This window comes from Amphibalanus amphitrite, unplaced genomic scaffold, assembly GCF_019059575.1.
Source record: "Amphibalanus amphitrite isolate SeventyFive unplaced genomic scaffold, NRLGWU_Aamphi_draft 000509F_arrow, whole genome shotgun sequence".
NCBI classification, from domain to species: Eukaryota; Metazoa; Arthropoda; class Thecostraca; order Balanomorpha; family Balanidae; genus Amphibalanus; species Amphibalanus amphitrite.
The window spans coordinates 1-243369 of NW_024882003.1; the positions used below are offsets into that span (position 1 = coordinate 1).

At 52.0% G+C, this 243369-nt stretch overlaps 10 protein-coding genes across 19 annotated transcripts; 6 read left to right on the plus strand and 4 right to left on the minus strand.

The window, feature by feature from the left end:
* Positions 1-10357: 10357 nt before the first annotated feature.
* On the plus strand, positions 10358-14324 carry LOC122392977 (putative protein kinase C delta type homolog). The gene has a single exon (XM_043388384.1). The coding sequence runs from the start codon at positions 10827-10829 to the stop codon at positions 13680-13682; it is 2856 nt and encodes a 951-aa protein (XP_043244319.1). The 5' UTR covers positions 10358-10826; the 3' UTR covers positions 13683-14324.
* A 1260-nt stretch (positions 14325-15584) lies between these two features.
* Positions 15585-19213, minus strand: LOC122392976 (putative protein kinase C delta type homolog). Its single transcript, XM_043388382.1, has one exon. It carries the CDS (start codon positions 19174-19176, stop codon positions 16198-16200), a length of 2979 nt encoding a protein of 992 aa, XP_043244317.1. The 5' UTR covers positions 19177-19213; the 3' UTR covers positions 15585-16197.
* A 6754-nt stretch (positions 19214-25967) lies between these two features.
* On the plus strand, positions 25968-51334 carry LOC122392975 (ras-related protein Rab-3). 2 transcript variants are annotated; one of them, XM_043388381.1, is made up of 5 exons: positions 25968-26192; positions 42581-42802; positions 47380-47498; positions 49046-49217; positions 49432-51334. In XM_043388381.1, exons 2-5 carry the CDS (start codon positions 42581-42583, stop codon positions 49570-49572), a joined length of 654 nt encoding a protein of 217 aa, XP_043244316.1. In that variant the 5' UTR covers positions 25968-26192; the 3' UTR covers positions 49573-51334. The 2 variants fall into 2 exon arrangements, with proteins under 2 accessions (XP_043244316.1, XP_043244315.1); XM_043388380.1 differs by lacking the exon at positions 25968-26192 and adding an exon at positions 40334-40779.
* Positions 51335-51450: 116 nt separating this feature from the next.
* Positions 51451-135414, minus strand: LOC122392957 (rabankyrin-5-like). Its single transcript, XM_043388346.1, has 23 exons — positions 135152-135414; positions 132962-133157; positions 131868-131977; positions 127988-128132; positions 126370-126493; positions 124182-124331; positions 60985-61150; positions 60560-60746; positions 60068-60254; positions 59699-59812; positions 59143-59344; positions 58747-58856; positions 58259-58401; positions 57835-58005; positions 57220-57333; positions 56534-56690; positions 56087-56287; positions 55589-55758; positions 55024-55198; positions 54397-54592; positions 53944-54082; positions 53630-53728; positions 51451-53341 (listed from the first exon to the last, which is right to left on the minus strand). The coding sequence occupies exons 1-23, from the start codon at positions 135162-135164 to the stop codon at positions 53203-53205; spliced, it is 3408 nt and encodes a 1135-aa protein (XP_043244281.1). The 5' UTR covers positions 135165-135414; the 3' UTR covers positions 51451-53202.
* LOC122392958 lies at positions 104581-123133 on the plus strand. The gene is made up of 3 exons (XM_043388347.1): positions 104581-104742; positions 119470-119643; positions 121973-123133. Exons 1-3 carry the CDS (start codon positions 104652-104654, stop codon positions 122266-122268), a joined length of 561 nt encoding a protein of 186 aa, XP_043244282.1. The 5' UTR covers positions 104581-104651; the 3' UTR covers positions 122269-123133.
* A 12283-nt stretch (positions 135415-147697) lies between the features above and the next one.
* Positions 147698-193286, plus strand: LOC122392960 (C-terminal-binding protein-like). Of its 7 annotated transcripts, none has more exons than XR_006258605.1 (11): positions 147698-147893; positions 151355-151575; positions 165072-165200; positions 176343-176501; positions 181463-181651; positions 183845-183944; positions 185008-185139; positions 186228-186487; positions 187278-187367; positions 191173-191247; positions 192414-193286. XR_006258605.1 is itself a non-coding variant. In XM_043388353.1 (10 exons), the coding sequence occupies exons 2-10, from the start codon at positions 151381-151383 to the stop codon at positions 192442-192444; spliced, it is 1284 nt and encodes a 427-aa protein (XP_043244288.1). In that variant the 5' UTR covers positions 147698-147893; positions 151355-151380; the 3' UTR covers positions 192445-193286. The 7 variants fall into 7 exon arrangements, 3 of the variants coding, with proteins under 3 accessions (XP_043244288.1, XP_043244287.1, XP_043244289.1); XR_006258606.1 differs by having other exon boundaries at positions 191173-191248; positions 192419-192671; XR_006258607.1 differs by lacking the exon at positions 187278-187367 and having other exon boundaries at positions 191173-191248; positions 192419-192671.
* A 147-nt stretch (positions 193287-193433) lies between these two features.
* Positions 193434-214266, minus strand: LOC122392959 (putative aminopeptidase W07G4.4). 2 transcript variants are annotated; one of them, XM_043388350.1, is made up of 14 exons: positions 214038-214266; positions 204716-204887; positions 202187-202253; positions 201232-201513; positions 200730-200838; positions 200193-200332; positions 199659-199843; positions 199186-199290; positions 198842-198927; positions 196681-196808; positions 196091-196145; positions 195362-195584; positions 195024-195136; positions 193434-193693 (listed from the first exon to the last, which is right to left on the minus strand). In XM_043388350.1, the coding sequence occupies exons 3-14, from the start codon at positions 202219-202221 to the stop codon at positions 193559-193561; spliced, it is 1596 nt and encodes a 531-aa protein (XP_043244285.1). In that variant the 5' UTR covers positions 202222-202253; positions 204716-204887; positions 214038-214266; the 3' UTR covers positions 193434-193558. The 2 variants fall into 2 exon arrangements, with proteins under 2 accessions (XP_043244285.1, XP_043244286.1); XM_043388351.1 differs by lacking the exon at positions 204716-204887 and having other exon boundaries at positions 214038-214261.
* Positions 205250-207963, minus strand: LOC122392961 (osteopetrosis-associated transmembrane protein 1-like). Of its 2 annotated transcripts, none has more exons than XM_043388357.1 (2): positions 207853-207963; positions 205250-207387 (listed from the first exon to the last, which is right to left on the minus strand). In XM_043388357.1, the coding sequence occupies exon 2, from the start codon at positions 207294-207296 to the stop codon at positions 206130-206132; it is 1167 nt and encodes a 388-aa protein (XP_043244292.1). In that variant the 5' UTR covers positions 207297-207387; positions 207853-207963; the 3' UTR covers positions 205250-206129. The 2 variants fall into 2 exon arrangements, with proteins under 2 accessions (XP_043244292.1, XP_043244290.1); XM_043388355.1 differs by lacking the exon at positions 207853-207963 and adding an exon at positions 207605-207770.
* A 9914-nt stretch (positions 214267-224180) lies between the features above and the next one.
* On the plus strand, positions 224181-231774 carry LOC122392953 (ras-related protein Rab-28-like). The gene is made up of 5 exons (XM_043388342.1): positions 224181-224258; positions 226358-226543; positions 229386-229515; positions 229797-229900; positions 230474-231774. The coding sequence occupies exons 1-5, from the start codon at positions 224181-224183 to the stop codon at positions 230663-230665; spliced, it is 690 nt and encodes a 229-aa protein (XP_043244277.1). The 3' UTR covers positions 230666-231774.
* Positions 231775-232065: 291 nt separating this feature from the next.
* On the plus strand, positions 232066-236120 carry LOC122392962 (RING finger protein 11-like). Its single transcript, XM_043388358.1, has 3 exons — positions 232066-232634; positions 233751-233938; positions 234180-236120. Exons 1-3 carry the CDS (start codon positions 232515-232517, stop codon positions 234349-234351), a joined length of 480 nt encoding a protein of 159 aa, XP_043244293.1. The 5' UTR covers positions 232066-232514; the 3' UTR covers positions 234352-236120.
* Positions 236121-243369: the final 7249 nt, after the last annotated feature.

Consider the following 243369-nt stretch of genomic DNA (forward strand, 5'->3'; position numbering starts at 1 on the left):
CTTGAGGACGGCTCAACTCAATCAATGTATTCATCTATCTATTTTAAGGGTAGGGTACTATGGTTTTCCCATCAAGTGCGTCTATTTTCATTCGCCATGAACAAGATAAATGGCACTGCTTGGTTGTATTGAATCATCAGCATTCAACAACTATCCATTGGCGTCCTGAAGACCGTACCAGGTCACCAACCATCCCTATACATACTGTTTACGTCGGTGCGTGCTCTGCGGTCTCGAAGATAGGTAGCACGACCGTGACCTCAAGCTGCTACCGGGTGGGGTGGGAAGCAGCCGACTGTTCTTCTCATGAAATACCGGCAGCAGCAGCGATCTGCCCCGAACTCTGAGACAACGGGGGAGTCGAGGGCGGGCAGGGATGGGCGGTGTACTTGGACTGGAGTTACACAGGGGATTCGGCCCGGCGTTGGTCGCCTTTCTTCCGCGGATGGTGGAACGCGGCCGCTATAGATCGCTGTTTCACATGAGGGTGAACATTGAACCAGATTGGGATATTGTGGCCGTCGGACGAGCTCTGAGCACCAGCACCGAGACTGGTCCAATCAGCCTCCATGTTGGCCGTCTTTGTCCCGCCCCTCACTCCCACCCACGCACCCGCCCTGCCCCTCCCCTCCCTCCCGGCACCCACGTACCGGCTCCCCGCTCCGCAAACAGCCAGTTCAATCGATGTAGCTCGCCGGAAATGGGTGGCGGCACTGGCGGAGCGGCGGCGACGACCGAGGCTGGTCGGTGTCAGACACCATACAGCGCCCGGGATGGCGGCAGGGAGCGGCGCTTTCAGCTGGGACACTGCGTACTGCGTAGTGCATTGTCCTTTCGGTCATGAATTGTCATGGGGCTGGATTGTCATGGAATCTACATACATTGACGTATAAACATCAAACCATGATGTGCATGGGACGTAGAAATTCAAAATGCACGGGACCTCGGACATGGTGTTCCCGTGATAGTTGTTGGTACTTGAATGGAATCCGAACTGGGGCACCGGCGAGCATGCTTTTGAAGCGCATCAAAACGTATTCATCTTACTTTTACATATAAAACAGATTGATAATTTTGCACTCGCCCATCAGTCAGCTATGGGAAGAACCGTCCATTCCCCCTCCGCCTCCCCCTCGCTGTCGCTGAAGTTCATCCACCATCATCGGCAAATGGATGGCGAGCTGGGCTTACAGACTAATATAGCCGTGAGTTTGATCTCCCGGATTGGCGAACTTTGCCACTTGACAAACATTGCCATAAACATGTCAGCGGTTGATATAGCGGCACGGCCAGACTCCAATAGACGGATCATCAGTAGGATGCATGTTGTCAAGCGGTTTGTTGGTATTGAATCGTGGCATGACGGCTCACATATAATTTACTGGCGGATGTAAGCCACATGGTACTGATGATGCCATTAATCGCGGAGATATTGATCGCCCTTATTTTGACAAACGTTCAGCCATAACATGATTTCAAATGATATAATTGAGTGAATACCGCGGAATGTTTGCTTTTAATCAGCGTCCGTTTTACGCGACTAAATCTAGCTAGTTGATTACGTGTGGTAGCTGTTCGCCCACCGGAGAGGCTGGAGAGACCGGTGGGTATGGCTTTAGGGGCTGGTTCCTAGGAGATGTAGCGGTGGTGGCATCGACCGTCTCCGGCCCTGACACATGTGACAGGACTGCAGACGGTCACGGAAAACTGGACCAGACGGGTCGGACGACGGGGCAGTGGGACGGACATGGTACTGGGACGGCTGGGGAAGGGTACCGGGTAGCTAACTTGCGATCGTATTATGAGAATATTAGTCTGGACTGGGCAGCAACAACGGGCTGCATTTAAACATCCGTACTCCCTCTATGCGAAAATAACCGGACGGTAAATTGCAACTTGACCTGACACATCTAAGTTTATGATTAAATGATAATCAAGCCGTTCTATTTAATTATCAAATTCTTTCTCTAGCGACCCTGGAGCCGCCAAGGCCCAGTCAATCATGTGGCCTAGTTCATTACTGGCCTGCACTCATAATCGCGCTATTGTTGATGCAGCATTTTCTCGGCGTGTCCTCTCAGTATGTGGTGCCTTGAAGGTGACCGGTGTGGTATGCAGAATGTAGGCACATACGGCGGTGGAGCTGAGAGAGCATCACTGGCTAGAGGTTGCCCTCTGTTTGTAGTTCGCCGCACACTAGGTATGTTATTAGGCGTCTCTATCTATTAGGCCTCTACACGAATTGAAAGCGATGTCTGCATGCATTTCATGCAGAGGACAATGATTGATTGCCCTAACGAATGCTGATAGTATCGGTATAATTAGGTGAGTGTGTAAATATTTGACCTGGCTCTCTGTGAGCGTGGTATTGGTTCCACTGTTTCGCCCAAGGACGCACTGCCGCCCTCCCGGTACGCCCGTCTCAGTAATGCGGAAAGATCACCGTCCCGTCACGAGGTTTTGTGGTGTGATCTATTCGCCCGTATCGGCCGACTTGAGATGAAGGTGACGATGGTTTTCTACTCCTGAAGAGCGTGATTATCTTGTTGTTTCGGTATACATGGGAGCGGACTTATGATAATTGATACGGTCTATGTAGTAGCACGCCGAACGCATCCGGCTTTTTTACATTTGTGCGTCACTTCCCCCGATGTCACATTGGTTCCAAATTAGCTCCGACTGTGTGCGACATGCGGATCATTAAGGAGCACCATCCGCACAGCGTAGCCACTTATCGATTGGTCTGTTCTCCGTATACGCTGGTTCAGTCGGCGTGATCTGACCTCGTCCAACCTTCTAAAATGCATCATTGCTTGATAGTTACTTATTAAGTAGCCAGCCCCTAGCTAGGGAGTGTGTTATTTCAAGACTTTCCTCTTAGAAAGCATGTTTCATTGTTTACTCGTGTTTGCTCCACTGCTAGGAGATGTTGAGTTTTCATTATTTGACCCTGCACCTATCAGGCAAACCTCCTCTCCGCCGCCGTAATTATTCGCATATGTACATCTGAAGTTCTTAAGTTATTGTGAAGAGATTCATTGCTGCGTATTTTGCTCCAGATGCAACCTGTTTCGAGCTCAAGATGCTTCCTTGTTTTGTTTAAAAAACGGCTGATTACAAAACTACATATTCACGACGAAAAAACTCGACAAAACAATGAAACTTGGCGCATGAAGTGCGAGTGTTTCTTACGTTGTGTCAGATGCGGTGCATCCCGTTCCTTGGCACTGGCTCTGGTATTTTACCCTCCAGAAAGTTCACTTCAACTTTTAGACGAAAACACTATCCACAACACTTCAACATACCCACAATGCTTAATTAGTACACACCGCTCGGCGCTCATAAGTTGCAACTTGTTGGCATGTCTACTGTGGCCGGTTGCAAACCCCAGGTCTCTAGTGTCGGACGCGGCACGCCGCCATCGATCTCTGTTTCTGCAGACATCAGTGCAGACCACTGTTGATCAGCGTTGAAGGCGAACGGGGCGGCACTCCAGCCGACTATATTTGGCCCGCTCATTGACCGTCGCTGGGTCCGGGTGTCTGGTCTGGTGGCTAGTTTCGGTCACTGCTCTGAATGAGACCACCGCTCATTGTCCGCATTGGTCGTGCCATCGGTACCTAACGTTGATCGGACATGTGTGGAAGAGATCTTCAAAGCTTTTAGCCGATGAAAATATAGATGATGAGGTAAAGATGTTCGAGCTGTGTCAAATTTACAAAATTGTTCTCCTTTGTAAATCTTATTTTTACACATCCGTCTTCTCTTTTTTTTCTTTTCAAGCTCTTGTTTCATTGCTTTCTTTACTGGTTATTCTTCTGTGCTTTCTAGCCTGATGGTGCTTATGTTATTTCTTTTATTCTTTTTCTACTGTCCTTCCCCTGTTATCCCTCCCTCTCTCTCTCTCTCTCTCTCTCTCTCTCTCTCTCTCTCTCTCTCTCTCTCTCTCTCTCTCTCTCTCTCTTTCTTTCTCTCTCTCTCTCTCTCCCTCTCTCTCTCTCTCTCTCTCTCTCTCTCTCTCTCTCTCTCCCTGGCCTTCCCTGTCTCGCCGTCTCTTCCTCTTCCTCCGGCCGATCGACCTCTGCCTGTCGGCCAGCCGTGGCAGTGCAGTGCAGCGGGGTAGCCATCAGCCGCCTCTGTTTGCCGCCCCCGCCAGCCGTGTTTGCCGCCCGCTCTGGGCCGCTGGCCGCCTTCTGCCTGCGTCCCCACTACACCCAGCCATCGCTGTGTGCCGGAGACGGCAGCAGCCACCGCTGTGTGTCAAAGACGACACCAGCCATCACTGTCCCTGCCATCGCGACTGGGTCCCACATCCAGGCCCAGCCCATTGTACGCATCCGCACACATACTTATGTTTCATGGGTCTGGGTGACTGCATATGCGCATTGCAGATTATTCCCGGTCCGTTTACGTTGCGAACATCGCAACTTCCCTTTCGAAACGTTGCAACTGGTGCTGCAGCCGAAATAAACCACTGGCTTTTGGCATTTTGTTGTCAACTTATGCCCTGCCCTGCTCTGTCATGCTCCTGTCTTCTCTTCTTGCCTCTTCTCTTTATATATCCATCTCTTTTTCTTTCACATCCCCCGACCTTCCATAGCAACAGGAGACGTGACCTCTCCCCTCCGGCGGACTCCATGGCACCTCCCCGTGAAGCAATGGTCAAATGACAGTCCCCGGTGATATGATATGCTCCTCTAGCTCCGTGACCCTGCGCCTGGCAATATTGACGTCCGCCCTGAAAGGAGGCCCCCATTACCGGTCACCTCACGTTCCAATATGGCGCCGATATCGCCGCACCCGGTCGCCGCCGGACGGCTCATTGAAGGTGTGCTGTTTGGGGTCTTGCATTAATTAAACCGAAATGAAATGGAGATGGTGTTATTTTGGGACAGCAATAAGCTCCAATGACTGCAGAATAGATGATTTCCGGGTCAGGAATGTTTCTCATTCTGAGAAAATGAATATGCTAAATGTACGGGGTGGTAAATGTCGGGTACATTGGTCTCATCAAATGCATCAGTTTCACTTCGAGTTGAATTGCTCATTATAAAAGCCTACTCGTTCAGTCGATTAAATAATTATCTGTCGAGAAGGATTCTGACCGTATTCTGCCCTAGTTAAAAGACTGATGTTCTTCTTAGGATTTAAGCTCCTTTCTGATTTCGCAGAGGGTGGAGTGACCACTGGCCAGTTACCACTTATTGGGTTTGATTTGCGGGGCGCGCGTGCGGACGACGGAGAGCGTCCACCGTCTGTTTTGGGCTTAGCTCAGCTGTTTTACCGACCGTCCGTCTGTTTTCTGCTCGATCTCCCCTCTCGGCCGTCCATTCAGTGAAGGTTCTCTGCTGTTCCGCTAATAATGTTCTATTGTATTTCAATCTTTAGTCCAGAAATTCGGTTATTTGCCTCGCTTTCCAGCTTGTTTGGGGTTCGTTTTAGAATTAGACAGACACTAGCTGGTAATGGTCGCGCTCCCATGTAGGTAATTATCCTATGTAATTCAGAAATCAAGCCGGCTACGTCGACCAATGACCACTGCACATTTTATTCCCGCTGTTTATGTCCAATTTTCTGACTGCTAACGGTGAACAATTTCCTCAGTTCGGACGCAGACCCGTTACAATTATCTCCGAAATCCCCAGCGGTGTCCCTGCAGCATGCCTCCAGCTCGTCCGTTTGAGTTTGGAGTTTGAACAGAGTTGGACGGCGGCAGCGGCGGCCGGCGCTCGCGGCCCGCTCCCAACTTGTTACACCGGGCCCGGTGCAGCTGCGACCGGCACCTATCGAACGGAGACTCGGGCTGACGCCGCGCGGTGACCCTCGTTACTCGCCGGAAGTCGGTCGGTTCCGGTGCGCCCGGCGCGTGGGAGGATCACGGGAGACGAGGACGGGGGTCGGCGGAGAGCCGGACGGAGATTAGATCGGTGGGGTGTTCGTATCAGCTTCAAAAGGAATTTATTGATGAATGTATTCTGTAAAGGTGGGAGACTGTACGTGTGGTGGCCTGGGATAGAGCTCGTCGAATCACAGATGCTGCTCGTTTACCATGCAAATACCATACCATACCATGCTCGTTTACCATGCTCGTTTACCTGCTGTCATCAATTTTTTGAAATTGGCTTGCCTCGTCTTATATTTAGTGGGTGACTTACGCTAATTACTGTAAGCAGAATACACCAATGAAAGGGCCTCTGCGTGTTTAAGTAGGAAGCCTTTGTTTTTGATTAATTGAGCAGAAGCAACGTATGTATGTGTGTTCTCTATTGCGTTACATCAGGATCTGAATAAAACTCTTTGGTGTTGCGTTCTTATAAAAATAGAAGATCGTCTGACGACATTTTTGGCATATTTAATTTCTTCCGTTTAGCGACATATAATTTTGCAAGGAAGTTTATTGCCACAATGCCATGGAAGTGCTTGCTCACCTACACTGCATGCCAAGCAGCACTGGCGACATTCTGCAATGGCCAATTTCTCCGTAAGGTCATGGCGGAGCGGAGAGACAGGCCGACTTTTGTCCCTGAGGGCGCGGGGTGAACGATGGCCCCGCACCACGGACTTCGTTGAGCAGGTCTGGCGGTTCCAGGGGAGTCAGGCACATCCTACTCAGCATGGCGCGTGTCTCGGACACAGGCAGCCGGGTCGGAGACCGCCTCTCGGTTAGATTAGCCGGACTCCGATCGATGCTTCAGGGAGAGCGACGTCGGGAGGCGGCGCGCCGCGCCAAATAATGCATGGAGTTATGGAGGCGCTGCCTGTGACACGGCAGTGCGCCAAAGGTCAGCGAAACTCGGCCGGCGACCCGCTCGCCGACCCCGCAGCGACACGCCGGCGATCGGCCCGCTGGAGGTGCCTACAGCTGGCAGACGAGCGATAGAAATAGAAACGGTCTTAGTGTTATGCATCCCGGAGATGCATACCAACATGCAAGCCTGGTTTTAAATGCGTTTATTGGTTGCATTTGTGAGATTGGCGTGCCCATGTGGCACAAATACGGCATGGCGGCCAGTTGATCTGGCGGGCGTTTTGCCCATCCTGCCAGGAGTGTTCGGATCAGCGTCAGTTGCCGAGGCGTCGGCTCCAGGACCTCACCTCACACCACCCCTACAACGCTGGACCACCATGCTATCACCGGCATGGCACTCCGCTGGGACCCATCTGCCGTGGGCTATTTTCAGACCACGAACGACCACAGAACATCGTGAACCATATTGTCCGGCGGCGTCTTAGATCCGCCGACATCCGCGGTAGTTGAAAATCTGTCACCGTTCCGCGGCCTGTCTCCGTCCCAGAGAGTAATGGCGTGGCTGATGACAGTACGGTCGCGGATCCATTTCGGTCTGTTGAAATATCGCCCCTATTGCGGCGGCGGCCCGTGTCCGGTTCTAAGAACTGTGTGACGTCACGACGATGACCCCGTGTCGTCGTCTCGGCTGGCCACGGCTGTCGTGTCTGCATTGCGCATCCGCCGCCGGACCGGTTTGGGGTGACTCAGAAATCTGACGGACCTCCGGCCTTCCGACCGCTGAGCTCGAATGTCGTAATATGAAAATATCTGGGAATCGCCAAAGTCCTACCCATCCGATTTAACAGCGAGTCTTGGTCGGCAATACCTTGGCATTGCCCGCCTGTCACTCGTGTGCCTGCCTGCTTGTCTGCTTCGCTGCAGTACGGGCAGTGGACCGTGAAGTAGAGCCAGTTCAGACTGGTGAAGTCCAGCCGGTAAGCCTATGATGAGCTTACCTTACCATTCGGCAACCTAAGTATTAGTTACGCTGAATTCCGGGATTGCATAATGCAAAGGACGAAAAATCCTCGACCCTTCACTTGGTTATTGAAATGCTCTCGACTTCGCGTCCGGATTCGGGAACGAGGGATGGGGACGGAGACCGACATCAGGAGTATCTGACACTTGGGTGACATCCCGACTGGAATACATACTCAAAACGGATTGATTAGGCAGACTGATAGACGACGAGTCATTTGACATGTTGTATGCGAGTATGGTGGTAAGTTGGGTTCGATTCTCGCAGCAATGGAGAAATGTGATGTTGAGGTCGAAGTAAAGAGTTAGAGATCATTTGATAACGTTTGATGTTTGATTTAGATAATTTGATAACCTCTGACCTTTGAGGTGCTGGACGTTTGATGTTAACTTGCATGACATGAAATCCCGTTATGTTTATGGATGATGTGATCAGTCCTGGTATTTCCTTAGCTTCATGATCCTTCATGATTCCTTCGCCGCTCATGCCAATGTGATTTTTAGATCAGTCGTGAATGAACTCATTTTCAACGTAATCGTAACAGTGTCATTTGTGGGAATTCATTGATTCCACAAATAGATCTTTAGCAAACTTATGCATGCAAGCCTCGCTGCCTTTTTTCTGGACTGGTTTTTAGATTCTCCGCAGAGCTGTTCATCAAATAATTCATGCACCGATGCTCTTTGGGTGTGTGAAATATCCATGGCTCGCGATGGACGACTGTTATCTCTCCTAGTCTCCCTCCACGTCCATGTAAGTGGTGGCTACGTTGAACGTTCCTTGAGTACGCTGAAGAGTGATTCGATGCCGATTATAAAACCAAGGACGTGCTCTTACTGCTGATGTGGCATTGTTTCCGTTAAATTGCCCTCATTTGTTTAGCTACCACGTCTCTGTTCTTCCCGGCATAATAAGCACCTCTATAGCTCGTCGCATTGTGAGCACATAAGCATGGTTCGAGACAACGGCACCTTGTGTCGCAACAGCTCCGTGTCGTGTCACAGATCGATCACGCTCTCCGCGGGGGATATTAACAGATGCCTGGGAAGTGTGGTGGCCTGTCAGAAGCCACCGACGCGTCAGAAGCTTATACGAGTACACACGCACCCGCAGGTAAACACGAGCACACGTACCGCGGGCATGCCAAACTCCAGAAGTGACAAACCCTAGACAAACTTTTGTCCGGGACGTGATTAGGTCTCATATCCATTATCCAAGGATGTTGTGCCTAAAAGCAAAGCAATGTTCTGCGATGTTTTATCAATGTTTGTGCTCACTGTGCAACTTTGCGCAGATTGCACAACCTTTAAAGCTACGACATTGACTTCAACCGTACCGGGCAGCCCACGTATGTGACTGGTCCTCGGCTACAATTCCTCAGCTCTCCCAGCCGCACCCAGCTGGCACGCCTATATCCTACTGCAGAGGTCCCGTCCTTGTCTGCTCTGACCTTGCCGTCCTTCCCCCTCCCCGCACCAGCCCGTGAGTCGGCTGATTACCTCAGGTTTGGTTCGGTGACTGAGTTACCTCTCCGTGAATCACCCGATAAACGTTCAGTCGCGGGCGGGTTGTGAGCGTCATCACACGACCGTCTTCACGGCAGTGACCAGCTCAGCAGGCATGTCACCGTTGATTGATATACCAGATGTTTAAGAGATGACTCAACATATTCTACATTCTATATGGACAGATGGTATTGCCGATACATGTTCCTCGAGCCGAATTTCCGCATGGGTGTTTTCCTTCATTTTACGAAACGATTGTTGCAAATGGCGCACAGCACAAACGAAACGTTTTCGGCTGTTTTGTGCTGAAAAAAACATTGGCATTAGTTACCACAACTTTATGGATAAGTATAAAATTAAAAGTAGCAGTAAATTATGCTGCATTTCCATTATTGCAAAGCAACTTGTCGCGTAATGAGCACTGCTGACTCTCATACCAGGCTGAATTCTCACGGATTCACAGATTCTTACAATTTCGCGCCACGTCACACTCTGCACACCGTAGTGATGGAAATGACAGACCGGTGGGGCTGTGTGTTCCATGCAGGGACCACCGATATGTGATGAGATAATCTATCAGACGGCGTGACCCACGCTCCGTACTTCTAGATTTGACCTTGTCGAGCCATATGTTAATTACGACGGTCACAGCAGGTCACTTTGTGTCGTAGATACCTACTTGACCTAGACTCGACTCCAGGTAGTGTATAGTGAAACTGGCTCACAGCTGTGCATCGCAAATGGCCCTCCTCCCGTGGCACGGCGCTGCCAGTGTGCGTGTCCCCGCCCCACTCCCCGGGGTGAAGCAGTGTCACGCAGTCACTGTGACCCTCGCGTCACGCGCCTGTCGCGTGCTGCGTCACGGTGCAGGTTGTCGCCATGCATTGGTCACATCGCCGCCGCTGCGGCTAAGCTACCGTTACCTGCCACACACCGGCCAACAGCCCGCGTACCACGGCCGCTCCAGCACGCTCCCTTTCATCCAGCAGTGCGCGGCGCGGGCCAGTCCACGGTGACGTCACGCGAAAGGTCACGGCGCGGGGCTGGCGGCCGGCGGTGCCGCGCGCCACTCCGTGTCCCGTCCTCCGCGCGGCCGCCGCGCCGCTCGAGCGCCCGATTAGATTGCGCTAATCGTCGCACTGAGAGGTTTTGTCTTGGGATATCTGGGGATCGTAAACAGGACGGCCCGGCGGCGGCTCAGGTGGACACAGACGGTGGGCGGCGCAGGATAAAACGGTCGCCGGCTGACAGCCAGCCGGGTGGTGATTTGTGGCCGCAGAGAGCGTTCGTGGTGTGTTGTGACGTATTTGTGCCGGAACTTGTCGATAGTGAAACAGCGAGTGCAGCGGCCTAACGTGAGCTGGTTTGGTGTGTCCATAAGAAGTTTTATGAGTGAAGGTCGGTGCGATATTTCGCAATGGCCAGCTGATAAACAGTGAAAGAACATCGGTGCTTTCCAATGAGGTCTTCACTGTGAGAAATGTGGTAGTGAACTCGTCTCCCTGAGGCTAAAACTGTGTGTTTGTGCTGGACGTTCATCATCATCAACAAGATGGCGCCAGTCTTTACGCTGGCTCTGCGGAGTATGGACTTTGGGGACGGGCCGATAGAGATCGTCGACATCCAAGGACTGGAGGCGCAGCTGGAACGCAAGGAAGCTGTCAAGGGTGAGGACGGCAAGACCACGCTCGTGCATCAGCACACGTTCACCGTTCACTCCTTGCGAAACGCGTTCGTCGTACCAGTCAAAGACAAGTCGTTCTTCGAGATCACGCTCAGCTTCAAGTCTGGCAGCAAACTGCGCACACTTGTAGCTGCCACCACTCTATTGCAGAAGTGCGAGGATACTAAACAAAACCATGCGCAGGTGATGCTCAAGCTCAAGCCCTCCGGCAAGCTGAACATACGTGTAAAAGTAACAGATGACGGTGAAGGCGACGACACACCCGAGGGCACGGAGATCGAAACTCAGACAGCCGCTCCCGCCAGGCGCGGGGCGGTCAAACACCTCAAGGTTTACGAGGTGCGCGGCCACAAGTTCGTCGCGAAGTTCTTCCGCCAGTTCACCTTCTGTGCCTTCTGCCACAAGTTCATGTGGGGCTTCAAGAAGCAGGGCTACCAGTGCCAGCAGTGCCAGTGCTCAGTTCACCGCGACTGCCACGGCAAAATCCTGTCACGTTGTCCGGGCTCTGCCGCCGAGAGTGAGCAAAGCGTCATCCTGCGAGAACGCTTCAATATCAACATTCCGCACCGTATGAAGGTGCACAGCTACCGCACGCCGACGTTCTGCGATCAGTGTGGCACGCTACTCTACGGACTGTTTCGGCAGGGCGTGCAGTGCGAGTCGTGTGGTATCAACTGCCACAAAAAGTGCCAGAGCTTGTTGCCGAACCTGTGTGGGGTCGATCAAAAGCAACTGCAGGAAATGCTAAAACAAGTCCAAGACTCGAAGCGCCCGAAGAAAGTCCCGGGCGAGCTCTCCCTGCAGCCGATCACAGAGGGTGAAGGAACGGGTGCCAGCGATGCACCCTCTTCACTGCAACACGATGACACCTACTATGCCACGTCCACCGAATCTGAGGCCAGCGAGCAGGGCTACTGTGTCGATGACTTCAAAATGCTGAAGGTACTCGGCAAGGGAAGCTTCGGAAAGGTCATGCTGGCAGAAATGAAGAATGTGCCGAACCAATCATTTGCCATCAAATGTCTCAAGAAAGACGTTGTCCTCGACGACGATGATGTTGACTGCACGCTGATCGAGCGTAACGTGATGGCGATGGGCACTCGTCACCCGTTCATTTGCCACCTCTTCTGCACTTTCCAGTCGCCGTCCCATCTCTTCTTCGTCATGGAGTTCCTCAATGGTGGAGACCTCATGTTCCACATCCAGCTGGCGGGACGCTTCGAGCAGGACCGTGCTCGCTTCTATGCCGCTGAAGTGCTCTGTGGTCTTCAGTTTCTCCATTCGCACAATATTGTCTACCGTGACATCAAGCTGGACAATATCGTGCTGGACTCGGATGGTCACGCGCGCATCGTGGACATGGGTCTATGTCGAATGAACGTGTCTGACCAGAACCGCTGCGCCACGTTCTGTGGCACACCCGACTACCTGGCGCCCGAGATCGTGAAGGGCAAGCGCTACGACCAGGCCGTCGACTGGTGGTCGTTCGGAATCCTCCTTTACGAGATGCTGATCGGACGGTCGCCGTTCTCGGGAACGGACGAGGACGAGCTGTTCTGGTCCATCTGCAACGAGGACGTCTACTATCCACGCTACCTCTCAGTTCAGGCGAAAGAGCTGCTGGGATTGCTGCTACTCCGAGACCCGGAGAAGCGACTGGGTATGCCCGGATGTCTGGCGGGCAGAATCCGCGATCAGGTCTTCTTCAAGTCGATCAACTGGGAGAAACTGGAAAAGAAGAAGCTGCCACCGCCGGTGAAACCGAGATTGAAGAACTCGCGCGACTGGTCATGCTTTGACAAGACGTTCCTGCGAGAGACGCCAGCGCTCACTGTGATGGACAAGGAAATCATGAAGACCATCGACCACAACATCTTCCGTGACTTCGCTTACGTAAACGAGGTCATGTTCCAAGATGTAAAGATGGATGGCAGGAAGATGTCGAAGGGTGATCCACCGAGCCGTAAGACATCAAAACAGGCGGATAGCGAGAAAGCGCTCATGTTGAAGCTTCTCAATGACAAGCGCAACCTAACGGGAAGCAAGGCCCCTCACCGAAAGATGTCTGCGCCTACACCCCATGGTCTTTTCCCTCCACCAGGTAGCAAGTCTTCCAGCTGCCCCGGTCGAAAGATATCTGTCCCGACAGACATATCTGCGCAATCTATCGACTCTGAAGCTACAGCGACCCAGGCAAGAAACAGGAAGATCTCAGCTCCTGTTAGTGGTGTGATGCGCAAGATCTCCAACGTCCTCGGCCGAGGAACCGACTCTACAGATGGCTCTGGTGGAAGAGCCAAGAGCCCGTCACCGCCAAGTCGTAGCTCGAGCCCTGCTCGCTCGCCGAGTCCCCAAGCGCGAAACCGATCTCGCAGTCCCACGCCGACGGACGCCCACGCAGACAGCGTGCGGTCCCACGAGAGCCGCTCTCGCTCTGGGAGTCCATTGATGCGTGGAGCGGACTCCGGATACCGCTCCGATCTTAGTGCCAGCTCGCCGCGCCGCCGCTCCCCCTCGCCGAATTCCAAGGCGAAGGACCCCTCGGCCACCAGAGGTCGGTCGAAGAGTCCGTCTCCGACGCTGGCTGACCTTCGTTCCCCCAACACACTGACAGTGAACGGACACGACGCCAGCAAGGGCTGGACGCCTGGTCGCCGCAGCCCGGAGGGGCGACAGAGGTCTCCGGCGCAGCAGGAGCCCTCCCTACGGCCACCTTCGCGGTGATAAAATGCATTGTTGTGGCATGCTAGACCTGGCCACTGGTTGTAAAGTGCTCCCGAGAAAGGCAGCACCCGAGATGATGCTGATGATGCCGGGTTTCTTCTCTCTTGCTCTCTGGCTAAACCTCGATGTGACTGACGCGATGTGACGATGTGAAACGATGGAGGGTGATACGGCAGGGATCAAGCTCACTATGACTCTGCCCTGGTTGGTGGAATGGCTGGTCCATTTTGTGTTTACTCTCCGTTGTCCAGTTATCACGGGCAGTGAAATGTCCGATGTGAATCAACGTATGTTGCAATGCCAATGCGGCAAACTCAGGTGTGAGCTGGTAGGGTTCCTTGTGTATGATACCTACCGCGCTGCGAATGCAGAGACGGCGAGCGAACATCGTCACAGATTTAAATGAATCGTTCACCATGGGGAACTTCATTATGTGCTGTATGCCACTTGTGCAACGGACAAGACGTACTTATAACATATCATTGATTGCCGAATCATGTTTTACTTTTGATATTATTGTGATGAGTGCCTGTTTGATTCGTGTTAATAAATGTCCGCAGCAGATTAAGAATGGTAAATCAGTTCTTGCATGGTGTTCATACCTTGCGAGTGTGTTTTCGAAAATACATGACTTGCACAAAGCTTTGTTTTCGTCTCACGCGGCTGTATCTCACCGTGACTTCACGCTTCCCCGCCATGAGGGTCGCGGATTACTTCTGTTGCTGTCAACCTTCATTTAGTCTGTTTTCTCTCCGCATCGCACGCCACATACTCGGAATATAGTGGTAAGGTGCCACGATACAATCATATTCATTGTCCGTTGCTCACGTTTTTACATTTGACATTTCACGAAAGGCAAACAATTTTTGAGTTGCTGCACCATAACCGTACCATAACTACTCGCGCGTTGTCTGATAGCCCAGTCCTCTTTTGTTTCACAACTTTACGTAAATGTTATCATAATAATGCTTGAATGCCTAAGCTATAAGTATTAAGTAGTGACTAGTGGTTCGGCTTTTTCCATCTGTGTAGTGTTGGTAAAGACAGTAAGCGGTCGCTGCCCCTCCCCCCTCTCCTCCGTGAATCAGCCCAGCCGTGTGTGACGTCACTGCCACGATAGGTGGAGTATGACGTCACCAGTGCGGAATGTCGGCAGTGACGCCGGGAGCGGGGTGGCTGGCGGACTTTCCCAGCGTCGCCAGGTGCTGTGTCTGCGCTGATGACACTGTCCTCTCCGCGCTGGAAACGGCACAACCGTGCCTGGTGCAAAGGGTTGATCGGAGTTCGGACTCACATGTACCTAAAAAGTTGGAATGTTTCGATCAACTAACGCGATTAATAGCGTTCGGTCTGTGCAAAGACTGCAAAGCATCAAGCGTAGTTCATAGTTTATTGAAAATCTGACGCTAGCTAACTTTTATTTATGATCAGGAAGGAGCTGTGTCTCATTCATGTGTCCGTTTATTAATCTCGGCAAAGTCTGGAATCTTTTCAATATAGCTACAACGTGTACGGTGACAGTCACGTTCCATTCACGTTGACGGTCACGTTCCATTGCAGTGTTGACTATGCAACAGGCAGCGACGGCGCTCTAGGCGGCAGCTGTCGCACGTCAGGTCAGCTGCTCTTTTAGTTGACGGCGGATGTGAAATGGACCAACACGTGCTGTGAAGTGCAGGCTTGTTTTAGATAATGGTCTGGGTCAAGGAAAGCTCTGGCCAACGGGCTGCCCGTTGCAAGTCTGCCGTTAATTCTGATTAGGCGGAAGCACTTAAAGCTCGGAACCTTTTGTCGCGGAGGTAGGTAAAACTATCGGAATTCGAGGAATATCAGAGTTCAGACACGTCATCAATACTCCTGACAATCAGCATGCATCAACAATTATTCAGTTCGGTCAAGGAGCGGAAACATGCCGGAATGAAAAAGGGATTATAAGTGTTATTTATTTCAACGTTATCAAGCAACATGCTGCCTCAAAACAGAGGTGTTTTTTTAAATGCATTTTTGGAAAGGAAAGCACAAGTTAAGGCAACTCGGACAGCAAAACATGAATCGAATCAATTAGTCACCTATTTTGTGGCAGATTTAGTCAAGTTTACACATGTATATATACAGTGATCAATCCTACGGCACTGCTCCACAGCTATGGTGTCGAGCCGAATTCTACGGTCGTTGCATGGCAGTCAGTTCTGAAACTATTCGTGCACATTGCATATTTTGAACCTTTTGCATCACAAACAGTATGTTCATCAGTTCAGTATGTTCATTGCGTTGCTGTCAGTGAACTAGAACACAAGGTTCCTGCATTTTAAGGTGCTGGTATCAACCCTTCGACGACTTCAGTCCACTCACAGAACTCGCAAGCCTCGGCCCGGACGTGTGCTGTTAATACTTTCTGGTTCGTCATTAGCGTAACACATTTGTCCAGCAAATGGCAAACAGCTTATAACACGTTCGCCCTACGCGACAAACGCATCACCAAAGTCTCCTGTTCGCAGTTATGTGTCATATCGCATCACCTTGACGGCGGTCGAAGTCTGTTGGAGCTCTGCCGGCCCGGTTTTCCTTGGCCTGCATCATGTCCGTTCACTCCCAGAGTGTTGGCTGACTTGGTGTGACGCAGTCGCGAGCTCCCACCAGACGCTGCCTTCCTCCCCGGCGCCGGACTCGGCGAACGAGCGCCGGACGCACGCGGAGACGGACTCTTGGAGCGGCCTCTCCGCGCGGAGGCGTCCTTCGTTCGGGGGTTAGGCGACGGTGAGCGGCCCCGTGCTGAGGCTGCCTTTCTGACGTCGGGACTGCGCGAGCGGGGCCGCGGCGAGCGCGCGCTGCGGTCCGAGCGGTATCCTGAGTCGGCACCGCGCGGCGCCGGACTTCTGGAGCGAGATCGGCCGTCGCCTGGCCGCAGACTGCGCGAGTGTCCATCAGCTGGCCTGGGACTGCGTGACCTGTCACGCGGCTTTGGGCTCGGCGAGCTGTCATGCTTCGGTCGTGGACTGGGAGGACACTCGTCCCGGGATTTTCCGTATTTGCCCTGCGGACTGCTGGCGGCGCCGTCCGTAGAGTCAGAACTCCGGCCGAGTGCCTTGGAAATCTTGCGCACCATGCCGCCGACTGGAGCAGAGATTTTCCTGTTTCTGGCTTGGAGGGGAGAGTCGTTTTGAACACCGGCTGGTGCAGAGACCGGCGTTGGAACTGATATTTTGCGGTTGGGCGAGCCGGTCGGTGTCTTGCCTGGCGGTGGCAGAAGCCCTGTTGGGGTTGGCGCAGAGATCTTACGGTGAGAGGCCTTGTTGCCCGTTAGACTGCGGTTGTCGTTGAGAAGCTTTAGCATGAGTGCCTTCTCACCTTCTTGCTGCTTTGAGATTTTTCGGTTTGGCGCCTCGGCCTTCGACATCTTCCTGGCATCTGTCGTGACGTCGTGGAACATGGCTTCGTTGACGTAGGCGAAGTCGCTGAATATGTCGTGGTCGATAGTTTTCATGATTTCCTTGTCCATCACAGTAAGCGCCGGTGTCTCTCGCAGGAACGTCTTGTCGAAGCATGACCAGTCACGCGAGTTCTTTACCCTTGGTTTTACCGGTGGCTGCACCCTCTTCTTTTCCAGTTTCTCCCAGTTGATCGACTTGAAAAAGACCTGATCGCGGATGCTGCCTGCCGGACATCCGGGCATGCCCAGTCGTTTCTCTGGTTCTCGGACAAGGAGCAGCCCTAGAACCTCCTTCGCCTGAACTGTGAGGTAGCGCGGATAGTAGACGTCCTCGTTGCAGATGGACCAGAACAGCTCGTCCTCGTCCGTTCCCGAGAACGGCGACCGTCCGATCAGCATCTCGTAAAGGAGGATTCCGAACGACCACCAGTCGACGGCCTGGTCGTAGCGCTTGCCCTTCACGATCTCGGGCGCCAGGTAGTCGGGTGTGCCACAGAACGTGGCGCAGCGGTTCTGGTCAGACACGTTCATTCGACATAGACCCATGTCCACGATGCGCGCGTGACCATCCGAGTCCAGCACGATATTGTCAAGCTTGATGTCACGGTAGACAATATTGTGCGAATGGAGAAACTGAAGACCACAGAGCACTTCAGCGGCATAGAAGCGAGCGCGGTCCTGCTCGAAGCGTCCCGCTTGCTGGATGTGGAACATGAGGTCTCCACCATTGAGGAACTCCATGACGAAGAAGAGATGAGACGGCGACTGGAACGTACAGAAGAGACTGCAAAGGAATGGGTGCTGCGTGCCCATCGCCAGCACATTTCGCTCGATCAGCGTGCAGTCAACATCATCGTCGTCGAGGACCACATCTTTCTTGAGACACTTGATGGCGAATGATCGGTTAGGCACAATCTTCATCTCTGCGAGCATGACCTTCCCGAAGCTGCCCTTGCCGAGAACCTTCAGCATGTTGAAGTCGTTGACGGTGAAGCTGGGTACGCTCGGCTCTGGTGGTGGCTCGATGAGCGCCAGGGAGTCCTTTCTGTCGGGTTTCTCTTCACGCGGAGGCAGTTGTACCGCCTCGTCACTAATCTGTACCGGACCGTCAGTCTCCTTGATTGGCTCCAGTCGGTTGTCTGTGCTTCCTTTCTTCGGGCGCGTTGATTCTTCGCGGACAATTTTGAGCATGTCTTGCAACTTCTCCTGGTTGATGCCGCAGAGGTTTGGCAGCATGGCTTCGCATTTCTTGTGGCAATTGAGTTCGCACACTTCGCACTGTAGACCCTGTCGGATCAGGCCGTACAGCAGTGTACCGCAATGATCGCAGAACGTCGGTGTGCGGTAACTGTGCACCTTCATACGGTGCGGGATGTTGATGTTGAAGCGTTCTCGCAGAATGACGCTCTGCTCACTCTCGGCGGCAGAGCCCGGACAACGTGACAGGATTTTGCCGTGGCAGTCGCGATGAACTGAGCACTGACACTGCTGGCACTGGTAGCCCTGCTTCTTGAAGCCCCACATGAACTTGTGGCAAAAGGCACAGAAGGTGAACTGGCGGAAGAACTTGGCGACGAATTTGTGGCCGCGCACCTCATGAACCTTGAGGTGTTTGACTGCCCCGCGCCTTGCGGGAGTGGCTGTCTGAGTTTCAATCTCCATGCCTTCGGGTGTTTCGTCGCTCTCGCCATCATCAGCCAGCTTCACTCGGAGGTTCAGCTTACCGGAGGGCTTGAGCTTGAGCACCACTTGCGCATGGTTCTGTTTGTTGTCCTCGCACTTTTGCAACAAGGTGTTGGCAGCCACTAGCGTCTGCAGCTTGCTGCCAGACTTGAAACTGAGCGTGATCTCGAAGAACGACTTGTCCTTGACTGGAACGACGAACGCGTTTCGCAAGGAGTGAACGGTGAACGTGTGCTGATGCACGAGCGTGGTCTTGCCGTCCTCACCCTTGACAGCTTCCTTGCGCTCCAGCTGCGCCTCCAGTCCTTGGATGTCGACGATTTCCATCGGCCCGTCCCCAAAGTCTACACTCCGCAGAGCCAGCGTAAATACGGGCGCCATCTTAAAGCTAGCTGTCCTGTAGCACGGCTTCGATCAACCCCCGCAGTTTCGTGTCCCTTACACCGTTGCCACTTTTACGCACTCTCTACTAACCACCCTTCTGTTGTTCGTTGGCACACATGTTAAGAAATTTTGCTCCGAAGACGTATTTCACACTGCCACAGCTCTGTTCAGGATCACAGCACCGCGGTGTATTGTCGCGCAGCGCGGAGAGTAGTGGCGACCTGCGCCGTTCACCGCGATCTGATTGCCGGGGCCGGCAGAGCCCCTGCCAGCCACCGGCGTCCGCCGTGGTTTATGGCACGCTGATAATGTAAGACAGGTCTCAGTGGCGACAGCACTTCTTGATTGTCGGTAGGTCGAGAGGATCCGCAGATCGGCGCCGGCTGAGATCGGTGCTCTTGCACCTTCTCTACGGGGGCTCAACAGTACATTGGTCTCATCTGGCCCTCCACATAATTTCCTCCAATATCACTGTGTCGGCAACGATGCCAGTGCCATCTTATTTATCATTCTTCTCGTCACTTAGTTGAAATTTTCATTAGCTTTTTCATTTACTCACCGCAAAACATAAAAAACTGTTCTTCTGAAGGGTCTTCAGATGGCATGTATGTAAGTGCCGCTATCAAAATGTTGGTAGCTCTTCAATAGTAAGTGGCAGATATTAAATGACAAAGAAAAGCACTGTCCTCCCCCATTACGCTGTATGTAGTTACGCCCCTGACTAGATCGCCCAACTTTTCGAAGTGTGACATTCTTATCTTTCTAATCTGAATGCACGGAATGTCGTTCTGCTCCTTGATCTGATAGTGTCACAATAGAGTCGATGCTAGAGTGCGTGAGGTTTATATGCTTGAGCTAAATGACTTGCGATCTCGCTTCTTATGCACAAGTACAACTAAACGTGAAACAACTGTTCCTGGGGAAACTTTTCGGGATTTGAATGATCTGTCCCTGAATAGCTTCATTCTAGCCAACATGCTCATTCGTCTTGTTTTCTTCAAATCCATATGATCCATTCATTTCCCAGCACATATGCTGGTCAGCATATCTTGACATAATGTGCGGTGTTATAGCTGGATCTCTAAATCTCAATATAATGGCATGGGCGACTCCGGCGACCGGATATTGAAATATTTGGACGGGAGGCCCCCTACTAACTTTGAACTGCTTAGAAATTAAACGCCGTCACTGATCTATGAGAAGTGTCAGGTCCACGCGGTTTATTAGAAACCCGGCAGTCGGTCTGAAAATTATTTCACGCCGGATGCCCCTGCTCTCCCGAAAGTTCAAATTGCTTGAGTTTCGAACCATCCACATGCTGCATTGACTTTGGTTGCTCTTCCATGGCCTATCTGCATAGATTAACCTTCTTCGCAAATCATTGTTACGTGAATGAATGCATCCTTCTAAGTTGTATCTGACCTGAGTGTCCGATCTCTTGCGCTGATCACTGATCAGTGTTCTCAGACACAACCTGCTTACTGAGATATTCCTTAAACCAGATACGCATTCTGACATACACGAGATCTAATGAAAACATGCCACCCCGGCCCCAGCACGCCGGGCGGTACGGGTCATTCAAACTCCTTATTCTGGCTAAGCTCCGCTCAGCAGTAGCTGTTCCTGTCCTTGACATCTGACCGGTACGAATCCCGCTGGCGGCTCCTCACGCTCTCGGGGCGTGTGCGCGCCGATAGGTTATCAGTCGCCCTCCGGCGGCTCCTGGGCGGCCGGACTCGCGGCGCTATCTGTGCTCGGCGCTGTTTGCACGCCCCGCCGGCCGCCGGCACCTCCTCCTCCGGCGGCTATCGGACCGCCACCGCCTCCGCCTCCGCCTCCGCCTCCGCCTGGGCGGTGGGCGGTGGGGTGGGCGGTCGGTCGATAGCCGCCGGCTGTTAAACTGTCAGTCGAGGTCGCACCGGTGGCCCGACGCCGCTAATCTCGACCACACCGCAGCTCTCTCCTCTCAGTCGCGCTCTCTTCTTTCTTCTGTATGTCTTTCTTCTTTCAATCCCTCCTCTATCTTTATCTTTCTTCTTTCTATCTTCATTCTGTTTACATTCTGTCTTTATCTCCTCCGTCACTCTCTTTCTCTCTCTCTCTCCCCTCTTTCCTCTCTCTTCTCTATCGTATTTGTTCTCCCACGTTTTTCTTCCGTCCTTCCTTTAAACTGTCATGCATTTTTTACTTTTTCGCGGTTGAAGGAAAAAATAAAATAAGTTAAGTAGTAGCTAAGCTGTTGTGCTAATCTGAATAAGTCGTTTTCTCTTTTTATCTCCGTTTTTAGCGTCCCCTGGGACTTAACACATCTTTTGAACAATATTTTAGTTTGCGGTGCCTTTAACAAGAAAGTATTCACTCTTTACTGGGCAGTGGGTGTCTGTCAAGCTCGCCACGCCTTTTTCCTCAATCGTCTCTTTTGCCCACATTGCTTAAAGCCATCCCATTTGGCACCTCTCCCCGACATATTGCCCCCTATCTCAGCCCCGATCTTCTCAGAGGGATTACTGGAAGACGGATGCGGCCGTGCCAATATTACATGTATGAGCCCAGTTTAAAACTTTCCAGTAAAGCTGGGTTATAATCCTGCGTGGGACGCTCGGGCTACTTTGATTAAACGCGTCATATACGTCTCCCAAGTTGTACTGGTGGTGGTGTCGAGCGAGCTGCCAGCGCGGCGGCGCGGTGGGCGGGTGGAGAGCAGAGAGTAGGATGGGATGAAGAGCGGAGGGTGGGCGGGGTGGAGAGCGGAGGGTGGGCGGGGTGGAGAGGGGTAGTGGGCGGTTGGAGAGCGACAGAGGTGCCCAGCGGGCAAAGGGAGAGTGGGGGAGCAGCAGGAGAGTCTGGTGTGCTGCACGCTTTCGTAGGGCGACCTTCTGTCAAGTACTGCGATATACTTGCAGAATACTGCGACGAAGCATGTCCGTTCAGTGCAGGATGAGTGGTCATTCTGTTCGGTCCCATGTGCGCATTCGACCTTGTTGGGGAGATAATGGGGCGCCGTTGTCCTTGACCTTTGGCCGTCGCTGGCCGCCGTCCGGGTGCGTCCATTGTCTTTCCTGCGCGTCTGGCGAGGGCTCCTGGCCGTCACATAGGGCGCCGGTCGCACGGGCCGGCCGCCAGCCGGGGCCAATCTCTCTAATGAGTCGTTTTTACCGTCCCATCGGCGCGCAGATTAGACGGCGCGGCTGACGGAGACGCCAGACGGGCGACACTGTGTCCGGGGTAGCGGCTGATTGCCGACTGTCTGCGCAGACAGGTGGACGGAGTTGGTGGAGAGGGGCCGGGGCGCCCCTCCCCGGCTGATTGCTAAACGGACAGTGCAGACAGGTGTGCTGAGTCGGCCGCACTGGTAGAGAGGTAGCCGGGGCGCCCCTCCGCGGGCTGATTGCTGAGCGGAGAGTGCAGACAGGTGTGCTGAGAGTCGGCCGCGCTGGTCGAGAAGCGGCCGGGGCTCCCCTCCTCTGCTGACTCAGAGGCGGCGGTGAGAGGTCCGCCGAGTGCTCTCGGCTGATATCGAACTGATGGTCGGTAGCCGGAGGTCGAACCATACAGACCGTCTCTGTTCATGGGGTGGGTGCAGTCAGCCGTTACGAAACCTGTACGGGCGGAGCTTTTATGAGTCTGGCTGCAGCGATTTTACGGGCTGTGATCTGTGGTTATCTCTACTTGACCAACTGCAATGTGGTTCATGCTTGGGCCTGTGTTTCAGGGTCTGTGATTTTGTTGAAAACGGGTATTGTTTGCAGGACAGTAACTCCAAAGCCGCTACCGATCCGGTTGGTGATTTCGAAGTCAGACGATTGATTCTGCAGTACCTACGCTCTCAGATTATGGCTGTGATGCATAAATAAAGGAATAATATATTGGATAGGGACTGCCTTTGTTCTGATCTGTAGGTCAGTGTATTCTCAGCAGATATACGAGGCCGTGCCGGATGTGCTACACGATTGAATGATATCACTGTACGGGTATTCACAGTGATCAATGCTTTGTTTAAAGTGTACGTATCTATCATAGCGTTTCAGCTCGCTGTTAGCGTGTTGCCACAGAAATTGCAATCGGTCCCCGAGGTATGCGCGCTGCACAGAGACTAGGTATATGTATCGCACGCAATGCGCTGTCGGCGGTCAGTGCTAAAATGGCTCGTTTTCGACGCAGCTGGGTTCCGTGACAAAAATTTCGGAGAAGCAGAGCAGCATTTCGTGTGTTGTTTCCGAAGAAAAATACGATGATGCGTATTGTTGAATGAACAATGCACAGCAAAGTCTCCGTCAAGAAAATACTATATTAATGTTTTGAGAGATGATGAATGATAATCCTAAACTCAATGCTGAATGCTGATATACTCTATCATTTACTCCTCGATATAGGTATAGCACAGACGATCCAAAGATCTGCGCCGTGACGCTGTAACTCTCTCCCACCTCTAGTTACCGACTGAGAAGGTAAACTAGAGAAATCAGACGGCGTTACGGCGTGTCACGCCGTCTGATTTCTGTGTTTAGGTATATGTGATCACTGTATTTATGTGCGTATTATATACCGTGAATGAGATAATTTACGCTTCATTGCTTCATTCATATTCATTCCAGTGGTGTATCTGCAGGCCAATTTGTGGCCTTATGCTTCACCTATGTATCTCCATTCATAGACTAGATTTGTGTTTATTGAATATAACCTAGCTAGTGAAAGGGTATTGGTATGTATATCTACTGATCTGACGGTGCCTCGGTGCGCTGTCTCCACATTACGTCGTGTCTCAGAGTCTCCATGTTACTGTGAATCGATGAAAGCTGAACTTTGAGGGATGACTGACGACCCCCCGACCCTGACCCATCGCTGATCGTCGATCAAGACAAATGACCTATGATCCGATGGGCATTGACCACTGGCGGCCACCCCCGACATCTGACCACTGTCCACAGCCGCTGACTTCCGACCGTTGACCGCCAAACGCTGACTGCTGACCGGCTCCCATCTGACCACTGACCTCCCCCTCCCCTCTGTGTCTCCAGGTGTGCGGCGTCTGTGATATCTGACCCCTGACCTCCCCTCCCTCCTGCGTCTCCAGGTGCGCTGTGCCTCTGACCTCTCCCTCCCTTGTGTCTTCAGTTTCGTCTGACCCCTTTTCTCTCCCCAGGTGCGCGGCGCCTCCGATCACGTGCCGGCCGACCTGGTGGTGTCAGCGCCGGCCGCGCGCTGGGCCGGCCGGCTCACCGGCTGGGCGCTGGTCTCCGCCGTGCTGGGCTACCTGGCGGCGCGCCGCTGGCCCCAGCTCGGCGCCAGGCTGCTGGCCTCACTCTCTGCCAAACGGGTCGGCTCGGCGGTGACACTGGTCTGAGGTGGTAGGGCTGTCCCCCTGGGGGAATAGCGGTGTGTGAGCGCACAGATGGTTGTGACTGACTGACAGAGCAGTAGTGAGCTGCAGAGGTGATAGGACGATGCGCTGTCTTTGGCGTGTTGGTAGGATCTGCCCGGGCCCAGCGTTGATAGGAATATCTCCTAGACGTAGACGGGTGTTTCTGTTGCAGTGTCAGCGAGATAGCTGGTTCCTAGAGTTCCGGAAGAAGTAAAACAGTATTGTTCACTGCCCCCGATAGTCACCTCTCAGGAGAGCCAGGTGAATTGTATCAGCTGACAGCCGCCAGTCTGTCAGACAGGTCTGGTGGAGAAATCTGTGCCATTCTCTGGCTGCAGGACACTGCTGTGTGGTACCCAAACCCTGCTTCAGCCGCCGCTCAGCTAATTGCTGCTTAGTGCCTTTACGTGTCGATGTTGCGAGCTGGTGAGGTTTTAGCGCGCCGACCTTCTCTCCAGTTTTTCCGTGGTCATCTCGAGATTCGGTCGATCGAGTGAATCTCGATCTGCCTCCTTTTTCGGCAGTGAGTGTGTGGATTGCCAACGAGGGCGGGGGCCGTTCGGAGAGAGGAGAGAGGGAGGAGGAGGGGTGGGGCTCTGCCGCCGTCGGTACCGTTACGACCCGTCGGAGAGCGGCCCGAGGCGCCGGAGGAGCCAGCTGCGCGCTATCGCCGCCCCCGCCAGCCCAGTCCGGCGAGAACAGATGGGTACAGCAGCGACCGGAGCGCTCAGAGACACTGAAGGAAATGAAACGACATCGACGCTCGACTGAACGCGACTGAAATGAACCGACAGCGACTTTGGCCGAGTTAAACTAACTAAAACTATAATGAGGCCGCGGCTCGGCGCCCCTAGAGGCTCAGTTTCAGCTCGATCTGACGGAATGAGAATCCCTGTAAAGTGTGGGACGGCAGATGTGTTTCGCGTCCGGTGCTCCCGTGTGAACCCGACTGTAGCGTTGACGCTGCTTAGGACCAGAATAGTCGTGTTGCTCGCGCTTAGCTCCAGTACAAAGAAACGGGTGGACGCTGCGAGTCGCGGACTGTTGGTCGCGTTGGCTGTTTCTCGCTTTCAAGGAGATGTGACCCATTATTGTTGATGCCGTGCCGTTGCGAGCTTTTTCTAGTGTTAGTTTGTGACATGTCTGGCAGCCAAGAATAAACGTTATTACATTATATAAGGAGGACGTTTATTCGCGCCGGGAGTCTCGTATTTACTCAGTCTGTGGCGAAAGGTCCGTCCCAAGGGGTCCGCCGTCCCGCTTCCTGACAGTAATTGGCGGCAGGATGTCCGTCTCACCAACGCTTCTCAGTTTCCCAGCTGGGCCGGTAGGCGGCGCGCTGGTCGGCGGCCGCAGCTTCGCCCTTCGTCCGCCGCGCGGCGCCAGCGTCGACCGGCCGCGCGCCGTCGCAGCGCTCATTGATTTTCTTATCAGAACATCCGGGACTCTGGGTGGCCGACGGCGCCGAGCGGCGGCAGCAACAGTAAGGCCAGGTGTCGGAGCGTGTGGTGTGCCGTCCGACCGCCGACCGCCGGCGTCGCCCTGACCCAGCCCGACCTCGGCCGCCTCCTCCGCGCCGCCCGCCGGCCCAGCCAGCCCGCCGCCCGCCGGCACCGGTGGAGCAGAGAACGCCCGACCAGCGGCACTCACGGTGAGTCTCGGCCCGTGTCGCGCCCAGCGCCGTGCCTTGCCGCCGCGCGAACGATCGATAAAGGCGCAATCACGGCCGACAGATGCCCCGGGGGTGTGCCCCGCGGCCGTCACCCGAGCACCGCGTCCCGAGACCCATCGGCAAACCCCTGTAAAGAGGACAACGAGCGGATCGGATAGTCTGGGTAGCGTAGAGTAACGTCCATCCTATCCTCCGGTTCGCCTCGTCTGAGCCGCCACTTCAAAGCAGTAGGCTTCTTTCGTCGTGGTTATGATTCTCGTTCCTTGCCGTGTCCCTTGTTTCATCGAGCGGAAACCAGTGCTCTCGAGCTACCAACAGTTCCCATCAACTGGAGAACATCCAGCGATGATTCGACATTGTGGACCATCTCCGCAGCGAGCGGGACGGAGTTTGAGTTTCCGATCGATGTGGTGAGCGCCGTTTAATGGGTGACCGGCGGGTCCGGCGTCGCAGGTCGAGCGGTCATTTGGTGGTGAATCGCCGCTTGTCAGAGGACAGTGACGTCAGCCGGGCCCGCCTCTGTTTGGGGTGACGTCAGCACCCCCCCCCCCCCCTCCTGAGGGAGGGGGTGGGACAGTTTGGGGACCGATCCGGCGAAAGAACACCTGTTGCGGGGGTAATGAGAGGCTGAACGACGTATGGTGTTGCTTAATCAAGTGATGTGAGGATAAGTGAGATGAGGTGAGATAAGGAGATATAGGACGGCTTTCAACCCTAGTGGGCGAGATCCGTGGAATGCTCCTGATAAGGCTATTTGCACCACTCGACATAGTTTACACTACGTCCTCGGCTCCTTGCTCGCGCTTGATTCGAGCCCGTGGCCACGTCACCCAATTGCGGCTGCCTCCGAACTTCCAGATGAGGAAGAGCATCCTACTATAGATTTCGATTACACTAGACAGGTACCATTGCCTCTCATTCAGCACGCACTTATCACATTAAGCATCTAGCCTTGATGATTGAACAGGGTATTGATGTGACCCTCACCGCGTCATGGGCCGGGTCGAGCGCACCCCTTATCACCATCGACCTACCTCTCGGTGTCCTATCGCAATGATCATGAGACGGCTCCTCCGCCAAAGCTACGGCTCCCAGGGGAATCATGACCTGTCTCCTCCTAAATAAGCGGCTGTTCTGGAAACACGGGACACATAGCTTCGTCCGCCTGCCGACCGAGTCCTTTGACAGCGGAGGGAACCGGCCGAACTGCTAGCCCTGTTAGATCGGAGGATGACCGGCCGAGCTGCCACCGAGCCCGTTTACAGCCATGGTGACCCGTGCCAGGAGTGACGGCGAAGCTCCGGCCGACCCCGCCGCACACAAGTGTCAGTCTTGTGCGACTCACAGTTCCGCAAGTGTCGCGCCTGACCTGGGGGCGGGGCGGGGAGGGAGAAACAGCTGCGTCTACGGAGGTCACCGGGCGGGGGTCACCGTGGAGCGACCTCTCTCAGACAGGGCCTGTCACCGCCCGAGTCCCTGCAATAGACCCATCACAGCCGGGGGACGGGTCCGAGTGACGCGTCCCACGCGGCTCGCGACTCACGTGTCCCTAATGACAGAAGAAGCCGGGGCGAATAAGAAACACGGGTATCGTTCCAAGAAAGCTCAGAGTTGAGCCATGTCACGGCGGTGTGATCCTGCCATGTTTCGCTCGGAAGACTCGATGAGAAGTTTTGTCCGAAATGTGTGTGGCTGTGCGGACTGACGCCTCCTGCTTCATCCATCTAACCCTATATCAACAGCCATGTGATGACAGCCGCGGAACAAAACGCTATTGAGGACGATGGAACAGTGAGCTGCCCGGTTTGCGAAACCTTATCGTGTCGGCATACATGACATCCGATATGGTGTGTCTCTGTGATGATGAAATCACAGCCAATTGTGCTCGGGACGGTGGGATGTGGTGGCTTTGTGGTGCTATTTCGGGGAAGGTCGGGCTCTCTGTCAGCTGATTATTATGCGGTCGGGGTCACCTTAGGCCGGCTGTGTTTGAGGTAATTATTGCCTCTGTCATCTTCAATGATCGGGATGGCATTTAGCTCAGAGCTGCTACGAACGGCTCAGCTCGAATCCTGTTTACCTGGTACAATAACCGTACACAACCGCATATCAGGTTGTAGCCAATGTACAAAACGCACACAATAGATTCGTATTGCTTTTGCTTCTTACTCGACTTACTGCCAGCTATCTTTGGTTCTCATGTGATCGATAATCGTTTTTTCGAAAAAGTACCGCTGAATCTCCGTGTCTCTGTCTGCCCTAACTGGTGATGTTATTTGTCGTCGGTAGTAGGTAGCATGTTCACTTGTTTTGTTTTTAATAACGGTTTTATGAGAATTCGTTTAAGTTTCTTATACTTTGATGTCGAGCACTTCTAAGTCGTATTGATAAAAGAGGATCAGTTGCCTCTTTGTGGGATAGGTTCGCATATAGACCTCTATACCGGTTTGCAGAGGTCTATGGCTCGCATATTCTGATTGTATATCCCAGCGCATTTCTGTTTGCTGGTCGCACATATCTATATCTGTTCGATCTGAACTGTACGTGTTATTCGTAACTCTATCTCATAAAGCATACGCATTACGCTGTGTCGACAAGATTCAATTTTCCCTGCATTCTGGGAAATATCACCAGATGTTTGTAACAGGCGCGCCCTATTCTGCTTTCCGCCCGCGTCGTGAGCCTGTTATCTGAACGGAGCACAACAGGTACCCTGTCATACACAGGCGGCGGCGACATTCTTGGCGCACACTGCGTCACCTCCACCGCATACGTGCCGTGCTGGCATAATGCGGAATACTGCGCAAAGGATAAGCGAAAAGGCAGCGGGACAGTGTTACGTTCAGTAGCGTGTTAGAAATATCGCACTGTGATTCTGTAAGCACTATGGTGGGAAATCATCAGAGGACATTGCCTGTGGCTGGCGGCTGCTATTCCAGAACATAGCCAAACGAGCATGCCTCTGAACGCCAGCTTCCCTGCCGGGGCCGTTAGGAGAATGAAGCGGTCCCAACTACCAAGTCTGTCGCACTACCGGCCACCTCAGCCGCTCCTGCGCCGCCTATCACGGCGCTCAATGGCCTCTTGTCGCCAGTGGCTCGCTGCCTATGACGGCCTTTATGGCCGTTCTCGAGCAGCTCACGCCCACGCTGCGCAAAATCACCAGACGCCCGACGACCAGATTCTCGGAGACACTTCGCAGAGTGTGGGCTGACGAAATCCGACAGGCGAGACGGCCTCTCTGAAGGTGTGCGTCACCTTTATCGGAATTGGGCACCGTTTGCCGCTAACTCGTTTATATCGTTTTCGTGCTAAGCTCCTGTTTGCTTGTGGGTCGTTGCACCAAAATTACCGCTGGTACCGCTGAGTGCCGTTGACCTTTACGGTCTCCAAGGTGTTGAATTTTTCATCGATTGGTAAAGGTCGCGTCTGCTGCAAGTGGCGGCACTGTTAGAGACAAGGTGTGTCATGTACAGTGTCGGTTCGTGGGTCGTCTCAGGCTGCGTGGGTGCAGTTCGCAGCAATGAAGATTGCTGCATGCAGCAAAACACTGGACAGCTAGCTGATTCACACGGGGATAGCGTGAAGCAAACGCAGCGTCTGCCCGAGCTGCCTGTCTCCTGCTCTGCGCCGGGCGACGAGAGGCCAGGCTGCCTGGAAGGTAGGCTGTGCCGCCTGGTTATGTTCCAGTCCATAGATGTCGCTAGTGGTAGGCGCCTGAAACCATGCTGTGCCGCATGACTCTCCAGGCGTGATTCAACGTTTCGCGCGGCAAAGGCAAGTATAGTCGACTACAGAATGATGTTACACTCCTCAGAAGCTATCAGTTGACCGGAGCGCTGAGTTGTGCCGTTTATCACGCAATTAAACGTGTCGATTGTGAGCATTGGGACAAAGCTATAACTTGTGAACTCAGCCCGTGTGATGCGGCACAGCCTACCACTCCAGGCAAATAATTGCCTGTGAAAAGTGGAACATCATTCTGTAGTCGACTATACAGTTGAATGAATTGCGTTTTGAGTGACGTTGGACTTTTCTGAATGTTTCAACGTTTGCCGATATCACCGTGGGTGACGGATGGTTGCGTGGGTGTTGTACGTATGTCAGAAGTTCGGAATAACTCAATTTAACATTCCGCACTCTGGATTCGACATAACATGAAGGTTATTTTTGATGCACTTATATAGTGTAGTTTGATAAAACATGCAGAGCTGCTTCATTCATAATGAGAGCTCCGAGATAAAGGCGTCATAGAGTCATGTCCGCCATTCAGCTGTAATGGCACCTCACACCATTGGTGGTCGTTCCTCACTGCGTCCCGGTGGTAGGTGTTTGTTCCTTTGTTGGCCGTGTTGATCGTGGGTGGCGTGCCGGCTGGACCCGCCACCGGTCACTGTGATCGATCTACATACGCCCCTTCGGCCGGCCATTACGTTCACGGTAACGGTGCGGTGTGGTGTGAGCTTTTGGACCTGCGCGGTGTGGTGTCGGCCTTAGGACCGGCGTGGTGTGGACCGAGGACCGGTGTGTACGGTGTCGGCCGCACAACGCCGTGTCAGGTCGACAGTGACCCCGTCACCCCGCGGCTGCCGTGTCACTCCGGCCACTGTCGGCCGTGTTAGGTACCGTGTATCGAGGTCCTTGGTGCTCGCCAGAAGGGGCGGTACAGTCATGGTACAGCCTTGGTATATCGCTGCCAAGTTGCAACAAATGGGTGCAGCGTGATAGGTTCATTGACCAAGTTATTCCAGTTTCGTGAGTTCGTCCTCATTTTTGTCATTTCAAGTTGCCTGGTCTCAAGTCTTTGCGGCATTTTATTATAAGCTATGCTGCTATTTGCCCTGGCTTATTTTTACTCGCTTCATTCATTTCAATTCTGTTGAAGATTACGACGGGATTAGGTTTAGAGCCCCTTGATGGCTAACTTTATCGCGATTTGACGCTCGGCGTTACTCACGTCCGGACTGATACGCCTAATGCAGCTTCAAACGCCGTAATATATTGCCGGCGTGGATGTTGAATGCAATCTACTGCTTGTGACTTATAGGGCTTTCTGGGAAGGGCATCATAACGCATGTGCTGAATCAAGTTTTCCTGATAAGAGTCATAGCTAACATGCCACGGTTATGTTGCCATGGTAGTTCATTTTATCTAACTATATGCCAAGAATGTGTCTCTTTAACAGAAATCGAATAGAACACTTGTGTCAACTAAGTATTTACGTGCTACTTCGAGAAAACAAACTAACAAACAAACAAATAAACAAACAAAAAACAAAGGCGGAGCTGAAAAGGGATGCCATTTAGGGCAAAGGGCAGAGGAGAATCTTATTTAGAGAACATTGCTATGTGATACAAACCTTTTACTAGCAATACTAAAAGGCGTAGGCCTTAGCTCAGTTTTAAACGTAATGTGTGTGCAATAACGCTCTTCAGGCCGGGTCTACATCTGTGGATCCCAGTCAGTGAAGGCCATACATCACCATAAAGATAGGCCGTGGGAGAAGATACGCCCGCTGTGGTCTGATGGCCGACCTTCGCCGTCCCATCATCGCTGCTCCTCGGCCGGGAGGCCTCAGAGGTCAGACCGGCCATTGGAATAGCGCTGGTCGGACGGAAGTGAACATGACTAGTGGACGCTGACTGTACAAAAATGTGTGATCTTTAAAAGGTGTGATACTGTATACGTGAGAGAAGCTTACATACAGACAGCATAGATTGAGCATAGGTGCATTTGGTCTCAAGCTTTTGTGATAAGACGCATACCATACCTGTCAGCGAATAGCGTAGTTCTGATAGCTTGTCGGCACACACATTCGCTCAAACAATCAGAGGCATGCACACAAAGCTCAAGGAGGTTTTATGTATCTGCTTACTTCTATGGCAACTAAGTTAGCCATTGGTGATCTTTTAATTTAAAAGCCTCCTGTTTCATCTGACCCGTTTCGCCTTTTGTCTTCGTTGCTTTCTTCATTTGATCATCAAAGATCACGTTAATGTGAATTACGGTCGTGCATCGAGCTTCCTTGTCTTTCCATAATTTCTCTTGATGTTTGCAGCCTCTTTTTTAGAAGAGGTGAGAAAATGTTGGTAATCACCTACAGGTGGTACCCAACATTTTAAAGATCATTTTTCTTTTAATAATAATGTTTCAATGGCATTGCTCTCAGGTTTTGTGACCTTGTTCGCTGTCCTAATGCAGCGGACTGATCATTGATCAAAACAAGTCAAGGGAAGATATGCTGGGAACTGCTGCAGGTCCCTGTGCAGTTCTATTGCAGAAGCATGTACCAGTGAACGGTGATGGTAGTTGTCTGGTGATACCATCCATCATCTGAAACCTGTCATCTGTTGGCCAACTTAATTGATTGTAGCTAGTTCCCAATCTTCGAAGTTCCGTATCGATGAGACCATCGGCTGGTTTGTTTCACACCTTTGTACTTATAGGTACAGAGGTGTACCTAAAAAATATGTGGCCTTTATCTGATTTGAGTAGTCATCGCTTTTTCTGTCTTGGCTCGCTTTATATCGATGTCACAGAGGTGTTGAAAACGACTTAAGTCAGGACCATTGAAGGACTGATATCGGCATTTAGCACCTCCGCTTGCGGTATGAAACAGATAGCGCTACTAGGTCGTTGCAGGTCCTTATCTACCGCGGAACTGCGGTGGAGTGGCCCGATTACGAACCGCTGTGACAGGACATGAGTCCGCCTGTCGCCATTCAAGAGGCAGCGCGGGCAGACGGTGCAAGAGGCAGTGCAAGAGGCAGACGGAGGCATCGCGAAGCGTGGTTTACGTAGAGTGGCAATGCCATAGCATTACCAGACCAAAGGTTTCAATGAATGAGCACAAGCAAAAGAATGAAAAACGCCTACCTCGTCCACCGCATGCCCGCAGCCCACCGCAAACAACGCCACCGCAAATGCCGCAATATAAGAGAAGAAAAGAAACGCCCGTAACGTCTCGCCACCTAAGATGTCAGCGCGAACGCCGCAAAGATTAAAATAATCAAAAATAAATAATAAAAACGACCGTCCCACCCGCCGCAAACATCGGCTTGCATTACCAGCTGCTTTAATGGCCTGCTTTGGCGATGCTGGGTAGTCCGAAAACTCGTTTGCTTATTTCTTTATTTGTTTATTTGATAACATTGCCAACAGGCAATGCCCTTTAATAGCCGAAGTTTGTGCGGAGATCGTTTGACATGCCATGCAACAGCCTTCCATCATTCCTCAATGAAAGGCTGTGACAAGTGTAGCCTGAGGCCGTCATCGATCGGCTGTTCAAGTTTTGTCCTCGGCCGTTTAAATAGCTAGCTGTATATAAAACTTTCCAAAAAGATCTCCGGATGCCCAGACCTCCGGCAGCCTAAACCTTCGGGTACCACAGCTTAGACTCATGCTCAAACTCGGACTTCAACCCGTGATAGGGTTCAGAGTCATACTCGGACCCAGTCCCGGAGTCACACTCTGACTTGATCTCAGACTCGGCCGCTGTCTCTGTGACGTCCCCACCCACCGGTCACCCCGCCACTCGTACCGGCGCCAGCCCCCAGTGGTCTCCTCTCGTGCTCTCCGGCGACTGGCTGACGCCGCCAACGCGTTATCGATTATCGATTGTCGCTGCTGACTCAGTGCCGGCCGTCTCGGTCAGATTCAGACGCACTTGGAACGGACCATGCGGTGGGTGCTGGACAACGCGCACGGTCGGGTAAAACGATGGCTAGGTATAAAGAGTTAAATGTATCTACCATATGCGGTCGATTTTTAATCTCATTGTGTTTTGTTTCATCATTAATAAGCTAGGTGTCCAAGAACATGTGAAGTCGACACGTACGTACAACGAAATTGTCAGTCGGTAGACATGGCTTTGTACCTCATATATACGGCCAGAGTTTTTTCACCTGATGATGGTCTAATTTGCATGACAAAACAGGCTTGTCAAGTGGCACAGATCCATAGGCGGCTTTAGCACTTTATCCTCCTTGTGCGCTCGGGTCGTCGAAAATCTGTCTCTCTCCCAACCCTTGTCCATCCGTTCCTGACACGGCGCCGCGGTGCCGCCCATCGGTAGTCGGCCCCGCTGGTCGTGTCCGGAACCTAACGATCTGTACTTCCGAGACGTGGCGCGAGCGCCGCGCGACAGAGCCGACGGAGCCAGCGGGTCGAGACGGCGGCGACGGCCGGCCGTGTCGGGCTGATCCGGGGGCCGCGGAACGGGGCACGGGACGGGATATGGGTAGTCGATGAGGAAACGGAAATGGGGGAGTGAAGGAAATGAAATGATATGGATTTTAGCCACGGACACAGACAAAGGGAGTGGAGGACGCGTATGGATAATAGACACATAAGAACACGATCTCGACACCTTGCATAACGTAAATGGACATCAAGCATGGACCCTGATCGATGAAGAAAATAGCCTAGAGCAGCACTCGTTGAGACATATCTTGGCCGAAAAACAGACGGACAGATATGACGAAGGGTCATGGAGGACATGTGATGTGGTCTTCAAACAGAGGGGCGAGTACAATGCACGACAGGGTGCTCGTTTCAAATACACGATGCATGGCACTATGTATACGTACCACGAGTTTGCGTCTTTTGACGCAATTGATTGGTACTTGACATTTGAGGTGAATAATGAAGGCATGTTTTTTTAATGAAGGGCACAATAGGACTAATTGCAGGCAGAAGTAGAGCTTTGTGAATAAAATGATGGGCTATTGGTTAGGTTCAGAGGTTTACATTATTTATTACGTCGGTGGCCTGAGTGGCTATTCACTATCCGTGACCTGTATGAAAAAAGTTGACCCTGACCAGCCCATTAAAACATCTAAAGTACAAATATTTTTAGTACAAATAGGTATTTTTACTTTGGGGATATAATTAAACCCATCTTGAGACATGTGCTCACTGCTGGATGCAATCAAACCACGATGACGCTCAGTGAATAAGCAGAGTAGGTATGCTCGTTATCCCAAATGAGGCCTCGCTATCCATAAAAATATGTCAGGCAAATGACTACAGCAGCACGCTTCCATAACGTTGCCACGTCGATCACATGCTGACGGAACATTACTGCTCGCTCGCGCTGTCTGAATTCCATTCACTCGTGTGTGAACGATCTCATTCAATCGATGAGTGCAACGATCGACAAATCGATATGCTTTGTGCGCTGTGCTATTTGTCGTCCTTGACACGATTGCATTGTTCTTTCGTGTGAACAGCATTAGCTGAGAGCGGATTGTGACTGCTGAACTGCGTTTGGTGCTCCATGAGTGACGTCAGCGTTGGTCTTTAGGAGCCAGCCATTCACAGTAGGTATCGCAAATATGTAAGAATGACGAGGGTATGCTCTAAGAGTAGGTACGAGTAAAGCGCGAGATGCTGGTTTGACCTTAGGGATTTTACAGTTTCTTGGCTCTGAACCAAGGGGTCTGGCTTCTGATCCAGGTAAGCATTATCCATGACAAGCCATCATGTTCTGAGCGCCACCACTAGCCTGGCTCCACCTATACCGGCAGACTGCACCTCGGGGCTCCACAGGGGTCGACCTCAGGCCACGGTACCGGGCGCTGGCGCCCTCTAGGTACCGTCACCCCGTAGAGGGCGCTGCAGCCGTGTGAGGTCTGTCAGCTGAGGGAAAACGTCGATAGAGGTCGAATGGTACGCCTACCTGGGTCTGTTTTAGCTTAGCGTGATGATTATCCTTTCAAACTGGCCTTCGAAAAAGTGAAGCTTGACCCTCTGAGCAGGGGATGGATATCTCAATCCTCAGGTCTCGAAATTCATTTCTCTTACATAAAGACACCCTAAGCACAATGACATGACCTACGGTGTTTCACTTCTTAATGACAGAATCAATACTCCGATTGAAGGTCGAGTATTATATAACTTACCATGACATTCGTTCCCTTCGGAGTGCATAGAGCGTCATAATCTACAACCGTGATCGTAGCCTCGTGATCTAGAAGAGTTAGTGCGTAGTATTCGTGAGCGTTTGGTTCGCCGAACGTTTTTTAAGTTTACATACTCGTATGACAAGTACTAGGTTAAGGTACATATTTTCGCCTATGAACAGGGTTGTATACCAATCAAGTCGATTGAATTGATTGATTTGATTCAACGCGTATTTTGAGTTGATTGGATTGAGTCGATTGATTTTTCGAGATGACTGGTTGACTGACTCGTTTGACTTTAGCGACTGGTTGACTGATTTGATTCCCGAAAATTAGAGTGACTCGTATGATTGAGTCGATTGAATGGAAAGTTCAAATAAGTTTTAGTTGACGAAAAATGATGACACCAATTGATGACATCAAAGATCACAAAACTACACTGAAAACTGCTTGTCATCACAACTGCAATATGGGGTAGATGGCCAAATAAAGAACAGGGCCTAAACATGAACAGCCAACTTTGACTTTCAACTGCAATAACTGCTCCAATCCTGGTGATAGAACCTGGCGATGCACCTACCTACCTTTCTGCACTCAGCAGGAAACGTTTTTTTTTTAATCCAGATGATAAAGTGCAAGACCCTATATACTAATAAAGTGTGATTAATTAATAATTCACATCTCCACATCTCCTCAGAAACAACCCACTGAACTCTATACCTAAATATCTGAAACCCCTACAAAAATAACTGAAACAAAAGGTCCGTTTTCGTCTCGCTAAATTTGCTGCATTGTTTAATTTGCAGCAGAACGTTTGTTGATCCTTTTCTCCTGAGAGCCTAAGCATAACATATTTAATATATTTCATTTTCCTTAAAATATTTTACCGAATATTATAAAGTGGTTTTATTTCGAATGAAATAATAATTAAAACGAAATTGGTGTTGTACAACCGATTTATTTTATGATAATCTACCATACTACATGATTATCAATGACGGCATCTTACCAAAAAATCCAAGACGTAGGATAAGCATTTATAAAAGCTTAGCATACTTGTTGGCAAAACGTTTTCTTTGTTTTTTCGCAGTCGCACCGTGCCGTTTTCTGTTCCTATCCTACTTCCTTTGTCCTTAGCTTATCCTGTGGTTCCAGAGTCCCTGTCCTCTCCATTTCCTTTTAAATATATTTTTAATCCTCATCCCTATCCCCCAGTCCTAACAGTTTCAAATTGTATTGCAATAAAAATGTTTTGAATTCTTCACATATAGCCTATCTACCTTCGTTGGTACTGTTGGTAGCCAGTGACACATCTAGGCAGGCAGTGGCGTACGCACATACAGGACATTCCGTGCATGCCCTGTCCCTTTGGCTCATCGTCCCCGGCCCCTCAGTTTGAGTCGTTTGATTGAGTTGATTGATTCCTTTCATTGTCGCGTTTGAGTCGATTGAATCAATTCCCGAAAACTGCTCTGACTTGATTGATTTGATTGGTTTCCCAAATTTGTCGTGATTGAATTGATTGCTATTGATTGAGTCGTATACAACCCTGCCTATGAAATACATCCGTCTTTACAGGCGACATTTTCCGTGTCACTTTAAGAATTCCCGATAAGCATTTCAATTGCGAAGAATGTTTTATCTTCCTTAACATTCGATATATAGTTGCTTTTAATTGACGTATTTTCTAAAAGCTTGGTAAAAAGACCAAGTTTCGACGAATTTACAATGAAGTTGAACAATGAACAACGAACATGTCATGGGGCGGCCCGGACCGCCGCTCCGGGCAGGAGCCATGACCGCTCCCTCCCCCTCTCCTTCCTCCCACCCCCACATACCGAGAACGGTAGCGGTGTAGGGCACCCGCTGAAGCCCTGTATGTATATCGCGCGACTGACGTGTATCGTCGGGCTATTTCTGCCGCTCCGGCGCGAACCGACACGCGATCAGGCGGTGCTCGGTCCCCAGCCCGTCCCACATCATCGGGAATTCCGGATAGTGCGGCGGCGCTGGGGTAAATCGGTGCAGTTATTCGATTCAGATATTACACAGCTCTGACGTTGCTTTCATTAGGCCCGGACATTACCTTATCCCAAGACAGTGCCCCAGCCCCAGACCAGCCCCAGACCAGACATAGGCAGAAAAGTGCGACAGTCTCACTCTCAGACAGTCCAGCATTCCCATCCCATCCGCATCAATATTAGCCCCGTCTTCCACCATCGCCGCCTCCGGCGGACCAGGCACGGCGGGAGCCGCCGGCGCGCTCGTCTCAGTTCCATTATTCACCGACAATCAATGGCCGACCACTGACGGCCGACCGCCCACCGCGCCCGGCGTGCTTCCGCCGTGTTCCGGGCACGCCAGCGGCGTTCTCGGACGTGCTCGGTAGTGCTGGATGTTTAGTGGGTGTGAGGTGGTTCAGCTCCAGTGAAGTAAAAACTATGTGGCCTGCAGTGTGCGGTTGCCGGTTTGGTGCAGCGAACTGCGCCGCAGTCGCCATAGCCCATAAGTATTGCGGAACTGGTACGTTGACCAAGTCCGGTCGTTTTACTGAGCAGTTGTGTAGCGGTCAGTGTCACAGTGCAGCCATGGCACGGTGACTACCGAGTCGCAGCTCGCTGGTACCGCGGCCCTGTCTCTGCGGGGGTTCGCGGCAGGGGGAGCGGTGTCGTGCAGAGAGGGTGTGAACACCGCCTGGTGTGTCCGCCCGGCCGGCGGCCAGCCCCCATGGCGTCAGCCGACCGTCCCAGCGCCGCCGACAGACCGACCGACCGACCATCGACACCATCGGCAGTGTGAGGTGTGCGGGCGGCGCGGCCGGGCGAACGGCCGGAGTGAGCGCGGGGAGAGGGGAGAGACGCGGTGACACGAGAGTGACGTGACGGGGAGAGAGTGAGAGAGGCGGAGGGAAGGTCACGTCACCCCGTCCATACAGGGTTGGGCAGATAAATTGGGACAAATTTCAACTTCCTCTAAAACGACTATTTTTTGAGTGATAAAGATAATGTTTGAACATAAATATAGGCTAATGAATACGTTTCCATGTTATGCAGGTTGTGTTGTAATTTTGAGTCGGCTGGTCACAGAACGTGGGCTTAAGCAGGCCACTATCAACTTAGTCCGCGCCCACATGCGTGCCAATACTCTAATTATGCTCCATCAAATGGCGGAAAGTAGTGTTTATCGAACAGACGTAAACGTTGGAGGAAGAGATGATATTGACTCATCCTTACATACCTATTGCATTGACACCGGCCGCTCCCCCGGTTTTCCAGGGGGGCTAAAAGGCAAAATTCAGTTAAATCAGAGGATCCTCGCGAAAACAGTGGCGCGAGCTTACAACGAAGGTAGCCGCGCCATGAGAAAGCGATATACCAGCACCTCAAACATGCACTCTTATGCATTGATGCTTATCAACCTGTCAACATAGATGTTGAAGCAGCTGTGACGTTAAAAAGATTGTTTCCTCTTTAAAGGGCTTGGAGAAGCGAGCAAGCACGTGCAGGTCTTTTTCGACGATGGTATCCCCATAACCGAACATATGAACAACCGCAAACACCATGTAACATCGCAACCAGTCCAGAAGACGTGATCTTAGTTCCAAAAAGCATGCAGCAGACATCGGTGCTGGCATTCCACCCGGTGACTTCTGACGGTCACGTGGGGCCCCCTTATTTTACGGAATCGGGAGGGGGTTCGTCATTACAGGGTACCTAACCATTATTCCGGCAGTTCGAATCAACAAGATGAAAGAAGGCAACATCCTGCATGGAGTGATGCTCTTCGAGGAGTCAGCTCCCCGGCATAGAGTAAATTAAATACAAAATCTCCTGAAACGGAGGATCCCGCAAACTGTACCCAAGGGAAAATGCCCCCTTCCTCAGTAAACCTCAGCCCACACAAGTTCTGGTTCCTGGGGCGTTTTTGCGGGTGAGTCTAACGAACGTCCCCATGTGACTGTGGTGAGCCTCAGCAGTGCCAGTTGGCTACAATTACGAGCCATTTCAGACGGAAGATCTCGCCGCGCGTGCGGCCAGTCCAGGCACCGATAAGGACTGATGCATGTGGACCACGGTGACCATATTTGGTGAAAATGTGTAAAATTGGTGTGACAATATGTGATCCAAATTTGAAATGCCTATGTTTACAAATTTCTAAGCTACGGCGTTCTAAATGCAAATATGTATTTTGTCCCAATTTATCTGCCCAACCCTGTAAGGTCCAGTGAGGATATCGACGCGGCGAGAGCGCCGAGCACTGCCGGTCTCGGCTGTGACGACCCCCGCGTGGGAGGTTAAACGGGAGCGAATCGGGCAGTTACCACCGCCATTCCGTCTCGCTGAGCCGAGCCCGTGAATATCTCATGGCGCAGTTTCAGGTGGTGCCCTATCGCGCCGGCAACTGAATAAATCCACCTGAACGGAGCGCTGAATGCCCTGGCGAAGAGCGCGGTCAAGTGAGCACTGAATGTTCCGGGAACGGGAGCTGAGCGGATAATGCTCCGGTGATCGGTGCAGTGAAGTGAATGCGGAACTCTGCGAGGCGGACCGCAGTGACGGTGGCTGACCCACTCAGCTCAGTGGGAGCACAGAGCCATGGGGGACGCCGTGTACATGCCGCAGCGCAGCGGAACCGGAAAACACTTCGCCGCTCTGTCAGAAATGGTACGAAATATGCAACATCACACTTTTATTTTATTACTTGCCATAAATGGAGGGATTTGTAAATGATATCAGGGAACAAAGCGATTTTATTGGTTTTGGTTTATTGATAACCGTCTTCACCACCACTCATTTCCTTTCATTTATTGCGGATATTTATTACCTAAATTACAATGAACGTCTGACTACCTAAACCGGCATGGCATATTTTTTGTTCCTGTGGTACTTACAGCTGTTTTCACGTGAGAGGTTAGGTACGTGTTCGACAGAGCACTAGCATCGAAGTCTTGTCTGGTGTCTTAATGCCTTGCGTTGCAGTTATGTGTACTTGTGCTGCGACAGTCATTCGCGAGCGTCTGGCAGCGTCCGTGAAAGCTGATTACTTCGTCGCTAGGTGGCATCACCAGTAGTTACCTGGATAGGTAGACTGTGCCGCACGACATGAATCCAGTCCCTGCAGAGCAGAACGGCTAAATATGAAATGTGGTGTCGCATCCCAGAAAGGGATTCGTAGCAACCTCGCAAATGGCTCAGACTGGGAAATGGCTAAGAAGAGCGGAAAAACATTTCACGGCTACGTGTGGAATTGTATCATTCGATATTTATGGAAGGTTAACATCGTAAGTACATAAGCCCTCGCCGAATCTCGTGCTTGGGGCGAGTAATGCGCGTGCGGGCATGCCGTTTTTAAGCCGTGGCGTCTTCGGCAAATAAGCGCAGGTAAAAATGTGGCCCTGGCACGAATTGCGTATCGATTTATCCGCTGTCAGAAGCCGTCCACCGGATACGTTACGGTTGACCAACCATGACCTCTCGCTTAAAGGTGAAATGTCATGACCGATTCACAGACGGTTATTATACATTGGTGGGTATACTGGGTAGCCGCAATCTATGTTTCATCCCATCCCCTAAGTAGCTCGATTAGAGTATCTGTCTCGTCTCGTGGTGCCGTGGATGGTTCGGGGGGGGGGATGGAGTCACGATAATTTAGATTTTAGTTAGCTTACAGTACGAAAACTCCGTCCCTCACCGTGCCGGCATAGTATCTCCAGTTCCCCGCTAGATTTGTTACTCCTTTGGCTGAAACTGAGGTTGTCGCTGTGCCTTTACTACCGCTGCACCTTTGGCTGAGGTTGCGGCTGTACCTAGGGGACAATTTCGACGGCCTGTTACCTGGAGTGCCGCGGCCGCTGTCGGCGGGTCAGCCTCGGCTTCTGTTTTCTGAAGTGTTACGTCCGAGGGACAGTCTCGGTGTCTATTCCGGATAGCGGGCAAGTGTCGTGCGCCTGGCCGTGGAACGAGCTCGTTGGCCTGTTCCCTGGACAAGTGTCGCGGCTCTGGAGCGTCACCTCCGCTGTCGCCGCCAGCCGGCTGTCGGTGACGTAGCGGCTGCTGACGCCGCCGGTGGACCGGGCCAGAGCCCCAGACCGGGGTACTGTCCCCGGCCGGTCAGCCGTGGTCCGACCACCGATCCCGGGGACAGACACTGAACTCGGACTTGGCAACTCCGCTCGGATGAGATTGGCTGGTTCATTTTGTTACAAATGAGTGGTTGATGACAATAACTGTTATAGCACAGGTTTACCAAAACATAAATGAGATCCAATATAATCATATGATAGCGTTATGTTTGAGTGATCAAACTGCAGTTGTGATCGTAATCGAACCACACAACCGCACAGTAAATATTTACATTGATATGTTTTGGGAAGAATGTTTTTCATTTCTTCCTTTGTACAGTAAAGAAGCGAGATACCTTGCATTTTCGACGCGAACTAACAATCTAATTTTGTCTTCCTTGCAGATGGCCGGCCAAGATCCACGATGGCAGAAGGACGCGGCAGACCAGAACTTCGACTACATGTTCAAGTTGTTGATAATTGGTAACTCGTCAGTGGGAAAGACGTCGTTTTTGTTCCGCTACGCCGACGATTCGTTCACATCTGCCTTCGTGTCAACAGTCGGAATCGACTTCAAAGTGAAAACCGTGTTCCGGCAAGACAAGCGAGTCAAACTTCAAATATGGGTAAGTAGTGTACCGGAAGAGAGAGAGAGAGAGAGAGAGAGAGAGAGAGAGAGAGAGAGAGAGAGAGAGAGAGAGAGAGAGAGAGAAGAGAGAGAGAGAGAGAGAGAGAGAGAGAGAGAGAGAGAGAGAGAGAGAGAGAGAGAGAGAGAGAGAGAGAGAGAGAGAGAGAGAGAGAGAGAGAGAGAGAGAGAGAGAGAGAGAGAGAGAGAGAGAGAGACGTATTCTCTGCCTGAACATCCAATTCATTAACGAAATAAATATCCACCGTTCATCAGTTCCCCAAATAGCACAGACGATACTCCTCACCTGGACAAATGCGCCCAAATTACACGCTCCGTTCGTCTCTCAGTACGCTCGCCATCGTTTCATGTCATCCGTAAGAACAATACCATCTGTTCTCGTGGGCACGGCCCGGGTAGACAGCGGACCACCCACCCCCTTCCCTCAGCCGGGACGCGACCGCCCGCTCCCAGTAGGTATAGGGACTCTCATTGGGTCTGACTGACATTCGCTGTCTGCCTAGGTGGAGCCACTCGGATGGATGGCACAGGAGGACTAGCGGGAACGTCAAATGGGTGCATTGGTGTGGTCTGGGAACGAATACTTAAGAGGTTGGGAAGGTGGGATACATTTACTTTGTAGTGACGCTGACATTCTTGCTGCTAAGCAATGTCGTACGATAGGGTAAACATGCAGAAATATTTAATATTTGTAAGCACTTTAGGTCTCTACATTACAAATAATCGTTACCTTCACAAACGATTGTGAAGCAAAATCATTGTTATTAAAAATGCGTATTCATAATGGAACATATGTACATACACAAGCAAAATGCAGCTTATCTAGTCGAATCTCCGTTCACCACAACCGATCGTTGATCATTGTGTTGAAACAATCACACCTGCCCTCACAATATGAGGAAACACCACCGCCATTCAGCGCTGTCACGGTCCACCGTTATTACGACAAGCTCTACGAACCTATACCTGTCAGCTGCCAGCACCGTTATCGCGCAATCATGGCTCAACTGTCAAATGAGCCGTGACGGCTTCCGGGCGAAATGGGACTCACGGCAGACGCTGGTCAAAGTTCGGTGCCCTGTGGCTTTATTTAGCTGATGACTTTTCTTGTTTACTACGAGCGGTCTTCAAAGGGAAGCGTCCTATTTTGGCCGAGCATATTCATTTTTATCATCAAGGCACTATCCATTAACCCTCGCCCATGTAGGGGGGGGGGGTGCAACCCCCCCTGAGGTTTTTCTTAGCTACACGCCGAACCGTTTCAGATAGCCTGCTCAAATTTTCAGTACCCTTTGGGGCATCCTTTGCGCAACTTTTGGTAAAAAAATTTGTCAAGGTCATGTCAGGTCACGGAGTTATGACGTCATAAAGGGAACAACCTCCGGCCAGATTTACGTTAAATTGGAGATTGCTTCACAATGGTATAAATGCCGACTGACCTGACACACTGATGGATTGTTTTAGAATCATAACTGGCTGATTTGACATTGGCACAATGTCCGTTGACCTTTTCAAGGTTACTAAAGGTCAAGGTCAGGTCAGTGACCTCGGTTGACCTGTAATGACTTCTTGCACTTGTATGCCTTTTCGGGGTATTTTGATGCCCTGAATTCGAATTTGCTATCCATTTCAGGCATCGTCAGTTGTTGCTTGTAGTTCATTTTGGGTCAGGGTCAGGTCAGTGACGTCACACGCCTGACGTGACCCAATGCACAAATGACCTTGCAGACTTCCGATGCTCCCAACGCATCATTTTTAGAGTTATGACATCGATATACACACCAAATGATAGAGAATTGATCAAGGATCACGATAGTGAAGGTTTCAAGTCGATATCTCTTACCGTTTTGCCGCAATCGGCGCGGAAATCTGAAAAAGTTAGATTTTTCCGAAAATTTGACCTTTGACCGGTCATAAGTAGGTCAAATGTTGACCTAGGACCAAAAAATATACCACCAATCGCGAGATCTCGTTGAGAGCAATCCGTTGGTCTTTTCCGCTAAGCTCTACGACGCTCCGTTTTCAAACGCCAGGGGGGGTCGCACCAACCCCCCCCCCCCTGCATGGGCGAAGGTGGCAAAACACCGTTTACGGCCGAGGGTTAACGTGCACGAAGTGAAAAACTGCATCAATACAGAAGTACGTGCTACATGTATAGGAACATGGTCTATATCCGTTTGTTTCTGATTTCTCAACAAATAACATCACTGACATCATCGAGCATCATTACTTTACAAATGTTTTATGGTAATGTATTTCATTTTAAAGCACCAAGCCCAAAGGCAGCTGGAAATACCTCATGGTCTTCTCGAGCTATGCCGTTTTCCACATGTATCTTGACAAAATCAGCGTCTGATCAAAGGGAAGCACACAGCGTCACGCATGACAAGTGTAGCGGCCCAGAGTCAGTTGTCTCCGCGCCTGTGACACTGAAAACAGATGTGCCGGACCAAATCAGATGACATTTGGTGGCCCACCTGTAGCCGGCTACCATTACAAGTCATACACATGTGCTAATCCAGGGAGCGGTTTTATTGTCAAGGCACAGAGCAGAATGACCAGGCAAGGTGCAGTTAGAATGCTGATGGAGCACGACCAAAGGTCAGCAATTCATGCTGAACTTTAACATTACGCATGACGGACAAAACGGAATTGCCGTATTTGAGTCATTGAATACACGGCGATTTTACTTTTACATTAGTTGGACGGAAAGGTCACCAGCAGGAGCCAGTTAGCATTACTTATACCCTAGAATAGCAGCATTGTAACACTTTAATATCACCTGACAAACATAACTCAATAGCATGGTCAACACTGTCCTTGCAAACACCATTCAGTCCTCCACTGATCCATAGCCATCAGCCGGACTGCCGCACCGTTTAACCCCGGCTGACCCGCCGGCCGCCGACGCGGCGCCGTGTCGGTGTCGACGGGCCGGCTCGGTGCGGCGGTGACGCCGGCTCCGGGTCGATATCAGGCCGTGTGCACCCCCCACTCCCCCCGCTCGGTCCGGACTGGCTCTTGGCCACGGCGCGCCTCCTTCGGCGGTGTCCGAGCTCGTTATCACCTGGCCTGAGGAGCAGCCGACCAGACGTCCGGCTGAATGGGGCCGGCCACCGGACTCAGTGACGCCAGCAGCAGCGCAGACCGACACTGGCCTCTGGTCTGCCGCCCCCGCCCCCCGCCCCCGCCCCCGCCGCCAGGGCGGCTGGGCGGCTGGCCCCGTCTGGTCTGACCGCAGGGTCAGCCCCGCCCTCACCCTGTGACCGGGGTGATATATTTCTGAGCGATACTCTTTGGCTTAAATAAATAACATTGCACATAAAAATGAATCAAATAAAACTGCATAACTGTCCGCGAAGGAATCCGTAAACTTTAATATAGGGTTAGAGAAGACACCCTAGAGTGAGCGCCGGCGTCCCTGCAGGGTATTAGGGAAAGTTCTGCTGCGGGAGGAGACACGGACTTCAGGTAAAGTTATCGAGTTTCCTACCTCAGTCACCGGAGGAGCGGTGATAGAACTTACCGAGGACTCAGAGGAGTGATGGAAGGACTCACCAGAGGATTCAGAGGAACGGTGAAAGGACTCACCAGAGGACTCAGGGAAACAGAAGTACTCACTGAGAAGCCCGAGAAACGGTGCAATGGTGGCGAAGATGCGATAGCTCGGACTAACGAATGACGTAGACCTTACTATGGTAGACGTTGAACAGTTGTCAGTGGCTCGCAGCGAGCGGTGGACAGTGGACCGACCGCAGTGGACGGTTGACAGATGGACGGAGGACGGTAGATACTAGACAGCGTATAGTGGACAGTAGTAGACGGTAGACGGCGGTCAGCAGACGTAGGCCAATCGACAGACTGTCACGGACACCAGACGGTAGACAGTGGACAGTAAATAGTAGACACTGAGTAGGCAATGTCCGGCGGAGAGTGGCTGGCAAATGAACGGACAGGGCACCAGCAGAGCGCAGCAGCCGTGGCGGTATCGGCGGCACGGTCCGGCAGAACTCCATTAAGCGGATCGCCCGGCGGCCGCGCCGACTGTCTGTCCATGCTGGACGCGGCACGGCACAGTGCGCAGTGCGGCAAGACATCTCCGCGCTCTCTCTCCTTCCCTCTCCCATCCTCTCCCCGCCCTCGGCGGGGAGACGCCAGACGGAGCAGGGCGGGGCGGCGCCAACCGTCTGCATTCGCCACCGATGATGACGTATCGGTGTCAGCAGTGGAAGCAAAAAATAGATACATTTAAAATGTTTCATAATGCATATTATATTCAATCATGTGGTGGGTATAATGTTTTGTTATAACCTTACATTTTAACGCTTCTGTATTTTTTACATTCATAAGCTTATTAAGTTGTGAATAAATAAGAAGTGCTGGGCAGGGGCATGATGTTGCGTGTGCACCTATGGAGAGAAAAAAAATGATGTAAAATAGTTCTCGTTCGCATTCTCCTTATGCCTAGTTTGAAAAATAGTTCTCGTTCGCATTTCTCCTTATGCCTAATTTCACGCATTGCTAACCTATGACCCATCAATTGTGACCTTTCGGCAGGACACGGCGGGTCAGGAGAGGTACAGGACGATCACGACGGCCTACTACCGCGGCGCCATGGGCTTCATCCTGATGTACGACATCACCAACGAAGAGTCTTTCAATAGCGTCCAGGACTGGTGAGTGCGGCTGAGGCCATGCTGGCGTCTGCTGAAATGACCACGGTATAACGAAAGATATTGCGTCGTTGCAGGTGTTCCCACTTCCCTTGATGCCGTCTTCTCGACTCTATAGGAAAGGTCACTTGAAGACAATAGACATGCTATGATTACGGGCTATGATTGCCGGTGACGCTTACTACGGGCAAGAGAGTGAACAATTAAGGTGAAGACTGTAACTAGAGAACAATGTCAGCTATACGGAGGATGCGAGTCCCGTCCAGTGTCCTGACCGGTTACTAGCGATTTAATGTGAGAGAGAAAGAGAAAGAGAAAGAGAAAGAGAAAGAAAAAGAGAGAGAGAGAGAGAGGGGGGGGAGAGAGACAGATTGAGATATGGCGGTTTCATGAAGTTTCATAAAATGTTGATGGAATATTTCGCATTCGATCTGTTTTACCAGCCCGTCTGTCGATTTAATAACGATGCGTAAAGGACAGTGATCAAAACAAGCGCAGCTATCGAATGCATTATCTAATGTTAACTACCAGATGCATGGTATACAACAGGCAGGCAAGAGCTGAGTAGGTATTTGTAGCTCAGCGTGCTGATTCATGCCCACATGTTGAGCGTTTGTCACACTAATGGGGTACCTGTGATGTTCATCATTTCACTCCAGCGCTGAACAGTTCAATCACGGGCCGCGGGCGGCCCCGCTGACCTTGTGACCCACATAGATCGACCCTGGCTCACAGTCGACTGGGCCACGTATCCCGGCTGTGGCCGACTAACGTGTGTGCGGCCCTGATAGAGCGTGTCCGATCGATATCAATAATGTAGCGCTATTTATGACGTCGGTCGGCGCTCGATACTGACACAATGGTGGCGCGTGAGCCACGAACGGGACAGGCGACAAAAGCGACAGGAACTGATCGACGCAGCTCGGCCACAGAAGCTGTTACGTGTCGCTCAACGATTGGATCGATTGATCGAGTCCTGATCATGCTAAGCTAAGAAGAGCTATGAAAAATGAGGCTTAGCCCCGTTGCCGCCGGTGCCGTGCAGCGGTGCCAGGTGTTGTGCGGTGCAGCCTATCCCAGAGTCTGCAGGCGCTACAACTAACGCCATCTATTGACAGCGCGGCGAAACTCCGAACGCTAGTAGCAGAGCGCTGATCACTTCCCTTCGCGACAATCCATGCCCATTATCAAACGGCACGAGCTTGTCAGTAGAGCTAAGGCTTTCTTCCGTGAGCATAAATTGACCGGTCAGGGGAAAGAAGACCGCTGAACTGGGCGTTTTCTCCGTGGCAGAGTGCTACCTACTAAGGCAAAGTGCCGCGGCTTGAAGCATTGGCAGACACTGCTACAGGATGGTGGTCATTTAGGAAATCGTCTTATGTCTTTATCAGTCTTGACATGACACATGAGGCACTCAACACAAAAACGTATGTTGTTTTTTTTCGCTTTCGGCAAACAAGGTCGATGGAACGGACTAAACGGGTTGACATGACATCCCAGGCAGCATGGTTTGGCACGATAGGTACTAACTGTCTTCCTTCCAACCACAGGTGCACCCAGATCAAGACGTATTCATGGGACAACGCCCAGGTGATCCTGGTCGGGAACAAATGCGACATGGAGGACGAGCGAGTCATCAGCTACGAGCGCGGAAAGCAGCTGGCCGACCAGCTCGGTCTCGAGTTCTTCGAGACCTCCGCGAAGGAGAACATTAACGTCAAGGTAAGTACGGGGTGGCGCTAGAGGGGGACGCTGCAACTAGTAGTAGTGGGGGAGCAGGGGAGTGCCTGCTGTCCTGGGAGGGGGGGGGGTTAAGGATGTGAGCGATGCCTTTAGTTCGTCTCAGATTGCGTGATTCCACTAGTCAGACTCAGGAGTCAGGACAGAACATTATATGTAGTGTTCGCATTTTCACCGCCTCCGTCTCTGTCGCCAGGCCGTGTTCGAGCGACTGGTGGACATCATCTGCGACAAAATGTCCGAGAGCTTAGACTCGGACCCCAACATGATGAACGCCAGCAAAGGCACGCGGCTCACCGACCAGCAGCCCCCGAGCTCCGCGCCGTGCAACTGCTAACACCAGCGCCGCCCTAGCGGCGACCCCGGCAACTGCCGGCGGCCGCCTCTCGGACGGGGCACGCGGGTCCTGTCCGATAGACACGGACCAGGGCGGCTGGGCGGCTCAGAGGGCTCAGTCGAGGCCAAGTGGAGTAATCTGATCTCAGTTGGGGTCATCTGATGTCAGATGGTGTCAACTGAGGTCACGATATACCTATCAGCTGATGTCGGACTGAGGTCGTTTGGTTTAAACTGCGCGCGAGGATCGGTTGACATCAGCTTGGCCCGTCTGAAATCTGAAGCCAGGGACCTCGTCTCGGGTCGCTCCAAGGCAGCTGGCGTCAGCTGAAACCGGCTGAGGTCAGTTGAGCTCGCGGCGCGGCGCTCGGTCAGCCTCAGTCGCTGTTGGGCCCTCTTCCAATGGCCCCGCGCACAGCCCAGCCCGGTACTCCGGGGAGGGCTCCCCAGAGGGGGTCAGCGGTGGCCGGTGGCGGCCCTGGCGGCGCGCCCTGACGAAAGCCGCGTCAGACCCCTCAGACAGACGCGCTGTTCGGCCGGTGGGCGGGGAGGGTCGGATCGGGCCGGGCAGTGACCCTCGCTGTGCCTCTCGGTCCCCGAGGTCTCCGTGTTGTCTCGTGCTGGCAGCGGGCTGGCCCTGGTCGAACGGACAGCTGTGTGAGCGGGCCGCAAGCAGACGCTCGGCGCGCTCTCTCCGGCTCTCTCCTCTCTTTCTCCTCGTTCCTGTCTGTCTCTGTGTTCCGCCGCGGCCTGCCGCAGGCGGAGACCGCCGACGCTCCGGTGAATGTCCCTCGCGAGTTAAACAGACTTCCTCCTCCTCTTCGAGACAGGAATCTCCCCACACGTGATCGGAACGCTCACTCCTCCGATTTGGTCAGACGGGTCTCCAATAAACTAGCGTTCTTCCTCCTCCACCTTTACTCTCGAGTCTCGATATTCGGCATCTAAAAACAATCAAATCGGCGCGGTGACACGAACGCCACCTATACCGCTCACCGTGCGTGTAGCCCGCCACCTAGCGAGTGCCAGTGGAGTCTGCCCGTGATGGACCCGCCGCGCAACAGCCCCAATGTCGCGTTTCCCCTATATAGACTGTGAGTTTGTACGTGTACCTGTGAGCTGCATGCGATGTATCGGTGCTGTCGCCTCTTTTTCGCTCTCTCTTTCTCTCCTCCCTCTGTCCCCGCGGGGACAGGTGGTCGCCTTGTTACGTGTTCCAGTTTCGTTACGCTGTGGTGTGCCCGCTTTCGTTTCGTTTCTGTTTGGTTTGTTATGGTGAAAAGGCTCTGTGTGCGACCGAGTGGAGGCAACACATGTAGCGAAATGACAGGAGTGCCGCCACCAGCCCGCCAGTAGACATGTTCTTTGCGTTGTTTCGAGGCGGCGTGTTTCTGTTATTCCCGGAGCAGCGCGGCCGCTCTGTCGAACAGGGCACGCGCAGTGAAGTCTGTTAGACAATGCGCCTGGAGCGCTCCGCGACTCCTCTGCAGGCGGTGCAGCGGCAACTGATAATGCGCCGTGAGCGCGGCGCTGTGCCCGCTCGTCAGTTACATTCCGTTCCGCCGCTCTGGAACCGCGCAGTGCGCGCCCCGTTCCGCGGTGTCGTTCCGTTCCTCTGCCGGTGCGCCCCGTTGCGTTGGACGTCTGTACACACCGGAGCGGAACCCGTGCTTCCGCGCGCGCTGATCCGTTTATGATTGTACATATATATCGTAGGGACCGAGTTGCGTTGCCATCCAGTACGAATACACATGTTAAATGTCCATCCGAGTTGTCTCAACAGCCGTATGAATGCAGCTTTCATGACAAAATGAGCGCGGAAAGGATGCAGAGCAAACAGGGTCTTACATAATCGTAACAGAACTCAAAAGTGCCGACGCTGAGTCAGAGCAGTGTGTATTTTTCGGTAGAAATCTCGGGACATGAGTCACTGTTCATGCGACATTTACAAATCAGTGGGTGTACCGATAAAGCGTCTGGCAGACGGCACAGAAGGCAAATACACACAAGAAACGAACCCGAACGTGATATCCTCATAATACCGTTAGATAAGCCAACTGTCGTGAGTGAATTACATCGACTTTGTAAACGGTTACGAATCTAATAGACGGCACATAACAGCCTAGTATAGAAGCTATTTACTGTAACATAACGGAAGCTAAGGCATGCGTCGCTACACGGTACACAATATTACTGAATTATCACCACTTGGTTACAACATATTCGGAGCCATATTGCAGCTCACAGCAATCGAGTACGAATAATGCATCACCAAAGCTCCACATGCACATGATACATAAGTGTCTTCCTGTACAACAGCCAACCAAAACTAAAACTAATAGCATGTGTCGAAGGCAGATCACACAAAATAAATCTTCTACACACATGGATACAAAACAAAGATTCAAGATATGTCGTCAGTATGGATCACCGCAGTTTAGTCAGCCAACAATCGATTGTTTTCGCAGCACCGATTCAATAATCCATAGCTCTGCAGTTTGAAGCTGACCTTATTGACGTCAGGGTCCCAGAGGAGGGTGAACATACCACACTCTGCACGTATAAACGTCCGATTGTACCACCACCACGCGGGCCAGCCATCAGCGGTTATGGCAAGATTTGCATCAGTCGCCGAGCAGTCGCCACACTGGGTGTTACCAGAGTAACTACCGTGTAACCACGGTGAAGCCTTCGAGCTAGTTACAGCCTCACATGGTCTGATTTCTGTGACGCCCCCGTGAGCGCTATCCTACGATACCGAACAATTAACTACCTGTCTGTCACTGTCAAACAGACAGTTTTCTCGTGAGCTTCAGCCCAAGTACAGAATACAGAGTACACGCAGCTAGCGGAGATACAAACATCAGTACGGCATCAGCGCTACATCACAGCGACATCAGACTGACGTCACCCGCAGCTCGCCACACGCAGTCAGTGACGTCACTCCTTACGTCACTCTGACGCCATCACAGCAGCCTACGGTTGGCGGTGGCGGCAGTCTTTGGCCCGCTAGGTAATAAGTGACGTTAGCAATGCACTCTAACTAGGTCTAGTTGTCATGGCAAAGGTTGGCTTCAGCTACATTCCATCAAATCACCGAGGCAGTGTTTGGAAAAGGCGGCGACTGGTTATTGGTTATGTGTCTTCTCAACGTTATATCGCTGACAGGAAAGTCTGGCATCGACTCCCACAAATCAGGAGAGAGTGGGTCCCTGACAAGTAATCTCCTGCTCCTGAAAACTGCCCTGTCTGGCTCCTGCTATGTCCGAAAGTACTCCCCACGCAACCTCTGATTCCCTGACCTAAATATTACAGTCGAGATTCCAGCCACATCTCATCACATGATATCTTCCGTGAGCTATGATCTCAATAACACTGCCCCAGCCGGCGTCAGCGCAGTGGTCCACAATCCACAGTGGTCCACAAACTCACAGTCGAGTTACTGCAGGTGCCAACTTCAACCCTCACTATCCATGTATATGGCGGAGTATCCGGCTACTAAACCATCGTACATACACGATTCAATACAAGCGTTCCATTTCGACGCCGCAGCCTCCAGTCTGCCTATTCTTCTCGTCTCTACACAGCAGTGGCACTGAAGGAGCCCGTGCCAGTCGCGCGCGGTGGTGACCTACCCGAACATGGCGGCGCCCAGGGTCAGCACGTCGTAGCACGTGTCACACACCCGGATGGGCTTGTTGATGTTGTACTTGACGATGGGCAGCTGCTTGTCCGAGCACTTATTGCACAGCAGGCGACCGCAGTGGCGGCTGGAACGACGGAAAAAAGTTTGTTACACAAGGCGTTAAACAAACGGAAAACTCGAAGCAAAAAAAAAAAAGCAATTTACATACGTTAGCAAGCCGATATTATTCAATGACGTCAGGGTGTGCCACGTCATGCAGTTCGATCTCACTCCCCTGAATTTTGACTATTCTCTGGGACAAGTTGACATATACTTTGCCTGCCTGATGCCTGTGTATTTAAAGGATGACCACTGCGACTATGTGATTGAAATGAGAGCATTCAAAGTTAATCACCGAGTCTGTCGTACTGACCAGTGGTGTTTTCTGGTGGCGATGCCGAACTTGGTACCGCACTCCATACAGTGGTCACCGTCGTTCCAGCCCGGCTCCTGCGAGAGCGCGTCCAACAATCTGGAGAGGAGCGGAGTGAAAATGTCAATCGGCAGACGCAGGGACATAAACACACGGAGGGAAAGGCTGTAAATCCGGCTCCACTTTTAGGGACTAGAAGTCCTGAAACAAAACCCCATTCACTTCATAATGTTCTGTGCAATTGTTACATTATAAATTAGCACGTGCCACCTAGCATGTTCGCGTCCCAGCCGCTCGTCGTTCGCAGCCCGTACCTGAAGAGGAGCTGCTTGGTGGCCACCTGAAAGTTGAAGATGGAGACGCCCTGGTTGTTCATGATGCCCAGCGAGGCGCCCGCCTTCACCAGTGTCATACACAGGTTGACGTTACCCTTCATGTAGGCTAGAAGCAGCGCTGCAAATAAAGGGTGGGGAAGGAGAAAGGTAGTCAGTCGACCAGACTACACACAAAAGACGTCTGAAAGGAATGGTTTAGTTCCTAGACATATGTCGCTTAAGTACCTACTGAGCGACGGAGCCGATGCATTCGATAACATTTGCATACTCAAGCCTTCCGCCTTCGCCTTCCATACCATACACAAGCCCTATGCTCCCCTCCCTTACCCCTCTCCCGACCCCTACGATGCCCATTTGACACGGCTCTCTTTCCTCTCATCTCCGTCCTTCTTCCTCTTTCCCTCCTGCCCTTCCTCCTTCCCGTCTCCTCACCGGTGTTTCCCTCGGCATCCTGTTTGTCCAGCGGGTATTTGGGCATGGACTCGAGGAACAGCTGGCAGATGGCGGCCGCGTTCTCCCGTCCCAGCGCGGCCACCATGTGCAGCGGGGTGCGGCCGCGCAGGTTGGTCGACTCGGCGTCAATCTGTGACTCGGTCAGCAGCACGCGGACCGTGGACAGGTGGCCCTCCTAGGGGGGGGAGGGGGAGGGGGCAACATCGTCAGCACGCGGACCGAGGACAGGTGGCCCTCCTGCGGGGAGAGCGGGGCAACATCGTTAGCACCTTCTCCTGTGGGAAGCAGGGTAACATTAGAGATAGTGACCAGGTGACCCTCCTGGGGAGAAAGGGGTAAGATCGTCAGGGCATGGACCGTGGCCACGTGACTCTCCTGGGTAGTGAGGTCAGGGCAGGGACCGTAGGTAGGTGAACACCCTGGGGAGAACGAGGAAACATCATCACGAGAGGACCTGGGAAGAGCAGGGTGGCGAGACCAGGTCCTAAGACGCTGGAAAGATGGCCCTTCTGGGAGGGAAGAGTTGCGAAATCAGCCAGATCTCACCATTCCTCCCCTTCCCAGCGATGGAGCTCATCACTTCCATCCGCCTTTCCTACAGCTCACCTTACAGGCCACATGCAGAGCGTTATCCAGGTTATTGTCCACGGCGTTGAAGTCGACTTCCTTGTCGATCAGCACGGAGACACACTGGTGGCAGTCGCGCTCTGCGGCCAGGTGCAGGGCCGTCTGTTTGAGAGGAGTGCGCTCCTCCAGACGGGCGCCAGCCAGCATCAGGTTCCTGCAGAGAGACGGACGGACGGAGTACTAGTTAGAGTAACGGGGGCGCGTAAGATATGAGTGTAGTTCATATGGACAAGGGCGAGTACCGAGCCGCTATCTGTTTCCATGGTAGGTTATCTGTAAATTTCCACTATCGAGTAACTGCCAAACTATCAGCTACAATTTACTGTTCAAGGTCCTTATAAAGTACAAAACCTGTTTACACGAAGTTACAGTAGACTCTCACCCGAATAATAAGTCTGCAGCCGAAAACGATATCACCAGCGTATAATTTCACCCAAAAAGACTTTACCTGAGCATGCCTCTCGCTGGATCCTCACCTGAGTATTCAGATCTAGGAATCACCGGACTACGATCTCACATTGGCATGCCTCTCATTTTATCTCACCTGAGTATGATTTCGGAGTCGGCCTGGGCGGCCAGGTGCAGCGGAGTCAGGCTCAGTGAGTCGCGAGTCCGGGAGTGCACGTTGACGTGAATCGACAACAGAAACATGACTGACTCGATGTCCTTCTTCTCGATCGCCACGTGAAGGAAGTTCCGCCCGCGACTGTCGTACTACGGGAGCGGGCGGGGTGTTGGTAAGAGGGCTAGTGAACAGGTAGGGATAGGGAGAAAGCTCCCTGACTCGGTGAAGCCATAGCTGAAGACGCAAACAGATCATTGTCTAACTGAAGTCATTTGTGTCATCTCGGGTAAGTACCAGCAGAGACAGCGCATGACGACAGTGCATGACATGACCTAAGCGTAAACGTCCAATAATAACATCCTTACGTCAAAGATATTGATTGATTGGCAGGTAGCAACTTTTGACTGAGCACAGAGATGCTTGACCGCAAAGCACAACAAACTCGTTCTGCCTTCGAATCACGAATTATATGCCTACCTGTTCGGCCACTCCTGGCTCCCTGCCGAGGATGGCCTGGGCCGCCTTGTTGTTCTTCATGGTCATGGCCAGGGTGAAGGGCGCCCGGCCCAGCCGGTCGCGCGCCGTGAGATCTGTCTCGGGGGCCGACAGAAGCAGGGTGATGATGCCCGTGTGGCCGTTCTCTATGGCGTGGTGCAGAGGAGTCTTCTGGTCACAGTCCTGGACGGAAGGAGAGGCAGAAGGGATGGTAAGAAGTACGCAGCTGAAAAATAAGTCCTGATATCAGATCATCAGTAGAAACTGTCAGTGTGTGACGCTCATCAACATTATAGAAGACGGTTGATGACGAATTTGAAGCATTCTCTGCGTAGCTGTTCATATGGTTACCTTTACTCTCCCCTCTCCTCACGGATTTCCAAATTCCCTGACACGAGTGCCATCTGTATCGATCGCCACGTCACTGACCCTGGCGTTGGCGTTGGCTCCGTGCTCCAGCAGTGCCTGGACCGTCTCCTGCAGTCCCCACTGGGCGCACAGGTGGAGCGGTGTCATCTGATCGCGCGCCTCGTCCCCGCCACGGCCGTCCGGGCCCGGCCGGCGCGCGCTGCTGACGTCACAGCCGCTGGGAAGGGAAGGGAGGGTCAGAGGTCAGAGCACAGTACAGAGGTCGGGTCACCGTCCGGGCCCGGCCGGCGCGCGCTGCTCACGTCACAGCCGCTGGCGAGGGAAGGGAGTCGGTCAGAGGTCAGGTCAGAGGTCCGGGCCCGGCCGGTGCGCGCTGCTCAGTGCTCACGTCACAGCCGCTGAGGGAGGGCAGGGTTAGATAGAGGTCAAGTCAGAGGTCAGGGTACAGGTCAGGATACGCGCGGGGCATAGGTTAGGACAGGACACAGGTCGAATCACAGGCCATACGAACATAAAGCTATCACATGTGAAGACAGAATAATATGAGCATAAAACATCGGTATTGCTCTCTACACGAGAGAGACGCACGGCACCAACCAACGCCCGATGGTTGGCATTTATTTGCTCATGCTAAAAACACATGCTAGTGCCGTCTCAACTCGATCAGTACGAGTTTTGTAAAGAAACACGTAATACTCGCACTGGCTGTTCCCAGCCTATGAGGAATGCGTTGTGCTGGCTGTTACCTGCGTATCAGGAACCCGGTGATGTGCTCGTTGTTCTCGTCTATGGCGCGGTGCAGCAGCGTCTGGTAGCAGCCGTCCGGTCCCTCGCCCCAACAGTCCGTGTCAATTCCGAACCTGGGAACGGGGATGAACGGTCAGCGACGTAAGACACTACGCGCCACGGTACTGCGGTATCTGCCGGCAGCAGCACTGATTAACATTGGCAGTTACAATCTATAGAAAGAAGATAAATTTGTGATTCCTTGCACGATATGAAGCATATTCAACGAATACCCTCTTTCGCCCTCCTTCCCGCCCTCTCTCCCTCCCTTCAACCACTTTCTCTTCCTCTCTGCTCACCTGACCAGTACAGACGCAGCGTCTGTATGTCCACTCGCCAAGGCCTGCCAGAGCGGCGGGTCCCTCCCTCCCCGGTCCTCACCTGACCAGCACGGAAGCGGCGTCTGTATGCCCACCAGTCAGCGCCTGCCAGAGCGGCGGGCACCTCCCCCTCCTTCCCTCCCTTCCTCTCTCCTCACCTGACCAGCACGGAAGCTGCGTCTGTATGCCCACCAGTCAGCGCCTGCCAGAGCGGCGGGCACCTCCCCCTCCTTCCCTCCCTCCCTCTCTCCTCACCTGACCAGTACAGAAGCTGCGTCTGTATGTCCACCAGCCAGCGCCTGCCAGAGCGGAGGGTCGTGTCCGGGGGAGGAGGACAGGTCCGCCCCCGACTCACACAGCAGTTCGATCACAGACAGCAGGCCGCGCTCGATACTCAGCTGCAGCGGCGACAGGCCGTCTCGCGTCCTGCGGGGTCGGGAAATGTCGGGTTAGATCAGCTGCTGAAAGACAGTGGTAACTAAAGCGACCGGACACCGAGTGATGAACAACTAAGGCACGCCAAGAGCTTGATGAGACTGGGGTCTCCAGGGTTTGTGACACTCGCTGAACACCCGATCCACAAATATGATTTGCTACAAAAAGCGACATGTCTGTTTCATATCTCTTTAGGCTAAAAGCGCCAATACATGTCATATAACGAGAGGCCAGCTCCACTCACCTGCAGTTGATGTCTGCGCCGTTCTTGAGCAGGAAGGTGGCCGAGCGTCCATTGTCGGTGCGTATGGCGCGGTGGAGCAGTGTGTCGCCCTCCAGGTCCGGGATGTCCACAGACGCGCCGCCGCGGATCAGCTCCAGAGCCACCTGTCCACGAGGAGCGAGAGGTGAGGAAGGGGGTAAACGGGGAATAGTTGACCTACGTGGGAGAGTACGAGTATAACGCGTCCGAAACGACGGATACAGAGCGAGAAGTTCCTGTGATCAAAATTAAAACGTTGCATTTTGAAACAATAACAAAGACGCGTTATCATTGGGCTAGACGTGTAAATAACGAGAGCGCCCCAGGCGGCGTCGGTGTCAGCTATTGATCCGACATATTCCGATCCGATCCAATCCGACAGTTAGTCATATTCAGCAAGAGCTCAAGAATCTTTCAGGAGGCATATATGCAGTACCACATAAACTCCCATCGATATGCCGTATACAGACCTCGTTCATGTTCATGTCTAGTGCTAGTGCCAGCGGCGTTCTGTCGTTGGAGTCCTTCAGGTTCAGGTCCGGTATTATGGTGTTGGCGTCCGGGGAGCTCTCAGCCATACCTGCGGCGGTACAAAAACGGATATACGTGTTAAACATGATAACGAATAAATGAAAAGCATTTCAGCATGTCGGAACTGAATAGTGTATGAAGTCACAATATCTTAGTCTAGGATTAAAAGAATAAAGGCACTGTGCAGGTCACAACCACTCTGCCTGCGGAACTAGGCGTAGCACAGCTCTGGGCCGTTCACACTGTGCCGCTCACGGTTCCCATAAGAGCCCCTGTGACTGAAGTCTGAGCTCTCCCCCGTGACTCACGCCTGTACTCTATCCCCGCCCACTCACGCCTGTGCTCCAGTATGGCTGCGACCACGTCCCGGTGTCGGTACTGGACAGCCAGGTGGGCGGCCGTCTGCCGGTGCGGCTCCCCCACCCCGCCGGCCTCGCCGCGGGCCGTGGCCGCGTTAGCGTTGGCGCCGCGGCGGAGCAGCTCTGCCACCAGCCGGGACAGGCCGTGTGCGGCCGCCACGTGCAGAACAGTCTCACCCTGTGAGAGGGGAGGGGGGCGGGGTCAGGGAAAACGTGTGGGTTAGCGGACATCGTTAGAGACCGTCCGCTACGCATCCTTGGTGTGGACATTTTCAACGATAGCTTATTTAGTCAGAAGACAGAGTTATGACAAGGTAAGGAAAAAGACATCGCTGATTATAGATCCGGCTTAAAAACGATGAAAAAAACCAACTGAAAAAAACGTATACCTCAGTTTCTAAAGAGATGTCCATATGACAAAATCCTGGCTCCGAGCATGAACAACAAGTACGAGGTTCGCCGAAGACCCGCATCATAGGTTCATCAATAAACACCATGACCAACCCTTGTTTCGCCAGGACCCTCCACTTACCTGTTTGTTGAAGGCACCCGTCTTGGCCTTGGCCTTCACCAGGAAGATGGCTTCCTCCTCGAGGTCGTTGAGCGCCGCCTGATGTAGCAGTGTGTCCTGGGTAGCCTGGTTTACCTGACAGACACACAGACATATATCAACACTATTATTGGCGGGACAGCGTCACCTGGTGCAGCTGGTGTGTCCTGGTTAGCCTGGTTCACCTAAAAGGCAACGCATCAACAGTTCTTACACTTCCATGATCACACTTAACACACAAGCAGCCGTCCCATCCACATAAGCTCTCTTGTCCCTTCCTCTCACAATTCGTTCACTCAATTATCTGCCCTCTGTCTTCCCTGCCCTCTGTCTTCCCTGCCCTCCACTCACGGCATCCACACTCGCTCCGGCGGTGACCAGTCTCTGCGCCATGCTGTTCTGCTGTACGCCGGCCAGCAGGGCGTGCCAGAGCACGGTGTGGCCGCGCCGGTCGCGCCGCTCCAGGTCACACGGACGGGTGATGAGCACGTCAAACACGGGCGTGCAGCCGGACGAGACGCACACGTGGAGAGGCGTGCTGCAATAAGGGTAATGGTGGGGTTAACGGAGTGAGAGAGTGCTGTTGGCCAATCGCTTAGTTAGAGAAAGAGAGAACTGTGACTTTTTTTGCATATGTATGCTCCGGAATCCGGATGCTCCGGATAAGTTTTGCATTATTGTCGGATCTGATAGACCAGTATCTCATTCAAGCTCTCTCCCGCCTCACCAAAACTGTTATCTCCCTCCTTATCCCAGCTCTCTGTTCCATCTGCCCATTCCCCACTTCTCCGCTCTTCCTCTCCCCTTTGTACACCTCCGCTCCATATCTCCCACTCTCCCCACCTGAGCTCTGAGTTCTGGGCGTTGGTATCAGCGCCCGCATCCAGCAGCCTCCTGGCCAGCCGTCCCCTCCACTCGTCCTGAGGTCCGCCGGTGGCCAGTAGGTGGAGCGGCGTGTCGCCAGAGACGGGCACCGCGCCGTCCACCGCCGCGCCGTGGTCCACCAGAAACAGCGCCGAGCTCTCGTCATCTGACGGCGAGAAACAACGTCATCGTCATTATCAGTATTGATAAGAATTGCGGGCCAAGCAAATCTGACTGACTATCAAATTAGAGAACTCCTTGTCTATCAACACCCAAAATCATCGCTGAAAGTGAACAATAGCATATGGTAACAAAAAGAACAAAAAGATAAATCCATGACAAATTAATTGAAATACAATATGCATCAATATCGACTATACAGCCAATTCGGTGGTCGCGCCCACCTCTGAGTATGGCCTTGTGCAGCAGGCAGCGCCCCTGTCCGTCGGCGGCGTTGACGTCCACTCTGTGTTTGAGCAGCGTCTCACAGATGGCAGCCTGGTCGAGCCGCAGCGCCAGGTCCAGAGGCAGGTTGTCGCGGTCGTCCGGCTCGTTCAGACGCGCCGGCAGCTGAGGGCAGAGGGGAAAAAAATGTTACACGGATGAAAGTACGTTGTGCTTTTTAAACACGGCATTCAAAGGTCCTGACAAGGTGACATCCGACACCAGAAAGAGAAGAGATCATGCATTTTGAAAAGCAGGAAAATAAAATTCCGTGACCGGTAACCATTTCATGGACAACATTCCAAGAAGTAGCGGCATCAGGGCTTATGACGCCCCATAGTTACTCTGCGTTATGACACAGGTCATCAGTTGCTCAACTGTTCCGCCCTCGCCCGACCCAACCCAGCCAGTCGAGCTGTCGCGTTGAACCGCCGATAGCCGCAACCGTGACGTCATTCTGAGCCTTGTCACATGACTGTAAATGGCAGTCCGACAAGCGGTAAACAGGCACACTTGAAATTACACAGCCGATCGCGTCACTGTGCGCGATACCGTAAAATGCCGGCCCAGCTCACACTAAAAACAGAAGGACAAAAATGCAGAAACATTCTTGTTCCACGATACTGGTAACAATGGCTAATGCTTACACAATGCAGTGCGCCACAAAAAGGACACTGCATGTGATCAGTTTAAAAGAAGCCTCACCAAACACCACTCACAAAGAGTCTGCAGGACGGCTGGCAACTCAGTCATGCGATGACCATGTAGACATGCCCATCGCGTCATCACCTGGCCGATCATTTACCTCTGACGGAGGTAGGCAGACACGCAAACCCACCCGGTTACGAAATCGGAGCAACATCAAACGCCCACAGTTGCCGGATCCGTACCAAATTTGAGCGGACCGTCTGCATTGGACAGATACGGGGACGGGGTGGGCTGCATGTTTCCTACAGGGGCACGCAGAGTTGCGAGGCCTAGTTCCGGGTGCTGAGCGAATCGCCGAACCAGGACGGAGCAAAGGACCGCCGGACAGCGTCGGAGAATATCTTACAGTATCTGTCGGCGACAGCTCGGTGCAGCCGGCCAGAAAAGCCGCCAGGTGGTCGACCAGCCCTGTCGCCAGGTGGTCGGTCCGACGACAATGCAGCATTGTCGCCCGCGACGGCCGTGCAACTGTCTCGGTTGATAGCAAAGTGCAGACCGCGCAGCCGGCGGGGACAGGAAGCGACGGGAAACGGCGCTGACCCGTGACCGGTGACCGGTGATTAACGACCGGTGACCGCTGAAAGGTGACCGTTGACCACTGAACGAACAGTGACCAGTGACCTCTCACCTCTGACCAGTGCCTCACTGACTTTTATACACTGAGAGGTAAGTAAAAAATTGGTGAAGCCGACGACCACCGAATGCTTACCACTCAATAGCATAGGTCAACTTGAACATGATCACTATAATCATTGAAAGTCGACAACGGCACAAGATGACTGACGGCACGACCACATAACGACACATCCGGAACCATTAATAAACCAATGAGCTGATGAATCACGGAGTAGCCGTTCGTCGACACCGAAAAGTTAAGTGACCTCTCAACACTAAACAAAGTCTAGAACAAAGACATAACAGCAAAGTAACGGCAGACGTCCAAATAAACTACGCAAACCCATCCAAAGACAATGGACGTGTTAACACATCGATAGCATCATTCCAGCAGGCTTAATAGCACGCACACATTGTTACCAATCGAGTGAAGAAGTGGAACACCGCACTCACCGCTGCCACAAAGAAGAACCGAACACTTCACGGGCCTTGATAAGCCCATTGACGAATTTCGCCTGAATCCATAACACGCGGGCCGACCAGCTGCAGATAATCAGGTTCAAACGGTCGCCGGTGGTGGGCCAAGAACAGCAGAAGCAGCCCATCAATTTCCGTCACATCACCATCGCCTTTCGGACGATTGGATCAGCCTTTCCGGTGCCCGAGTCGACTGATCAGAGCGCTCATCGCAACAGGGGTACCGATCATTTCGCTAATGAAGCGCAGCCAATAGACTGGGAGGCAGCAACGGACTGGGGCGATAGGAAAGGTGATGTCCTTCGGGCGCCCTTTGGCATCATTCGGGCTTCTTTTGGGCGTCCTTTGGGCATCCTCACGGCGTCTCGGAGTCGGGACACACCACGACACCGATATATGATCAACGGCCACTCCTTTCAGACACTGTTGACCGGTGTCATAAACGTCTCGTCAGACATGTTGGCGACATGTTGGCGAGGCGTCAACATGGCCCGCTGGCGTCACCTGCCCCGATTCGGCCGGGGGACACGACCCCGATCAAGATGCAGAGGTGGGATTCCTCACTGCATGAGACGGCGGCGCATTTAGAACGCCTCCCTCCGCCTCCCTTGGGTCCGGCGAAGAGCGGAGAGGGGTCAATTTATGCTCCTTGGTGACAGCATATGACATGTATCACCAGAGGTCATACAGCCCTGTCCGCTGGACTGACCAGACCTCAGACGTGTACCACTAAGTATGGCACGGCAGGGCGTGGGAGCGTATCAGGAATGGCCCCGGCTGCTCGGTGACACCGATTGAGGTTTGAGGACAAATACCCAGAGCTCAAATCGGCGTACCGGACGCCAGACACAATGTCGGGATTTGGCAATTATAGTCGGCCTGATTCATGATAAGATAGGCATAAATTGGAATTAAAGCAAAGGTTTAGCATACGATGAGTCAGGCTATCAAGTCGGGTCAAATATTCCTTCCCGGCATGGCGATTTGACTAAGGAATAACACCTAGTGATGATTAGAAGTTTCCAGGAAGGTATATTTCGTAGCTTGATAGGCACCAAAACAGGTTCAATATAAGCGTCACGGGTAAAAATAATAAAAATCGCTAACCAAGGATAGATACACGAACCTAAACGAATACTAATATATGGTCTATGACTCAGCCTGCAAAGGACAAAAAAAGTTCCATGTCAATCACTCGTCTAACAAAGCCGCTTTATGCTTCCACGGCTTCACAGCCAAAATAGCACGCAGAGGCAACGTGTAACTTTTTGTCACTTAATCTCATCCCGGCTTCGGTAATGGTCTCTTTCTCCAACTCATGCCAGAATAGTTCGCTGGTCTCCTCGTCCTGTCATAACCCCTCCTGTCAGGGTTCAGGTCAGTCACCTATCGGCCCCATTCACCATACTGAACATCACGTTAATTCTCTCTGCAATCGACAGAACACCCCACGCACCCGACTGCCACCTTCGATTCCTTTCACCAGTTCAGTCTCATTGAAGCTGCGAAAAGGACAGGACAAAGGAAGGACAGAAAGACGGAAGGGCGGAAGGAAGGACGCGCGGTTGCCGCGGATGACCTCACACCACGGCGCGGCCGGCTCGTGATTCACGGCCCGATTACCTCAGCGCGCCGGCCGTTCCTCACGGTGCCGTGTTGATCTCGGCTCCAAACAGATGTCGAGCGGCGGCCGTGACATCAGGCCGACTTACGGCTCCATCAGAGGGCACAAATCACCCGAGCGGCCGGAGCCGATAGACGGAGAGCCGCTCCAGAGGAATTCAATAACAAAACTCGGACTGAGCGACATTAGTTAACACAGATGAGCTCCGCATGAACATTTGGACCCTAGACGCTTGCAAAACAAATCACGGCACATAAATTCAGCAAGTTTTGAGAGTTACGCTTAATATCAGGAACATTTCTGTCATGTTTACACAAAAGCTGTTAGATTTCTTCTCACCAAAAAAAAGACAACAGCACAACTGTGTTGCACTCTCCATCTCCTCTCCCAGCCATTACCTAGCACCAGCGCCCGGACAGGATATACAGCGCTCCCCGTCGGGCCCCTGATCCACCTGACGAATGGCGAGGTATGGCGGCACACAGCGACTCCTGGCAGCCGATGTAGGAATGGACCGGAGACAGGCGGCCACTGCTCGTGCCGCTCATACGTGAGGTGAGAAATGGCACCAGCGGGCCCATCTACCGAATTAATGCACCCATCGGCCACCCACCGAGGTGAACCAAAACAAAGACGGCAGCATCATCGCGTAATTATAACACACATCAAACGGAAATGCCAGTGATTCTCTTCTATCCAACAGAGATCATGCAAGTCTACAAATTCGATATGGTGCAGATGTTTCTGATCCAGTCAATAAAGAGATTAATCATGAATCGTTGCTGGCCTTCATTTCAGATGTGTGGCATCCCGTCAATAAATTAGACACTGCGGTCGTTTGCAGCTAATGCCACAGTCAGATATTGACCAACACGGCATAAGGAACCCATCGATCACATCTATTCGGAGGCGGGGAACAGCGGTGATTGACGTTGCTTCACCGAGTCGACCGATGGCGAAATGGTCACCAGGTTTTCCTACAGTTTTTGCACATACATGTACATGTTAGACATTTTGCGCTGGAGAGTGGGTAGATGAAAGCCACGGAATGTTGTCACTCGTCGCTAGCTCAGCACGTACTACCCAACCAACAGTCGGCTGCCCTCTCAGACTCGGTCAGCACATTCCAGCACACTCGGCTCTAAAGGCCGCCCCACACTGGAACTCGCATGCGGGTTGCGAGTTTGCGGGTTTTGAGTTTTCGGACATAATACTAATTCATAGAGTGATTAGACCGTTCTCTTATGAGCCCTGTTCGGGCAGCGCATCCTACTGCAAAATTTTGCACCACGCATGCGCAGTAGGGGTCTCCAGGGTGCCAAGCTCCGCCCTTCGGCGTATGACGTCACATGTGTGACGTCGGCACGCGCAAAATCTTTCAGTTTTGCGCAACAAGAAAATAGGAGCTGCAGGAGGCGAAAGTGGCGCGAATTAAAGTTTACTGTCCTATATTTCTTATTGTAAGCGGTTTGAATGCTGCTTTTTGGGTATCATTATCACTTTTTTCAGTGGCACATTGCTATTAACCACATTTGAACGCATTTTATTCAGTTTTTGAACGAAAACCACCAGTCCATCCGCGCCACGGTTCGTCACGCGTCGAATAATGGCTGCCGCGGCCGCCGCGGCCCTCGGCTCTGGCGGCCCGGCGGAGAGTGGGCGGAGCCAGTGGCTGACGTCATTCCAAGTGTGCAGTCACACGCTGCAAAATATTTTGCGCGGACCCGAACAGGGCTATGGTAACTTCATGAATGCAGTGAAGCATATTTACGTCTGGACAACGAGTTGCGTTGGAGAGGCCGGAAATAGTGGCGATTTCAGGATCGCAAGAATGGACCGTCATTGGACTGATTCTTTTTTAAACCGTGCACTGTTTTCGGCCGGAATTTAAGAGTTACTACAAAATATTTTGTAATTACCTTTCCACCAAGAATGAATGCCATCAAGGCTAAATTTTTAATACTATTGCATTTTGTCAAGAAGCATATAGTGCTGTTGTATTGCAGTTTTAGCGCGTTTGTTACAAAATATGAAGCGAATAAGCGTCAGTGCCAATGTCAGTGTACAGAAGTTAACTTGAGGGAAAGCTATGCTAATTCAAATTGCTCTTGTCCATCCACTAAAATTTATTAAATATTTTGCTTTGTGTATTCCAAAAGGAGAGGGAACTATTTCATTTGTGCCTTCATGTCAGAATTGAAGGTGGATCATTAAATTTTCAACGCAGTTTACAAACAAGCATTTGGTCTTTCTCGTTTATAAGCAGTGGCTAAGAAAAGGTTGATCAATCCTGAAGCTCAGTCATCGCAAGGCAGTCATCGTACCTCAACTTGGCAGCAAGATCCCCCAAGGACAGAGGATATATTGTATACATCAACATGCCCTGTAAATCAAAACAAACAAGCATTTGGTCTTTCTCGTATATAAGCAGTAGCTAAGAAAAGGTTGATCTATCCTGAAGTTCAGTCATCATACCTCAACTTGGCAGCAAGATCCCCTAAGGACAGAGGATATATTGTAAACCTGTCTTGTTAATCAAAACATTTTTGTGCCTTCAAAGGCTTAAGTTATCTGTGGTGTGTTCAGAGTTAGGCTGTATGGCCGTTTTTGTTGTATGTTTATGTGGAGATTGAATATAACTGTGACCCTGTGCTTGTTTGTATACTTACGGTCAAACAGGGAACAGCACATTCACATAACATACTCACCTAGCGGCTAGCACCTAACTCATAGCTGTACCAGGGTTGGCAAATTTATGCCAGCAGCCGGTTTAAACCGGTTTAATCCATGGATTAAACCGGCTGGCATAAACTAATTTAAGCCACCCCGGTTTAAACCAGTGTGCACCAACATAATAAATGCCACTTACGTTAACTTGTCGTAACATCATTTAGGTTAAACTGCTTCTTCTCTTCACATTTTCTATACACACCTTTCAATTTTACATGCTAACTTGTAATGTTTTTTCCTGGGGGTTAACTTTATGTCATTCATTATTGATCTGTATCATCCTGTATCAAATGGTTATTTTGATTTGCAGTGTTTTACACAACTAGCTGTTTACATGGGTGGTTCATGGAATGAAAAGTCTTGGAGACAGCTTCAATAAAGAAACCAATTTCGATTCTATGAGAAGCTGTAGCAAACATGACCTTATGCCAAATGCATGGTGCAAGGATCAGTGAATGGTAAGGCCTAAGAACTATCATACAGAACATTGCCTATTTACTAGGGAACTGTCTTTTGCTTAAGCAGTCAGTGACACTAAACAAAGGAATTGACAGCACTGAGCACGGCCACCATTATAGGCTCCAAAGTTCATGTAAAAAACAATAATAAGTGTGATTAGTTAGGGACACTGTTATACCAAGAAAACAACATGCACTACCAGATTAAACGCAAGCCATAGGAACCAAATAGGAACATTCCAGAAGATTTATAAATGATGAGTTGTTGCAATTATTTCCTGTGCCATTAAAAAAATCACCGAATGGGTGATGCCATTATAATTTTTTCTAGTGTTACTGGCCCAGTCCCCAGACGCTTGGTCAGAATACATTTTACATGTAAAATAAAGTAAGACTTTCAACTGGTAAACCGAATGTTAAGATTAAAATGTGCTTATGCCTTATACCTACTTTGTTTCTTAGCTTAGTTACCTACTGACCAGATTGACAACATAATCACATGCCAAAATGTTGACATAATACCAAATGACACGGTATTGAATTCCTGCACTCTGCACCGTCACCAACGAGTACACTGACCCACAAGATAGGTTATAGTAGATGTTTTGACTGAAGGTCGTTTTTATTAATTTAAGCCGGTTTAAACCGGTTTAAACCGGTTAAAACCACTGGCTGGCATAAATTCAATTTAAGCCGGCTTTTATCCAACCCTGAGCTGTACCCTGCAGGATCTGTACTTGTTCATGTCTCGAGCATTAACAAAGCACTAAAGTAGCTTAGTAATCATTTCCCACATTTTCTGAGCATCTAACATGACATACAGCAGTGCAGAGCAGCTTCAGAGAAGAAACACTTTAAATGCACAGACTCACACCAGCCACCCAATGAGCCAGTTCCTCAGTTGACTGTTTCCCTGGACACAGCTTGGCAATGTGAGCTAACTTTTGGCAAGTTGAAGGTTAGCAGGTAAGAGAGTTACTTAGTACCTACCCATAACTGGGTGCTGCTGCCATGCAGGTCTTGGGTAGCAAATATGCAAATATGTGTGATGATTGAGGTTAGGCCAGCTGTCAGGTTAGTCAGGTTCAGGTATGCTCATTGCTCAGGTCACATTTTTATGGACATTTGGCAAATTAAAAAACAAACAATCTGATCTAAGCTCACCCGACTAAACATACACAACTACTGACTATAGGAACTGAGCACCTACCTACTTGTGCCTACACCTCATACCATGTCAAAGTAGAGTTCCTTGGTGGAAGATTACCCTCAGTACTTTTTATCCCAGCCCTGTGAAGAAAACTTCTAAGCTCTGAGTCACTGCTGGCCATCCACAGGACTAGAAACGCTGAGACTGAGAGCTTTGCCATTGTATATTGGACCAATAATGACTATCACGAATGACTATGAACACATAATATGATCACATTGTTGCACGGATTGTCACGTTGACAATTTTACTACAACCCTTTTTTCAAGAAATACAGTGATGATGATTAACATCAAAATCAACATAAAGTGGATTTAGTGATCCAAGCTTTCTCCTCCAGTAGCAATGGAATGATCACATGTTTCCTTTGCCAGACACTGAGTACCTGATGCACATTACAATCTGCATAGCATCTAAGCATAGTAAAACTGCCCAAGTCCATTCATTCTAGATTTTAACTTGATAGTTAGCACTAATTTATCTTGCTGTTGTAAGTTATCATTCAATATTCATACCAATACATCAATATGCACTCATCAGTCAACATTTTCTGGCATGATCCTGCTCAGCGTGCTCTTCAGTATTGCTCCAAGGTCTGCAATATTATAGCTTGTTTTTGGACAATAAGCTCTTTTAATTTTACTTTTTCTTGCTGATATATGAGCCCGATCAACTTGCGTTTATCAACCAAAATTTCATAACTTGTTCAACTTGATATTGATATTGCTCAGTAGTCAGGACCTCTGTCAGCCTCCTGGATACTTCAGATTGTTCAGTCAACATGCTTCTTAAATATGATATAAGTCAATCTTAAGGGATTCAAAACATCCAACAAAACGACGTACAAGAGCAAGAAAACCACCAGATAAACTAAGAAATGGCCTTGGAACAGAGCCAAGTGGTGCTCCATTTGTTTGTTTACAATGATTGTAGTGCTGATGTATTTTTAGGACTCTGAACGTCGGCTTATAAAAAAATGAAACGTTTTTAGAAAAGTTGTAAGGCAAGTAATATTTATCTGAAAGAACTAAAATATTCAAAAGCCAAACACTATGAAATACATGAATCGGAACGAAAAAGTAACCCAAAAATCCAGCCTAATCACCGGCTCCTAAAACTGCAACACAATCAGCACTTTTCCCCGCAACTCGTTGTCCAGACGTAAATATGCTGCAGTGAAGCCGGTTCACCTTCAGAAGCTTACACATAGTCGCAATACCAGCGCAACGAACCAAAATTCGACTCCAACGAAAAACCCGCAAATCTCGCAGAACTCGCAGACCTCGCAGCGAGGAAAATCGAAAGTTGCCTCAAAATCAACTTTTGGAATGCGATGCAAGGTCGCTTTCAAGCTAAAAACATGCAGAGTCGCTTGTTAGATGGTAGTGTGGGTCACTCAGCTTAGATTGTATTATTTATCACGAATTGTATTATTTATCACGAATCATTGATTTTGAAGAAACCCGAAAACCCAAAAACTCGCAACCCGCATGCGAGGTCCAGTGTGGGGCGGCCAGGTCAACCAGCGCAATGCGAGCACATAAGTCAGTGACCGTCGCGGTACGGTGCTCACTGCTCCTCACCCCAGACCTTTGCTCAGTGGGGCCCTGTTGGCTATCATTGCGTCCTGTGTTCTGACAACACCTGTGTACGACAGCGCAGTCCATTCAGAGCGGCCCGGCCTATTCAGACCCGCCGATACCGGCAGGTGCCCCGGGTCCGCGCCCCCAAGCCCGCCGGCTTACCCGTGTCGGCGGGTGATAATGGCATTCGTGATCGCGCTGGAAATGAGCCGAAACATGATGAAGTTAAGCCACTACTTAGTGGTAAGCTACAAGTTCCGGTGAGAAATTCATTCATTCAAGGCGAGGGAAAATCCAGACAAGGAATGCACGATAAAGTGATACGCACGCTAACACCACCAAACGACATGCCTCAGCAATAAATTCATAAGCATCTACACCACCCATCTGTGTTGCATGGTTTTCTTTAGACAGCCTTTGGCAGAGTTCTACAAAGATGACCGAAGTGCTGCAGTTGTTGCTCGACAAAAGGTTGACCAGTGGTTGGTTAACCCTCGCATGTGTGCGGCGTTTGCCAGCTTCTAATGTGTAGGGGGGGGGGGGCGGGTTGGACCCCCCCCCCTTGCCGTTTGGCCCCTGATCGAGCTAGAGCTTCGCGGAAAAAACGAGCGTGTTGCCCGTGACGAGAGGAAGCCGATGATACCCAATTTTAAGGTCCTAGGTCATTGGTTGACCTTCCAGGTCAGGTCAATGACCCGAAGTCGGGAAAATCGGGACCTGTTAGAAAGTCGTAAAGTGTGGCTGCTAAGGGGTTTTTCGGGGTGCTGATCACGAATATCGTGTTAGTTTTGATCACAGATGATGTCTTGAAGCATTTAGACCAGGTCGGGTCAGGTCAGGTCAGGTCAACCAGTAGGCGTCGTGACGGGTATTCGTAGTACGTGTCAACCGCCTCTGACAGCTTCGTAACATGTTACGAAGTCACCAAAACTACTTCGTAAATGTTCAAATGGTTGCTAAATTCGAATTCAGCTCCAAAACCTAGCCTAGAAACAAGTAAAACTCGAAAAAGTGACCCGAGGTCACTTGAGGTCACCAAAGGTCAATGACCTGACCTGACCTTCAGGTGACCTTGACACACACGGGAGTAACATCAAATCACATGTTTGAACGTTTGAAACCACGAAAAGCTTGCAAACACGCGGCTAGTGCGAGCCGACATACGCGAAATCGCGATTCCGGCCAAACATGGTCTCGGAAAAGAGGTCACAGGTCAAAGGTCATTTGGGTCAGGGTCATGAAATTTTCAGAGTAGGTGTAAAATTGATCAATGCGAGGGTACTGAAAGTTTCGTCGCGATCGGCCGCTTTTTACGCGAGTTATTCGCGAAAAACCATGGGGGGGTCCATCCGACCCCCCCCCCCCCCCTACACATGCGAGGGTTAAGCTATAGCTACAACTGCACGTACGAGCAAACAGTCGGTGTTCAGCGCACGAAATAAGCTCTTCGCTTTACCTAAATATTATTCCACGCACGACCGACAGGACGGTTCTATAGTCTCAGACAGGACCACCCAGGAGTGCGCCGTTCCACGTCTCACGCGTTGCGAACGTCGCCAAACGACCCGTGCCCCGGCCGCGACCAAAGAGCGCCGTCACAGAACATTGGGAGCTCTAAACGTCCGTGGCGCCGCCGCCTCTGTGAGGCTAAATAGCTACAGACGAGACTGGTTGTCCGCCAAAACTGAGCTAATTGAAGAGTTCGACCGAAGAACCGAGCTATCAGATGCGACAACTATGACAGACATGACGCTAGTTCCGATAGCGATTCAGCCCACCAATTCGCCGAGAGGGCAGCGCCGGAGTATTATCGCGTGTCTCCGTAGTGTCGCCACTGAGGACACGTGTTTCGCCACTTGGTCGTTCTAAATGTCTCTCACCATTCACTGGGTGTCACTAATGTCACCTGTGTCACCTGTGTCACATGTGTCACTCGGTGACGTCAATGGGTCAGGTGTGGGCCTCCGAGGTCGTCTGAGGAGGCCGATGGAGACCGGCAGACAGCAGGCACTGGCAGCCTTCTGTTTAGTTTACCAGTATCTTAGCTCGCCTCGCCACTATTCTGTTCCACCTAGCCACTTCGGCTTATCTCGTCTCCTCCCGTCTTATCCCGTCCCAACCCGTCTCCTCTCCTTCCCGTCTCCGTCAGACCCGTCTCGCCCGCCACCTGCTGCGTTTCGGCGGCATACCGCGCGGCTGTCACTCCGACAGGGCCCGGTAAGATCAAAGAAGCCCACAACCACCACTGACCAGTCCGCCTGCCACTGCGCGGCCGCCAGCTGCATAGAGGCACGCACAACGCGTGATAAAGTGCAGAGACACCGCAGTCAAAACACGCCCGCACTGCTGCGCGTGTGTGCCACTGTCTGGTTACCATGCCAACCAGCTGTTAGCCGTCGCCGGAATTACAAGGAGGGCTTTTATGTAAAGGCTGCGGGCGCCGGGAAGCACTTTGAAGGTTGTTTTGCAAGTGGAACACCACTTGCATTGTAATGGAAACTACAAGGAACGCAGCGTTTTATAAGTATCGTAAAAGAAACATAAATAAGTCTCAACAACCAGTTACGAAAATGGAACGCAGAAATTATGCTGGATGCTTAATGATCTGTCAAAAAAAGCGATTTCATAATCGTAGTAAATGTGAAATAAAAGATACATCTTTGGACGTAATAAGCAGACCGAGAGAAAAACACAAAACCCTTAATCAGTTTGCAAATGTGTTATGCTACTTCATCATTGCCATTAAATCCAAAACACTTTAGTGAGGCAATGCTTCATTAGAGGTTTAGCTTGTTACCGTCCCGTTTAGGTAGGTACAAGCCTTAGCGAAATGTTGACAGAAAAAAAGTAAGGGGTTCTGCCGTACGCGATGGAACTATACTGCTTAGAAATTCGTGCCCCACAACTCAAATATCATTCTTGACGTTATGAGGCAGCTTTTTCTCACATACATTGTCATAGAATGATCAAGCCTACCGATGCAAGAGCGCTCCCCTGAATACATCATCTTCACCAACTTTCTCAGTCGAAGAGTTCGAAGCATAAAAGTTGTAGGGCTGGGTCAAACCACCAATTACGATCCCTTCCCAGCCCTTCAATTCACACCAAATTCGCTACTCGCTAATGTCATTAGAGTCATTTCCTGTCGAGTTACGACAGGAATAATATCCCCAATATCCGGGGCAGGGACGCCACATATTTTAGACAGACGACGCCTTCCCCACCAGAGCTACCGATCCCCGTGAGGCAGTCGACATAAGTTCATCCGCTGCACTGGAGCCGCCCCAGCCACCAAATCAATAACGCACGCCGCGCGTGTAATAGGTCCCGACAGCCCGGCCCAGAGCCAAGACACACACGCACGCCATGAGCTCGATTTGACAGCCATGCACTCAGAGACGTCAGGGTGATATTCACCATCATAGTGACGTCACAGTGGACTGACGTAGGACAAATGATGGACAGCAGCATCATGATATTTCCCGGGTACCGTAGTAATATCCAGACACGCCATCCTGAGGCCATCTTATGTGACTTCTCCTACTCCTCTGACAAGTGACAATGATTTTCTTTTCTCTTTCACAAATGAGGATTATAAGTCAGAATCTAACTTCGAAAGACACTTTGTCTGATGTGACGCCCGTGTCACCTCACATCATCGTTATTGTCCCCGCCGCCAATGGGGACGCCCAGTGACCCGATGACGTTCCACCCGTTCTACCCGACGGCATCGTCAGGTGATGACGGCACGGACAAAAGTGGCGGCGGCGGCGGCGGAGCGGCGGACTGGCGGCAGAGTGGCGCCTCCGTCACCGCAGAGCGCCGCAGTGCGCCAATTTCGGCACCGCAGCCCCCCCCCCTGGCCACACCCCGGATGGACTGTCCCCGGTGGTGAGGGGACGGGGGGCGGGACCATCTGGCCAGGACAGAGCGGCGCCTCTTCCCACAATACATTACACAGTACATACATAGACCAGTCAGTCAGAGTAACTACCGCGGCAAATACAGAGTGGAGGTGGGGATAGGACGAGCCTTCAAAGGGACTCCAGCACCCCATAACTATGTACCCGGTGACAACAGCTGGGAAGAAGTTTAAAAAAGCCGGATGTGTGTAAACATGCTTCGAAACTGTCGCTTATTTTAGAAAAGGTACAGCATCCATGTAGTTATATAATGAGCGATGCCTATATTCGTACCGTTGTCATGTTGTAGCCTGTATGTCAGATTGTACCAACCGACAAGAACACCCAACCCTCGCACTTTTTCTTCCTAATTCATCATCCTTCACAGGCGTGTGAAAACGCCACATAAAAAATAGTAGATTTAAAGGGACCCTCCCACCTTCAAAAAAGTTAATGAATTGGCATAAAAGTGATGTAGCGTGAATCACAAAGAGCGAAAATGAACATCTACCAAATTTTACCGGAAAATATTCACCCGTTTTCGAGATATAAGACTTTTATTTTTGTTTACTTTTTGGGAACTCCGCTGTTTCTGTGACGTCACATAAAGGTTTTCTTTACGTCGGCATTTGGAAGCAATAGTTTGGTATCAAAGTGCGACAAATATTGCGCGAATGATGCGTTTATCTTATCAAGGTCAATATATGATGACCAATAAAGGATTCCAGGACAATTCTTCTTATGGCATTTCTTCGTATCGCAATTCTTCGTCTGCAAATCTTCGTCAGGGCATTTATTCGTATCGCATTACTTTGTCTCGCATCAGGGTATATGAAAATCGGCTCGCATTTCTTCTTCAACGCAAATATATGCAAGAGTAAGCATTGAGGGACAAATAAATGCACCGACGAAGATTTGTAGACGAAGAAATGCGGACGAAAAATTGTGCTACGAAGAAATGTCATGCGAGAATTCGTTCGGGTACCATGACATTTATGTGATTTCAAAGTCAAGGTTCGCAGCTGATCTGCTAAATCAAGCCAAGAATCCAAACTATCAAAAAACTATAAATATTAGTTTGTCTGTCACAGAGGTCTCAAGCAATATAAGGTTGACATATGTTGAATCAAAAATCTACTGCCACAGCTCACATCTCCTGCCTTAGTTTATCATTGTTGTTTTAAATTGCTTTCAAGAGAAACAGAAGGCGCCAGTATCTGATATCACTTCAGATGATTGTTTCAAGATCTGAGTTCAAATGGAAATAAAAGCAAGATCAAGATGAAACAGGGATTATTGCTGTTAAAGTAGTTTGGCCATGATACAACAAGCACATAAATCATTAGCCAAATCAAAAACTGGTTGGTTTGTCAAGATGTTTGTTGTCTGTCGTCAGTTGAGCTGCTATGAACACTGAACGCTCTCACTCTTACTTTAAAGAGAGCAGTTTAAGTTGAATGGTAGTGAGCTGTAATTAGACAAAGCAGCTATTCAGTGCTCACATCAAGCCAGGCTAGGAAATGGCATCAACTGTGGTGGGAGGAAGCAGGCTCGGCAGCCCTATGTTGTAAACTTCTGTTGTGTCTTGTGTTTGATCAACTGATGTTTTCTGCAGTGATAGTAGCAGGTAACTGCATGCTTGTCAAATTATGTGAATAAACGAATTCATAACATTGCATTTTTCTCTCCATGCAAGGAACAAGTAAGATGTTGTAGAAAATGTATTAGAGGGCTGCATTGCTGATTTTGCACTTTATCAGAGCTTTATTTAGAATTGCTTTCCTGAAAGCTACACACAGGCCACAGCACTGAAATTCACAATGTCATAGCTTTTGGCAGAAAAAAAAGAAAAGACTTACCTAGGTAAAATTGGCTGAAAGTATGGCAGAGCAGGTCTTGATGCGTATGCCCATCCGTGTGCTTGCCGAAGCCGAACTGACTGCAACACATTAACTCTGACCCACCATGGTGGCTGGCATATCCTGAACTTTCACCACCCTAAACAAGACAACTTTCAGCCCTCAGCATTGTATTAAAATAAAACACTGTACATGACACTCAAAATTTGTTTCAGTGCCATCCACAGACAACATCAGTCGCCATTCACCTTCACCAGGCCAGTAAAAACAGAATAGATAATAGCTTCAAACCCATGTAGTCAGAGTTACTAGGTCTGCACCTCAAAACAAAATCCAGGTGACATTCACCACGCCAGTAAAAAACAGGTACTTAGGTAACGTAACAGCTTCAAATCTGGTAACATGTTGGTCGGACTTTACACTACCATATTTACATGGAATAATATGATACCAAACAATAGTGCAACCATTCTGGACAACAAAAGTGTATGACAAAATTAATTTAGAATACTTTGGCAGCATGATTTATGAGCACAGGCAGATGTTACCTACCAGCCTTCTCAATGCTCGTAAAACCAACATTGTAGTTTTGATTTTACCTTACATGATAACACACTTGGCTGCAATGACACATTTAATTTAATACTGTGAAAAGACCAGTTATAACCACTTCACAAGCACAATTGCACCTCATGCCGACATCCTTTTCCAAAGACAGTCAGCAGCGTCTTTCGTCAAAACTGGAAGATCAATCCCCTTTCAACTGTTAACATCAAAAATATTTCTCCATGGTGTGATCTCCATATGAAAGCCTTGCAGGAAAAGAATTAATGTCAATTGTCAGCTCTTCAAATTTCTTTGGACTTTAACTTGCAGTACCATATCCAGTTTGCTTTGATATTTTGTTTTTTATTCCATGTTTAAGTTCAACACCAAGCTCCAGATATAGCAGGCAGCTTGATCATCTTCGGCCTTGGTATAATATATATGGCCTTGGGTATAATATCAGTCCAAGTTCCAGTGGTGGGTATCTTCTAATATTCAAATTAAAATGAAAAGCAACAGGCTTTCTCAGCGCCCACGGTCATAGAATACTATCAGCGCCGACGACGGATTTCACGTTGATAAAGAAGGGAGCTCAAGGTCAGCAAATTTCGGGTTCAAGGAATGGCGGGCGTTGAAATGACTGCTGACGTCATCAAAAAACCGCTAATGGTTAAGAGATAGGGACTAAGCTGGTCCCACCCTGCAAGTAAAGGGAAGAAATTTCTTGAACACCATAAAGCTGCGGGGTTTGCGACCAGGATAAATGGTGGTTTCTGAGCCTGGCCGCAAACTTGGCTATCTCAACTCAAAACTAATGTTAAGGTGGGATGGTCCCTTTAACAAAAGGCCAGGCAGTTTCCTTCCCGATTCCAAAAGGATTCCTCACAACGGAAGCGCACAGACTGAGATAAGTAATTTCCTTTCTGAGTTCACACAAACCAGACGGCTGAGCTAATCGGTCCGGTAAGCTGACCAGTGACCAGCCCCGGCATGGCTTAGTCATTAGAGCGGAACCGTGTGAAGTATATATCGGGCAACCGTGTGAAGTATATATCGGGCGTCACTGCGGGCCTGGTGCCGTGGCCTCGGGTGAATCACGTACTGAGGTCACTACTCTGATATGGGTATATTGGCATAAACGTAACTGATCTGAATCAGACCCTGAATAAAAAAATAGTCCTCCAACTCACCCAATCCACCCTGCCACCAAAGTCAAACAAAGGTGTTATATGAAGTGTAGCAACATGAAGATAAAAACCATAGCCTCATAGAAATTGGTGTACTGTCGTAATACAAAGCATAAAGAGCACCATGTAGCAATACCAATTAAATAAGATTTAATTTTAATACCGGTTACTAATTGTTCACGTTTCCGGCTTAACCCAGAAACACGAAAAGATTTGAACGACTTAGGCTTTAGTCCCTTGATAAGGAGAATTAAGCTACCCGTCAATTCGCCAAAAGAAGGTGACTGTTATTCTATTCTTGAAGGAGAAAATGTCATTTTTGATGGACCACGAATGCCGAGATGCCACTGATTGCCAAATATGTTACCGATCCGTTATGCCAATCCATATAATCCGACCCATAACCGAGTAAATGTCGAACAATGGCTGCAGCCATGGCCGACGGCGGCGGGACGGGTTACCGCCTTCCCCTCGGGGACCACTAATGGACGGAGGACATAAGACATTGGACGCTGGACAGTCCACCCTCCCTCCATCCTGAGACCTCCAGTCACAATGACGAATGCGATGAATGCTGTCAGGCCCACTGCCCAGCTCGGCGTCATGTCCAAGTCTGTGCACTGACCAGTGACCAGTATGCATTCAGGTGCAGTCTCAGTAGAGTCTGGTTAGTTTTGAGTGATGTCCGCTGTCCAGTCTGGCGTTATGCCCAGTCTCGAGTCTGTTCAGTCTGCAGTCATGTCCATTGTCCTGTCCGGTATTATGCCCAGTCGGTAAATCACCATATGTAATTATGTTGCAGAATGAAATACCTACTGCACCGCTGACAGACTAGCAAACCGACCAGTTTAGCGACTAGTGAATGGGTGCAACTGGTAAATACAATATCATTGGCATGACCCAAGAACCAGTCTCGTTCGCCGCCCCGGTGTAGAGCGTGCAGACTGTATCTCCCCCAGGTTGGTTCGATAGGTTTGCATGCTGTATGCTAGAGTGCAGAGGGTAGGGAGAGGGAAGAGAGCAGCCGAGGCAGAGGGGTGGCGGAGTGCAGCCCTTTACGACAGGGAGGTGCCGGTACGGTGGAAATGTTAACGGTCTACTAAGGAAGACGTAACCGGGGGAAGACGAAGTTGTGCATAACTCACGAAGTGCCTGGCATACCAAATGTAGGAAGAGGCGTAACAAAAAATTAGGAGGGCGCTACGAGACGTGAAAGGTGAACAGCATGCATAGAACTACAATAACATCCTATAGAAATTCTGCAAGATTTGGCTGAAAAGAATGAGTATATGGGGTTTGAAAACGGCCAGTCATCACCAATTGATTGCAAAACACATCAATATATATTCCGTCCTCTTCTGACTCTACATAACCGCCATGTGCACCATTCGTTCCCTGCGTCTCTCTACCCGCTCCACCCCAATAGCCTTGGCCAGTTTGATGGATCTCTTAATCCGACCTGACAGTCGATGAGGCTGTGACACGGCATCGTATCAGCGCGCAGTGATAAGGGACAACGATCGCACGACTGACAGATCATCAGCAGACCACGCCCCCCCCCCCCCCCCCCCCCAGGGCGACAGGTCACCTGCAGGGGCGGCGTCAAGGGTGACCCGCAGGGGTGTGTGGTCGGACCACAGGTCACGATACCACACCGGCCGACCCCCATCGCAGGCCTGCCGCCGACCGAGACAGTAGAGTCGTCCCCAGATCCCGCTGCACCACCACCTACTGAGACCGGGCCTCCAAATGAGCCGCGACGACACCCGCTCAACTAGCGACAACACAAACACGCCGCACACGGACTAATTGGGACAAATGCGCCGCAGATGTGCATTGCAGCTGTGGAGGCATGTCTCTGGTAACGGTGGCGCTGCTAGAGATCTTCATGGGCGACAGAAAGGGGAGCGATGGAAGGTCTGATGTGTAAGAACAGATGCACTTCTGTCCCGCATCAGTGAGCGAAATCTTCATCAACGCATGTGGCCGTAAGGCGCACTGCTCTGCCTAAAAGGTGGAAAAACAAAACAATTTTGGCGAGCTGCGCAAGACACGCCATAATCACCATCAACACCCAAGAACGGATCTCAAAACACCCACCGATGTACCGATTGAAGGTATGATTACGCAGCAAAACAGATGATTACCAACTGTCGGCACGTAGCACCGAGCCCCAAATTGAGACGTCAAACCAAGGTCGCTGCCTCTCCACACGTCCACCGCCGACCCAAATGATCCGACCCAGTTTCGGACACCCGGCCTGATGGCTTCATTCGGTATTCATGCCGTGGATTCTCGGACGCGTCCGGCATTCGTGATCCGTTTTCACGCATCGCCAGCTTCCGTTCGGGCTCTCAGACACGAGCGATAAATCACTCAAATGCCTGGTTTAACCTACTGATAAAATGCAGAACCCACCTAAAAAGATCAAGGATGTCTCAGCCCTCTACTAACTACAATATCTAATAATCAACTAAAAAGTTATCGCAATGAGAAACAAAAATGGAATGACCAAAGACCATGACATATGTGAATCATCATCGCCCAAGCCCTCCACTGTGTTTCCCCGTCGGAACCATAAACTTGATCGATGGCATCTCGTTCACATGACCCTGAAGCCGTTTCCTTCCTTCTCGTCCGTCGGAAAATCTGGTAAGATTCACAGTTGCACGCCACTGACCCATCACCATTTCTCCCAATCCTTATCGACAGCACACGAAGGAAGCGGCACATGTCCCAGAACTGGCTAACAACTACCCACTCCTTGTACTCACTACTCGCCCGAGTGACGTTCCGGTGAGTGATCGGCAAACTTCGGTCGGCAGCATCCGTGAGGAACTCGGCAACTCGGCGCTGGTCCCAGGACGGAAGTCCGACCCGCACTTCCGGAATGGTTCCGGAACGCTTCCGGGGTGTATCCGAGTGACACCATGGAGAGGCCGTTGTCATGCATTCCAGCCCGGCACGGTACACAATGACTGATCCTCCGACAAATGGTGAAACGGAATGGATGTGGGTGCATAAAGCGCCTGTTGTCCGCCATTGAGATCCTGTATATACGCATGTATCGAAAACATGTAGACCATGTAAACCTTCCCAGGCCCACGCTCCAACGGAATATGCAAAATCAATGAGCTGAAAAAGGATCGCGTGAAACCTCACATCATTCGAGGTCAAACCAATTAGCTAGCAAATACCTACCGCCTGCGTCAAAGGCTACAATCCTCGCGTCACTTACTAACAATAACGACCCATCACCAGGCCTCAATTACCACAAAAACGCCGCACCTTCCCAGCCGCCCCCACGTGCTGTGCGGCAGAGTGGTGACGGAGGCGGGGGCGGAGGCGGGGGTGGGGGCGGCCCGCCGCCGATGGTAGCACAAACAAACACCATGTGTCGGTGACAGCGTCGACAGTGACGCAGCGCCAGGCGCTCTCCCACGAGGAGGACCGGCCGCCGCGCCCGCCGGTCGTGTCAGCCACGCAGGGTGCAGACCCCGCCGCCGTACCGCGGGAGGAGCCTGACGGCTGGGGTTGGTGGGACCGCTCGGTGGGGCGAGGGACGGGGCAGAGGAAACCCCGGTCAAAGGGGAACAGCAGCACTGACCATAAGAGAAGCGCTGAATGAAACATCAAGATACCATTGCATAATGCATATAGTGTCACTTTAGGGAGACGAAAGGGCTCGGACAATGGACATTACCAGTGTTCTCGGTTTTATTATTTGTGTTTTGGCCTTATCGGCCGTCACAGGTGAAACAAAAAAGGGCTTCAAAACTGTCTTCACTGCGCCGCGTAACATGATGCATAAGAGGCATACGGTGTTCTCCAAAATACAGGAAAACCCCGGTTCAGTTCCCAAGGGCCCTGCTCCACCTAAGATTGACACTACCACCAACCAGCCTATGCGTCGACCTGACCTGACCTGACCTGACCCAAATGTGGATGGGCGGGGACAGCCCGGTCACCCTTTGAGTTCACGGCTGATGGCGGCGGCACAGCGCGTCACTGTCTGCCCGTCAGCATGCGTCATCGCCGACGCTGCGGCGGCCAGCATTCCGGCGGAGCGGGCTCGGCGACGGCCATCGACGTGCCTGGAGACAGGCCGTGTCCCCTGCTGGAGTCAGCGCCGGCCACTGACAGGTCAAATAAGGTCACCGACCGCCGCCGCCCGCCGCCGGTTCCAGGAACTCTCTCGGGGATTATGCCAAATAAAAGAACATGAAGGTTGTCTAAAAATATTAACAATATCAACAGAAATAGACGGTAGACTGATATAGCTCAAGAACAAGTAAAAAATCACATGAGTGGCTACGCCTACGCCTTCCACCATGAAGCCCGCCGTTTTACCAGAGTTTTCGTGCAGGTGTGCTATCAGCACCTCTGAGTCTAGACAGAGAATTGGGCGGAGGGGCGGCTGGCGCGGGCGGCCGGCGGAGATGGGCCGGCCGGCGCCGGCGGGGCGGCCGTGCGCTCGGCTGAGAGCACCTGACCCGTGCCCAGACGGCACCGCGTGCCTCCCCCTCCCCCCGCTAACGAGGGGGGGGGGGCGCCGGAAGCGGAGCGTCGGCAGGCTGACCGCCCGACGGTCCGAACAATGTCCGTCCCAGACGGCATAGTGGACGGCGGCGGCACTGGAGGCACGAAGCAGGGTTCGCACCTGAGACAGACAGTGCTCGGGGAGAGGTAAAGGCGCCACACTGCCCACGCTTGAGCACTGCCCTGACCCTGAGGGTCATACAGGGTGTCTCAAAAGTTCGTTTACACATTTCCCATGCCAATAAAGCATATAAGAACCGGCCAAAAGTATAAGGTTTTGGTGTCTGTGTGTACACTAGACAAATATGCATGCTTTGACAACTGATTAAGAAGGTTAGAAACCAACCCCTTTGTTGTATCTCCAAAAATATTTGCCCATACCGATTTTTGTTGCTCCGTCAGCTGCCGGAGGCTGATAAAAGGTTACCAGCTTTCAAGCTCTTGCAGGGGAATCCCCTGCAGTTTCTGAGTCGGATTTAGTTTTGACTAGCTCCCCGGCAACATCTGATTTTCCCTGAAAGCCGACAGCTTGCATCGACACCATTCATGAGTATTTTGTAGGCATTCTCTGGCGCTAACTCCTTCATGAATGACTGGCGCCGACATCCCAAGCGCCATTTTCCTTTTCAAAACGACCCCAGTCCTGAACAAACGGGAAGTGCCAGGAGTAAATTTTCGCATCATATGGTAGCAGAATGTGTCGGACGTCTGTTTCTCAGACACATTGTGCAAATTTTGCAAATTCCAAGCGCTCGTCATTCCCCATGCCAAGACCTTCGCTCGGTTGCGGAGTGTTTTCCTCGGGAGAGGTTCTGCTTTGTAAACGGCCCAAACTTGTCCATCGTGTGGTTTTATCGGGATTTTGTGTTTAAAAGAAAATTACTCGCTGCAGATCTGCCTCTTGAAACTTCGTTAGATAAAATTTTACAATAACTGACACTTTTGGAGGGTCAGGTGTCCTTGGCATTGACGATTTTTGTGTTATTGTCCCCAAAAATTAGCGTTATAGATATTATAAACAATTTTAAATTATAATTTGCCTTTATTTTACGATGACCTGTACTTTTTGAAAATGTGTAACCTCTGTCTGTGAGCTTCTTGCCAGTTTTCAATAGTTATGACCGCATTTTCAGCTGCTTTCCGGAACACGAGTCTGCTGTCGTGCGAGGGTCGTTCAAAACGCCGTTAGTCTCGCATGGTTTCATCCTTCAAAAATTTTAGCCACCGTTTTTATGAGATGATCATCATGTTGCACTCATCCTCGCCGACACTTAGCCATGTGTCATTTCCGACTTAACCATTCCCATTACTCCTGAAACAGAGAGTTTCACAACATACCCGACTTTGCAACCTACATTTTCGTGCCTGACCCATGGTCAGAGGTGAACCCTTTTTGTGAGCTCATGAAGGGTCGAATGCACTTGAAAACAATGAGACTGCTTGAGGAAGGTTGTCACCAATGCCCATGCGAAATTTCGACTTTTAATTTCTTGTTGATTCAGAATTATTGACAAAAAAGCATGGCTGGTACCTGTAAGCGAACTTTTGAGACACCCTGTACATGAATCCACAGGATTTAGGGTCGACAGGAGAGTCATCAGAATGTTGGCAGAGGTCAGAATGGAGCATAAACCTAACGACCCGTGGAGGGCGCCCAGAGAAAAGGACCTCAACAGCGGCGAAACTACTCGTTCCGAGAACTCTGTCACGCTTTGGGAAGAAAGCCAGCCAGGACAGACCAACACTTTTCGTGCGTGGCTGGGTTCACACCGCACTTTCTTCCCTGAAAAACAGGGCGTGATCGTGGGCCGCGACGATCCATGGCTCCGCTTTCTCACGGCTCGCGGGTCACGGCACGGCGACTCACACCTGCGCGCCCGTGAAACCGTGTGGGAGGGAGTGAGTGAAACAACCCGTGGCATCTCCACCCGCTTTACAGGCTTACCTTACTTCAATGCACTTATCATTTTCGGTGCTTAGGTAGTTGTCACAAAGGCGATGCTGTTGCTTTTTAGAGTGTGCCTTTCATACTTTACAAGGAGATACGATGCAAAAAGCACCCAAGTCATTCCTTGTGTGAATTCCTGGCCGACCAACAAGCCGGCAGACCGTCAGACGTACCGTCCACCGTCCCGTTCCTGTCCATCCAAGACAGTCAAAGAAACATCCTAACAACGCTCGTTACAGGATGCCCTCTGGCCTCTCGTTACCCTTTTCCGTCGTAGCGTGACGCCCCCTCCCCCGTGGCACGTGGCGGTCAGCGTAATGTGACGGTCATCGGCCGGCACCCCTGTGTCCTCCCCTCCCCTACCCCTCCCTCCGCTGACCGGGGGAGATCAGCTGATTTGGCATTTAACTTGGAGGGAGGGAGGGTGCCGGATGTCGCCTGGGGAGCCGGCTGGGTGCAATGGTGGACAGTAAAACAAAGCCGAGTGTTAATTTGCAGACAGATGAAAGGTCGGCGAACGGCCGAAAAAACAAACAAACAAACATTACCAATACAAAGGAGTCTGCACATCAAACAGCGCGAACACCTCCCAGCACATCTTCCCTCACTCTCCTTAGGGCTCTCTGTCCACACCAACGAGAACTATCCACTACCATAGGACAGTCAGGTAAACGACCTTCCCCCGTTGCGTCCGTCCGAACGCTGCTCAAGGGGCTGGAGAGGGGCATTGGTCGCCGGAAGGGGATGGCCGGCCGACGGACAGACGGCAGCTGCGGGTAGGGGGTAGTTTGGGGAGAATCGATCGCGGAATGTCGCCCATCGTACCCAGGATAATTACAGTGGTAATTAGTGACGGCAGTTAATTGGTGGACATCGGCGGAACTCACTGGGGAACGAACGAGGGCAGAAGCGGGGAAAGAAGCCGGTTGGTATATCCACTTTACAGCCTTCGCTTCAACCAAGAAAAGAATGGCAATCTCTAATTATCGACATTATTCCATGCATTCGACTGGTTCCGAGCAAAATAGGCATGACTGCGCCAGCTACCCACGTGTTATTTCAATATGAAACTACAATGTCCCATCGCCATTCGAAACCCATCGTAAATCGTTTATTAGGGCTGATCCACAGGTGGCTATTACGGCCCAGTCAATACAAGCAATATGAGAGTATGTGCCTAAGTCATAAAAATCATCATAGTAAAAGACACACAAAATGTACAATAGTACTAAAAAAACACTCAGGTGGCGACATATCTCTATCGGAAGAACCGCATCAGCTGTGCCCTGGTCCATGCTCTCCCATGCTCTCCCCGTGCTCTCCCATGCTCTCCCCGTAGCCACTTTTTAGTCAGTGGGGCCATTACATGATTTAATCCATTCGTAATTCGAATAGTGATTATTATCACTAAAAGCCACCACGTTCTGAAGGAGCTTGCACGTACCCAGCCAATGCAAACTTTCGGCCAGGGCCATAAGACTCTACTCATCCCTCTCAGTAAGCCTGTAGGTTAAATCCAGCTGCAGGTAAACCCACTTCCGCGGCGGGAGCTGCACAAGGGCACACCCACGGTGACTATAAATGGCACACCTATTAGAATGATACAGAGGTGCGCGCTTCCGCGATTTCAGGGTATAACATGTTTAGGCCCATATTTGCTAAACTTAGCAAAACTAGGAGCAGTCAAATTCAAGAGTCTGCGGTCTTCGGTTACTGGCTAGTAAGCAGATCATTCAAAGGCCTCAACATCCTGGCCTACCGTTTAGTGCAAATCTCTACGCCGACAGGATAATAGCCAGGGAATAACTAATTCTAACTGGCTGGACTATGAGCATTGGGCAGTGACAGCCGGGGGCAGGGCGAGGGACGAATGGACGGGCACTGGGCTCTGGGCAGTGACAGCCGGAGCCGAGCGCGCATGAGGACGACGCAGGCAGGGTAGGAAGACGCCGCGTCAGGTGCGCTCTGAAGGCGGACGTCGCTGCCACCTGGCCGCCGCCGATCGCTGATGACGCCGCCATTGTTCCGATGACGGCACGCCAATTGGGCGTCATTAGCGCCCGGCCGCAGCGGAGGGATCCGTGGGGTGGGTCGGCAAGGACCAGGGACAGCAGGAAGGCGAGGGACAACAGAAGTTTCGTGTAGGAGTTTCGACAGAAGAGTTCAACGCATCAACGAGATATACTCGTATTGACAACTGATCATGACAATAAACATAGATAACATGAATTAATTTATCATGAAATCAATTAATGTCGAGTACTGCAAGAGAGTGTCCGTTACCAGTCACTGAGCATGAGCGTACCACTTTTGGAGCACGAATAATGCGCGTGAATGCCGCATAGCATTATCTTAGTTCTGAGATAAGGTAAGAACGAAAGCAGGAAATCACGTGTGTGCCAAGGACGTCTAAAAACAAATGTCACAATATCCTGATGGCACGTAATAGTCTCCTTACGACGTAAAAGCCTTAACAGTTTACGACGAAAAAGAGGTCGCTATCTCGATCCGTTATACGGCATTCCGAACCACTCAAATTGTTTTGTAGCAGCATCCATTAGACAAATAAACACCAGCTGCCTAACCGTAACAGACATGAGACAAGCAAATAAACAGTAAACGTTTAATGTATTTGTATATGTGAATGAATGAATGAATGAATGAATGAATGAATGAATGGTGGGCAAGAAAAGAGAACTAACGAAATACCAAGATGCCGGCATTCCCAGCCAACGACATAAAGGAAAAATGCACACGCAAGACAATTTTCTTCAATTGGACACATATCTTTGTCTTCAAAGTAACCAGGCGATGCCGGAATGCTTTCATGCAGCAGCTGCCAGTGAAGTCGCGAGAGCAAGTATGCGGGAGTGAACAGACCAGTCCTGTGCCCCAAATAAACCGGCACTTCCCCGACGCGGCCGGCTGTCGGCACAACTGGCACCCACGACATGTCATTCGACACTGGTTATACCAGTACGGGTGCGCGACATTATTTCCACGCCGAGTTGATGTCGCTTTTTACTCTTAAAGGGATTATCAGGGTTTAAAAATTGAAAGGAATCGGCATAAATCTCCAATCAATGAACTCCCCAGACTCTGCCGATTCTAAAGATATGCATAAAATGTAAATCGGTACCAAAATTTGCGAGATATAGCCGTTTCAAAATTGACAAAATTGTACTTACTCACGCAAAACAAGTACTTGGGCGGCTAAGTTGGCCCATCGCTAAAATGTAAACAAAGAGCAGCCTTGGGAAATTTCGCCAAGGCCGCCGCACGGCACTGGCGATTTCCACAAGACGGGCCTTGTCTGTTTTGTTTTTGTCTGTTGTTTTTAGGGCCTTGCAACAAGATTTCAGTGCTTGGCATTGGATTTGGATATGAACAGATTGAAGATTTGCTTTTCAATAAGACAGCAAGAGTTATCAACATTGCCAAAGTTATTATTTGGGTGTGATTTGAATAGCTTGTTTGCTGATCATCAAAATCTTGATGTTAAAGGGACCCTCCCACCTTAACATTAGATTTGAGTTGAGATAGCCAAATTGGTGGCCATGGCCTGAAAATACCGGTTTGGGCATTCACAACATCGAAAAATGCTTTAATTCGGAGATATCGAATTTCAAACTTGCAGTTTTCGGATTCTAAGGGGCTAATGCATTGGTATGCCCCCTTAGAATTTGTGACGTCAGCGGAGATCTAACGATTTTAAATCTTTTACTAAAACGTTTGGTAGCACGCGGTGGTATATGCTTCTTTGCGCGCAACAAATGCCGCACTTTCAAATAAAGTCGCTAGGAACAGCGGAGATCCCAAAAAGTAAACAAAAGTAGAAGTCTAATATCTTGAAAACCGGTGAATATTTTTTCGATGAAATTTGGTAGATATTCGTTTTTGCTCTTTCTGAACCGAGCGACATCACTTTCATGCCAATTCATTAACTTTTTTGAAGGTGGGAGGGTCCCTTTAATATCATTTAAATGTCAACAATTTTCAAGGGTAAATTTGAGTGTTTCATTTCAATAAATTGAAATGTAAGTGCATCAGGCACAAGAGCTAAGTTTGAATCTGATTATTTTGTCAAGAGTGGTGAATCTAATGTAACGTCTTGCGAGAAAGCTTACCTAAGTGACTGAAGAAAGAGCTACAGTTTTTCAAGATCTATGTTGATCTGTTTTTCGAACAACAGGTCGTACAACATGATGTTGTGACATGACCTCTGTGCCCTGTACGTCTCCCCTGCTAGTGCTGCTGCAGCAGAGCCCCGGCTTCAACTAAAGTTTGTTATGGGTGGGCTCTCCGTGAACGTCTTGGTGCGTTTCTACATTTTGTTGCTGTGAAAGGACGGTACATGAAAAAATGTGTAACTTGTATGTTTTTTATTGCCCTGGTACCTACTTAATGTATATTTCTGTTGTTTATGAGTGATAAATGAATATATTTTGAGGAAAATTGAGGCATTTCAGTTTTAGTTTGTGGAACAGAACAGAAGAAGCTGTTGAGTGCGGATCATGCTTCAATTGAGAGAATCATCCTCAGTTATCTACATATAAGCATACTTTGTAAGCTCCTTGCATTTTGCCAGCTTCTACTTGCTAGTCAAAGTTGTAAGAAGGGTTAGGGAGAACAATTGGGACACTTGCCAGTTGCCACCATGTGCAATCACCAAACGAATGAACGTGAGGGCCAAGTCCTTCACACAGCATGGATACTTATAGGTACTGCACTAATGTATAATGTTCATTATGTTCATATTAGCAACTCACCCAGGCAGCCTGCCTTGTGGTATTTCTGAGTTTAAGATTTTGTAAGACTCACACTAATCAATAAGGTAAATTATATTGATATGTATGGATGAACAATGTGCAAAGGGGTCGCACGTGCCTGCTCAGTGCTCAGCCATGGATGCACGTGCCTTCTCAACAATGGGCGTGCTTGCAGACATCTCCATGGACGAACAATGTGCAAGGGGGGGGGGGGGCGTGCCTCCGCGGCCGCCTGTTGGCTCAGCCGCTGCTGCTGCTTGGCGCCGCTGCTGAGCGCTGCCGGAGACGCCGCTCGCTGCCGGAGTTGCCGGAACAGTCACCGGAGCTGCCGCCCGCTGCCGGAGCTGCGGGAGCCGGGCCCGCCGCCCATCTGTCAGGACCGCCGACGGCAGCACGCCCGTCTGTCATGGTCTGTCAGTGCCGGCAGTGGACGCGCGCGGGTGCGCGCCAGGTACAGTCTGTCTTAAAAGTACCGCGCAAAGTGACGGTGGATCCATCAAGCCTGACCGAGGAAGGGTCTGCCGAATTTGAGTCACCGAAGCAATTGACATCCTCGTCCATTCCCCAGGTCAATTGTTTCGGTGACTTTCAAATTCAGCAGGCCCTTCCTCGGTCAGGCTTGATGGATCCACCGTCACTTTGCGCGGTACTTTTAAGACAGACTGTACGGGTGCGCGCCGGCTATGGACGCGCGCGCGCTTGCGTGCCGACGATGGGCGCGCGCGCGCGCTTGCGTACCGACGATGGGCGCGCGCGCGTGTATGCCGACCATGGCTGCCGCCCGCTGCCGGAGCTGCGGGAGCCGGGCCCGCCGCCCATCTGTCAGGACCGCCGACGGCAGCACGCCCGTCGGTCAGGGTCTGTCAGTGCCGGCTGTGGACGCGCGCGGGTGCGCGCCGGGTACGGACGCGGCGTTCTCGCCGGGTAAGGACGCGGCGCGCGCGCCGGCTATGGACGCGCGCGCGCTTGCGTGCCGACGATGGGCGCGCGCGCGTGCATGCCGGCCATGGCCGCGCGCGTGCGCCCCAGCCATGGCCGCGCGCTAATGCGCGCCGGCGATGGGCACGCACGTGCCTGCTCGGCAATGGATGAGCGACGAGCGTGCCTTCTCGGAAATGAGTATACATGCAGACATCTTCATGGATGGACGCTTTCAATATGTTCAATGTGTTGAGACGGATCTGAGTAAATTGGAGAGAAACTAGGATAGTTTTAGTCCTGCTCAACTGGTTCTGCCAATAAGGACAAACACCACCTTGCTGCCAACTGCTTAGTGCTTACCAAATACCGCATCTGTTGTACCCTTGCATGATGCATATGTACATACAGAAACAATTACAGTCTGTTGAAATCTGAAAACATGCACTGCTGAGCACTGTGGAATGTGGATGAATCTGTATGAACCGTGTGGCCCAGGGAAACCTTCTGGACCAGGTTATAATTGACAGTGAATTAGTAATCAATCCTTGCGAAGAGAAAATAGATGATTGTGCCTTAGATGAGCATAATGAAGAAGCGTTCCTGAAGTTGAGTTAGTGGCTTTCCATCATCCATGCCAGACGGCCAAAACACACCATTTCAATACTGTCCCAAAAATATATTTCAAAACACTTATTGCATGGGTATACACACCAGCTTACTCGGTCACCACACTCAAACCAAGGCCATATAAGGGTAGTAGTATAGCAGGCGTCACACTTGTTTTTTTTTTTGCAACCATGAACGAACGAAGAGAGGCGCTGTAGGTTAGGTTGTAGGTAAGGTTAGGTTTGGTTAGGTTTGGTTCGGAAAGGTTGGATGAGAAAGCATCTCTGGGTACAGCGCTTCTCCTTGGTTGCAAAAAGAAGTGTGACGCCTGCTTTATGACTACCCATATAAGTAGACTCAGGGTTACTTTTAAAGGGGGGAAAGAGGGAATTTCCCCCCTTCGAAAATTCCGCTCCCCCTTTCAAATTGTGTCATAATGGCTAGGGAGGGAAGGGGGGAATTTCCCCCTTTCAAAATTATTTGTGAGCTCATTTTCAATTAATTCGCTATTCAGATTCTCTTGTCATCGTTATTCAGATTCTAGTCATCAATTAACGTTGCTGGCGCTAAGATATTATCAATGATTGTGGGCAGTGGCACCGCCCGGGCGGAACTTAAAATATCCGGAACTCCAGATTTGACCCGATACCGATCGGATGGTCGGTGGGACCGTCTCTTGTCTTGTCTTTTCGCACTCACTCAGGGGCGGATCCAGCAAAACTCCAAGGGGAGGGTCATGATTCGAAGTGGATTCAGCTCAACGTATTTCGGCCACTTAATTTTGGTGGTGCCCTAATTTCAATTTTTGGACCTGAGGTTCCACTGCTAGGCCGCAGGCATGCCCCTGGCAGGTTCGTGGTGCCGCTGGAAGAAACATGGTGCCCTGACAAGCCTGAAGTGTCCCTGACAGGCCCGTGGTGTCCCTGACAGGCCCATGGTGCCCCTGACAGGCCCAATATGTGCCCATGCGAGGCCGGTGGTGCCCCTGCGAGGCCGGTAGTGCCCCTGCGAGGCAGGTGGTGCCCCTGGCAGGTCTGTGATGCCCCTGGCCCTGGCATGTCTGTGGGGCTCTTGCGAAGCCGATGGTGTTCCTGACAGGACTGTGGTGCCCCTGACAAGCCTGAAATGCCCCTGAAAGAACCGTGGTTCCCCTGACAGGCCCAAACTACCCCTGCGAGGCCGGTAGTGCCCCTGGCAGGCCTCTGGTACCCCTGGCAGGTCTGTGGTGCCCCTGGGAGACCTGTGGTGCTCTTGCTAGGCCGATAGTGCTCCTTACAGGGCTGTGGTGCCCCTGCCTGACAAGCCTGTGGGCCCCTGACAGGCCCGGGTGCCCCTGCTAGGCCTGTAGTGCCCCTGGCGGGCCTGTGGTGCCGCTGCTAGGCCGCTGGTGCCCCTGGGCCCAGACAGGACTGTGGTGCCCTGACAAGCTTGAAGTGCCCCGACAGGCCCGTGGTGCCCCTGCGAGGCTGGTGGTGCTCCTGGCAGGTCAGTGGTGCCCCTGTCAGACCTGTGGTGCTCTTGCTAGGTCGACGGTGCTCCTGACAGGCCTGTGGTGCCCCTGACAAGCCTGTGGTGCCCCTGACAGGCCTTTGGTGCCCCCGGACTCCGGAGGGGGGGGGGTCATGACCCATATTTGACCCCCCCCCCCCTGGATCCGCCACTGCACTCACTGGCATATCGGCACAGGCGTCGGCGTAGAAACCGGCGGGGGACGGGGGTCATGACCTCCCCGAATTTTATTCCCCCTCTCGACTTTTCCTGTAAAAGTAACCCTGAGTAGACTCAAACACAGTCTACTGACACAAACGTCACTGGTCTCAAGTCTGTGCTCAATGCACCAGCTGTACACTACTCACAATACGTAAGGACTCAACGTCAGCCACCAATTTTCTACATCAAATTCACATCAGGTTTTCAAAGTAACAATTATGTGCCACTTCTGTACTTTGTGCTACAAACACAGAATAAATGATATCAGTCAGCAATGCATTGCTCATTGTCAGCCAGTCTGCAAAGTCAGTCCGCAGGCTTTGCAGTAAGTGCAAAGTCTGCGGAGATCAGTTGCTTTACACACCACCAATATCATGCTGCAGTGTGCTCAAAATATGCCCATACACCAACAACAAAGCACAACCATGAAGCACCACTGATAACACTTAACCCGCGCCCAGATGGGGTCTGCCGAGCAACGCGGTCTGATGGGGGGGGGCCATTTTGGCCCCCCCCCCTCAGATCTCGAGAACCACGCAACATAGCGACAAGCGGTAAACGGTGTTGGATAGCCCCAACGGGGAACTACCTTGTGACCCAATTTCATTGACCTCGGTCAAACCGATGACGTCACAGGTCAGGTCAAAGGTCGAATTTTCACCGTTTACAGGCATTTCAAGAAATGCGTTGTAAAATCGTGTAAAATGCATTTCATTGAAAATCATCGATGGGGAAATGTTCTTCAAACACATATTTTGCTATTTGAGGTCACTGATACCAGGTCAGGTCACAGAGGTCAGGTCACTGGGGGGTCACAATATGAACGTGTCGTGTGATACATGTTTTATGGTCCATTTTACATGACAAATGCGATTATGTGGGTCAGACAGACTTAAGGGCCAGCTTAGGTCACGTTTTGGTCAAGGTCAGGTCAAGGTCAGGTCAAGGTCAGGTCAAATTAGGTCAAATTTCAAAGTTGATATTTTTGCATAAAATGGGTATCGATTCGATGCAGCTCGTCACGGGGAGTTCAATGGTGGTCTCCGTTTTGCGCTACGAGGTCTAGAATTGCTAAAAATTGAGTTCAAAAATTTGACGTCATCAATTTTTAACAGTTTTTTCGCTATAACTTGGCCAAAAAAAGAGGTATCGATCTAAAATTTGGTATGTATATCGAAGAGCGCAGGGACTATCACATATATTCCGGTTTTTTCGAAATTCGAAAAATTTTTGGAAATTTTTTGAGTTTTTCTAAAAAAATCAATTTTTTTGATTTTTGGGGGTCAAAATCCAAAAATTTCGAAAATCCGAGATGGCAGTTTTGTAGCGCCGTCTTTTCTCTACACAACCACATAAAGAACTTTAAAATTGCTTGTTAACTGTAGAATTGGTGAGCGTTTCAAGATGTCATGTTTTTTGCTCATTTTTACTCGAACATGACCTCAGTTTGACCTCAATAACTCCTGACCCGAGGTGACCTGTGACTTGAAATTTTGTGTGAAGGTGTCAAATTGATGTCCGGTAAGATACCCAAAATTTGGCGGCGCTGCGCGCCGCCGTTTTCTCGCTATTTAAGAAAAACCACAGGGGGGGGGCCAAAATGGCCCCCCCCCCCATCAGGGCGCGGGTTAACCTCAAAGCACACAACATGATAATTTATGTATTTTGAGTACCTACAGAAACAGAATGTCTCAAGGCCACTTGTGCTCACTCCGAAATCTGCCACTCGCTCAGCCTTGAACATTGACATTATTTCATCTGAAATCTATTTTCTTCACTTGATCAAAGTTGATCTGCGTCATACATCTTACAACGGATGTCTCGAATTATTGGTAACGTTCAGCACTTAGCATTAACATTACAAATGATAGTTTACTTTGATTCAACGTTCCATCCAAGCTTCTTCATTGCTGGAGCTATATCACTTTCAAGTTTAATTGCTTGAACTAAGACATTCTTGAATTACACTCGGGATGAGCTTTGTTTGAAAGCACACAACATAATTTTTTTAATTATTTTGATAACCCACAGGATTTCTAGAAGCTACACGCACTGGCTACAAAGCCCACAAGTCTTGAACATTCAAATATGAATAGGAACAGCTTTGTTTCGCACAGATTTCGCACATGGCGGGATGGCACCATTCCGTCCAACTCATACAGCCTCAGAAATTACAACAACACACTCAACTTACGGAATATCCGTCAAACAAATCTTATTAACGACGACACGAGCCAATGCTAACAACGCTTGCCAGTTGCGCTAGAGATATTGGAGTGGAGACGTCAGAGAAAAAAAATTCTTTAGATTTCTCCCATTTCCCCACGTAACGTTGAACGGCCGTTGCGGCCTTATCTGGTATGCGACGGCCTTATCTGGCATAAAAAATATCTCTAGAAGTCTCTAGCTAGTGTTAAGCCTATGGACTTATAGGGAAATGTATCCGAGTACTTGGTACTGCCTCCTCCAGGTACTGGCTGGCAGACGGATCAACTTTGGAGGCCCACCATTTGGAAATTAGGCAATTTTGAGACGAATGACTTCGGATTGGGGCCTCAGCCACCTTCTTCTACACGTTTCACTGAGTAACTCCGAAATTTCGGAAAAAACCCTGATAATACCTTTAACGCTAGCAGATCGAGATAAGCCACCAGTTTAAGAGAATACGGAAGGGTGCGTTGTGTAAGTTTGTTTCTACGATCCGTTGGCGGCAGCACTTTCCGGCTCCTCTCCGTCTGTCTTTGGCTGACACGGAGAGCGTGGAGGGAGGCAGAGAAGTGTTTACGCTTACCGAGACGACGCAGACCCCCAGACGAGCGTCCGCCCGCTGCCGGACCGCCACGGCTAACGAATGGGATGCTATCTATCAGAGTAGGTTTACAGCTCCTGATACAAGGCTGACGTCCGTGTAATGACGTAAAAAAGAGATAACATTTTCATATAAGGTTTCACTTGATAGATGACGTCAAACATTTAAAAAATCAAATATTAATTTGTCAGCCCGATAATCACATATCTAGGTAGATGCATGGGCGCTCACGGAAGTCCACAACAATAAAATTAGGAGCGGCGACGCGACATATATTACGTTATGACGGCTTTCCCTTAAAACTCCCACGACCCGTATCACCTGTGTACCGATCCCCACCCGATAGCTGGGCTCCTTTAGCACCAATTTGGTGGTCAGCCGAGCCCGTCCAACCGGTCAGAGAGTGGAGGATCCCGACCGGACGGAACCCCCGCGTCATCGTTCTCTCCGAGAGCCAATCAAGTCAGCCGGGAGAGAGTGCGATCCGGTAGTGACCACGGGAGCTGGTCAGGTAGAGTCGTTTGATTAGATTTCGCTGGATGACGATGTCAAGCATTCGCACAAGGGACTAAGATGCGCTAATTCAGCCGTCTTTAGCTCTCCCCGGTCACCAGAATCAAAAAGTACAGAACTGCCACTTTCGTCGTAGAGAGGTAGGTCGTAACCACAATGAAGGACGGGAGCCTAACTTCGCTCCTGTCATTGCTACCATCCACTGACGACCATGCCCAACCTACCGACCCGCCAATCCATCAAGCACCTCCCAGCAGACAGCTCCTGTCCCAATTCCACCTCTTCCCACCCCTAACAGCCGCGACATCTCCCCATCGACCGACTCACGACACCTCCCCGTTGACCGTCCCCATCTAACGGTGAGTCTGCCGCCCTGTCCGGCTGCACCGTGCCCCGATACGGTACTTCTCTCCACCGGTCGTGACCCGTCTGAGACGGGGACGGAGCTGGAGAGGGAGGCGACCGGGATCTCCGCTCAGAAGGTTCCCTGAACTCAGTGCCGGACACACGGGACTGGCACAGCACTGGCCGGTGGCTAGTTGGTCCAGATTACAACCAGGTTAGTGCTGTTGATTAGTGCAGTCAGTCATGCATCATTTGCACACCGTACTGAACTAGACCAGTTTTCGTCTAACCTCTCCCGAATATTGTTCGTTAATTACCTCAGCATCGTATAGCTCTGCACCTGATACCTGACACCATCGCAACCTCCCACTGCTCAATTTTCTTTTACACCAAACTTTCTCGGCGAAAATCGACGATTCGAAGACTGAAGAACAATGAAAGTTTTTTAGCTCCACGTGATGCACCGTATTCTTTCTGTTCAACGATCAGTACCCGTCAGACTCACATCAGTAGCACAGTCATCGCCACATCAGCACCACATCGGTGCGTCATCACCACAGCCTCACCGGACAATTAGGACCCCCGGAGCCGTCATCGGCGCGCCGCCAGCGATGACGCCCGGTCACCGGCGCCGTGGCGGCGGCGGCGGCGACCAGTGACCCACATGGGCCGGATCGCTGTCCGGTCGGCCGGGCCCCGCCGGGACTGGGGCTGCATCCAGCCCAGTGCGGGGGCGAGCAGCTGCCGCCGTCACCCGTATATGGACCGACCCCGGCGGCGCAGCAGATTCATGCAACAGTGGCGCAGACAGCAGTGGAGATCGCGGTGATTGGGTTAGCATGACAGGGGTTCTTGGAGGATATGATGGCTAACCCGAGCTACGAGCCTCTCCGATGTAGCTCTGTCTCACTTCGCCTCATGTTCTTATATCCGAGAATGAACAATTCGGCACAGTTCGCGCACTTCATTGCAGGCTTGTTAGTGACCGTGCAGTGTGCAGCCCACACCACCCATTGGGAGCCACCAACGCCGACAAAACGGCAGCTGATTGGCCAATTAGCACCGGCTGCTGCGCGTCGTGACAGTCAGAGACGATGACTGACCTACACCGGAGTGAGTCACACAGGCGAATAAATAACGAGACAGGTCAACGCTCCATCACGGACCACTCTACGAACGGTTAGTCATACGGCTCGTCCGAAAATGCTTTCTCCGCGCCAAGAACGCGGCCAGTTTATCATCCTACAAAGACTGGACATCGATAATCCTGCTGGGTTGAATCGAGGCGAGTAGCATTGCAACATATTGCAGCGGTGTCCTCAGCTGAGAGGTCAGTGATGCCACTCTGAGAGTGAATGACCATCGCTCCTGGGATGGGATGCATATTGTACGGGGCAGCGACGGTTTACCGAAGGGTCACTGGGGGGGGGGGCTTTGCAATGCTTTACTAAAGGATTACCAGCGGTTCGCCTTAGGGTCATCGGGACTCACAAATAGATACTGTATCGAAAGGACCACAGACACTTTGCGCGTGTTGACTCGTAACTACCGAGAGCTTTCAGGTTAACGGAATGTTTACTGAGGATCTGTTCACTGGGTGCTCACTGTGGTGTTTACTGTAAGTACACCAACGATTCAACGAGTTACCAAAGCATTCCGACACAAACACACCAATCGACGGCCTACATACACCATCGAGCTGGGTAGGCCGAGCTGCTGCAGCCCATCCCGGGCAGCTAAGCCTGGATCAAAGCGTCAGCCCATATCACCCTTCTGGTCAGAGGCTGGGGTTCGAGGAACGCCGGGCAACTTATCCAGGACTTGCGCCGCACGCGAGACGGGTTCGCAGACTCCATTGATTGCATGTTCCGGGAGAGCCTCTGTCCAACTTACGGTCACGCTTTGGAGTGGTATTGGATTGTTCCAGCTGGACGCGAGTAAACCGGGGGTCGCTTGGTAAGGGCTGAAAATGTTGACAACACCCAAGTAAAGAATCAGATCTATCCAGCGGCATCCAAATATGGTCGGGCTGCATCAAACGAGTGTTCAATCCGTGTTCAGTGTTCTTGGAAAACTACTTAAAAAAATAGAAAGGCGTTTAACTTAGAGTCGCTATGCACTGCAGCGGCTGTGTCTACCTGCTACGGGTCGCAGGTATAACGCAGCTCTGTCCCAACCGAGCGCTAATCATGATTCGTAATGCGCTCATGGACAAAAATAATCCGTAACGTCATTTGTCAAATTATGTTCCGATGACGCATACCGAACCATGCCGTGAGAGGCTCGTCACTTTCTCATCAGCACCGATCAGATCGATGATTGTTTCAGGATGACCCTGACGAGTTGGGCTTAGAATCCAGGAAAGAATATCCAGGAAATTGTGCACCACATCATCGATGAGTGAGTAACTAACGATTAGGAATTTTGATCCGAATCCACGCACGCGTTTCTGCTATAATTTCCCACACGCAACATGTACGTAGAAAATGATTCATCATCTCACCATAATCAACGTCTGGCAGAAAATGTCTGCACCGTGTAGGGCCCATTGTCAGGTAGCAAGTTAATCCCAGCTGCCGAGACAGACTCTGCAGGCTGCCTCCGTCAATCAAACACCCACCAACTCAGACCCACCGGGACGGTCTACCAGCGCCGGCGGCCTTATTATATCAGCACCGTCGGATCGGAGTCGACGGGGGCGGCCGGTGCCAGCCGGGTGCGGCGATTTACGCTCCGGATGACATGCTTATGGGCCGGCGGCGCCCGGTCGGGTCCACCTGTCAGCCCAGAGCCCACCCCGCGCCGACCGAAATAGTGGCGGCGGCACAGCGCGGCGACCGAAATACCGCCGGCCGCACACCCACACTCATGGTCAAGGTCAGGTCGCCGCTGGACCAGGGGACGATCACAGGTCGGAGACGCTGTGTTCAGAGATCAGGAAATTTCGCATGACCATAAGATGATGGCCATAAAGTCTGTGATTATGCCAAGGGACGTGAAGCATAACATGCCTGTGTTATGACTAAGTGCTTCCCGATCATTATGAGAAAGCTTAATTGACAGGCAATTGAAAATTAGACAAACCTCCTAAAATGTGTATTTCTGCAAAGACTGCGCTAAGCTTCATAAATTCATCACCGGCCGACGGCCACTATAGTTTTGCGCCAGTTCCAAACGGCCATTGTCTTGTTTCACAATCGGTTCACGTCATAGCCACATTCTATGTCATAATGCCCTTTGTATTCTTCTGTCATTTTCCGGTCAGAGTATGCACTCATGTCTTACATAAATCACACCAAAAACCCGTCTCCTAAGTCACTGCCCGCGACCTTTACCCGATAACGAACACCGGAACACCGGAACTCAACATACAGCCGGGACAAACCATTGCCATGGTGACGTAACTATGACGTCACGACCACCGTGCCGGCTACAGTCGGACACCGCTCGCTGGTCTCACGCTCAGTGCACTCTGTGGAGATGCACAGCCCAGGCACGCGTGATGAACCGCTCTGAGCCCGGATTTGGACGTGTTTTGGCATCTGCCAGCCGACTCCCTCTGTGGTGGTGGCGATATAAAACACGCGCCTGAGCGCCAGCGCGTGGGGAGAGTCCATACGATGAGACTAGGCTGATTCTTTGTCTTCTTTATGTATCAAAAGAAAGTGCCAGCATAAGGCAGCACGACCATGTCAATTGTCAGTGGTTTAGAGAGTCAGGGGACCCAATTATCAGTCACTTATTCTACGTCGATATCTTGGAGTGCCAGCCTTGGTCACAGCCTCGCGTGGGCCGTTGCCACATCAGGCCAACTCGGTGTGTGTCCTTTCTCGACACATGTCCGCAACGGTAGCGGCATCCACAACGGCGTGTTCATGAGTCACACGCAATCCACACCACACGGGCAGGAAAGGACACACCACACAGGGAGGAAAGGACATGCCACACAGCGAGCCGCGAGAGAAGGACGGACACAGCGTACACCGAGGGACGTCATGGTGCCTGTTTCACTCCCTCAAAATGGCTGCAAATTAGGCGCAAACTCGGCGACACCGTACATGCAATAACGCTGTAGTGACTAATGAGTTCGATCAATGGGGTCATGAAGATCATGAAAAATGAACGGAAATTCATTTGAGACTAGCGGCGCTGCTGAGACAAATTCGAAGTGTGATTCTCCACAGCAATAAGAATGATGCTCAAACCAAGAGAAAACATTTCGCCTGATGCGCAACCCTAGACCATATTACCCCAAGGGACGAAGCCAAAACAATCAAAACCACCATATGATCCCGCCATGCTGACATTCATGGAAAAGAAGGGACAAAACCAGGGATGCGGAGCCGGAACCGGAGCCGGAGCCGCCGGAGCCGGTATATTTTGCCCGGAGCCGGAGCCGGAGCCGGAGCCGTGAAACAATGTAGCCCGGAGCCGGAGCCGGAGCCGGAGCCGTCAAAAAAGGGGGCGACTCCGGCTCCTTTTCTTTAGAGTAAACAATTATTTACCTAGTTCGGTTTGACAGTAGGGACCGTCGAGGTCCTGGTCAGTGTTCTCTACCTTCAGTGTTCGCATACACGGTTACACCTCGCCTCGCATTCAAAGCAATGCTGCCACCACCTACAAGGCGTAAAACAATGTGGTATTCAAAAATCAAAATAGCCTTGTTATACAAATACAGTAGCAACGTGCACCAATCCCATCGCCTTTTTTCTTCCACCCGTATTTAATTGATCGCATAGGTGATGTACTTAGTAGAAGCCGGAGCCGGAGCCGCCGGAGCTGGAGCCGCCGGAGCCGGATCATTTTACTCGGAGCCGGAGCCGGAGCCGGAGCCGCCATGACATTTCACCCGGAGCCGGAGCCGGAGCCGGAGCCGATTTTTTTCTCCGGAGCCGGAGCCGGAGTCGGAGCCGTCTGAAATTTCCACGGCTCCGCATCCCTGGACAAAACCCTTTTGATGTTGAACTTGGAACAATATCTGTTTCACAAAACTCTGAGGAACTCACGTTTTCCAGGACTTAAGCTCACTTCAAACAAACCAAACACTAGAACACGCGTCGCCAGTCAGTCAAAGTCCGCCGTCTTTTCGGCGAATGCCTCCGTGTCTGAGACGAGCCACCGTCCCGCTGACAAGTGTCGAGCACCTGCCTCTCTGTCACGTCCGATCCTGTCAAATCCCGTCAGAACGTGTCCTATCTCAGACTGTCCTCGTGCTCACACATCCAGACGGCTCAACTTCCGGGGGAGGGGGAGGGGGCATTGACCAGTGTCTGACCTGACACAGGTGGTCACCAGTCATCGCGCCGCAGAACGGGCAGGACGGAACGGGTAGACAATTGCTCTGGCATTTAACAGCAGCCAGAGGGGAAAGGTCATCACTGCATCTCAACGGTTCAGTTAATTCATTAAAAATATGAAGAAGTCGGTAATAATTTCAACACGACGCTGCAGCTGCAGCCGGAAATAATACAGGTTGTAACAGTTAGTGACTCTATCAGTGTACCGAGCGACAAAGGCAAAAGGATGGACCGGCAGCCAGTTACATTGTTGGTGACGGCACTGACAGAAGATGTTCACAGACAAATCAACTGTCAGTCTCCTGAGTAGGCAGATCCACCGACCAGACACTATCCACTCGCATCTCTGTTTACGCGTACGCTATCTGGCCTTCAATTCACGCGTTCGCTTTCGTACACTGGCCGTTTGTTGGCACCAATAACAGTGAGAGAATTCACTCTCAGTTCCCACTCCGACGGGCCCGGTAAAAAAACTGACAGCGCCGGGGAGCTGACTTCACCCGTCCGTCCATCGGTCCGCCTGTCTGTCTGTCTCTGTCTGCTCATCCTGCGGTCGGTGTGAGGTGCGCTTTTGTTTGAAACGGCGTGGCTGTGGGAAGGGCGGTGCATGTTGCAGAGCAGCAGTGAGCTGCACGCGCGACTGTACGATTTTGTGCGCCCGTCTGTCTTTGACAACCGGCATATTCATTTGTCACATGTCACGAAGAACGCGCTGTCTTATCCATGATCCGACATCCTGTCTTGCCCAGTGTCCACTGTCCAGTCCTCTGTCATGTCCTATATGTCCACCTGTCCTGTCCTGTTCTGTCTCAGTAGCACGTCTTATCCTGTCTTGTCTTCCTGTATGTCATGCCATGCCACGTCCTAGCCGAGCTCTCGCCTCGGCTGTCCCCAATACACACGTCTCTCCCCAGGGGCGTTCCACGACAAATCGACAAATAAAAAATTAAATTTGCACCCTCATATTTTATTCTTCGTTGAAAACTGGTGTAAGGGGTTGTGATGGGCGGGGAAGCCAGCTGTGGCAAGGATTTTTTTCTTCGAACAACTGTTTCCGAGATATAGCCTCGGGCAATTTCTGGATTTCGCGCTGCAGCCCTATGTTTGGCGGCCTATAACTCAGAAACTATTGGTTTCTTACGATAAAAACTTTATATGGTTCAACTCACAATCAACCAACAAACATTTTGGCTGTCTCGGATTTTCAATTTTTGAAAATTTTGATCACGTGACCTTTTTTCCTATTTTTCGAAGAGTGACCTTGATATTTTCCCCACTGAAAGTTGCAATTTTGTCTGATGACGATTAAAGCCTTATCGATTGTCATTCATATGCGATAATAAAAAAAGTGGTTATCGCCCTGCGTTGACCTCAGGTCAGGTCATTTTTATGACCTGTCCATTATTACGAGCGGGAGCGACAGCGAGATCTCGAGAATAAAGCAAGATAGCGACAAGCGGTAAACGGTTAAGGGTACATACGGATAAGGTCTATAATTTTTACTGAGGTCATTTTCAGGTCAGGTCAAAGATGACGTCACAGGAGCTAAAAGGAAGTCAAAATAGCGGCACTATACATATATATGAAGTTTTTCTCAAATAACTTTCAAGGTATCCCAGCTAGGAACAAGCTAATGGCACCATCGTGATCCTCTCGTCGATCCGCATCGAAACATATGTATGTTGACCTCGAAAGGTCGAAAGGTCAAAAGTTGACCTCAGATCACGTGACCTAATGTCAACTTTTGACCTTTCGACGTTTCGAGGTCAACAAACATACGTTTCGATGCGGATCGACGAGAGGATCACGATGGTACTATTAGTTTGTTCCTAGCTGGGATACCTTGAAAGTTATTCGAGAAAAACTTCATATATATGTATAGTGCCGCTATTTTGACTTCCTTTTAGCTCCTGTGACGTCATCTTTGACCTGACCTGAAAATGACCTCAGTAAAAATTATAGACCTTATCCGTGTGTACCCTTTACCGTTTACCGCTTGTCGCTATCTTGCTTTATTCTCGAGATCTCGCTGTCGCTCCCGCTCGTAATAATGGACAGGTCATAAAAATGACCTGACCTGAGGTCAACGCAGGGCGATAACCACTTTTTTATTACCGCATATGAATGACAATCGATAAGGCTTTAATCGTCATCAGACAAAATTGCAACTTTCAGTGGGGAAAACATCAAGGTCACTCTTCGAAAAATAGGAAAAAAGGTCACGTGATCAAAATTTTCAAAAATTGAAAATCCGAGATAGCCAAAATGTTTGTTGGTTGATTGTGAGTTGAACCATATAAAGTTTTTATCGTAAGAAACCAATAGTTTCTGAGTTATAGGCCGCCAAACATAGGGCTGCAGCGCGAAATCCAGAAATTGCCCGAGGCTATATCTCGGAAACAGTTGTTCGAAGAAAAAAATCCTTGCCACAGCTGGCTTCCCCGCCCATCACAACCCATTAGACCAATTCTAAGCAAAAAATAAAATATGAGGGTGCAGGGCACTTGTCGATTTGTCGTGGAACGCCCCCCCAGCCTGTGGGAGCGGCAAGTGCACCAATCTGCAGCCAGTGTGAGTGAGTGCGGTTGCGTGGCCGGGGTTTGTGATGTGACAAATGGCAGTCTGTCAGTGGCAGGGGCTGTGCGGGAGACGGATGACCGCGCCCTCCCAGTCGGCCACAGCTGCAGGCACAGACGGAGAAACAGACCCGCAGCGCTGCAGCTGCACACACTCAGCAACGAGGCCAAAAAGCAGCCGGCTTTGTACCGAAACGGGGAAAAGTAACACATCACTAATTATAACAAGCAGGGATGCATGCCGTGTTTGCTTTCTGAGCTTCTGTTTAGTTTTAATTTCTGAGCAATTGTTGTGTAAACGAGCAAAAACGTTTTATTCGCAAATTACTGAACCAATGGAAATACAGATAGATATACCTTATATCGCAATGTCTCAGTTCGCATTTCAGTCAGAGCAGACCATAGAATAAACAAGACAGCACACGTATAATGCATCATAAAGGATTTTACATCTCAGCTATCACAAACGCCAGCTCCGTCTAGCCATGTGTGTAATCCCGGCATGTCGGCATGCATGCACTTATATCTTTATCTCGCCATCATCCGTGCCACCCGGTCGCAGTGGGCGGCAGCCGCCACCGCCGCCGCCGCCGCCGCCGCCGCCGCCGCCAGACCGTCAGTCGCGCTCGAGCCGCCGAGCAGTGCGGGCGCCGCCGCCGCGGCTGCCACCCCCGCTTCCACCACGTGCCGTGCCGATGTCGCCCCGCCGGGAGGGCGGCGTTGGAGTCGCCGTACTGCTAGCACTGCCACTGCTGCTGCTGCTGCTGTTGCTGCCCATTGCCAGAGGTGAGTGTAAGAGGTGGGAGGCAGAGTATACGAGTTGATAAGTGTGTATGTGTAAGGATGATCGGGACTCGAACTGGATGCAATCTTGGACCGGGTAGACATATTAGACCGGATAGGCTAGTGAAGACATACGTGAACTAGCACGTGCGCTATTTGGGTATAAGTTGACACGGTATAGCTTCCTCGCGAGCTTTCTCTTCCACAAAGGTAAAAACAGCATTGCGGACATTCATCCGTCCGTTTGCAAAGACAATGGATTTAATCCACTGACAACTAAACGATGGCTTTTGCGTGACGCTGACTTTTAGTGCGTTTCTTCCCGGTCAGCATTTAGAGCATTCGATGCATTCGATTCCTTTAACCGAAGGCATTTACCGCTTTTGCAAGTCGCCATATCAGGAAACAAAATGATTGCACCAGAGAAATTCCGTAAGTCGACCGACGCACACCAAAGTGCCAATCGACGCGCTCTTGAATCAGATGCCGGGTAAACGGCGCCCATCCAGACCCTCCGTCTGCCGGACATGTTTTCTTTCTGTCTCCTAATTCGAGCTAATGGTGTGTCCAGCATCCACATAAGTTTTCCTCTGGTTCCTAATTTCGGCCGAGCTCGGCGGCGTTTGTCGGATTCCGTGCGTCCGGCGTGACTCCGTAACTCGTCAGGCGTAACTCCGTCCGTAACTCGTCCGGCGTAACTCCGTAACTCGGCCCCGACTCCGGGGGAGCGGTCCGGCGCGTCGGCCACTGACTCAGCAGCGGGTGGCCCGCGTCACTCATCATCCAACAACTCACCGCCGGAGACGAGCGTTTATTTGGCCGGCGGATAATGGCCCGTGCCAACTCTCCTGCACCGCTGCCCGGTCCCTGTCGCTCGGCGCACCGCTCTGCAGAACGGCGAAACTGAGAAATTCACACCTCCGCACGCACTCTGCGTATCACTGGCACGGCTGTTTGAGTTTCCTGTGACGCACAAAACTGGCACACAGCGCCGCCGGGAGTTCAGCTACTGGTCATTACCCGAATCTAACCAGCCACCTGTGCATAGTGCGCTCTGTGCAATGGACGGTTCTCTGACGGCTGACGGCAGGCGGCCGCCGCCCTGACAGAGCTAAGCATGCAGATCGTCGCAAATCGGATGTGGTTTTGCACCGACTAAAAACGGAAAGAGGAGCTCCGTGCAGCCGGCACCAGCCAGCACGAAGATCAAGGCCACGCGATCCCGTGTGCGAATTTCGGCCAATTTTCCTCGTGTGTGCACCCGGATGATTGCCTATCAGGAATGGGGAAGAGATGAGCCGGTAAAAATTGCAGAGGACGAGCTCGTTTTACAGAGTCGGTGCGGAATTTACCCACAACCCACTTCCCCAGCCTAATTCATCCTTGATAGCCACCTGATACTACGCAAACAACGACCGCGGCGCATTAGCTCAGTTGGGTAAGCATTTTCATCATTTCTAGCCGGCAGTCAGGGCAAGGCTCTCCTCGCTTCCCTATCATATGTCCAGTCCGGTAGAGCACACGTGCTGACCGGCCGGTCCTAGTTCACGTTCGGACGTGTCTGGCTGGACCCAGACTGTCCTTATCAGCCGGGTCTGTTTACAAGGACCGCCAGCCAGCCCAGCGTCAGATGTCCCCGCGTCCCCGCCCTCCCCGAGTCCACTCCCCTATCAAACACCAATCAGACCCCATCTGATATCAATACTGTGTCAATACTCTCATCAAACACCCATCGGAGCGGCTCCGGAAGTACAGTGTAATCCTAACCACCAGACCGCACCACGTTCCACCGTTCACCACGGCAGCGCACCTGTTACGAACGCTCCGTTTACCAATTTCCCACGTTTTTAGCGGCGTCACCGCCCGTGCCACTTCCCATACAGACCCGTCCCCGTTCTCAGCTGGTGGCTAACACCCGTGCTAACCGAGCTGTCTCCCGGCCTGCTGACCACCGCTTGCAGTCAGCCCGCTGGCCAGTAATATGGGTCATCTCCGGTGTATTGGGGACAGGAGATCGGAGCGTCGCGACGCGGCGGCGGGCGGTGGGCGGTGGGCGGTGGGCGGTGGGCGTTGGGCGGTGGACGGTGGGCGGCAGCGGCAGCGGCGCCCGTGTCCAGCGCTGGCTGACCTACACAGCAAGTCTCACCGGCCCGACAGGCAGCCCGCGGCGAAAGTCGTTTAGCCGTCCGGCGCCGGTACCGGCCGTGAAACTGCCCACGGCACCGTGGCACACATCCACGGTCCGATCACGGTATGCTGCGGTACAGTCGCCCTCGGCCGTCTCAGGGGCAGCGACCGGCCGCGGCGGCGGCGGCGGGGGTCCAGAGTCAGACACCCGCCCCCCCCCCCCCGGCGCGCCGGATGTCTATGGTGGCACGTCTGACCCCCACAACGGAGATGACTCGACAGTCGACAGCTTCCATTTCAGTCATTTGCTAGACACGCAAATTCCACAGCCCCGCCGAGGGATCTCCGATGATAAGCGTAGCTTCCGGAGCTTCTCAACTCGTGCGCAATCGCAACAGCTGTGTGGCTGCTCAAATATCACTCCACCCTTCGCGTGCATATCGATTCAACGTGCCGATCTAACGCTCGGATACTCGGATACTGACACCCGAGTTCGCTGGACCATCAATCTCCTCAAAATCAGCACGGCACGCTTCTGCCGCGGACTTCACGAGGTCTGTAACCAGCTGATACCGCTGCACCGGACAAAACGGTCACACGATCAGCGACTGGCAGACGGGACCGGCGACATTCAGTTTCCCACACACTGCACTGAAAGCGGAGTGGATGAGATTCAATGCGGGTATACCGTTACTGAAATCATGTTCCACCTCCCCCGGATCTGACAAGAGGCCGGACCCGGCCGCCATTGACAGTACTGCTCCCCTGAGCAAACCGCGCAGAGTCGGCCGGAGCGGTGACTCATTTGACTCGAAACCGGCGCGACTCGGGCAGGACTGGTCCATTCATGAGTCGGCATCCGAGGATCAGATAGCCAATGCAGGACGGCCGGGCCTGAGAGCCGGGGCCGCCCTGCAGGTCACAGTCGGCCGTGGAAGGTAAATGTCCCTCCGGCGAATACATTAGCGTCCATCGCTGTCAGCTGAGACAAGTCACAGCCACCCGAGTCGCAGAATCAATGGAAGGTGAATACTCTGGAAAGTATACAGTACCTATCCAGTAAACTCTGGCAGTAAATCAAACCTCGAAGCCTAGCCCCAGGTTAGTCAGAAATTTTGTGTGCGATTCTCCCCAGCTCAGCGATTGGGACTCAGTCCAATGTCGCTTCCACCGTCCGATCAGCGGCGCGCGCGGGCAGGAAGCACCTCCTGCGACCCTCCCCCTCCCCACGGGACAGGATCACGAGCCGTGACACGAGCACAGGTCGGCCAGGCGGAACGACAACCATCGATTGACAAGCCCACGGGAAATGGACCGCGCGCCGGGGGCACCCTGCAAATGACCCTAATGGGAGCCAGCGCGGAAATGACCCCGACTCGACGGCACAAAAACGGGATGACGAGTGAAAACGATCACTCCTGCTTTCAGTCAATGATCAGGCCGTGCTGGCCAAATGATAGGTTTTGGCAGGCGAGCTGCGAGTAGTGCGATCATTGTCATTGTGTCTTTTGTGGCAACGTCCCCGCTCCATTGCTAACGACATCGCACTGGGGATAGCCAGTGACACAAAAGGTCACGCTATCGAGCTGGCCATGACAGTCAACCTAATGATATCACGTCCGCACGTCCAGGTCTGATGACCTTCGACCGCTAACGCTGACAGATACGGCACAGTTTCCATTTACCAACAACGCCACCCGTGTCTGTCCTCCATCTTAGGGACAGCACTGACCAGACGCCTCTTCTGGCCACTATTGCAACAACATCCCCTCGCTCGCTAACCCACCAACACAAGGCCGGTTTGTAAAGCTGATGCGACCTTAATGCACCCCCTCCCCTGATGGGTCTCAGCGGCGCAGGCTGTCCCCCTATCTGCGGTGATCATCGGCGACTCGGCTCGGCCCGCTGACCTTCCAGTGGCCGGGCGGCTGCATAATGTGGTACACGGTCCACACCGGCACGGTTAGGTCGGTTGAATGGAGAGACAGGGCGGCCGGCGGAGCTGGGCTGCACTAGCAGGGAGTGAGGCAGTCAGGTGTGGTTATGGAAGAGTGGGTGAACCAGGCAGGATGTTTTTGATACGCTGCTTGGCAGGGTAGTTGATGGCTACCGTGATAGTTCGTTGGTCAGTTCACCATTATTCGAATTAATGTAGTCAGTGTCCATCAAAGCCCCGTGCCAAGGGAGCCTGCGGTAGAGCTGATGAGGCTCTGTTGTAGGATTCCACAGACATCAGTTGACAATCCGTGACAGGTTCCTGTGGCAGTGACAACCACGCCCCCTCGCCCCGGTACGCCACCCCAGCCCCGGAACACGACCCAACGGAGGCGTGACCGATTCCAGCTGGTAGCGGGGGAACGACCGAAAATTGCCCTCCCCTGCCGACTCACCGCGTGCCTCCCGTGCCTCCCTCCCTGCCACACGCCCCACGCTCGCGTAGCACGGACGCCCGCCACGCGCGCTCGACCACTGACCGCATTCCTCGCTCTGTTCTAACCGCGGCACTGGTGGACGTTTATGGACGCGTCGGTGGTTTATTCCACGATTGTTCTCGCTGCGCTGAGCGGCTGAGCCGCGGGAAGGTTTGTCGTCTCGTTGAGCAGGCGCGCCGAGCCGGTACATTTGCCTGTGATGGTGCGTCCTGCGGAGACGTGCCGCGTGGGGCGGCGTGCCGCGGCCGGCGGCGGGTCGTTGGCAGCGAACAGCTGTGCGTTACGGCGGTCTGAGACGGCGAGCGGCTCCCCCGCGTGGTGTCGGTGCCCGACTGCGTGTCGGAGCGCCGAGCGGCCGGCCGGCCAGGAACCATGCCGAGTTGACCACGCGCGGTGATCAGTGTCGGACGGTGCCCAGCTGTGACCGGACGGGCGCGGGTGCCGCCCACGGACATGGGAGCTGAAACTGCGGCCACCGGTGGCACCGCAGCCGCCGCTAAAGTGCTTCCACCACCAGCGCCACCACCGCCAGTCAACTACCCAGCTGTCCTCCGGACATTGTAGCTACCGCCACCGCCACCGCCGCCACTACCACCAACCTCGCCGTCCCCCGCCGCCGCCACCCGCACCGCCCCCACCGCCGCCGCTTCTGTCCCCACCTCGACCACAGCCAACCACAAATGAGCATGTGTTCCCAGAGGTTAAAGACGTCACCTGTCCACCTGTGCGGTCCGCCAGAGTCCAGTTCGTCTCTCCTTGCAGTGATTATAGGAACCTGTCCACAATGGTCAACTGAGACGGAAGTGGTCCATGTTCAGAGACCGTCAATGGGCTATTAGGGACAGGTGAGATTTATCCGCTCGCACTGCGTCGGATCCGGCCAGAGACGAGTCGTATGGAGCTGACCTGAGCTGTTCGTAGAATGGTGTCAGAGTGAGCCAGGGTGAACTACAATGAGCCAATGAAATACGGTAGGCCGCATCGGACTCTGCAGCAGAGCTCTGGCGAGTCCATGGTCTACCCAAGTTCTGTCAGCGTTCCGCAGACTCCCGCTGTGCCAAGTGCCCACAATTAGCCCTTTCGGCCACCGTCTATTGGGGAGACTGACCCACTCCGGCGCCACCGAACAATGGCATGGCGAATCGCGGTCACGCGGTCCGTAAATCGTACGCTCTTGAGCCCTCCTTCCCCACAACTCACTCGATACTGCGGCCCATCCCCGCCCCACCCTCCCGTCCTCCCTGTCCTGCTCGCTTTGTCCTCCCTTGTCCTCCCGGCTCTCTATAACCCGTACCGTCCTACAGTTCTCCTGTCCCACCCCGATCAATACTAGCGTCACTCACTCTGGTGCAACAGCCCCCACGCGGTCATAGCTCTGCCGTAGTATCGATATCTCGTGTCGGGGAGACCGAGACGCTAATGGCGCTACCGGCCGGCCAAATTATCATAATTGGTGCGCGCGTCCGTCATAATGCACCGCCGACACGCGAGGGGCGCGACACGTTAGCTGCTGTCAGATGGATATCAGTGGTGTGATCTACTCAGTGGTGTGATCTACAGGGAATTATATGGCGCGGTGGAAAGTTCAGGACGGTACTACGTTCTTGAAGCAAAAAGGTCCGGTTTTACTGCAGTTTTTGATCGGGATACGAGACACATTAACCTACAAACCGTTTTTCCCTTTGGTCAATCCGTAAAGCGACCGAAATACGTACTCAATCTCCCGACTATCTGGCCCATGTCCTTAGTCCACTCTGGCACAACTCACCTCCTCAAACCATGAACAGAACTAGGGCGGGTCTGACTGCACTGTCGCCCAGTTTCAGCACCTACCAGCCCCTGTCAGGGGCGGTGCTATGGTCTATGGGCGGCCTCTGGTCCACTGCAGTAACCTCCCATCGACTAACATGTGCCGCTCCGACACGGCGGGGCCCGGCCGGGTCACGTCAGACGTTATGGCCCAGATCACGACCCGGTCACCTCGGCGTCAGCACGACAGTCACGATATGTGAGAACGGCACGGGCGGGGGAGGGACACGGGATGCAAGAGGTGTTGGAGTTGCACGCGCCGAATCACCATAGTGAAGACTGTGTGCGGCACATATTTCGATCACATGAAGTTTCTATTTGTAGGGCAACTAAACGAAGCTTGGTTGTATATAGAAGACCAAAAGTGTTTGTGTGCCTTATCAAGAAAAATATCGACAAATTCTCCCAAAGAGGCTCGACGCCATCGTATTCCAGACAGCGCTCAGAGCATTCAGCACTGCCGCCGCAGCCGCTCTCCTTCACAGAGAGTGATCCTCATCGGCCCTGACGTCGCCAATACGGCGCCTCTGGCGTCCGTCCCCGGGTAGCCGATCGGCCTCCCGACGATAGAGTTCCCGAAATCCCTCCCCAGTTCTCAGCTCCATCGCGGTAATCCCCCAATTCCCCACCCAATCGTCTTGGGCCAATGGCGACCGACCCAATACGGTCGTCTTACGGCCCGAATGGCTCACCGATGGCGACGGAAAGTCAGAGCCGACGGCTGGAAAGGGTCGGACGAAACGGCCGGCACGCCGGTACCGATGAAGCCGGGCCAAACGGAAACGACGCGAGAGGGAAACATCGACGGACGGCGATGGGTGGAGAGATACATAATGACGGCAAAAACCGACAGACAAAAACACACGCAGTCATCGCCGGAGCGTGAAGCCGCGGAGAAGAGCAGCCGCAGATAGAGAGGCACAAAAGGGCGCCACATTGGCAGACAATGGACGGACCAGCACCGCGCTACCGCCGGCCGTCGGTAGTCATACTGCCAGCCGCGGCTCTGACGGCCGCATGTTGCACATTGCAGATGCATATTGCACAACAGATGGGCTCGGTCACGGCGGAGGCGAATCCAGTCCTGCAATGGTGCCGAGTCATTCCCCACGGCCACGGCCCGGACCCAGATCTCAGATGGATCTCAATTCTCAGACCAGATCCGGAGCTGGCAGTGGGACGCAAGTCCCGCTCCGCAAACCAGTCTGCCCTGGAATTCTCCTTTTCCGTTCGTCAGAATCCCGACGTTGTTCAAGATTGAGCGTTCGTAACAGCACTTCGTTCGAGCCGCTGTGCAGGCATTAATAACGTACCGGGCGAGCCATGATTCTGCCCGTCATACAGGTGAGCTCCCGCCCCGCCCGGCCCACCACTCGCTCCAGCCCACACCGCAGCCAGGGGCAGGCGGAGCCCAGTGCAGCCGGCCTGTATCTCCTCTCCAATCAGCCCTAAAGCGACCTCCGTAGCCTCCACCGCCCAGCGGGCGGGACGCCGGCCAGCCCAGCACCGGTCGAACGGCCTCAGAGACCTTGCATGTGTCCCGAGGCGGTCAGCGACGGCTCAACTGGCGGCGAACGGCCAGCGGCTTCCCATGCAGAGCTGGTCCACCTCGCTCAGCTCCCCATCGGCTCGTATCCGGCGGCTGGGAGCCCATTCTCCAGTGACGACGCCGTTGGCGACGGTAGACGTGGGCTGGTTTGGTCCCGGACCCATGGCACACCGCCGGCACGTGGCCGACGACGACACGGGTCAGCGCACGTGACTCACGCAACAGGCACGTGGCGGTCATGGCACGGGGGCGGTAAGGTCACAGGTATGCCACGTGCCGAAATGGGCTCGCAGTGGCGACACCGGCACGTGTGGCCATGGATGTCAGGTGGCGAGGTCACGAGTCTCACTCCGCTCTGGTGAAATTAGTTGACCGGTTGACCTCAGTCTCCCTAAGAACAACACTGCGATGACTATGCAGCTTCCGTCTCCCCCCCCCCCCCCACCCTCCCCAAGCATCCCCCGTATGCAGATCACTCACTGGCGGCCTTCCGGCCCCGCCCACCAGCCGTTCCGGCCCCGCCCGCTCGTTCTTCCTGTTCCTCCAGCGCCATTTCAGAGAGCCATCTGGTCTCCGTGAACGTCAGTCACTGTTTGGGACATTCCGCAACCCTTCCCGCTCCACTCCTCCCACTCTTCCTCTCTACTCCTCCCACTCTTCCCACCGACCGCGAAGTGCCTGTGCCGCCGACCCACGCCCGACCCAGGACCAGATGGTTGCCACTCAGCACTCTGCCCGGGAGAGAGTGCTGGGGGCAGTCCGTGAGGTCCGCTCACGTCACGGCCGAACCATCAGCACGGCCCGGCTGTGCACGGCTACGGCCGGGAAGGGTCCGGGTACGGCAGGAGCACGGACGGAACACGGGCATGTAGAATCGAAGCACAGACATGCACGGAGTACATTGCACCGGCCGTACTAAAACGTGCCCAACGGTTTCAATTGTTCCTTCTGAGAATGCTTACTGATCCCGGAAACCCGTTAAAATGGATCACGTCGTCTCGTTTTGAAATCTCGCGCGTAGGCCTGTGTGTTGAGTGGGAGAGATTCGCGGTCCGTGGGTTGCGCGAAATCGAGTTGGCGACGCCGTGGGCGGGGTAAAATAGAGCTGGCTGGCGCGGTGTGAGTGAGTGGCTTCAATCAGCCGCAGCTGTGAGCTAGCTTCTGACGGCTGTCGGCGGCGGCGGGAGAGTCAGACAGACACACACTCATCCCCGCGGTACGTCCGGCGTAGCGCCGTGGCGGAACGCCGTGCTATTAAAAACAACACTGGAGCGCGGTGTGGCGAACGGTGGCAGTTGAAGATCATCGGCCACATGATCCATCAGGTCGATCTTTTGACCGGGAGACACACATCTGGTGCGGTTTTCACCCCACTAATGATCGGCACATGTCAGCTGCGGTTGGAATTGCTACATTCGTCACCGATGCGTCATCACCTGGCTCATGATGACGGTAAAATACACAACTTCATACCAATCAGTAAGCAGCTCGTTACCACCTCATTACCAGCTCGTTACAGAATTTCGTGTCATCTCACAGCTTGTGCCTTCCTCGAAGGTAGTAATTTCGTGACACAGCGTTCCAAGCCAGCTGCGAAATCGGCAGACCCTGGCATCCAGCTTCCTGCTGGACTGGTCAGACACACCATCCGCCATCCAGCATTCGTCATCCGTCACCTGCCAATTTTCTCAGTGGGTCGTCGGGAGCGACGGGACCGTCGCGTCGACAGACTCAGTGAATCGCTTTCGTCCTCTGACTCATCCGTCACTCATTCACCCAAGACTCGTGTCCAGTCTCAGGTCCCAGCCACCGTTTCACTCTTGCGATGACGTATACCGGTCACGCCAGGTGATGACTCACACATCAGCGTATCACCACGCTGGGTTACGCTTGGTCGTATCCAAACGCGTCCGCCCGCCACACCCATGTAGTAACTAGTAGTCGAAGGCGCTCGATTTGATCGCTCCCTGGAATCGATACTTTACGCACGGGTGACTCGCCGGAACTCGGTCGGTGTTTCCTTCCTCCGGTGACAAACCGACTCGGTGGAATGTGCGGGTTAAATGACTGACTCAGTCACACCTGACTCAGTTACGCATGTGACGTCACCGCGCCGTGGTGATATGGTGTAACATTTTACAAACATTATGGTACCGTGCTGCAGAGGGTACATACCCAAACCACCCATGAAGCGTCAGCTCTCGAGCTCTCTCGCCGCCGTGATTTGTGACACTGCACAAAGTGGTCGTGGTGCATTATCTCGGTGCAGTATGTTACTGCGTATTTTGACAGCCAGGTGTATGATCGGTCGCGCGTTGCGATTCATCAGCGCTTCTGAGAGACTGCCACAACTACGGCCCGCGACGAAACTCGCTCAACGGCCGACCGCCAGCTGGCGTGAGCGCTGAGCTCGAGTGGCTCAGGCTCGGCTCATTCCTACTGAGCTCAGGTGGCTCAGACCCGGCTCATCCTGCTCATGGCGCTCACTACTCAGTGCTAAGTCTAGGCTAGGCTCAGGGCTGAGCTCTGACCGCAGTCACCGGCGGCAAGCTGATATGTGGCGGCATGGGCTGTTCAGACAGCAGGAGATATAAAGGCGAGGAGCGAAATAAGTCGCATCTCTACCGGGGAATCATATAAACACAGTTGGCTTTACAAGAGATTGTAACGGAGCTCTTCAATCTGCATGCATACCGATCAGAGTTTCGGCTAGCCGCTTCCATGCAGAAATGCCAACAATGTAAAGGCCATCAAAGCCGGAAACCCTGCGGACGCACGGCTCTTATTCTGGCCACCTGGATATCCATTCAGCTCCAATAGTAACAAAGTCTCTCAGGTCACCGTCAATCCACGGTAACGCTTCTTTTCCTCCGGGGCGGCGATTGACAGATACACATCGGAACAAGACTAGAAATTGTTTCAGCTGTTGTCAAAACCACTATCGACTACCGGTCGTAACAAATCGTTACACGACGACTCTGTTGTGTTTCGCGACGGTCCGTGATGATCGTCACACATCCCGTGATGCCGCCAGCCTTGAATCGACGCCCACTGACGCTAGGACCACCGGTAAAAATACAGATCCTGACGTCATCGGGTACCACCTTCCGCGACTCCTCCCGACTGCGAGGGCCGAGTTTCAGGCAGGTAGCTGTTGGCGGCGGCTGGGCGGGTGTACTAGCAGAGGCGAATTAGCGGCCCCCGCTGTGCGTGTTTATAAGGGCAGCGGGCGGCTCTGAGGTGTCCCGCCGACATGCCGAGCCGATCTTTTCGAGCCGGGTGCTTCTGTGAAGCCGGCAAGCAAAGTACGAAGGTACGGAAACGAGCTATCAAAATGGCACAGTGCAAGTGGATGAACCACGAAAGCAGCACCTGTCCTTGTGAGTTTCCGGGACGGGCTGTATCCAACAAAATTCGAAAGTGAAAACCAGCAACCAAAACAAAAGAAAATAAATAGCCTCACTCCAACTTCGATTCTGTCCATAAAACTTCAGCACTTCCTATCCGGTTTTTTTTCTAAAACTAACGAAATTCGCGTGAGCTGTTGCAATGGCGGCCAATCACGCCCTGCAGTGCTGAGCAGGGAGTTCAATAGGCGTGTTGATGCGCATGATTACTGAGGCCTCCAGGCTCCAACACTAGACAGCACGGAATGAAACAGGGCCTTCGTCCGTGCAACTCTGATCAGCAACCCGTGTTTAGCGGATTCTGGCCTCACGGAGGCTAAGATCATGGCATAACGCAACGTCTGCTGCGCGGCGCTCTTGACCACCTGTGGAAAGACGATCCCTAACAGGAATCTTAATGATGAAGTACATTTAAAACAACATACTTTCATATCTGAGCAATTCGGTAAGTGAAGCTAGGGACAGAATGATGTCATTCCAGGTCATGAGCTTTTCATGATTGCCGCCGGTATGAGTTTGTTTAGATTCGGCCGTGCCCGTGATCTCTGTTGCCGCACCGGCTTCGCTTACTGTCCTTGACAATCGTTCCTGACATGTGATATTGGCCCTTCGGCATTCACCACGTACGACATCTTTCCAGTTATATTTCCTCAGTTTTCCTTATCTGTAAGACGGCTGCCTTTTATACCATACCGCATTTTTGCAAAGGTTCCGTCAGTTCCCTGACCATATTTGGTACTGACCAAGTACTGTCAAACGCTGTTGTAATGACAATTCAGTCCGCACGATAAAAACGGCACAGTTATGGGCCGCCATGCCGCCCACCGTCGAACCTTACATAATTTACAGAGCTCGAATTGGGCAGTCGTTGCCGTTGACTAGCTCCGGAAGGGTGCGACCGATGCCCGTGTCACCGTCTTGCCGCCGCCGACCCCCTTCGGTGACACTCGACACAAATTGTGTGGGCCCGCTCTGGCCTTGGTCGGCGGCAGACCGCCCTCTTGCACGGCTCGCACGGCAGAGGGTACCGGCAGCACGGCGGGACCTTCGGGAGCCATATACGGGGGGTCCGGGGCCGCTGGCTGGAAGACCGGCCGACCGACCGGCAGACCGCTCCAGCTGCAACACGGCGGTACGGGACTGTCCGCGGAGGGATAGGATAGGATGGGATAGAATGGGAGAAGAGGATGGGATGGGAAGAGAACCGACGAGCGCTCTATATGGGGCTGAGCCCAGGGATGAAACTTCACGAAGCTCAGACAGAAGCTGAGCTGACAGGATGAGGCACTAACAGGAAAAGCCACCGTCTCAAGAAGGCTTTACAGCCAGAAGCCTCTCGACTGAATCTGAATGAGCCCACCGAACAGGCGACCAGGATCCTCTCAGTCGACGGCAAACATCCTTTCTGGGTACAAGGGCGGCCGCTGGCGGGCAGTGTGACGATGATTGGCGGTTTTCACACCGTCTGTGGTCGCCGGGAGATCGAAGGGCCGGCTCGTATCATCACCTGGTTCTAGTTAGGAGTTCACCGCAGCCGCCATCTGGCCGGGTTCTCTCTCTCAGCCGCTCCAGATGTGTCTGAAGTACGGAAGCCACCAGGTGTGTGCCAATGGTGCCGAGCACCGGCAGAGATTGAGCGACTCGAGCTGAGCAATCGCCTGCGAGCGGTTAACTCCGGCAGCAGCCTCCCGCGCGGTTTTCACACACTACCGTGGCAAAACAAACAACGAGATGAATCGATACAGGGGAGAGAATATCCCGCGCGCTGCGCACTGCGCGCGGTGTGCTATTGCACGAGCAAAAACACCGCGGAGTGTGGGAAGTCTCCGTTCGTCGTTAGCACTGATCTCGCGTGACTCTTGCTCTGACGTGCTATTCATCAGCGTCTGTTCGTCTATTTATGTTCAATACGGCTCATGTTGACACAGATTTCGTCTGCGGCCTGTACCAACAAACAGCCCTCCTCACGCTCTGTGACGGACCCGGCGCCCTGTGACGGCTCCCAGAGCTGGGGGGCCGGCGGTAGCCCGACCTGTCAACCGGCAGCCACCCGTCATTGACGGACGGCGCCCGGTGCAATGGAGCGTGTAACTGTGCCATGCATGGACTGCAGATCAGACCTGCTGAGACGGCCGACCTACCGGCGGACCGGTCGCAGAGGTGAAGCAGCAGGCCCTGCGCCACCGGCGGGGTCTGATACGGCAGTAACCACGCGCCGGGAGGGAACCGCTGCACGCCTCAGCGCCCCCGACCCTCCTGGTAGCGCGTGCCGCTCCATCGCCGTCTGATCATGGGTGCAGCTGGTGGTCCCGTGAGTGCACCATACCGTCCAACCGTCTCACTGCACCTGCCTGTCTGTCCGTCCGTACCGTCCGTCCGTACCGTCCGTACCGTCCGTCCAACCGTCCATCCGTCCGTACCGTCCGTCCGTACCGTCCGTCCGTCCGTCCGTCCGGTCGTCCGTCCGTCCGTCTGTCTGTCTGTCCGATCTTTACCTGTGTCAATCCGTCTTCAGTCAGTCTACCTCTCGGCATGCCTCGTCCCGTGTGTCTATCTGTACGATCCCTGACCCATTCTACCTTCCCGTTGGTCTGCATCTGTCGGTACCGGTTTATTCTCAGTCGTTCTTTGTTGGAGAGTGTGTCTAATACATGACGATTTAATCTCACACGGCTGCAGCGACTGAGTGCAGCAGCTGCACAAGTTTGTCTGGAACGGTGAAAAATTGCAACAACAATACGAGAAACACATGAATTACGATTTGTACAAACGGCTCGTCTTCAGGAAATCTGGCACATTTTGCATGGATAATCAGCCGATTGTATCACGAAAATACACGGTCGGGTGATTCCCGCATACAACCATGCTACTTTGGCTTTAAACGTTTTAAAAACGCTTGAAAATAAACCACACTTTGTAGCCAGTATTATTCACTACAGCGCACCACGCACCGGTAACAAATCCGTTGAAGGCGCATCATTCCCATTGGCACCACTGCAAATTTCGATCTCTAAACTCTCATCGATACCGGTATCGGTGTCAGCGGATCTAACTGGCCCAGTAAGCCCCACACGTGCCGGACAGCTCTCCATAGCGGTCCTCTCCGCCCGGGCGCCCCCGATGAAAGCCGGGACGTCATCCGCTCTGAGCACCGTCATCCGCCGATGACGCGAGTGATGACGGTCTGGTCATGGGTGGCGATGACTGAAATGGTGCCGGGACGGATGACGGGTGGATGACGAACGGATGAAGGCGTATGACAGGTGGCTGACCGTCGGATGACTGATGAATGCTCAACTGAATACTGTCGTTTCCTTTCGTCTTATTGTTGTTGCTAATCCGTATTTCTGGTTGTGTATGGAATCTGTGTTTTACGGCACCTAACCCGTTTCTCTATCTGTTTCAGGAGCCGGCATTCAATGCTACCGGTGCACATACAAGAGCATCTCGGCGCGACGTAACCGCACCGACCCCATCTTCCCGTGCGCCTCGTTCGACGGACACAGTAAATACGTGGTCACCTGCCCAAAGTCGACCATGTGCGAGATGAAGACGTTCATTCTCGACCTGCCGAACGGAGGTGAGCGACTGATAGGAGAGTCGGCGTCGACCTGTGTCACACGTGACGTCATCGTTCACAACACGTGACCATCAGTGACGCCATTGTTACTATTCTTCTCTTGGTGCTGATGTGTCTATTTTAGCGGCGAGGGAGCGGTCTGCGTTAGCGCTAGAGGTGTTTAGTTTAAGCCATCGCCGACTCGGTCTGTCGATAAATGAGCATGCCGTCTGTCACTGGTTCCCGGTAAAAAGCTGAATAACTTCCCCGTTAAATGTCAGACCTCGGCGAGCCATCGATTCCGACGTGACGGTGCCGACGCGCGCTCTCTCAAACCGACGACGGCCGGCACGCGCGCGATGCGGCCCCCTCGTTACGGCCGCCTTTATCGCCGCTTTGTTTCAATTCTGGCGCGTCGGCGACGTGGCGCGCCGCACTCGACACCGACCGGCCGTTCCGGGCGACGAGCGATGAATCTCGGTGGCGCCCGCTTCGTGAGCAGACGAGAGTCGAGACGGGCAGACGGGACGGGTCACGTCTGGTTAGGATGAAGAGCGATTAGGTCTACGTCTGTAAAGCGATCGTCCAGAAAGCACAAAACTATGCAGGAGCTGATATCATCTTGATATTTCTACGGTGGCGGATGCTAGGTAAAGTGGTCGCGAATCGATGTTGATAGATTTCCAGCTAGGTGTCAAGCCAGTTGTTTGCCACTTTATACGGCGAGTTTGATTAAATCGGTCCGACTCAGAAGTCTCTCCCGGAGTGATCGTAACTTTTCCGGCGGCACGTTTGTCCCTGGAACAGCCTAAGTCCCCGGTGGGACGGTGTCCCTGACAGTACCACCCCGCTCCCTGTTTGGCCGAGTCACGGACACCACACTCCCCCCTCACGACAAACCCGTGTAACAACAGCCGCAGACAGGCGACACCCACTATTCCTCCGAACGCACCAACCGTTAATCCTTCCATCGTAATCCTATCAGCGCCAGCTCCCACCCAATCTCTACCGATCCGCCGAGCGGCCCCCCAGTCGCCGCCTCACGAGAGGTCATCAATCACCCTCCCAAAGCTACCTGTAAACAAACAGACCCGGCGACTAAGAGACACCTCCGACCGCCTGACCTACAGCGGCCAGACAGACGACCATCTCACCCCTCCCTCCGGCGCACTGTTGATGTTTCTCAAAGACAGTGAGGAGGCGTTTCCTCTCCATACGAGTCCCATCACTGCCGCCCTGGGTCGCTCCGCCGCCACACCGGCTGTGTCGTGTCCGTCGGTCCCCTCCCGTCGCCTATCGTCGCCATCGACAGCCCCTAGGCCGGACACGTCCCACCTGGGTGTGTGAGCGGCGGCGGAACGGCGGTGGGAGGGTGACGGGACGGCGGTGGGGCAGCTGATGGAAGTGTTTGGACTTGGAGGGAGTGAGAGAGGTTCCCAGACAGCACTGCAGGGTGCAGAGGGTCCAAAAGGGGTGACAGTAACTGCAGAGGAGGGATCGAAGGCCAAGCTGTGGTTAGTGATTGGAAAGGCGATGGATCGCAGGGGATGTTTGGGAAATTGTGTTGGACAGGATAATTTAGTAGTTTAGAGACGCTGAGAAATAAATAAGGCATTGGTTTAGAAGTATAAAAACTCAGGTTACCACACGCCACCATTACAGAAGTAGCCAAGAGAAATACATCCACCCACTGAACCCACCCAATCACGCGACTCTCTCACCCCACCCTCTGTGTGCGAGCCTCCCTGCCCCTCCCTCTCCCAGTGACGCGTGCCAGGTTCTCGATTCGCCACGGCCTGACTCACGGGTTATTCTCCGGGCGCACCGTCCGCCGAGCGGGCACTGAGCACTGACAACGGACGGTAGCCAGCGACACTGCGGGGTGTGGCTTGGTCAAAGACAGGCGGGCGTATAGAATTATCGGCCAGTAAAAGGCTTATCGCATAGTAGGTTTACGAGAGACAATGCGGCTGTCAGGTTGCATTAGGCACGCACAAGGTCGGTGCTATCGAGGGGGATTGAGCCGCGCATTGTGCCAAATTGGTGAACATGGGTACGGAGGGTGTACTCCCGGCCCGGCACGACACTGAGCCGATAACTCGGTATCTGAACGCGCCCGGGTCGAATACAATGGCTCGCTCGTGCGTCACATCGTCAGATCGTGCCGCGCCGGCTCATTGAGCCCCGCCGCACGCACCGCGCGGTCATTGAAATTCCATCTGACCTTAACCCCGCGGAATGCCATTGACACCCCACCGCCCATTAGCGTGAACATTATCCGACCATTAAAACGGAACAGAACGGACCCAGACTTCTGTCCACTCAGCTGATTGTGTTTCTCTCTCCCCAGAGATTATAACGACGACCACGCGCGACTGCGCGCACCAGAGCGTCACCTACCGCCGGTTCACGCCCAGCAAGGGCTGGCACGAGGTGACCGACATCTTCGAGGACGCGCACGCCGAGGGCTGCCAGCTGGTGGAGCACACGGACGGCATCAAGGTCACCCGGACCGAGCACTGCTTCTGCAGCGACGACCGCTGTAACGGCCGGCTGAGGTACGAGCTGACCGGCGGCGCAGACGCGGTGCGGTGGAGCGCCGCGGCCGCCGCCGTCTCGGCGCTGCTGCTGCTCGCCGCACGGTGACCGACCGCAGCGACATCTGTCGGGCTGACGCCAGCGCCGCCACGCGGCCGCCCGACGAAACAGAGAGTCGCGCGTTGTAGCGCGTACCGTGCGGCCCCGAGTGACGACACTGGACGAGTACTGGTCGCGGGATGCTTCAGAGGCTGTCTGTGGTGTGTTGGTCGGATCAGGCGCGCCAAATTTCGCGCGTCGATGTGATATAGCCCGGATCTCAGCTGGTCTGTCAGCGGGCCGCTCGTGTTTAGTTGAGTTGTATTGTTTTCGCGCGCTCAGCACCGGCCATAAGACCGTGACCATTTGTTGATAATGATCTTAGCGTAGAGCATGCAGAGTGTTTACACCCTCCCCGGGTGCCGAACGCATCCCACCAGCAGTCTGTCCATGTTGTGTTATCAGTTCGTGCTGTTTTCCGTTTTGGCTCACGAACTCGGCACAAAAACACACCCGAACGGTGTTAGGTTTAATCAATTCAGGCAGGAGCTAAATGGGCATAATCGAAACGACTTGTCAGCCGTGAAGGCACGCGCCACGAGCGCTCGCTCGCGTGACCTGTGGGGGCGACTGAACGGGAGCGATCGGAACTGGGTATGGTGGGGTGTTTGGGGGGGGGGGGTGCACTGGAGCGGTCCCGCCCTGCACGTGGGGACGACGCCAGCGGTCCCAACCGTGGGCCGGTGGTGCAACAGTGCTGGTTATCAGCTGTGAAGCGTGTCCATAACGACGAACAGAGAGATATGGGGTATGACTGGTGTTAAATGACAATATGTGAGAGCACGAGTGGTTAGTGGTTAACATAATATACATATGCACCTGTGATGACACTGAATGAAAATAAACACTGGTATCAATTCCAGAAATCATTAAATTATCGTGCTTTTCCTGCAATGAAGTCGCTGAACGCAGACTTACACGCAGCTTGCGAAAGATCGTGAGAAAGCCTAAGATGGGGCCGACCTCCAAATAGCACAAGGAATTAGATCCGTACAAGCCAACACTTTACGGTAACCACGAATTTGCCTATTCTTTCCAATATATTATAGCTGATTTATCAGCATCATTTTGGTCTTTCTAGGCTAGATGAGCACATAATTACACCCTTCAGCCTAATACCGGTCACAAACAGCACGCCTCATTTTCATCTCGGCTTTTGTTTTTGAGTCGTTACCCCATCCTCAGTGACTGGGCTGCCCGTTTGGATCTTTACACACCCATACCTCATCTATACCGCAGCCAAAACACCACCCACCCAACTGGAGCGACCCGGTACAGGTCGTAAAACGCAGACACAAACGAAAATAAGGCACACCGGAGCGCGCATCATCCCAAAATACACGCGCCCCAGACGGGCCATACGGCGCGGTCGACTTGCGCCGATTGATCGGAGGGTTATTAAAGAAACCACGGCTGTTATCACGGCCGCTGCACGCGCTGCAAGACGGCATGTCGCGGGGAGGGGTTCTCATTCTACCCGGGCCAACAAAAGCGGCCGCTGAGCCAACAGCACGGAGAATGAATGTGATATTTGAGCCGCAGAATAACAGCGGGGAGTCGGGCCAGGCGGGCGCAACATGTGGGGAATGGTGTGGCCAGTCTTCACTGAGGTCGTAAAACCCGGCGCAGTTGCTGCGCGGCGAATAAAGACCGTCGGCACTTACACTCCATTCGATGTGGGTCAACAAAGAGTTTATACCAGTGCTTTGCTCTGGCTCAGGAACTGGCGTGATTCTATTCTTAAGAAGCCGTCTTCGGCGAAAGGTAGCCCAATTCAGTGTTGGCGACTCTCGTGCCACTGCAGCGAAGAAGCCCGTCCAATAGCGCATTATCCACTCCTTCCCTCCGATAATTACCAATTACCTCCCCAGCCTCCCTTCTTCCCCCCCCCCCCCGAGCCGTTCGTCGGTCCGGGGACCCACCTGTGCGTTGAACTCGATCAAAAACAGGAAGACCACGTCCTCCCGGAGCAGTCGGATGGCAGCGTGCAGCGGGTAGCGGGTCTTCGACTTGAACATCTCGTACACCAGCGGCGCCTTCATGTGCGCAAAGTCCTCGCTGGTGAAGTCGTTCTGCGGACCGACAGAAGGGTAAAATGTTATGGATTGCGGTTCATGGTGATATAATGTGACAACATTGGTCACCAGGTAACGCCAGTGGAGCATTTCTGCTAGCAAATGTAAGTGCAAGCATAGCCTTTATGGCATAGCAGCTATGCCATAAAAATGGTTGAAAATGGTTGGAAAATGGTTTCTTAGAGATGTTAGAGAAGATCGACGGTCTTCCGCGACCCTTTTCTGTGCTGAGTGATGTGTTTATTCCCAACTGAGTCTTTTAAACTATGCAAGCTAAAATCAAATAATTTTAATATCCAATCTCCAAACCGTTCACCTCTCGGGACCTCCAAGCCCCTCAGCCGCCGGAGTCAATCACTGCCCACCCCACCCCACCCCTCTTGGCCGTCGCCACGTCAGGCACACCCCATAACTCCCGAGCGTCTGATATAGCTCTCACTCTCCCAAACATACCGACAGAGTCGGTTTGGACCGCCCGGCGGGGCAGAGGGGACATCACAGCCGCCAAGGGTCTCTGATTCACCTCGGAGTCCGGGAGGCGCAGTGACACGGTGGGAGTAAAATTAGCACCGCTCTCTGTGATGTAACATCCCCTCACCCGCTCTCTTTCCCTCCCTGTCACTAACCGCAAACCCATCCCCTCCTCTCACACCCCACACCGACCCACCCTTCGCCGCCCAGTTCCAAACAAAGGAGGATTGGCATGCGATTTGCTAGGCTATGCGAATTGGCACTGGGTTATGGCTGAAATGTTGTAGTGGGAAACAACAGCCGAGTGATTGTAGTTCGTTAGTACATAACAGTGAGCCAAACTGCCGCCGTCAAACTGACGTTACGCCGTAGCTGAGTGAGTCTGACGAGCTTTGTCAGTTATGTAGCCGGATTACCGTGATGTAGCGGCACAGGTGGCTACGACAGGGATCATTCGGTCCGATTAATGCCGACAGATGATGAGATTCCATTGTCCGCCGCTAGAACCGCTCTGGACACCATCCAAACAGGTGTGAATGAACGGGCAGCGGCTGGGCGGCTCATTGAGGAGCCGGTGAAATCAGCGGGCCTGGCTGGCTATTTTGACAACGGGCCATATAGCAGGTGTTTGCTATAACAAAACACAGAAACCGCTCCTCCGTTCAGTGAAACTGAAATTGGAAGTCATACAGTGAATCGTAGCTCCGTAACGATGAACATTCTTAATCTAAGAGGGTAACAAACTCGATGGAAAATCTCTTATTTTCAAATCAACAGAACGCGGCCCCGGTTCTTGGCACTATCAATTCTATCCGTATGCCGTGTGGCGTTCAGACTCCAATGTCTGGCTGCCAAAGCCGGTAAACGTACCGGGAACAGTGACGCCAGGAGTGACACGGGATATTGAAGGGAGTGACAGAGGTACACCGTGAGATGGAGAGGGAGACGGAGATAGGCAGTTGGCACTTGGCAGACTATAATACCGGGAAACGGAGAAGTGGTGAGGGAAAGACAAGTAGACGAACGGAAATCATTTGGAACCCCTTACTTCTAATAATATTGATAAGGTCGGACGATGATCGGCCGACCGCTGTTGACGCCAAGCAGCGGACACGGGACAAGGCCTCGACCTTTTCCCTGAACACCTGGACGTGCAACTAGTGGCCACTGGCCAACGTAGTCCATGTGCAGTGACACGACATAAAGGTATACTATGTGTTACATTAGATGCTATATTAAGTTTATGAGACTAGTTTCCCTCCTCAAAGCCCCGCACCCCTACCCGGCCCCGCTGATAGCACAGCCCTCAGAGCCCAGAGCCCCGCACCCCACCCCGGCCCCGCTGAAAGCACAGCCCTCAGACCCCCACTGACCCAATGTGTGCAGATGAGCCGCGAGCAGTACCGGGCTTTCTAAAGTATGTACTGCCCTCAGACCCCCACTGAACCAATGTGTGGATACTGGATATCTCACAGACCCAATGTATGGAGATGAGCCGCGAGCAGTAGTCCTTCAGCTGCCAGTATCGCCCCACTAATAGTACAGTCCCCAAACTATCACTGACCCAGTGCGTGGAGATGAGCCGCGAGCAGTAGTCCTTCAGCGTTCCGGCGCCGATGTCGTCCGCCGTCGTGTAGAATTTGATGCAGTTCTTCACGCTGACCGAAGACATGAGAGCGTTCTCGCACCTGGCGGCAGACGAACGAAGCTTTAGTGAGGCGAGGGTTCCGATGGCAGAAGTGTAAAGTAAATTGAGCGTTCTAATCAGTTTGCATTTAACGTTTTAGACATCGTATTCCAAGAAAGGTAAACAGGGTGTAAAACATGTGCTATAGCCGATGCAGAAAAGTGAGAAAAGAAATAAGATATACACACTCAAATTAACCCGCGCCCGGCTGGGGTCCTGGATTTCCACGCCCTGCTGGGGGGGGGGGGGGGTGTTTGAACACCCCCCCCCCTTCTAACTCGGCTCCTGGGCCACATAGCGATACGCGGAAGGCGGCGTTCGAAAGAGCGCCAAAAATAATGACGAAATCACTTCGGTCACTTTTTTGGTCAGGTCAAAGGTCAGGTCACTAGAGGTCATTGAAGGCAAAATTTCGCAGATTTTCAGGTCGAATGTCGACAATTTCCAAGAAGCCAACGCATAACTCGGGAACCAATAAAGTTACAGCGCCGCGGAAAAGCGCATTTGATAGCCCTATTAACGCCCTTTCTGAGTAGTTTTCTCAGATTTGACCTAACGTCAACGGTTTTGCCTGCAGGGGGCAAAAACTGCAAAAATAGCCGATTTTTTTCGGAAACAGTTTTTCTGCAATAACTTTTGACCCAAGCCTTGTACGAGCTTACTTTTACCGGCATCGTGTTCCTCTTGTCAAGACGCATCGAATGAACTATAACTTGACCTTGAAAGGTCAACTTGAAAATTTGACCTCAGGTCAAGGTCATGACCTGACCGGAAAGGGTCATGTTGCATATCAGTCGATCCGTATCGTCGAGCTGAGCACATCTAAGGCGTTTTCACCGCTCTAGCATGCCTCTATCAAAAGTTATTTGCGAAAAACTGTTAGACACCATTCGTGACCTGAGATGACCTCCGGGGCATAAATAGGGGTCACGGACACCATTTTCATGTTCAGTGTGTCTAAACCACTTGTAATTCAGTGTTTGGGAGTGTTTATAATGTCTTTCGTCCAAAAGAGGCGCATTTCAATTTTCTCCCATTGACTTATAATGGAGAGGTCGCAAAATTGACCTGACCTTAGGTCACCGATATCAAAATTCCGAGATAAACATTTTATAGATACTGTTATCCTTATCAATCGCTGAAAGTTTCAAAGCGATCGGTCACTCGGTGTAGCTATGGCAGACATTGAAAGTTTTTATGAGGTGAGGTAACTTCAAGTGACCTGGTGACCTGACCTTGAATGACCTTGGCCTAAAATTTTCACAACATGTGTAGAATTGATGTATGATAAGGTGTACCAAAAACGGCGGCGCTCCGCGCCGCCGTTTTTGAGATATTCGCGAAAAACCACAAGGGGGTGTTCAAACACCCCCCCCCCCAGCAGGGCGCGGGTTAAATCATCACCATTTTCGCCAGTTAAACACACCAAATCCATACACAACTAATCCACGGCGACAACCCATCAACACCGTCCCCGCACTAGCTCAGAACGTACTTGGTTTTCAGTTGATCCAGTTTGAACCGGTCGGCGGTGCGCATCACATCCAGCACAAAGTCGTCTCCCTGCGCCAGCGCCGCCTGGTCCGTGTAGATCCACTGCAGCACCTCCATCCCCACCTCGTAATTGATGTCCGTCCAGTCTGGGGAGTGGGGGTAACAGGGGAGGTCAGGGGTGTCTGACCAGTGTGTGGGTAGTGGGGGAGCAGGGTCAGATCAGTATGTGGGTAGAAGAAGAGGTCAGGTTCCGATCTCGTAACTAATGTCCCACCAGTCTGTGGGTAGAAGAGGAGGTCAGGGTGTCCGACCAGACTAGGGGTAGTGGGGAGGGGTAACCGGACAAAAGATCGTAAAGCAGAAGATCGTATGGCAGAAGCTCGTAGGAAGTTGATCGTATGCAAAAGATCGTAATGGATAAAGATCGTACGACATAATGCTCGTATGGACAAAAGATCGTATTCGCTAAAGATCGTCAAGGAAAATTATCGTATGCCAAAAATTCGTAATGGATAAAGATCGTATGAACATAATGTTCGTATGGACAAAAGAAAGTATTCGCAAAAAATCGTCAAGGAAAATGATCGTATGCCAAAGATCGTATGGGATAAAGATCGTACAGTATAATGTTCGTATGGACGAAAGATCGTATTCGCAAAAGATCGTCGAGGTAAATGATCGTACGCCAAATGATCGTATGAGATAAAGATCGTACAGCCAAAATATGGTATTCACATGGAGCAGCCAAACTGCACCGCATACTAAGCTTATTAATTTCTACGTTCGCGTAGTTAGTGGCGTCGTAAACTAGACCATTGATGTTATTTCAGAGCTTAGATGGCTAATAGCTGATGCTTAAATTTCCGTATTGACAGAAAGGACTCAGCTGTCCTGTTCCTTTCTTTGAAGCTCTAGCACATGGGTGTGGATGTGTATATCATTTTTGCATCCCTAATAATGCTTCTGCACCCCCAAAGGGGCACCCCAAAGCCCCCAGGTGCACACGCACGCATGTACAGGGGCGGATCCAGGAAAACTTCGAGGGAGGGTCATGAATCGAAATGGTGCCCCTACCTATACCCAAAATAAAAAAAAACTCAACGGATCTCGAATTTTGGTTTCGACCACTTCATTTAGGTGCTGCCCTATTTTCAGGTTTTTTTTTTGCACATGGGTCCTGGCAGGCATGTAGTGTTCCTGACAAGCTTTAAGTGCCAACGAGAGGCTGGTGGTGTCCCTGACAGGCCCATTGTGCCCTTGCGAGGCCGGTGGTGCCTCTGTTACAGGCCTGTGGTGGTGCCCCTGGCAGGCCTGTGGTGCCCCTTCTAGGCCGCTGTTGCAGTTGGGCTCTGACAGGACTGTGGTGCCCGTGACAAGCCTTAAGTGCCCCCTCTGGCACATGGTGCACCTGACAGGCCCAATGTGTCCCTGCGAGGCTGGTGGTGCCCTTGCTAGGCCTGTGGTGCCTCTGGTAGACCTGGGGCCGTATTCACGTCGACTTCGTAAGTCGATTTTCTTTTGTAAGTATAATTTGGTATTCACGTAAACAACACTTTTTAAGTTTTTATCGACGGAGTTCACGTGAATAAAAAAATATACGTAAGAAGTAGGTCAAACTTAAGAAAATTCTTATGAAAATGATCGACGTGAATACGGCCCCTGTGGTGTCCCTCGCAATTCCACTTGCGACGCCCGGTAGGGGAGGGGGTGGGGGCTGGAAAGCAAAAGCTTGCGGCACCACCTTTTACTCCTAAAATGTTGTCGATATTCCGCAACCGCGATTGCATAATGCAAATCTTGAAACAAACTCTGCAGGATTGTTCTTGATTTATCGATGCCTTCGATGTATTATGAATAGTCCCCTAAAAAAATAGTAGGTACGATATTATTGGTAACAAGTGAAACGTGAGGGCCCTCTTTGGCATAGGGGGCACACCCAGCCGTGAGGGACATCGAAGCCCATGGTAGTCACACTCATAATTGTGAATTTCTGCATACAATTGTGGACATGAACATTTTCGAAGTTGGTGGATAACACGACGTCATAAATATTCGTAGTTTTATATCTCATATTTTTATATAAGGTAATCTAAGCATGGGTGAATTTGTATGTCATTCGGGGTGCTTCAGCACCCCAAATGCTGGATTGAGCACCCGCCCAATAAGACTTGAGCACCCCAAGAGGGCCACCCCACAGGTCACAGCAGCACAGGCGCACGTGACGGTTTTTCGTAGAATATCGTGCGGCTAACGGGCTTTTTGCTACAATCATTTACCTCTAACACTATTCTATACGATTATTTACTTTACAAACTTAACGTTACGATCTTTTGTCGTACGATCTTTTACAACATACGATCTTTTTCTTACGATCATTTTCCTACGATCTTTTTTCATACGATACATTGCTTTACGATCTTAGGTCGTACGATCTTTTGCGACATACGATATTTATCTTACGATCATTTTCAAACGATCTTTTTCATACGATCCTTTGCTTTACGATCCTTTGCGTACGATATTTAGTCGTACGATTTTTTGCGACATACGATCTTCATCTTACGATCATTTTCCTACGATGTTTTTCATACGATCAATTGCTTTACGATCTTTTGCTTACGATTTTTTGTCGTACGATCTTTTACAACATACGATCTTTATCGTACGATCATTTTCCTACGATCTTTTTCCATACGATCTTTTGTCTTACGATCTTTTGTCACGTAATCGTGGGGAGGTCACGGTGTCCGACCAGACTAGGGGTAACAGCACAAACAGGGGAGGTCAGGGGTGTCTGACCAGTCTGTGGGTAGTGGGGGAGGTCAGGGAGATCTTTACTCTTTGCAAATGTCGACTCGCCTTCATGTCGAAATAACAACACAGAATGACGGATCATTGTTCGACGGATAGTCTAAATCACCCACACAGCCACTACCTACGTTTTCATGACAAGTTTAAGTCATTTGCAGATATTTCACGTGCGCTTTTCTCGGATACTATTCATCTTAAGCAAAAAAAAAACGTATTTATGGCTTAAGATACCACTAGGCATATTTGCAGTTTTTAGTGATGTCTAAATGATTGATTGAGAAAATCAGCATCCTATTTTGGCTATTTTAAACAGTTTTTCATTTCGATTCTTCAAACGCATAGTTTCCACAAAGATTGCCGCCTTTTCGGTCGATTCGGTCGAGGCCAGAACGTACACAATTACACACGCGACAGCCGATGATTCAGACACGCCAAACGAGCGAAGTTCTGGTTTTCGGGCGTCACGTCTAATTTTTCCTGTTTGGCCCATTGCTGGTGAACGGCCTAGATGCCAGCACGCATCACCAAATCAGGTGCTCCCGGTAAAATGTAGTGGTGTCAAGCATTCAATATCAGGCTGTAAAAAGAAAAGGCTTCGTAACTCCAACGGTACATGCGGCGTCACAGACGGCAAAAAAAAAGTTACTCGATTATATTTGCTGCACCCGTACAGGTTAAATCCTGATGTGTTGCCAAAGCACACTATGGTGTTGAGGCTTTTGTTGTGTGAAATGATCTTTAAGGGATCAAAATGACAGAGCTATCAAATGGAGGAAAACGAGAATATTTAACGGTGGTCACAAACAGAAAGCCCACGTACCGAGCTGGACGTCGGTCACCGACTTGACGATCCCTCCCCTCTCCCCCTCCCCAACCACCACACACACACGTGACACACTGTAGCTAGGCACCAAGACCAAACCCACCCCTACGTACCGAGCTGAACGACGTCGGCCACCGACTTGACGATCCCTCCCCTCTCCCCCCCCCCCCCCGCACACACGCACGCACAGTGCACACACACACGCGTGACACACACCAGCTAGGCACCAAACCCACCGCCGACTTACCGAGCTGGACGACGTCGGCCACCGACTTGACGCCCCAGTGGCTGCCACGGGCGACGAATACGAACTTGTGTCCCTGGAACACCTGGTCACCGACCTTCACTGACAGGTCACTGTGGGCAGAGGGGACCCGGGAGGTCACTTCGGGCAGAGGGAGGGGTCACTGCAGGTACAGGGGAGGGGTCACTGCAGGTACAGGGGAGGGTCACTGACAGGTCACTGGGGGGCAGAGAGGAGGGGTCACTGACAGGTCACTGTGGGCAGAGGGGAGGGGTCACTGACAGGTCACTGTGGGCAGAGGGGAGGGGTCACTGACAGGTCACTGTGGGCAGAGGGGAGGGGTAACTGACAGGTCACTGCGGGCAGAGGGAACTGGGAGGGGTCACTGACGGGTCACTGCAGGCAGAAGGGAGCCGGGAACGGTCACTGGGAGCAGAGGGGAGGGGTCACTGAGAATAGAGGGGATGGTCAATGGGGGTAGAAACTAGAAAGTGACCATCACCGTCACTTTGGGCAGAGACGATGGCGGTAGCCTCAAGCAGAGGTACGAGGAACACTACCAACACGTACGTACACACGTACGAGGAACACTACCAACTTTCTTTCTTTTTAGAAATTTTGTGCGAATGGATGAATGGGTGGCTATGGACCACGGTGCCCCGCTAAGCAGTGCTTGTTGCGAATGACACCACGGACCCACTGGTGCCTTGCTCGCGCCCGGTTCACCGTTGATTATTTGGATCGAAAGTTTAACGTGCCGCAGGTAGATGGCGGCACGGTCCTCCCGGGTCTAGCGTGGCCCTCTCTCGCCAGTTGCCAGCTGGCTTAATATAGGAACGCGGGTCAAACGACGTGGAGCTTCCCGGCCACGAACTTGCTGCTACCGAGTTAGGAGACAGACGCCTTATCCACTAGGTCACGGGCCAACATCAGGTGAGATCAAAATTTATGTCAAAGGATTAAATCTTCTGGAACAACAAAAGCAAAATATTTGAGTCATTAAAACTTGGAAGAGAATAGGTCCCTATGCACCTTGTTTATCCAGTCACCACTCACCACTCCCTCTTACCCACACACCAGCCCCCACCTCTCCTCACCTGAACTGTTTGGAGCGGAACAGGTCAGCCACTGTGGCCACCAGGGAGGCCACGTAGCCGCCGGGCTCACCGCCCTGAGCACCACTCTCCGCAGACAGGATGGCATACTTGCGGCTGACGTCTGCCAGGTCTCGCTGCAGCCTGACATACTCCTCCCGCAGCAGAGACAGGTGGAGCTGCAGCTTGTGCACCTCGCCTGTGAAACAAGAAAGCATCCAGTTTGCACTTGGTAAGGTAGAACAGGCATGAAGGATGTATCTAGCTTAATGCTACTTTGGGTAGGTACCTACTTGAAGGCTTGAAGGCTGAGGTTATAACTTATAGGGCATAAACTGCTCACAAGTTGAAGTTGCAACCCAATAACAATTGTAGCACAAGGAACTTCAACCTTTATGACTACAAACAGCTTCAGTGTACTTGTGAAGCTCACTGCTCATGACTGATTCAGAGGTACTGAAAATCCTGCAATGCAACCTACATCAATCAGATTGAGATTGAAAAATGACAAAAATTATGACTGGAATGCTACCTACCTTGCTTGAGTGACTCATTTCATTTAACGGCGGTACACATGGAGGTCCCCGCTTCAAAAATTAGTTAATCCCTATAATATAGACATCATTCTATAGAGAAACTCATGTTTAGTAAGAATAATGTGGTTTCCAGTTATCTGATCGATAATTTTAAGACCAAAAGCTAACTAATCGTATTCTTACCACGATCTCGGTGGAGCCGCACGACGGTCTGTTGTCAACATGTCAATTGTCGTTCAATACCATTACGCAGAAATGTAGTATCTTCATAAAACCCAACACACTAGGGGGACTGTGGGAAACCGGGGTTTTGGGTGGGGGGGGGGGGGGTACTATTTTTTATGAAAAAGTGATAGATATACACAAATAATTTTGGAATTTCGGTTCTGTTTCAATAGAAGAGAATTCGGTAATTTTCTTTTTCGGTAAAGCGCCTCACGAGATGCGCCAGATCTGTCGACGAATGATAGCGACTTTTCTGAAAAAGTCTTCAGAAATGTTTCGTTCGTAATTATTTTCGTTCGTGCATTTTCTTTATTTTCGTTTTTTGGTCCGTGCATTTTTTTGTCTCTACATATTTTCATTTTTCGTCCAACATTTCTTCGCCCGTACTGTACATGTTTTCGTCTGTGGCCAACTCGTGGCGAAGCAGTGCAGTGCCGAAGGCAATGCCTTAGGAGAGATTACAGGCAATAGTAAATCAAATATTTTTAGGTTAAATGGTTATGTATCTGGCTTCAGGCCGAAGGCCTGAAGCCTGATGCATGACCACTTAACCTGAAAATATTTGATTTACTATTGCCTGCAATCTATTCCTGCCAGTAACTATTTCCTTAACCGGTAGGCAAAAATCAGTAGGTTAGGTTAGGTTAGGTTAGGTTAGGTTAGGTTAGGTTAGGTTAGGATTCCCAGTAGGCAAGAATCAGTAGGTTAGGTTAGGTTAGGTTAGGTTAGGTTAGGTTTCTTTATGCCTGGTAGGCAAGAATCAGTAGGTTAGGTTAGGTTAGGTTAGGTTAGGTTTCTTTATGCCTGGTAGGCAAAAATCAGTAGGTTAGGTTAGGTTTATTTAAGCTCTGTAGGCAAAAATCAGTAGGTTAGGTTAAGTTAGGTTAGGTTAGGTTAGGTAAGGCTCGATAAGGTTGGGTTAGGTGACATCTCTTTGAATTTCATCGAGTAATAATCGCTTTTCTCAAGTTGAAAGTTGTCTGCGCTTTAGACATAACAATATGAGAACCTTGGTATTGTTTGTCATTTCTGGCTGCGATAAAAAATTATGCACGCGAAACGCATCTGATATTTTTGCAGCCTTGATTGTTTATAAAAACAGATTGTGCTCATCCGCCGTAACCAGCATGGCGTCAGCGTCGGTTGCGAGGGGTGAGGAATGTGGTGTTTTGGGGTCAATTTTGCCAGCTTTAAATGGTAAGCTGTTGCATTTTACTGGCAGGGAATGTTAGATAGTTGGATTATAGCATGTTGTGATACTAATTGGATTCATATAATTAAAACGAAAACGCTTGGGGACCTCCGTGTTTCCGACCCATTTAACATAGAAATATATCAACATCTGATTGTGATAACCCCAAATTGAAATGAGTAAAAAAAAAAGAAAGCGGCATTCTCCCTTATTCACTCATTTCAATTTTAAGGAGCTTACCTTGGTTGTCCATCGATAATGTCGATATTGATTTACCGACAGATCAGAAAGTAAGCTAAACCCAAAATTTAGATGGCTTGATCAAGATTCCTGGAAACGTTATGTGAATTGCTTTTCAGCTTTCTACTGATGCAGAATCCGGCAAAAATACCCACGGAGTACGGACCACCTTCGATAATTAGAAGTTAGTTTGAAGCAAGGCTGTATACGTTAGAAATATCACCGTAACCGCTCCCAACCTGAAACCACCTGAAACTACGAGATATCAAATTCCCACGAAACCGTGCTAGCCAAGGTATATAAAAACACTGTGCTAGCCCACTAATGAGATTGTTTATCTTTCCCACTGGAATCTTTCCGGAGAGAAATTGTCTCTACTGCGTCGTTTTTGGAAACTGATAAGTGGGCGGTATTCTGATGCCATGCGACATCTAGGGGCAGTTCTTGTTAGTCTAGCTTCTCCTCTCTCCTTCATGTACTAAAGAGGACGCAAATGTATTGAAAAGCGACATAAAACGATTCGCAGACAAAATAGGTAACAGCGGTAAAAGTACGCATCGCAAACGTAGGTGGGACAAAAGTACGTGCGTAAATGCTCGTACGCAAAAGCGCATATGCGACAAAGTACGTCACAAGTCGGGTCACGGATGGGTCACGGACGGTTTACGGATGGGTAACGAACGGGTAACGGACGGAATCACCGTATCACGGACGGGATCACGGACGGGTCACGGGCAGATTACGGACGGGTCACGGGCAGATTACGGACGAATCACGGACGGGTTCAAGGACCAGTTATTACGGATCACGAATGACCTACGGATGGGTCACGGACAGGATCACGGCTGGATCACGGATGGGTCACTGTCCAGATCACGGACGTGATCACGGACCGTTGATGGACGGGTCACGGCCTGTGCAGTTGGGGCAGGGATCGTTTGGGTCTCACTGCACTCTATGTATGTACCTACTCCACATCTCTCTCTCTCTCTCTCTCTCTCTCTCTCTCTCTCTCTCTCCTCTCTCTCTCTCTCTCTCTCTCTCTCTCTCTCTCTCTCTCTCTCTCTCTCTCTCTCTCTCTCTCTCTCTCTCTCTCTCTCTCTCTCTCTCTCTCTCTCTCTCTCTCTCTCTCTCTCTCTCTCTCTCTCCTCTCTCTCTCTCTCTCTCTCTCTCTCTCTCTCTCTCTCTCTCTCTCTCTCTCTCTCTCTCTCTCTCTCTCTCTCTCTCTCCTCTCTCTCTCTCTCTCTCTCTCTCTCCTCTCTCTCTCTCTCTCTCTCTCTCTCTCTCTCTCTCTCTCTCTCTCTCTCTCTCTCTCTCTCTCTCTCTCTCTCTCTCTCTCTCTCTCTCTCTCTCTCTCTCTCTCTCTCTCTCTCTCTCTCTCTCTCTCTCTCTCTCTCTGAGACCGTTTGCACCCGTCATGGGGTCTAAACACTAAACAGTAGCTGTCGAGCGCCACCACGCCACTCGTGTCGTGACGTAGGCATTCAAATAGCGCGCTAGACTAGACGCGATGCTGCTTTAGCCAAAAATAGTGATATTTTCAGCAAAAGGCAGTGTTTGGCTGCGAAGTGCGATGGTAACATGTTCACGTGATAGGTAGGTACATGGAGGAGAGAATACTCTCCTCCATGGTAGGTAGGTAGGTACCTAACCTATACTGACTTTTGGCGAGAGTAATCCAATTTTATCAACAATCAATTTTTTTCACTTCAATCAAATTTTAATTTGTCAAATGAACAAAAGCAACGTCCAACAAATTGGGGTCGCAACTCGCAAGATACCTATTTTAGGCTGGAAAACAAAATGAACCGAGTTCATGACTAGAGATTAGAGTTAGGTAGGTATGCACATTATAGACCTGTTTGATTCCGATCTTTTGACTTAACCCTTTTATTAGAAGGATGAAGAATAACCTGTTGCTCATTTCTATCAGAAATAGAAAAAATGAACCAATATGTATTCGGGCGTGGCCCTTCTTCAGTGGTACAAGATCACAATAAAACAAGAGAGACGTATGTCACACACATGAGGCAAAATACAATATTTTGAATCAAATCACTCACAGATATTTTGCATGCGCTTCCAAGATTATTATTATTATTATTAACAATGCTCAGCACAACGTTCAAATACCTGAAATCATATTAACCCTTTTAATTGCATAATACCTATGTGTTGCATAAATTCAACTGAAGGTACCTACAACAAAATGCAATTAAGTTTTCTCCTTTTATTGACGGTAAAAACAAACTTATGTAGGTTTATGTATACTATATGTATAAAACAGTTTTGTCAGGGATACATCATTTCGATTGGTTATTATATTTTTACGCCAAGCCAGGCCAAAGCTGACGACTCAAAGTTGCAAACATCAGATGTGTCCAAAACAATGATTCAAGTCTTTGGTCTACCATGATCGTTAAAACCTGGTTTAAAACATGATCATTCCCAAATGCCCCGTTTAATTTCTAATGTAAAAAGAAAGATGAATACCGGTAAAGTCGCCTCCAATTTCCAAAATAAACAAAACATAAAATGATTCGTGAAAGTATGTGAACAGTAAAAAGGTGTTGCTAATGCTTATTTCCACAACTATCAGCCCTTTATGCGCATATGTTAAAAAATGTATGCCTCTTTTTCAGTCCATAGTTCCCAAATTTAATTTCCCCGGTGCGCCACGGGACCCTAAAGCATTAACTAAAGTGACCTACCTCAGAGCCGCCGCATGGGTGCACTGTCATCACGTGCACGTCTGACGAAAGGCCTACTTCTCACTAAGCCGCGACTGTCGCTCTCAACACGTGCATCTGAGGAGGGCGGAAGCGGGATAGGCACGTGAATGTTTTGCATATTCGCGACATACATAAGCTGATAGCACTACGCCGTTTCACAGTATGGCTTTCCAGAAAACTTGTAAAACTCTGCTCCTGGCTGTGACTTTCATGGCCACCGCTGACCTCTGGTGCATCGATGTGAGAATGGCGAAACTTATGCAAACTGGGGCTCTGAAGTTAATTTATTTTCAAAATATATCATGAATTTTTATCAGTTTAAATGTAACCGTATGCAAATGTTCAACTACCTTTTGCTTTTCCATGGAGTCAAATCCACCCTTCAAATTGGCAAAGAAAATATTATCGACATCGACGATATCTACATGTAAAAATGCGCATTATTTTCCTTCACTTCTTTACAGTATGTTTGTAGTCCAAACGTTGATTATACCAGATAGTCATAGATAGGTATATGCACAGTGTATATGGTATATGTAGCGCCGGCAGGCTAAGCTCGTCAATGTTTTGTTTTAAGAGCTGCAACGGATCCATCGGGTATGAAAGTTCTTGTTTATTATTTACTTTCAGGAATAGGACGAAACCCAGTTTATTCCAGTGTTGCTTATTTGAATTAAGTGTAGTACGCTACTCTTTCTGGAGCTTTGTTTCTGGGAAAACTCATTTTAAGTGTCAAGGAAACTGCAATAGCATGCAAAGTTAATCATAATTCGAAGTAAAGGGAGCCAAATTTAGGCATATGTGCGTCATGTACAGCTCCAGACTAAATGTACCCAAACGGCCAAATCGGTATCAGTCGGCTCCGAGGAACCCGGCATGCAGGCTCTGATTACAATGGCCTAATCAACTCGCTATTAATGACGTGTGTATCTGAAATATTACTGAAAATTAACAGATTCGTCAGAATGACTGATATGAACATAGCGACTGGCTGTGGATGGTGATTCACTCGGTTATGTCAATTTTAACTACCGATAGGCTACCTATAGGCTATCCGCACAGGTACTATCAATGAAATGTCTATATCTGTTAAATTCTCACACAACTAATCTTTTTGTATTACATGCCTTTTGCCGATAGTTCACGCCCGGAGAATCCTACTGCCCAACAAATTTTTAACAATGGTCAGCCACCAGACCATTCCTAGGTGGTCACGAGCGAGCGCGAAGCGAGTCTTTTTAATATAACGGAAAAATCTCAGTATGAGCTGCGCGGCCCGACCCGGAGTTATACAGCGAGTTATAGGCAGCTCCGTATTCGAGCCCTTCTTGGCCTTGTTTCAGAGACGAATAAGAGCCTCTTAGTTACAGTACATAATATAATAGTGTATAGTAACATGACTAGTGACTACTATTAGTTATAATAATTGCTATACCTTTGTAATAGTTATAATAATGGCTAAATTGTTTTAAAATTAAACCAAACGCATATGCTGTCCGACAAGCATTCAATTCCTCAAGATCTCGTAAAATCAAAAATGTAAATTCTGACTTTAAACTAAACCAGTCCTTGAAGAGCAAGGCATGATCGGGTTTTCATATGTTTAATTTACCCTTCCCTTGTCCGGGGTTCAACCGGTAGTTTATTATTATCAATCCATTCCTTTCGATGCATTTAGTGCAGATAACAATAAATGAGCTAACTCGCAAATAGGTCAAAATAAACATAATTAGCCCGTATTGATAACGAACAATGTGACACTACCGATAGGTTAGGGTAAAAGGATGTAGAACAGTTAGTCATGTTAGTAGCGAGTCCATGTTATTCGTTAATGATATGGAAGGAATCGGTAGTGCCATTGTTTAAAGACCCACCGTGCTTACATACATGCAGATCCTAAGCCATACGAAGCCTTAGTAATATTTGGACAAATAACTCTACATGTTGACCATTTAACGATAAAAGGTTTTAACGATGGTCAATGCTGCACTAAATTTCCTGAGATGGATGCACTTGTATGCTCTTCTCTATGAAAAAAAAATGTCAGGTATGTTGCCGCAATTAGGTATAACACCGTCTCATCGATGCATGTTCCAACGCAAACAAGACTGTGACTTCACGATTCGGTCCCCGTTTGGCGTTGTGTTCACACGAGACTTCAGCTCCAGAAACATTCGGCACATCGATTCAGTTCCTGATCGACCAAATGACCCCTCAATGTATCTATAGAAAAGCTGCGGCGGCTCCGGCTGCCACCTGCTCCTCCTCCCCACCTCTCGCAAGAGGACGCAGACCTAGAGGGGGGAGTGGGGAGGAGCGGGTCTAGAAGACGAGAACCTGTCTCGGATGTTGCAACGACCGCCCCCGCGCCCGTGGGGAGGGGGACAGACGAGGCCTCGGTTCGCATTTTTCCGTCGCCAAATCGGGTTTCTCAAGCCGGCCGGGCTTGCCTCCGTGCCTGTGATGTTTTGCTCGGAATGCCGGGTGGGAGAGAGGGACCGGGATTGCAGGCCGAGTCGAGGAACGGGGGGGGGGGCTGCTGGATGGAGAACGGGTGGGGGTTTCTGCTGAGAGCACTGAGGGTGAAGGAGGTGCTCGCTCAGCACTGCTGTTATCACATATGTGTACTACTATAGTATGGGGATGCCTAACCGGTGCGAAACTGTCGATTATTGCAGTCTGAATTGCACTTAGAACGACACTACGATGTGCTAGTTGCTACATCGAATGCTCCGTTGACCCGTCCTTCAGTGCAACATCGAGCTGCACCTTTAAGTAATGAAAAGAGACAGCGAATTAATGTTGTTATTCCACTATAGGTAGTGGTACACCAGTTTGTCACCGCCTGACTGAAAGCAACATTTACGGTACGCTTAATCACCTAAGCTTGAAATAACTACCTTACCCGTCAGGCCGTCACTGCCGACTTGCATTGGCTACATAAACATAATCATATTGAGCTACTTGCCTAATAGAAAATAAGTAGAGCTTCTCATGCGAAATAGGGCCTATAGAAGTAAGTGCACAGATGCCTATGAAGTTCGATATTATCCTCTATGCCCATTACCCATGACTCGATATCGAAACGGGCTGTAAGCATATTTGGGAATTTTCCCCGCGGAATTTCACATGCAGCTGTTCAGTAGGTCGCCGGTGAGTCCAGCATGTGCACTGTGCAGCCTGGCGTGACCTTTGTTCCATTTCATTTGGTAACTTTCCGAACTTTCGCCATGTTTAACTTTAGCACAGAACAGTCAGGCACTAAAAATAATTAAAGACAAAAAGATAAAATGAAATGTCATTTGATAGGCAGACACATAGTAAGAATAAAGGGCAGCAAAGTTCGGTAGGTACGGAAAACATCGGCCACAATTTTGTATTTGCGTTCAGTAAATCTGTACTTATAAACTAAATGGCGAACAGCTCTGCAGTTGCGCCCGGAAGTGACCTCTTTGCCCTCCGAACTGCAGTCATCCGGGTTCGCTTCCTGGGCAGGTCACGTGGCCATGCGGCTCCTTGGTCGATTGATGTTCGGAATTGTTCCGGTTAGCGTTTGGTCGACAGGATTCAGTGTTTCATCCACGACTGGCCGACCACGAAGAGCGCTATGCAGGATTATGTGCAGGTGTATCTGAGAACTGCGACGTCAGATCGATGGCAGAATTCCATTATTTCAGAGAATCGCCCTTGGAAGGTCGGTCAACGGCGCAGAGATAAGCTTCGAAAGACCGACACATCAATCCTGTTGGAATCCTGTGGAAAACTACCTTGATCGCGCGAACTGAACTGCGCATTGTGAATGTTCTAGAGATGTGATCTGAAAGTGTCGTCATCCGGAAGGGCTCCTGTCTATTAAAGATAATGCGAAGTCGGATGCTTCTATCAACACAGCAGCTAACTAGGGCGTCAGTTGCGCTGAGAATTCGCCTACTCTTCAGCAGACTGCACTGTTTCCGACAAAGTCGATCGTCTCGGCACTTGCCGACGTTTTCGTTTCATCTCCCAGTCAGCCGAGCCCGGGTCCCAGCCCGAGCCTTTTACAGGACAGCCCAAACCGACACAGGACCAAGGCCATATGTAGGCAGAGACTCGCAGAGAACCGTTCCTCTTCCAACTTCCCCCCGCGGCTACAGAAAACTTTGTCGCAAGTAACGCGAGAAATTGCCCGGGGCACCGCTGAGCCGGGCGCCCGCCGCAGGGGAAGCGGCCGCGGGCGCCGAGCGACGCGGCCAAGTTGAGCCGGAAGTTGGACCGATTGGCGCACATTCCGTTCTCGCTCGAACGGAATCGGACCATTCGCAGCGAGAGAGCCAACTTTGGCCCGTAAAGAACGCCGGCACGGCCGTCACAGTTGTTTGCTGTTCTCAAAGCATTGTGGAGTTGACTGTGATGAATGAAAAAGCACTCGGCCACCGTAGGAAGCATATTTTGCCGTGATGGCAAAAGTTTGATGCTCGTTGTCTCCGAGTAATGTGTCCTGCCCGGAGAATGTAACTTTTGTGCAGGGTCTTATCGATTTCTTGGAAGTTCTGCTGAAAAATGAGTTTTATAGATCGGGAAACTTGTGCAGCGTGTTTCAGACAGACAAAGAACGTATATAGCTGTTTCTGTTTTATTCATTATACCAGCAACTAGAAATACCCATACTAGCAATTACGAGAAATATTTGACTGATATCGCAATGCAAGCATCGATGGCAATATGCACGGTGTATAGAGAACTGCAATATGCAAATGTTGAATGATAGGTTAGACGAACGAACAAGTAAATTTTAAAACAAGCGAATTTTTAATGTTATGTAACAGAACTATTCAAGTCATGAGAGGGAAAATTCTAATGACAGCAATGAGCAAAAGGCAAGTGCACTTTGGGATTCAGTTTGCGTAGCTTTCGACTCTTTAGCAACATATTTTCACTCTTATGTTATTTCGTGTGGGAGCCTACTATCGCTTTAAGTCAAACAGCCAAGTTTTCAAGAAAGCAAGCTTCTGGCAAAGAGCTGTAGGTACTAGGTAGTTAATTCAGAACATCTGAAACTTATATTTAAAACCATTTCAAGGCATTCCAAAACAGCGAAGCACTCACGAAAACATAAAACACTCGTGCATTCTTACTGACAGCGTCTCGCAGCTCCATCTCACAGGCACAGCTCACTGTAATCCCATTCTCTCACATTTGTGATTCTCACAACTTCAGCACCCGTTCCCCAACCCCCTCCTGCAGCTCGTGCTCAAGGTCACTATACCGTCTCCTAGCGCCGGCGCAGTTCCCAGAGCGCTGACTGAATCACAGACTCAGCAGAGAGCCATGACTCGGTGACTCAGCCGGGCTGCCTTTCCGGGGAGCTGCCGGGCCAACTGGGGGGGGGGAGGGGGAGGAAGGGGAGTCGCTGTCTGCCAGTTGGGGAGGGAGGGGGATCCAAGAAGGAAAGGGAGACCAGCCTACTGACTGGTGATGTGACGGTCGGGACATGTTTCCATTGGTCACTATCCATTAGTAACATGCTATTGCAATTTATTGTCATGCCTGACGAGTCATGATAATGAATGATCAGATATATCTCCTCCCGAGTCCCGATTGATGTAACCGTATACCTCTGTAAATGCATTTACACATGTCTGCCTCGTGCGCACAGCACGGACGTCATCCATCCGTCCCCACCCTGCGACCACGTCATTGTCGCGCTGTCCGGCCCTGCTCAGTAACAGCCCACCCCGTACCGCGGACCGGGGGCCCCATGGCCTCGCCGCGCCCGGCCGTCCGTGCTGGTTGCTCGGGCCGGCCGGCCGGGCCGACTTTCGCCCGGCCCGGACCGGTCGCTGAGCCATTCCGCCGCGCCGGCCCGGGCGGCTCGGCGGGCCGGTTTTTGTGGACCGGCGTGAGCCGCCTCCCTCCCCTCCCCCTCCCTCCTCTCTCCCCCTCCCTCCCCTCCCCCTCCCTCCTCTCTCCCCCTCTCCCCGCGGCCTGACGCCCGAGATAGGACGGCGCGTCAGCAGAGGAGCCTGCTCTGAGAGCAGCGCCCGCAGCCAGCCAGAGTCGGCAGCGGTCCCGGCATACAGATCATCACCTGTGATAAGCTCATGTTCGCGGTACTCATGACAAGGAAGGGTTCCAGCAGAATGACTGTTAATGAATTCAACCTGTTCCGGATTGAAGATTGAAGGCCAGCTTTTGCATAGGTAGTTTAATTTGATTTAAAAATTGAGTGGTTTGAACGTAGAGTTCAAAGTCTAGCTGACTACCACGCTCGTTGTTGAGGTTTAGTGAGATAAGATTGAAACTTCTTCAGTACGATATTCCCTGTAATAAAAATGTAGTTGTATCCTGTATCACTTCCTTATTTCACAGACTTCAATCAAGGGTTTAATATTTAAAGTAATGGTGCGCTAACTGTCCCTTTGTGTCGCAGTAACAACTAACAACCCGCGGTGACCGGAGCAGCGTTGTCTGCAGTCTGCAGGAAATATCGTGCCTTCCCATGAAAAAAATTCCACAAGAGACCACAAACATAGGCGGCGGAACGGGGGGGCACCGGGGCACCGTGCCCCCCCTTGAATTCTGCAAGGGGGGCACCAATAGCAAGGTGCCCCCCCCCCTTAAATTTGATGCATTAGTACCAGGGGCGGATTCGGGAAAACTCCAAGGGGAGGGTCATGAATCGAAGTGGTGCCCCTACTTATACCCAAAATTAAAACCTCAACGGATTTCGGCCACTTAATTTTGGTGGTGCCCTATTTTCAGTTTTTTATTTTCTTTATTTTTGGTTAGTCATGTGATGACTGGTGCCCCTGCTAGGCCGCTGGTGCCCCTGGAAAGACTTTGGTACCTACCTACCCTGCCCCCTGACAAGCCTATGGTGGGCCCTGACATGACTTAGGTGCCCATGGGCCCTGACAGGCCCGTGGTGCCCCTGACAGGCCTGTGGTGTCCTTGCTAGACCTGTGGTGTCCCTGGGCCTTGGCAGGTCTGTGGTGCCCCTGGCGAGCCTGTGGTGCCCCTGTTAGAACGCAGGTGCCCTTGACAGGTTTGTGGTGCCCCTGACAATTCTAAAGTGCCAACGACAGGCTTGTGGTGCCCTTGACAGGCCCATGGTGCCCTTGCGAGGCCGGTGGTTCCCCTGCGAAGCCGATAGTGCCCCTGGCAGGCCTCTGGTGCCCCTGGCAGGTCTGTGGTGCCCCTGGAAGACCTGTAGTGCTTTTGCTAGGCCGATGGTGCTCCTGACAGGCCTGTGGTGCCACTGACAGGCCCGTGGTGCCCCTGCTAGGCCTGTGGTGCCCCTGTCGGCTGTCAGGCCTGTGGTGCTCCTGGCAGGCATGTGGTGACCCCAGGCCCTAAGTCATGACCCATGTGACATCCCCCCTGGGATTCGCCACTGATTAGTACTGCGATGGCTTCTTGGGAATTTGATACATGTAGGATAAATTTAATTTATCAAACGACAATAAGGAAGAGGCAAACACATAGGTACTTGAGGATCAGCTTAAAGTTAACCCGCGCCCCACTGGGGGGGGGGGGCTATTTATAGCCCCCCTCCCGTTTTTCTGCAATAACTTCCGAACCGCTTGACGTATCGACGCCAAACTTTCAGTACCTTAGGCTGCATCAATTTGACACCTTGTGTCACAATTTGAACTTCGTATATACTATAGGTCGGCCGGAAATGACGTCAGAGTGACGTAATGTTCGGCCGATTTCGACGCAAAACATTGAACCACGGCAATCGCTCCCAAGAGCTCAGTTTTTAAGCTAGATCCAATTTCTTTGCATGAGAGGACTCAGAATAGACTGCGCTATCAAACTGCTATCTCGGATTTTCGAAATTTGGAAAATTTGGAAAATTTGATATAATAAAATCCAAAAATTATATTTTTACATTTTTTCCAAAAAGTTTTTGACTTTTCGAAAAAAACCGGAATATATGTGATAAAACGCATTATTATGACTAACTCTAGCAAGTTTTAGCTAAATATCTTCAAAAATGGCCAAGTTTCACGCATTATTGCAAAAAATTCACAATTATTAATTTTTCAAATCAATTTTTCAGCACGTATTTGACATCGTACGCCAATATGAATAGCACCATCGTGTTCCTGAGCTCAAACTGCATCCAATAGACACCTTTTTTGTTGAAAAATTTCAACTTCAAAATTTGACATTTTTTGACCTGAAAGTGACCTGACCTAAGCTAAATTCGACTCAAAATGACCTCCAATGACACAGACGACATCAAATTCGAAATCTCAGACCTAAATGGACCATAAAACATGTGTCACGTGACCGACGGGTGATATAATATTTTCGTGACCTGTGATGACCTGACCTTGACCTGAAAATCAAAGTACAAGTTTGGTACCCTCAGGGTATCTAGAGCATCTGTTCACGAGTGTGTGATCCAAAAATGAGCCTGACCTGACTTGTAAGACGGCGGCCAGAGCCCAAAACGTGAACAAGCCAAAATGCTAATAATTTTTACTTTGACCTGATCTGTGACGTCATCGGTGACCTCGAAGTCAATGAAATTATGTTTCGTTCGACAGTTTTTCCGGGGCTATCAGACGCCGTTTGAATTTTGACGATCGGCCCAGTAGTTTCGGAGTTAGGAGGGGGGCTATAAATAGCCCCCCCCCCCCAGTAGGGCGTGTTATACGCAGACCCCAGTGGGGCGCGGGTTAACCACACATACGGGGGTGAACTGCCATTTTCGTTTAGTAAAAAAAAAAAAAATCATCGTGCCAGGGCTGTGACGAAAAATAAGTGGCCTAAATCCGATGAGAAAACAGGATTTGGGGGTACCCTAGGTTTGGCTCCTTGAGCTGGTGCCCCCCCCTTGTCTCAAATCGTTCCGCCGCCTATGACCACAAAATATATTTTAGTGGTTATTGAGGTCTGTTGTGGCGTGAAATGGTTTCTTATGGTCCTAGTGGCCGGTCTAGTGGCATCTAGTAACATATTCTAGTGGCATGTGGTTGTTAATTGACGACGTCCGCTTCCGTCTCAGTTCGCTGGCGTTCCCCTGCCGCTCGGTGTTACCCTAGCCCTTGCCGAATAGTCGTTTTGTCAGTTAATCAGCACGGACGTGGGAGCTGACTTCAGCCGTTCTATTCTGCGTAGGTAGCTAATTACACTCCCTCAACTTTCGTTTGTTTGCTCAATACATTACATAGTTCAATTTACACTTATAAGTTATGAGTATTTTTTTTAGAGGGGAGGGAGCCAGCTACTGTAACAGTTTGTCTACACGCCTGTTTGTAAGGCTTTGTAGTGCGTCGCTTAACGGTGGTTTAAACCTGCGCCATTTAAAACGCCAATAATACCTAGCTGGTAGACCAGCGGCATTATTAATGGGTGATTGACCTTTCGTGAGCCGGGGACTCAGTCGGAATGGCCGTAGTTATTCACCATCATGACTTGTCCCCGATAGTCGTACATACATCATAGAGTTGATAACAGTTTCCCTGGAGCCGACTCCCAACTCGTGGCGCCAACTCCGAGTTCCGACCAGACTCGGCCGACAAGTTTCGGCTCAGAACTCACAAGTCCAACATAAAATGGGCGTTATTTATTATTTGTGTCCACCGGGCTGTATGAGCGTCTAAACTAATAGGAAAATAAGCTTTGTGACCTTCGCCGGATTTGGGAACGCATGCCTGCCGCTCTGTTTCCTCTTGTTTTACTTGTGTTGGTCACCGAGTGGTAAGAAGGGCCTATGTCGCACAGTCGGTAAGGGTGTTTACTCGGCCGCGCAGCGGTGGAATTGGACCTTAGTGACACGGGAAGGCTTGATCGGCAAAATCGGACCTGCGATCCATCCCACAAGGCAGGCGACTATTCCGGTTGGCTGTCCGAGGAGGGAGGGCGCGTTTCGAGCGAGCTGAGTAGCTTTTCAGTGCTGAACTTCCCCGTGACGAGGAGGCACGTATCAACGAGACACGCGCACCGCACGTCATCGCAAGGTTGTGCGAAGGTCATCTGCTGCTGGTTGGCGTTTTATTGGACTGATTGAAGATCAGGTGAGTGGCGAGTCACGCTAAAGTTTACACTAAATTGTATTTTCATAGCATGTAGCGACTTGTAAACTAGTGTGATTTTGAAAGATTCTGCCTATTTCTTGTTGCTGTCATAATTATTCGGTGAATGCTGGCAATTAGTCAATGGCGGAGCCCACAGGATATCAATATTGCAATCTTGGCCTACTTACCTAATCATGAATTCGACATTCGCACGTTCTTTTTACTTTAATCAGTTTTACTTTTCACCTCGTCATCATTAAGATACATTTTGCTTCCGATTTTCATGTGTTGCTGTCACTTACAAGTTACAATTATCGATTTCGGTTTGAAAACCTGTTGCGTTATGTTTTCTCATAACTCATTTCTGCAATCCATATGGCACGCTCTCCCCGTCTTTGCGACTGTTTCGTTACACCGCCCTTTCTCCCGCTCCGTCTGAATCCCCGGCCCATGGTCACGCCACAGACCACGTCAGTCATGGCATGCAAATCGCGAGCTCGGCTGCAGCGCAGTCTCGTCCCGGGCGACCCGACCGGTCCCCGCTCGCCAGAAATACCCCGTCTCTCCCACGGCGCCGCCTCTGTCGGGCGACCTCGCTGCCCCGGCCGTGGCCCGTGAATCAGCTGGCGCGTCCGGGACGCTCGGTTCCCTCCCCTCCCCCCCCCCGGCGGCCAGACGCGCGCGCCCGCACCGGAGCGCCCAACAACAATGGCCGCCGCGCCGCGCCGCCGCATCGACTGGCGTGACCTCCTACCGGCCGGGCGTCAAGAACTGACGGGCCGCCGCGCCCCGGGGGGGGGGGAGGGGGGGCAGTACCGTGGGCGGGGCCGCCACCGCCTGAGGGGGCGGGGAGGGTCACGGGACGTGTTTGCTCGCACTGTGGGGTGAATACGATCGATGCGATGTGGGCGGAAGCGACACAGTGTGGCGCGGGCGGAGCTCCCACAGGTCGGGATGTGACCATATGGCGCGGGACAGGAACGCGCAGGCTGGGACATGACCTGTGGAACAGAACAGGTTGGGACATGAACACTGAACGAGCAGTGAACAGAGCCTTTGTCGAGGAGTGATAAGAAAGGACTGAGACAGATCAGGATTCGATCCGCTATGAGACATGCATTACTCTGCAATGCATAACGAGGCCTAAGGTATGCGAACCTTTTTATCATGTGGGTTGTCCTCAACGTGGCTGTCTCGATCAGTCTAAACGGGATGGAAGTCCCACTCATTTACATTTCAAGGGTGGATGCATCCCTGCATAAATCCCGTGCAACGGCATCGCCTTCCTCGGTGGCGTCAGTTGCACCGAGAACAGGGGGGGGGGGGGGGGTGACGGATCCCTCTGTTTGAATTCGGTGACTCGTTTGCACATTCAACGGGCGGTGAAGCCTGAAAGTGAGCGCTGTGGGGTGCCGGGGAGGCATGACCGCCGACCGGTTCCGTGTCAGACTTTCCGCCGCTCGGACCACTTCCTCGTGCATTTATTCACGATGATCCTTCATGCGTGGCATCTGCCCGTGGGCCGGTGCGGTGGGTCGATTTCTCGCCCGCACCGGCCGGCAGTGGGCTCGGCAGTTCACTAGGCGCGCTGTTTGGTGGCCACTCGGGCCATCCGGCCGACGAACTTTGGTGGCGGGGACGGGACGGGAGGGGGAGGGGTCGTGAAAGCGTCCCGAGCCTTGCCGTGCGTGCGGCCAGTGGAGGCCAGATGGCGCCGCTTTCGCCGCGTCCGTCCGTGACACGGTGACACGTGTGTCATGTGACACGCCGCCGTCGGTCGGTGTCATGCGCGCGGCGCGTCGGCACCGTCTATTGATCGTGAAGCCGAGCAGGCAGCGGCGGCGGCGGCGGCGGCTGCCGGACCGGATCACAGCCCCTCTCCTCCCCTCCCCCTCCTCCACCCGCCCGCCGCGACTCCTGCACTCTGCCCCGCCGCCCCTCCCGCCGTGGGGGAGGGGTGCAGCCCGCCTCAGCGCGGCTGTCGGCCGGCCGGCCTGGCGGGCGGCTCGGAGCCGAGCGACCGGCCACGTGGCCCCAGCGGCGGCGGTGGAAAATTCTCCGCCCGAGCCGCCGCGCCGAGCCGCGCCGAGTCGGCAGTCAGGTGCCTCCGGAGCTGGCTAATTTGCGAACGGTTGCGAGCGCAGGTCACGTCTGCGCTGTCGGAGCGGCCAGAGGGAGGGAGGGGGAGGGAAGAGATACGGAGAAAGCCCAGTCACGGTGGGGAGGGGAGGGGAGGGACCGCCACCGTGGCAGTCGCCGATGGTGCGTCATCTCCTTATAGACATGTGGTGGCGAGTTTATCATAATTCAAAAGATACAGGACTGCGGAACTGGTGCTGCGCCAGAGTGACAGAAATTCTACGAAAGGACATCGGGGTAATCATGAATTTACATTGCGGGGAAATCGTTTTGACTTATCTTGAAAGAAATATATAGCCGCTCAATTTAACATTGCCTCTATAATCCGGCTAATGCTACCTGTAAGTTCATTGGGTGGGGCCCGAACCGTCCTTCAGCGTGCTAGCCCTCGTCTCAGCTGGTCCACTTCCCGTCCCTCCCTCCCCTCCCCCGCCTCCCGCCGCGTTATGAATTAAACCGAACCGAGTCACAGTTCGCGGAAAGTTGATGAGTTAGAATTCAGATGGGCTCCCCGAGTCGTCACTGGCATTATGGGCATTTGTGAGCGGGCTGAACACGGCGGGATCTCAATGGAAGCCATTGACGCAGCCCACCCGGGACCGCCACAGAAGGCGGACTTGTTTGCGTCCGCTGGTGATGACTTTCGACAAGGAGTCAGAGATGGAGTCCATCTTGTTTTTCGCTGGTTTACGTCGGTTGGAGTTTTGGAAGGATACTATTGGAAGTAATCCTTTGGGGTTTGGAGAGGTTATTTACAATGAGAAGTTTGTAAAAGATGATGCCCTGCAGCTCTAAGTTCGACATGAAAGGCTTTCGTTTAGTTCTTGGATGCTTGAGATTCATTTGAGCTAGGTGGGGGATAGGTTTGGTGGGTTTGGGTGGGTGTGTCGCAGTGCCACACTGTCACATCAGTCGCGCCCCGGTGCCACCCGGCTCCATATGGTGTGGAGGTGACAAACCGCAGGCCCGTTTCTCTTTTCATGCACGGTGTGCTTAGAAGGGCGGTACGGCGCGACATTGGCTGCAGCCAGAGTCGCGGTCTGCCGGGAAGGAGTCGGCCCTTTCTCCCATCACTCGTCCCTGACGGCGCCATGCCATCCGACACCCACTGTAGTCTCCCCCGCCCCCGCCCCACAGTCCACATGTGTCGCTGTAGCTGTACCGCCCGGCCTCGGATTACCCCTCCCCTCCCCACACGGCGCGGTGCGCGCGCGCCGGCGGCGTCCCCCCCCCTCCCCGTCCCCCTGCCGGCGGGGCGGCCGCGCGGCCGACCGGCCGGCCCGCGCCAGTGGCTGGGCTGACGCTGTGGTGTGTGCGGGCAGCGGCGGGGCGGCGACGACCGGTGGACATGCTCCAATCGGGCACCCCTGTCAACAAGCGACCCCGCGTCGACGCGCGCGGTCCCATCAGCAACGGTCCGATGCCGCGGCCGCTGGTGGCCCTGCTCGACGGCAGGGACTGCTCGGTGGAGATGCCCATCCTCAAGGATGTGGCCACCGTAGCGTTCTGCGACGCACAGAGCACCTCCGAGATCCACGAAAAGGTCAGTCCAACGGGGATGCTGGGAAGGAAAGTGGTTGGTTCACTTAAGTGACGGTGGGATGGAATGGATGCATGTTTGGGCATTGGTATGAGACTAGGACGTAAAAGGATGAATAATGAATGTTGTGCTGATGGCGTCTTTACTGAAACGTTTTTTTTACGTTTTTCTTTGGTGGCTTGGTACACGTTTTATTTTGTGCGAACACTCTATGCATTTAGCAACTGTCCAGTGTCCAGTGCAGATTTTGTCTGGTGTTTGGTGGCGTGTTGAATGATCTCGTCGATTGCTGTTCGTATTTAATGTGACTTGTTGTATCACTGTATCATGTTGTATCATTCGCCTTCCTTTTAAGCTGTCTCATCCCTGTAATCTAAGTGGCTGCTCACATCGTGTGAAATCGCCAGATTTATAAGAAAAATCGTGTTTGTATGCTTTAGATCAAGGCTTCCGACTGGGATGCGCGCGGTCGGCAAATCTGATAAGTTCGCCATGTTACCGCTCGCTGGGCTTAAGAACTGCGACTCGCGGAAGATACGTCTTACCGATCTATTTCCCGGAGCTAAGTCGGTGCGGCGGTGTTTGAGTTTTGTTTTCGCGGCCCGCCGGCGGTGCTGAACTGCCGTGAATTTATCCGACTGCGCTGTAGAAGTGCTGCCGACTTAAAGGGACCCTCCCACCTTCAAAAAAGTTTATGAATTGGCATGAAAGTGATGTCGCTCGGTTCAGAAAGAGCGAAAACGAATATCTACCAAATTTCATCGAAAAATATTCACCGGTTTTCAAGATATTAGACTTTTACTTTTGTTTACTTTTTGGGATCTCCGCTGTTCCTAGCGACTTTATTTAAAAGTGCGGCATTTGTTGCGCGCAAGGAAGCATATACCACCGCGTGCTACAAAACGTTTTAGTCAAACATTTAACGGACGTTCGAAAGCCTGATGACGTCATCAGATTCCCGTAATGGTTAAGAGATAGGGACCACGCTGGTCCCACCCTGCAAGTAAAGGGAAGAAATTTCTTGAACACCATAAAGCTGCGGGGGTTGCGACCAGGATAAATGGTGGTTTCTGAGCCTGGCCGCAAACTTGGCTATCTCAACTCAAAACTAATGTTAAGGTGGGAGGGTCCCTTTAATGAGCGCCCTGTTGCTCGGGGATGTTTTCGCTGTCAGATTAAAGATTCCGCTGCCAAACATCTGCTTATTCTCAGCTGCCTATTGTCGGGAGCCTGCCTCGGAACCAAGAGGTATCACTTTGGTGGTGCTTGACAGCTGACGTGTCACGTATATTCGACGTGCGTGGCGTAATATGTGCGTTTTTGTACACCTGATTCATTAAATTTTATTTCCCTGGTTTGGCGCCTCGTGGTTTAAAAGACCACTGAACATAGTTAAAGCTTCTCTGATAATTCGGATATTTTAAGTTTGTGTGGTAACGAATTTTCGATGATTTGAGTTCCTTTATTCGTTAAGATTGAAAAGGATTGTTTCCTGTTTTCAGTCAAGAATAGTCAACATCGGGATTAGGCCCCATTAGTGTCTAAATATGTAATGCCCTTTTCAACTGCTAGATTTGCTGATGAAATTGTGTTACTATCGTTCATAAATGTTTGCAGATATGTTGATTTATGGTGATTATGAGATAATTGCACTAACGCCTGGATCGTTTATTTCCCTAATTACCCTACGTCACACACGAGTCAGCGTAGTTAAAACGCCGGCGCCGCGCTGGTGTATCAGAAATTACCGCTGTCGATTTGTCCGCCCAATTGGAAACCATAGCAGCGAACACAAGAACCTCTCACATCATAGATCCAACAGCAAACAGCGATTGAAAAACTCCGCTGGTGTATCAACAGCTGTCGGCGGCGGGCGGGCGTCGGTGACGGCCGCGGCATATTTACGTCTGGACAACGAGTTGCGTTGGAGAGGCCGGAAATAGTGGCGATTTCAGCACCGCAAGAATGGACCGTCATGGGAATGATTCTTTTTTAAACCGTGCACTGTTTTCAGCCGAAATTCAATGGTTACTACAAAATATTTTGCAATTACATTTCCACTAAGAATGAATGCCATCAGGGTTAAGTTTTACTTCTGTTGCTTTTTGTCAAGAAGCATATAGTGCTGTTATATTGCAGTTTTTGCGCGTTTGTTACAAAATATGAAGCGAATAAGCAAAAAGGTTCCAAACTGCAGAGTAACGTTGATGTATACCACTTACCTATTGCAAAAAATCATGTTGACCTCAAGTTCATCTGTTGCATGATTGACTAGGCAGGTTTACACATTCCAAGTTTATCTTAATTGGATCAGAGGTGTCAGTGTAATTCATCAGTGCCAGAAGTTAAAACTTGAGGGAAAACTATGCTAATTGCTCTTGTCCATCCACTTAAAGTTATTAAATATTTTGCTTTGTGTATTCCAAGAGGAGAGGGAACTATTTTATTTGTGCCTTCATGCCAGAATTGAAGGTGGATCATTAAATTTTCAACGCAGTTTATAAACAAGCATTAAGTCTTTCTCGTATATAAGCAGTGGCTAAGAAGAAAAGGTTGATCAATCCTGAAGTTCAGTCATCGTACCTCAACTTGGCAGCAAGATCCCCAAGGACAGAGGATATGTTGTATACCTGTCCTGTAACTCAAAGCATTTTTGTGCCTGCAAAGGCTTAAGTTATTTGTGGTGTGTTCGGAGTAAGGCTATATGGCCGTTTTTGTTGTATGTTTATGTGGAGATTGAATATAACTGTGACCCTGTGCTTGTTTGTATACTAACTACAGTCAAACAGGGAACCAGCACATTCTCATAACATACTCACCTAGCACCTAACTCATAGCTGTGTCCCGCAGGATTTGTACTTGTTCATGTCTCAAGCATTAACAAAGCACTAAAGTACCTAGCTTAGTCATCATTTCCCACATTTTTCTGAGCATCTAACATGACATACAGCAGTGCAGAGCAGCTTCAGAGAAGAAACACATTAAATGCACAGACTCACACCAGCTTACCCAATGAGCCAGTTCCTCAGTTGACTGTTTCCCTGGATGCAGCTTGGCAAGGTGAGCTAACTGTTGGCAAGTTGAAGGTTAGCAGGTAAGATTGAGTTAGGGTGAGTACCTACCTATAACTGGGTGCTACTGCTATGCAGGTCTTGGCTAGGTTGCAAATATGTGTGATGATTGACTATTGAGGTTAGTTAGGTCAGCTGTCGGGTTAGTCAGGTATGTGCACTGTTCAGGTCACATTTCTATGGACACTTGGGGCAAATTAAAACCTAATCTAAGCTAACCCAACCAAACCTACACAATCACTGACTATAGGAACGACACACCTACCTACTTGTGCCTGCATCTCATACCATGTCAAAGTAAAGTTCCTTGGTAGAAAATTACCCTCAGTACTTTTTATCCTGCAGCCCTGTGAAGAAAACTAATACTTCTAAGTTCTGAGTCACTGTTGGCCATCCACAGAAAAAAAAAATGCTGAGAGCTATGCCATTGTATATTGGACCAACAATCACTATCACAAATGACTAATGAACACATATGATAACATCGTTGCATGGATTGTCACATTTACAATCCTTTTTTCAAGAAATACAGTAGTGATTCACATCAAAATCAACATAAAGTGGATTTAGTGATCCAAGCTTTCTCCTCCAGTAGCAACGGAATGATTGCATGTTTCATTTGCCAGACACTGAGTACCTGATGCACATTACCGTCTGCATAGCATCAAGCATAGTAAAGCTGCCCGAGTCCATTCATTCTAGTTTTTCACTCGATAGTTAGCACTAATTTATCTTGCTATTGTAAGTTATCATTCAATATTCATACCAATACATCAATATGCACTCATCAGTCAACATTTTCTGGCATGATACTGCTCAGCGTGCTCTTCAGTATTGATCCAAGATCTCCTGCAAAATTATAGCTTGTTTTCGGCCAATAATGATGAGCTCTTTTAATTTTACTTTTTCTTGCTGATATGTGAGCCCGATCAACTTGCGTTTATCAACCAAAATTTCATAACTTCAAGTTCAACTTGATATTGTTATTGCTCAGGGTCAGCTCAGGACCTCTGTCAGCCTCCTTGATACTTGGGATTGTTTTCAGTCAACATGCTTCTTAAATATGATATACTTCAATGTTCAGGGATTCAAAACATCCAACAAAACGACGTATAAGAGTACGGAAACCACCAGATAAACTTGAAAATGGCCTTGGAACAGAGCCAAGCCGCCAAGCGGTGCTCCATTTGTTTTTGTTTACAATGATTGTAGTGCTGATGTATTTTTACGACTCTGAAGGTCGGCTTATAAAAAATGAAACGTTTTTACAAAAGTTGTAGAGCAAGTAATATTTATCTGAAAGAGCTAAAATATTCAAGAGCCAAACACTATGAAATACATGAATCGGAACGAAAAAGTAACCCAAAAATCAAGCCTAATCACCGGCTCCTAAAACTGCGACAAAATCAGCACTTTTCCCCGCAACTCGTTGTCCAAACGTAAATATGCGTGACGGCGGCCCACAGTGCGCTGGCCGCCACGTGATCATGTAGCGGGAGTCCGGGACCATCTCTGAGAAGCGGGCCGAGTCGCGGCGACGCCGCGTCGGCCGCGCGCGCTCAGTTATTGTCGTCACGCCATCCGATCTCGGACCGACCCCGACCGGCCGGCCTTCGCCCGCTCTGGAATAGCTCACGATTTTTTGTCCGGCTCATGGGCCGTGGGCGTGAGGCCATGTTTAGCCGGCGGCGGAGGCGGACGGACGCGCCGGGAGGGGAGGGTCGGCGCCGGCACCTGTCGGGCCGGCCGACCCGCACCCGTTCGCCGGCCGCCGCGGTCACGGAGCGGCCGGGCGCGCCGCCGCCGGACCGGTCAGGGCAGCCGGCCGAGACCCGCGCGGCACTTTCCCGCCACTCGGAGCGGCGTCCATTAGCGCGCGCCGCCGGCCGGCCCGCCGCGCAGCGCCCGCCGCCACGTAGGCCGTTCTTGCGCGCGGCCGGCCGGCGCGCCGTCCGTTTTATAAACAGGGTGGGCCGGCGGAGGCCACTTGACGTGGGCCGCCGGCCGGCCGGCCGAGATGCGGACCGGGTGGCGGCGTCGGAATGTTCCCGCCGCCATGTTGGGGAGGGGGGGGGGGACGCCGGTCTCCTCCGAGGACAGACGCCGAGAAGACGCGGCCGTTGGCTCGAACGGGGAGGGGGCGACATCGGATCTCTGGCGTCGGAAATCAGGAAACTCTGAAACACTGGGGAACGGCTGGACGACGGGTGAAGTCGGTGGCGTGTTGGCGAGTTGGTCCGAGTCGGCCGCCTGTTATCGATGGCACAAGTTGGGCGCTTGTTGGAGCCAGTTGGATTGGCGCGTGATGCGAGTGGCGGGACGGAGCGGCGGAGAGCGGTGCTTTTTACGGCGCGGCGCGCTCCGGCGGCGGGCGCGGGTTTATTAATTGTCGGACGTCAGCGGCGGACGAGTCATCTTCTCTGGGAGGGGGGCGGGGAGAGCCCGAACCGAACTGGGCCGGGAAGTGGCTCCAACAGCCGCCTCTGTGAAAGCGGAGTAAGGGGAAGGGGAGGGGAGGAGTGACTGAGGGATGGCCGACGGAGAGGAGGGAGGGAGGGAGGGGTGGTCAGACGGCCGGACGGGCCGGAGAGGGGGAGGGTGGGGCCGCTGGGTGGATTAGGAGCTGCTGGCAGTCTGGCAGACCGGGGAGGGAGCGCTAACAAAGACGGCCGGTTCCGAGACGATACCCAGAAACTAGAAAGTGACTCGCCTCCCCGAGCTGCTCCGAATAAATCACACCGTGCTGGCACTAGCGCCTATCTACGGCGCTATATCCACGGTGTTATACCTACGGCGTCACTAAACTCTCCACATGTGTTTATCATTGCTATGCAGGCGCCATTGAGCCCAAGTCACAATCATTACCAGACTCGTACTCTGAGCTCTGAACAGCGGATCCCTGGTCCAGCCGGCCAGTGCAGTGCACGATGCAGCCCTGCTGACCGCACCCTGGTGACTGGACTCTCCCAGTCTCCTGCCGACTGGTAAACATCCCCGCCCGGTGCCAAGTGCCCCCCCCCCCCCGGCCCTACCCCACCCCCAGACTCCGGTACGGGTTATGCTCCGGTACGGGTTATACGGTTCCGTGTCGGTCAGACCCACGCTGGAGACGGGTGACCTCATTCTTTCGTCGGACCAAGGGACTGCTGAACCAAGAGAGCACTGAACTGAACTGCCGGGTCGAAGACGGACCATGGGTGAACCGTTTTCACTCTTCGAGGACAGGGCTAAGTCCTCAGGTATCTGATAGGTCTTAACGTCTATGGCGTAATCCCGACCAAATCTTTGATTGACCCCGTGACCTCGCGATACCCCCTCCCTCCCCCTCCTGAGAAATCACGGTGCAGACAAGCGTGAGCGATGGATACGCTGTCCTATCCGTCCGGTGTTTGTTCGTGGCTCGCTGTGGCCTCCAGTCGTGGTGCTCGCCCTCGGTCTATTGTCGCGGAACAACAGACTTGGTCTATTGCCCCGGGATAAATAAATGTAGTTTATGGTGGTGACTTGCTGCAGATCATGGCTTGCTTTCTAGGACCCACAGATCTCAGAGTTTCTCAATGTGTTTCTCGTGAATCACCAGTGGTGCGAGTGACATTGTGAGATCCACGGATCACTTTTGATCTTCCATTCTTTCTTGTGTATGATCCGCTCAGTTCCGGGTTATCTTTGCCTTCTTTTATCAACGTCATTCACGCTTGATTACCGATTCGGCTGTCTCGCCACAGCTATGGATTGCTGTTCGTTCCACTCCTTTCTTTCCTCGCTCTCTCCCCGAACTTTCTCCGCCACCGGTGACCGACAGTGACCAGTTCGGTCCAGATTCTCCGCAGATAAACGGTGACGCAACTGCAGCGGGGCGGGCGCGGACTCCAACTTTTTACCAGAGCGAATGGCCCCGGTGTGTAAACGTAGCCTGTGTTTCACGAGATAGTGCGGTGTACACATTGTGACACGTTCGCGGGTTGTGACAGTTTGTTGATCGAAGTTAGCATGTGTTGACTTGACGTATCCTTTTGATATTTCGTTTTGGGTGGTATTTTGATGGTAATATACCATTTAAAGAGAGTACACATTTCTATGGGAAAGGAAAGGGGGGTTTACTTATTCATTTAGATCAGAATCATAAGCAAATTTATTCAAGGTCGTAGGCTACGCTTTCGCCCATGCCGTGGAAAGTTACCTAGCTTCTGTTGTTCATGTTTCATCTTGCTGTATAAATCATGGAAATCATGCAGGCTGGAGGATAAAGCTGTTGATGATCGAAAGTATTGAAAGTCAACTGATTTGCCCCGAACCCTATAAGTGAAGCCGGTTGCTCCATATGCACCTGCCGCCCAGTAACCGCGCCCCGCCGGTTTCATGTGGCCAGGTGTCACCTGCTGTGCATGTTCCGATGACGTTATTCATTTGGATGGTGACGTCAGTTGACGTAGTTGGTCTGACAGTCTCGCTGGCAGGCGACTTTTTATGTTCAAGCGCCATTAGTTCTGGAAACATGACACATAGTTGCGCAAGGATACCTCTGAATAACAATACCTGCGGTTGAAGAATATCTCCGCGGCGGGTTTCCCCGGTGGATTATTATCTCCGTGTCTGACGTCATTCGACGTCATCGTTCGTGAGGGAAGACGTTAATTATCGCTTTACTTGGAACTGGGAAGGACGCTGGACGTGGTGCGATCCGACACGGCTAGTCACCTCACTCGTAGACGACTGGCAAAGTGACTTCTGTGACGTCAGATAGCGTGATCTTGATTAACTAGAGCGATCTTTGAACTCTAGCCGTCAATGAATCAGATGTTGGACTGAATGTGCTGCGTTACAGTCCACGACAGATATTGAAGCGGCGATCAGCATTCACTGCCGCTCCTATAGTTGCGGTGTCATGCTCAGAACGTACTCGCTTATGTGTAGTAACATGAATCACGGACAAACTTATAATGATTTTTAGGTTCAGTGGCTAGGTTTGACTTGTGAGAAAGTGAACGGGTGAAGTTTAACCTCGGGTTACACATGTCCAGAAAATCCCGTCCCACCTGTCTGCGCGGCATTGCGGGATTCCTGCAGTACCTACAGTCTTACCAGTCAGTTTGGCATGTTTGACATTGGCTGTCGACCCGGCGAGCAGGTGTGTTTGCTGAACTCTGCGTGTCCGAGGCCGGTTTGGTATGTGATTGGGTGTTTATTGACACAGGTAGCTATCGACGCTCCAATGCACATACATCAAACGGTGAATGAAACATTGGATCATTCTACCGACCTCGGGACTCCGGGGCTGGGTTTGTAGGGGAGGGAGGTCGCCTCTGATGAAAACAGAGCTCGAAGAATGGTGAGAGGGTGCCGATGAGGGTGTGCTCGAGTTTCGGCTCGGCCGCCCGGAGACAGTGGCTCGTGACGCGTTTGTGACGCGCGCGGCACGTGCCGTGACGGCGCCGTTACCGTCACCGCCGGCGTGACGCCCGTCCCACGGGGTCACCAACCCCATCCCTCCCCGGGCCCGCCGCGGCCGGTCCGTTTTGGCGCGCCGCGGGGGTCGCACAAGCGTATTTACAAATTGCAACCGAGCTCCGCCGTGGGGTAAGGTGGGCAGGGGTTTTCGCACTACGGCTGCGGTTGAACTACCGTCTGTGGTAGAAACTTCAGGATGATGGCGCGTTTCATACGAAATCTGGCGCAATGTTTATTTGCTTCTGAACTTGAATTGTTATTGCTGTGAACTCTTGAAGTGGGAGTGTTTCGATAGCAATTTGTGGATTATTTGGGTTTCTTGATATAAAAATCGAATAATATTATGAAACATTGTGTGGAAACTGCAAATACTGATATAATCAATTGCTTGGTTTGGGAATTGATACACATTTTGTAGAGCTTTGTCTGGCAAATGGTGTAACAAACTTCAAGCCTATCATGATCTGAAGCTGTTCTAACAAATCAAAATTGCTTTGATGTTCCATAGTACCTTGTTGGAAAGACTGGAGCATGGTTCAAAATGATGTGTAAAAATTCAAGATTTGTGCAAAAGCTTATGACTGAAGAGCGAAAACAGTTCTATATGATGGCTCAATCAAACGTGGAAATGGACGATAAAAGTAGAGTTTCAACATTCCAGCATGTGAGAATAACTTCAGAACTTCATAGTTCTTGTAGCATTGCATTCTTCTTTTGTACAGTTCCAGGTTTTGTTAGGGTATTTCAATTTCAATGTGTCAGTTACTCAGTTGAGATATAGGTGGATTGCGGACAAAATTTAGAATCATTGCATGGTGGATAGGTACTTGTTCGGTAAAAAGGTATGTGATGAATGCCACGAGAAAGTTTTTATGATTAAATATATGTTCATTGTTGTACCTACAAAAATGCAAGCTTACCTAGCACCTAGTTATTGAATCAAATTGAAAGTATTTGCTATGAATGTAAAAATGTGCCTGCAAAGTATGTCAATAAATTTGTGTGATGTTGACCAGAGAGCTGTATCATCTGGGCATTTATGTTGCTTCTTACATTAGGTGTTAAGCATAGTAATTATGGATGAACTTTGTGCCAATATCTTCAATTTACAGTGCATGTAGCATGTCTACAACCCTCACTGATCCTGCTATAGCTATAGCCATTTGACTCCAGCAAGACCAAGGGCATGAACTTCACAGTTGCACAACCCTTTTCATGTACCACCAGTCACTTTTTTTCCTTAAGGTGCACATGGCAGTGTACACAATAATGCGCAGAGGGCCTACACAAAAACAACATGATTAGTGTGCACTATGATGCACAGCATTGTACCCTGATTATTTGAATATTCTGATCACTCAACAGTCAGGAGACCATTTTTGAATGTCACATTTATTATACATACATCACTTGTCAAACAAGAGCATGATGACACACATTTTGACAAGCAATCATGGTAATATTCCAATAAGTTGGACACCTCCCTGGGCGTCATTTTCCAGGAGGGTACCTCTGCAGGTGTTGTGGTAGGTTAGGTTGAATTGGGTTAAGTTAGGTGAAGTAAGGCGGTTAGGATCAGGTCAGACCGTAAGACCTGGTCAGGTTGATTTTAATCTTTCATTCTAATTTGACATAGATACCTATTACCTATGTTTTTGCTCCAGACTGAACTTCATTAGGTAATGAGTTCATTTTGTTTTGTTTTTTATCTGTCTTGTTTTGTGTTTTTGTCCCTTATGTTTTGCCCCATAGGCAAGGGTGGAGCTTTTCCAGGGAAGGTGGTGCTGGTGGGGCAAAAAGCTGTCAAACCTGCAATGTTCGGTTGTTAAGTTAGATTATGGGCAACACTGAATCAATTCTTTTAATTACAGAATTAACATTTTGAGTTACACAGACATTTTAAAGCTCCTCAATGAGAACAACATAGTGGTTTGCTAAGCAACGAAGTTCTACAAATAAGCAAAAGTTGGAGGGGCAGAACGCTATTTTTTCTCTGACAGCTTCGTAACATGTTACGAAGGCACTAAAACTACTTCAGTACAGGGTGTAACGAAATTATCCGATTCCGGACATCTATTTTTTCGCCATATCTGTTTGCATAGTTTTCTAATCCTTTCTGATGTTAGAAGTGGGAATATTGGATGAATACGTGCCTCTAGTGCTATCGGTTTTCAACTCAGCAGTGACCTGACCTTGTCATGTGACTGTTGCTCTGAGTAGGAGTCGATTCACAGACGGGTTCACAATAGTTTTCGTCCAAGGCAGTTGCGAGAAAGGGATACAATCTCTCCTTTCGTGGTAAAATTGCATGGCGGCATCCACGGCGGCATGAGCCAGAAGCTGGTCTGCCAGCAGCTGGACATCAGCAGCAGCCAATTGCACATCTGCCTGAGGTGTAATAAGCTGGGACTTCGGTGGCAGACTCAGCCCGGTCGCGACCACAAAAGCCGCCCTTTGTCAAATGGTGAGGAGAGTCATCAAGATAGCGGCAAGGAAACGGCACCAATCAATCTGCAAATTGACTCGAATTCTTACCAAGTCAGATAATGAGAGATCCCATATCATGGTTTACCGCTACCCGCCCTTTAACTTGGTTCTATTGCCCTTCAAACTGAAAAAGACAACGAAACTGACGGGAAAACAACCAGTTCACCACCTTTCGCCTCACGCCAGATCGCGTCCACTGGTTGAAGAATGATAAGGGTGAGGTGGTCTGGTTGGATGGGTAGCCGTTCGAGCTGTATTATCCTTTGAACCGTCAAATCGGCCATGTATGGGCGGCCAGCCGCTCGAACTTGCTGGCCTTCGCCGCCGTCAAACATCCGGACAATATCCAGAACTGGAGCATGTTCAGCTGCCTAGCGATCCTCCAATAGGACATAGTGTCACATAATACCGCCATCAACGTAAGTATTACCGGAGAAACATACTGGCCAATGAATAGTGGGAGGCGCTCAACCAGACGGTATAGGAGGGCTCGGTTTCTGAACGCGCACTGATGCCTGATTCAAGCCACGCTGTCTTCATGCGGGGCGGCGCGCTACTTAGAAGTCCCTAAAAGAACGGGAAGTGATGCCGATAGAACCTTCAATCATTCTGGGCTAACGCTTATGACTTGGAAAAAGTCGCGATCCCAATTCAATCGAAAACCTGTGGGCTCTTGTTCAGCAGGTGACTGAAGAGACGCCCGCCACAAGCACCGCCCAACCGCAGGCACAGGTTGAGACGGCGTTGGTCCGCATCAAAACCAGTGTGCTGGAGAATCCATTGGCTGAAATGCTCCAAAACATTCGCCACTGTGTTTTTATGAAAGGTGGCTACATGCTCAGTCAAAATAAAAAGTACCACAATGTTTTGCTTTTTAATTACAGCGGGAAGAAAGATGTCCGGATAATTTCGTTACACCCCCTGTAATGTTCAAATGGTTGCTAAATTCGAAATCAGCTCCAAAAACTAGCCTAGAAACATGCTAAACTCGAAAAAGTGAACCGAGGTCATCAAAGGTCATTGAGCTGACCTGACCTTCATGTGACACCCACCCTAATGCATGGGACCAGCATCATATCACATGTTTCAACGCTTGAAACCACGTAAAGACTGCAAACGCGCGGCTAATGCGAGCCGACATACGCCGAATCGCGATTCGGGCCAAACATGGTCTCGAGAAATAGGTCACAAATCCAAGGTCATTTGGGTCAGGGTCATGAAATTTTCAGGGTAGGAGTAAAATTGATAAAATCGGGGGTATTGAAAGTTTCGTCGCGATCGGACGGTTTTTACGCGAGTTACTCACGAAAAACCGATGGGGTCCGCTCAACGCCTCCCCCTATACGGGCGAGGAAAAAGCGCAACCAAAAAGGCAAAAATATGCACATGCGATAACCTATACTGCGAAAAAAGGTGCATCATTTTTTAACGTCGCCGACAAATTGTAATTACCCCAAGCTCAGGCAAATGTATGGTAGAAAATACCCCAACTGAAATATACTACGGCGGAAATAAAATACCCTACGGCGGAGCTCGGTTGCAATTTGTAAATACGCGTCGCACAAAGGTGCTGCTCCGCAGTCAGCTGACGGCGCCGCGGGCGTGTGACGTCACAGGCCGGCCGCGCCTCCTGACGCCCACTTGGCCGAAGTTTGGCGGGCGGCGGCGGTGGCGACGCCTGGTTATGGCGGCCGACGAATCTCCGGTCTATTATAGCAGGCCGATCCAACAATGAGCTGAAAATGTGGCCCGCGGGAATGGGGCGGTTTATAAATGGAGTTAGCGGAGGTGCAGGGAGGGTGAAACTGGTCCCGGTGGGTACGGTGCCGCTCCCGTGTCGGGGGCGGCGATATGCCGCACAGGTGCGTCCTAAGCCGACACTCCCAGCAGGTCACAACTGTCACCAAAGTTCTGGCCTTGTTGGAAGCTCATCGGGCGGCGACTTTGATGGTCTATTTTTAGGTCGGTGCACTTCAGGTGTGCTCGTTTTTGTCTGCTTTATCCGGCTCGAGGTGTTGTTGGTGCGCGAAATTGTGCACTGTGGCCACTGTGCAGTGGAGGAGTGCTCAATGACACCGTGCGGTCAACGGTGATGTGTCTGGTGTATGGATTGGTAGCTGAACTGTGGGCAGGGGGCCCATTACAGACGAGTGTTAGCTTGTGTTGTTGTCAAAACACCTTGTCGATGTATTGTCTGAATTGAAGGGAATGCCTTCCGTTGCTTCACCATTATTTCCCCAGTGCCTGTAACAGATCCCCAGTGGCAAGTGTAACGGACTGCCGTATACCGAAGATTCGGCAGATTTGTTATCGCGACTCATTGATACATTTCTTCCGCTTGAAATAATGCTGTGTGGCGTGCCTATTCCTTAGTTTATTTGTGCTTCAGTGGTGTCCGCTTTTCCCAAATCGCATTCCCTCGCGTCCAACACTCCAAACCTCCCACCCTCTCCAACTCTACCCCGACTGACCTCTGCTCCCCTCTCTGCCCAGGTTCTGAATGAGGCCGTCGGCGCCCTGATGTGGCACGGCATTAGTCTCACCAAGGACGACCTGGAAAAGTTTCGCGCGCTCAAGATCATCGTCCGCGTCGGCAGCGGCGTCGACAACATCGACACCAAGGTGAGAACGTCGTCGACGACGACGATGATGACGATGACGACACGCCCAAGTTGCGGCGCCAAGTTGGTGCCGGACGTTTAGCGTGGGGGTGGGGAGGGGTGTTGGAGGGCTGAGTTGCAAGGACGCCGCGCCGTGAGAGTTTGGAGGGGGAAGGGAAGGGAGGGAGGGAATCGCCGTGAGACCGGCTGGCGGAAACCGTGGCCGGCACGGTCAGTTGGGCAGGTTAGGCGGCGCATTAGTGGCACGCTGGTGTGGCGCCGTGAGAACGGTGACGATAGCGGCGCGGAGGGGGCGGCGGCGGCGCACCGGCGCGCGCGGCCAAAGGTGACGACTCGGCCGACCACGTGGTCAGTGCGCCGCGGCGCGGCCGGCGGCGGCGGGCGGCGGCCACCCACCTCCCCGGCCGGTGCGCGCGGAGGACGGGGGGAGGGGAGGGGGAGAGGTCCGGTCGACCGGATCGATGGAGAAAAACTGCGGACAAAGACGGCTGGTCCGGTTCGAATGACCACCCGGCGAGCGGCTCGTCGAACGACCGGGGGAGGGGGATCGGTATGGGTCCTGGGGAGGGAGGGGTGGTGGGGACGATGCGCCGCGGCTAAAATTGGTGACGCTGCGACGTGCAACGGCGGCGACTATTCCTGACAGGCTCGCGGCGTCCCGGGCAGGAGCGGGTGACTCACAGGGGGGGGGGGGGGGGAGAGCAGACCCCGCCAGCTGAGTGACCACCACCTCTCTCCGGTGGGACGCGCTGCTCTCTCCGTCTCTCCCCTCCCCTCTCTCCTCTGCTCTCAGTGTGATCGATGCTCCTCCCGTCTCGGCCGGTGCTGCTCCGCGCGCCCTGCCCAGTCCGGTTCGGCCGCCCGTCCCTCCCCTCCCCCTCCCCCACCGGCGCTCCCGGCCTCTGACGCCGCGGCAGCACCGCCCGCAAGAACGGCCTACGTGCGCGCGCGGCCGGCCGGCCGGCGGCTGGGTTGACGGGCCGGCCTGGCCTTTGTCTGGCGGCGTATCAGGCGGTGGGGCGGCTACCGACGGCGGACGGCCCTCCCCGTCCCCCTCCCCCTCCCCGTCCCTCCTACCTAGCCGGTATCCGGGGTGACAGCGGCCGAGGACAGCGGACAGCGGACGGCGCAGGGTCGATGGCGGAGGGTGCGCTCAGTGAGGGATGCTGACGGGCCGCTCGGTCAGCGACTGAACCCCCCCCCCCTCCCTGCCTGCCCTCCCTCTCAGAGGGATCACCTGTCAGCGAGGCGGTATCACCCCCACGGGAGGGAGGGGGAGTCTACACAGGTGCCCGTCTGCAAGATAGGGACTTCCACTCGGTGTTTGCACAAAGCTATTGGAGATCGGCTGCGCGGAAAGTACTACGGTGGCCAAACAAACATTTTCTGCCTGACAAGCCTGCCAACTTGGCGCCAAGTTTGCGCTGAACTTGGGTCGACAAGTTGTAAGACTGATAGTTGATCCGGGAACTTACATTAGGGAGAGTTTGTAATGAACTTGGCCGTCCTTTGAGCGTGTCCTTTTGAACGTGTCCTCTGACACGAAGTTGTACTGACAAGAATGACAGCTGTCCCTCTCTCTGAGGTTATCAGTCCTATATTCCTTCACTACGGCCTGAGTTATGACACACGGCTGCTGCTCCGATTTGAGCTGACGTTTGCTGGGCTGACGCTGCCACCAGCCAAGTGTGCTTAGTGCTGATGCTGCGTGCTGACTGCTGACGAGAGGTGTACCGAGAGGACGCGTCAGCACGGAGGGTGGCGCGGGTGCCACGTCAGCGATACGAGCCACGTCATCAGGCCCGGTGGCGTCATCAGTGGACGCTGACGGTGGCGTGACTGAAAACAGCGACAAAAGGCGTTCGCATGGACTGAGAAATGGACACAGAAATTATGAAGTGATTCCCCTTGTTCTAGTCTAATAAAGTGGTACAAAATCAGCTTGGTGGCATGGTTCTATTTTGTTTTATGAGGGCGGGCTTTTGTCGAAGGTGATTTCAAAAGTTTGAAGCGTGATTTTGCAAAGTTCGCCTGTCATTCCGAAGTTGCGTTGTCTTTTCTCTGGTATTGGAAACCCGTTCTGTCGTGACTGACTCAGCCGGGCGGCCGCCGGCCAGAGAAAGTCTGCGGCCCGCCCTCCCGCGGCGGGGGCGGGGGCGGGGGCGGCTCAGGTGTCGCCGCTCGGAAATCCGAGTCGCCGCCGACAGTGCCAACAACTCTGCACAACTCGCCAACTTGGGCACAACTTCCCGGCGACACGGGCTAACTTGCGCGCCGCCGCCGCCGCCGCCGAACAAGTTGGCTGATCGTGTCCTCCCGCTGCGCCGCCCGGCCCTCTCTCCACCCCTCCACTCTTCTATTTTATTCCGCCGCCGCCGCCGCCGCCGCAGACGCCACGACATGCTCGCTGCAACAGAGATTAGGCCCCCGTTGCCCGCGCCACTATCACCAAGCGTTCGCCTCAGTTGGCTGTCAGCGGCCGAAACCACTCGCGTCGGCTCGTTTGTAGGGTAGGACGGCCCCTAAAAAACGCACCGACGGAGTGATAACGACGAGGTATATGGTCGGGATTAAGGATATGCAGGTTTGACGAATCTCGAAGTCGCATCTATTAAATAGGTGAGGGTGGGTGGGAAACTTCTCGCCCACTCTCTGCTCCACTCGCCGTCCGTCGCAGTCGACGACTGCCGTTCGCGCCTCTCGGCTCTCCTGCCAGCGGCGCGCCCGTTCCTACACTCCCCTTCGCACCACCCCTAGTCAGGGTCTGCCCCGCGTCTGTCGGCGGGGTGATTTATCTATCTCCGACCCCCGTCTCCCTTTGCTCCGGTCACGTTCAGTGGCGCCCGGGCAGGGTCCTAACCTTCCATAGCCGCGTCGCCGCTATGAGTTGATTAGGCCCCCGTTGCCCGCGCCACTATCACCAAGCGTTCGCCTCAGTTGGCTGTCAGCGGCCGAAACCACTCGCGTCGGCTCGTTTGTAGGGTAGGACGGCCCCTAAAAAACGCCAAATGATGTATGCGTATGCCGATTTGCAGAAATACGGAGGCGGCCACTTAGAAAATACTTTGAGACCTTTTCACAAAGAGACTCCTTGAGTGCTAAACCGAGCCTCCAAGGTGACTGGCTGAGATGTGTTTCTGCGGCAGCGTATGTCCATCAGGTTGCGTTCGGAAGCGCTTCTCGAAATGCGTGGTCTGTTTTGACAAGGGGCCTTATCCCATCTAACCAACCCCGCCACGTTGCCTCGTCAACAAGTGCTGCTTTATCTCGCTATTGAAGCGGCTCCCAGGCAGGTTCGTGTCAGGTTTCGTGGCAAGATGTTATATGCGATGACAATAGCGTGTCTGAACTACGCCTGCCAGACTCCGATCGAATCGCCGGCGTGACTAAATGGTCTGCGTTCCGTGTTGTACGGTACGGCGGTGAACACCTCCACGAGTGACCAGGTCGCCGGCGATCGACTCAGGCTCTGATGTCACTAAAATGCGCTTTAGTAAGCTAAGTGCCTACCGTGTTGCAGAGGGCCGAGGTGACGGCGGCGCACCTGGCGCCTGTAAGTTGCAGAGTAGCCGAGGCGTCGGCGGCAGGCCTGATGCGTGTGCATGGGTTGCAGATTAGCCGAGGCGCCGGTGGCGGACCCGATGTGTGCAGGGGTTACAGTGCAGCCCAGGCGTCGGCGGCGGGCCCGATGTATGTGCATGAGTTACAGAGTAGCTGAGGCGTCGGCGGCGGTCCTGATGTAGGTACTTACGTGCAAGGGGTGTAGCGTAGCCGAGGCGTCAGTGGCGGACCTGATGCGTGTGCGTGAGTTGCAGAGTAGCCGAAGCGTCGGCGGCGGACCTGATGTATGTGCCGTTGCAGAGTAACCGAGGCGTCGGCGGCGGACCTGATGCATGTGTGTGAGTTGCAGAGTAGCCGAGGCGTCGGCGGCGGACCTCATGTACGTGCGAACATGGGTGGAGAATTGTTTTCAAAGTTGGTATGGCGCCAGTTGCTCGAAACAATACTATCGTGTTTTATTCTTATCAAACTGAAATCCTTAAATTTCGTAGCTGTTACCCTGAAAAGTTGGTATGGCATTGCCATACCATCTTTTAAGTTGGTGTGGCGCGTGCCATGCCTGCCATACCATATTCTCGACCCATGCCGGTGCAGATTTTACGGGGTGGCTGAGGCTATACGACGGCGGGCCTGATGTGTGTGCATGAGTAGCAGAGGGGCCGAGGCGTCGGCGGCGGACCTGATGCATGTGCATGAGTTGCAGAGTAGCCGAGGCGTCGGCGGCGGACCTGATGTATGTGCGTGATTTGCGGAGTGGCCGGGGCGTTGTCGGCGAACCTGATGTGTGTGCGTGGGTTGCAGAGTAGCCGAGGCGTCGGTGGCGGACCTGTTGTATGTGCAGTGCAGTGTATTGATGTCAACTACGGAAAAACGGAATACCGATACCAAACCAAGTACCAGCCTATGGTTCATTATACCATCAAAATACCGAACACATTAGGAATCAAATACCAAGTACCGAGTTGGTATCAGTATGGTATCGGTATACCGAAAAGTTGTATCCGAGGACATCTCTACTGCAGAGTAGCCGAGGCGTCGGCGGCGGACCTGATGCGTGTGCGTGCCGAGGCGTCGGCGGCGGACCTGATGTATGTGCGGTGCAGAGTAGGACGTCGACTACGGAAAAACGGAATACCGATACCAAACCAAGTACCAACCTAGGGTGCATTATACCAACAAAATACCGAACACATTAGGAATCAAATACCAAGTACCGAGTTGGTATCAGTATGGTATCGGTATACCGAAAGTTGTATCCGAGGACATCTCTACAGCAGAGTAGCCGAGGCGTCGGCGGCGGACCTGATGCGTGTGGGTGCCGAGGCGTCGACGGCGGACCTGATGCATGTGCGGTGCAGAGTAGGACGTCGACTACGGAAAATCGGAATACCGATACCAAACCAAGTACCAACCTAGGGTGCATTATACCAACAAAATACCGAACACATTAGGAATCAATTAGCAAGTACCGAGTTGGTATCAGTATGGTATCGGTATACCGAAAAGTTATATCCGAGGACATCTCTACTGCAGAGTAGCCGAGGCGTCGGCGGCGGACCTGATGCCTGTGCGTGCCGAGGCGTCGGCGGCGGACCTGATGTATGTGCAGTGCCGAGTAGGACGTCGACTACGGAAAATCGGAATACCGATACCAAACCAAGTACCAACCTAGGGTGCATTATACCAACAAAATACCGAACACATTAGGAATCAAATACCAAGTACCGAGTTGGTATCAGTATGGTATCGGTATACCGAAAGTTGTATCCGAGGACATCTCTACAGCAGCGTAGCCGAGGCGTCGGCGGCGGACCTGATGCGTGTGGGTGCCGAGGCGTCGGCGGCGGACCTGATGCGTGTGGGTGCCGAGGCGTCGGCGGCGGACCTGATGTATGTGCGGCGCAGAGTAGGACGTCGACTACGGAAAGTCGGAATACCGATACCAAACCAAGTACCAACCTAGGGTGCATTATACCAACAAAATACCGAACACATTAGGAATCAATTAGAAAGTACCGAGTTGGTATCAGTATGGTATCGGTATACCGAAAAGTTATATCCGAGGACATCTCTACTGCAGAGTAGCCGAGGCGTCGGCGGCGGACCTGATGCATGTGCGTGCCGAGGCGTCGGCGGCGGACCTGATGTATGTGCGTGCCGAGGCGTCGGCGGCGGACCTGATGCATGTGCATGAGTATGTATGTGCGTGAGTTGCAGAGTAGCCGAGGCGTCGGCAGCGGGCCTGATGTATTTGCAGTGCGGAGTTGCCGGGGCGTCGGACGCATTGCAGTTGCAGAGTAGCCGAGGGGTCGGCGGCGGACCTGATGTGTGTGCATGAGTTGTAGGGTGGCCGGAACCAGGTGTTTTGTGTGTATCGCGTCGCAGGTTGGGGTGCCGCGTTGCACGACCCTTCAAAGCGTGCCTACCAGGCTCCCCGGTTTCCTTTACGATTGCGTGTGCGCTTAATATGCCTCTGAATAGATGCGCGTCAGTCGCCGGGGAAACCATCCTCATGGTGGCGCCGCGTCAGTCGCCGGGCGACCATCCTCGTGGTGTCGCCGCCAAGGAACCGCACTCCGCTGTACGTACCCCCGAGCCGTGCTCGATACGCCTCACCTGCCGTGCCGGCGTTAGTATGCCTGACCATAGAATCCTTGTAGCCGTTGGTACTCCCCACAGCTTCCCTGCCTTCTCGCTCGCTCTCCGCTCCACTCGCCGGCGGCCATGTCGGCGTTAAGGAGTGCGTGATCGGATAATCCTCGTAGCCGTTGGCACTCCGCACGGATTCCTTAGCTCACTTCTCGCCCACTCTCTGCTCCACTCGCCGTCCGTCGCAGTCGACGACTGCCGTTCGCGCCTCTCGGCTCTCCTGCCAGCGGCGCGCCCGTTCCTACACTCCCCTTCGCACCACCCCTAGTCAGGGTCTGCCCCGCGTCTGTCGGCGGGGTGATTTATCTATCTCCGACCCCCGTCTCCCTTTGCTCCGGTCACGTTCAGTGGCGCCCGGGCAGGGTCCTAACCTTCCATAGCCGCGTCGCCGCTATGAGTTGATTTGGGTTCCGGTGTCGGCCGTTTGCTCCGCTAAAATATTCAATAGTCGAACGTCGTAGGCTTGTATGATACGCAGAGAAGAGACAACCAAAGGGAGGGGGAATGGGCGAGGTAGAATGGAATATAGGGAAGGGGTGATTGGAATAACATCCCGATCAGGGAAGGGTCACGCGTCGGAAGGGCTAGGTCACGGGAGGGGTACTGTCGAGCTGGTGGCAGGTGTGGGGTTTGGCGACCTTGGCGACCGTCGGCCGGCGCGATATGTGGCCAGGCACACTTCCCCGCATCCCCAGAGGAGGGCAGGAAATCGGATTTAACCCCGATGAACTGCTTGTTGTAGGGTCGTTGGTAATTATGGCCGGAAGCGATGTTTATCGTGTCTAAGTAAGCAGCCGCCAATTTCAAGAGTGGAACTATTTCAGTGGGGTTATTCTAGCTCTCCCCCGTTCCGCGTTCTAGTTAACTCGGGGGTGGGAGGGGGGAGGGGGCTTTGTATCGCCCCAGCTGTTTCCTCGGGCTTCCTGTCCATATATGGAAATATCGTGTGGACTGTGGTAGCCCGCGCTTCATTGAATAGGGCTGAAATCGACAATGGTAGTACTTGGTAATGGGGTAGGCTACTGCTGAATTAATTTATGCAGCGTTTCAAATTTCAATCAGTTACGTCAGCGTTAGGCGCCTGCGTTTCCTTACGCTATCAGTTACACATTCTTTACACTCGTGTGTAAGCGTAAGTTTCAAACAATTTTAATCTGGGAGTTTCGGTACGGTACAGTTTCGTGGTACTGCAACATTAGCTCTCAAGTTCCAAAAAGCGCGGTGGAGTGTTGGGGAACAAAGGCTGCTGGCGAACCGCGCCGTCTTACGTAAGCGGCTGTGCGGCGGCGGCTGCCTTGGTCAATAGTCTGTCTGTCGGCTCTGTCGGCTCGATGCTGGGAGTAGGTATTTGTGTCGCCGGCGGGTTTCTCTCCCGGCCCAGTCGGTCGGATGGGCGACCATATTGATTCATTGTCTGTCGCGCGCGCCGCCGTCTCCCGGGGCGCCGCCGACCGGAGAAATACAGACAGGATCGGAAGGAGAGCTCCGGTGCAGCCAGCCGGCACCCGGCGCCGTCAGACGGAGAGAATTTCCCATACCGAGTCCCACGGACGGCAGCTATCTCTGCATTCATTGGTAATGCGGTCGGCGGTAATTCACCGGGCGAATTCGCCGTCATTGAAACACTGGCGGTGGTGTAAATAGAACCAACGGAACGGAATGTGGAAAGTAAGGCAGCGTTGAGTTTTTATGAGGCTGTAGTAGCGCTGAGGTCAGTAGTGGACCATTGTTACATTGCCCTGCCACCGGCAGGGTTGTTGATTATCGATCGGAGGCTTTTATAGCTCCGCGGCCGTGGCGTGCGTCACACAGCCTGTCCAGTGTCCGGCTCCTGAGAGGGATAGAGGGGAGGAGGGAGAGAGGAGAGCAGACGCCGACCGCTGACCACTCCCCCTCCCCTCCCCTCTCCTCCCGGGCTGCTCCGAGTTGGTGGCGCGCTCACCGCCTGGCTCGGTTTTCGCCGCGTCACCAGATAGATTGCAGCCGTCCTAGGCCCTTCTTACCACTTAGTGGCGCGACCGCGCCGGTCGCCGACATAGGCCCTGCTTGCGCGCGGCCATCGATTGGCGGGTGCCGGGGCAGACGCTGGTCGCGATGTACTGATTTCGTCACCGGCCAGGACGAGGCGCGCTCGGAGGGGAGGGGGGGGGGGGGTGCGGGACGGCAGGCCATTGTCTGGTCGGTGGTTGGTGGCAGTAGGTATTGGCCGGCGGGCGGTATGTCATGGATGAAGATGGCGCCACGCCGCCCGCCGCGCCGACCCAGGAACTGGTTTTGCCGGCAGCCGCGGCGGCGGCAGCGGTCGTGTACCCGAACCCCGCCGCTGAAGGTTGCTGACGACCAGTGACGCCGGTATTACGCAGCGATTTGTAATGCAATGTGAGCGCGTATTTCACGCTATTAGAATCCCACGGGCCACGACTAACTAATCTCGCGCCGTCGACCGTAAGTCGGCGCCATTCCAACCGTTCAAGATTGACATTCAATCCCTTCCTCCGCTCCAACTCCATCTAATCTTGTTATCCCCCGTCATTAGCCCTAATTCCAACTGCCCGATCCCACCACCGGCCGGTCTCTCGGTCCCCCAGTTCATCGACACTCGGCTGACCTTGCCAGCAGACCCAATAGAGGGTCCGTCGATAACCGTCGGCCCTCCCCGGCGACCCGCATTGCGGCTCGATATTCCCCCTCCCCTCTCTCTCCCCCAGCCTTCCCAATGGTAGCTGCGGTGACGGCAGCGGCGGCGGTGACGCCCTGTATGACAGGCGGGCGGGCCGGGCGGCGGCGTCATCGTGCGGCGGGGGTTCCCACGGGCCCTGTACTTCTCCCACGAACGGCGCGCCCCCGCCGGCCGGCTGGGAACCAACTGAGCCGTTCTCCCAGGCTGCGCCTGGGGAGGAAGGGGAGGGGGGAGGCAGGTGGCAAACCCAGTCCGCCGCCCGGTAACGGTTTAAAAGCCGGTGTGGTCGCGGACTGATAACGATAATGATGGGATAACCAATACTGAGTCATACCCGACTCCAACTCACGAGTTGTTCGTGAGTTTAACCCGCGCACCGACGGGGGGGGGCGGATATCCGCCCCCCCTGAGGTTACGCGAAATTTGGTATGACTATTCCCTCATCAATTTTACACATGGTGTGCAAGTTTGAACCTCCTACCTTTTAAGGTCAGGTCACCAGGTCACTTTGAATGACCCAACCTCAAGTCACTTTTTTGCAACTTTGTCACCGTGCCAGAGCTACAGTAGATGTCGAAGGCCTTTGAAAGTCGCAGGATGTTATAAGGTCATTAGTAGCTACAATTTGTATATCTCGGAATTTTGATATCGGTGACCTAAGGTCAGGTCAATTTCGCGACCTCCCCATTATAAGTCAATGGGAGAAAAATCAACTCCCTATTTTTACCACTAAAACGGGTCGGAATGGCCCCATATACCATACATGACTTCATATACGATCAACCTTCACTACCTTGAGGTCTGTTTTGCTGTTAAGCAGCTGTGAGGTCATGTGACGTCATCAAAGGTCACCAAAGGTTTTTGGCCAATAACTCCGTACAGGAACAAGATACAGCCGTGTGGATGGTCTCATTGTGTTCAGCTCGTCAAGACGCATCGAATGATATACATGATGACCTCGAGGTCACGTGACCTGAGGTCAACCTTTGACCTTGACCTTTCGAGGTCAACATATATATCATTCGATGCGGATTGACGAGAGGATCACGATGATGCCCTTAGTTTGCTCCTATCTTGACTAATTCGAAAGTTATTCGAGAAAAACTCTCTCCATATCTAGCGCCGCCATTTTGCATTTTTCGACCCCTGTGACGTCATCTTTGACCTGACCTGAAAATGACCTTAGTAAAAATTGTAGATCTTGACCGTGCATATCCGATGCCGTTTACCGCTTGTCGCTATCTTACTTCGTTCTCGAGATCTCAGGGGGGGGCGGTCATCCGCCCCCCCCCCCCCGTCGGTGCGAAGTTGGCGCAGACCCCCGTCGGTGCGCGGGTTAATCTACTGGCGACTGGCCCAACAATCAACAACGCCTTGTCTCGATTGACCGGTTATCTGAATGTGTTGGAGGTCGATTGGTGATCCCGGCCTGGTGTCTGGTTGTGATCGGCGCGGCGGTATTGGTGTTTGTGGTGCAGCTGGAATTCGCACGATCTCCCCAACAAAGGAATGCAGTGTTGTATGGCGTTGGCTGCAGTATTGTACGGAGTGTGCTATCAACCGAGGTCAGCGGGTCCGCGCGACAGGGTGTGCCGATGGGGGTTCCCTGATAGTGGAGGGTTACGAGTCACATCACGGGCTCCCCTCTCCTCCCCGCCGAGTCCGTACTCCGCTCAGAGTCCGCGCGGAACGTCCGGCGGACACGGCGCGGGTTTCCCTGTCAGCCGTGCGGCTACAGGAAATCCGTGCCGTGCGGCGGCGAACTGGAACGGACTGTGCCGAGAACCGCCGCGTGCGGACCGAGCCCGAGCGAGGCGTGACGGAGGCATTTCGACACTGTCCTCAGTTCAGTCTGCCTCGAGAGGGGAGGGGTGGGGAGGGGCGGTGGAGCGAGTCGGGCAGGGTGACGGGGCAGTCGGAGTGACCTTGTAGCTAGGCGGGCGACTCTGACCGGTACTGACCAACGGTCGGCGAGCGGTTGGAGTCGATAGGCGGCTGTCGGTGTGCGGTCGTTTGTTTGGCGCTGCGAATCATGCGGTGATTATCAAACTGATCGGGGAACCCTGTGTGGGATTTGGGAATCCCGTATTTGGAACTTTATTAAATAGATGATCAAGGTTTCTCGAAGTGTGTCCTCTTTTGTCCCGTGCCTAGTTTATGGCGTAAATATCAGGCTAGCATGTCCACCGTTTCCCACCCCTCTGCGTCGCTGTCGAGCCCACTGACTGACGGTATGTGTGCGCCTGTTTGCAGGCGGCGGCCGAGCTCGGCATTCACGTGTGTAACGTGCCCGGCTACTCAGTGGAGGAGGTGGCCGACTCGACCATGTGTATGATCCTGAACCTCTACCGGCGCACCTACTGGCTGGCGCGCATGGTGGCAGAAGACAAAAAGTTCATGGGACCAGACGCGGTGAGTGCTCTAGGGATGTTTTTTTCGGCGGATGGGGGAGGTGAAAGGCGGCAGGGAATTCGATATGTGAGATGGGGATGTGGCACCATGCCGCTTTGGGGGACGTATGTGCGGAAGCGCGGCAGTGTACTGACTTCTGAGATATTTGAAATGAGGATGTGGACTGCAGGGCAAGTTCAATGAGAGATAGCAGGTGAGGAGGTGAACTTGAGGTAACACGTATGCGGAATGGCAGTTCTGCCTGATTTCCTTGTAAACTAATGTGCCGTGAGGCAGCATTCGCAGCGTGTATCGAACTAGAAAGAGCATTGCTCACTGCTGATGCAAGGCACATTTTAACTGCGTTCAAAAGACCGAGGCATTATTCCTTTGTCCGGGCCCCTTGGGCTGAACGCAGTAGTCGGGCACTTTTTATCGAAGCTTATAAGTGCAGTTTGTTTTGTTTGGAGCTCATTTTGTGAACGCTTTGTGGATTTATTCATCGAAGTTGGCATTTGTTTTCCATGGCCGTGATCTGATCACCCTTGCTTGACTTCACTTCCCGCTTCTCGCTTTATCGGGCAGAGCGATTCCTGGATTTGGTCCGCTTCATGTGTATCGCCGGTAACTAGTTCCTTGTGGGCCGCTGGGGCCACCCAGTACCTAGATCGAAAGTCAGCAAAAACAGCACTCATGCTGCGATGATATATACAGTACTGAACCACCTACCAAATATTAGATAATAAGTAATGCTATTATCTACACTACTCTACACGATTTACCCTTAGCTCGTTCACGATTAGGTACTTACCTTAGCCTGCCTTCCTGACGGCCCTCGCCCCGCTGGCAGGCTCTGTGGCCTCTGTGTAGCCGATACAAATCGCGCTGTGTTGTAGCACTTGTTACTGCTGTCGCCGTCGCGTTCCACACGCTCGTTTCCCGGGTGACGAGCACACCTGCCCCCTCCCCTCCCCTCCCCTCCCCCGGGAACACCTGTTTGGAGCCGTGGAGCGCGGCCATATTGGTCCACTGACCCCCCCCCCCCCATCCCCAGTCCGTGGGCGGAGGGAGGGGGAGGCGATCAATAGGTGACTCGGCCGTCGGCGGACAAGGGAAGAGGGTTGGGGGGGGGGGGAGGGGTTGAGGGTCGGGACAAGCGAACGACACACTAGCGTCGAGGGTGACTCGACGAAACGGGACAACCTCAGTGAGGCGGGACATGGGAACTTATCTCCTAAACGGCATATGGGAGCAATACGGGATTGGCCCACTAGCATGGGAATAACTCTAACGGTGCGGGAGAACATCCTTTCACACACCGTTCCGTGCTTCTATCCTCAGGATACTGAAATCCTTCTCCTCCACGCCGCAACCCCCTTCCGGGCTGGACAGGCAACTTTATCTCATGCGGGCTGCTCCCTTGGAGCGGCACCGCTGCTCCCGAGGGAGCGCACCCCGTAGCCGGGTGCAGTGAGTGCCTTGGGGCTGGGTGGCCTGTCCTCTGGACGGGCTCAGCCCCGGCGACTCACTAGGGTGCCTGCCCAGACCAATGTCTCCCCCTAATTCCTATCATCCTTCCGGCTCTGCAATGGTCTTGACGACCGAAAGGGCCTAACCCAACAAAACAAACAAAACAAACAAACATCCTTTCACCCTTTTATTGCATCTTTCCTTGATCCAGGGGACCAGCCTGACCCACGCACATTATCAATCGGCACCCGATCATTGTTATTGGTCAACCTAACGGACTCGAAATAGCCGTACTATCACGTAATAACGGACGGACGTTAGTTCTAGCAGCCTCCGACTCGTGGCTCATGGTGGCTGGTGCCACATCACGACGTTGTTTTGCCATAGTTTTTTGTCGTCGAAATCGACGCGGCAACGGATTACACTCGAACTCAATGGAACTGCTCTCACAGTCAATGCACTGCTGTGTACAGAAGTCTGATGACATTGGTCGTCGATTTAAGTGGTTCATTAATTGTTGTTCATTGACTGTCTGTTGATATGGGTTTATGAACCGCACGCCACACCTTCACTCTGTTTGCCGTTTTATATTTAAATTTGAGCGTCTGCACGCTCCAATGATCAGGTGCGGGAAGGGATTTCAATTTTCACCCAGTGCAGTGTGGTACGGTTATTGATATCCCAGACTGTTTTCTCTCTAACTTGCCAGCAGGTATACCTAAACATACTCCGCTTTAATTATATTCACCAGTCTGTACAGGGTGTCCGGAAAGTCCTGGCGCTTCTTTTGGACGCCGTCTAACGCGCGCTGTGATTATTGGACATTCAGCCAATCACCACAGACATGACCACTCGTTGACCGCTCAGCTAGGGGTCGTGTATATTTGACCCTGGAATCGTGTTTAGTGATGGGTAAATGGGCAAAGATGCGCCTTGTCGCTGAATGCCTGCGCGCGGCGGCGGGGTGCGACTTGAACGAGGCGCGAGTTGCAGCGCGATGCGGCGTTTTTCGATGAATGGTTTAGCAGGTAAAGGTTTATTTCGACTCGGAAATTCCTTAGAAAATATCCTCAGGCCGGTACGACCGCGGTATGTCAAGACTGCCGAAAACGGAGCGGCATTTCAGCGCGGCAATCGAAGAAAGTGCGGGGGTCTGATGGACACAAATGTCCCATCATCTTCGTCAATGTCGAATAAATGAATAACAGGCTGGTCCACGAGGGGTTCCTGGACAGCCACATCAACCCGAGGGTCAAGACGACTTGCCCTAAGGGTCACTTCGCATTTCAACAGCACAGAACGCCCACCGACAACGCTGCTGCCGTTCAAGCTCAACTGACAGAGGATCTTGCCGGGTCAGATCACCGTGGCGAAATGAGATTAGGCAGCCTTATTCTCCTAACCTGACCCGCTCGACTAAGGCGTGCTAAGCGTTTTGTAGAACAGGATCTAGGCCATTTATCACCCCAACCTGGAGTCGCTGAAGAATCGCATCATGACAGCATGGGAGGACAGGAAATGTCCTGCATAGTTAAAACCCGCAGGCGCTTCCTCCCCTACGTCGAGGCCGTCGTCGGCGCCGGCGATGGTTACATTGAATGAGCACGTAGCAGAAGCATGTCGCTTGGTGTCCCTGGTCATTGTTTTGATCCATTGATGAGTATCTATGAACCAATGGCATTTGTTTAAGAAAATGTTGAAAAGCGCCAGAACTTTCCGGACACCCTGTATAATGAAATACACTTTGATAGTTTAACTAGGCTAGAAATATACACGGCAACTTTGCATGCTTTCGCCAAAGTAGTCCGAACAAAAACAACGACAACTTCAGGAAAACAATTTTTTATCTTTTTTGCCTCGGATGAGCTACATCGTAACAACAAATTTATCTGCAGCACCAACTTGGTCAGCTATGAGTGTGCACAATTCACCCTTTCAGTTCGACTGTGTCTCAGCTCTCGCGCCTGGTGCCCTTTGTTATCTGGAATAGCTGTGGAATGAGGCCATAAACTGAGTGTCTACCCGGCGCGGCGAGGGGCGGCGCCGCTTATCATACGGCTTTACGGCGCTCTCCCAGACAGAGTGTGGGCGAATACGGACGGCAGTAGACCCCCCCCCCTCCGGCTAGGGTGGTGGTGGGCGTGGCCGGGGAGATGGGCGTTTCTATTTCCACAGGGCTTCGATGACGGCTTGGTGTTTGGTTTGTTGAAAGTCCCAAGTTTTGTTTTATTTTATTATATTTTATTTTTTTACCTGGGTATTCCTCGCATTTCTCAAATGAAGGCACCCACCTATGAAGTATGACAGAAATCTCTGCACGTCGAGCTGGAGTTTTTTGGGGTCGAGAGCGGAGGGAGGGGAGGGGAGGTCCGCTGGTGCGGCGGGACGCGCCGCCCGACTCCAACTTTACTGTTTGTAGTGTCTTCGCCGCCTGCGGAAACTTGCCATTAAAACTCTGCCCACTTTGATTACCGAACTTGGCTCAACTATTATTTTCGATAACTTCCGAGCAAACTGCCTGTGCAGTTGTCGAAGTTTTAAGGCCAGCTAACTTGTGTAATTTCAAGTTGTCTGCTTTCGGCGAAAGTTTGGCCGGGATCGAATGGGAATAACTCTGGGCGCCGTGGAAGTTGGCGGCGCCTGGGGAGCGCCGGACCGGGCCGCCGGCACCGCGCTGCCGTTGACGCCCAGCACTGGATGAAACTCGGGGCGGCGCTATCGAATTACCGGTGACCTGCCGGGCCCGGTGGGCCCTCCACGACAGCAGCAGTGCCGCCGAATGCCATGGGTTGGAGGTCGGGCGCGTTGGTGAGGGAAGGGCTCAAACTTCAAAGCTGGCTGGGAGTGGCGCCCCGCACAAAATGCCTTCACGAACTAGGATGGTGTTGAGTTTCATGCATGGTGCATTCAAGGATGTGGTTTTGCTGCTTTACGGTTGGTGGATCATGTTGCAAGCATACTATAATGCGATTTTCATACGCCAGCAGCAATCTGAAGTTGTGGAAAACCTGTCTTGTTATTACAAAGACCAAGTTTTAGCAGTGCTGTAGACCGCAATGTTTACCTTTGAAGCTTGAAAGTGTTTATCTTGGCAACTTTAGTGCTTTGATAATTATTCATCATGGATTGGAAACAATATTACCGATTCCAAGTAATAAATGGGTATTGCCAATCGATTTTATGTGCATTATTAGCTATAATAACTGGTCCCAGGAGAAATAGGTCCCCTATAGGGGACCTAATAGGCATCTAAGACGAAATAGTCAACTTTTCTCTGCTGATGACCACACACTATGTTCTTGAATTCCCCTCTCAAGCTTTGCTGAGGTGAGCCCCTCCCCTGCTCAGCCCTCCTCAGCTCCCTCCACTCCTGCCCCCACCGTGACCGGTGACCCCGTCTGACCCACCTCTGACCCAGCTCTGACCCAGCTCTGACCCACCTCTGACCCACCTCTGACCCACCTCTGACCCACCTCTGACCCACCTCTGACCCACTGTCTGACCTCTGACAGATCCGAGACGCGGCGAACGGCTCAGCGCGGATCCGGGGCGACACGCTGGGTATCGTTGGCCTCGGCAAGATCGGTCAGGCGGTGGCGCTGCGGGCCAAGGCGTTCGGGTTCGCCGTCTACTTCTACGACCCGTACATCCAGGACGGCATCGACCGGGCGCTGGGCATCACGCGCGTCTTCACACTCCAGGTGAGAGACGGTGGGGGTGGTGAGAGGTGGTTGGAAGAAGAAAGAGGCGGAGGGAGATGGGACTGGCAAAGGGCGTAGGCGAATGGGACGAAGACGGGAGATGGGGTAAAGCTGATAAAGGGAGGAAGGTGTAGAGGTGAGGGATGTGGAACGAAGGTAGGATTTTTAGGTATATGGAGACGAGGCGGCTGAGCAGGAGCTAAGGACGTGCAGGCACGGTGGAGTTGTTGCCGACAGTAGCGGCGGCAGAGACTCGTATAGGGAGTGGGTGTGGAGGCTGAGAAGACCTTGCTCTTTGGTCGAGGTCGCTCCGTTGATCCGGCCGCGGGAGGTATGCGATGAAGGTTTTATCAGTTATCGATACTGGGTGCCGATGTCGAGACTCGAGTGGCTGGTCGGAGGGTCAGCCAGCCGTCCTTGCTGAAGTTTGCACTCTCTAGTTGATAGGAGTGAGGTAAAGTGCGGTCCGCGCGCTATCGTAGACTGAGCCGTACCGGCACTTATGTTATTAGAGGTTGCCAGAGGTTACCAAGTACCCTGTTTGCAAAGCAGCTTGGTTGCTGGGATGATCCCCGGCTAAAAGTGGCGTCCAAAGCTGCTGTCAAAACTCCACCTAGTGCCGGGAAGTTTGTCCAGACCACTGGTGTATTCTCGGCTCAGGGACTCGGGGCAGCGAGGGGCGGTGATCTCGGGACCTGGGCCCTCCTTCTTGCTCCCTGCATAACCGTCAACCCAGCCTTTATCAGGTGTTGGAATGATTCGCGCTGCGGAAAGCAGTCACCCCGGGCCGCGTGATTTTGGGATTAGTTGTGACTGGAGTTCAGAGGTCGAACCGGGTCGGGACCGGTGGTGGGCCGGAAGGTCGCAGCTTCTGACGAGTTTCCGTTGTTTGAGTGACGAAAACCCGGCTGTGACCTTTGCCAGCTGAACTTGAAAGAGTTGTCCGCCCCCGCAGGTTTCCCTCTCATGACGTGACGTATTCCAATGGAGACCTTTCTGGATTCCGTGGATATTATAATTCCGTGGATACCCTTCATTTCCAAGGGCGCCCTCCCCTTCCATGGGCGCTCTCTTCTCCCCTCTCTCACTCGTGTCGATGTGTCAGTGTCGGACGGCCTTGCCACGCCGGCCGCCTCGCTCAGCAGCGCTCCCGTCCGGCCGACCCGGTATTGATCGGATCAAAGGTCACATGGGCGCCGGCCAGGTCACCGGGTCAGCTGCGCTCTCCGTTGGCAGAGCGCCGGAGCAGGGCGGGCAGAGGGGCGGGGTGATATCGCGACCGTTCTCCGTCTCTGTCGAGCCCGTAACGAGCCGGCGCCGCTCGTCCCGGCCAGAGGTGACGGCGGGGGGGGGGGGGGGGACTTCCGGCCGGCCCTGCGACGGAGCGCCGCCCGGGGGAGGGGGGGGGGCTGACACTGCAGAGGAGCGGGGGGCGGGGAATGGTGTGGAATGGCGGGCGGGTGATGGGAGGGGAGGGGTGGGCTGATGGGGAGAGGAGCTGCTGACGTCAGCCGCAGTCTGGGTGGGCGTTACGGAGGGGAGGGGTCGGTGGAAGGGAGGGGTCCCACCAGCCGCTGTGTAGAGCAGACTGGGTATGGGTAGGCGGTCCGCAGCAGCAACTCCGCTACTGGTGCCGGCCGGGCGCGGTCCGGGCTGGTCTGACGGACCGGGAGGCTGTGAGTGATGTCCCCCTGTCAGGACCAGCCCCTCCCCCTGTGATGACGAGAGGGGGGCACTGACTGGTCCCCCGCCCTGCCAAGGGGAGGAGCTCGATCGATACTGCTGATGATCTCGGCTGGGAAAGGGGACGGGGATGTCGCCAGACGCCGGGTGCATACACGGTCCATGATGACTGCTGTGTCAATGTTCAATGCCCCAGCTCTGCTGGGTGAAGTGACGACTGGACTGGGCTGGGAGGGATGAATGGGCGGGGAGAGCAGGGAGGGGTTGTAAACCTGTGTTGATGTATGTATGGTAGATGCACCAGTATCGCAATGAATATCAATCAGCTTGCTCTCGAATGCTGAACAGTGTGGCACGAGTTCTAACACATGTTTGAGTTCCCCTCGTCTGGCGTGTTTACATTTCCGCTCGGTGGCTCCACATCCACTGCGTCGTTCGTACTTCCCCGTATGCACGTCTCCCGTTGTGTGGCTGCTCTGACCGGTGTTTGTATGTCTGTGTGTGTTACAGGAGCTTCTGTACCAGTCAGACTGTGTCACCCTTCACTGCTCACTCAACGAGCACAACCACAGGCTCATCAACGACTTCACCATCAAGCAGATGAGGCCAGGTGAGACTGATACGCAGCTGTGGTCCTTAGTCCTTACCCATTCTCTGAAACCAATCTGTGAGGCTTCGCTGCTGGGCTTGGGTTTCTGTGTTAAATTGTATGGCAACATTTTTTATATAGCTTCGCCCCAGAGCTGACTCGAGTGACCACACTGACCAGGGCTGGACGGCTGTGTAGTGTGTGTGTGTGTGTGTGTGTGTCGTGGGAGGGGGGGAGGAGTTGGTGGGGTAACTGGGGAGGGGATGTCGGCTGGTCTGCGCCCAGCTACTCGACCAGATGTGTTTTTGTCGCTGTGAGCTTCCGGCCTTCTGCGAACCGACTGATAAACAGTGGAGCAGCCCGTCTGGGTCGCGCGCGTGTGTCGCTGCGGCTGAGAGGGGAGAGGGAGGGAGGAGAGAGAGAGAGAGAGAGAGAGAGAGAGAGAGAGAGAGAGAGAGAGAGAGAGAGAGAGAGAGAGAGAGGGAGAGAGGGTTACTGCCGGCACAGGAAGCGGTGTCGGTCAGACTGCAGGGACTGAGGGAACGTTCTGACGGCTGGGCGTGTTTGATAAATGAAGTTTGAAGGGGTGGAGTCCAATTAGGATCAGCTGAAAGCTGAACGAACGTCCTCAGCACTGTAGATAAATAAGAACCGCCACCCTGTGCCGGTTACGTGGTGCTGATTTGGTTTGTTTGGCCCGTTTTTACTGGTCTGGGTTATTTCAGTGCGAGTTTGGTTGTGACTGTGGAACGGCAAGGACTGTGACCTAGTTCGATTATGGATTTGTGAGGCTGCTATGTTTTGTCCCTTGTGTAAATACGCTGGTGTGTGAAGATGAATGAATGAAGGCAGAATCTGTTTGTCATGGTCGAACTCAATGCTCAATATCACTGCTTGTGCTGTGATGCTAGTAAACCCTTTTCACCATTCTAAAGCTGGTTGATGGTGATCCTAGTCGACTAACTCAGTCTGAACTCGTATGACATGTTTAATCTCCGGACTCGGTGACCCTTTAGACTGTTATCCCGTCGTGACCTGTCCGACCCCCTGAGTTGACCTCTGACCTCCTGCTCGCCCCACACAGGCGCGTTCCTGGTGAACACAGCGCGCGGCGGCCTGGTGGACGAAGAGGCCCTGGCTGCGGCGCTCAAAGAGGGACGGATCCGAGCCGCCGCGCTGGACGTGCACACCAACGAGCCCAACAACATCTTCCTTGGTAAGGATGCCACGCGCTGCGGGGAGAGGGCAGTGGGGTGTTGCGCTTTAGCGGTTATTATATGGATATTTTATGGTATTTTGTCATGCCCATTGCGCTAGAGGTAACTTTGCACATATTCATCTACATTGTCGCGCTCATGAATATCTGAGTCACCTTTCAACGTTGACCAAGTGTAAAGGAATGGTCATTGATTGCTCAGGATAGATCTCCAGTCAGCTCACCGACCCACAACTGCAATTTACCACGCATGTGCCGACTGTCTGCCTGGTGTAATAAAACCACAACCCTTCACCATCCTAGACCATCGCTCAAACAATATCTGCCCTCTCCGCGCCTGGCCGTTCCCCGGTCCACCAGTGACAGTACCCGTCCGCGCCACGCGCCGGCTGACACGGCGGTACACCCTCAGTGCCGCCGGGTGGATCCAAACACTGGGCAGCCATTGCGCCGGGCAGGCGGGGCGGGTGTCTTACGTCAACTGGAGGTCGCCCTGAGGGGAGGGGAGGGGAGAGGGAGTGTCCCGCCGCTGCGCTGGGAGGAGGGGGAGGAGGGGTCCGCCCCCTGAGCGCTGCAAGCGGTGCGAGCTGGCTCTGTGACGTAGTATGACCACCGGTCAGGCGCAGTGGCTATTGTCGGGTCGAGCTGGGGCTGTGGAGAGCGGGTTTACCGGACTGTGCGGGGGCTGGTTGACTATGTTGGGGAGGAGTTGGGGTGAGGTAGTGCTGGAGATTGTGGTGCGGGGACGGGAGTGGGCCGGGCTGGGGGAGGTGACGCCCCGAAGTGGGACCGTCAGTGGTCACTATGGACATTTCGTTTCCTTAAACGGTCGTCGCTGAACCTAGTGTGGACTGGGCCACCGTTACTGTTCTGGCAGACGAGTGGGGCTTGTGGCTTGGCTGTGTGTAATACTGACAACAGCGACGGCCACAGATTCAAAACATGGAACGACGAGGACAATGACGCACACACTACGGCCTGTATCTCCGGTGATGTTTCAAATTTCCTCACGGCTCACACCTCACAGTCCACAGCCACACCTCCCTCCCCTGAACTCGTCTCACTCCCCCTCCCCTCTCTCACGGCAGGTCCGCTGAAGGAGGTAAAGAACACCATTATCGCCACGCCGCACGCCTCGTACTACTCAGAGGCGTCGTTCAGCGAACTGCGCGAGATGGCGGCCACAGAGATCCGGCGCTACATCGTCGGACACAACCTGCGCAACTGTGTCAACAAGGAGTACCTGAAGATGGCCTCGTACGGCGACGGCCTGAACGGCGCCGGCGCGCCCGGCCTGCCGGCGCCCGGCGCTCCCAGCAGCTACTACCCAGCCCAGATGCAGCGGGGGGTGAGTGCCGTGACCGGGGATGGTGACTAGACCTGCTGACCTGACCCGGCCTGACCTGACCTGACCCACACCGCCGCTGCGCGGGCCGGGACGAGAGGTGCGATTTGTAACGAGAGGTGGACTGTAGTCACGATGTGTCGGTATGTGGCCATCTGCTGGTTTAATAATTCCCGTTACAAGTCGCCAGTCCCGCGTCCCTGCCTCGCGCGGCGGCCTGCGCTCGCTAGCCGCGGCAGCTAATCGCCTGGGAAGTCAGCGCCGAGGTGAAGCGATACAAAATACCACTTATTTACAGCTCTTGACAACATTTGGACCGATAATCCCACAAAGAATTGCCGGAGAATTGCCTGACGTAACCTTGCTTTCTCATTTTTTTTTTTTTTTTGTAACACGTCTCTGGCTTTTGTTTTGCCGTTTGTGGTCCGCCGTTCGCTTCACCTCGGCTCTAACCGCCGCTTGCTGGGGCCGCTTCACCAAGAACAGCAACAGAATACGCACATTTTTAGACGCGTGCCTCATGTTTTTACCCTCATGATTTGGTTTCTGCGTGCTAATTAATAATTCATTGGTTCGTTAATATGTATCGTTAGTCATTTGATATCCTCCGTGTTCGAGCTTGCGGTAAAAACTGCGCCGACTGTGGGCTGTTGCCGTGCCATTTGTGCCCGGCGGCTCGGGCGGCCGTGTCTGGAAGTGTGCGTAGCTGGCGCCGTCTCTCTGGTGTGGTCCGCGCTCGGGGACGGCCGCCGCCGCTGACTGCCGCCCCGGTGTGCCCCTCCCCCTGTTCCAGATGGGTGTGGCGGCGCACTCGACCTCCGCGCACGACGCCGCGTCGCTGTCCGTACCGTCCTCCCTTCCCCACCACCTCCCCACCGCGCAAGTGAGTACGGTCTCCGGCCGTCCGTGCCTGCCTGACCCCGACCCACCGAGCCCGGCACCGGCGCACCCGCCAACGCCTCAGCCACGCACGGCCGGCCCAGCGGACCGCTTGATGTGAAATCTGTGTGCTCACTCCCGACTCGGTGGCTGGCATGCGAGGTTGAAGTTTTCGGGCCAAATTTTCGATCGATTGTGCCGGTGTTTTGCTGTTTCTCCGTCTCCTTCTGATCTGTCTGTTCTGTTTGGATGTGGTCTCGGCGTGGATAGGCGCGGCGGTGCGGCACTGCGGCTGCTGCCCGGCCGGCGGCGGCCGCCCCGCTGCCGATGGGCTGTCAGGAGTGGCAGCAGAGCCTGTCCGCCGGCTACCCCGGGACGTACCCGCCGCCGGGCTGGTGGTCCACCGGGCCGGAGCAGCCGCCGGCCGAGCCCCGGGCCTGGCCAGCGGCATCCTACTCTCCACTCTCCTCCCCGCCGCAGCTGCAGCTTCAGCAACAGCAGCAGCTGCAATATCTGCTGCAGCTGCATCAACAGCAGCAGTACCTTCAGCAGCAGCAGTATTACCTGCAACAGCCGCTGCCGCCGCCTCCGTTCGGCCCACGGTTTCCGCCGCTTCCCCAACTCCCGCCGCTGCCACCGCTGCCCGATCTGCCTCCTGCTCTGCCCGAGCCGGAGCTTCAACTCCAGCCCCAACTCCAGCCGGAGCTGCAACTCCAGTCTCAACTGCAGCCGGAGCCCCAGTACCCGGCTCAGGTCCATCCTGCCGAGCCCGGCGACCTGGAGACGTCGGCAGACACCGGGCCGAGCACTCCGTCGACCCTGCCGGTACCTGTGATCCCGCTCAGTAGACCGCAGACAGGCCAGCCTCCCCGCCCCCGTCCGCCTCGAGCCGCCGCCTCGCCTACTGGCTTCTTGTTGTGCTAGAGGTCTTCCTTGTTGTTTCCCTGTTTACACTTCTTGCTATGCCGTCTTTGGCGGAGCTATGCCTATCTCATACCTGGCGGAACTTTTTTCGCTGCTCTGAGCCTCTGACCTAAGGAACCTGCCGTTTGCTTATCCTTGTTCGCCTGCTTCTGGCCATATAAGTGTCCTAAATCTTTGGCGCCTTTCCCCCAGCTTCATGCAGCTTTCTTGCTTAGTTCATCAAGCATATACTTTCAGCTTTTTCTTTTCTTTATTGTTTTTGCTCATTTTTCTCGTTACCTATGTCCATTTTTCTACATTCAGGTTCAGTCACGAGAGAAGGTGACAGGAGCCTAAATTCCGCCCCTCTCCACGTCACCAATACGAGATCTGGGTGACACATGCCATGGACAGTGTGCAGTGTGCACCCGTCACGTACACCCTCTGGGACCTTGTATTTCCTCGTCTATCCACTCCCTGAGCACCCTCGGAGCCCTGCCAGCGGCGGCACCGCGTCCCCCAGTGGCGGAGTCGGAATGATGTGGTCGGGGCGGCCAACCTCTGCTGATTTCGCTGGATTCTCCTCCGCGCAGCGAGTGTAGGGCCTGGAGGACACGCGGCGCGTCCATGACCCTTCGAGGGCAGCTACAAACCAGGCCATTCATTATCCGCGCGATATGAAGTTCCGCCCAATACCCTTGAACCTCATTCAATGCCATTATTCTCGCCAATGACCAAAAAATGTAACCCAAGTGCGTCCTTGGGCAAGAACATCTAACGCTTTTCACGTTAGACCAATTCCTCTCATACCTTCCGTTCCCTTATATTCGAACGGATGCTGAACCAAGCTCCCATTCCCCAGCAATTCTTTCCGTCTCTGTCGCTGCTCGCCACACCCTATCTGTTGTTTCATGTCTCGCATTTTCTCGCGTTTTCACGCTCGTTTTTCGCACAGATGCACCAGCAGCATGCTCGCACGTTTGCGCATGTGTGACCTTTTCAGCTCGGCTGGCGGCATGGTGACCCTTACCTCACCCCATCCCACCCCTCCCCGCGCTGACTGGCTGGCTTGATGTGGTGGCATGTGCATGTGGCAATGTTACCCCTGTGGTGGGCAGGTGTGTTGGACTTGTTGGAGAGTGTGGGTGGGGTAAGGTGATACTTAAAAGGATAATGCGGTTAAGGTGGTATGGGAACGTGACAATCGCGAAATGGAATCGTAAGGGTTGGTTCGTATGAAGATTGAGTGCAGGATTTATTGTGCTTGAGAGATATGACAAGCACATTATATTACGATAGTTATCGAGGGGGATGTTGCTCTGATTTTGGTATGTGTTACTCCGTGGCGGGTTTGGGTTCTAGTTGGAAGTGATCAGGGTCGGACGGGTCACAGACATAGGCGGCGGAACGGGGAGGGCACCGGGGCACCGTGCCCCCCTTTGATTTTGGCATTTTAACATTAGCTTGTGGGCGTTGCATGGAAAGAATGGGACCTAAAGTCTGCAGTGCCCCCCCCCCCCTTACCTAATTGAAGGTGTTCCGCCGCTACTGGTCAGAGAGGTCGTGTGCGACTGTCGATCCGAGTTTGCTACTGTCGGTGACCAGCGGGACTCCCTAATTGGATCAGAACAGCATGGGTCCAGGTCAGCCGGCCGATTCAGCGCGGCGTCCAACAACGGGAGCGAGAGGCTGAGGGGCGGGGGGGGGGGGGTCAAACCGAACTTCCAACACCAGTCTGTAATGGGTGGCAGGAAATAGAACTGGACGCGGCCGCTCGGACCCGCTGAAATTTGTATACGATCTCGGACTGAAGCGGCCCACTGACTTCGCTCGGTTACCGACCAACTTTGGCAAATTTACGTCTCAACTTGGCCGACGATTGAAACCAAGTGTGCAGATGTTCCAAAGTTCTCGGTCGTAAATGGCGATGGATTCTGATGTTGAGACGGCTGACTGGGGTGAGGTGGTGGGGGCGGGGTCGGCAGGCGAAATGGGGGCGTGCCGGCGGTTAGCGCCGCCCGCCGGTGATGGGCAGGGGCAACTCCCGGCTGGGGCGCCTCCCGAGTTTGGCAATTCGGATCCATCGATGAGCGACGGTCACGTTTCGCGCATTGTTTTACCGAGACTGCGCTGTTGGCGGAACAAAGCTGAGCTTACCGCTCGACGGTCAAAATAACACCAACTCGTCGCAAACTTCCGCACTAACTTGGCGCATTGTTTAACCAAGAATAACTCGGGGCTGGCGTTTCTTCATAAACAGCACTGCCAAACTTTGAACCGGAGTACGTCCTGTCTGGATTTTTTCTCCGCTCGTTCGGCAACTTCTTTCGCGAAGTTTCCCCGAAAGTTCGTCGCTGAGTTGTGTCGGCCGAGCTTTTGTATCCGAGCTTTTGCTGTGGATTCCACTATCCCGAGGCGAGAAGTGATGGATCTCACCTGGCAAAGTCTGGATATGGATGGATCTCCGAGACTGGTTCAGAGGGAACCGCTGGTTCTGGTTTCCGCCGCTGCCGTAACGTTTTCTGAGGTCTCTGACGGTCGAGTTCCTAAGTCACCAGTCAGTGAAGAGACAGGTTCGCCGCGAGCAGAATTGAAAAATATCGGGGAAGAGGTTTCGATAGTCGAGGTGCTGGGTGTTTTGGACAAAGCGGAATCTGGGCAAATAAGGGGGGGGGGGGGGAGAAATTGAAGTGTTTGAAGGTCACGGATAATGTGTGTTGCTGGAGAGGGACCACCTGCCATTGCGGGGTGTTCGGTGGATGGTTCGGACTGCGGAGTCATCTGAATTCACCGGGACCCGGTCTGCGCCCATCACCGCCGTCACTCTGTCTCTGCCGCTGGGTGTCGGCGGCACTCTGTACCTCACGGGCCCCGACCTAAGCCTGTAGCTGTCTGTGTACCCCTAGGTTCCAGAGCGGCTCTGAGGGGGGTCGCCGCGGCCGCCCGAGCAACGCTGCAGCGAGCCACAGTACCTGAGTCAAGGTACTTGGTACTGGTAGTCGCGGGACGCGCGCTACAGACGCCCGGCCGACGCCGCGGCCTGCTTGCTTTTACAATGGGACGCGGGGCCGGGTTTTAATATGGTAGTTAGTGGGGATTGGGGAGGTTGAAGTGCAGCAGGATGGGTCCAAGTAAAATGGACTCTGCTGCAGTTAGTGAAGTTTCTATTTCTATTTGTAGTTGTATTTGGATTTTGGAGAATCTACTTTTCCTCCCAATCGCGAACTATTTTCTTATGAACTTTCTCACAAAATTTCACAATCATGCGTCTTTTACCAGGCATCTTTGAGTACTCGGCTGGCTCTCATAGCTCATACCAGTCGTTAGATAGTTCAATGTTGAATTGGTACGAGTGAATGCAGCTAGCATTTATCTAGACTGCAGGGTGACTCTGCTTTGCACACGGTGCCCCGGCTAGCCACCTCTAACCACCCTCGCTTGCTCCCTGCTTCTTTGTGGTGGCAGTGTGCCCGGCTGTTACCCTCGCTTACCCGTGCTGCTGCTCTAGTTAGTTCACGATTTAAGTCTTATGTCGTTTTGAAAGCCGCTCTTTCACTAGCTGTTTTTACCGTTTCAAACTTGTATGCTTGGAAATATAATCGTTTTTCTCTCTCCCGCTCTCTCTCGCTCTCTCTCGCTCTCTCTCGCTCTCTCTCGCTCTCTCTCTCTCGCTCTCTCTCTCGCGCTCTCTCTCTCTCTCGCTCTCGCTCTCTCTCGCTCTCGCTCTCGCTCTCGCTCTCTCTCTCGCTCTCTCTCTCTCTCGCTCTCTCTCTCTCTCGTCTCTCTCTCTCTCTCTCTCTCTCTCTCTCTCTCTCTCTCTCTCTCTCTCTCTCTCTCTCTCATTAGCATTGCAGTAAGATTGTCACATTAAGGTGGTTGATTATTTGCCAATGACTGTTTAATAGACTGAATCAAATACCACAAAAACAATGATTATGATACGGTCGTTATCATGTTCGCTCGGTGATCTTTGCGTGTCCATGGCAGTGCCCACCAGTGCCTACCATACGCTGTATGTGAGCACCCCCATGACCCACCCCTGGCTGACCTCTGCGGGCCGTATTGGGGCACCCCCGTGACCCACCCTGGCTGACCTCTGCCGGCCCTATTGGGGCACCCCCGTGACCTAGCCTGGCTGACCTCTGCCGGCAGCCGACCAGCACACAAGAGAGCCATAGCTTAATAAAGCCAGAGTCGTCGGACATCCACTGAGCGCGCCCGCAGTGCCACCTGCCGGCGCTCGGACGAACTACACACCTCCGCCGTCGCCCGATGTGATAGGCGACGTGGTGGGCGCGCCGGGATCCGTCGGAACCACCGGAAACCACGGGGAACCATTGGGAACCAGCGGCGCCGCGGCGGCCGCGACGAATCGCCCCAGCGGCTGGCGCTGACTGGAGCGGGGCGCCGGTGGACTGACAGTGCTGGACATCTCTCCATCGCACCGACCGGCGTGCCGGGGCCGGGCCGAGTGTACGCGTGCGTGTGTGTGTCTGTGTGCGTGTCTGTGTGCGTGAGAGGGCGGCGGGGGCGCGGCCGCCGCGAGTTGCCGAGCTCGGGAAGCTCCTGTACAAACCGCGCGTATTTTTGCTGTGTCTGATGCGTGAGCGAGGAGCGGGCCGCCGCGCGAGCGACTAGGCTCGGCGGCCGCCAGAGAGACGAGACGAGTCGCCACCGGGACGCCCTCAGAGAGCCCAGACGAACCGACGACGGCGGCGGCGGCGGCGGCGGGGGCGGCAGCCGCCGACGATTACCGGGCGCCCCCGACCCGCCGCCGCCGCCCCAGCCCTGTGTATATTACCGTTCATGGTCATTTGGTCATCATGTAGATCTTCCATAAATAAAGGAGACTTAACGTTGATCTGTCTGTTGCGGGCGGCGCAGCCGGCCGGCCGGTTGGACGGCTGGGAATGGTGTCGCCGCCGGTTTGGACTGTGTGCCGTGCCGGCAACGGTCGACATTGTGTAATCTCGCGTCAATGGCCTGGATCGAGGAATAAAGCGCGCAGTGGTCGGATGTTGCACCGTGTGTGTATGTGTGATGATCGGGAGGTAACGTTCCAGTCGTGAGAATCTCAACAGGTTCAAGTATCACAACTCGGCATCGCACAGCACGGGAATAAATCACTGCTACACGTACGCCCTATAATTAATAGACCACAATCACCACCGAGCTTGATCCTGTATTTCAGTTCCACCTCATTTCACCGACAATCATTGCCACAGTTTCGGGCCTATCCGGGCCTGTGATCACAAACCCACCACCCGCGCACCACCCCAGGAGCGGGGCAGCTCACAGCTGGTTTCCGAAGAAGTTGGCCGCCATAGCGAGCACCGGGGAGCCCGAGGGGACGCCCGGGAAGGGTCCCGAGGCGGCCGCAATGTCCAGGTGGGAGTACTTGAGCGGCTTCTCTGAGTCGATACCGTGCTGCGGAGAGAGTAGAGGGTGAGAGGGGTAGATACGGGCTCACGTGCTGACACGTGCAATGGAAGTGGGGCGAGAGCGCTGTGGGGAAGGTCAATGGACAACTGCGTCATAAGGCGATGCGGAAGCGATATTTTTAGTCTTCGATGCTCGGGCGGCAGAAAATGCTAAACATTGAGCTAGAATATACATTCTTGGACGATACCGCGAAAACGAAATATTTCTATCGAGAGTTTTCAAAGGATTTCATGCACGAGGCCTTGGCCGAGTGCATGAAATTCTTTGAAAACTCGAGATAGAAATATTTCGTCGCGGTAGAGTCCTAGATATTATTTCCTGTATGTTTCTTTATATCGTTCGTTATTTGCTTAAAAAGGCCGAAATATGCATAAATAAAATACAGTAACATTAAAGGAAACAGTCCACTTTCCTGAAATCAGTATTTTGCTATTGATTTATGATTTTTTATGCTCAAAATAATCATGAAATAAAATAAAACCTTTTTGTAAAAACAATTATTTTCTTTATTTTAATATAGGGCGAACTATATTCTATGTAAAATAATGTTTGACGCGGAAGCTTATTACGCATTGACCAATCATATTGCGTAGCTCAAACCTACGAATACTGCATTGGCTGTAAGCAGCACGCTGATTGGCTGACGATGACGTGGCTGCATTCCTGTGCAAGGCACGCATTCCTCTACAAGGCACTCTTTTCGGAACGAGAAATGGAATTTCTTCGTCTAGGGTGATCGTTGAGCCGTAAAAGCTCCTGATTTGTGCTAGTCTCAGCTCAAGCTACGAAACTGCTATTCCAGCTCAAAACCCCATGTTAAAAGTGAACTATTTCCTTTAACTACACGTTTAATACTGAAATACTGGCAGTTCTAATTACTTAACAGTTCAGCAAAGCTTACAAATTTTCTTTAAAACAGAAGCCCTTGATGAAATCAAGCTATCCAAGAAAACCATCCAAGAAAACGTCTCGCGCAAAGTTTCTTGGATGGCTGGATTGCATTGCAAGACTGCATCAAACATACAGGAAAAACCGGAAGCAAAGCTTGTGATGACGTTCTCCAGCTTTCCTGCCGTACTGTGGATCAATATTGTTATAACTCAGATATCCTAAACAGCATCACATCCCGAAGACGCCGACGGGTTCCTTCGCGTCGCAAATCCTGCCTGGGGCAATCCATTCATTACCCTCTTCTACGACTCCCACCAGTCATTCTGTTTCACACCGTCTCCCTCTCTCCTTCCCTCACAGTCACCCAATCACCCCTTTGGGACCCGTACCGCCCCTCATCACCCCATCACCCCACGCCTCTGACCTTGTCCAGCCCGGAGGCCATGATGAGGAAGGCGGCCGGCCCCTGGTGGCCGCGCGGGGTGCGGGACGATGGCGCGTTGTTACACTGCAGCACGTCCTCGTACTCGGACTTGCCTGGAACGGGAGATAGTGGGGCGGTTATTGGACGCTTACATACACGGGTGGCGTTATCACAAACACAGCCGCCCGTAAAATGTATTCAGTAACGAGTAACGACCTGCGCTGGTGGCGCAGGAGGGCTCTGGGGACCAGTGGCTCAGCGGGCCAGCCGCGTGTGTAACAGGGCTTTGTCGAGGGTGGTCGAAGTGGGCCGTGGTGACCAAACATCCATACTCTTACCCTTGTGGAAGGTGTAGTCCTCCCTGCGGATGGTGTTGATCTCGAAGGGGTCGCCCATCAGGTCGCCGGCCTCTGAGAAGCGCGCCGAGCAGTGCGCCTGGCGCGCCGGTCCATTGTCCAGCACTGACGCGTAGCCGTCACCGCAGGCCAGGCAGGCGTGTCCGGTGAGCGTGGCCACCGTCATCAGGTAGGGGTTCACCTCACCGGCGGCGCGCTCCTTCATCTGGGGGGAGGGGAGAGGGAGGGGTCAGAGTGAGGGCGGAGGGAAGGGGTCACACTTACACACAACACGTAGTACACTACGCTCATAGGAGTTTGTGGTTGGTAGTTGGGGATGTTCGTGAGTTTGTAAACATAGCAGTTCGCGGTGGGGACTTGGAAAGTGAATGGAGGAAAACTGAATGGAGGGTGCGAATGAATGGTGTGGCCACGAGTCCACGGCAGATCGATAGCACTGTTGGGGCTGCCACGAGCCAGGGGCTCGCTTATTGCAGGCCATTAACAGCGTGACTTATTCATTCTAGGACACACCCAAGTGATCCATTCACTACTGCCGGAATGCTACTGCGGTCCGTAGTGGTGCTCCATTGCGACATCGGATCTATATTTCTATTATAATACTGACGTCCAGGCTCCAGCGTTCCCACCGACGTTATTCGAACCTGCTGATGTTCATATCACTGCTGATGTTACAGTTACTGACGAGTGACGTTACGCTGCACCACTCACCAGACACAGCAGGTCGGCCATCACCATCCGTCCCTCGGCGTCAGTGTTTCCCACCCTGCCAAACGACGAGAAACGGCGTTAGCGCAACAAACACACAAACATACGAACCGAATAGGATAAATACAATGCTGTTCACTGAACAGCATTGTATTGATCTTTTCAATCAATGCGCATGCTAATCAATATCTTTTACCTTCTTGATATCCCGGAAATATGTAAGAATATCATATCTACGTCGCCTTCCCCATCAACCACTGACCTACCCTACCCTTACCAAGGACGGCGACCCCTACCCTTCCAGCCTGAACCCGCAACTACGGACACCTTGGCCGATGAGTGCTACGCCTGACTAAACCACACCGATCACTGTCTTATGAGTAGGTAACACTGTTAATCCCAGTCACTGATCCCTGTCCTATCCCAGCTTAACCCAGCCAAAACTCCTAGCCTACTTCAGCTCCATTCCCTGAATCCAGCCCTAATCCCAGGTCCTAACCAGTGACCGCAGCCCTAAACCTGATTCCAGCCCTAGCCCCCCCCCCCCCCCCACCCCTGGCCCCATCCCTAACTCCAGTGACCCCCTGACTGACCTGATGCGGACGCCGGCGCGCGATGTGATGATTTCGTCAGCCACGTATCCGTCGGCGCCCACCGAGTTACGCACCATACACATCACACCGACCACCTTAATGCCCTTGGGGCGCAGCTCGGCCAGAGTCTGACGAATATAGAGGGGCACAGGGGTCACAAGGGGTCAGCTCGGCCAGAGTCTGACGGACGCAGAGGGAGGGACACAGGGGTCAACGTAGGGTCAGACGGGGTCAGCTCGGACAGAGTCTGATGGACGCAGAGGCAGGGACACAGGGGTCAACATAGGGTCAGACGGGGTCACAAAGGGTCAGCTCGGCCAGAGTCTGACGGATATAGAGGGACACAGGGGTCACACGGGGTCACACACAGTAATACGGGGCGGGGCTCGGCCAGAGTGTGACGGACACAGGAGGTGGAGGGGGTCAACAAAGGGGTCACACGGGGTCACAAGGGGTCAGCTCGGCCAGAGTCTGACAGACGCAGGGGGTGGACGGGGTCACATGAGGGTGGACGGGGTCACCCGGTATCACACCAAGGGAGTGATACCGGGTCACACGGGGTCAGGCGGTGGAGAAACTGGTCTCAATGTCGATGGTGTAGTCGAGAGAGGTAGGCGCAAAGTAAAACTGTGATTGGGCGAGTAAGGAATGCGCATAAAAAGCTACACAACTATGATTCGTAACATAATTAGACAATTGGGTAAGCAGTAAGCACGAGTGTCATTTCAGTGATTCGAGGACCCAAAGAGGTTAACAAGATGTGGAATTGAAACGATTTATCATTAACTTCATTCGTGATGTCCATTTCGGTATGATTTACACCAGCCGTTGTGGCTCGTCGCGATGCTGGCCGTACCAATTCCGCAATGGAAGCTCCTATCAATTTCCGCAATGGTAGCTCCCATCAATGAGCCATTGATTACGGAGCGAGCGAAGCGAGCGTAGTCTTTCCTTAGATTAACGGAAATTTCTGAGTATGAGCGGCCGGCCGGCCGGCCGGCCGTGCGGACGCTTTTGCGAGGCTTATATCTCAGCAACCACTTGACCGATTTACATGCGGTAAATTTTGTAGGGTAGCTTCATTCCTTCTACCAAGTATTGGACTATTCCCGATGCATGTGGGTGACCCCTTATGCACGTGCCACGTGCAAAACGAAGAGGTGTCAGTTTTGTAATTGTTGCAATATCTCGGTAACTACTTGGCCGATTGCGCTGAAAGTTGGCATGTAGGTAGGCAACCACTAGGCCCTGCATATCCATGTGCCAGAGTTGGGGTGCTGCTGCACGTGCGCACGTGCAGGGGTCGTTTCCAGATCTCGAGAACGGCTCGACCGATTGCGCTCAAATTTGGTACACGGTTAGGGACCAGTTAGTAGGGTGCCGTGCACAAGTCAGTTGGGACCCATTTTGCACGTGCGCACGTGCAGGGTGCCGCTTCCAGATCTCGAGAACGGCTGGGCCGATTGTGCTCAAATTTGGCACATCGCTAGAGACCGGTTAGTAGGGTGCCGTGCACAAGTCAGTTGGAGGTACCCCCTCGCAATTTCGCACGTGCAAGGCCCACCCTCTCGCTCGCTCCGTTAGTCGCCCCATAAGGCGTTATACTGGTTATCAATAGCAGAGGACAGCGCGGTCCACTTCAACGCGATTGAGCAACGGTCAATGGGCGGCTCCCAACGGCCCCTCCGACAGTGGGTCAACCTATAAAGGAGCGGTTAAATATACTTCAATAGCACTCGATTTGATGGCTATCTGAGTCATGCGCACTTGATATGATGGCCACGTGAATAAGATAGTCTTAAGACTTTGGACGAGAGTCGTTTCCGTAAATGTCATTGCCACATAAACCCTCAGCGAATGGTAGCGATAATATTCGAGCTCAACCGTTCTAAACCACGGGCGGTAGCGTTTGTGAAACTTGTGCTGCAATAAGTTTCCCTTACAGCGCTAGAGTTAATACGGTTTCAAAAAGCTGCTGATAATTATCCGAAAAAACTGACGAGCAATAGACCAAGGGTTTGTCGATTCCAATTCAAAACACTCTGTCCTTGCAACGGAACATGGTGATCTGAAGTTAGACAGTCCAGCAATACACCAAGTGCCATTAGAAATCAAGCATGCGTTGTAGAGGCAATGGAAATAACCGTGTGTGAGCTCTGACCTTGAAGAAGCCTCCGACAGCGGCGGCGCCGCACTTGTCCCTGTGCATGCCGGCCATCACACCGCCGGCCTTGATGTCCAGACCGCCTGCAGGAGCGAGGAGGGTCAGGGCAGGTCAGGTCACGGTAGGTTGAGTGTAAAACAGACAGCAACAGAACACTCCACTTGTCTTAGAGTACCGACGACCGTTAGCCTTGACCTCTCGCCTTTGTTCTTTGACCGGCTTGATCTCACGCCTTTATCATTTGAGCTTGACCATATGTCTGATCTGTGTCATAGCCGTGATGACCTATGGCCTTTACCCCGTCTGACCTATGTCATTTGCCGCTTGACATCATATCTAACCTGTGTCGTAGGTGATGCCCTTTCCGACCAGCATGTAGGTGGCCGTGATGGGTCCCTGACCCTCGTAGGTGAGGTGGATCACGCGGCCACGGTGGCGCGGGATCACTGTAAGACAGAGACACAGAGGTCAGAATGGTGACCTCATCCTGACTCACGACCCCCTGGCCCTCGTACGACAGGTGGATCACGGGGCCACGGTGACGCGGGATCACAGTGAAAATGATGACAGGGTGGTCAGATGACCTGGCACAAGCAGGAATAGACGGGTTACGATTAATATCAACCACGAAGAGCGGTGAAATGAAATAGTTACATCATGGTTGGGACATACACCAAACGACGATATTCACAATAATATTCATAATAATATGGATAACATCGGTGACACACGCGGCTAACGCTCAAGACACACCCCACCTCACTAACCTACCCCACTCAGCCTCTCCCTCTCTCCCTCTCTTCTCCCCTCTCACCGGCGGCGGCTCGGTTGACGGCGGCCAGCAGCGGATACTTGTCCTTGAAGGGCGTGGCGCTGCTGTCCTCCTCCTCGACCTCGACCTTGACCTGGGAGCCCTTCAGCACGCGCTGCATGTATTCGGCCACGCGCGGCGCCGCCATACGCTCCGGGTCACTGCCGCCGATGTCGCGCGCCACGAACCTGTGCACCGGGGGACGAGATGTCAGTGGTAATTGGTATGGATGGGGAGACAGGGGCGATGATATTACATTGCTTTCCATTGGTTACCACTATTGACAGGTCCTGACAGGAAAACATCAAAGATATAGGAGTGTCGTACCATTTAGGACATCAACTGCATCAACTTATATGTCGCACCTGAAAAAGGGACAATAAATAGACACATTTCGAGGGAAATCATATCCAGTCCTATATTTTAGGCCCCGCTCCCCCACAACAGTCCCGACATTGCCGACACTATTTCACTAGACACTCCTTCCCTCGTGCCGTCCACTTCCTTCCATCCACCTCCTCTCCCTGTATCTCCTACCTGCCGCTCTCGAGTCCGAGCGCCGTCTGGATGAGTCGCTCCAGAGCGCCCTGCTGCTCGCCGAACACCAGCAGGTGGTCGGCCTTCAGCAGACGCTTCGAGTCGGACGTCTTGACGGCGTGCTCACGGACCTCCAGCGGCTGAGGGCGGCACGGAGTGAGGTCAGATGGGGGTCGGAGCGACTTATCCAGGGACTGAGTTCCAGCAATAGGGAACGGGTGGGGAAGGGATAAACTGAAACAAACACTGATCCTACGAGAGGCCAGGATAAGCGTGAGGATGACTCTCGGGTGTACAGACAGGAGAGCTGACGAGCCGGTCAGGAACGGTCAGATGAGAAAGGCTCGAATTCAATCGAGAGTAAGCAAGTCAACGAAGGCTATAGACTTACTAGGTTTGTAGAGAACGTGCGACGAGTTTCGTAAGGCGAAGAAGCCTGAATGTAGCAATTGATAAAACACGACAGTTGAATTATCAGACGCACCGCCCAGAGCCCTCACTGCTCGTCGCGCCGCTCTCGTCGGCACCCCAGCTCACCACATAGAGGGCGTGCAGGGCGCCCAGGATGGAGCTGAGGGTCGAGTGCTGGTACTTGGGGTAGGGCACGGTGACCAGAAGGGGGCTGCGGCTCCCGGCCGACAGCGCCCTGGGAACGACACACAGACACACCGGTGTTAAAGGTCACAAAAACAAACAGCCAGGTACAGTCAAGGCCACAAACACACTGTCGTGCGATCATTAGCTTGTTACTATTAGAGCGATTGAAGCAAAGGTAACGAAACCGATAAACAGTCCAAGGCGGTTGAAACCAACGGGAGATAAGCTTAATGTCTGTCACACAACAGCTAAAATATCAGTAATGTACCGCGACACTACAGGAAATGAAAAATAAAATAAATGAAAACTCAAACCTCCTAGGTCACAACGTAAACGAACGTTTAGCATCAGTGTCTCATGGACCTCAATATTACTTTCAAAGTCCATCCCCATCTCTTTCAAAGCGGCATACCGCTCGCCATCCACTCTAGTCTCCACTCACCTCTGGATTCCCTTCTCGGCCGCCTCAGCGAACCGGCGCACATCGTCATAGTCCCTGTTGAGGGGTCCGGTGGGCGCGAACACCAGCCTCTTGGCCGGCAGCTGGACGGGCACCACGGCGCCCTCCGACTCCAGGGCGACGTTCACCGACCGCAGCGCCTCCAGCGGCGACTTCAGCGTGGCCAGGTGGCCGGGCAGCTTGGCCACAGAGTCGGTGACGAGCACGATGGCGTCGGCGTCGCCGGAGGAGAGGTCAGTGACCGCCTTCACGCGGCACGGCACGCTGGGGGGGGGGGAGGGGTCAGCGTGGGTCGAGTGGGGGTCCGAGAGTGGCTTAGGGGCAACAAATAAGCTCAGCAGAAACAACTCGAGGTCATTTACCAGTCAAACAATAGTTTGAAAGCAGTTATGAGTCATTGCAGCCCAGATGCGTTTGAGAAGAACTGAACTACGATAATACATGCAACTGTCAGCACTAACACTATAATAAAAAGGTTGGACCCGCGTCCTCATTGAGTTTAAGTTCAAACATTCGACAACAAAATAGATAATGACAGATATGATTAATTATTCATGTGAAGATGTCCCCAAGGTCCTCCGAAAATAAACTGGTCTCGACAGCATCGTTGCGCAAACGGTAATCCGTAAAGCGAACAGTCCGGTCCGAGCACAGTAAACTGGTTTTAGAAACCAGTTTCACATCCCAACAGCAGCAGATGATACTGCAGCATCTTTTCAGCCGTTTGAGTCGCCCTGACTGACTGAGATGGATGATTGTTATTTTGTGACAATGCTTATTTGTAATCTGACTACGTGCATACCGTTCATCGACCCTCAGAGTTTATTGTGTTTATCATAACAGAAGATCACAGGTAGTCGATGGACTGTGTGTACAGCGGGACTCTACACACAATGCATGCCCCAAAACGAGGACGGTTCCTCTGACGGTGCCTTACCAGCCCCAGTCCGGGATATGGTCCCCGGAAGCCATCTTCGTTAGGTGAGACGAAACCGATCAGAAATCTGAAACGGAACACAACAGGTCAGAGTTATGTACAGTCCACATCAGAAGTAATGTGCGGTTTCAGTCATGGGTATGTTTTGCTTCTGAAGCTTAGGAACGATTAGCCAGACAACAATGAAACTTTGAATGTAGCTTACATGTATCGTCACCCTTGCAGCTGCAACTTTATCTATTGGCGTCTTCTTTTCAGTAATTCCGCTTTAAGAAATCGCCAGTCAAAGCCATCCGTTCAGATTGGTAAAACCACACATTACTTTAGCGGTGGACTGTACGTCCCAACATTTTGGCCAGGATCAGCCAACTGTATCTACTCGTCAACCATGTTTTGAGTGATAAGCAGTATAACGGAACGATAAACGTATAACCCCTTGTGAGAATCGACAGAGGCGGCTCACTCAGGTCGTAATGTCTGTTGTGGTACAGGGCACACCGTTATACATATGAAACGAGATCGATATAGGTAGGCATTGGTCGATAAATTAATACATCGACTAATCACCAGCTACATCCAACACCACATACGACTCCTACTGGCCTCATAACGCTTACTACCACTTAGTGTATGCGTTTACAATGACGAATGTTTCATTTACGGACCCGGTTAAATGTAGGGACACGTTTTCCGACCCTCATCCATGCATCGACACTATCAAAACGCCACTCGAACCGTGCCCAAGCAAGATCCACGGACGAGCCGTCAACAGAAAACAGCCTTCCGTTTTGCTTTATGTGACTTCAACTGCCTGCGGTCACTGGAGTCGCGAGGTCATCGACGGGTCGTCGCCTCGTGCGCCCGTCATTCCACAAGGGTGTCAGGGGTCTGTTTGTGGCTTGTTTTGTAGGTTGTCCTGCGGACTCGCGCCCATTTTGGATGCTTTGTCAGCTGAGGGGGCGAATGAGCCAGTGAACGTACAGGATGGATGGATTCGTCGTACTTGAGCTGGGGGAGCGGCCTCAGAAACGTGGTGTTACCAAGAGAACAGGAAGGAGATCATCTCGCCAAGTGAAGCTCCCTACTGTTGGAGGTGTTCCTACTACAGACGAGAGTGGCGTGAGCCCCGGGGTCGCCGGATGGGCCTTATCAGCGTCCTTTGGCCGTCGGACATGCCATGAGAAGGTTAAACAAACGGGGAGTTTCGTTTGTGATGAAAGAGCGATATGACCCGCGATCAAATAAACAGCGACGTATCGATACGCTTGGAAACAACGCTACACATCGCACCAATGAAACCGATAGGGTCGTTTCGAGTTCCCAGTACACCCACCCAACACTCACCGTTACATAGAAACCAGGGATATGTTTCGAGAGCGCAGACCAAACAAACCTTCCATGGCAATTAGCAATGACTGTTACGAAACTTTGTCCCTGGCAGCAACCCTTTCGTCGTTTTGATGGAAGCCGTCCTTTAGGACTGCCTTAGTATTTTAACAGCAAGCGCCGCTGTGCTGTCGACACTCGACACGGTTGCAGCCGTGCCACTCTTGTCCTATACACCCGCCAGGACCGCTTCCGGCGTTTGGTCACCACAGAGAGCAGCGCCTCTCAGAAAAGCGATCCGCAGAATCGGCCGACTCTGCCGGAGGCCTGGTGGACTGCTGGAAGACGTTGTCATTTCGAAGCGGTATAATTGTACGGTAGACTGCAGAGCGAACTGGAGAAGGCAATTTGTGTGCTTAAAGTCCTTATTGATCTCTGCCTAATTACAGGGTAGGTGAAACGCCGACAGGTAGGCATCCGCTAAAAAAAAAAAAATCTACAAAATATAAGAAGTAAAACCTTTTATGCAATAGCAAGGGGATGCGGTGTTGGCCTCAAGAAGCGTATGTTTGCTTCAGATCAATTGCAGAGATCCTCTCGAGCTATATGTGGCCCGAAGTACGATTCCATTCTATTGGCTAAAGTAAGGACGTAGGTATCTGATAAGGCGATAGTGATGAGCTATTGAGACCAGCCGTCTCGGCGGCTGATAGCGTCATGTGAGCCAGGCGACCGGGCGCCGAGTACCCACCTCACCTGAGTACGGCACTCGGCAGCAATCTATCGGACGTACTCGAGTCAGATAACGGTACGAGTGGAAAGCCAGGGATCTTGACGATGCGTTCTGTACAGGCTAGGAGTATGAACCCTCGCAGAACGAAGCCGTAAAAACACACTTACAGGGAAGACCGAATTATTGAGCACCTACACGAGCGTGGGGACAGGGGGAAGGTCTAGACTTGAGGCCCACCAATAGATCATGTCAACTGTGCCAGGATGGCAACAGAGAACCGTCCGCCCGTCGCGTCCACCGCCCGGGAAGCTGCTTGTCATGGGTAAGCAATAACAAATTTCGACACCCGCGAGCAAAGAATTTACAACCCTCCACTTACCCACCCGGCTCGTGAGTCGCATTACCCTGCTCCCATCCCGTGAGGCCCAGCCATACCCCGCTCGCGGCGCATGGGGCGCGGGGGCACTGACCTGTAACGAAGGCCGCGCCGACTACGACGTCCCTTCTCGGCGGCTCGGGCGGAACAGCGGACCGGCCGGTTGACTCCCACTGCCACACGGCCGACACCTAGCGACCGGACGGCGAACTACAGCGGTCCCGTGCGCTCAGCAGATAGCAGAGGTCGAATGAACCCGCAAGTGCCTGGTGGGGAAGTGGTGGCCTGATAATTCCCGGAGCCGGAGGCGACGTGGAAAGATACGGACGCGCAGACATCGCAAAACGAGCGCTGCCTTTTAAAAATCAATACGAAGTAGGTTTTCGTTTTAGCGAATCCAGATAGTTTGGCGACATAGGCATCAGAAAACGACTCGACAGAACCATACGCAAAATCGAATAAGTACCTACAGGACATGCACCTGAATCATGTTATCCAGCCCCTTTGAACCAATCGACGCTAGCCTTCCGTGACCCATCGACAAAAAAACCTAGACTGCACTGGACCATCCAGAATCAATATTGAGAACGTGAAGTCGCCTTCGAAAACTGGACAGAAAAAACGGATATTTAAGGAAGGCAACGTTTATTTATCCAAAGCACATATGCTGATACACACGAGATACAAGCACAGCCATCCTCGGGCCGTACATGGGACACACGATAAAATGCAATAAAATACAGTATGACACTGACCCTAGAATACGGAGTGGCACACCGATATACCTCAATATGATACAACGCTCGTGCCCTTTTACAAAGTCATACGATATGTGAGCTCGACTGGCAAGGTTTGGACAAGAGACGACTGACACGTGCAATAAGCAAATATTCAAATTTAGTGAACGAGGGACTATGACTACTTGCGATATGATGACTATGAGCCTTGGCCACAAGCTAATGTTTCTACATATTCCAGCTCGCAACGTTACAGCACGACTGAAAGACGTTATAAAAAGGCTACAATATTTCCATAAGGATACGAACCCAGCGGTGATTCCTGATGAAGCCCAACGGGCCCATCCATTTGAAAGGCGAAAACATACAGATTAAATGCCGAGGCATGCAATGCTCGAATATGGTAGGAACTTGCACCTCTGCCTATAATACGGGTACAATACGGCGAACAGATTTGAAGGTACGAAGAAAAGAATGGTAACTGAATACAAATGAGCGTCATGATTACTGACAATGTGTTTCCTGTGATCGTAACGAAAGCAGATGAACGCCAAATCCAAGGGCAAGACCCACATGGCCTCAGACCAATCAGATGACACAAAGGCACCGGATTATCCTTCAGCAGTTTTTTCAATCCGCGGAGGGGCGGCAGCTGACCACTTGGCCAGCCACTCCATTCTACTCCAATATACTGGCCATTGCAGGTGACAGGATACAGGGCCGTTCATAGGGCGTCCCCTTCAGAGGGCTCTCTCAGTGCCGGTCACCGACTCACATCACCGTACAGGAGCTCCTCGGGGCGGCGTCGGCCGGCAGGGCGGGCGGGCGGATCTCCTCAGCGTGCACCTCCTGCACCAGTCTCGGGAACCTCTCGCCGGGCCCGGGCGGCCGGAGTCGCTCCCCGGGCCGCAGCGGACGGTGGAACGGCACCTCCGCCACCCGGCCCGGCTCGGGCTGCTGGCCGCGCGCGGCGCCGCGCCCCGCCGCCGCCTCCTGGGCGCAGCGCTCTGCCTGGCGGCGGCCCAGCGCCAGGTAGAACGCCGCCACCAGGACGGCGGCGACGGCGGCGGGCGCGTGCGCGGTCCAGCCGCTCTCGCCGGTCACCTCTGCGGGCGGCCGGCAGCCGGCGCAGCGCCACATCCGACTGGTCACGTTCACCATGTCCTCGACATCGGCGCAGATGGCGCCGGCCGGGTGCATCCTCCGTCCCGAGACGGCCTCCAGCTGGTCGGCCTGCGCGCGCAGCAGGTCAGCACACTCCCGACACACGGCCGGCGAGCCGTCCGCCGCCGTCCGGTTGCCGTTCCGCTCGACACACGCGCGGAACGCGTCGTGACGGCGCGTCAGCTCAGAGATATCCGCGTTGATCTTGTAGCCGCCGAAGCCGAGTTTGGTGACGCAGCGGTCGCAGCGGTTCTGCGCCACCACCGACTGGTAGTAGCGCATGTGGTACATGATGATGTGCACGTCGTCATGGTCGAGCAGCTGCAGGCGGCAGTGGGCGTCATCCGGTCCCGTGCCGGACAGGATGTGCTGGTACGCCCGCTCCAGCGGGTAGCGGTTCTGCGCGCAGCGGATACACACCGCCAGAGGGCGGGACGCCTTCACCGTGCAGGCCATGAAGTCGGCGAAGGCGTCGGCAAAGTTGGCCAGCAGCAGGCGGCACGGCTCGGAGATGTTGCCGCGCCGTTTGTACTCCAGTGACAGGTTGACTCTCTGCGCTCGCTGCAGGTGCGTCTCGCGGCCGTCGTCGATCTCCGGCCGGGGCCAGGTGAACAGTGCGACCAGGAGCAGCAGGGCGCCCCCGTACACGGCGTAGGCCACCAGCTGCATAACGCTCTGGTAGAGGCCGAACCAGTCGAACCCGGCCGGGCCGCCGGTGGGCTGGGGCGCGGCGGGCCGGTGCCAGCCCGGCGCCGGGCTCGGCGAGCGGAACATGGTCGGCCAGTGAGCCTTTCCGGGGAACTAGCGCGCCAACGGCAGTGGTGACAAAAGAGTGCCACTGATTGTGTTCTTAGTTTTCAGAGATCTGCAAGAGGAGGGCAGTGTGTATGAGAACTGTGGAGGCGACACTCTTTTCTCAAGAGCTGCTGTAAAATGGCTTCACAAACTCCAAACAGCAAATACATTATGCAATCATTGTTAAGTGTGGAATGTGTATAATTAAACAGCAAATATCAGCCACCAAGTGTAAGTCAAATACAATTCAAGCAAAGTGATAATAAAGCTGAAAATGATGTACACACCGCCTAGGTCTTTTGATATGCTGGAGGCTTCAAATTGCTGTCTTCCTTGTAAGCACCTCAGCTACCAGGCATCACTCCTTTATCATTGGTCAATGGTCCATGAAACTTGCATCAAACACCCTGCAGAAGCCATAACCACCAGCCCAGCCATAATGTGATAAATTTAGTGACAAAACTGGTCTATCTATAGTGATCTAGCACTACAAAATCTTCTTATCAATACCACACATTTTTAGGTAGGTACCTACCTAATTTATCATTCCAAATTTTACACCCAAGTAACACAAATATGCAACTGCTGCACCAGTTTATATGACAAGTGATTCCTGCGGAGTGCAGACCCTGCAGTCAAATCGCTCGCTTTGACTGCAGGAGATGCAGTGAACCACAGCAGTTTGATGTCACACCACCCGTCCCATTTCCACTTTCAGTGAAGTAATTGCCCGGCAGCAGCTGAATCGCAGGTGCCCCTGAACAGCACTCTAACTTGCCACTCTGATTGCATAAGTCTATAGAAAGCTTAAAAATACAAGCAATTTAAAAAAGCAATGGTTGAGCTTTGCCTCGACTAGGAGCAAAATGTAGATATCTACCACAAAGCCGTGACAGAAAGTTCCAAATCGAGTTCCTTTCAAAGGTATTACGGGTATCGGTAACCCTGGCGGGGTGAGACTAAATGCTTACTTCGAAATCTAAGCTGTGTTGCGGCATTGGCGGTTATGTGCGGCGTGTATGCCGCATGATTAGTAAGCGGCGACCACTAAATTAAAGACTTAAACGCTCCAACCTGTTTTCAATGAATAACACTGCATACCAAAAATGCCAATCGTTCTCGTCATAAGATATTTAGATTTAAATAACTAATTTATCTGCATCATCATTTTGAACGAAATTAATGCTTTCAACTTAGTACTCACTCATTCCTTCCTTCGTTGGCTCCAAACAGTACTTCGATTGTCTGGAAATCGTATGCCAAATCCCGCACCTGTATACGACTGGTGCATATAAAGGCCGATGTAAGAATTTCAATAGGCTCTCGCATGCGATTTCCTGGCTACCCAAAAAGTCTGTTTCAGTCATGCTATCAAAACCTGGTATGTCAGCCCTCTCACCAGCTTGTAGTGCCCCTGACCGTCACCGACTCCCTTCCCTCCTTAAAAGCCTAGTTTCCCTCCATCATCTCTACTAGATTTACGTGATGCTCCGACAAATTCACAAACAAGACCGAACTTGTTCGGAGTTCGGACTGTGAGTTAACCCTCTCCCTTTAGGGGGGGGGGGGGGGGGGTCGAACGGACTCCCCTCGGTTTTTCGCAAATAACTCGCGTAAAAAGCGGCCGATCACGACGTAACTTTTAGTACTCTCGCGTTGATCAATTTTACACCTAACCTGAAAATTTCATGACCCTGACGCAAATAACCTATGACCTGTGACCTACTTTTCGAGACCATGTTTGGCCGGAACCGCGATTCAGCGTATGTCGGCTCGCATTAGCAGCGCGTTTGCAGTCTTTTCGTGGTTTCAAGCGTTCAAACATGTGATATGATGTTGCCCCCATGCATTAGGGTGGGTGTCAAGGTCACCTGAAGGTCAGGTCAGGTCATTGACCTTTGGTGACCTCGGTTCACTTTTTCGAGTTTGACATGTTTCTAGGCCAGTTTTTTTTCGAGCTGAATTCGAATTAAGCAACCACATGAACGTTTACAAAGTAGTTTTGGTGCCTTCGTAACATGTTACGAGGCTGTCAGAGGCGGTTGACACCTACTACAAATACCCGGCAGGACCTCTACTGGTTGACCTGACCTGACCTAACCCGACCTGGCCTAAATGAATGAAGACATCATCTGTGATCAAAACTAGCATGATATTCGTGATCAGCACCCCGAAAAACCCCATAGCAGCCACACTACGACGTTCTAACAGGTCCCAATTTTCCCGGCTTTTGGGTCATTGACCTGACCTGGAAGGTCAACCGATGATCTAGGACCTTAAAATTGGGTATCATCGGCTTTCTCTCGTCACGGGCAACACGCTCGTTTTTTCCGCGAAGCTCTAGCTTGATCAGGAGCGAAACGGCAAGGGGTTACACCTTATACGTTCGCGGCTGGAAAAACACCAATACGGGCGAGGGTCAAGTTGAAAGTATTAATTTGGTTCAAAACAATGATGTAGATAAGAGTAGTTATTTAAATCTTAATATCCTATGACGAGAGCGATGGACATTTTTGGTATGCAGTGTTATCCATTGAAAACAGGTCAAAGCTATTGAGTTTTCAATTTAGTGGTCGCCGCCTGCTAATCATGCGGCATACACGCCGCACATAACCGCCAATGCCGCAACGTAGCTTAGATTTCGAAGTAAGCATTTAGTCTCACCCCCCTGGCGTCACCGGTAGCGTTTTCGTTCAAGGTTAAGGTTTCCTGCATTAGGCAGCATTAGGCCACCGTGCCAAGCCGTAGCATGCTGTGACGTCACTGGGTAAGAGAACGTACCACGCTATCAGTATCGACTGAGACTCAGATAGAATCAGAACGACTCAGGCAGACTCAAACTGACTAAGGCAGACTCAAACTGACTCAGACCGACTCAACTGACTCAAATAGATTCCGATCGACTCAGATCGACTCAGAACGACCCAAACTGACTCAGACCGACTCAAATCGATTCCGATCGACTCAGACCGACTCCAGACGACTCAACCGACTCAAATAGATTCCGATCGATTCCGATCGACTCAGACAGACTCAGAACGACTCAGGCAGACTCAAACCGACTCAGGCAGACTCCTCAAACTGACTCGACCGACTCAGAACGACTCAAACTGACTCAGACCGACTCAAACTGACTCAGACCGACTCAACCGACTCAAATCGATTCTGATCGACTCAGACCGACTCAGAACGACTCAGGCGGACTCAAACCGACTCAAATCGATTCCGAGCGACTCAGGCAGACTCAGAATGACTCAGGCAGACTCAGAACGACTCAGGCAGACTCAAACCGACTCAGGCAGACTCAAACTGACTCGACCGACTCAGAACGACTCAAACTGACTCAGACCGACTCAAACTGACTCAGACCGACTCAAACTGACTTAGACCGACTCAACCGACTCAAATCGATTCCGATCGACTCAGAACGACTCAGGCGGACTCAAACCGACTCACATCGATTCCGAGCGACTCAGGCAGACTCAGAATGACTCAGGCAGACTCAAACAGACTCAGAACGACTCAGGCAGACTCAAACCGACTAAAATCGATTCCGATCGACTCAGAAAGACTCAGAACGACTCAGGCAGACTCAAACCGACTGAGGCAGACTCGGGCCGATTCAGATAGACTCAGGCAGACTCAAACCGACTCAGACAGACTCAGACTGATTCAGCTCGATTCCGAGCGACTCAGAACGACTCAGACAGACTCAGGCGGATTCAAACCGACTCAACCGACTCAAATAAAGTCAGTTTGAGTCTGCTTGAGTCGGTTTGAGTTTGCCTGAGTCGTTCTGAGTCTGTCTGCGTCGATCGGAATCGAGTTGAGTCGGTTGAGTCGGTCTGAGTCAGTTTGAGTCGTTCTGAGTCGGTCTGAGTCGATCGCAATCGATTTGAGTCGGTTGAGTCGGTCTGAGTCAGTTTGAGTCGTTCTGAGTCGATCGGAATCGATTTGAGTCGGTTGAGTCGGTCTGAGTCAGTTTGAGTCGTTCTGAGTCGGTCGAGTCAGTTTGAGTCTGCCTGAGTCGGTTTGAGTCTGCCTGAGTCGTTCTGAGTCTGTCTGAGTCGATCGGAATCGATTTGAGTCGGTTGAGTCGGTCTGAGTCAGTTTGAGTCGTTCTGAGTCGGTCTGAGTCGATCGGAATCTATTTGAGTCGGTTGAGTCGTTCCGAGTCGGTCTGAGTCGATCGGAATCGATTTGAGTCGGTTGAGTCGGTCTGAGTCAGTTTGAGTCGTTTTGAGTCGGTCTGAGTCGATCGGAATCGATTTGAGTCGGTTGAGTCGGTCTGAGTCAGTTTGAGTCGTTCTGAGTCGATCGGAATCGATTTGAGTCGGTTGAGTCGGTCTGAGTCAGTTTGAGTCGTTCTGAGTCGGTCGAGTCAGTTTGAGTCTGCCTGAGTCGGTTTGAGTCTGCCTGAGTCGTTCTGAGTCTGTCTGAGTCGATCGGAATCGATTTGAGTCGGTTGAGTCGGTCTGAGTCAGTTTGAGTCGTTCTGAGTCGGTCTGAGTCGATCGGAATCTATTTGAGTCGGTTGAGTCGTTCCGAGTCGGTCTGAGTCGATCGGAGTCGATTTGAGTCGGTTGAGTCGGTCTGAGTCAGTTTGAGTCGTTCTGAGTCGGTCTGAGTCGATCGGAATCTATTTGAGTCGGTTGAGTCGGTCTGAGTTAGTTTGAGTCTGCCTGAGTCGTTGTTCTCTTACCCAGTGACGTCACAGCATGCATCGGCTTGGCACGGTGGCCTAATACTGCCTAATACAGGAAACCTTAAACTTGAACGAAAACGCTACCGGTGACGCCAGGGTTACCAGGGGCGGATCCAGGAAAACTCCAAGGGGAGGGTCATGAATCGAAGTGGTGCCCCTACCTATACCCAAAATTAAAAACTCAACGGATTTCGTCCACTTCATTTTGGTGGTGCCCCCATTTTCAGTTTTTTATTTTTATTTTTTATTTTTAGTCAGTATCTTACCTCTTAGCCACAACCACATTTACCAATTGTAAGCAAGTAGGTATATATGAATGTGCTATGTGTATATGTTGTGGACGCTGAGTAATGAGTACTTACCAGGAACGTTATCAGGTAAGCAAATCGTTGTCAGTCCGACGAACTTGACCCTGGCGTCTAAAGGGTTTGTCCTTGACACTTCAGGCTTGTCAGGGGCACCAAAGTCCTTCCAGGGACACCACAAACCTGTCAGGGGCACCTACGGCCTTGTAGGGGCGCCACAGGCCCGCCAGGGGCACCACAGGCGTGCCAGGAAGCAGGGGCACCACAGGTCTAGCAAGTATACACGACAGGCCTGTCAGGGGCACAACGAGCCTGTTGGGCCCATGAGCACCCCTAGGGGCAGGGGCACCACAGTCCTTCCAGGGGCACCGCAGGCCTGTGAGGGGCACCAGTGGCCTAGCAGGGGCACCAGTCAACACAGGCCTGCCAGGGGCACCACAGACCTGTCAGGGGCACCAGAGGCCTGCCAGGAGCACCACCGACCTCGCAGGGGTAACTTGGGCCTGTCAGGGCCCAGGGGCACCACGGGCCTGTCGAGAGGCACTTCAGGCTTTTCAGGGGCACCATAGTCCTCTCAGGGCGCAGGGGTAGCAGGGGCACCAGAGGCCTGCCAGGGGCACTACAGGCCTAGCAAGGGCACCACTGGTCTATCAGGGGCACCACGAGCCTGTCATAGCCAGGCATCTCAGGCTTGTCAAGGCCCAGGGGCACCACAGGTCTGTGAGGGGCACCAGCGACCTAGCAGGGGCACCAGTCAACACAGGTCTGCCAGGGGCGCCACAGACCTGCCAGGGGCACCACAGACCTGTCAGGGGCACCAGAGGCCTGCCAGGGGCACCACCGGCCTCGCAGGGGCACCTTGGGCCTGTCAGGGGCACGACGGGCCTGCCGAGGGGCACTTCAGACTTTTCAGGGGCACCAGTCCTCTCCGGGCGCAGGGGCACCAGAGGCCTGCCAGGGGCACCAGCGGCCTAGCAAGGGCACCAGAGGCCTGCCAGGGGCACCAGCGGCCTAGCAAGGGCACCAGAGGCCTGCCAGGGGCACCACAGGCCTAACAAGAGCACCACGGGCCTGTCAGGGGCACCTCAGGCTTGTCAGGGCCCAGGGACACCACAGTCCTTCCAAGGGCACCGCAAGCCTGTCAGGGGCACCAGAGGCCTGCCAGGGGCACCACAGGCCTAGCAAGGGCACCTCTGGCCTGTCAGGGGCACCTCAGGCTTGTCAGGGCCCAGGGGCACCACAGTCCTTCCAGGGGCATTACAAGCCTGTCAGGGGCACCAGAGGCCTAGCAAGGGCACCACAGGCCTGCCATGGACACCACAGGCCTGCCAGGGGCACCACCGGCCTTGCAGGGGCGCCTCAGGCCTGTCAGGGGCACCACGTGCCTGCCGGGGACACTTCAGGCTTGTCAGGGGCGTTACAGTCCTGTCAGGGCCCAGGGGCACCAGGCCCGTGGTGTCCCTGCTAGGCCTGTGGTGCCCCTGGCGGTCCTGTGGTGCCCCTGTCAGGACTGTGATACCCCTGATAGGCCGGTGGTGCCCCTGGAAGGTCTTTGGGCCCCCGGGCCTCAAGGGGGGGGCCATGACCCATGTGACCCCCCCCTTGGATCCGCCCCTGAGGGTTACCGATACCGGTATTACGTTTGATAAATCAAAATCATTACAATTAGGCATAGACACGCAAAACAATATTGATATGATTCTGCCTTACCTATTATGCCAGACTGAATATCCTGAAGATGATGAATAATGCTTGCAAGAATGGCTGATGGACCACTTCCAAGATAAAAAAATCACACTGAAATAAATGGTAAGAGGCAACCATACATTTCACAATTCAGAACTTCATGTTCTTAGAGGAGCGTCACTGACGGCACATATTATAAGTACAAATCATACGCGCTTACTTGCTTTCACGAACCAATCAAATGCAAGAACTTCGGCTCGCGCTTTCACGGAGATCGGACGTGTCAAATCGAGCTCTCACTCTCACAGGACCCAATCAGTGCACACATTAGTTAGGTACCCACGGCACAATTTCAACTGTCTCGGCGTATCTTCATGAGCGAAGATGCCAGTCCAGAGGTCACCTCCAATGTCGAAACCACAGCGGACCGCAACTGAAAATGCACTCAATTCGACGATCGCAAATGGATCTACAGCGACGCCATCGACGCCGTCGGCATAGGCGCGGGAGCCGGGGGGGGCAGTGGGGGCAGCTTGCCCCCCCAACTCTGGGGCCGTGGGGGCGGTGCCCCCACAGCTTTGAGACGGAATACCACATTTTTTTGCAAATGTTTTCTTTTTTGTTGAAAAAGCCGATGGGTTAAAAATAAGTGGCCTAAAAACGGTGAGAAAACTAGATTTGGGGGTACCCTAGGTTGATCTCTATTATGGTGTGCCCCCCCAGTCGGAAAGTAGTTCCCGCGCCCCTGGCCGTCGGATGCAAATGTGGAGGCCGGCGGCGGCGAATGTGGAGGCGGCAACGAGGTGAATGATTTTGTTGCCGAAGGAGCTGAAGGAGGTAAGGCAGGGAACTGTGCTATTTCTGAATGTAACGGAAGTTAGCAGGGATTCAGCAGGGGTTCAGCAGGGATTCAGCAGGGATCGACGGCCCCTACGATTTCGCTGAATTTTGGTGGAGAGGTGCAGAATGGTGTCCTCTATCGAAAATCCTAGTGCCAAAATGCGGGGAATCCATCAGGGGGGCCACAAATCCCAAAAAACAGTATGCCCTCAGGGCACAATCGACGAACTTTGAAAACCCTACTTCTAGCCGTCAAAACAGCTAAAAATGCACGTCATTCGAAAGAGGACAAAATTTTACGTACAACGGTACCAAATTTAGGGGGCTAGCGCCCCCCTGAACCGAACAAAACAGCTTCAAATATATGGGCCCGGGAGTATGCCCTCGGGGCATAAATAAACGTTTTCAACAATTTCAGGCCTATAACATCGACGAAATCCAGCAATATGCACATCATTGGAAAGAGCGTAATTTCCCAAACAAAAAACCCAAGTAACATTTTTCGATGGGGCCCACCTGGGGCCCACAGGACCCAATTGAAATTTGGGGCCCAATGGGGCGGCCCCTACGATTTTCTTCAAAATTGGCACAGACACTCTCCTGGGCCCCCTCTTTAATCTGGCTGAAGAAACCTACCGGGGAATCCAAAGGAAGGGGCCCAAAGAGGGCCCCAAAGAGGCCCTTTCTAAGTATTGCCCCTAATTTCGCGACCAACCCCGGCAATATGCACATCATTGGAAAGAGCATAATTTCCCAAACAAAAAACCCAAGCAACATTTTTCGATGGGGCCCACCTGGGGCCTACAGGACCCAATTGAAATTTGGGGCCCAATGGGGCGGCCCCTACGATTTTCTTCAAAATTGGCACAGACACTCTCCTGGGCCCCCTCTTTAATCCGGCTGAAGAAACCTACCGGGGAATCCAAAGGAAGGGGCCCAAAGAGGGCCCCAAAGAGGCCCTTTCTAAGTATTGCCCCTAATTTCTCGACCAACCCCGGCAATATGCACATCATTGGAAAGAGCGTAATTTCCCAAACAAAAAACCCAAGTAACATTTTTCGATGGGGCCCACCTGGGGCCAACAGGACCCAATTGAAATTTGGGGCCCAATGGGGCGGCCCCTACGATTTTCTTCAAAATTTGCACAGACACTCTCCTGGGCCCCCTCTTCAATCTGGCTGAAGAAACCTACCGGGGAATCCAAAGGAAGGGGCCCAAAGAGGGCCCCAAAGAGGCCCTTTCTAAGTATTGCCCCTAATTTCGCGACCAACCCCGGCAATATGCACATCATTGGAAAGAGCGCAATTTCCCAAACAAAAAACCCAAGTAACATTTTTCGATGGGGCCCACCTGGGGCCCACAGGACCCAATTGAAATTTGGGGCCCAATGGGGCGGCCCCTACGATTTTCTTCAAAATTGGCACAGACACTCTCCTGGGCCTCCTCTTTAATCCGGCTGAAGAAACCTACCGGGGAATCCAAAGGAAGGGGCCCAAAGAGGGCCCCAAAGAGGCCCTTTCTAAGTATTGCCCCTAATTTCGCGACCAACCCCGGCAATATGCACATCATTGGAAAGAGCGTAATTTCCCAAACAAAAAACCCAAGTAACATTTTTCGATGGGGCCCACCTGGGGCCCACAGGACCCAATTGAAATTTGGGGCCCAATGGGGCGGCCCCTACGATTTTCTTCAAAATTGGCACGGACACTCTCCTGGGCCCCCTCTTCAATCTGGCTGAAGAAACCTACCGGGAATCCAAAGGAAGGGGCCCAAAGAGGGCCCCAAAGAGGCCCTTTCTAAGAATTGCCTCTAATTTCGCGACCAACCCCGGCAATATGCACATCATTGAAAAGAGCGTAATTTCCCAAACAAAAAACCCAAGTAACATTTTTCGATGGGGCCCACCTGGGGCCCACAGGACCCAATTGAAATTTGGGGCCCAATGGGGCGGCCCCTACGATTTTCTTCAAAATTGGCACAGACACTCTCCTGGGCCCCCTCTTCAATCTGGCTGAAGAAACCTACCGGGGAATCCAAAGGAAGGGGCCCAAAGAGGGCCCCAAAGAGGGGCAATACTTAGAAAGGGCCTCTTTGGGGCCCTCTTTGGGCCCCTTCCTTTGGATTCCCCGGTAGGTTTCTTCAGCCAGATTGAAGGGGGGCCCAGGAGAGTGTCTGTGCCAATTTTGAAGAGAATCGTAGGGGCCGCCCCATTGGGCCCCAAATTTCAATTGGATCCTGTGGGCCCCAGGTGGGCCCCATCGAAAAATGTTACTTGGGTTTTTTGTTTGGGAAATTACGCTCTTTCCAATGGTCTGCATATTGCCGGGGTTGGTCGCGAAATTAGGGGCAATACTTAGAAAGGGCCTCTTTGGGGCCCTCTTTGGGCCCCTTCCTTTGGATTCCCCGGTAGGTTTCTTCAGCCAGATTGAAGAGGGGGCCCAGGAGAGTGTCTGTGCTAATTTTGAAGAAAATCGTAGGGGCCGCCCCATTGGGCCCCAAATTTCAATTGGGTCCTGTGGGCCCCAGGTGGGCCCCATCGAAAAATGTTACTTGGGTTTTTTGTTTGGGAAATTACGCTCTTTCCAATGATGTGCATATTGCCGGGGTTGGTCGCGAAATTAGGGGCAATACTTAGAAAGGGCCTCTTTGGGGCCCTCTTTGGGCCCCTTCCCTTGGATTCCCCGGTAGGTTTCTTCAGCCAGATTAAAGAGGGGGCCCAGGAGAGTGTCTGTGCCAATTTTGAAGAAAATCGTAGGGGCCGCCCCATTGGGCCCCAAATTTCAATTGGGTCCTGTGGGCCCCAGGTGGGCCCCATCGAAAAATGTTACTTGGGTTTTTTGTTTGGAAAATTACGCTCTTTCCAATGATGTGCATATTGCCGTGGTTGGTCGCGAAATTAGGGGCAATACTTAGAAAGGGCCTCTTTGGGGCCCTCTTTGGGCCCCTTCCTTTGGATTCCCCGGTAGGTTTCTTCAGCCAGATTAAAGAGGGGGCCCAGGAGAGTGTCTGTGCCAATTTTGAAGAAAATCGTAGGGGCCGCCCCATTGGGCCCCAAATTTCAATTGGGTCATGTGGGCCCCAGGTGGGCCCCATCGAAAAATGTTACTTGGGTTTTTTGTTTGGGAAATTACGCTCTTTCCAATGATGTGCATATTGCCGGGGTTGGTTGCGAAATTAGGGGCAATACTTAGAAAGGGCCTCTTTGGGGCCCTCTTTGGGCCCCTTCCTTTGGATTCCCCGGTAGGTTTCTTCAGCCAGATTAAAGAGGGGGCCCAGGAGAGTGTCTGTGCCAATTTTGAAGAAAATCGTAGGGGCCGCCCCATTGGGCCCCAAATTTCAATTGGGTCCTGTGGGCCCCAGGTGGGCCCCATCGAAAAATGTTACTTGGGTTTTTTGTTTGGGAAATTACGCTCTTTCCAATGATGTGCATATTGCCGGGGTTGGTCGCGAAATTAGGGGCAATACTTAGAAAGGGCCTCTTTGGGGCCCTCTTTGGGCCCCTTCCTTTGGATTCCCCGGTAGGTTTCTTCAGCCGGATTAAAGAGGGGGCCCAGGAGAGTGTCTGTGCCAATTTTGAAGAAAATCGTAGGGGCCGCCCCATTGGGCCCCAAATTTCAATTGGGTCCTGTGGGCCCCAGGTGGGCCCCATCGAAAAATGTTACTTGGGTTTTTTGTTTGGGAAATTATGCTCTTTCCAATGATGTGCATATTGCCGGGGTTGGTCGCGAAATTAGGGGCAATACTTAGAAAGGGCCTCTTTGGGGCCCTCTTTGGGCCCCTTCCTTTGGATTCCCCGGTAGGTTTCTTCAGCCAGATTAAAGAGGGGGCCAAGGAGAGTGTCTGTGCAAATTTTGAAGAAAATCGTAGGGGCCGCCCCATTGGGCCCCAAATTTCAATTGGGTCCTGTGGGCCCCAGGTGGGCCCCATCGAAAAATGTTACTTGGGTTTTTTGTTTGGGAAATTATGCTCTTTCCAATGATGTGCATATTGCCGGGGTTGGTCGAGAAATTAGGGGCAATACTTAGAAAGGGCCTCTTTGGGGCCCTCTTTGGGCCCCTTCCTTTGGATTCCCCGGTAGGTTTCTTCAGCCAGATTAAAGAGGGGGCCCAGGAGAGTGTCTGTGCCAATTTTGAAGAAAATCGTAGGGGCCGCCCCATTGGGCCCCAAATTTCAATTGGGTCCTGTGGGCCCCAGGTGGGCCCCATCGAAAAATGTTACTTGGGTTTTTTGTTTGGGAAATTACGCTCTTTCCAATGATGTGCATATTGCCGGGGTTGGTCGCGAAATTAGGGGCAATACTTAGAAAGGGCCTCTTTGGGGCCCTCTTTGGGCCCCTTCCTTTGGATTCCCCGGTAGGTTTCTTCAGCCGGATTAAAGAGGGGGCCCAGGAGAGTGTCTGTGCCAATTTTGAAGAAAATCGTAGGGGCCGCCCCATTGGGCCCCAAATTTCAATTGGGTCCTGTGGGCCCCAGGTGGGCCCCATCGAAAAATGTTACTTGGGTTTTTTGTTTGGGAAATTATGCTCTTTCCAATGATGTGCATATTGCCGGGGTTGGTCGAGAAATTAGGGGCAATACTTAGAAAGGGCCTCTTTGGGGCCCTCTTTGGGCCCCTTCCTTTGGATTCCCCGGTAGGTTTCTTCAGCCAGATTAAAGAGGGGGCCCAGGAGAGTGTCTGTGCCAATTTTGAAGAAAATCGTAGGGGCCGCCCCATTGGGCCCCAAATTTCAATTGCGTCCTGTGGGCCCCAGGTGAGCCCCATCGAAAAATGTTACTTGGGTTTTTTGTTTGGGAAATTACGCTCTTTCCAATGATGTGCATATTTCCGGGGTTGGTCGCGAAATTAGGGGCGATTCTTAGAAAGGGCCTCTTTGGGGCCCTCTTTGGGCCCCTTCCTTTGGATTCCCCGGTAGGTTTCTTCAGCCAGATTGAAGAGGAGGCCCAGGAGAGTGTCTGTGCCAATTTTGAAGAAAATCGTAGGGGCCGCCCCATTGGGCCCCAAATTTCAATTGGGTCCTGTGGGCCCCAGGTGGGCCTTATCGAAAAATGTTACTTGGGTTTTTTGTTTGGGAAATTACGCTCTTTCCAATGATGTGCATATTGCTGGATTTCGTCGATGTTATAGGCCTGAAATTGTTGAAAACGTTTATTTATGCCCCGAGGGCATACTCCCGGGCCCATATATTTGAAGCTGTTTTGTTCGGTTCAGGGGGGCGCTAGCCCCCTAAATTTGGTACCGTTGTACGTAAAATTTTGTCCTCTTTCGAATGACGTGCATTTTTAGCTGTTTTGACGGCTAGAAGTAGGGTTTTCAAAGTTCGTCGATTGTGCCCTGAGGGCATACTGTTTTTTGGGATTTGTGGCCCCCCTGATGGATTCCCCGCATTTTGGCACTAGGATTTTCGATAGAGGACACCATTCTGCACCTCTCCACCAAAATTCAGCGAAATCGTAGGGGCCGTCGATCCCTGCTGAATCCCTGCTGAACCCCTGCTGAATCCCTGCTAACTTCCGTTACATTATTTCTGAACCGTGTGGAATATTTGAGCTAGGCTCCAAGGAAAACCAGACAGATAAAATAAAAGAAGTGGCTGGTGCTGTCGCACGAGCCCCCCAACTGAGCTCACTTGCAACAGATTCCACAGAGGATGAGGCTCCCAAAATTAGGAGGCTCAGTAGTGACGCCTATAAACTGTGGGGCTCAAGGTCTTCAAACACGAGCCCTGATCCGGATGTACCAAACTTTGACAGAAACTCGTGCAAGGGTGGTCCGAGCAACCCAATCTGTGACACTGATGTGAAGGATGGGGAAATGGGTGTACAGTGCTGCACGTGTGATCGCTGGTTCCATTCTAAGTGTCAAGGCATTTCAAAGCAGTGCTACAATGCCCTTGTGAAGCACAAGGTGTTATCTTGGCATTGTTCTGCCTGTAAACAAGCCCTCAAAACTAAGGGGAAGAGTGACGAGGACAACAGGCTTTCTAAGCTGGAGTCAAAGCTCGATGCATTGATTGATTTCATGCAAACAGCATTTGCAAAGATTGATGCCAACAGTCACAACGAGCACTGTGAGACACAGAGTGGTGTCAAACAGCTGAAAGATCATGTAAATGAACGAATGGAAAAGGTGGAGAAGGTCATGCGTGCTCATGCCAAACTCATCGGGGATCAGGAGACACTGTTACAGCACTCCTTCAAGAAAATCCAGGATGATAGGGCGTCCTACGCAGAGGTCGTCAAGGGCAGCGCTGAGGTGATGCAAAAAGCAGCCAAAAAGTTTGAAGCGATTCCATCCCAAGGGAAGGAGAATACCAGCCTCTGCACTGAGAAGGCAATAGCAGGTGTCTTTGATGACTTCTTAGAAAAAGAGAAGCGCAAGCTGAATGTGGTAGTGCATAACCTCCCGGAGCCAACAAGTGAGTTGTATGCTGAACGAGTAGAAGCAGACAAAGAAAAGTTTAAGGAGGTAATCCGCGATGCTATGCATCTCAATGTGAGAGTAACAAAGGCATACAGGGTCGGCAAGCCGGGTCAGGAGAAGCCACGACTGTTGATAGTGGGACTTGAAAACACTGAGGTTAAAAGTGATGTGCTAAAACTGGCACCTCAACTACGGTCGACAGATCTCTGGAAAAATGTATACCTTTCACCTGACCTTACCTGGAAAGAGAGGGAAGAGGGTAGACGCCTCCGAGAGGAGCTACGAAGGAGGACAGATGCAGGTGAAGTGAACCTCACCATCAGGAAGGGTCGGCTTGTGACAAGAAAACTGGACCTGACTCGGACAGTGGAAGCTGAACTTGTTCGGGGTAGGCCACAAGGTGCTGTAGCACCCCAGCAACATGCTACATCTCAGAGGCAGACCTTGACAACCCCAGGGACGGCCCAGACGGGTCAGACCCCGGATCAGGAAAGGTGCTGACAATCCAGGCCGGCAGGACCGAGATATGAAGAAGGTCTCAAGGTACTGTATGCAAATGCAGACCAGTTTGTGAAGAAACGTGATGACCTTTGCATGTTCATTTCGGGAAACGAACCAGACTTCATCTTACTTAATGAAGTCATACCTAAAGCCCAACTTCACCCAATATCCCCAGCCCTTTTGTCTGTACCTGGCTACGTCATGTATCTGAACTTCGACCCCTCAGAAACCAAACTGGGCTCAAGTGGTATTAGAGGTGTCTGCATTTATGCCAAATCATCACTCCGGGTATCTGAAGTTGTTTTTAAGGATTCAACATTCAGAGAGCAGCTTTGGATAGAAATGCCGCTGGCTAGCTCTGATGTCCTTCTACTTGGCTGTATTTATCGAAGCCCCTCTGGTTCTGCCGAAGAAGATCTAAACAAGATTGGATCTTTATTCAAGCAGGCTACCAACTCTAGATACACACATGTGGTTATTGGAGGTGATTTCAATCTGCCGCAAATCAACTGGCAAGTGGGTCTTTCTTCAGCACCTCCCTCACACTGTTCACATGGGTTTGTTGACCTGTTGAACGACTCATTTCTGTACCAGCATGTTGACAGACCTACCAGATTCAGACTTGGCGAAACACCTCATACCCTTGATCTAATATTGTCTTCTGAAGAGGCGATGGTTAAGAACCTGGAATACTTGCCTGGCCTGGGCACAAGTGACCATATCATGCTTCAGTTCCAAGTGGAATGCTACTGTCCTCCCACTGAGCCATTGGAGCCACACCTCAATCTCAGCAAGGGCAACTACACACTCTTAAACCAACTCATGTCTGATGTAGAGTGGCCAACAAGTACTTCACAGGACACACATGCTATGTACCTTTTTATCAAGGCCAAACTGTCCGAGCACTTGACCACTTGTATACCCCTTGCCAAGTCCAAACAAAATAATAAGAATATCTACATCAACCACGAAGCCATTCGGCTAAAGAAGCAAAAACGGTCACTGTGGTTACAGTACATGCGAACCAGAGATATGCTTGATTATGCCCGCTTCTGCCGTGCACGCAACAAGCTTCGGTCACTCACTCGGAGTCTTCGGGCGAACTTCGAGAGACATCTGGTGAGGAATCTGCGTACGAACGCCAAAGGTTTCTGGCGTTATGCAGGCACTCGACTGCGGACCAAGACAAGAGTGGAGGACTTGAAGGCTGAAGACGGGACGATGGTTCGGGAGGACCGCGACAAAGCCAACTTGCTCAATCACTTCTTCCAGAGTGTATTTACGGTCGAGGACCCCGTCCTGCCAGCACCACCACCTGTTTACCCTGGCCCCCTGCTGGACAACATTGACATCAGCACTGGCGCGGTCAGGGAGAAGTTGCTGAAACTCAAGATAGACAGCTCACCGGGACCAGACGGACTCCACCCGCGCATCCTTCGGGAAACGGCCTTGGTTATGGCAGAGCCATGGGCGCGTCTCTTTCGTTCTTCTCTGGACAACTCCTCCTTACCAAGTGACTGGCGCAACGATGAGATCATCCCTATCTTCAAGAAGGGAGTGAAGGACAGTCCTGCAAACTACCGACCAGTGACGTTGACAGCCGTCCCATGCAAGGTCCTCGAGTCATTGGTCCGTGACCAGATGATGTCCTACTTGATCGAGACGGAACAGCTGAGCAACCTGCAACATGGCTTCAGACAGAAGAGGTCGTGCTCCACTCAGCTTCTCGAAACTGTCGAAGACTGGACCCGTGCACTGGAGGAAGGTGACCCTGTGGATGCTCTGTACCTGGACTTTAGTAAGGCGTTTAATTCTGTGCCTCACCAGCGCCTGTTATTGAAGCTCCAATCCTGCGGCATTAGGGGTCGGCTGCTCGAATGGATAAGGGCCTTCTTGACTGACCGACAGCAGCGTGTGTCGATAAATGGGGCAAAGTCAGACTGGGTTCCTGTCACCAGTGGCGTACCACAGGGAACGGTCCTGGGCCCGTTGCTGTTCCTGGTCTTTGTCAATGACCTGCCCGCTTGTGTCTCGTCAGGGCTAAAGTTATTCGCAGACGACACGAAGCTGTACAGAAGTGTCGGCCAGGCTTCAGAGTCGGAGGCTTTGCAACGAGACCTCGATGCCCTGCTCGGATGGTCTGAGAAATGGCAACTTCCTTTTAATCAGTCGAAGTGCAAGTCTCTTCACCTAGGTCCTCGAAACGCCAATCACCTGTACCGAATGGGAGACACTCTGTTAGATCAGACGTTGGTGGAAAAGGACCTGGGGGTCAAGATAGACAACCAGCTCAAGTTCCGGGAACAGGCTGCCGCAGTCGTGGCCAAAGCGTCACACATTCTGACAGTCATTCGTCGATCCTTCGGAGTAATTGATGAGACTACGCTTCCAACACTCTTCCGGACCATGGTTCGCCCCCATCTCGAATACGCCAACGCGGTCTGGGGACCCTTCAACCGAGAAGACCAGAAGCGCATTGAACGGGTACAGCGACGGGCCACGAGACTGGTTGCCAGCATCCGCCACCTGCCATACGAGGAGAGACTCCGGAGCCTGAATTTGCCATCGCTCTACTATCGGCGCCGACGAGGCGACATGATCTCGGTTTACCAGGTGCTTCGACGGGGAGTGGATGTTGACCCATCTCAGTTCTTCACTGCGGCGACGACGACCAGAACTCGAGGGCATGAGTGGAAGCTGTCCAAGCCAAGAGCTGTCTCCAGAGTGCGGCGGAACGCCTTCAGCATACGAGTCCTGAACGACTGGAACTCTCTGCCATCCGCTGTCGTCGATGCGCCCTCAGTCAATAGCTTCAAGGCCAGGCTTGACGAACACTGGGCTCACGCCAAGTACACCATACATTCCAACGACTGATGCAGTGACACACTGACACAAAGCTCGTCACGTCCGGATCCAAGAGGCCAAAAGGCCTTCCTAAATTCCGCATTTTATAAGTATAAGTAAGTATAAGTAAGTAAGAACTTTGGGCACGCCGGCTATCCGATCGCAGTTAATAGAATTGAGGAACGCGGCGTTTGAGGCGTTCAATAATTTGTTCAATAGCGCATCTCACTAATTGAGCTCCAATGCAACAGCCTCGTTCATTGGCAGATCAGGGAAATGTCGATACGCTAGCAAGACTTACAGAAGTCATTGAGCAAAATCTTGATCTGGCTTTCTGGAGTTTTTTTTTTATTATTGATGAGCTAGGTATGAACTCGCCGAACTTAAACTTGGATTAATTTTCTGAGCTGCATACTGTGTGTTTTAAAGTCTGCCGTAGGATTTGAAAGCATTTGGTATGAAACACGACTATTTTTATTTTTATTTTGGGAAAATTTGGTGTTAGATGTAGCAGCTTGACTGTGGAGCAGTAGGTACCCACCGGCCACCTCCTATCCTACTTTAACTTTGACCATTGACTAAAACAAGAGAAGGTAACGATACCTACTTCACAAAAGGCCTGTGGGATTGAGGGTATTTGGTAACTAGGTACAGAAAAGTTGAACTGTATAGGCACACTCGGGGGGGGGGGGCGATTGATGTTCCACTACTCCCTACCCATCGGGCTCCCATGGCTCAACACTGGCTGCTACCAGTGCTGCCACTGGCTGTAGCCAGTGCTGAGCCATGGGAGCCTGATAGGTAGGGAGTGGCGGAACATCAATGATCAATCTGCCCCAAGTGCACCTACCTATTATTGCACTCCTGGCCGTGATCGGTGCTTATGGCTAATAGGTACATCAACATGTTTCTGAACTTGAGATCAATCTGGTCCTGGTTGGGCACTTACAAGCTTAGCAATAGTGAAAATGATCTGGGTGCTGCACTGAGTTCTGATACCTACAAGCCTCTTTCTAATATGGAAAGGAAATGTAGATATGCTGCATGTCAATACTCTGTCAACCTGCTCACTGTTTGTACTTATCTGTTGAAATTAGGTGTATATCTGTTGTGTTGTTTATTAACTGTTTGACTATCATGATTTACCCCCTCCATTGCTCAGGTGTCTTCTTCTATAGGCATGGGTAGCCAAGAAGAGGATAATGGAATATCAGAAAAGCAATTGAAAATCATCCTTGTTGGAGATTCTGGATCTGGAAAAGTAACACGATGTTCTTTGTGTTGTTAACTGACACCCAGCACAAGTGATTGAAATGCAGATTTGCAGCATTGTTATGCTTATCTGCACTGCACTATAAAGCCAAGGTACCTGCAGCTCTTCAAATACTGCTTTGCATGAAAGTGCATGTTTTGCATGAAGTGTACAAATCTTGAATGTTTGTTGTCTATGTTAATTGCCATTTTCAGCTTTTTCAGTATTGTGAGCTTTACCTAATTGTTAGATGGTGCATGATGTATTGAATTATGGATGTGTTTTTCTTCTCTGGTGATTAGTTGACATCTATTATTAACATTAATGTTCTTTTCACTTCTTGGTCGTTATAACCTACACTCAATAGAAACTTAGAACTTGGTCTCAGGATATTCCAGTTTGCTGTGGACGATATTTACCACCATTCTTGACCTTTACGCCACCTACTGCTCGATGTGTAACCCCTAGTTTGTGTTTGGGCCGCCAGACGGCGATATGTTGCCGGTACAGCCAGGACACGTTCAGCCCGGTCCACTCGTACACGTCCGGCGTCGAGTTCTACCTGAAGCGGCTGCGGCTGACCCAGGAGCGCAGCGTGACGCTCCAGCTGTGGGACGTCGGCGGCACATCGCTCACCGGAGGCATGCTCGACAAGTACCTCTACGGCGCGCACGTGAGTACCGTCTCAGTACCTCTACAGCGCGCACGTCAGAACGTCTCATTCTCAGTACCTCTACGCCTCCACGGCGCGCACGTGAGTAGCGCGACAGCTCAGGCTTCTATGGCGCGCATCTGAGCTCCGCAACGGCTCATTAGGTACCTTTACGGCGCGAACGTGAGTAATGGCTCGACAAGATCCCCTGACACGGATGCGTGTGATCTCAATGTCAATCCTGGCTAAGATTTGGAAGACTCGATAACTAACTTCTACTCTGGCTGACATTTATACTTAGTGAGTCGCTGACGCCTCGTTGTCCTTGCGTGAGTACTGAGTGCCATGGAACTGATAGAAATGTGCACTGAAAAGTGAAATGTCGATAGTGCTACTATCGAATTCTGGAGTTTGGTGCATCTTTTTCTGTGGCCGTCGCAAAATGCGCGTATGATTATGTCGACGTTCATGACGTGCCGATTATTTAGTGTTTGCCTTTGGTGCAGATGTCGCTAGTTATAGTAACTGACCCAGCTTGCTTCGAGAGCTTTGCGCGGTCACAAAGTGGTCAGTGTTTAAGGTCTCGATGGATCGAAGATTCAGACTCGATCCTGTCGCTAAATAAATTCTTTCGATCCTGTCAATAAATACATTGGCCAAGTTATCTGTCTAAACATCTGCTCTGCATGGCTCACAGCACCTACACAACTAAAACGTGTCTGGGCTTAGCCCGGCACCGCCTGGGCTATTTCCGTACCCACGACAGCCTTGGGGGGGGGGGTCGGATCCGACCCCCCCCCCTGTTATCTCGAGAACCAATGGTCGTATCGAGCCCCGCGAGGCGGCGTTCGAAAGGTCTCTACGAGACCTTCCCAAAGCACTCTTAAGATTTTAAGATTGAGGTCAGCTTTCGGGTCAAGGTCAGGTCAAAGGTCAAATTCAGGGGTTTTGCATGAATCGGCTTACGGACAGCGGAATCGATAGAGCTGCTGCTCGAAACTCACCAAAAATGATCTCAAAGGCCTAGTGAAGGTACCATGTGCGTATAGGGGTCATACTAAGCACGGGTCAAGGTCAGGTCAGATCACGAAAGGTCACGGTTTTCACTTTCTGCTACATGGGCGTGCGACACATGTTTTATGGCTTATTTTTCACGCCGAATCCGATGGTAATGGTTATATGTGACCCCAAGTCACTGTGCTGGTGATAAGTGTGCATTGAAAGCATAAAAAATCGTGTATACTATACATAACTAAACGAGGGCTAAGAAAAAAAGTCAATTTTTCAACTTTTTATTTTTGACATAAAAATGCACTTTTCTAGACGAGCTTTGTCCCAGGAATCCAGTGGTGCCATTTGTTTTTACATGCGATGTTCAGAAGTGCCTCTAATTCACGAAAATACTTATGACGTCACCATGCCCTATGCATGTTGGAGCTATTTTTTACAATTTGGGGGTCAAAAATCAAGATAGAAAGTTGAAATTTGGGGCATCTAATGTTCTAATAGAGCTCTACAACATATATTCCGGTTTTTTGGAAATTCCCAAAATTTTGGATTTTATTAGCTGTTTTCCAAAAAATATAGTTTTTTGAATTTTTAGGGATGAAAAACGCATTTTATGGAAAATCCGAGATAGCTATTTTAAAGAGCTCGTTGAGCTGCGTCTTTTCATGTCCTTAATTTGCAATTTGCTCCAAACCCTGATTTTTGGCGATTTTTTAAACATTTACCACTTTTTAACTAAAAACGCCATGTAGTTACATCACTAAAATCAATATATCTCAAAAAAATTTGGATTTTTTTTTCTTAAAAATTGCACAGGAGACGTCAAATTGATGGGGGAGAAGGTATGCCAAGTTTCAAGTAGATAGCGAAAGTGGTTCATGAGTTATTAAAAAAAAAAACGGAGGGGGGGTCGGATCCGACCCCCCCCCCCCAGGCGGTCGCGGGTTAAAACGTTTTCTGTGGCCGTCGCAAAATGCGCGTATGATTATGGCGACGTTCATGACGTGCCGTTTATTTAGATTCGTGTCTGAAGAAAAATATCAGTTTACAATTGCTACTTTGGTATCCATTCAAAGTTGATGAGAGTTATGCAAGATAGGACTTTCCAGATAAATCATTGATGCAGTGTTCGCCTTTTTAGGTTTATCAATGTTTTTATACCATTTTAAAAGAAGACTGCCTATTCCAGTTTTTACTGTCACCTAGAGACATCTGCCTTCCGTCAACCTATTCTTTGTATACGTTCACCTGGCAATCTTTCAGTCGTAAGAGGCTGTACTCGGCGCTGTACGCCTGTTGAGTGTCCATGTGCCGCTTCCGCTGTCGTGTTTGTTCTGTTCGCCGATCAGTCTTCCGTTTCCGATGGCGTCATAGTGACGTGATGGCGTCATAGTGACGTGATGGCGTCATAGTGACGTCACAAAGGGTACTGGTAGTGGTGTCGCCCTGTTTGTCCTCATGTAGGTCGTGATTTCCGCAGTTTTATGTAAACAACTGATGAGGAATGTCGATCGTAGCCCGGGACGCCGCGTTCAAGGGTCCAGGGTTTGCGACAGCTCTGAGATCGATTCACCAATAATACGGTAGACGGTTAACTCCTGGCTCGCGATAGATATTTGTCTTGTGTAGTCTGCTTTCAAACATGAAGTTCCAATAATTTGGCCAAAACTCTGTATACCTATTTGTTATTTATCCAGACCTTTTTACCCGTCTTAGGGCATTGGGCAGATCGTATTTCATAGGGAACGTTTTATTGCGAGTCATCGGTCTGTTATTGACTGAGTTATAATTTTCAGTCAGTTCCGTGCTGTGCTCTGAGCTGCACAGATGACGTCACTTGTGGCGCCTGTTACAGCTGGCGCTGTTCGTGTACGACATCAGCAACTACACGTCGTTTGAGAACCTCGAGTCCTGGCTGATGGCCGTCAATGACGCCACGCGACATCAGACGCGCGCCCTCCGCCGCATCCTGGTGGCCAACAAAGGTTAGACACGTTGGCACCAAGGGACGATCATTGCGAAAGGCGAAAGCCTTTCCATAGATCTTTTTTCTGCTTCAGATTGTAACACAGACTGTCAATAATCGCCCCATCTTGCCCATATTATCATCAAAGCCTCAGACTAACAACGCCACGGGGCACGGCAGCTCCCTCGTTTTATTAAATGATGCTCGTGTTTCTCCGAGATCCAGGCGAGGTAACTGTTCCGTATTTCATGGTCTTTGCGGGCGTCTAATTGACCTTTGACATTGTTCGTGTTCCCGCAGGTGACCTGGAGCATATTCGCGCGGTCCGGGTGGACAAACACAAGAGTTTCGCGGCGGAAAACGACCTGATGTCATTCTTGGTCTCGGCTCAGAGCGGCGAGAACGTGAGTTCTGTTCGATAGTCCCTTATGGCGTATTATACCGACGTCGGTTGGCTGGGGGCCCCTGGCATGTGTGAGGACCTGTGACCACGGAAGGAGTGGCGTCATATTTTTCTCGGACGTTGCTGCTCTTATCTGATTGTTTATGTTCAAAGTTCATAGGACTGAATGTAGCGAAGTGAGAGTAGTTTCAGACGGTCGAATGAATGTTGATCAATTGCTGTTCCACAGTACTATTTATCGGCGATCAAACTCGTGTTAATGGTCATCTTCTTAAAGGTAGTTTGGTTTGTTCAGGAGACTTGTGACAAACGTTGCTCTTCATAACCGGCTACTTAGTACTTACGGACGCAGCTGTAAAACCGATTGTCATTCGAGCATCTACTACAGATGATTGATTTTACACAAATTCAACGGACATTTAAATTATTTTCTTCGATAGTGTTTTGCGAGAAACTCGCTCGACATATTCGGTTCGTGTTTTATCCGCACCCAGAGTTCACCGGGGGTCACCGATCTAAGGACGACACCCCACGCTTCCTGACCTCCCCTTCTCTCTTCTCTCGTGCTCCTCAGGTGGCGCAGATGTTCCAGCACCTGGCGGCGGTGACGGTGGGCGCGCGGCTCACTCGCGCAGACATGGAGCAGGCCTCGTCGGTGGTGCGTGCGCAGATCTCCAAACCCCGGCCGGAGACGGCGGCGGCACTGCCGCGACCGCCCACCGCCAGCCGCCTGCGGGTCAAATCCGAGGTCTGCGCGCTGATGTAGAACCGGGAGGGAGAGAGGAGGGGAGAAGCGAGAGGTGTGGAGGGCGGAGGGAGGATGAATAAGCTCCGGGGACATGTTTGGTGTGATTGGACAGGTTTGCCGCGATAAGATGCTGCTCATCCGTCGGTGCCTGGGCTGTTTGCGGTAGTGTGATAACATGACTCACACAGCACTTAACATATTGTATTGATCGTAACCCGGGAGCGGGAAATAGTCAAGGGCCATCAGCTGAGTCATCATGAGTGCCCACAATCGTGAAGAATGTAGACATGTGCTAGGTATCTCATATTAATCCCGCACAACTATGATACGAGTATACTGATTCACTTTAATCACCGTGTTATGTTGCGTGGCGCCTGAATAAGTCGATTGCATTATCAAATACCGATCTCAAGCCTCCGTCATGGCTGTCTGTGATGTTTTGATGAACTTTTTAGCGCTAAAAAGACCAATGAATTAGATGGTAGCGATCTTATATGCGGTATCCTACAGCTACAACCGTGGCAGAGAATGATAACCGAAACTGCCGATAAAGGGCAAAGGAATCGTTGCGAATTACCGTACATACGAGTATATCATAGTTACGATAGTTACGAAAGATATGGCTAGCTGCGGTGTATATTTTTTATGTTTATAAAATTGGATCTGAAACGTGATGTGCTCCGTGATATATTGAATGATTAGGAGCCAGCTCGATGAAAAGGTATTGAATATCGCAATTAGCTCCGGACGAGGGTTGGCCGGCGATCTGGTCTATGTTTGTTTTGCTCTAGTTTCGTGTCGTTCGTGTTGCTCGCTGATACGACCGTAACCAGTCCTGGTCAGCGACGACAGTCCGTCCAGTACGTGGCAGTCCGATGTCGGGATGGATGTGGCAATGTTCACCTGCCGTGGCGTCGATCTGAACTGCCCCGATCGAGGTGCTGGGTGCGACTGGCGAGGTGGTAGTAGGCATCTGTCAGTGTTTGCTATTTCGTATGTAATGTATGTCGCTGGCTCGTACACAAAAGGTGTGCCTTCTAGATCATCGCAGTTTGCACTGCAGTTTTGTGTGCTACTCGTCTTTTAGCGAATATACGGCACTGGTAGGTACTCCCAGAGCCCACGAAGCCGGAAGCCCCACGGCCTCTTTTTTCCACGTTGACTATATTTTTTCATGACATTTGAATTACGAGATGGATTGCATGCACGCGCAAGTGATATGATGGCTGTAGGCGCGCGCAGAGTCTGCGTGAATGCAGAGATATATATGCCGGAGCACCATTTAGTAAGAAAAAATAGCAAAATCCGGGGACCGGGCCCTGGGGTGGTCCGTTACGTCACGCTCAGTAACCTTGAAATTGGTTCCTCTTCTATTTACAAGAAACACGTAAGTGTTCATCCGCGCTGCATACTATTTTATTACATATGCTAACTGATTTTTACCTCAAGATAAACTCAAAATAAGATCGCTCATTTACGTTACTCAATCAGCTGTGTAGACACTTTAAATACACTATAAACGTCTAAAAAAATCGTGATGTTCAATGTACTATTTGTCTGCGTACTACATCAGCTGTTTTCATGAGAGCGAAAACAGGGCCATTGTGGCGCGCGGTGACAACACAAAGCTCGTGCTCAGGGACGGGGAAGGTGTCTCACGCGGCTGATGTCAGTGATCCGCTGCTAGTTCTTTGTTCGGCCAGTGACTGAAGTTGCTGTAACCTACACCAAAGATTGTCATAGGAGTCACAACATAAGTTGGGAGTGGGAGGCCTCTCCCAACTCCTATACTAGTCATCTTCATTACAATTATCGGCCAGAAGTCGACCTCGTTGTTCCTTTGTGCGTATGACATAGGACCGTGACAATGGGCAATTGTTTGAAGGCTCAAGCAGCAGACGACATGTCTCTGCTGCCTGGTTCAGATACAGGAAGATTTTCTGCATCATCAGATCAACTTGGCATACCACCTGTGTATGATCCTGAGGTAATTTGCTGAGATCTTTGCATGCTGTTGATGTTCAAGGTCATATGTCATGTGTGTCATTTATGTAAGCTTATTTCCATACTTTGCATGTTTTATGAGCTCTAAGGTGGATTATTTATCATTTAACTTTAAAGCTCATTTGCAACCTAAGCATTCTTTGATTTTGGAGTATGTCACATTCTTCGGAACTTTGAACTTAGTGGTAGTTTGCTTTCAGTTGACAATAGATAATTGATCCACACTTACACATGCCTACCGGCACACTTACACATGCCTACCAGCTACCTCTACAAATGATGATTTTGATCCATTGTTACAATGTGTATTTTCAAGTCTGTGGTATGTACCTGTGCATTTCTCATTGTCAGAGCATTAAGTGGTGTCTTGACCAAATGCCACATGTGTAGTGGAAAAGAAATGTGGTATGAAGTTATTGGCAGTTAAGTTTTGGATATGCTAAGCTTGGTTAGTTTGCCACCTCATAAATACCCATGTTGATGTGGCACAAGAATAAATTGATCAGTTAATTTATCATGATCAAGCATTAGTTGAGTGTTTCAGTTGATGTGTTTTTGTTTCACTGTTTTAATGTGTGAAGTGCCTAAGTGACATAATGATAAAGGGACTTATCAAGTTTATCACTGTTTCACTCTCTCCCTCTCCCTCCCACTCCCTCTCCCTCTTTCTCTCTTACACTTTGTCCCTCTCTCCCTCTTCCTTTTGTCTTTCCCCAATGACCCCTCCAACTATGTTCATCAAGTGCATAGTTGCATTCTCCTTATTTTTATTTTTTACTCAATCTTGTCTTTCTCATGGCTCTTCTACCTCTTACTCATTTTTATCTCACTTTTCTCTACATCCACATTATTTATTATCCACACCAGTTTCAGGCTTACATCCTCTATGTAGCCTATCCATTTGCTCTTTTTCGTTTACTCGTTACTCAATACCTGTTTCCCTTCTTACTGGTTTGACTCATTTTTTTATAATGCTTCCCTTCCTCTCAATTTCAACCCTTTCCCTTTTGGTCATGTTGTTAGAGTGGCTCATCTTGTGTCTCTGAACCCCATGAACCCTTTATGTGATGCCCTGACTGGTGAATATCCTGCACCACAGCACCAGCACCACCACCATCACCAGCAGCAGCAGCCGGAGCGGGCGGCCGTCTACTACCCGTCACCTAGCGTGGTGCGCACGGCCGCTCAGCTCACGGAGGAGGAGCAGGTGAAGATCGCCAAACGCATGGGACTCATCCAGCACCTGCCCTCCGGAACGTACGACGGCGCCGCCCGGAAAAACAAAGAGTGAGTTTGGCTCGTCAACTTTGCATTCGTTCGTCTTTTTATCTTGAGATATAGCTGATATTTCGTTTGTGGTATTTATGTACGCGATCAGTGACGTAACGTGTCCTTTGTGAGACTCGTGTGGCGTCAGCGTGTTGTGAAGTCCCTCATCTATTATGCAGTCGGGCGAGTGGTCCATTACGATTCGTCCTGCGTCGTCAGAGGACCAGTCTGACCCCCCCCCCCCCCACGTATCCCACAGGTGCGTCATCTGTATGATTGAGTTCTCGGTGGGGGAGCGGGTGCGCTACCTGCCCTGTATGCACACCTACCACACTGAGTGTATCGACGACTGGCTGATGCGCAGCTTCACCTGCCCCAGCTGTATGGAGCCAGTAGACTCGGCGCTCCTCTCCAGCTACGAGACCAGCTAGGTGGCGCCGCTGCCGCAACTCTGTGTATAACGTCACAGGACTGAGATGGTGGAGAGACCCCAGTGATGAGTGCAGCTCTGTCGGAGCGCCGGGAGGGGCGAACCAGGGACGAGCATTCGGTCCACAGTCGTCACCCCACACCCATCTCGGCTGAGGCGGCAGGGTGTCAGGGGATGCTCTGATAACGTCATTGTGGATAACGTCATTGTGATGCTGTTTTGACGTCAGTGCGACGTCAGTGCCTGCCAACAGCAGCCTGCGGGCTCGGTGAACGCTCGTCGCCGTGGGGTCTCTTCTGGTGACTGGTGCCGACCAGTGGTGCCCAACAGTGGTGCAGTAGACTGGTGTCAGTACCGGCTACCACTGAGGTAGGTCACTGGTGCTGGCCGTGCCGTATTGGCGCTCGTTCGGGACGGGAGTCCCCGGCGGTGACTGATCGGGACAGTCCCGTGCCGCGAGTAGGTCTGGGGATGTCCCCGGACAATAGGTGAGGTCCGTAGAGCCGGCAGACTGGGAGCTGTCTTCGGATTACCGTCACGGGCCGCGCGGCGTGCACCCGGTACCACAAATGCCTTAGCGGGCATTTCGTGGGGGCCTGCCGACCACCGCGGCTGCCCGTCGGAGATGTGTTACTATAACCGCGACAATAGAGCGAGAGACTGTGAGCGGGCGGCCGGTGACAATATCGAAGGAGTTCACTCACCAGAGACGGACTGGCGCGGACGCACCAACCCGGAACTTCTGGGCCGCCGCGGCACCGGCCGGTGGGAGCGACACAAGGTCGCCAGGTCGCCGTCCGCCGGCCGGCCGACCGCGCCTCAAGGCCGTCGTCTTTCTTCCGTTTCCGCGGCTCCCGACGCTTGCTAGTGCTGTTTTTGGCCGGGGGCGAACTGCGCCCGCCCCCCGGGATCTCGGTCGCACTCGCCGCGCTGCCCGCCCCACTCGCCGCGCTGCCCGCCCCACTCGTGGTCGTGTTCGTTTTGTCTGTCTGTCTCTGTCTGTCTGTCTGTCTGTGCGGAGTGGTGTATTGGAGAGCGGGCTGAGGCTAGAGTGGACGGTGGACGTCGGTTCTCTCGGCTTGGACTAGTCGCATTTCGTGGAGCGGGCATCATACAATTGTGGGCGGGTGGCATAGAGTTTTATTTATTTATACTCGGCTCCTTTTAGAGGTTTATGATATTTTACGTGGAGCGTCGTAGGTGCGGGTGCTGTGAGCTGAATGGACTGCCGAATGGTGCGGAGGGTAGCCGGAGTCAACAGAGGTCACCTGCCGTGACCCGGGGTCACCCGAAAACAGCCGGAGCCACCGGCTAGGTCTCGGTAGAAGTGACCGGTGCGTCTGTATCTTTAGGGTCATCTGTAGTCCTTCGAGGTCGGATAAGATTACCGTAGGTCCTGACTCCTGACCCATGGTCGTACGTCAGGTCAGGTCACTCGGGGTCGCCCCAGGTCACCTGGGTCGTCTGCGCTGCCGGGCGGCCAGCCGGCAGCAGTGGCCTGAGCGCGCGAGTCTTTCATAGCTCTGGATGCGTCTGTGCGTGCGTACGCTCGCGTGGCTGCGCGTGTGATGTGTCGTGTCACCAGGGTCGGCGGGCGGGTCTGTCCGGCAGTCCCCCCATCCAGCCTCCTCGCTCTGCCCGGGACAGAGGGCCAGACGCGCGGGACGCCGCCTCTCGGTGACGGCACGCGGTGTCGTGTGTACGCGCGTGACTTTGTAGTGTCTGTGGCGGTGTTTCACTGGAGATATGTAGAATAAACTGTACCTGACGGCTCCGGGTGTGGCGGAGACGAACGAGGGGCGGCGAGTGAGCCGGGAGCTGGTCGGAGGGAAGAGAGAGAGAGAGAGAGAGAGAGAGAGAGAGAGAGAGAGAGAGAGAGAGAGAGAGAGAGAGAGAGAGAGAGAGAGAGAGAGAGAGAGAGAGAGAGAGAGAGAGAGAGAGAGAGAGAGAGAGAGAGAGAGAGAGAGAGAGAGAGAGTTGGTCGAAGGGGAGAGGATGGGACACAGGGCGACAGCCGACAGGTGTGACATTGGTTGGACAGAGCTGTGCCAGAAATAGCGGACTGAGCCTGGGAAGCCTCGAGTACGACTCATCGGAAACCTGACTAGTGTCGGTAAAACGTAACCCCGCCGGCGGCGGAGGCGGCCGGCGGGGGCGCCGGGGTTCGAGCGTAGTAGGTCGGGGTGGCTGTTTTCACACCAGTGTTTGTTTGGTCTGTGCGTTTCTCTTCTCGCAGATAGAGACTGAGAGCAAATAGCTCAGCAAATACGGAATGTTATCTGAGCGGCTCTCATAAGCGAAGTTGTCCAAAGTGGGACTATCGGTCGCTGTTTATCGGTCGTTGCTTTTTTAGTTGGACTTCATGTTCCAAAACCAAAGAGTCTCTAGAAATGTGTTTTCAGATCTTGACTAAGCCACAATGTAGTGCTACTTTGAGCTGTAACGACTCAAGCATGTCTGCATTCCACACAGACAGCAGATGGAATAATCACGGCAAGATAGGTAAATCACGGAAGGACAAGACGACCTTACTGATGGAGTACAGAGCCTCTGTCAAAAGGGCAGCGTCCCCCTAAAAGAAGGAATATTCAGTTGAAGTTTTTCCTATGGCGGAATCGATCGAGCGGCAGGACGTGTTCCGAGTCCCGAGGATAGCAGCAGGTTATCGGTTATCGCAGGGCGATTTGCCGACGCTGCTGGTGCGAGTGGTGCCTACTGTAGTTTCACATATTGTCGATAGGTGGCGGGGTTCAGGAGGGCTCACGTCATGTAGGTGGCAGTAGTGCAGTGAAGGAGACCCAGTGTTGAGGTCCTGGGGCAGAAATGGCATCCATGGATATGGACTCGGGACGTATGAATAGGGCGTGAAAGGAAATTTCATTGGTGCTGAAAACATATTTATAAAACTTCAAGCAGCCGTTTAAACATCATGGCCGAGAAAAAAAAGTAATGAAGGAGGTGGGTCATTTTTTCAATTCAAGGAAAAGCTACACTCTGCGAACGTTTTTAATTAGGTAGGTACACTTAGCACTCGCAAAATGTCAAATCTTACTTTAATTCATTGAATGCCATACGGATACGTCTTTCAGAAAAAGTAACGACGAATCTAGTCACAACGTGACCACGGCCGATAGGCATCCAGAGGCATCGCTGAATGATGATTGTTTTGGTGAAATTAGGTATGCCTATGCCCTATGCATTTAGGTACTTGTCTCTAGGTATAGTGAACGTTTTCCTAAGGACATGCTTTCGAACAACTTTCCTGACAATTCTTGACACAAGCTCATAAGGCACGCAGAAGACCAACATCTGAGGTTGCACTCACAGCGTGCCTACTATTTGCGCCGTGCAGCAGGGCGCCTTTTCAGACCATATGGAGCACGTCTGAGGGGGCGCCGTGCCTCGCCGGCGGCCGTCTATGCGTGCGCTCCGACTGCCGGGCCACGGGGCGCCGCGCCGACCGCCGGGGCCGGGGCCGGGGCCGGGGCCGGGGCCGGGGTCGGCGCCGGGGCCGGGGTCGGCGCCGGGCCACCCTCGCGTGCGCTCGCCGAGCTCAGGTGGCGCGCTGGCCGGGCCGCCGGCGCGCCGCGAGTTTATCTTGCCGGGCGGACTGCGGCGGCGGCGGCTCCCCTCCGCGCCGGAGCGGCGCCGATCAATACAGGGTCCGGCGGCGGCCGGCGCCAGGCGGCGCCACCGACACGGCGCCGCCGCCGGAGCCCCGAGCCGCCGCCGCGCGCCGCGCGCTGCGCCACGCCGCGCCAGTGTTGCCAGGTCTAGAGGTAAACCTCCAGATCTAGAGGTTTTAGGGGAGCGTTTCGGGGCTCCTGGAGGTTTTTGAAAAATGCCGGATTCTAGAGGGTTTTCTAGAGGTAATCTGAAAATCCCAGAAAAGACAATTAGCATCAAGGTCTCTTGAGAACTATTTAGGTACTTAATTTCATGTTATTATCTTTAAGTATTGCATGCTTAAACACACTTTTTTACAGATTGATGGAAACGATAAGCCTACTTTTGGCTTGTTCACTATTGAGGCTCTGGCCGCCGGCTGCAGCTAAAAGTTCTCGATATACCGTGGGCACCAAGGCTATGTAAACCTGGTGCCCACGGTGGGCACCAAGTCCACCAAGTTATGTTATGTGGACAAATGCAAAGGCATGCGAAGGATGAGTGAATTATCTTGATTGGGGATACAACCGGGTGTTTCCAAGCCCACTGCCAGCTGCTGCCAGCGCGCTGACGTCACACTTTGGGTCTGTTCCAGTCCCACTTCCTAACACATCTAAACTCCTCCAAGGGCAAGATAGAGGAGGTTGGAGCAGGGCCCTCCTTTGATTTGTAGGGGCTAGAGCTGACACTGGAACAGGGAAGCAATCTTGGAGGAGTTTAGAGGTGTTAGGAAGTGCGACTGGAACAGACCCTTTGGTAGTGTTGGAGCAATGGACTTGATGATGTCATCACGCGCTAGCAGCGGATGGCAGCGTGCTTTGAAACGGCGCCACGGTTTGTGATACGGAGGTAGGTATGGAGGTAGGTATATATACTTTATAATCAGCGGCAATGGAACAGAGGTTTCTAGAGGTTTTTACAACATTTTCTGGAGGTATTGGCATCACTCGACCTGGCAACACTGCGCCGCGCCGCAAAGCGCCGCTTCGTTATCATACGAGGGAAATGTTTGGAAATTGGTCCCTCCGTAATAGCACAATGTTGTAAATAGCGTAATGAATGAGCCCGAATGACGCATGGCTGGCTCGCCAAATGTTTGAGCACGCGTCGCCATGGTAACGCTCATACACACAGGTGCCGGCCGAAGCACCGGAACCAGGCCGGGTTCAAATTATAAATTGCACCAGAGTCGACGACAAAGGTACTATCCACGCCCACATCAGCACGTAGATTGAATAGCCGAGTGGCGACATAGGTGGGCTAGCCGGACAATTAATGGAGATTCGTCTCCTGTCCGTAAGTTGTTTGAGCTGTGCGTATGAATTCCATTTCCCGTTAAAGTTTATGTCCAAAAGGGAGCCATTTTCTGGTGACTGCCACATCCAACCACGGGACACTCTATGAGATCGAAATTAAATGAGACGGTGACACTGCGGGATAAACATCCTCGTCACCGTCTACCGTCTCTCATTCGACCTCCATACGGTCAGCGATCGCCGGCCATGAGGCCAAAGGGATACCCGTGAGGGATGCGAAGCGCCTAACGAGAGACGAAACGCGGAGCGTCCAGCGCCTGACGAGACGCCAACGCCACACTCATCAGTGTCGAGACGATCCTATGACTGCTGGCAGCAATCCTTAACAACCGAAACCGAACTCGGAGTGTCGAGAGTGATGCAGCTTATATGTAGGTATCGACACACGAGTCACCAGTGCTGGCGGGGAACTCTGAGCCGATACGCGACCAGTCATGGTTTCGATGCGACACTCCCATCGACGGCACAAAGCTGCGTGCCTATGTGTGACTCATAGACTGTCGGCAGCTAGCAATGCTGACAAGAAGCCCCGGAGTGCCTTTACTGCAATGGAAGTGCCGATAACGACTCACAGTTCTGACACGAAACTCATGGTGCTGGGACGGAGCTCAGAGTGCCGGCACGGAGCTTTGAGTGCTGACAGGGAACTCAGAGTGTCGGCACGGAGCTTTGAGTGCCGATAGGGGGCTCGGAGTGTATGAACAGTCACCGTTCGTTCGGAGTGGCACTGCGTCTGGCTGGGACCAGCTGTGTACACAGCCCGGTGTTTGCGGGCACCTCAGCCGGAGGGTGACTATGGGCACCGCTCGGTACGGGCTCGGACGACTCTATGGTACCGCACTGCACTGGGCAGGGCAGGGCTGGCCCCATACATAAGTGCGCTGGGCTGGAATTTGGTGCGCTCGGCAGGTCTAAGCTCAATGTTCTGGACTGAGCTTAGTGCACACTGCACACTGCACAGGTCTGTCTGCGCTAGACTGGCTCACTGAGCTTAGTGCGCCGGCCTGAGCCATCCTGAGCTTCATGCACTGGGCTAGTGTAAGCTTTCTCAATGCACTGGACTGGCTCACTGAGCATAGTGCTCAGCTATTGCTGGGAGGAGCTCAGTGCTCAGCTGAGCTCCTTACTCTAGATCTGGTGTCTCTGTCACGATACGCTGACTTACAGACTCGAAACTGGCCGGCCTTACAATCGCCGACGAGCCGTGTTATGGAGCCAGGGTCGGGCAGGCTGAGACTGAGGCTATAGCTGGGGCCGGCGGAAGTCATAATGCCTCAGACAGCTGAGCTCATCGGTCGGAGTCGGGCTTAGCGTGAGTCAGCCGGCTGAGTCGGGACGGTCGGGTGAGTCAGCTCTGACCCCCATGTAGCTACAACACAGTCCGTCTCAGTACGGGGTGTCATCACTGTCGTCTGTCTACTGTCCGTCCTGAACTCCTGACACAAGCATGGCGCCATCGCCGTCCCCACCCCGTCCTGAAATCCTGGAATGCTGTAGTCATCGGTCTATCAATTCAGTCCTGACGCACGGCATCACCGAGGTGCAGTACCAACCCTGATACCCATGGTATCCTTATTGTCCCCAGACCGAGACATACCTATATGAACTCCTGACACACGGAGGTGTCATCAAAGTGTCCTTGACACACCGAGGGGTCACCGCCGTTCTCACCCATCCCCGACACACTGCTGTGCACGATGTTCCCATCCAATCCTAATCCGGGTGTCTGTCGCCCTTCCGTGACTGCAGACGTCGTCCTCCGTCTCAGCAAGCGAGGCGAACCATCACGAGACCAGACAGGCAGGGCCCGACCCAGTCCCACGACCCGGCCCCACAGTCCCGCGCATGGCCCAGAGGTCGCTTAGGGTCAGTATACGACCAGCTCATAGTGGAAATGTCTGGTTCGTGCGCACGCACTATGAAAAAGCAATTAGTGACCGGTAATACCTTCAATCCATCAACGGCAATCCATCTAACAGTGGGGCAATGTCATACAATATACCGCGTATTTTCCTAAATGTATTGCATCACCGTCCGGGGATGGTTTTATGGACGACTTACTTTGAACCGCGCGGCGGCCAGCGGATTTCCCTTCTGGTTAATACCGCTCTGTACCAAAGGATAATGTGAAACGTTTTAGCGATATTGGGGACAGACTGATACCAAGTACACCATAGGTACTCCATAGTTCAAACGTTTCTACGTGCACCGCACAATGCACAAATTCCACATTGCACAATGCACATGTCACGGGGAATTGTGTTATCAATTATCGGGTCACAGTAAAACAGATGTTCTACCAGGATTGTTTTAACTTTTTTACACAGTACCGACTGTCATAATTTCCTCAGCACGTGGCAATGGTAGGCATAATTAACTCTTCTCTGGGTTCAATTATCGTTTACATTCAGTGCAATAGCGTGTAGCGTGCCTAATATCAAGTTAAAGGGTCAAAATTCGTCCTTTCAATGTAGGTAAATTAGCCATGTAAAAGCTAAACGAATGTTAATTCGTTACACCTTTGATCGAATCGGTATATTTTTATTCGCCATGCTTATTGCTTGTGCAGGGTACGAATAAATGCACCCTAAACAATTTCTCGGAATTCTTTAACTCTTAACACATCACACACTTTAAATTACTTAGCCCCAATAACTAAAATCTCGACCACAGTAAATTTAAGTTTAAGCATTGGTTTTTCAACTTATAATATAAACAGGGATAAGGTCATTTCATAACCTTGCACTAAACAGTTCCAAGAACATGATACCTAAACATTAGCATGTGTCATCCATGACAAGAAGGCGTGCCGGGTATTTTCAGACGCGGTCATTTGATTTTGGCACGAATATGCATGCATTGACAGTTTAGGATTACATTGGTGATTAAATACTTCCTTCTAATAAATATCGAGCACTTAATTGAAACATGCCATTTCCACCTTTCAATTTATTACCTCATTAAGCTTAACTTCTTGTTCAAGAACGGATTTGTACTTACCCGAGGCAATCATTTAATTGCTAGCTTCATGTTTGCTGAATTTAGCATCGAATATGTCAAAAAGAACATCCGCTATAAAGTTAAAGAAGCATAGAAACCATATCGGTGCCTATATGCGTACAGGGACCCGCAGTTGCTACTGTACAGCGACCCTGAGTAAATTGTCCCAGCACCCTCACAGGGAACAACGATAAGCTGTCAGAGGGTACTCACAGGAAACCTCAGCTGCTCTTGTACAGGGACCAGCAGTCGATATCAATGTTATCGGTTGTTACTGGACAGGACAGACGGTTAGACTTGGGGTTCGTGTACAGTAGCAACTGCGGGTCCCCGTACCTGATCAGGATCCAAATAACCCGTTAAGAAAGGGAGATGCAAGTTTCCTGATTTTTTAATTGCTTATGAACAATTCAGTACCTACCGAAGCGAAAACTGACCTTTTCAATTCAGAAAAAATATCTGGGCAAAGTATACGTCAACGTAACTTTAGAGACGTTTTTCGGCTGCTTAGAAATATTATCGAGACGTGAGTGAAACTGAGTGAAGACGTTCTTTAGATATTATACTTGCAATTGCCAGATGATGAGACTTAAGCTCATAAAGCAAATGCGTTGGAGCTATTTTCGTCAGCCCTTGCAAAAACCGTCCTACCACATGGGTAAAACGGCAATGTGACTAGGGTCAGACGGTCAAGATCTTTCACTGACCGCTGCATGCAGCTGGTACCTACTGTCCAAAAGAAGCGATGTTGATACGGTTACTCGTTTGTCTAAGTGTTTTGAAAAAAGTACCTGCTGTACGAGCTTCGTGCAGTGCGCCAACATATGCGCGCATTACGCATATATATGCAAGGTCTTCAAAATTTGGCCTATATGCCATAGTTAAAAAGCCTTTAGTTCTAGTTGTCTGTCTTTTTCAGCTTTCGAAAATGAATTGTACCAAAGAAATATTATCAATATGTTTGCGTGCATCGAAATCGAATCGAACATATTTCCACCAATTTTTTTTTTTTTTTTTGTTCCGACAGCGAAGTGCGA

Coding starts and splice junctions, on each gene's coding strand:
- LOC122392977 (XM_043388384.1), top strand. CDS start 10,827: ATGGCGCCAGTCTTTACGCTGGCTCTGCGGAGTATGGACTTTGGGGAC.
- LOC122392976 (XM_043388382.1), bottom strand. CDS start 19,176: ATGGCGCCCGTATTTACGCTGGCTCTGCGGAGTGTAGACTTTGGGGAC.
- LOC122392975 (XM_043388380.1), top strand. CDS start 40,711: ATGGGGGACGCCGTGTACATGCCGCAGCGCAGCGGAACCGGAAAACAC. Junction 40,780..42,580: donor TCGCCGCTCTGTCAGAAATG/GTACGAAATATG, acceptor TCTTCCTTGCAG/ATGGCCGGCCAAGATCCACG. Junction 49,218..49,431: donor AGGAGAACATTAACGTCAAG/GTAAGTACGGGG, acceptor CTCTGTCGCCAG/GCCGTGTTCGAGCGACTGGT.
- LOC122392958 (XM_043388347.1), top strand. CDS start 104,652: ATGTCGCCCCGCCGGGAGGGCGGCGTTGGAGTCGCCGTACTGCTAGCA. Junction 104,743..119,469: donor GTTGCTGCCCATTGCCAGAG/GTGAGTGTAAGA, acceptor TATCTGTTTCAG/GAGCCGGCATTCAATGCTAC. Junction 119,644..121,972: donor TCTCGACCTGCCGAACGGAG/GTGAGCGACTGA, acceptor CTCTCTCCCCAG/AGATTATAACGACGACCACG.
- LOC122392957 (XM_043388346.1), bottom strand. Junction 60,747..60,984: donor GCACAAGGCCATACTCAGAG/GTGGGCGCGACC, acceptor TCTCGCCGTCAG/ATGACGAGAGCTCGGCGCTG. Junction 58,402..58,746: donor TAGACATGAACATGAACGAG/GTCTGTATACGG, acceptor CCTCGTGGACAG/GTGGCTCTGGAGCTGATCCG.
- LOC122392960 (XM_043388352.1), top strand. CDS start 151,381: ATGCTCCAATCGGGCACCCCTGTCAACAAGCGACCCCGCGTCGACGCG. Junction 183,945..185,007: donor CATCAAGCAGATGAGGCCAG/GTGAGACTGATA, acceptor CGCCCCACACAG/GCGCGTTCCTGGTGAACACA. Junction 186,488..187,277: donor CAGCCCAGATGCAGCGGGGG/GTGAGTGCCGTG, acceptor CCCCTGTTCCAG/ATGGGTGTGGCGGCGCACTC.
- LOC122392959 (XM_043388350.1), bottom strand. CDS start 202,221: ATGGCTTCCGGGGACCATATCCCGGACTGGGGCTG. Junction 199,291..199,658: donor CGTCAACCGAGCCGCCGCCG/GTGAGAGGGGAG, acceptor TCTGTCTTACAG/TGATCCCGCGCCACCGTGGC. Junction 195,585..196,090: donor TGGCCGACCTGCTGTGTCTG/GTGAGTGGTGCA, acceptor CCCTCCCCCCAG/ATGAAGGAGCGCGCCGCCGG.
- LOC122392961 (XM_043388357.1), bottom strand. CDS start 207,296: ATGTTCCGCTCGCCGAGCCCGGCGCCGGGCTGGCACCGGCCCGCCGCG.
- LOC122392953 (XM_043388342.1), top strand. CDS start 224,181: ATGGTTCGCCCCCATCTCGAATACGCCAACGCGGTCTGGGGACCCTTC. Junction 226,544..229,385: donor AGTACCTCTACGGCGCGCAC/GTGAGTACCGTC, acceptor CGCCTGTTACAG/CTGGCGCTGTTCGTGTACGA. Junction 229,901..230,473: donor CGGCTCAGAGCGGCGAGAAC/GTGAGTTCTGTT, acceptor CGTGCTCCTCAG/GTGGCGCAGATGTTCCAGCA.
- LOC122392962 (XM_043388358.1), top strand. CDS start 232,515: ATGGGCAATTGTTTGAAGGCTCAAGCAGCAGACGACATGTCTCTGCTG. Junction 232,635..233,750: donor CACCTGTGTATGATCCTGAG/GTAATTTGCTGA, acceptor CCTGCACCACAG/CACCAGCACCACCACCATCA. Junction 233,939..234,179: donor GCCGCCCGGAAAAACAAAGA/GTGAGTTTGGCT, acceptor CGTATCCCACAG/GTGCGTCATCTGTATGATTG.